This window comes from Acomys russatus, chromosome 17, assembly GCF_903995435.1.
Source record: "Acomys russatus chromosome 17, mAcoRus1.1, whole genome shotgun sequence".
NCBI lineage: Eukaryota > Metazoa > Chordata > Mammalia > Rodentia > Muridae > Acomys > Acomys russatus.
In genome coordinates this window covers 28290058-28578415 of record NC_067153.1, presented here as the reverse complement: position 1 = coordinate 28578415, position 288358 = coordinate 28290058, and the positions used below count along the sequence as shown (strand labels likewise).

The window sequence follows — 288358 nt, the reverse complement described above, 5'->3', positions numbered from 1 at the left end:
CATACCTACTTGTGGGCAAAACAGTCATACACATAGAACAAAAATAAAGTAAAATCATTTTTTAAAAAACATTGTTATGAGTGAGTGGAAGGAGGAAACAGTGGGAGGAGGGAAAAAGAGACAGGAGGGGCAAAGGAAAAGGAGGACAAAATGATGGTCAGCTGAAACCTGAAGAGGCCACATTAAAGCAAGTGTCTGAGTGGAGCCTGCACTCCAGGTACAGTGCTAGCAAAGAGGAAACAGTCCAGGAAGAGGCTGGGCTCCTGCTTATTTAAGGCCACATAGGTGGAGGATTCCTGCTAGTGACGTCAGCGTTAGTGACTACAGATCGCCGTGTTCATAGCGTACATAGTATGGATGCATAGTATGGATGCCTTCTGAACACTCTTATAGTTTGTTGGCTATGATTACTTTGGCTTACTAAATCTTTCTCCCAGATTATAACTGATGCAGAAATAGGCAGTGTGCTGTTCTAGAAATACAAGAAGTAAGTTATAATTGTTTGAAATATTTAATGAATTCTATTTTATCACTGTGTGTGTGTGTGTGTGTGTGTGTGTGTGTGTGTGTGTGTGTGTGAAGGAAAGAAAGAGTCAGGGGAGAGAGATGCAGTCTAAGTGACACAGCTGTGTGTGCAGAGGTCAAGAGGCCTCTTGGGAGTTGCTTCCCTTCTGCCTTTATGTGGATTCTAAGGATTGAATGGGGTCATCACTGCTCAGTAAGCGCTCTCACTGAGCCAACAATCACTGAGTTAAAAAAAGTGACCTTTCTATTTCATTAGCTGGGCAGCCTTAAGTTCCTTGAGGAAAAAATTATATTTGTCTCATTCATTAATTTCTCTCAGTACCTACACACAGAACGCAACTAATACATACTGGGTGGATTTGAATTACATACTTTACACCCAATTGTTCAGCAGCTGTAAAATGAAGTCACTCTCATGGAGTCCACGTGATACAAATGTAAAACAAGAAGATGTGCACATAAACATATAGCCAGGAGCCAGGCACACAATGGTTAATGACCAGATATGGTAAGGCTATCATGGTGACCCACATGGAGTCTCAGCACTTGGGAGGCAGACATAAAGGATCACTGCATTTGAGGCCAGTCTGGGTTACATAGTCTGAGGCTAGTCAAGACTACATAATGAGACCATGTCTCAAAAAGAAAAACAAAATAAGAAAAGAGTGGAAGGAGGTAAAAAAGGAAGGAAGGGAAGGAAGAAGGGAGAGAGAGTGGGAGACCTATTTTGGTTTTTGGAATGGAAATCTGTCAACTTAAGTTATAAAATGTGAGTAGTTGGTCTCATAAGCTGGAGGATAAAAATAAGAGGTCAATCACAGTCAACATTTGTGAGCCCAGTGCAGGAGCAGGAACATTTTAAACAGGTAGAGAGCTTGAAATGGTTGTAAAGACTGGCATGACATCCAATGGGGAGAGACCAGGAATACGCAATGTGCAGTGCACTGTTGGGTGGTCCTATACCAAATGCCTGACATGTGCCATGCTGCTTTCACTGAGAAGTACAGCAGTCTCGAAGGTGCTGTCTATAGTGCCTTGTCCTTTAATTGTCCATTAATATATAGCACCCACAAGTAAGGCTATTTGAAGATATGTACAAATGAAATTTTGCTTACCTCCATTTTTTGGTCACAAATATGCACAAAAATAAATATCAGGTTCCACCACATTATAAAATACATTCAATTAAAATACCCTATCAGGAGCTGGTGAGGCACTTCAGGAGTATTTGCAATGCACCAATCAACATAATGAAAGATAAGCACAATAAAATCTAAGCTGCAAGATGGCCACGCAGACCATGAACTGTGTTTGATCAGCAGGGCTAAGCCCAAGGACTGGGCTGGGAGCTACAGAACCACAAGAGCTGGAGTGTGGAGCATAGGTGGGTCTGGCCTGGGGACATACAACTGGTCTACTGAGGAGTCCCTGGTTCCCTGGGGGTGGTGTGTACCCAGTCTCCAGAGTCTGGAGGCATACCCACCTTCAAGCTGCATCTGGGCTCTATATCTCAGACTCTGTCTCAGACTTAACTGTGAGCTGGGAAGCACCCGCATCTGAATCTGCTGGCCCAGGGGAGAACCCAGGAGAACAGATGGATCTGGCCTTGGATCACCCCGCCAGTCCACGGAGGGCCCCAGGGCCCAGGTGGTCTCAGGCAGGTTCTCCAAAGCCCAGCCAAACACAGGTTAGCATGTCAAATCCATACAATGGAAAAAAAATCTTCCAAAAAAATGGTGCTGGTCTAACTAGATGCCTATATGTAGAAAAATGCAAGTATATTCATACTTATCACCATGCATAAAACTAAAATCCAAGTTGATTAAAGACCTCAACATAAAATCAGACACACTAAATCTGTTAGAATAAAAAGCGGGGAAGAGCTTTGAACTTGTTGCCACGGGAGACAACTTCCTGAACAAAACACCAAAAGCCCAGGCTCTAAGATCAACAACTATAAACGGGACCTCATGAAACTGAAAAGCTTCTGAAAAGCAACGGACACTGTCAACAGAACAAAACAACAGCCTATACACTGGTAAAAATCTTCACCAACCCTACATCCAACCAAGGACTAATATCCAAACTATATAAAGAACTCAAGCAATTAAACACCACCAAACCAAATAACCCAATTAAGAAACAGGGTTCAGAGCTAAACAGAGAATTCTCAGCAGAGGAATACTGAAAGGCTGAGAAACACTTAAAGAAATGCTCAACACCCTTAGTCATCATGGAAATGCAAATCAAAATGACTCTGAGATTCCAACTTACACCCGTCAAAATGGCTAAGATCAAAACTCAAGTGACAGCACACGTTGATGAGGATGTGGAGAAAGCGGAACACTCCTCTATTGCTAGTGGGAGTGCAAGCTTGTACAACAACTTTGGAATCAATCTGGAACTTTCTCAGAAAATTGGGAATAGTGCTACCTCAAGACCCAGCTATACCACTCCTGGGCATATATACCAGAAAGATGCTCCACCATAGAACAAGGACATTAGTTCAACTATGTTCATAGCAGCCTTACTTATAATAGCCAGAATCTGGAAACAACTTAGATGTCCCTCAACCGAAGAATAGATAAAGAATCTGTGGTCCATTTACGCAACAGAACACTACTTAGCTATTAAAAACAAGAAAATCTTGAAATTTGCAGGCAAAATGGATGGAACAAGAAAGGATCATCCTGAGTGAAATAACCTATACCTAGAAAGACATGCATGGTACATGCTCACTTATAAATGGGTATTAGCTCAACATGGATGTCCTCTGAGAGTCCTCGCTCAACAAGGGATCAGGACAGATGCTGGCAATCACTGCTGGACTCCAGGTGACAGTGGTGTGGAAGAATGGGAGTGTTAGAAGGACCCAGAGGGTCCTGGAGCCCCACAAGACCATAAAGTCTGGTAGATCTGGACCCAGGGTGTCTGCACAAACTGCTGTACCAACCAAGGACAATGCATGCAGTGAACCTATTCAGATCTAGCCAATGGGCAGTTCATTCTCCATAGTTGTGGGGAAAGCAGGGACTGCCTCTGATATGAATTCTGGTGCCTGCCATTTTGACCACTTCCCCTTAATGGAGAGGCCTGGTGGCCCTCAGAACAAGGAGAAGCAGGCTATCTGGATGAGACCTGATAGGTTGTGGTCATATGGTGGGGAAGGAAGTCCCCCTCTATCAAAGGTCTAGGGGAGGGGAATACGGTGAAAGAGGGAGGGGGAACAGGAAGATAGATGTGAGGGGATAACAATTGGGATATAATCTGAATACATTATTTTTGAAAGCCAATAAAATCAGGAATCATCTCAACAGATAGAAGTTTCACAAAACCAGAACCTTTACAAAATTTAAAAACAAACAACAAAAAAATCCACGAGGGGCTGGAGTGCTGGCACAGTGGTTACAAACACTTCCTGCTCTTCCAGAGGAACCAGATTCAGTTCCTAGAACCCACATTATATGGCTCACGACAGCCTGTAACTCCAGCTCAAAGGGATCTGGCACCCTCTTCTGGCCTCCAGAGGGCACATATGTGGCAAAGACCCAAAGACACACATACCTAAAACATAAAGGATAATTTTTTTTTTAACTCTAAGCAAGAACATCAAGTATAGAAAGACTACACTCTGTACTCTAATCGCTATAGAACAGAAGCCCACCGCTAATGGTGAGATACCTAAAAACATCCCTGTAAGGCCTAGAACTGGACAAGAACTCACAGTCCATGCTGGAGAAATTAAGAAAGGGAAAGAAGTGAGATGTCACTGTTCGCTGCTCACATAAGCCTAGATAGAGAAAGCTCTAATAAACACACATGCCTGCACACACACACACACATGTGCACACAGACGCATAATTAGGATATGCATAATTAATGAATGAGCATAGGAAAACTGAAGGCTACACATAAACAATATTGTTGTTTCTACACTAGCTAGAAATTATCCAAAAACCAAAAAAGTCTCATTTATAATAATTACAAAAGTAAAATGCTCAGTATTAAATTTATCCAAGGAGATAAAAGACCTACATATAGTAAACTATAAACCACTGAAGAAAGAAAACAAAGACACAAATAAATGGTTGTTTCATGTTTATAGATATGAATAATAGCTCAAATGTTCATGTTACTAAAATTAATGTACAAATTTAGTACAGTGCCCATCAAAATTGTAAATCACTTTTTTAAAAAGTACCCCCTTCTCCTGACTGGTGCAGTGGTGCATACCTGTAATCCCAGCACTCAGGGAGGCAGACGTAGGCAGATCTCTGTGAGTTCAAGGCCAGCCTGGTCTACAAAGTGAGTCCAGGACAGACAGAGCTGTTACACAGAGAAACCCTGTCACGAAAAGAACAAAAAAACAAAATAAAAAGCAACAACAAAAAGAAAACCCCAATCCTTATGAAATCCTTATGGAAATTTCATATGGAACCAACCTCAAAAGAAACCTACCAGTCACGGCTATCATGAGAAAACACACACACACACACACTCACTCACTCACTCACACAGGACTGAGGCATCACATTGCCCTTTACCTATACTGGAAAGTGTAAATAATTAGTACATAACATTGACAGATAAACCAATGGAACAGAACAGAAATAAACGCATGCGTGTGTGCTCAACAGATTGCCAATATAGATGCCAAGAACGCAGAATGGCAGTCTCTTCATCTACATGCAGAAGAATGAAAGAGGACCATTATCTCACACCATATATAAGATTCAACTCAAAGACTTACACAGAAGATCAGAAACTGAAAGTACTGTCAGGAAGCAGAGTAGACAAACACATATGGCCCTGGTGTGGGCAATGATCTAATGTTTAACTACAAGGGTACAAGAAACAGAAGAAAGAAAAAAAAAAAAAAGCAAAACAAATAAACTCAAACCTAAAGACAGATGGGACTATATAAAACTAAAATGTCTCTTCACAGAAAAGAAAATTCAAAGAAAACAGCCTATGGTCTAGGAGAAAATATTTTTAAACCAGGCATCCAGCTCAGGGGAAATATCTAAAATACATAAGGAGCTCAATCACTAATAGCAAGGGAAGAAACAAACAAACAAAAACAAAAACCCTACAACTTCAGAGCAGGCGATGGACCTAGGTAGACATTTGTCCATGTAATATATACAAATGGTCAACAGATATATGAAAAATTGGTGTCATTGGGCATTAAGGAAATGCCTAATCAAAATCAAAATCAAAATCACAGTAAGACATCTCACACTTTTAGATTAGATTGTTATTAAAAATACAAATATAGTGCTGGCAGGAATGTGGAGGAAAGAGGGGCCAGAGAAATGTCACAGTGGGATAAGTGCTCCCTGTCCATGCATGAGGGACCAAACCCAGGTGCCCAGGACTCGTGTGAAAAGGTAGAGGTAGCTAGAGGCACCTGCAACAGCACTGTTGATAGGTAGAGAGGCAGGTCTCAGGTCTCACTGAGCAGCCAGTCTAATGGCCATGTCCAGTGAGAGGTCCTGTTTTTAAAAAGTAAGGTGAACAGTCAATGTCAACGTCTGATCTCATGTGACCACACTGGCCAAAGTCCCTAAACACACAAACACATATATTCACTGCCCTCTCTGCTGAGGCATCTTACTGGCCCACAATAAAATGTTTGTAGGGAGGGCTGGAGAGATGGCTCAGAGGTTAAGAGCACTGGCTGCTCTTCCAAAGGTCCTGAGTTCAATTCCCAGGAACCACATGGTGGCTCACAACCATCTATAGTGAGATCCAGTGCCCTCTTCTGGTGTGCAAGTACACATGCAGCCAGAATATTGTATAAATAATAAATAAATAAATCTTTAAAAAAAAAGTTTTAGGGATCAAAATTCGTCCTGCTGACAAGATGTCCAGGGACAAAGACGGAACAAAGACCAAGAAAATGGTCAACCAAAGACTGGCCCTACTTGAAGCCTACCTCATGGAAGAGAACCAACCCCTGACACTGTTAATGTTACTCTGCTATGTTTATAGATGGGACCCTAGCTTAACTCTCTGAGCGGCTTCACCCAGCAGCTGATGGGAACAGAAGCAGAGACCCACAGCCAAACATTAGACAGAGCTCAGGGAGTCCTATGGAAGAGCTGGGGGAAGGATTGAGGGAGCTGGAGGGGTCAAGGACTTCACAAGAAGACCTACAGAGTCAACTAACCTGGGCCCATGGGGACTCACAGAGACTGAATCACCAACCAAAGAGCATGTGTGGACTGGTCCTAGGCCCCCTGCCCGTATGTAGCAGATGCACCACCGTTTGATATTCCTGTAGATCCCCCAGCAACTGGAGTGGGGGCCCTCTCTGATGCTGATGCCTGCCTTTGGATCCCGTTCAGTGGTAGAGGATGCTCATAGTCCTGAAGTGACTTAATGTGCCATGGCAGGTTGGTACCCATGGTAGGACTTTCCCCCTTCTCTGAGGAGGAGAGGGGACAATGAGGGGAGGAGAATGTGTGCGTGTGTTGGGGGGGGGGGTGGAGTGACTGGAAGAAGAGGAGAGCTGCAATCAGTATGTAAGTGAATAAATTAATAAAAAGTTTTAGAGTTCACTTACTCTTTGCTCTATTTAGGTTTCTGCTGCTGTGGTAAACATTCTGATCAAAGGCAACTTGGAGAGGAACGGTTTACTTCAGCTCACAGTCCACCTTCAAGGGAAGTCAAGGCAGGAACCTGGAGGCAGGAACTGAAGTACAGACCACACAGGAACATTGTATACCGCCTTGCTTTCCCATGGGCTGGTCAGCCTGCTTTTTTATATAACCCAGGGGTAGGACTGCCTACAATGGGCTAGGCTCTCCCATATCAGTCAATAAAATGTCCCCAGGCTTGCACACAGACCAATATGATGGAGAAATTTTCTCAATCAATATTCCCTCTTTCCAGGGAACTCAAGTTCGTGTCAAGTTGATAAAACCTAGCCACAGACTCTTCAACTATTTTTATTTCTTCTTTAAAAGTTCTTTTCATTTTTTCCCCTCAGTTTCTAAACTTTAAGTCAACATCATTGCTATCTTTGATTTCTCTTCAAATACTCTTCTGCTAAGTATTTTCCACAAGGTTCTGAGGTAAGGAATATAAATTGTTGTCTCCTCAAGGAGTAAATAATTGGACTGGCAAAATGGCTCTGTGGCTAAAGGTCCCTGCCACCAAGTCATTGATCCCCAGGACCCACATGGTAAGAGAGAAACTATAAACCAATCTCTAACCACCACAGGTACACACACACACACACACACACACACACACACCTTAACAAGAATTTCTATATAGCCTTTCTCTAGTTTGCTCTATTGTTAGCATCTTATATTTCAACAGTACACTTATCAAATCTAAGAAATAAAATTACTTAGCCCATGCAGACAGCTACAGCAAACATAATGAGCTGCGTAACTTATAAACAACAAAACTAAGCTACTGTCCATGTAAGAGACTGGAAGATTCAAGATCGAGGTGCCAGGCAGGTTTTGTGTCTGACAAGGGCTTACTTCCTGACTGATGGGTGGGGCCTTTTTTCTGTGTCCCCATAGTCAAAGAAGCAAGCTAGCTTCCCGGGGTCCCTTAGAAAGGGCTAACCCCATGGGGATTCAACTCATATGCCCTAGTCACATCTCAAAGTTCCTACTGTTTAAAGACATCATCATCTGGAGTGAGCAGGGCTAATCTGTTTGTTTGGGGGTTTTGTTTTGTTGTTTTTTCTTTCTTTCTTTCTTTTTAATGTATACATTGTGTCTGCATGTACACCTGAACGCCAGAAGAGGGCACCAGATCTCATGGTTGTGAGCCACCATTGTGGTTTCTGGGAATTGAACTCAGGACCTCTGGAAAAACAGCCACTGCTCTTAACCTCTGAGCCATCTCTCCAACCCAAGCGGGTTTTAATATACAAATTTTCAGGGGACACTAACACTGAGATCATAGCAGCAATACCAGTACATGGAAAAAATTCCTGAACATACTTGAATTTCATCTGTTTTCCCACCTTTTCCTCTTGCAGGACTCACACCAGAAACATACTGTATTGCTCTTACTCTCCTGTGATCTCAGTTCCCACCCTCACCCCCAATCCCCGCTTTCCCCCTTGTTCCCTACAACTGTAGCAGCTTTCCAGATTAACCTGCATCTGCTTAGGTTTCTGTGTTCCTCATAATTCAACAACATAGACCAAGAACACATATTCCCAGACAGAAGCGCCTTTCTCTAGATGTTTTGCCTGTGTGTATGCGAGCAGTGGCTGGGGAGCACAGAACTGGAGTTGCGGACAGGTGTGAGCTACCATGTGGGTGCTGGAAACCAAACCCAGGTCCTCTGAGCAGTTTCTCCAGCCACATGAAAGGCACTTGAACAACACAGCAGCGTATCACTGCTGTTTACCATGGTTGGGTGGTAGCCGCCAGCGTTCTGTATGGTAAAGTCACTGTTTTTCGTTTTCCATATTTTAGTGTTTGGAAGCAAGTCACTAAGGCTAGGCTAAACTAAAAGTAAATGGTGCCAGCAGTTGAGAACTGTGAAAAAAAAAATCGGTGTGAGTGTACATTTGATCTGAAGGAATTTCACTGGCCTGTAATACAAATTGAAGACAGAAGAGCAGAGCAGACGGTCATGGGTAGCTAATAGCTGCCTAGTTTTCCCAGCAAGGACTTCGGTGCATTTGGATTAGAGCTGTCCTTTTAAATAATCTGTGAGATTTTGATGACAGTAACTAGCCTTTCTGCTCTTTTTAAGAATCATCCAAATAAGAACAAGAAGCAAAACTGTAAATGCCAATTTCCCAGAAACAAAGAAAAATGTGAAACTCCAACCCACAACACACAAGGAAGGGCTGCCAACTAAGCAGAAGGTAAATGGCGCACACACAGTTGAGTGGATGCCCAGCCTAGCTGCTCTTGTTCAGCAAGAGAGTGAAATCACACAAAAGGAGGAAATAGAAAAGTGCATGTATAAAAAGCCATAAAGTTAGCATTATTAAATAGAATAATGCCTTTGAAAGTTACAAATGAGCAATCAGTACAGTAGCCAGGCACAAAATTAGCATAAAGAACAATCACACAATGGAACAGAGATGATTTGCATAATTAAATGAGTTTCATTAGGCTCTCTTCTGCTTTGTTGTCTAAACTGTCCTCAAACTCACTCTGCAGCCAAGACTGTCCTTGAGCTCTGATCTTCTGCCCCACTTCCAAGGTTACAGGCATGCACAACCACTGGAAGACTGTAAATTATAAACTAGCCTATCATGAATGCTAAAAGAAATAACTGCAGTACTAGTAAAAGCCACAGCCCTGAAAAGAATAACCACCTTAAGATATTAAAAACCACTGCTGAATGTCAGCCACAAAAACAATTGTGAGGAGAGGCTACAGGTGGGAGGCACAGGCAGGCAGATCTATGTGACTTATGGACCAGTCAAGGCATCAATTCTCAACCTGTGGGTTGCAATCTCTGTGTGGGATGGGAGGCAGGGGAAGGGGGTCGTCCGACCTTTCACATGGGTCACCTGAAACCACAGGAAAACACGGATATTTGCATTATGATTCGTAGCAGTAGCAAAATTAGCTATGAAGTAGCAATAAAAACAAATGTATGTGGGGGGAGGGGGAAAGTCACTACAACGTGAGGAACTGTATCAAATGGCTGCAGCATAGAAAGGTTGAGAGCCACTGCTTATAGGGAGACTCTGCCTAAAATTTTAAAAAATTAGAAAATTGATATGTAAGAGATAAAATTATAGGGACAGAAAATTAATCAGCAGAGGCTAAAGGGTAAAGGGACAGAAATTAGTGGCAATTTGGGGTGAAGGGTATTTTGAGCGTGGTGGGGCTGTGATCGTGGGATGTCATCTAAATATTTGTTAATGCTAAGGAGCATAAACTACAACAAAGTAACCTTACATATGTAAGTTACAAGCTAAAAAGAAAAAGAAATATCTTTTGCACTAACTCTAAAAAGGAGTAAAAGATCAGCTCTAGCATATGAAAACCTACCACAGCAGACAGATCCACAGTCTAAAACCAGACCAGAATCTACAAAGAAGTTTAGCATGAAACATTGGAAATCCAAGGAGATGTAGTTTGGAATACACGGTGTTGAGTAGCATCCTGGAAGCCAAGAGCACCTTTCATCAAAAGAAGTTTAAGGTGAGCCCTCTCTGGATGAAAGAGAAGTTGGAACATTTAAACAGTATTTTACACAACAAAGTATCTTCCGGGGCTGGAGAGATGGCTCAGAGGTTAGGAGCACTGTCTGCTCTTCCAGAGGGCCTGAGTTCAATGCCCAGCAACCACATGGTGGCTCACAACCATCTATAATGTGATACAATGCCCTCTTCTGGCCTGCAGATACACAAAAGTAATAAATAAATTTTTTTAAAAAAGAGAGAGAAGTCTTCTAGAATCACGGAGTAATAAACCTTCTTACTATGACATAAAGGTTTTGAAGCCATCAGTAAATATAAAAACAAACAACTCCTGCAAGTGTGTATCATCTGCTTTCATGCGTTTAAAACGCAACTGTGTGTATATATGTATGTAAATGTGTGTGACGAGCTCCAAGGAATAAAATGATGTTAACAAGGCCTCTGGGGAAGGACCGAGATGCACTAAGGTCTGTGTTGACTATGTATGATCGACAATTTTCAAATCCAGAGATAATGGGGTTTTGTTTTGTTTTGTTTTGTTTTGTTTTGTTTTGTTTTGTTTTGTTTTTCCAGAGCTGAGGCCCGAACCCACGGCCTTGTGCTTGCTAGGGAAATGCTCTACCACTGAGCTAAATCTCCAACCCTGAGATAATGTTGTTTTTTGTCTACTTTGAATCAGCAACGTAAGTAATTTGGAGCTCACCATAAACATGTTCCTTCCAAGAACTGTGTGATGCTCCTGAGTACCTACCTGGCTTAGAACTGCACAGATGGATCCAAGTCCAAGTGCTGTACCTGATGTACAGAAGGGCTTTTATATAGCAGCTAGCTAGTGTGACTCTCTTCAGCCATGACAGAAATAATTCCTTTGAAATGCCAAGGTTCTAATTTCTATATACAGTGTTACTATACACCAAAATTTTCATTTTTTAAAACTAATTGGAATTGGCCAACATTCAGTTAATTTAAATCTGTAAAAAGGCATCCTTTAGGCCATTTTACAGGTGATCACAGGCCTAAATGTGGTGATACCCACCTTTAATTCCAGCACTTGGCAGGCACAGATGACCTGTGAGTTCAAGCCTAGCCTGATCTACACAGTGAGTTCCAAGTCAGAAAGAACAGCACAGTGAGACCCCCCCACTCAAACAAACACCACCTGACTGCACTTCCTTTGTACTCTCAGTCCAGATCAAGTGCTCTGCTTTCTAATTCCTGCACACAACCTTGCTTTGAAGATACTGTTTCTTCTGCACAAACCGTAACCTCATCTCGGTCTACTGAAATTACTCTGATACTGGGGACAGTTCAAATCCCACTCATTTCAAAGCTCTGGAAATGTGAACTGGCATATTATCTACACACGCTCAGGAGGGTTACAAAGATAATAAAGTGATACGAAGGCAGAATGTTCAACTTAAAAAGTTATTTATTAAACAATTTAAATACAACTAAGAGTATATTTAAAAGTCCAGCATTATTAGATCCCATTTGAAATATTTATTTTGAGATCAAGAATTTAGTCAAACATTTGTGACAAGGGAAATGATAAAAACTGAATAGATATTTAACATAGAACCTGGTAAATTCAGAACAAGAAACAAAGCCAAAACAAAACAAACCACAGAACTGTTAAAATATGAAACCAAAACACCAGACTTGTGTCTTAAACTGCAGCTGGTAGACTCCAGCGTGGGCCAGACTCTCTGTGTCCAAGCTAGTAAACAACAAAGAAACATGCCTTTTCAAAACACCGTGGTTGCTCTATAGAGTAACTTTTGTTACTTGCTTTTGATATGGAGTCTCATGTATCTCAGGCTGGTCTTCAATGATCCTCCTGTCTCTACCTCCCAAGCGCTGGGATGGCTAGCATGCTCCACCAAGCCTGGCCTATGTCCAGGGTCATTTTAGAAAGAGCATGTGTTGGGTGTGTAAACTGTCCACATTCAGCAGAACATATTTGTTATATGAATACATTCGCTTGTACTCAGTGGAGACAAAACAAAACGTAATTTAGACATCTTGATTTGAGGATAATGGTGGCTCTGACGGTTCTGCTGCACCACAATAGCACAATCACCAAAGGTACTATCAAAAGACAGTTACTTTAAATTTTTTAAAATATAATTTTGTTCAAAATGTTTTTATACTTTAGGGTAAAAGGAAATATAAGATTCTTTGCCCGTAAACGATGGTGCTTAGTTTCTATGGCTAACACAAAAAGCAGCTGAGAGGGAGGGGTCCAACAGAAGAGCCTCTCTCCAGCAATTCCAAGTGGTGTCACCGAGCACTTCCTGGGAACACTGGGCACTACAGATCTGGCAGTTGCTTCTGCTGAAAATGTCCTTCTGCCCATGGCAGCCATTGAAGGCTCTCAAGCAGCTCACCTGACTTTGGCAGTCCACAGGAGGCCAGCAAGTGAATGGGTCTGCAGTGGAGATGAAGGCTTTTATAAAAAGAAGACACTCTGTGTTTTCAGGAAGAATCGAGGGAGGAAGCAGTTCATCCGGAACCAAAACATGCATTCCTATTTAGATCCCAATTGTAAACTAGCAGGAACCGAATGCAGAACTCCAGCGTCCCCTGGTCTCTCCATACTCCTCGCTGGTGTCTTTCTCTATAGTGGACCAGGCTTCAGGCCCTTGTCCTGGGCGGGGCTCAGTCCGAGAGTGACGGGGAGCGCACAGACCTCCCGCTGGCAGGGCTGGAGAAGGCAAAGGGCTCCTTGTCCTTGTCCTTGCCATCGTGTTTGTGCTTGTGCTTGTGTTTGTGCTTGTGCTTCTTCTTCTTCTTCTTGTGCTCGTGATGATGGTGGTGATGGTGCTCGCTGTGTCTGGAGGCCATAGACTCCTTAGCAAACACCGAGAGCGGAGTCGCTACCATGGGATGCACACTCATCTCCAAAGGCTGCTCTTTACCTTCAAGATGAAAACACCGAGTGAGGGTCTGCTGATAGTAAGTACAGCTATCCTCAGAGCAAGGTGATGACAGTCTCATAGGCCATCCAAATACAACAGCTAACTAGTTCAACAGAACTGCCAGCATCTTGGCTGGCAATTAACTATTGTAGGTCCATGTGGCCTACAAAAAAATTATAGCATATGCTAGTGTATTAGCAAACCATCCTTTGAATGTTAATTTTTAAAGGATTATGATCAAACAATGATTACCTGTGTGCTATATACTAAAACCTATAATGGCCAATGGAACTGTATAGTTCCTTTAAATACTGCTCTGCTCTGAACTAATATGGAGGAGGCTGGACTTTATTGGGTCACTTAGAGAATTATTAATATACAAATATACTATGCTAGTTACTTATAATGGTATCTTAGTGAAAATTAAATGCTCCTTTCACTCCCTTGATGACTTCTGGGAATATACAGGTAAAGGTAAACTCTTTTGGAAGACTCAGAACATACAATAAAGGCCCAGAAAAGTAGGGGAAGCTATGAAGGGAAATGTTCTCAAAGACAAAGAGTTGTGTCAGTAAAAGAGACAGGACTGAAACTCAGGAGACCATGTTCTAGATCACGCTGTCCAGTCAGCCTTTAGTAGGTACTGTATCTCGTCTACAAAGTGACTCAGTGTCCTCAAACGCTCCCTTCAGTTCTAATAACCTGTTGACAAGGACACTGTAATAGTCACAAAATGTGCTATTATGAGCTTAAATTCAACCTTAAATGAACTAAGTATGTTCCTTGTGCCAGAAGTGCAGAAAATCAGACTCATCTCTGACAAAACAGCCAGGTAACAAGGAAAAGGGACAATGATAAAGTCATATAAACAACTGTTCTCCCAGCTTGTCATCTGCCATCCTCCATCAACTCTACTTGGTCCTGTGCTGCACTTTCATCATCATTCAGAAACACTGGCCAAGGAGCTTGGGTTTCAGGAAAGCCAACAGCTATCCTGAAGCCATGCTTTCCAGCAGAGGCAAAAGCCAAATACAAGTTTGTGAGTTCGCTGTTTTCCAGGAACTATCTACAGCCACATTGAAAGTGAATCCATCTTCACCTGCAGGCCTTATAGCTCTCAATAGGATACCTTGACTAAAAATCTTGACTTTTGCTTGATTTTCTGAGAACACAGGAAGTTAACTAGCTTTAAGAATCTCAGTGACAGGATCTACGGCTCCTGTGATAAAACACCGGGTCCAGTTTGAGTCGGAATATATTTATAGGATGAGCCTGAAACATTAGATACAACAACAAAGAACAAAGAACTTGCCCAAGTGACTCAGGAGTCAGCCTTTAAAGATTTCCAAAGACAACAGCAACTTCAAAACTAATCCTGGATAATAAATGCTATAAACTGAAACTGAGCACCATTACAAATGCTGGTCAATGCATTCATTGTTTTGGAAATTATTAAGTGCACAGAGAATTAGGCATTTATCTAGGCTTTCTTACATGACTCATACCAGTGAGCAATAATAAAGAGGAATTTAGCTTTACAGAAATAATACATCTTATAAATAAAAATAGAAAAATTAATTATAATAACACTACTTTGTAATTCTGCATAAATTAATGCATCTAGACCCTGAACAACCACAATAATTAACCTCACAAAAAAACCAACCAGATATCAGGAGCTTCCTAATGGAGATACACACCACTTACAAGACTGAATCCAACTGTCAGTCTAGACAGGATTTTACTTTTACAGAAATTAAACTGAACTGTATTGTGTTAACTGTACCACATATAAACAGCAAAATATACACCTAAAAACCACATATAAAAATGATTTCTTTAACAGATTCATTGTAAGGTAGAGAGAGAAAAAGATATAGACCATAATACAAATGTAGAAAGGTGAATGAGAGAGGAATGCAGAGTGGACTTTCTGTGGGCAGATTTAAACAAATGCATTCTAAAAATAAAAACAGAGCCACAGAGATGGCGCAGCATGGCTCAGCAGCAGTCACTTTTAAGCCAGCAAAGCCCTGTCAGCGACTTGAGATATCTTTTTAATTTTAAGTAGCAGATATAGTAGAGAAAGGAGATACATATAATTCAAATACTGTAATTTGTTCATTTATGTTATACAAAAGATATTCTGAATTGTTCTGCCCAATATAAAATCTTTCCAAAGACCAAATTTAAACAAACAAACAAATACACAGGCAAAGAAGCTTAAGATATGTGAAACAAACAAACTTACTTAACAGAAGCCTAACTTGGAAGCTCCACAGGCCATCTGATAAGAATGCCTGAGCAACAGTGAACAATCTGCTAATTTTATTGACTTCAGTTACATTAGGTAGGTATATACTCATATTTAAGAGAAAGCCTGTAGTTTGTTAGAAAAGACATGAATTTTGTCCTTTGGTTCTTTAAATTAAATAAATAATTTTTTAAAAAGATATTAGAATACATTATTGTAATTTAAAGATTAAAAACAAAAACAAAAAAAATCCAGTCTGTTTTTCATCTTGAGTTCCAAAAGAAAGATCTCTGGGGAAAGCATCCAAGCTTTGTAAAACAAACTGTTTTAATTCAAAGTAAGATTTCAAGTACTAGACTTGTGCTTTCTGAATTATGCAAGAAGGCATTACATAACCCAGCAGCCCTGAGCAGCTGCAGGGCTCTAGCCTTCCCCTCCAAACCACTGGGGAACTCCATCTGTTTCACAGTCACTCCTCCTCTTTGTCCCTGACAGCACTACATAAACCTGCAGACAGTCCTGTTGCCTCCACCTTGTGGTAGAGAGGGAAAGGCTGTGCGAAGCTCAAGCCTGTCACTCATGGAACCACACAGCCCTTCCTGTCTATGGTTACCTCAGCAAAGGAACGCAACGGAACTGAAGGGAACCACTCTCACACCTCTCCTTTGTTATCCCTTGAGACCTACTGCCTTCACAAAATCACACTCTAAAATATCTTTACCCTCATACACAGGAAGACAGAAAGAGCATATGTGTGTGTGTGTGTGTGTGTGTGTGTGTGTGTGTGTGTAAGAGGTATTAAAAGTACATCCTCACTGTCCTCTACTAACAGAATATGCATCCCCCCTCACCTTGCCTAAAGCGGTGTGTCTTGCTTTGCTTGTGCCCCTCCTAGATGAGCTCTGTACCACATTTATGTCCTTGAACACCATCTGGCCCCCTGGCTCTAAGTCATTAAAACATATGAGACATCACTTCACCTTGTGAGAAGAGCAAGAAGGGACACACATTCAACAGCCCTGACCCTGAGGAAAAACATAAAAGAGTAAAGGAGCACTGCTAAAAGGAGTTTTATTTAAATATTTTAAGAAAAGCTGCAAGTCAACTAGATTTTTATGTGCAGTCTCTCCATTTTTAGTCAACTAGAGGAAAAAAAAAAAATTTAAGCCAGTTTTAGCTAGTATGAATGAGAGACCTCAGGTGGACATGACTCTACAAAACCTCCATGAGTTTTTTAATCTAGATCCACAGACAGAGGGAGGACACGGCTGTTCTTTCTCTCAGGGACCAAACTTGGGCACAGACAGATCTTGCTCCCACATATCCCCAGCTCTGGTGGGAGGCAAAAGAGAGGAACTCCCCTTTGCTACCAACTTATTTGATATTTCTTGGTTTAGACTAACACTGAATTTCTGACAAATCAAAAGATGGCCTGAGCGATGCTCCTACAGAAATACCGTTACACTAGGCAGGAGTGATACTTCTCTTTGGGACCAGCAGAATGGCTCAACAGTTGAAGATGCTTACCACCAAGCTGACGACCTGTTCGATCCCAGAACTCACTTGGTGAAAGGAGAGAACTGACTCCTGCAAACTGTCCTCTACATGTGCAATGTGACATAAGCGCATATACACAGACATAAATAAAGAAATATACAAATGAGAAAGGAAGTAGGTTGACACTTCTACTGCTTATTTGTAGTCTGTTGAGACCTTTTCTTGTGTTTAGACAAAATTACTTTTTTCAGTGTATCAATATGTTAGGAAAAAGCTATGTTTGAAATTAAACACACACACCCCTTTAGAATTCTATCCTTTGTAAAACAAAGGCCTTCTAAATTCTATGTCTAATTGTTGCTCAATAGTCATAAGGAACTAACAGCACCACCATAGTTAGTGGATGTTATAAAGGAACACGATATAAACATTAAAAATTACAACCTAAGGGTCAGAAGGCCAGCTCAGTGGGCAGGGTGCTTTATCATGCCTAGCAACTGGAGTTTCATGCCTGGACGGAAAGAGAGAACCAACTCCCTCAAGTTGTCTCTAACCCACCACACAGGCTACAGGACAGCGAGTCCACACAAACATACTTACAAATGCAACATAATTTTTAAAAAACATATTAAAGCTTACCATATTAGTCCATTTAGCTGTGTATTCTGTGCCCTACCATGGTTAACAGCTAAATCTCAACTTTCCAGGCTTCCCTTACTCCCACCTGTAGGTCTGTTTTTAGCTTTCCATGATCTTCCCAGACGATGACACTGGGTAATACCATGAAGAAGCAACTAAATAAAGCTGAAAACTTGTTTTTCAAAGTAATACTACAGCAATAATACAAAACCACACAGGAAGATATTAAAAATTTGTTTTTTACAGTTCATGTTCCACATCATTAAGACAATTTAAACAAATGTATTCAAACTCTTTTTGGAACAGCAATTGACTTGACTCTAGAAAATGCAGAACTGACTTTTACACAGGTAAGGAGAAGGTCAAAGAATCACTTCCAAAGTAATGTTAAGAAGTCTGAAACAGCATAAGCTGTAACTTCAGATGAGTAAAAACTCTCCATATGTAGTGAAAGTTTAATAGGTATAACAATTTTGTAAAATTAGGCCAAACAAAGTCAAGAGCATACACAAGTTAGGAGTATAGTTTAGAAGACATCTAGAGCTTGTCGAGGCTTTGGGTTCTATCTCCAGCAACACACAACACAGACACAGATGTGCACACAACTACACACATGGGAAGAAGTGAGGGAAAAGGACAAGAAGAAAGGTGAGAGAAGTGAGGAAGAGGGAAGTGGGAGGAGGAGCAAAAGAACCCATCTCCCAGACCCTCCATTCGTGGAGATAGAAGCCAAAGCCCCAGCTGGACTCGTGAACGCACTGAGCGTGTCTATTACAGGGAAATGTGTGCACTTCACAAAAGCTTTCGGCAGACAACTGTCTATGGTCTTAGCACTCATGTATTCTGAGCTGCTGCTTTTGGCTGAAGCCTGCTATAAATCACAGCTATTCCCTGAGCTCCTTCTTCAATCAATAAACACTACTCTTTCATTTATATCATACAAAGGCATACATTACTCAAGCAAAAACCCACCCGCTGAAACATAAGCAGAAGGCTGTAGGTGTTTAAGGTCTACTAACGACTTTTGGAAAACCCAGTCTTTAGAAGCACCTTGTTTGTGTGGCTTTCTTTCCTACTCCTTTTCCTTCAATATTTGAAACCTTAATCTTTTGTTTCCTGGTAGTTCATAGCATCTCACAGTCACTATTTATTTGGGTTCCAATCTTTGCTTTATTACAACAGAGGAGCATAAGAAGCAGAAGATCATGTACAATGGGTAACTAAGTACTAAGGACAACCCAGCTGAGCTTCCTTTCCTAAGCAAGCCTAGTTAGCATGGACTAATTTAAACGTGTGTGTGTGTGTGTGTGTGTGTGTGTGTAGCTCAGAGGACAACTTCAGTTCTCTCCTTCCATCATGGTTCTAGGCATCAAACTCAGGTTGTCAGGCTTGGCAGGGCCCACCTTTACCTCAGAGCCGTCTTGTCAGCCCTGTATAGGATACTTTAAATACAAGTTGTCTCTGTCTTTCATGAGTGAAACAGCAATCCTGAGCACTGGGTGAGATACAAGTGGTTCCTCTGTGATTGTATGAAAGCACAGGGACGTAGACTAAGGACATAAACCATAGAACTAAGGTTTGTATTGAGGTGAACATTTGTCAGCAAGGCAAGAGCAGATAGTTAAGTTATTACAATGGGTACACAACAGCATAATGAAGGAGGATTTCTTTCTCGTCATTTTTTGTTATTTATAAAGGTTCTATAACACAAACACAAATTTTGAAACAGATAAACACTAATCTGGAATAATCTTTAAATTTACATAATATAAACCCAATATATTGCAAGAAGACTAAGTTCTCTATCTTTCCAGTATGTTTTAATTAATACATTAACTCTGACTTTTAGGTTTTCTTGAGACAAAACAAACAAACAAACAAAAAACAACTAGCTGTACCTGCTCCCTTTCGAGATAGTTCCATAGTCCACTGGGGTTTGGTGGTTGGTGTGATGTCACAGACTAACGAATGCTGGGGCACTAAGGAAGATCTGGAGCTGGATGGCCGATACTTAGAAAGCCCTAAAAGATCAAAAAAGGAAAGTATATTTCTTTGTTTCCGAAAAGCAGAAAAAGCTCGACAGGTTTCACATGTTAGCTTTAGAACCAGAAGTAGTTCAACTCTAGCAAAACTCTAATCACAGAAAGAGTACAATATTAAGGCTACTAAAGATCACAGTAATTTAATCCTTTGTCCTATTGCCTCAATCTGAGAAAATTCACACTTGAGAGTCAATAAACTTGAACGACTTGCCAAACACATAAATTAGACCCTGTACTCTGCTTCTGGAGCAACTTCCTATATTTTATTATTTATTTGGCTTTTGCATATAGTTTGTAAAATTTCCTAAAAACATTTCAATTATACATCAAAACAACTATGGAATTACAAAAGCATTTAAAGCAAGAAGTAGTATTAATGGTGTAACATAAAATAGGATTATAATAGAACCCAGAGGGCAGATTCTAGTCCCAAACTTACACACAAACGTGCTAACAGTAACACAATAGTTCCCCATTTCCTCTCCAAGTCATTAGTGTGTGTCAGCAGGATTTAGCTTATCTACGTGCTCCTGTGTTCTTTACAGCTTGCTGTTACTGGCTCAGTAGCTTGCTTTCTGTTCTCAGTGGCAGTAGAGGCTGAACCCTCAAGACTGGGCTGATCAATAATAAAGCCAGAAGTGTCCAGACTAACAGAGGCATAAACTGCAACACAGAGACCCAAAAAATGTAGGAAGCAAGGCAACATGTCTCCTCCAAAAGAGCCTACCTGCTCACCTACTGAACACCAAAATACCTAAACTCCAGCTAATAAAAATGATGAGTGGCCTCAAAAATGTTATAAACGAGTAGATGGAGAAACTCAGCAACACAGATGAGAAAGTTGGAAAAGCAGACAGGAATTGAGTAATATGGATTAAAAAAAAATCAACAGTGTAGAAAAAAAATTTCAAGAAGGAAATTAAATTTTGAGAAAAAAAATTGTTGGAAATGAAAAAAAATGAACTAAATAAAAACTACAGTGAAGTTTTCACAGATTCAGCTAAGCAGAAAAATGAATATCAGGATGTAAGGCGAGGTTAATGGAGAAAATAGTCCTGGTGCCGAGCCTAAAAACCTGACTACAGTTCCTGAGACCCATATGGGAGAAGGGAAAGAAATGACTCCTACAAGTGTCCTACAACTTCTATATGTGTGCTGAGGCACACACACACACACACACAAGGAAAAGAAATACTGAATTTAAATACTAATAAATAAGGAGGGGGAAAAAAAAAGCAACACAGCATGACTGCAATGTCTATGAACTATAGCATATAATCAAGAGATAAAACCTGGGGCTGTAGCGGGCGCACGCCTTTAATCCCAGCACTGGAGTCCAAGGCAGATGGATCTCTCTGAGTTCCAGGCCAGCCTGGTCTACAGAGAAACCCTGGCTCAAAAACAAACAAACAAACAAAAAAACAACAAAACAAAAGACAGATAAACTGTTAGAAGAATATCTATCCACAGGCTAGAAGGAAGAACTGATACCAAAGACAGAGTCTCGATGCAATTATAACAAGAGAATCCCTCAAATCTAGAGAAATAAAACCTCCCAACACAAGAAGCATTTAGAAGCTCAACTAGACATGAGTGGAGAGGAACCTTTCCATTATATGTACCAGGGAAATTTTAAAACATACAGAGCAAACAAAGAACATTGAAAGCTGTGAAGAGACGGGACATGTAGTCAGTTGACAGTGTTTGCTTAGCATATATGAAGCCCTGGGCTCAGTCTCCAGGCTAGAACAAGACCATCATGGGTAATGAACATCTGTAACCCCAGGACTGAGGAAAGAAAGGCAGAAGGATAACAAGCTCACTTTTGGCTACACAGAAAGTTCAAGACCACCATGTGATACAAAAGACCCAGCATTAAAAAATAAATAATTTTTAAAAGCTACAAGGGAGATACAGCAACACATTTACAAAGATAAATGCATCAGAATGGCAACTGACCTCTCATCAGCAACCCCAAGAGCCAGAAAAACATGGCAAGATACACTCAAACCCCCAAAGAAAACAGCTGCTAACCAAGAATGCTGAAGTCAACAAATATTTTTTAATTAATAAGAGAAACAGACATTTCAAAACATATCAAACTAAGATGACTCATGGTGAGCAAACAAACATGGGAAAAGACATGTAAAGGAATATCACATACAGAAGAAAGCTTCCTGGACAGATAATGCTCTTCTAGAAGGTATGAGCTCAAGTAAGAACACCACTGCCAAGTGCAGCACAAGTTGTCTGCCACGGAGGCTGCAGACAGGCCAAGAGTAAAAGCTATAGGGATGGAAGATAGCTCAGCAATTAAAAGCATCTGTTGCACTTCCAAAGGATCTGAGTTCAGTTCCAAGTACCCATGTCAAGAGGCACAACTTTTATAACTCCAACTCAAAGGAATCTGACATGCTCTTCTGGCTTTTACTTGACCATCACCCCCAAGCCACTCACACTAAGAGCAATTATAAAAGTAAATCTTATTAAAAGAACGCAGGCTGTTGTCAGTGTTCTAGGTTGCACACTAGAATTAGATGTTAAGCCCTTTTACTGACTACACCATACACCTTGGTTACAGGACACAAAGAACTGAAGATAGAACTGACTGGATACTCCCTCTCGGCTTACTAGTGTTTACAGTGTGAAAGGTACAATGTAGGTTGCTGATAAGAATCCATGGTCTCACACAGCTGCAGAGTAGTAAGTGCTACAATACTGACCTGCCAGGTAATGTATATCTACTGGTGCAACAGTGGCACAACTATTTGTGGAATAAGCAAATGTTTCTGTGATTGGTTTTGATGCCTGTTTCACAAGAGAGAATACACACCTGATACTATAAATCTGGTCAAAGCCTATGGCTGAGAGGGTATGGGCCCAACTGGGACACATACTATCACTGTTGAAAATGTCAAACTGCATTTTAAATATTCATGTTTATTCTAAGACCATTGTGGCTCTCGGTCAGGGTGGGGAAACTTTTTTTTTTTTTTTGGAGAACGTGACAATTAATGTAGATTCATATCTGGCCAAAGTGCTGAGAATAAATAATAGAGGAAGGCTCAGCTTACAATAAGAGACCCAAGGCATGTCACTGCCACTGTTATCATGAACAGCAGCAGTTAGAGACATCTGTACACTTCCTCATGAATAGAGTTATCTGTAAGGCCCCACCTCTTCTTATGGTAAGGACTTTAATGATTGCTTACGGAGGGGGATCATTAGCTAATGGCACAGCCACTGGAGTACTAGGTAGGACACATAAAAGAGTCAAAGGGAAAGGAAAGGGGATGCCAAAGGCAATGGGATAAACATAATCACAATGTTTTGTACATATGTATAAACATGTCAAGATAAATAAAAATTAAAAAGAGAGGAAAACTAGATGATTGGACTAGAAAACTTGGAGCCACTAATTTCTCCAAGAAACACATCTCACTAGCAGATATTCACTCACTGAGAAGCATAGTACAGAAGTCCCTCTATCAAGCAAACAGGCTGATGTAGCTCTGTGACGCTTGATAACGTAAGGCTTCCAACCAAGATGCATTAAGCGACAAAAAGTGCCGGTAAAACAGAGTAATACAGGGACATAAAGACCGTTAAAAAAGTGTAGGCCAGAATTAGGATGTTCTTGTGTATGTGGGTTTATTTGGAGAAAGGGTTTCTCTGTAGCCCTGGCTGTCCTGGAACTGCTCTGTAGAAAAGACTGGCCTTGAACTCAGAGACTGCTTACATCTGCCTCCAGAGTGATGGGATTGAAGGCATTTGCTACTACCACCCATTTTAAGATTTTCATATAATCAGAAAAAAGAAAAGAAGTACTCAAGGGGGAAAATGGGGGGGGGGGGAATCAAACTCATAATAGGGGGGAAAACTCAGAACACATCCAAGCTGAGAAAATGGGTCAGTCTTTTGTTTCACAGGCACGAGGACCTCAGTTTGGACTTGGTACAATGGCACATGTTTTTATTCTAGCAATGGCTAGATAGGAGGTAGACAGGCAGACCCTGGAAGCTCACTGTCTCAACAAAGGTAGACGGTGACTGAAGAATGACACCCAGAGCTGTGATCTCCATCCATGTGTGTATCCACACATGAATCCATACATACATATTTGTATACATGCAGAATGGAAGAGATAGACCTAAGTTTATCATCTGTAGTTATTACCAAGATGGCACAACCAACAAAAGATATGGTAGTTGAGAAATAGATGAAAATCTGTAATATTAAATTATATGAAATGAGCAGATCAAAAAAGTAGTATAATGGAACACAATGCTGCCAGTTTAAAAAAAAGGGGGGGGGGGCTGGAGAGATGGCTCAAGGGCACTGGCTGCTCTTCCAAAGGTCCTGAGTTCAATTCCCAGCAACTACATGATGGCTCACAACCATCTATAATGAGATCTGGTGCCCTTTTCTGGTGTGCAAGTGTACATTCAAGCAAAACACTATATACTCAATAAATAAATAAATCTTTTAAAAAATTATTTTAAATGTAACTATAGTCAAGTAAATATCTTACAAAAATCTAAACTTTTTAGGGGGAGGAGGAGAAAAGACTTCACTATGTAGCTCTGGCTGGCCTGGCAGTCACTATGTAGAGAACTGACATAATACAACCAACTGTGAAAGAAGCACTTGTTAGTTTTGTGTATGCGGGTGTGTGTGTGTGTATGTGTGTGCGCGCATGCATGCACACAAACATATGTTATAATACACAGATGGATGAGATTGGTTCTCACCTTCCACCTTTACAGGAGGGTTCCAGGCACTGAACTCAGAGTGCCAGTCTTGTATAAGCAATGCCTGTACCCACCGTGCCATCTTGCCAGACCTCCAAGAAGTTATTTTCTACAATTTATTATTTTGTCAGTGTTTCTCAATTTTACACTTGCTCATTTAAAAGTAAACCAACAGACCTTATAACAGATACACGAGAATATTCCCCACGTCCCCCAAGACCACGGTGCATTATCCTTACCTGGGGTGGATGGCCTCTCAAGCATGTTCAGATGATGGGAGATGAAGGCCTGACTATCATGAACAGTGTCCATATCGACCTCCTCTTCGTCTTGAGAACTTGAAAACTAGAGTGCACACAAAAAGAACAAAGAGTCATGGCATCACTTTATGGCCAGATATTATCTTTCAGGACAAGTGGAAGAAAGGCCAAAGAATAGACCCATTATAATCTTAAAAAGAAAAATAATGTCTTGCCTTCAAAAGTTACTGAAAGAAAAATATTCCTGTGATCCAGGTGTGATGGGACACACCTGTAGTCCCAGCACACAGAGGCAGAGGCAGGTGGACCTCTGTGAGTTCAAGACCAGCCTGGTCTACAGAGTAAGTCCAGGACAGCCAGGGCTACACAAAGAAATCCCGTTTCAAAAAACAAAACAAACAAACAAAAAAACCGAACCAAAAATTACTGTGAATAGCAACTAAAGCCTGTAATGTGGCAAGAGCTAGTGAGCTATGGTGGAAATGTACACATATATAGCTCCTTGCTCTAATGTGAAGAAATATGCAGTAAGTTAAATAACTCAATGGAATGTTTTAGGAGACTTGAGTCCTTTAATGATTTGGTCTTTCCAATGTCTTCCTGCTAAGGGAAAACTACTGCAAGTACTGAGTAGGGTTCTCGGAAGGTCTACACAGCTAACCACCTCTGGCTCGGAGGGTGAGCTTGCCTTCAGCGCTAGCCTTATTCTTCTCCAGTACCCACCCAGGTTCTAGTGGTGACCCCAGGGGAGCCAGCCCTCCCCTTCCCCCCTACTCACAACACAGCATGCTTATTACACTGCGATCCTCTTCCTGTGGTAACCCTTAGAGGCAAAATTAGATTTCTGCAAACAAGCAGCTAATAGCCCAGCTAAAAACTGAACAGCTGAAACAACCACACAGATTAGAGCATGTGCAGTGACTGAAAATTATCAGGAATTGGTGTGAAAATGTTTAGGTTGTTCCAGTCTTTTGTGAGGCCAGACGTGTCTGTCAACTTTTAAAGATCTTTTTTTCCCAAAATGAACTTTATATTTTTCTGAAGATCTATTTTGATTTTCTGAAACAGAGTTTCTCTCTGTGGCCTTGGCTCTCCCAGAATTCACTCTGTAGACCAGGATGACCTCAAAGATCCACCTGCCTCTACCTCCCCAGTGCTGGGATTAAAGGCACATGCCACCACTACCCAGCCAGCTTTATTATTTTAATTAAAATTACACATGTATTTGTGTGTATAGGGGAATACTCACATGTGTGCAGTGATGAGACACCAGAAAAGGGAATTTGTCCCGTGGGGGCAGGAGTCAGAGGCTACTGTGAGTCCCCTGACATGAGCGCACATGAGCGCACGAGGCTGAGAGGGGCCCAGGGAGCGGGGTTGAGGGGTTGGGGCAAGCTCTTTATTAAGAGGACTTTTTCCTGCCACAAAAGGGTTGTTGTTACTTCTCCGCAACCCAAACCTTAGGACACACTTTACAATCAATGTGATTATATTCCAGATAACTTTAGGTAAATCATAAACGGAATCTGCGTTTCACGTGTCAAACATCAGTAGGGAATGGCTAATAGTAGTTTGGTCTGAATACTGCTGAAAACGGAAGGCTGGAATACGGCAGACACTGTGTCATCAGTATGAAAGTCATTTTGAAAAATCCCTTTATAGTGAAATGATTCACACATGCTCTTTTTACAGAGTCTGGAAATTTACAATGCAGAGCTTGAAAGAAAGAGTTTTCTAAAGGCAAACCCTCAAAAAAAAAAAAAAAAAAATATATATATATATATATATGTATGTATGTATAAAATGTAATGTACCATCTCCTCCCAAATCATCAGATTACTCATTATTTATTTTCATTCAAAACCATTTGCTATGTGCTTATCCTGTGCAGCAAGCAACTTAAAGACAGGGTCCTGCCAGTTGCCATTGGTACACACAGACAAGACAGGCTGATGTGTAACAGGCTCTGTGAACTGAATCTGTGTGCAGTCTTATTTTGTACTATGCAGAGGAGAAATCCTATGGTCCAAAAGAATCTTACATCATCACATAAGTAGACTGGAGCACGTTTGTTACATGTAGTCATGTGATGACAGTCTTATCTTATGAACTGTAAAATGCTAAGCAAACATGAGTTGGCAGTTAAAATGGCAGTGACCTGAGGTTAGAGAACTGACTGATTTGCAGAACACTTTGTCCCCTTCAGGTAGTGCTGGGTAGTGAGCCTCTGTCTTCGGTACTAACACAACACTCACAGGGTTCTGAAATCCAGCTAGCTGTGCATGACAGCCTGGGTTACTCGCAGAGTCCTGGTTGCCTGCTCCGGCTTCTGGAATTATGGTGGGATTCAAAACGGCCTTTTTCTCTTTTAGGTTGAGAACAAGCCCAAGCTCCGGCAAGGGTAAACAGGAAGGCCTGCTAAGGCCAAACAGAGTAAAGTACAAGTCCACAGCACCACACCGCAGCCTCCAGTCATGCGCAGTACCTACGAGACAGACAAAGAAACTCCATCACCACACTACGCATCTTCCAAATTCAATTCAGAGATTTAAAAAGTCTATTAACTGAGTGAGTATGTACGTGTGCATGTACGTGCTGTGGTGTATGGGTGGAAGCCAGAGGATGATTTTCAGTAATCAATTCTTTCCATCATGTGGATTCTAAAGGTCAAACCTCAATCCTCACGCGTGATGGCCTTTATCTGCCACATCACTGTACCAGGCTAACGTGAAAATCTGCTGTTTAAACAAGAGTGTTGTTCTGACTCTAAGTATTTCTCTCCATTCTTCCTCTGCAGTAACAATTCCACATGCATTCATTCTCTGCCTACTTGTTAGCATATTAGTATCCAATTACTAAAACATACATCTGATCTGTACATTTACTAACTTGATGTTTTAAATATGATAACAAAATGGGGCTGGCAAGATGGTTAAGCAGGTAAAGGTGCTTGCCTCCAAGCCTGACCACCTGGGACCACAGAGGAAGAGGAGAAACTGACCCCCACAAGTTGTCCTTTGACCTCCACCCATGCACAGCACACTTACATTCATATACAAAGTCACTAAATGAAGTAAAAAAAAAAAGTATAGTACGAAAACGTACAACTTCTTGATATAACATAATTCTAAATGTGGATTTATTGTATAGGAAGAAAATATTTTGTTAAATATCTTCACATTGTTGTATGAAATATTTATTAAAGTTTCTGAAATCAGTTAAGGCAATCTTGCTTCACTTATGTATTTTTTCCTTAATGACTATGATGTTCTCATCTACAGACATTAAATGGAACCAATATTTAAAAGTCTACACACTGAAACCATTGCCAGGGCTCACCTGAGCTCACTAAGGACTGAGAGGTTATCCTGATTCTGATACAGCGCCCTCTGATACAGTTCTAGGGCTAGAGAGGTACCAAGTTTATATGGTGCCAGGGATAAAGAGCAGGGCTGTGTCATGCTAAGCAAGCACTCTAACAACTGAGCCACAACCCCAGTACAGTTTATTTGTTTTTGATATAATTATGTATGGCTACCAGATAACCCAGAAGACCCAACAAGAAAAGGCCTATCGGATTCAGCAAGACTTAGTGACTTAGAAAATGACTTAACATCTTTGCTTATAATATGCCTCCATTCATAAAAGAACAATCATTAAGATGATGATACACGGCTGGAGAGATGGCCCAGAGGTTAAGAGCACTGGCTGCTCTTTCAGAGGTCCCGAGTTCAATTCCCAGCAACCACATGGTGGCTCATAGCCATCTATGATGAGACCTCTTCTGGCGTGCAGGTATACACACAGACAGACTATTGTATACATAATAAAAAAAAAAAATCCTTAAAAAAAAAAAAGGTGATGATGCATAGAGTTGGAAAATGCCAGGTGTTACTTTAAAATGTTTGTGCCTGGGATGTAGCTAGTGTGCAGCTCTCAAAGATCATCCGCCAGATCCTAGGCTTGATCCCCAGCATAGTAAAGCCTTACCACCATTACAACATAAATACAATACAGCACACATGAGCTCTGCCTGAATCCAGAGTTTTTGCATTTTTAAGAAATATTTTATGGGGCTGAAGAGATGGCTCAGTGGCTAAGAGCACTGCCTGCTCTCTCAAAGGACCCGGGTTCAATTCCCATAGCCCACAAGGCAGCTCATAACTGTAACTCCAAGATCTGACACCCTTACACCAATGCACATAAATTAAAATTAAATAATAAAAAAAAGAAATATTGTATGATGTACAGTCTGCTAGAATAGCAAGGATACTAAAAAAAGGAAACAAGATATTGCTGCATTGCTATATCCCAGCCATGTGCTGGGTTCTTTAGTTCACTGCTTCACAAACTCTGAGATGAAAGAATGATTTTATTTTCATTTCCAGCTGACCACAGACTAATGTTTGCACTGGACTCTACAGAGCAGAATGCCATTTCTAAGTGTGTCCCCCAATTGCTTGTTCCACTGCATCGCAAATCAGCCCAAGGACCATACTCTGAACACATGCTATCTTCTTTCTTCCAGAAGACCAGCCCCTGTTTATTTCAGCATGGAAGGAGGGAAGGGGGTGCTTTTTTTCTCCAAAGGCCAAATACATTCAAATCTGTATTATTATATACCATTGTATATTATTTTTCTAACATGATTATATAATTCTAATTATGAAAAATCTTTGAAAATTAAGCATAAAGTGACTTCTTGTATAAAGTTCATTCTATGCAGAGGTTCAGCCCAGCTTCATAGTCAATGTTCCTTGTTTCCCACAATCACCTTGTACATACAAACTCTCCAAGCTTTTCACGTTCCTTCCATTGCTCACACTGCTTCCCGCCGTTTAGATGTTTTAGAGCTGACCAGGCACTGCTATGGACTACGGCCCCACTGCCCAGTGTCAGTTACTGGCATGGAGATCTCTAACTAAAGCAGCAACTATACTTTCTACTGCATATTATCACAAACACAAGACATCAGCTGGACACTGCATTTGTCTGTCATCTTCTAATGGAGTCGAATGTTCTATGGAAACTGTCCCATTAATCCAAAAACTCTTCCCAAGAAGTAATAAGAGAATTCCTGATAAATTGTTATGTCTTCCTCAATTTTGTGAGTTATAATGGTCAGTTACATATTCGTATTAGTATCTGACATGGCAAATTCTGTGCAAAAGATTTACAAGTTTCTGAAGGGCAGGCTTACCCCTGGCTCTAAGTAAAGGAGACAGCAGTGTCTCCAAGGTAACAACACAGCAAAATACTGAGCACTGTGCTTGGCAGCAATCACTTGTGAACAGGGAAAGCTAATCCAAACTAACTAACAGGATCTCAGTTCAGACTTTTTTACATGGTATTTCCTGATATTTATTTCTCTGAAGACAAGGGCCATCTACTTTCATTTTTCTTTCATATTACTTCTACTTTAATATTTCTTCAAAATAGCAATACTGATATATTTCCCATGGCTACTGTACAATTATTAAAAATGAGAGGAGAGGGGTTATATAGTCCTTGAAATTTCAGTATTAGTAAACCAAGTAAAAAAATTAAAACATTAGGATTTAGAATTCGTAACTCAGTGAGTTAGCACTGGGGTTAGCATGGTAAACTATTTCCATATTCTAGAGAGGCAATAAAGTAGCATACTCAAAAATCTTAAGTATTAGAAAATAAAATTTAGTATTAGAATAAATATTAGAATAAATATCCACTGGTCTCCCTCTACTTGCAACAAGTGTTTAAGCAAAATAACTTCAGCCTAGCTTTCAACTAAACCTTTCAAGGAAAAGCACCATAACAATTTCAATCTTTTAAGAGATAAAACAAAAACTGTCTTTCAATATATTTGACATTTATAAATTCAGATTTAGTATCCCCATTGAATAAAAATGACTTACAGATAAGTTACTACCGAGGCTGCTGAAAGTATAGCCACCTAATCAAGATCCTGAACTTGATTCCCCAACACAGAAGGAGAAAACTAACTATACACAAAGCTCAGCTATATGGGAAACACAACACTGAATGTTTAATGTGCAGCAGACACCATGCTTTACAACACTAAGTTGTTTACTTCTCAGTTTGCAGGCACAAGTTTTACTGCCCACATTTTTTATATGGCAGAGTTAGGCTACTCATACAAAGAGTACAACTGAGCTGGGGTGTAAGCTCAGCAACCAGTTCAAGCACTAGTTCTTCATCCTGTGCCCTTCCACTCCCTGACCTCACTCAAAAGGATGGAGACTCACACCATGGTAAGATGGCATGCCCCCTGAGATGTAAAACAGTGTGTAGTCTGTAAAACTGCAGGTTATCTGATAGTCTACATTCGCTCATTGCCCTGCAAAAATAAAAAAGAAATTAGTTATCTCTGAAGAAGGCCACTGGGAGGCCAAGGAAAAGAGGCAGAAAGACTAGGTTCATGTTTACGGGCCTTTAACTACTTGAAAAACTTGTAAGAATGGTATTTTTCATTTCTAGATAAAGTGAACACATCCTTTAACAAATGTTATAACCTTACAATGAAAATGTGACAACCTATTTTAAAAGAGGTATGGGAGGATGAGCTAGAGTGGGTCACACAGTAGAGGGGATGCAACTTACACCTTAGGACCCGAGTTTGATCCCAGTACCATGTGAAAGCCAGGTGTGGTGACACACACCTCTGCTTCCTACACTAGGGAACTGGAAATAGACACCAGCAGGCTGCCTGCCAATCTACCCAATTAGCAAGCTCCAGGTTATTCCTCCCCCGCCCCTTCTCTCTCTCTCTCTCACCCCTCTCTTTGTCTCTCATCTCTATCTGTCTCTCTCTCCCTCCTCCCCCGCCCTCTTTCTCTCTCATCTTTGAAAATCTGATATACAATGAAAGTAAGTAATAATTTTTTAAAACTCACTGGTGTCCTGGAAACAGACCAATGACTCACTGCAATGACCATCTACAACTGAAGATGTGTGGACAGAGGGGTATGCTGTGGGGTACACTGTAACACACAACAGCTTCCAAACCAGATGTTCACTACGCTTTGCTTTCTTTATTTTGTTTGCTTTTTACTTTCTTTTGGGGGAGGTTGCAAGGGTGGAGGGTGGATAAGAGGGGACAGGGAGATGAGTGGGACTGGGGTATATGATGTGAAACTCACAAAGAATCAATACAAAGTTAGAAAGAAAAAAAAAGTCACTGCTCTCTTACCAGAATTCATAAGCTTCCAGAGCTGATCTACAAGGGCTTCATTGCATAAAGGAGACTCCATGTTCTTTGTAAATGGTGGATTCTTAGTCAGCATGTTTAGAATCTTATGCCTGCAAAAAGGAAAAAATAAATAAATGATTGTTTACTGACCACTTGCTGACTGGTACTAGGAATAAAACACATTATAGGAGATAACAAAACTATTAGTCTCCTTTCCCATTATGTCTAATTTTGTGTTTAGTTCCATTTCTAAGTTCTTTATGTTGAATCCTAAATATTTATCATGCATTTTCTCACCAAAAATGTCTTATGAATTGTTTTCAATTATCTAAACCTAAAACAAGGTCTTCTACAATCTGAGTATATAACCTTAACATCTCATTCTTTTGTTGGGGAAAGGGGGTATTTGAAACAGAGTTTTTCTGTGTGTAGCCCTGGCTGTCCTGAAACTTGAACCAGGCTGGCCTCGAACTCACAGAGATCTACCTCCCTGTGCCTCCCCAGTGCTGGGATTAGAGGTGTGCACCACTATGCTCATCTCATCTCATTCATTTTTTAAGAGTATTGAAAACAAAAGCAATCAAACCAACCAACTGCCTGGTGGTGAAGTATGAAAATCCTTTTTTTTTTTTTTTTTTTTTAAATCTTTAAAATAGGACAACAGAACAAAAAAATTCAAACATGGGCCAATAGTCCAAGTTAACACAAACTTTATCAAAGCATCCCTGAAAAGCATGGAAGTATGCAGTTACATTTTAATAATACACATACAAAAAAGGAGGGCAGGGAGTGTCTTCACAATGCGCTGCATTTGAGTAAACCATAGTGGCACATCAGTCCGAGCACTCTGGCTGAGGCAAAAGAATAGGTGAGTTCAAGGCCAGGCTGTGTTTTATAGCAAATCACTGTCATGAATAAACAAACATAAAACCTAAATAATGGAAAGAGGCAAGTAAGCAAAGTATTTTCACAAGTAACTGTTAAACTCCATGGCAGAAGGTTTTAGTCACAAGAGGCAGTTTTTACAGGCAATAAGGTATAATGAATAAGACAAAGTCCTAAGAAGAAAATATCTGATGCTATGAGCATAGAAAGAGAAATAGAAAAAGGAGGAGAGAGCTCTGGTGGGAGCCTAGTACTTAGTGAAAAGATATAGCCAGGACTAGAGTAAGCAAAAATTTAAGAATTAAGAGGAATTGGGTATAAACAAGGAGAAAAGAAATGGATGGAACTCACAGAAGACAGTCAATTTTAAGGAGAATTTGGGCAACATTACATTTCACTATCAGTGATGGAAATCCAACTGGATTTTCGGCTGGGGGCGGGGGAGATGAGAGGAAAGCTGATGAGCTGAGTGTAGTTTAAGACACTAAACTCCTGCCCTGCCTCTGCATGTCTGTGTAACTGGGAGATGTGCACTTGACTGGCTCCTTTTGGGGATGTAACATTAACTGCACAAAAACAAGACTACCGAAAGGCTGTTAAAAGGGGGGGGAGGGGAGGGCAGAGCAATATGTACTTTAAATACAACTGAAAATAAGTTATATGGGGGGGGGCAGGCTGGAGAGATGGCTCAGAGGTTAAGAGCACTAGATATTCTTCCAAAAGTCCTGAGTTCAATTCCCAGCAACAATATGGTGGCTCATAACCATCTATAATCAGATCTGGTGCCCTCTTCTGGCTTGTAGACACACATGCAGTCAGAATACGGCATACATAATAAATAAGTAAATCTTTTTTAAAGTTATATGAAGGGGCTGGAGAGATGGCTGAGAGGTTAAGAGCACTGACTGTTCTTCCAGAGGTCCTGAGTTCAATTCCCAGCAACCACATAGTGGCTCACAGCCATCTATAATGTGATCTGACGCCCTCTTCTGGCAGGCAGGTGTACATGCAGGCAGAGCACTGTATGCATAATAGTAAATAATTAAATCTTTAAAAAAATTTTTTAAGTTATATGAAAAGGAATACAAATGTTTACAAATAGTCCCTATACCAATTTTCATCATTATGGATAAACACAATCCCTGACCTTCACAGTCTCCTCCTCTACCTGTAGATCAGGACTATGGGTAAAGGATATCTTTAAAAATATGGAAGAGTTTCTTTGAGCTTTAAGAAGCTATGTTTCCCAAGCTAATCTTGAACTCCTAAACTTAAGTTATCCTCCTGCCTCAGCCTCCTGGATGTTCAGGAGTTTGCTGTTTAGAGTATATTAATGTTATGCTTTTAATTTGCAGTAAGTTGAAAATTAAGTTTCTATCCAGCTGTTTTCCAAAATATCCAAAATGAAACATAGAGACCAACTACTAAAACTTTTGGTGTTACTGAGAGCACTACAAACTCTTTCTAGCCTGTCTAATTTGTAAAGGGCACTCTGGGGACAGCTTTGAAATCACTGCTAAAAATAGTATGACTCATTAATACATGAATAACTTGTAGTAAACTTTAAACATTCTTTAAAATTTTTGTTTGCCTTTAAAGCTCACATGCTATGGACTGGAGAGGCAGCTCAGTGGCTTAGAGTGCTTGTTCTTGTAGAAAATGGGAGTTTGGTTCCCAGGAGCCCTGCAAGATGGCTCACAGCTGCCTGTAACTCCAGTTCCAGAGGATGTTGCCCTCTTCTGGCCTCCTCAGATGCCTGAATGCTCACAGTGCACATAACAGGTAACATGCACACAAACACACATTTATAAAACTCAGAGCCGGGCGTGGTGGCGCACGCCTTTAATCCTAGCACTCGAGAGGCAGAAGCAGGCGGATCACTGAGTTCGAGGCCAGCCTGGTCTACAATGCGAGTCCAGGACAGCCAAGGCTCCACAGAGAGACCCTGTCTCAAAAAACCAAAAAAAAAAAAAAAAAAAAAAAAAAAAAAAAAAAAAAACCCAAAAAACAAAAAAACAAACCTCAGAGGCTAAGGGCACTGAAATACACATGTACACACACACACACACATAATTAAAATAGTAATAATAAAATGTATTTGCTAGAAGTATTTTTTAAACAATGAATGACTAAATAAATAAAATGTTTAAAGAAATAAGAGCAGACAAGTGTCCCAGGCTTAATTTATCAGAAAATAAATATCCAAGTGTTACAAATGATAGGTCAGACAGCTAATGCAGACTTAAGCCAATCTCAAAGTCATAGGATCATAGAACCACAGCAGCAAAAGCATCATATATTTGTCTGAAAGTCTAAGAATTTTCTTCATAAGGCAGTCTCATCCCAATGCCTATCACTATATAATACAAAACAACAACAATAACCAAACAGTAATACACCAAAACCACCACCCAAAAAGCAATCCAAGCAACAAATAAAGCAAATAAAAGTTGAAAGTCTGTCAAGACAGAAAGCAGTGAACATTAATGAATCCCCTCAAAGGCCTGGTGCAGCCTGCTCATGATCATGCTTACTGCCAGAGCAGGAGACCCCCATGGCATCTTTATGCTAATCTTATGTGATCTAAGCCATGCTAACTACACACATACATAAAACAATTGTGAAGCAACAAACTAAAATGGCTAAGAACTATCCTGTCTGAGTATTGACTCTAACTAGAGTCAATATTTTTTCTTCAGTGTGATTTTGTAATTTTTCAAATTTTGTATGACTATTTTATTATAGCACAATAAGGTTGCATTATGTAGCCCAGGCTTCAGCCTTCCAAGACTGGAACTATAAATATGGACCAGCCTGGCATTTGTATGAGTAGTTTATGCTCCCCCTTCCATTTGTTTGTTTGTTTGTCTTAAACAGAGTTTAACTATGTAGCCTTGACTGACCTAGAACTCTCACTATGTAGACCAGATTGGCCTTGAACTCACAGAGATCCACTTGTCTCACTCAGTCTCCTGAGTGCTGGGATTAGAAGCATGTGCAACTACTCCTGGTAAAGTCATTCTTACTGAAAGTAAAGTTCAGTTTCCAGAATTTAGAATTTTAGTTTTAAAAGGCTTATATAAATTTAAAGATTTTTTTTTAGCATATGCATCTAATTATTTTTTACCTTAGCAGACAAATAAGATTGACAGCAAACTTTATTTATTTATTTAAATTTATTTATTATATATATATAGTGTTCTGCCTATACATATATGCCTGCACCCCAGGAGGGCAAGAGATATTAGTATGTCAAGAGAATACATAAACTTATCAAAATGTATTTGCTTATTGCTTAGTTTAAGTTTATGAAATATCCTAATGAAGAATTGCCTTCAGTCTGAAAAATGCTCTACTCAGAGAAAATTTAAGAAAAAGGATGCCTCTAATCAACTCATGAGACACTGAGCTCAGAAGACTCAAAGCTTCCCAAACATTTCAATTACATTGAGATATTTTCTCTACATACAGTTGTCACAGGAGAAGTAAAATCATTTTAACCTATGAATTAAGTTAAACCCATATATGTGTGTGAGTGTGTGTGTAACACACACACACACACACACACGGAAAAGGAAAAACTACACTTAGCCATTTGTCTCATATGCAATTAGCTAACTTTATCTAATGTGCCACAGATTAGGCAGTGGCAAAAGATCTGATCCGGGACTTTCTGGGGTGACACAGCAGTGGAAGTGACAAACATGACCAATAACCAAGTTCTGATGTTAATATCATGTATGTAAGTATTTATATGCTTAAGCACAACAGGACTGTGGGATTTTAGGGGAGAACAGGACTTGAGGGAACTGCCCTAGTCCAGGGCGGGATCTTTGTAGATGTCACACTTCCTGCTACAGTGGAAGAATAAGTGCAGTCATGTGAGCTCTCCTTGCTTCTGACTTCTGGGTGACCCTCACAATTTTACCAAAGCACATTCTGAAGGATCCCATTACAGAAACAGGAATTGAAAATCTATACCATTTTACCACAAAGCCCATAAAATAAATAAATAAAAACAAAATAAAATAAAGGGAAATGAATTAAAGCACAGCCAGGTGCACTTGGGAAACAGAGCCAGGCAGATCTCTGTGAATTCATGGCCAGACTGGCCTACATAGAGAGATTCAGGCCAGCCAAGATTACGTAGTCAGACCCTTTCTAGAACAAAATAAAACACCACTGAGAGAGCAATCACTGTGTTTTATCCTGTGACCACTCAGTGTCATGATGTGGAGATGTGGTCGTGGGGTGTGTGTGCCATGGCATGTGTGTAAAGGTCAGAAGACAACTTGCAGGAATCAGTTTTTGTCTTCTCTCATGTCATTAAGCATACTTACAAATGGATTTCAGTGCATTCTGTAAATAGGGTTCTTGACATTTAAATGAACAAAACAGCTTGAAACTACATTTCAAAAGCACTCAAGTAGAGATACAGTGTGTAATGCAATAATTTCAATAGTCATTATTTATCAAGTTATTATGTACCAATGTATAATATAGTAACAACAGCCATGACAATGTGTCCCAAGGTGTTCTCTGAAACAGATGTTAAGTATCTACTCTTTAAAATAAGCTGTAAGAAATACAAATGTTAATTTTTTTATTCATGTAAATGGAAAACAAATTATTAAGCTTTAAGCAACAAGTGATTCAAAACAAATGGTTAAGTTATTTGTACTGCATTTATAGTTTCTGTTCCCAGTTGCTACCAAAGACTTAACTGCATACATCATTTTAGACACAGGAATGAGGCTTCCTTGCTCTGTACTTTAAAATGGGAAGCTATCAGATTTATTTCTGCATTTCAACTTTCTATCAGTCACAAGGATAGACTACTCAAACCACAATATCGATCATAAATCAAGAACATTAAAATACTGACAAAATTTTATATAAAAATTTGTGATGTTACTTAAGACATTGAAATATAGTTATCTAATCAAGAAGTCACTGTTATAAAATGCCCAAGCTCTTTTTTCCCCCTAAGACAGGGTTTTTCTGTATAGCCCTGGCTGTCCTAGAACTCACCATGTAGACCAGGCTGACCTGTGCCACCTGAATGCTGGGATTAAAGGTGCACACCCCTGCCTGGTTATGCCTAAACTCTTGAGCAGACTGCTCACACTCAGAGGCATTTCAAAGATGAGCAGGCAGAGTTTATGTCATTTTAATAAGGCACTCTGCCATCCTTTTTTTTTTAAAGAGTATTATTTATTTATACACTATTCTGCCCGCATGTGAGCCAGCAGGCCAGAGGAAGACTCCAGATCTCATAATAGATGGTTATGAGCCACCATGTGGTTACTGGGAACTGAACTCGGAATCTTTAGGAAGAACAGCCAGTGCTCTTACCTCTGAGCCATCTCTCCAGCCCCTGAGTTTATGTCAAGCATATCTTCTGACAACTGACGTGGAAAGTTGAACAAGGCATTTAAGGTCTCTGGGTCTAAGTCCTTGCCGCTACATGAAATGTTCTTCAACTCTAACATTCTGTTCTATAAAGTCATAATATCAAATCAAATAAAAATCTGAGTGTCTACAATGTACAAAGAAAGGAAGACAGAAATTGTTTGTTTGTTTGTTTAGTTTTTTGAGACAGGGTCTCTCTGTGTAGCCTTGGCTATCCTGGACTACTCGCTTTGTAGATCGGACTGTCCTCGAACTCCCAGCGATTCGTCTGCTTCTACCTCCCGAGGGCTGAGATTAAAGGCATGTGCCACCACACTCAGCTAGAAATGGTTAGATTTAATTCTGTAAAAAAAATTGCCCCATTGTGTTTAAAAAAAAAAAAATGAATAAAAGCAGTTGCTACAAACACAAAGGTAGATTACACTTGAAGGGTGCAATTCTTCTAGCTTCTTAAGATTAAAAAACAATTAATTCTAATAAAATGTATGGGTTTGAATGAAATGAATGAACAAATGTGAGCCGGGATATGGCTCCATGGTAAGGACTTGTCCTCTGACCTCCAGGTGTGTGCTGTGGTCCATGTGCATGCACACACATAGACACAAGTCAGTCATTCCTATCCACTACAAACTGTTACAAGCCTTTAAGTTAAAAAAGAAGAGTTAAAATTAAAAGAAACTATTAATAATATATATTTTTAATCACATAAGAAAAAGACTTAAAAATGCATAACCTATTCCCACTTTTGTGGTGGCGGGAGGTGGGGAGGGGGGTTGTTTCAAGACAGGGTTTCTCTGTGTAGCCTTGGCTGCCCTGGACTTGCTTTGTAGACCAGTCTGGCCTCAAACTTACAGCGATCCTCCTGAGTGCTGGAATTAAAGGTGTGCACTACCATGCACCCAGTGCCCTATTCCCACATTAAAAAAAAATCTATCCCATATACAATCTTCATCCATGTTCTAACTCATTTCAGGTCTATAATCAAGATATTAAATATATAAACTAACCTTACATAGGGGACAGGGTCCGTCTGAATCATATTTAGTAGCCACTGAAGTTCTTCATAACTCCTGTCCACTGAAAATAAAGTAATAATAATAATAATACAGTTAATATATGTAAATAGTGTAGTATCAGTAAATAATATAGTATCAATTACAACAAATGAGATAACAAGTGATAGGTAGGGGCATTACATAAGTAAGATTCTTAGCTGGACTGTTATGCAGTTGAAGGGTCTAAATAACCAATCAGCATTCTTTTTTAAAACGTTGTATGCACAAGGCCAGCTGTAACTTTCACAAGCTCCATGCCATATGCAACCAAGACCAAAAACAGTACTCAGTATGCATTTAACCAAACATCAATACAAAGTAGTCCCAAAATATAGTGCCCAGATATAGTTCATACTAAAATTCAACTAAACACCAATACACCATAAGGCAAGTTCTAACTCATTAAAAGCCCTAAATGAGACACAATTGCTTGAACAAAATCTGCCCAACTTATTAAATGCTTAAATCCCAAAGAGGCTTGACATACAACAGTATCTTAAATATAAACATGTTTCTGCCCACATGGTTCTTCCCAAGGAAGAAAGGCAATGACAATACACCTTATGACTGGCACTGACAGAGATACTCACCACTGCCACTCACACACTGCCTTTCCGACATACTCACCACTGCCACTCACACACTGCCTTTCCAACATACTCACCACTGCCACTCACACACTGCCTTTCCAACATACTCACCACTGCCACTCACACACTGCCTTCCAACATACTCACCACTGCCACTCACACACTGCCTTGCCGACATACCCACCACTGCCACTCACACACTGCCTTCCGACATACCCACCACTGCCACTCACACACTGCCTTTCCAACATACTCACCACTGCTACTCACACACTGCCTTTCCAACATACTCACCACTGCCACTCACACACTGCCTTTCCAACATACCCACCACTGCCACTCACACACTGCCTTTCCGACATACCCACCACTGCCACTCACACACTGCCTTTCCAACATACTCACCACTGCCACTCACACACTGCCTTTCCGACATACCCACCACTGCCACTCACACACTGCCTTTCCGACATACCCACCACTGCCACTCACACACTGCCTTTCCGACATACCCACCACTGCCACTCACACACTGCCTTTCCGACATACTCACCACTGCCACTCACACACTGCCTTTCCGACATACTCACCACTGCCACTCACACACTGCCTTTCCGACATACTCACCACTGCCACTCACACACTGCCTTTCCGACATACTCACCACTGCCACTCACACACTGCCTTTCCGAACATACTCACCACTGCCACTCACACACTGCCTTTCCGACATACTCACCACTGCCACTCACACACTGCCTTTCCGACATACTCACCACTGCCACTCACACACTGCCTTTCCGGCATACTCGCCACTGCCACTCACACACTGCCTTTCCGGATACTCCCACTGCCCTCACCACTGCCTTTCCGACATACCCACCACTGCCACTCACACACTGCCTTTCCGACATACTCACCACTGCCACTCACACACTGCCTTTCCGACATACTCGCCACTGCCACTCACACACTGCCTTTCCGGCATACTCGCCACTGCCACTCACACACTGCCTTTCCAACATACTCACCACTGCCACTCACACACTGCCTTTCCAACATACTCACCACTGCCACTCACACACTGCCTTTCCAACATACCCACCACTGCCACTCACACACTGCCTTTTCCAACATACTCACCACTGCCACTCACACACTGCCTTTCCAACATACTCACCACTGCCACTCACACACTGCCTTTCCAACATACTCACCACTGCCACTCACACACTGCCTTTCCAACATACTCACCACTGCCACTCACACACTGCCTTTCCAACATACTCACCACTGCCACTCACACACTGCCTTTCCAACATACTCACCACTGCCACTCACACACTGCCTTTCCAACATACTCACCACTGCCACTCACACACTGCCTTTCCGGCATACTCACCACTGCCACTCACACACTGCCTTTCCGACATACTCGCCACTGCCACTCACACACTGCCTTTCCAACATACTCACCACTGCCACTCACACACTGCCTTTCCGACATACTCGCCACTGCCACTCACACACTGCCTTTCCAACATACTCACCACTGCCACTCACACACTGCCTTTCCAACATACTCACCACTGCCACTCACACACTGCCTTTCCGACATACTCGCCACTGCCACTCACACACTGCCTTTCCGACATACTCACCACTGCCACTCACACACTGCCTTTCCAACATACTTTTACGAACTGAGAAGCTATGATGACACAATTTTCTGCACAACAGATTTTCATTCTTTCATCTTCTAATATGAACACCAGCTATAGAAGTCATGGCTCAAACCTAAGCCTCAGTTTTTTAAACTATACTTTTTTTTTTTTTTCTATACACTATCTTTGAACTCTGTACAACATCCTGGTTCTGATATATCTAGGAAGTTAAAAAATAAAAAATTAAAATTGCAGTAGAAGCAGCTGATGCCACTTTAATTTACACTTTCCAGAGTATTCCACTATGTCCTGCATTATTTTCTCTGACCTCTATTTTATTCACTGTCATACTTTTTATTTCTTTGAACTTGAGGCCTAACCTAATTTTCCTGCTGAAGTTATTGGCTCTTGTGTTGTTTGCATAGCTACACATTTTATGCACTTGTAAACTATTTCCTTGAATCCCTAGGTATTTTTCCCAAATGTCTTATTTTTTAACATAACAAAAAATTAGATTTGTGGAATTTGCTGTCTTCTCCCATGAGTTAAAAACATCTGTAATTTCATTTTTTTTCCTATCATTACGAAACCAACTAAAAGTCAGTAAGCCAAGCCCCTAGAGTTAGTGGCCTGATATGGGTGCTGGGAACTGACCTATACTCCTCTATAAGAAGATAGATAATGTATGAAAACATCACGGTGAAATCTACCTCCTACTCTGTATGCTGAATAAAAAGCAATTAGAAACAAAACATCTGTAGTGCATGTACTACAAAGATAAAGGAAGAGTGGCTCTGAGATGTGCTTCTAAGGAGCAAGTCCCACCTGGACAGCATTACCTTTAGTGTAATCAACAACAGCCTCCAGAGCCGCTATCCTGATGTCCACGAAGTGGCCGTACTCGGCATAGGACTTGAACAGAGATGAGTCACTTGGCACATGTCCGTTCTTCTGAAGCACCCGTATGGCTCTCAAGCAACTAGTGAGAAGAGAAGCTAATTACTTCCTCATGAACAAAATTCGTTCCCTGGGTGTTAGAAAGCCATCTGTCAGTCAATTAAAATCCTCTTTCATGGGGCTGGAGACATGCCTCAGGAGTTAGGGACACCGGCTGCTCATCTGGAGGACCCAGATTTGATTTCCAGCACCCACATGGTGACTCACAACTGTCTCTAACTCTAGTCCTAGATCTGATGATGCCCATACACACAGACATAAATGCAAGCAAAACACTCAAACATATAAAATAAAATAAAAATAAAATTTAAAAACTTGTAATTTGAATACACAGTCAATTATGTAATGTTCAATTTTATGATAAAATTTCAACATTAATATCTAAATAATATGAAAACAAATCTCGAAACATATTTGTAAACTCATATTCACATACATATCAACAAAAACATGCCTCAGAAAAAAACTAAGCACTTAGTAAAAAATATAATTTCAATAGAGTAATTTCTCCAGAAATCTTGTATTCAGTCACTTTAAAAATGGAAGACTAGCTGGGCATCGTGGTGCAAGCGTTTAATCCAACACTTTGTTGAGGGTGGCCAGGTGTAGGAGACAAGAGGCAGGCGGATCTCTGAGTTTAAGGCCAGTCTGGTCTACAGAGTGAGTTCCAGGACAGCCTAAAAAGCATAGTGAAATCCTGTCTCGAAAATTAGAAGAAAAAAATTAAAAATTTAAAAAAAAGAAAGGCTAAAATTTTTTATAATCAGTAATCAACTTTTAGCAAACTCAAAAAAATAAGCAGAACTCTTTGGACCCCTACACAAAAGCAAAGAGAAAACTGGAAAGTCCTCTGAAGCAATGGCTTCAGCAGCTGGAGGTGAAGGCAGGAGGATCGGGAGTTACTTCACGGTGATCCTTGGCTACACAGACTGACGACCTATATGAGACCTTGTCTCAAAAAGCCCAAAATGGGTTGTTTACACAATAGTGACTAATATTTTTAAAAAATTTATCCTAACATCAAAATATTTTCTAGGGTTGGTGAGTTAGCTGGGCAGTGAAGACTATTGACATACACAAGTTTGGGAACCTGAGCTCCACGCCCAGCCCACATAAAGGTGGAAAGAGAATCAAGTCCGCGAAGCTGATTTCTGACCTGCACGCACACCACCATGTGCTTGTATGTGTGTGGGCATGCCCGCATGCACAAAAATACAAAATAATATTTTCTTAGAAAATTAGAACATATGAGGAAAACTAATTATAACATATATGTATGTATATATGTATATATATATATATATATATATATATATTTATAAATTTTAAAATTCCATTACAAAGAGGAAAATTATAAAAGATAGTTTCCAAATATTAACAATTTATCTTGTTAGGCGATGATAGTATCAGAAAATTTAAATTTCCTATTTTTAATTTTCCCCATTTAATTTAATAGAAATAATAATTTTAAAGAAGCAGCAAAAAACTGAGTGACACCTGACAGTGATAGTATGTCTGTAACTTGGGAGAAGTTTTTCCATATTCAAAAACCGAGTTATTTCTTCAAGAATTAGTCGCACATCAGGATTTAAGTTATCCAAAGTTCTGACTTCATTATTCACACTGACAGCAGGTGTAACAGAGTTAGCCAGGGCATCAATCATTTCTGCACGATAGTAGTTATCTGAAAACTAAGCCAAAGAACAATTAAGAGAAGATACAACTAAGCCTTTTCATGAGACGCTAACATAACACATATAACGTTAAATCATTTCAGCTCAGAAGTAGAGTACTTTAGTATGAGTTCATCACCAGCATCACACACACACACACACACACACACACACACACACACACACACACCCTCTCCCTCTCTCCTCTCCCCCTTCTCTCTAATGGCAAGTTTTCCAGTAATTTCAACCTGTCCTTTGTATAGAATTGCTTTAGAAAAAATGAAAATGCTGTATTCATCAGCGATCTATTAGTATATTAAACACTCACCATGTGTATGATCCTCCTACAGTGGCCTAACCAAATCACGTATTATCATAGTCCAAAAACAAAAACAAACAAACAAAAAAAGAAAGAAAAAGACAACAAAGAGATTACAGTCCACTAGGAGCTCGTGAGATGGTTCAGTGGATAAGTGCTTGTCATCAGGTATGAGGGCCAGAGTTTAGGCCCCAGCATTCACATACAACCTGGGCGGGGATGGGAGCCACATGTAAGCCCAGCACTCAGTAGGCAGAGACAGAATCTCTGAAGCAAGCTGGAGCTAGATTAGCCAAACTGGCAAGCTTTGGATTCAAGTGAAAAACAATACTCCAATACATAAAGTGGAGAACAATCAGGAAGGTCACCTGAGCTTGGTGATGGGGATTCAAGCAGGTGGATTTCAGTGAGTTTGAGGCCAGCCTGGTCTACAGGGTGACTTCTAGGACAGCCATGGCAACAAGTAAATCCCTGTATCAGAGGAGAAAGAAAGAAAGAAAGAAAGAAAGAAAGAAAGAAAGAAAGAAAGAAAGAAAGAAAGGGGAAGGAAGGAAAGGAGAGAGGAAAGAAAAGAAGAAAGGAATGAAGGAAGGGAATAAGGAAAAAGGAAGGAAGGAAAGAGAAAAAAGAAAGACTAACCCAGGTCTCTGTAGGTAGGAAGGGGAACACACATATATATGCAACCCCACATGCAGATGCTCTGAGACACATATGGACACACATATAAGTATACCACAGACACATACACATAGAAAAAAATTACAGTCTACAGATCCTGCTATCAATACAAAGCTTCCAATCAACTAACACTCTGAGTATAAACAAAACACATCTAAAGATGATGACTCAATAATTTAAGGCCACTTACTGCTCTTATAAAGGACTAGGGTTTGGTTCCTTTCACCCACATGGAGGCTCCCAACCACCTTTAAGTTCAGGACCCTCTTCTGGCCTCCTGCACAGGGTACATATGCAAACAAGACACACACACACACACACACACACACACACACACACACACACAGCAGCATGCATGCATGGTCACACAGGTGCATGGCCCTGCACATACACATGTATATAAAATAAGAGAAAAGAAGAAAGAGAGACAGAAAAAGGAACAAAGAGCCCCCTTAAAGAAAAGCAACTTAGACAAAACATGTATTTCAAAGAACAGAAAATACCAGTAGAGGATTAAAAAATAAAAATTCAAACCTATCAGTAACATCATCTTCCTTCCAACAACATAATACTATTTTTAAAAAGAAACATGCACAGAATAATGACAACTATGCATTCCTCCTCTTCCTCTTCCACTCTTCAGATTGCAGCTGCCTCAACATTCTAACTTCCTTCAGAAGCTTCCTGGTCTACACACGTGTGCACACACACATATAGAGGCATGCACGCAGTCTCATAGTCCCCTGCAGACTCACATGCACAAACATGCACAGACCACACACACACACAACAAAATCAAATTGTGCTGTTAGACTTCATAAAACCAAGTTCCAGCTGGCACCCCCAATTTGATACATTAGTCTCTCTACACTATAGGAGTTTCAAGAAACATTTAAGAACCAGTTAATCTTGCCCTCCATCCACTAACCATGGCAAGTGCCTCTTGCTCTAGAAAGTACTACGGGCTCACAAATGACTCCACAAACAAGTACTTCTTCCTTTCTTTTATTGCTGTCCTGGAGGCTGAGGCCCCATATATTCATTGAGAAAAGCACCTTACCTTATTTTTCCTGTTGTCATTGTACTTGATCAAGTCTAAAATAAATGTTAAAACTTCTTTGGGACAAAGATTATGTACATCTCTTAACAAAGCCATTGCAACTGGCATGGTCTACAAAAAAAGGGAAAGAGTTTTAAGCACATAACCCAACAACTTATTACTACGGTAATGTGTACTCCAGAAAGAATTACACTGGGGTTAACACAGATACCTAGATAGACTTCAATACCCCATGTCCCATGTGCTCCCACTACAGACATATCTTAAAGCCTTACTATTAAAATGAGCAAGAAATCAGGGAATATTTTCATTTGTGGACACATTCTACAAGCTATGTGCCTTAGCCCTCACTTGCTGGAATCAAGTATATATTATGTAAATTATAGCACTTCACTTCTAAGTGATATGGCAGAAAGAATATAAAATTTCAGCACTGGTTCATTTTTAACTCCCACCTTCACTACCTACTACTCTGGATAGCTTTGGCTAGTTGCTTACTGCCTTTCCTCAAAATCATTTTCCTCAAAATCATTTTCAGGGCTCAAGGATCCACTGGTGAGAGACACTAAACCAACAGCACAGCTCACCAACCAAAGGACAGTAATCTAATACTCAGCATACCTTTCTTCTTCCTAAACTTTCATAAGCAGTTTTCTGTTAATGTAAACACGAAGACACAGAACAGTAAAATCTGCCAGTGAAACCCCTACCCAGATCTAGCCAATGGACAGAACATTCTCCACAGTTGAGTGGAGAGTGGGATATGATTTTCTCATGTACTCTGGGGCCTCACATTTGACCATGTCCCCTGGAGAGGGAGACCTGGTGGCACTCAGAGGAAGGACAGCAGGTTACCAAGAAGAGACTTGATACCCTATGAGCATATACAGGGGGAGGTAATCCCCCTCAGGAACAGTCATGGGGGAGGGGAGAAATAATGGGAGAATGGGAGGGAGGGAAGAATGGGAGGATACAAGGGATGGGATAACCATTGAGATGTAACAAGAATAAATTAATAAAAAAATTTTTTTAAAAATCTGCCAGTGAAATAAAGCCAATTAAGCCCTAGAGAGAAGAGTAGATGCATAGAAATCTTAGTCCTACTTGGGACATGGAAGAGATCAAGACTTTCCCTTTTGAACTGGACAATCAAAAAAGAAATGGCTCGTTTTAAAATTTGATTAAAAGAGAAGCAGCTAGAATGGTGGTACACTCCTGTTAATTCCGGCACACTGGAGATAGATGCAGGATGATTAGGAATTCCAGGCCAGCATGAGCTACAGAGCCAGAGCCCTGTCTCAAGTGAAAAAGGGCAGTATTCAGAGGCAACAGTGATGTGACAGTTTGAGTGGATCTGGAATCACCTAGGAGATACACTTCTGGGCGTGTCTCCCAGGGCATCTCCAGAGGTCTAGCTGGAAGTCAGGAAGCGCCACCCTACAGGTGACAGTATCCCATGGACTGGGGTTCCACAACAAATAAAAAGGAGAAGGCGACCTGAGAGGCAGGGTTCATTTCTCTGCTTCCTGACTGAGCAGCCACCTCGTGCTCTGCACCATGCTTGTCTAGCCAGGATGGACTGGGTCCCCTGGAGCTGTAAGCCAGAAAAACCCTATTTCCTTCCGCGGCCTTTGTCACAGCAATGAGAACAGGAACTGATGCAGTCAGGGTTAATTTTGTAGGAAAAACTAGGGGAAAGTTCCTTTCCCCACAGAAGAGTCTGTTCTCCCTCCTATTTGCACTTTTGCAAGGCAAATTTAAATGACTGATTTAGTCACTAATTTTCTCTTATGCCAAACTGAAGTGCTATGTAAAAGTCAATAGGACTAAAAGCATCATCTTCCCAAGTTTTACTTCAACCCACAGAAAGAAATAAACTTCACACTGCAAACTAATACACACACAAACACATTCTGGAAGCAATACATACAGACAACAAAAGTAAAACCGAAAGAGTCTCATAATTAGCCAAGCAAGGTGACTCATGTCTGTAATCCCAGTATTTACGGGAGGCAGAGGCAGGGGGATCTCTGTGAGTTTGAGGCTAGTCTGATCCACACAGTAAGTCCAGAAGAGCATAGGCTACACAGAGAAATGAATGGCCTTTGATTGGCTGCATGGGGAACTGAGGTATAAAGTATGTGCAGGCCTTTTTCCTAGCCAGCCTTGTAGAAAGGGGATAGTACATTGTGAATCAGGAGCTGCCCACCTCAGAGTGCCAAGGCTTGACTGGCTTGCTTGGAGGCAGGTGTCATGCAGCCATTTGATTCTCTGCATGTCACAAGTAATGTGCATATGATTTGTAGAAAGTTGATAAAAATCAGTGATCACTTAAAATTTTAGATAAGCTTTAGAGCAGAGGCTGACTTGTAAGAAATACACATCTATAATACGCAGCTTACAAGTTAAACAGATAAACAAGAGTTTGTGGATTAAAAAATCATACGAGGCAAGCATCAATAAAGTTAGGTTAATATAAAAAGATCATAAGAACAAAGAGAAATAAGGCGTACCTTCTGTAGAAAATAACTCTGAAAACTCATGAAGTTGTTTGTTTTCACGATGTTTGGACAAGTTTTACAACAAAACATTCTCGTAAAGAGGGACTTCATGGCTGGTGGCCCCGTCCATGTGCTCACCATTGAGTTTGCAATCTGTAAACAACAAGAAGATGAAGGACTTCCCATCACCATTTAAATACACATGGAAGACAGAACAGCTTTCTGAAAGCCAACACTACAGTTGGAAACTGATACAATTTGATCTTTTATCACCCACTTCCAAGAAAACATACAAACCCACCCACCAAAAATAAATAAATAAATAAACACAATGGTGGCTTTTGGCCCCACTGTGTGCACTCACGGTTGTTTTACACAGTTAGTTTCTAAGTGGCAGCATCCCCTTGTATTTAAGAAACACATGCTTGCAAAGCTTCTCTGACTGGTTTGTCCACATCCACTTAGGCAGCTTTAACTCTCTGCTATTTTTTTAACCTTATCAGAATTAAAACATTACTGTTTGGAAAGCAAGCCAAATATGATGTATTGTTTATTTAAAGACTGCCAAGGCAGGGCTATGACATAGTGAATGTAAGTTCCTGGCCAGCTTAGGGTACGTAAAAGATTCTATCCCAACCCCAGGTCATGTACAAGGCTCCAGAGCCTCTAAGTGCTTCCATGTTGGTATGTGCCCACTACTCAAGAGCAAGCCAATGCTGAGTGAATGGTGTTCTTTCTTTCTTTCTTTCTTCTTCTTGTTTGTTTGTTTGTGCATCCTTGGCTGTCCTAGACTTGCTTTGTAGACCAGGCTGGCCTTGAACTCAAAGTGATCTGCCTGCCTCTGTCTCCCGAGGGTGTTCTTTCTTATTCAAGCCAGGTACCCTACTTTTGTAGGTAAATCACTGGTATGCTGTTGGAGACTGCTAGCTCAGAGCTGGTTCGTAGGTGGAGTCTCCAGTGTGTCTCACTGCACGGCTGAGGAGGCTACAGTTCCTGCAAGCGTGGCAGCTGCCCAGAAAGCCCCTAGGGTTCTAGCGGTTTACACTGATCTGGGTACATGAGAAGAAACTCATGCTTCACAGACAAAGAATATGTAAATACCTTAAATTTAGACACAATTTTAAAAGTTACAAAAGATAAAAATAAAGGAAAAGAAACATTGAACTTTATGTGTCAAGCAAATGCTATGTTTAAGTAGGCAAGGCTAGCCCTCGGTTACTTGATGCAAAACAACAAATTCACAAAAACGTTTAAATAGAAAAACAAACTAATGTATTAAAGACTTCGGGAAAAGGGCTGCTCATTTAAGTTCAGAACTTTAAAGCTTTCCTTCCCTTAACCACTTAATTCTGTACTGTGGAAAAGCTAGGATGGTGGTTCTGTTTACCTAACGGAACTGACAGCTAACAGACAGCTAACTAACAGAATTGACAGCTGATCAAGGACACATAATATAGGTTGTTAAATTTCTTGATTTAATAAAAATTGTTTAAATAGTGAAGACAAGGTGCTTTAGAAAAACTTCCCTTAATATTTTTAGGGCATATAAAAAAGTATCTGGGGCTGGAGAGATGGCTCAGAGGTTAAGAGTACTGCCTGCTCTTCCAAAGGTCCTGAGTTCAATTCCCAGCAACCACATTGTGGCTCACAACCATCTGTAGTAAGATCTGGTGCCCTCTTCTGGTGCACATACAGGCAAACCACTGTGTATATATGATAAATAAATAATTTTTAAAAATTAAAAATAAACGGGACCCCTGGGCCCAAATCTGCCTATCATAATGTTCTACTTGTAGGTTTCTAGGACCCTCTGGATCCTTCTACTTTGCTATTCTCCCATGCTTCTCTCATTTAGAGTCCCAATAGGATGTCCTCCCCTCTGTCCCAGTTTCCTGGTAAGTGAAGGCTTTCGTGGGACATGCCCCTTGGACTAGTATGCAGATATAAGTGAGTATATACCATTTGAGTCTTTCTGCTTCTGGGTTAACTCACTCATTATGATCATTTCTAGCTCAATCCATTTCTCCACAAATTTCGGGAATTCCTTGTTTTTAATAGCTGAGTAGTATTCCATAGTGTATATGTACCACAGTTTCTTTATCCATTCTTCTACTGATGGACACTTAGGCTGTTTCCATGTTCTGGCTATTATGAATAAGGCTGCTATGAACATAAGGACAATACAGGTGGTAAACTTTAAACCCCTACCCAGATCTAGCCAATGGTCAGAACATTCTCCACAGTTGAGTGGAGAGTGGGATATGACTTTCTCACGTACTCTGGTGCCTCACATTTGACCATGTCCCCTGGAGGGGGAGACCTGGTGGCACTCAGAGGAAGGACAGCAGGTTGCCACAAGAAGAGACTTGATACCCTATGAGCATATACAGGGGGAGGTAATCCCCCTCAGGAACAGTCATAGAAGAGGGGAATAATGGGAAAATGGGAGGGAGGGGAGAATGGGAGGATACAAGGGATGGGAAAAACATTGAGATGTAACAAGAATAAATTAATTTAAAAAAATAAAAAATAAAAAATTTTAAAAAAAGAAGTTGGAAGGAAAAAAATTAAAAATAAAAATAAAAAGTATCTGAAATAAAAGAAATTGTGAGTAAATACTGTATCTTGTAGGTTTATGGTTCTGCTATGACTTCAGAGTACCAATGAAATATATCCCTAGCAAATAATCTCAGTCTCTATCTAATATCTGAGAGTGCAGAAAGTCAACTGCATGCTGTTACTAAAGACAAAACAAATAGAAAGCATTAGAACCCACTGAAATGGGAATAAACCTATCATCCAAATGCTTTAAATAACAAAAAATAAAATATACACTTGTTAGACAGAATTTCTAGTCAACAATCTGTCTGCATTTTTCTGGTTCTAGATTCTTCTTCAATCTAAAGACTGTTTTTTGCTGGGTGGCAATGGCGCACACCTTTAACCTCAGCACTCGGAAGGCAGAGGCAGGTGGATCTCTGTGGGTTCGAGGCCAGCCTGGTCTAGAAGGTGAATTCTAGAACAGCCAGAGCTACACAGAGAAACCTTGACCTGAAAAACCAAAGGGGGGGGGGGCGCTGTTTTTTGATAAATTAACTTCTTCTAGAATGTTAAATTACAGAGCCAATTAATGTAGATTAGTCCTCACTAAGTTTAATTCTTACACCAAAATAATGTAACTACTATAATGGAACAATCAAAATTAGTTAATTTTATGTATTCTTACATAAAAACATAAAATCACTACAATCACAATTTCGTTTCACTATTTAAAGGTTTATTTAGGCATGTTATGCCCACATGCCACAAGAGGGCATTGGATGCCATTTATAGATGGTTGTGAGACACCATGTGGTTGCTAGAAATTGAATTCAGGACCTCTGGAAGAGTAGCCAGAAATCTTAACCACTGAGCCACCACTCCAGCTCCCAATAATATTTCTAGCCAAATACTTCTTATAGCCTTAAAATATGGTTGGCAATTTAAAAATGGAAAAATTCTCCTTAGTTTTCAGCTTGACAAATACAACTTTTTGTACATATCTAACTTTATGTCAAATATGTTTCTTTCAAATCAGTGTTATTAGAAGCATTTGGTACAAGCTTTCAAAGGAAGCATTACCAAGAAAAAACAGAGGGACTCAGGTGAGTTTAATTCAGTCTTGGAGGCCTTGTGTAAAATGCCCAGCAGTCTTCCACAGTCTTCCCTTCTCGTGTGTACCCTCACCTTGGCAAGACAGAAGCACGCTGCCATCCTCACTCGGTAGAAACACTGCTCCTGCTCTAGGATATCAGTGAGCGCGAGACGTGATGCCGGGGTGGGGAACTTCTCCAACGCCAAGATGGATTCCTGTTGGGCAACAACATCTCTCTCATAGCGGAGCTCATACTGCCACATAAAATCAGCCTGCTCAAATTCCACCTTCCTCAGGACAGACATGTCTGGGTCTATCCTTATCCACAACAAAGGGGAATCGGCGCTAAGAGAAAATAAATACAATTTTAAAACTTTAACAACTACTCAGACTCTCCTCTGGACTTGGCATTCTCATGCTGCTGCACTGTATTATAGTCATATACTAAAGCCCCAACAAGCTTTTCACTGTTATGCTAACTTTCTTACAATCTTACTAATAAGATCTCTAAGAATATGAAGAGTTGTCACATAAAATATCACATTCCAAATATTCTACTGAAAACATTATTCTGGGCATTTTTACCTGCAATTATGAAATGTCAAAACACAAATGATACAAACTTTCCTTGTTTAACTTTCTATAATCTAATAAGTGGCTAGAATAAACAGTATCCCTTATTAAAAACCAAAAAGAAATAAAAAAGAAAGCATTTATTTTACTGAACTAATTTTAGTTGATATTTAAGTACTGTGACTACTTTTGTCAAGAAAGCTCTGAAATCATAATTTGACCACCCACTGATTTATTCCCGTGTATGCGTCAAGTAACATACAAAGCAAAAATCAAGTCTATGTCAATATTTGATTAAAATAATACCACTTTATAATACTAATTCACTTCAATACTGTGTACTCATGAAGTACTTATTATAAAAATACTCAACAGAGATGCTCAGTGGTTAAGAACTCTTGTTCTTACAGAGGACCCAGGTTCAATTCCCAGCACCCACAGGGTAGCTCACAACAGTCTATAACTGCAGTTCTAAGGAAATGAGCGCGCACTTTTAACCTCCACAGGCACCAGGTGTGCATGTCATACACAGACATACACACAAACAAAACATGCAAAATATAAAGTTAAAATTAAAACAAAAACGCAAGTTTAAAACGAAAAAAGGACAGGCTAAGGAAAACTAACTGGGTTATAAGAGACCTCATCTCAAGAGACCAAAAATAAACATTAAGTTCAGAAGAGTGGTGCTCAGACAGTTTGAAACACAAGGCAGTCTCAACATGCTCTGGAACACTGTCCCAAACGCAATCATTAACACTTGAGATTCCTCTGAAACATCTTCAAGCCTACAAATAACGTAATGAATGTGAGCTGTGACACGGGTCCCAGGCCTACCAGTTTGAGAAGTACTAGTCAAGAAGCCCCCAGGAAATTACGGTTGCACCCACACCTATACTACTGCATTTCCTTGTAATGTCTCTGAACATTAACCTAGTCTCAACGTAATTTCTATCATTAATGAATCATGATTTTATTTAAATTTTTTCTAACAGTTTCTCTTGACTTCAAATGGTTTTAAAAACATGCATTTCAAAGATAATTACATACTTTTAAGTAACTTACTCCATTGCAGAAAGATCCATGTCAACCTCTTCCCCATTCATCAGTGGGATTTTTTTCTTCTTATTCCTATATTTAAAGAAAAGTAAAACTGAAAACTGGGATCTTCCAAATCAGAATGGAGGTATCGAGCAGGCAAAGTTCAAATAAAAGGTTTCATGAAATACTGAAACATATGCCAAAGAGAAGTATACAATGAAATGGAGCTTTAAAACAACAAAAGCAACCTTGAAGCTACAGAATATAGATATTGAATTTTTTTCTTATTAAAGGTTAATGGAAAGCAAGCCAGCCTGGGATACATAAGACTCTCTTCTCAAAAGAAAAAAAGTTATTTATAGACATGTAGACATGGTAGCACAAGCCTATAATCCCAGTACTTGGGAGGCAGAGGCACAAAAACACCCTTAACACAGCCTGAAGACTGTCCTAAAAATAACTCAAATAAATATAAAAAATACTTGATTCCAAAGACAAAGATGCTTCAACAACAGAAAGATCTGGGTGTGTGTGTCGGGGTGGGGGTCAGGTGGATACATGCCTGTGACTAATATTTGGGATGTGGAAGTAAGAAGATCAAGGCTAGCAGGCTACATGAGAACCTGTCTCAGAAACAACAACAAAATCAGACTGTAAACAAAATATGCCTGGAAATGCTACCTTGAAGTAGCATACAAGAAAAAGCTAGCAGGTAACATTTTGCTGGAGTTTTACTTAGGCATTTTTACATGTGGGATTTGCAGTTCATCTCTATTATATGGTAGTGGTGACTCAGTGCCTACCTTCTGCTCTTAGAGTGGCAGGGGATATCATGCTTAAGGCTGTTTTCTTCAATTTGCAAGGTATGGTTGAAGGATCCATCTAACTCTTGCACTGTTACTTTAAGTGGTCCCTTAAAAACAAAAAATACAGAAACAACTTATCATTTAAAGACTCATCGAAAATGGCCAATATATATCCTTACATTTAGACAGATAAATCAAGATATAAACTTAGCTGGGCATAGTGGCACATGCCTTTAATCCCAGCCCTGGGGAGGCAGAGGCAGATGGATCTTTGAGTTCAAGGCCAGCCTACAAAGCTAGTCCAGGACAGTCAAGATTCTGTTACACAGAGAAACCATGTCTCAAACACACACACACACACACACACACACACACACACACACACACACACACACACACACACCAGTCGTGCAATGGCAATGGATGGCAGCTGGTGTCAAGGACAGGAAAGTGCAAGGCTACATGCTCTGAAATCTGTCTGTAGATGCTTCCCCTCGAGTACTTACGACAGACTCATAGGTCACCACAGCTCAGAAGCCACCTCTACAGAAACTAGAGACAACAGTGCACCACACTCTTCTAGAAAAGCACTTACCACGTACTTCTGAGTTCCAGGAGATGTGTAATCTTGCTTTATTTCTAGTTCTAAAACGTTTCGTTTCCTATTAAACGCAAAACTTCCATAAAACTTTACCACTCCACTCTGGTCTCTGAAGAATTGTAAAGGAAATTTTACATACTGAAATAAAATGTGCCAAAAAATATATAAAAAGCAAAAAAAATCTGTTATATTAATAATTTTCAATGTATTCCCACTAAATCAAAGTCTCAAAGTGTATTTCATTATATCCCAGGTGGCAAAATATTCAAAATTCTTTTGAAAATGTTTCCCAGATTAAAATTTCTGAAATGCTGAGAAGCTTGTGTTTTGAAAGTAACACCACTGTACTAGATTATTAATAGTACCTTGAAGTGAAAAACTCAAAATTGCCAAGTTTCAAGATACCATTCAAGTTATGCCAAGACCTGAGCACATTTCAAAGTCACCAGACCATTTCATCTTCCAAGTAATGCTGTAAGTCTGTCTGCTTGAGTATTTATTTACCTTATCATGGAATCTACCTTTCTGCTCATATTAAAAAGTCCAAAACATGCCAAATTTTATAAATAGAAACATCAGTGTTTACACATGAATACTCAGTCTTTGGAAGGATCTTTAGAAGGTCTGAGTCACAGCTCAGTTATTTCTTAAGACATATCGATGGATCCCCTCCCTCTTTCCCTTCTTCCACACATCCTACTCCCTTCCACGCTGCTGAGCTGCTGCTGAAAAGGATACACCCACTGCTTTATTAAGGGCTGGATGTCTTTGCCAGAGACGTTGGAAATGGACTTCAAAAACCCATAGGTAGAAACCAGCATCTGGCTCCACATATGTGACTGGAACTTCTGAGATGAAGCAGTACTGGCCAGACTTAGTAGTTTATTGAAAACCTGCAAGGACAGAAGCACATATAACACTGTTCCCAACTGTACACTGCACCCAGTCTGCACTGCAACTTCATGTGATCATTTACAGACTATAGCAATTACATAACATACACATTTTTTCAGGTTAAATACTACAAGCAAGAGAAACACAAATATTTAAATAGGATGTAAGAGCACTGTTCATAGAAACATCACTGAATGCTAGTAATGAGCTAGACAGAATATCATTTATTAAGAATGAGAAATACTGGGCGCGGTGGTGTACGCTTTTAATCCCAGCACTTGCGAGGCTGAGGCAGGCGGATCACTGTGAGTCCAGGTCTACAAAGTGAGTCCAGGACAGCCAGAGCTATAAAGAGAAACCATGTCTCAAAAAAACAAAAGGAAAAAAAAAAGAATATGAAATATGAAATATAATACCTGCCAAATTTTACAGTGGACTTTAAAACTAGGAATACTCATTAGGAGCCTAGCACTCTCAGGTCAGACATGTCATAAATCTCATGTATGAGAAGCGTGGAGTGTGGCTCAGTGGGATGGCATTTACCTAGTACATGTGCAAGTATCACAGCTAGTCAGCACTACAAAAGTAAATTCATAAATGACAATACTAATTAAATCTGAACTACTCTAAGAAGTATAAATGCCCTCTCATGGCTCAGTTTTCTCATTTTCAACTTTTGTTCTTCAATCTTTAAAGAAAAGTTATACTTCCATTTTTATGATATCAGGGATTAAACCCATAGCCCCAGGCTGGGTATGGTGGTGCACACCTTTTATCCCAGTACTTGGGAGGCAGAGGCAGACGGATCTCTGTGAGTTCAAAGCTAGCCTGGTCTACAAAGTAAGTTCCAGGACAGCCAGGGCTACACAGAGAAACCCTGTCTTAAAAAACCAGAAAAAAACAACAACAACAAAACCCAAGGCCCCATTCACATTAAGCAAGCCTTCCAATGAACTACATCCTCAACAAAAATAAATTATTGTTAAGTTTTTATTTTAAGACGGTCTTTAAGAATGTTATCAGCTGGACGGAAGTGGTGCATGCCTTTAATGCCAGCACTTGCCATGCAGAAGCAGGTGGATCTCTGTGAATTTGAGGCCAGCCTGGTCTATAGCAAGTCCAGCACAGCCAATACTATACAGAGAAACCCTGTCTTGAAAAAAAAAAAAAAAGAAAGAAAAAGAAGAATGTTATCAATAGGGGGGAGGGGACAGTTAACGTTTTTTTTTAATACATCTATCAGTGGTACAGCAATTCTCTAGTAAGTACAAGATCATATATTTAATCTCAGCATCTCAAAAAAAGAAAGAAAAAAAGAAAGAAAAAGTCAGAATTGAATAGAATGAAGAAAAAGAAGGGAGGGGCCAAAAAGCATATATACTTATACAAGTAATCCATCTATTTTGATTCTACTATTTTATCTTATATATGTGTGTATATATATAATTACACACAAACAAACATATATTTATATAACTTACTTTATAATATAGCAAAATGTAATAACAACAAAGTATCAGGTTGCGGAATCTCCCTCTGGTGTTAAGTGGAGCACCTGAGGTCAGATGTGAGGCAGAGGAGCTCCTATATGGAAGCCTTCAGAAGTCATTTCGTGAAGCTGTTGACTATGAAAACCTGAGTTGTATCGGAGACCTCAAGATGCTGGAAGTGCCAGAGCCATGACATCACCAAGTGAGCCCAAGAGATAGAGGTGTGTTGAAGGCATCAAAGCTGAAGTACAGAGGCAGCTAAGCCCCTTAACAGGACATGGACCTAAGGCCCTGCTGGGTTTCAAGTTTGCTTTAGTCCAGTATTTCTTCACTATGCCTCTATTCCTCCTTTTTAGAATGGTAACAGATACCGTATGTCATTGCCTGTTACAAGTATGGAGTTTGCTTTTGGTTTTACACAGGGTTATAATTAAGAGGTTGTCTTGAATCTCAGGAGCGGTTTTGGACTTTGAAACAGCCACTTTGACTCTGACGGACAGCAGCAACTGTTGAAACTGGGCTGGAATGTTCTGCATGACATATGGCCACAGAACTCTGGGAGACAGAGGGTAATGTGGTGCTTTAAATGAAATGTCCTCCATGAGTCTCCGGCATTGGAATACTTGGTCACCAGTAGACAGCTGTTTGAGGATCAGGAAGTGTGTCCTTGCTGGAGGTGGTGGGCCACCAGGAACAGGCTCTGAGGTTTGAAAAGACTCCACTCCCTTTAATGTTGCTCAGTTGTTAACGTCAGCACTTACCTGCAGCATAAATTCCATGCTGATCCTGTTTTCAATCAGTCTCATGACAAGGTGAGCTTTACACTGAAACATAGTATAGTATTCCCAGGACAGTGTGTGTGGATGCTTTATTGAAAAGTGGAGGTGAGATGCAGGGCTGAAAAACAAGTACATTCACTTATCGGACAAAAAGAAATATAGAACATGGACTTTACATTTAATGTAAACAATTTAAGCTGCTCATAATTTTCCATTATTTCAAAACATCATGGCAAATTTTACACAAATTCTTTCGAGCAACAAATATCTAAAAGCAGTTCCTTATGATCCCACACAGACAGAAGAACTGCTGTTACCTTAACAGAACCCATTCTAAAACTAGTCGGCTCTAACTAATTACCTTTCCAAAGTGTACCAAACTGTACTCTCCCAATCAATGTCGTTGTGGTATTCCCTCCAAGTTCTATTTCACCCAAACACATAAAATAACTTAAAAAAAAAGAGGGGGGGATCCAAGCAGCTTGGTTGGTAATACATGCAAGAATCCCTGGGCTTGACACTGAGCACCAACAATGGATTTGAAAAGTATGTTGGTGTATGACTTTCTTTGTTCATTACCATAAACCTTCATAAAACTGCTGCCACACTGAATTGAAACATGGTATCTGGGAAAGCTGCATGTGTGTTCCTGGGCCATGAGCAAGCACACTGAAGTGGCTCTGGATCTTATATTCCCCCTTGAGGCCAGAGCTGTGTCTTTGTGCCAACACCCTCAAGATACAATGGTCAAGGAAACATTCTTATCCCTAAACAGAGGCACAGAATAGCAGAAGGATAGGACCAAAACAAACCAAAACACAGCAGAGTAACACTTAAGCACTACCATTCTATGTCCAGCATCTAGGACTTATTGTTAAGAGGCAGGTGTGGGTCCCAAACCTCTTACGCAGCCTGGCATGTGCTGCCTCCCTTTGATAGTGCACATGGTTTCTGCCTTGGACTAGTGAGGTTCCTTGCAGCTTTCCCTTGCAGGTTGCTCACATCTCCAGCCTCCTGGGATGCTGACTATGTCTGTGGCTTCATTCCCACACTTTATGCACTGCCATCTCAGAGGCCACCTAAGGGACCTTGATTTGCCACATACTGCTCAGCCTTCCAGGTCTTCCACTAAAATCTAAGTTCAGGTCTCTATGAGCGTATATCCTGCACACCACATGTCTGTAAAGCCATCATGCAGCTGCCATCAAGGTGTGCTACCTGCTCAATCAGGAAACAGCCCGGACTTCTTGCGTTCAGCTGTGGGTACCCATATGGCTAAACTCAGGAAGCACGTTTTGGGGAGCCAGGCTCATTCAGGGAGCTCCAGAGCTTTCTCCTCAAATCAAACCCTTTCTAGTGAATTGTAATCTTTTTCCTTACACCCAGGACAGCTGAGGTACAGACATTTCCTGCGAGAGGCTCAAGGGTCCTTTTCTATTGTCCCAGAGCAAAATACCTTGTTTCTTTTAATGCTTTTAATCTCTCGGCGGCCATCTCTCTTTGCCCTGATTTTGTTTCTTTTCTGGCCAAACAAGTTTTTTGCTCACAATTTTCACAGTATAACTGTTTAAAAGCAGCCAGTGAAATCCATACCAAACCTTACAAAATGGGCTACCTTGAAATCTCAGAATAGACAAACGTAGGCCTGTTCTTTAGTATAATTTGACATGCATGGCCTCTAGCCCAGCTCCCCGTAGAGTTTTTAGTCATATCATAAACTTCCTGAGTTGCCATTTACTTTCCATTTCTCTTGGCATTTGGTCTTCTGAGCTCCCAATGCATTTGTCCACTAACTTATAGCACTCTAAAGACACCAAAGCCCACATCTCCAAATGCTTCCAAATTACTTTCAAAACTCAATTCCAAAGGCTTAGGAACCTCGGTTTAGTTTCGAGACAGTAATGACTGAGAAGTGGAAGACTTTCTGCAGCTCAGTTTCAGTCCATCTTGATGGGAAGATCATAGCAGAGCCCAGCTACTGTCTCATGGAAGCCAGGGAGCGGGGAGGAAATGCTTGCAGGGTTCCTCCTCTGTCATTTCATCTAGCCCTCTACCTCTTAGAGCCACAGGATAGTGAACCACATTCAAGGCTCTTCTTGTCTGCTCAGTCATCCTGCACCCATCTTCAGAGACTTACAGATGTTCCTTCCTAACCTCTGGGCATCTCTCAGGTGAAGCAGGCTGACAACTGAGACTAGCCGCCACAATAAGCACATAGGCACGTCCAAAGATTTCAAGTTCTAACATGACTAGATGATGAATTAGATGAAGATGAACTAGAATCTTAGCATGTCAAACAGAAAAGCCTTACATTTCTACGTTTAAGTTAATTTACAGTACTCTCATGTGACCAAACAGAAAAGCAACAAGAGGCACGGACAACACTGGCAGTTTGTGCTGTCACACTATCATTATGGTTCTGGCCTTACTTGGCCTCAAGAAATACTTGATCCTTTAAGAGTAGCTCATAAAATGAGGATTATAATATCACCTCAGAATAATAACATACTTATCCTTTTCTTTTCCACCACCAAATATGGGATGCAGCAAAACTCCCCCAGTTTTCAGTTCATATGCCACTATTTTATCTAGCTCCTAAAAAAGATACAAAAGTAAGAGTCAATGAACATTTCTCATGCAGCAATCTTCAGTACTACTAGACCACAAATTTGCTTTCCTGGAATCAGATGTAAATGTCAGCTAAGCAAACAATATCTGGAGGTTTGTATTTTTATAAACAGAACAAGCTATGCAAGCTGGCTTAATGCTACAACCCAAAACTCCATTTGTGACTTCAGGGCTTGCCAGCAGCTCAGCAATGTCTCCTCCTTGCTCTTCTTAGCCTCTCTGATTTGTCCTTTAAATTGATTTATCCCTTCTCAGTAATTTGCCTCTGAAGACTAAGGCAATTAAAAAGAAGTGACATTGAACTAACCTATCAATTTAAAACTCCTCTGTTCTTCTGTAACATATAATATCTATTAAAATTAATAAAAATAACTATGTTGGGCATTCATGAACAGTTTAAATAACATAGACAGAAAATAAACAGCATCGAAAGATGGCTAATAGCTAACTGGATCCTAGCAAGACAGTTGATTAGTCATGTACTTTACTAAATAATTTAACCTCTATGTGCCTTCGTTTCTTCATATGTAAAGTGGGGATAGTAAGAGAACTAAGATAATCAACACTATTTTATTACACACTGCTATTTCCCTCTTCTAAAATGAACAATGGGCTCTACCAGTGCTACGTATATAACCTGTTTGGACATACCATTAATTTAATAATGATAGTAAGGTAGGGATTTATCTTCCTGAAAAGAATGAATTTAAGGATCTAATCAAATCTAATTGATACCATTAAAGTATCTATGTGATAATGAGAAATAGATATACAAAATACATTTTTTTCTTCATCTTTAAATAATAGGAAAATATGTCTCAATGACAGAGAACATTAAGGTAGCTACTGAAGGCTACCTGGCCTATAAGTAGCTACTCTGTGCAAAGCACCACTCACACTGCATGAGTAAGGTGCCACTATGCCCAGTGGAGCAGACACTGGCACTACAGCATCTTTACCAGTTAGAAGATATGGAACAAATTCACGAAGCACAGCTACAATCTTTTTTTTCCTGGTGATGTAATTTTCATTTTATTTAAAAAGAGTTAGCTATTTTCCAAATGATATTTTAAAAGTACTTTACAATCAGTAAAATAGAGGACAAGAGAGCTAGCAAGAGTGTTCAGTGGGTAAAAGAGTTTCCCCAAAAGCCTGAGCACCTGGGCTTGATTTCCAGGACTCACAGTAAAAGGAGAGAGAAAGCTCCAGTAAACTGTCTTCTGACCACACATGCACCCTAGCATGTGCACTGCCCCAACACACAAAATAAATGAACAAATATAATGAGATAAAGGACAGAAGACGTGGACTTCAGGGAAACACTAGCAATATATTACTGAGTTATAAGAGGAAACCTAGCTCTTGTTTACCTCCTTAATCCAATGGCGGTACTCATTAACACCAAAAGTCTTTTTCATCCAGAGTCCATAAATATAGCCTGAGATTCCCTTCAGCACCCACTCATCAGACCTAAGGAAAAGCAATAAAACTTTTAATCATAAAAGCTTGTCCAAGCAGGATCAAAGAGACTAGAGGACTCAGTGCAATGTGTGCCACCTGCTGCTGTTAAGGGACATGCAGGCTGTTGACATATTATCAGGCTCCTCAAATGCTTTAGGCTGAGCTGCCCATAGTGTAGCTCAGTGACAGTGATGCTTGCCGTCCTGGGCTTGATCTTTAGTACAGAAGAAAATCAAAAGCCCACAGTGTTCTACCGTCTCCTCTGAAGCTGAGTTTAGCAATGTCCTTACTCTGACAGCGGGGATTCTCTCCACACCACTGTTCAGACTGTCTGCCACTAAAGAAGTACTTGCCCAGAGTCAGTACTGCTGAACTCAAAAGTGCACATTTGCTGGGTGTGCTGGCACATCCTTCACACTTGGAGGCAGAGGCAGCATAGTCAATGACCAATGGTTACCCTTAGCTGGTTGTGTTCTACCACATCTCGGGCTAGGCAAGAAGCTATCTCAAAAGATCAAAACAAAATGCACTCTCTTGGTCTGGGAATAAGCCTCAGTGAGAGTGCTCGGCTAGCATATGCAAGGCCCTGCACTCCTGGAAACTCCAATCCCACATAATTATCATAACCCAGGTTTTACAGTATCCTTAAGTTGAACAGTTTAATGTTTATATTTTCTCCAGAGAAAAGGCAATTGACACCAACCACTCCTTTACTGGCATACAGCTGTCATATACACACAATAACATTAAATTTGTAAAAAACAAGAAGTGAAGCCCTACATTATTAAAATATAAAAGGAATTACAATCTCAAGGAAATTTCGTACACAGCTATAAATTAACCTCAAGTAGCCAAGTGTGTCGACTTCCATTTGTAATCCTAGCACTTATAGACAGGCAAATGTCTATGAGTTTGAGGCCAACTTGGTCTACATGGTTAAGTTCTAAGCCAGGCAGAACTTCATAAAAAACAGACAGCAATATAAATTTATCTTAAGTTAAAGAAAATAAAGATTATCTCTTTTTTCAGTGTTGGGGCCAGGCATCTACAAAAAAGCACTGTACCTCTGAGCTGCACCCAGCTCCAAATGCGCTTCCTCTTTTTTGCTTTCTAGAAAACTGGCAAAATTTTAAACTAAAAGGCAAATTCCTACAACATTATTACTGCTGTTGAAGATAATTACTCTACTTTAAAAATCATAAACAGCAGGGTGTGGTGGTGCACACCTGTAATCCCAGCACTCAGGGAGTCAGAGGCAAGCTGATCTCTGTGAGTTTGAGGCCAGCCTGATTTACAAAGCGAGTCCAGGGCAGCTAAGGCTACACAGAGAAACCCACTCTCAACAACAACAACAAAAAAATCATCTCAAACATTTTTCCATATTTGAACATTGACATTAGAATTCTAATTAGTTTTCTATATATTCAAATCTGTACTCTATACAGCTAAGACATTTTTCAGAATTCTTATTTTTTATGGTAAATTATATAAGTAACTCTACTAGTTTTTTTCGGAGGGGAGGGGTTGTTTGGTTGGTTGGTTTGGTTTGGTTTTTGAGCACAAGATTTTTCTGTGTAGCCATTGGCTGTCCTGGATTCAGTTTGTAAAACCAGGCTGGCCTAGAACTCACAAAGATTCACCTACCTCTGCCTCTCAAGTGCTGGGATTACATGCATGGGCCACCACGCCCAGCTTCTCATTTTATTTTTTTGAAACGGGGTCTCACCATGTAGTGGGGACTTCATCTCAACTTGCTACATATATCTGAATGGCCTTAAACTCACAGAGATCCACCGTTGAATGCTAAAGTTACAGGCATGTGCTACCATGCCCTGCTAATTATACTGATTTAATTGATTTTTTTCAGTCTCTCAAAATAATCTCAACATTTATGGACTATGGGCAATTGTCAGCATATAATGCAGGAAAAGAAAAGGACAGTAGCACACACCAGCAATCACCCTGGGAGGTGGAGGCAGGAGTGCCACAGACTCAGCTACTTAGGAAACTTGAGGATAGCATGAGCCACAGAGATTCTGTCAAAGAACAAGAGGCTGGGCCAGCTTTCCCGATCCTTAGGCTCAGTCTGGGATGCTGAAGCTACTCACCAGGACATTCTGGATATGAAGCAGCCGAAGAACTGCTGCGCTAAGGACTGTGCTAAGCACCGTCGGGTCAGTGGCGTCTCGTCTATGATCATGGAGCTGTGCAGAAGATTTGTGCTGAAAACCAAAGAATGGAAGCAACTCAGGACCAAGGGATGCACAGCCAGAGTACAGAGACTGAATTCCTCAAGCAATACAGCTTGAGGTTCCAGTTCAACACAGAAGAAACAAATGAATAGTCTCCCCAAAAGCTAATCTTTTCAAAATTTGTCTGAAATTCACAATCTGCTTAAAGCAAGGAGCACAGTGTTTTGTGTTAATTTTCATACAAAATATAAATCACTATTTTGAATAATGAGAAAGAAAGTCGTGTGTTAATAATAAATGAATCCTAATACAATGGGGTTAATTTGAAAAATCTTTTCCAGTAAACCAGCATTCAGTCTGGGGCACAGAAAGCCTGAAGCGCATAGTCTCCAAAAGCCAGAAAACTAATAACAAAAGTAAAACTCTTTTCCTGGTAGCTCTTAAATTTTGGCACTCTGTTATTTACCTCTAAATACACTGCTCCATTCAATTTTTCCTAATGTGCACTAAAGAATACATAGTATTAGTATCCCACATACCCTCTGAGGGACAGGAGAGTAAAACAACTGCCCTGACTCATATAACTTTCAAATTTAGAACTTTCCCCGAAAGGGTGGGGGTAGGGGTGGGGGCTAAAACAAAGAGGGAAAAATGGTAATCTGACAAACTGATGATACTGGCACGTTCTTATAGTGCTACCAAAAACATACTAGTTACCTGTACAAAATATAAGCTACACATTCACAACCATTAATAACTAAACCAGAAATGGAAATGTGAATGTTAATTGTGGAAGAAGGTACTATGATGCTTTACTTCCTTTTGTAAGAGGCTACATACATCATTTAAAAAATATCAGATCATCTATAAACTCAATCACATCTAAAGTACAAAGCCAGTCTTAAAAGTGACCAGCCGATAGCTTTTCTTTTTATCATTGCTTTAATTGAGGTATTCCCCATTTGAAGAGACACTAACCTAAAAATGCTCATAGAAGCATAAGCAGCCACTTCAACGTAAGCTTCATCGATGAAGACAGTCTTAAAGCAGGAGTACGGATAGCGACAAGTCAAAATTTCTTCGTAAAACTCAAAAACTTCGTGAAGGTAAGATGTGGTATGTTTAAGTAATGGAAGAAGTTGAGGTAAACAAAAATGAGTAACCTGAAAATAAAAGAATAATCAACTCAAAGGAAGACATATTTAGCTTTTTTTTTTTTTTTTTTTTTTTTTTTGGTTTTTTCGAGACAGGGTTTTCTCTGTGTAGCCTTGGCCACCCTGGACTCTCTTTGTAGACCAGGCTGGCCTCGAACTCACAGCGATCCGCCTGCCTCTGCCTCTCGAGTGCTGGGATTAAAGGCATGCGCCACCACGCTCGGCTATATTTAGCTTTTAATAAATTTCATAATGTTGAAAATAGCTATTATAAGCTGGGGCTTGGTGATGCATGCCTGTAATCCCAGCACTTGGGGAGGTAGAGGCAAGCAGATCTCTGTGAGTTCAAGGCCAACCTGGTCTACAAAGTGAGTCCAGGCCAGCCAAGCTACCCAGAGAAACCCTGTCTCAAAAAGAAAAGAAAATAGCTGTTGTAAAATTAGTGGGCTTTTCAGAGCAGAGTTACAAAATGTTCATTGTACTGAAAATTTAAATGTAAAATGGATTATATTAAAAACTTACACACAATGAAAATAAGACTGGCTCTAAATTTTTTCTCTTATGCATAAACAAAAAAGAATTAAATTTTAAGGCTTAGTGGAATCTCCTATGTGTCTAAACCTAGCAAATACTGAATATTTTGTGGTAATATTTTATTAATTTCTATGTATGGATAATGCTGAAGACTGAATCCAAAGGTTTTCACATGCTAGGCAAGCACCACTTAACTGAATCTAGAAATTAATAGTTTATGTTGACCAGCATGGTGGCTCATGACATTAATTCTAATTATTGGGAGGCTGAAGCCAGACTGGGCTATGCAGTGACATCAGCATAAACTAGTTAATGCTGATCAGAACTGCACAGCAAGGACAATCACTCTAGCCATCCTCTTCCAGTGTTTCCACTACAGGCTGAATACTGGTGAACCAAATACAGGTGAGACATACTAGAAGTAACAGAGTCAAAAAATTCACAATAGAAATAGTCATGTGTCGCAGGATATTTGATCCCATTGTGAACTGTAAAAATCTATTTCTTGTTTCATATGGTTCAACCCTAGCACACACCACACCTTTAATCCAAGAACACTGTTTATTGTAAACAGGTGATTATTGGTGTGGCTCAGCACTAGTACTCACCTTTAATTCAAGAGCTTTATGTCCACAAGATTTAATAAAGTTAACCCTAGGTCTAGAGGAGGCGCGAGAAACCAGCTGACAGGGATTAAGTAAAAAAGAGGAACTCTGAGAGAGAAATATAAGAGCATATAACTAACTTTAACTTTTCCAATTAAAATATAGAGTTTGCAGCCTGAGTCTGCTGCACAGGGTATGGATTAGAAGAGGGGTAATTTTATACAGAGAGTATATTCCAAACTATATTTTAACTGAAAAAAAAGTTGGGGGTGGTCTTATACACTAGAAAAATATGGTAAGATAGCATGGAGGAAAAAAAGGAGCACTTTGGCTTTTAGCTTTTGGCTTTTTTCTCTTGGGCTGTCAGGTGAGCTAGCAACCTTTTGGCCTTTTGGCTGTTTGGGCTTTCAGCTTTGAGTATTTGGGTTTTGACTTTTTCCTTCAGAACATGAGCTGAATAGGACGGTCAGCTGGGTGCTTTCTCTGCCTCTCTGAGCTAACAGGTTTTCATCCCAGCATCTGGCTCCTGGGTCTTCGTTGGTAACATCTAACTATTTGGGATCTACTTTCTTTGTAACAACAGTCAGGGTTTTCAAATTAAGCTAAATTCAAAGCAAGTATCATAGACTGTCTTATGAAACAATTCTATGCCAAATGAATGAAAAAGCCAGGGATGGTGGCACACATTGGTAACTCCAGCATTTCATGTGTGAGGAGAATTCTGAGTGCTTGTGAGAAAACTCCCAAGACACTAAGACAAAAGTCTTGTGACCCTGACCAGTTTCTTCAAGAACATAGAATCGTTCTTGGAATATGCCTTTCTGCCCGTCCCAGATGTAGTGGACAGGAGTGAGTTTACTTCGGATTATTCACAACTGGCTTTTGGTTATATACCACTATGGGAAAACATGCTTTTACCATGCCACGTGTAGCCATGAACAGCTTGTCTCTCACATGAGGCTTGTCCCTGTAATTGCACTTACTCCTGTGACTCTACTTAACCCTCAGCGTACTGATAATCTGAATAAAGTTGGCTATGGCATAAGACTTAAGTCCTCATTCACCGGCTCCATTTTCCCAGCTGACATAGCCTCTAGGGTGATAAGGAGAATCTCTCAAGTTTACAGCCAGCCAGAGCTACATAGTGAGATACTGACACAGGATTATTGTTATTCAAATGCTGATTTCTGTACCACCCCTTCCCCCCAATCTGGTTGTAAGCTTTGTTCTGCGAATGGCCTGTCTAAGTGTTGTGTACACTCTGCTCAATTGTCCCCTTGTCAATAATGCTGCTTACAGCCAACTGATGAGTAGGGGAGGGAATAGGGCTGGACTTCCTGCCAGCCAACAGAGGAGGTGTTAGAAGAGAAAGTTGGGGATTGAGCCAAAGGATTCAGCCACAGGCATAGGTGCAGGAGAGATGAAAAAGATTTAGCTGGAACAAGGAAAGAACTAAAAAGCAAGTAGCTTGGAGATTGTGGCTAAGGATAACATAAAATGTTAAGAGACACTGCTCAAGATTGTGTTGTGAAGCTTATTTTTAAACAAATATAAAAGAGTCTCAATTATTTGTATGATAGCCAGATTAAGAGAGAAACAATTTTATAAAAAATAACATCAACAGTGAGATTGTCTCAAAAACAAATAACAACCTAGTAATGTTTCATCCAGAAGATACCGTAGTCAATCATTTCATGTTAGACAAAAGTTTGAAGATAAAAGCCTGATGTGGTCAGTAGCACATGTCTCAGGGCTCAGGAAATTGAGGCAGGAAGGAAATCATGAGGTTGAAGAAAGCCTGGACTACAGCAAGACTGTCAAAGGGAGGAAAATCTCACAAACACAAAAACCAAGACAAAACAAAATAAACCTATAATGGTTTGAAAGATCAGGATTAAAAAAGTAGATACCACAAATGGAGTCAAGGCTAACAGGAAATATGTTATGATTAGAGAAATGTGCATAAATATAATTAAACTATTTTAAATATATGAACACTTTGATTTTTCTCTAAACAGTGCTTAGCATTTAAAAAAATCCAAGTACTCCCTGGCTAGAGTGTAAGCTGGTTTCTAAAATTAATGTTATTATTAATTTCATCTGAGCCTCATTTCTGGAAGCTGAAAAACTACAATTTGGAAATTACAGGGCAAGCACAGACTTCAAGGGCAGGCAGTTCTACAGCACAAAGAGACCTTATTTTTAAAGAAAAGAAGTAATAAATAGTAAGATTTATTCTCACTTCTGCATACTGAGGTTAGAATCCCAGTAAACAAGCCTGTTAAAATGTGTTTTCTTCCAAATGAATGTGACGTGAAACACTTTGTTTTTAGTGATATTCTTGACAGTTAAAAGTAAAACTATTTATCTGTGCCTTTTTTTCCTAAAGAGCAAAAGTACAGAGGAGAGAGAACAAGACAAGTAAAACGACTTACTTCGTGCATATATGGATCTACAAGTATTTCGAAAGGTCCAATGGCCAAGGAGATACTGGACGCTGCTGTAGGAATAGTAAGCATGTAATGGAAGGTCTTCTTTCTCATGTCATGAGTATACACCGTCTCCACCAAATCTCCATTGGACACAGCCACCATTGCAGCATCTACTGTAAATTCTAATTTCCAGGTACACAACTCAGAGTATGAATCAACACACGGGAACCAAAATCTACAAGCAGATTAACAGTACAGAATATACTTTACATTTAAAATCTCAGGTCAAGTCTTGCTATAATGACGAAATCAGTACACAGCACCAAAATATAAACAATTCTACAACACAATCTTTGGCTTAGACAAATTAATAATCTGAGGAAAGTACTCCCATCATAAAATACTTCAGTAACATCTAGTGAACTACAGAGCATGAGAATGAGTGGACTATACTTTCACATAAAGATGCAGGTCTTCATGTACACCTGCGCGTGTTGAACGACAACAAAAAGCTAGCTATAAAGAGCACAACACACGAATGAGTCCATTTACTTAAAGTTCAAAACTAAGCACAATCGAGTTACTTCAGGAACAGGGCAACCAGTCAGAACACCACGGGGGAATGCTGACCGGAGCCGAGGAGGGTGCTGATGCTACTGTGTTGATCTGAGTGTGAGCTCAATAGGTTTGTTCCCTCATGAAAAGTTACTACCTTTTTGTGTTTACATGTTGTGCAGTTTTCTGTATGCATGCTGAACTTCACTGTGAAGGTAAACAATCAAGGTGATAGATTATTTCAAAGCTTTTCCCTAAAAGATGACTGAGAAGGAACAAGCAATGATTCAGAAGCAGCTTGGGGCGGGGACAGGACGGGACCGGATAAGCATATGCCTGCCATCCTAAATGAATGCACTGCATATTCAATACATAAAAATGCAATTATAAAAATTAACTTAATTGAAATATATGATTTATAATCTACCTTGTAGAATTCTGATACCCACAAGAGAAGACATGAGCACCTCTCTCTGCCATACTCCCCTCTACACTGGGTACCACAAAATGAAGACCTCCTTTTGGCTGATCCAAAGAAAAATTAATATGTATCTTCAGGACCTTTAACTCTGCAATAAATAAATATATACATTTACTGACACATAAATAAGCAACAGTAACCTATATAATAAAGACGCTACAATGAGAACCCCAGCCTGAGCATTATACTAAGGAATCAAAGAGCTGCTTGGGATGTAGCTCCAGTGGTAGGGTCCTTGTCTAGATGCGAGCAGCCTGGGACCAAATCCCACTACATAGAAACAAAGACACGGGCCAGGCATGGTCGTGCACGCCTTTAATCCCAGCTCTTGAGAGGCAGAGACAGGTGGATCTCTGTGAGTTCGAGACCAGCCTGGTCTGCAAAGCAAGTCCAGGATAGGCAAGGCTACGTAGAGAAATCCTGTCTCAAAAAAGCCAAAGTAGGAAACAAAGACACTGTACCACTTCCACAGCATAGGCTTTTACATGTTTCCACTTACACTGGTTGATGGCTTGCCTCCCATCTATCAACTGCTGCTTGCAGTCTCTCTCATAAAACACAGCATCACTCACAGCATAGTCTCTTCTCAACATTTCTGACAGCATATAATGTTGTCAGAAAAAAAGTCAAATTCCCTAATATGATACTTTAAGACCTGTTAAATCCAACTGTAATTCTACTTTTCAAGTTTTTCTCCTTTTGTATTTCCTCCCAAACTGTCAATTGTATTTGACTTTGGAGAGTAAAGGAAGGCAAGCAGGGTGGAGGGGATTACTGACAAAACTGCATCATCTACTGTGTTTTTAAATTATAGTTTGTTTCTATATAGTAAAAACGTCTCAGCTGGTGTGGTGGTGCATGCTTTTAGTCCCAGCCCTCGGAAGGCAGAGGCAGGCGGACCTCTGTGGGTTTGAGGGCTGCCTGGTCTACAGAGCAGGTTCCAGGAGAGCCAGGGCTGTTACACAGAGAAACCCTGTCTCAAAACAAAACAAAACAAAACAAAACAAAACGCCCTGCTAGCATTAGGTTAAAAATAGTTATTTTAATTTTCCCTGATATTACAAGTGCCTGCACATGCAATGATAAGCTTCTACACACACCCTGAACTGAGCAATACAACTATTTTCTCACCTGCTCCCAAATACACTGAAAATAAAACCAAAACAAAGTGTTTTCTTTTTTCTTTCCTTGGCTTTTATAAGGCTAAATGAAGAGAAGGAGGTATTCAAACAGCAATTGTAAGGACTACATTTTTAAAGAAAGGATAATGAAAATTTATAAGGGCTAAAGTCAAAGTATTCGGAGCATGTGGCAGCCCTGCTCTACCACAAATCAGCTCAGTGAACTGACCTGTGGGACTTGAGAGCGAAGGAAGCAGGACTGCTAATGCTGCAAAAATGCTGCTATTCTACATGCTCTAGCTGAATGATTTTTAAAGTGCCTTTCATTAAAAAACAAAAAACAAACAAACAAAAAACCATAGCTGGGTGGAGTGGCACATGCCTTTGATCCCAGCACTCAGGACGCAGAGGTAGATGGATTTCTGAGTTTGAGGCCAGCATGGTCTACAAAGCAAGTTCCAGGACAGGCAGGTTCAAAACAAGTAACAAAAAGTGAAAGGAGCTGGTGGCACAGCCTGATGACAGAGAACATGCCTACCATCCACAAAGTGGTTTCCTAGTACTACGCAAACAGTGAAACCAGTTAATTTTGTAACAGCCTAAAAGAAAGAATTTTCCAACTTCTTTTGTACATTTCTACTGGTTGGTTTAGTTTACACATCATTGACTTTCCGGCCTCTAAGTCTAATAGGATGTATTTCACAGTAGTGTGATACATTCCTGGGGCTTTACCATCGACGTGCTTCCAGAGCTCTGACGGAACCTTAATGCAGAGCTCTCCGTTCCCCGCGTCAGGATCAACAGCACTAACCGCAGCTGCATACGCATTGGAAAAATAATTGAGATTTCTCCTAGGGAGATAAAAAGCCAACTTGTAATAAAAGTAAGCCACACATTTCACCAAGATCTTTCTAATATCAATGGGTATCAATTATTTCTAAGTATTATGTCTTCTTATACAATTTGTAAGAATACTTTTTTAGCCAAGTTAACTACTCCTTATGTTGTTCACCATGTTGAGAACTATTAACATGCCGGGCATGGTGGAGCCATCTTTGATCCCAGCACTCTGGAGACAGGATCTCTGTGAGTCCAAGGACACCCTGAGCTCAAAACAGGAAGAAAAGAAAGAGAGAGAGAAGAAAAGGAAAAGATTGAAAAAAGGAAAGAATGAATGAAAGAAACAAAAAAAGAAAGAAAAGAAAGCTAAAAAGAACAAAGAGAGAAAGGAAGGAAGGAAGGAAGGAAGGGCGGTGGTGACGCACGCCTTTAATCCCAGCACTTGGGAGGCAGAGGCAGGTAGATCGTTGTGAGCTCAAGGTGAGCCTGCCTCCCAAGTAAAGTACCATCTCGACTGAAGAGTTTATAACTGAGTTTGGCATCCCACTACAAACCACCAACAATCACAGAAATAATATGACCTAATGCTATCCAGGCTTTTTACATGCCCTCAAATATAGTTGACAGTGGATATAGTATTGCATGAGATACTTTAAAATAGTGAAAATAGTTAAAGTGTCTCTAGTCTGAAGATGATGGTGATCATCCAGTTCATTAAAACAATTTCTTGGTATTTATGAAGTAAACACTTATAAAAATATTAAAACAGAAACACCATTAAAATAATTTACCAAAAATAAATATTCTGAAAAATCCCAGATAATACTTCTTTAAAACTGTAGTATGAAGAAGGGAAATTTACTTCTTATCTTAGACAAAGGTTGGGAAATCTTGAGCGAAATTTGCAGAACAGTAAAACCAACAGAAACACAACAAATAGGCCTATTATAACAATAATGGAAAACGATTTTGAAAAACGTTAACCCAATCACTAAAAACAGTAACAGAATGACTTAAAAACATCAGCAGCTACTGCTACTGCTGCTTCTTCTTTTCTTTTTTTTTTTTTTTTGGTTTCAGACAGAGTTTCTCTGTGTAGCCTTGGCTATCCTGGACTCACTTTGTAGAGCAGGCTTGCCTTGAACTCAGAGACCCTCCTGCCTCTGCCTCCTGAGCGCTAGGATTTCAGGCATGCACCATGACACCCAGCTAAACATCAGCTTCTATACATGTATAACTTACTGTTTTGATTCACTGTGACAAACTTCTAAGGTTGGATCATTATAAATAAAAGCAGCCTCCAAGTCATTGATCCTGACGCGGTATATTCTACACTGTTTACTGTTCAACTTGATTCTATTCAAGTTTGCAACTGTAGGAAATATTGTCAGCTCCACAAATCCCTGTAAAGATAAAGAACAGTTGTTATAAACGCTTTACTATTTTAGAGCATATTTCTCTAATTACTACTTATATATGTTGCCTCAAAGATAAAATCCCAAATAGCTACATACATGTGTTTGCCAAGAACCTTAATTTCAGCCGGGCGTGGTGGCGCACGCCTTTAATCCCAGCACTCAGGAGGCAGAGGCAGGCGGATCGCTGTGAGTTCAAGGCCAGCCTGGTCTACAAAGTGAGTCCAGGATGGCCAAGGCTACACAGAGAAACCCTGTCCCGAAAAAACCAAAAAAAAAAAAAAAAAAAAAAAAATCTTAATTTCACATACTAATTGTACCAGTGACTGAACTGAATGCATACAATTTATCTTTACCAGCCTGGTGCTTCCTTCATCTGTGCTATTTGTGGTAAGGAAGCCATTGTTGACTAGAAAAGCAAAAACATTTCAGAGTGTCAAATACAAGACTTCCTAGATAGACTGCAACAAAGAAAAAGGCTGGAGGACCAAAAAATGATAGAAGAGAAAGTTACAACCAGGAGGTTAATGTAAAAAAAATCTGTTGGTACAAAGAACTTCAGCTTTAAAAACTACACTATTGGGGGATGGAGAGATGGGTTGGTGGTTAAGAGCACTGTCTGCTCTTCCAAGGGTCCTGAGTTCAATTCCCAGCAACCACATGGTTGCTCACAACCATCTATACCCTCAAATGCCCTCTTCTGGCATGCAGGTATACATGCAGATAAAGTACTCGTACACATAAAATAAATAAAATCTAAACAAAACAAAGCAACCAAGCCTTCACTACTGAAGCGAATGAGTGGGAGTCTCCTCGCACTCATTAAGTGAAGAAGTACATAGCAGCAAATGCTGCCAGAGAGAACGAAGGCAGGAGGCAGGAGGGGCAGCAGTACTTCCAAATGCTGACTGACGTCCTGCCAACGAGTCCCATGTCATATACACTTCTACCATGCTACCTGAGGGTCGTGCAGTCCATCTACAGAGACTACTATACAACTGACAGCTACATACTCCTACCAACTTTCTATATTGACTCAAATGGGACAGAGAAGTGTGTCAAGGGCCATCCTGTTAAATGAGCTCATTAGGCACGTGGGCTTTCCAGGTGATCCGGTATTTTGCAAGGTCTGTACCACGATGCACCCCCAGAACTGTTTCCTGCCTCTGACATATTGTCAAGAGCCATTGATTTGGGGAAGTTCAGTAGGCATAAGAGATCTCTGGAAGGGATCCAGTATTTTGCAAGGTCTGTACCATGATGCACACCAGAGTTGCTTCCAATCTCTGACAATCCTGTCAACTGTGCACTGCCGCATCTCTCTAAAATCTGTCATTAGAGCCGGGCATAGTAGCGCATGCCTTTAATGCCAGCACTCAGGAAGGCAGAGACAGGTGGATTACTGTGAGTCTAAGGCCAGCTTGGTGTACAAAGCAAGTCTAGGACAGCCAAGGTTACACAGAGAAACTCTACCTCGAAAAACCAAAAAGAAAAAATATCTGGCATTGGTGTGAACTGTCACTTCCTGGGTATTGCCCAGCTCTGAGGAAACTTCCTACAAGATCTTGTTGAAGGTGTACTGTTGTTCAGATGAATTAATCCCTGATTATGAAATTCCTGATTTGATTCAAATAGTTTAAAAAGTTAAATTGTTTTAGATCGTCTAAAACAATTTGAGAGCTTATGGCTGCAATAAACACCCTTGTGGACCTCCAGATGCCTCATTAGGGGATATCCTAGAAGCATATTTGTGGCCTCAGATAAGCCTTCACTCTAGATGGTACAACAAATCCTGGTATTCACCATAAATATAGGCAAGTTGGTTTAAACTTCCCATGAACCTAAGATATAATGGGGCTACCTAGAAATGTCTAAATTAAGCACAAGCCTTAATATCTAAATATACAAACTGTTCTGTTATAATTCCTCATACCTTGTTACTTTGTGGCATCGTATGCTGTCATTTTAAATTTACTGTTTCTTACAATGAAAGACTGATAAAATTATTGTCCTGAACTCATTATGAACTGAGAAATAGCTGGATAATGTATAGTTAGATCAGTCCTAACTGAAAAGTCATATATTCTTGTAACTTTTAGACCCTGTTAACCTTTAGGCCTTGTCAACCTTTGTCACTCTGAACTCACTGTGAACTTATGTAATGGATACATAGATAAGAAATGTTTAGCTTTAAAACATGTAACCTGTTGTATTTTTTAATTCATCTGTTTCTGTAATTGCCCTTTTTGACTATGAGGTAAGTCCCCTTTCTCAGAAGTATAAGTACAGTAACCAACAATAAACGGCGTTGAAATTGGGAAGCTTAGCTTCAGTTGACGTTAAGATGCCTAACTTCATCCACCTTTTCTCTTGAATGTATGTGTGTGTGTGTGTGTGTGTGTGTGTGTGTGTGTGTGAGTGGTTTATTTCCTATCTCTCTCTTATTTCTTATTTCCCTGTAGATTGGCAAATAAGCTAGCAGACTCAGGGCTTTACCATCAGCCTTCTAGGGCTAGCAGGCCTAAGTTCATATTAGCTTACTGGAGATCTCTGCAAAGAGGCCTATCTATGGATCAATGAGCCTCCTTTTACGACCCCGCCCCTTGCAGTTTCTAGTTAGAAGCCATTTTCACAGCCTCAGCTATAAGAAATTTGTGATCAGTTTAAGTTTTCCTCCTTGGACACAGTACAGCTAGTCTCTAGAGAAGAAACCTGGGCTCCCTTTCCTCTTTCTTCTTTCAATCCTGATGAGTTGCCTGAGCCATCAGTTCTGCTGACCCAAGAGATGAAGCGAACTGGAAGGGAACCTGCATCCTACCCCAGATACCCTACGCTAGACCTTCTCAGAGCCACAGCCAGGCATTAACACAGGTGAAATACGGAATGCATGTCCAGTGATTTCTATAGACTTGATTGAAAAACCATTATGCTTACGCATGAACTATGGGAGGGTACAAAATGTTTCAAATGCCATATAGTGAGTATGAGGATTTTAAAGGTTCTATCAGGAGTATCGACAAGCAATCAAACAGTCCACAGAGAGGACTGGATATGACGCAATTCCTACACATCAGGCAATTGCTACACTACCTTCTTAGGTACTCTCTAATCCTGATACCAACTCTGAGAAAAAAAAGTGTTACTTGAAATGTTTTACACAAAAGCCCTAGAGATATGTACTATTGCAAAGTATTTTAAGTGTTAACTTTTATACATAAATTAATGAGGTAAGAAATGCTAGCTAGGCTGGGTGTGGTGGCACAGGCCTTTAATCCCAGCACTCAGGAGGCAGAGGCAGGCGGATCACTGTGAGTTCGAGGCCAGCCTGGTCTACAAAGCGAGTCCAGGACAGCCAAGGCTACACAGAGAAACCATCTCAAAAAACAAAACAAAAAACAAAAACAAAAACAAAAAGGAAATACTAGCTAGATCTAAATCTATCTGTTTCTACTAGTCTATATTCCTCTGGGCACAAGGATTTTAAATAAAGTTCATGAATATTTTCTGTATAACCTTTAGACCAATTGCTCAAAAACATTCAATTTTACAGCCTCTCTGCTCCCAATTCCAAAAGAAGAGGCACATATTTTTAAATCAAACCATCAACTTAAATCAACAATTTAGATGTGAAAGTAAAGACCAGAATATTGTGGGAGGAAAAAAAACTTTGTATTTTAAAATACAAAGTAAGCTGGTTACGACACATGCTTGTGACATTTGGACTTGAGAAGTGAAGACAGGAAAATGGCCACAAGATTGTAGCCAGCATGGCCTACAAAACCCAAATGGTGTAAACCATGAGATTGTGTAGCGGAAAGGCCAAAATACATAGACCCGCCCTTCCTCCTTCAATGTAGTCTTAGCTGGGCTGGAACGCTCCATGGAGATCCAGTTGGCCTCAAATTCCAATGTCTGATTCTAGTGCTGGGATTAAAGTTGTGTGATACCATGCCTTGCCCAAAACTGTCCTAAATTACCCTGTCAATTACCCAATGACCACCCTAAATAAATGAACTCAGATTAAGTGAAAACCAGCAAGTAGAACCAAATGAATCTGGTGCTGAGAGTGGTGGTGCATGCCTTTAATCTTGGCAGCCAGAGGCAGAGGCAGGTGGATATTTGTGAGTTTGAAAGCCAGGCTGGTTTACAGAGTGAGTTTCAGAAAAGCCAGGACAGGCATAATGAGACTGTCTCAAAAAAAAAAAGGAGTCTTACAGATCTGTAACTTTTGATGACAGCCTGAGTAATATGGTGTCAAGATTCCAAAAAGAAAAGTGAATTAGAAAAGGTTATGGAAAGAGCTAATAACCAACAGTTACCTGTAGAGAGTATAACTGGTTTTCTACATTGATGCTGATAATATAGAGATGAAGAGAGTGTATTTTGGGGTAACAGTTCCCTAACGGCATAGGGCCCTAACCTGCACACACCAATCGGACCCACTGACCCTCACAAGCTTCTGTCTAGCATGCTTAGCTGCCGACACGACTGACACCCTCAGATCGTCCAACATCTCACAATTACTCTGCCCATTATTTTCCCCAGCATTTCATAACTAGCTACCCCATGTCTTCTAGTCTTTTTGAAAACTCTTCATTTACTGTATTTTAAATGAACTATCTCCTGAATGTCTGAGAGAAGCTGCCTATCCTCTCATTCATGATAAACTAGAGTAAAAGGAAACAGGCAGTCTTGCTGCTCTTTCTTGGCTATTTATCAGCTTGAATGTAGTAAATACTCCAAAACCAGGACACCGGTCGCTTGTAGGTAAATGCATTCTCTGTCAACAAGCCCTTGTATTTGAGTCCTAGATGCACCACCTGGTAACTATATGATCCTATCGGGCATGGAGCACATGCCTATAACGCCTGCAGTGGGTGGCAGAGTCCAAACACCCTACTGACAACGACTTCAAGCTCCTTGAGCTAAATCGACAGGAGCTCCTCCATTCCAGGATGACAGTCAATATCAGAATCCGGAAGGCCCCTCCACACTGCTGATACCGACATCATGAGTTTGGGCGTCCATAGTGCTTCTCCTTTTACCGCCCTTCTCTTCGAGTCTCTATTCAAGGGCACTAAATCCAAGCAACGGGATCATCCCTTGCAGACTACAGAAAAGCAATGGCACAAAAACTTGAGCAACGCCCACCAAGAGGTTCTTCTGCTAAACGACACGCAGGCAGTAGATTTACTCTTCTATTACTCCTTCATTTACCTACCTTCCGCTGAACCTCTCTGCTCCCTGCTCCCTTGTTTATGGAGTTGGGACTGAAACCTTAACTAGCCCAAGGGGTTACAGTGAGGGGCCGATGAGTTAACATACACACACCTCAAGGAACGTCTTAACAGACTCACCTAATATTCACCATAATTCAGTCAATTGTGCTAACTCCAATCGACTTTCGTAATGCTTCATTGAGACGTATCACTTAAATATACTCCCCAATTCTTCCACATTCTCTACAAGATCCACCTAACCATGTTCTATCCCCCAAAATTGAAAATAAACAGTAATCTGTGACGAATTCTACAGAAGATATTCCGGAAGTGAGCAGCCGATAGACTGACTCTTTTTAGGCTCTTTATAAATCTAAAACTCAGCCGGGCGTGATGGCACACACACCTTTAATCCCAGCACTCGGGAGGCAGAGGCAGGCGGATCGCTTTGAGTTCGAGGCCAGCCTGGTCTACAAAGTGAGTCCAAGATGGCCGAGGCTACACAGAGAAACCTTGTCTCGAAAAACCAAAAAAAAAAAAAAAAAAGACTTCCTATTTCAATTCCACAACGTACTTACTACATTACACATTTTAGTCAGGAGAGGAGGTAGGGAGAACTGAAGCAACGTGTATAGCAAAAGAATATGACAAACAGACTTGAACTTTAAGTTCTGGAACATTATAGAGTCCCCAAGAACTGTGAAAAGCACACTCAAAATGTTATGATGACCGGAAATGATCTTACCACAACAGATTTTCTCTGGAAGTTTATGTTGTTGATACAGACGACCTGATGGGTTGTATATTTTTAAAAAAAAAAGAAAAAAAAAAAAAAAAGAAAGAAAAGTACTATTATTAAATGAAAGCATAACTCTATCCAAGTACAAATAATGACTGTTTTAAGTGGCTTAAAACCAACACAAGAAGTTTGCATCTTCAAATTCTACAAAATGAGTAATCTGTTTATTTTAAATCTAGCATCAGCCATGAAAAGGTTTGTCTTGACAAAAATATAGCAGTACTTTAAGAAAGGTTTTATGCCGGGAGTGGTGGCGCACGCCTTTAATCCCAGCACTCGGGAGGTAGAGGCAGGAGGATCGCTGTGAGTTCGAGGCCAGCCTGGTCTACAAAGTGAGTCCAGGATGGCCAAGGCTACACAGAGAAACCCTGTCTTGAAACCCCCCCCCCAAAAAAAAAAAGAAAGAAAGAAAAGTTTTATGAGCCTGTATGGGAGGCGGGTGCGCTAAATCTGGTAAGTAATACTGTCAATTCAAAAAGTTTTCACCCTACAAACATCATCGGCAACTGGACTCTCATTTCCCACTAGTTTGCTAGGCTCAAGTCAGTCACAGAATCAATGAAAACAAAGTCAAAGAGGGGCGAGATAGGCGGGAAGAGTTGAAAAGGTACTTATAATTTGTACGGCCGTGGGCTTTCGAAGCCTTTGTCTCCTTTCTTCCTGTTCATCCTGGAGGACTCTATGCCGGTGGGCGGCATGAAGCGCTCCGGCGGGGTTCGCCTTCCCGGCTGCTCGGGGGACAGCGGCGCATTCCCGGTTAGCGGCCCGTGCACCCTGAGCACCCAGCCACACGGCCTCGGCCTCGCGCCCCCTCCCCGACCACTCTTGACGACCTCAGCCCGGTCCCTGTCACAAAGATGAGACGCTCTACAGCCTCCCAATGCCTCCGCCGCCACCACCCGACATCTTGCCCGTCCCCTCTGACCGGTGACGTCAGAGGAAGTGACGCCACGGCGGAGGCAGAACCCAGAAGCTAGATGAGTCCGCACGTCAGTGGGCGGGGCCTGCACGCTAAAGCGGGCTTTTCCCTTTGGCTCCTGGTTTCTAAGTGTTTTTCCAAAACATTTCTAAAAATTAGGAGAGCAGAGGAGAGATTTACTGGATGAGAAGATAGGGAAGGGAGGAAGGGATAAGTGTTATATGAATCGTGCTTTTGTTAAGTGTTCAGGACAGGAACCAAAACGTGTGTTTTGTCAATAACACACTCACCCATTTGGCCCCTGTGATTTAAACTACAAATGTGTAATTAGATCGCAGGGAACTCTCAAGCCCCGAAGTCACAAGGTATTTATCTTAATGAATCAACAGACATAAAATCACATCCATAAATGCAGAAAATTTTATTAAAAGACATTCTGAAGCCATTGTATTTGCATTTCCTGTTGAGAGTCAAAGAAGGAAACTAGTGTTTGTTAACTCTCTGCCAACTGCCATTTGCCCATCAACATTTTTCTACCTGCACATATTTAACTTTGCTTACCCCTTCTTTCCTGTTTTTCTTTTTTAAAGATTTATTTCATATACAGTGTTCTGTGTGCATGTATGCCTGCACACCAGAAAAGGGCACTAGATCTTATAGATGGTTATGAGCCACCACATGGTTGCTGAAAATTGAACTCAGGACCTCTGGAAGAGCAGACGGTGCACTTAATTGCTGAGCCATCTCTCCAGCCCTGCCACCACCACTTTTTTTTTTTTTTTTTTAGGCCTGGTTTGTATGCGTAGGCCTGGCTGTCCTGGACTTGCTCTGTAGACTAGGCTGCCTTCGATTTTACAGAGATCCGCCTGCCTCTGCTTCTGTCTCCCAGGTGCCGGGATTAGAGGTGTGCCCCACCACGGCCAGCTCTTGCTTACCCTTTCTAATGGTTCTGCTGATATTAGCTGATTTTAAATTAATTTGTACTTTGGTCTACACAAAACCAATTAGGAAAATATTGTCATAACTTTATCAAATGTCCCAAAACTAAAAAATTTTCCCAGTGAACATTTATTTATTAAACACATACAAGGTAAAGTGAGAGCTCATGAATGCCTCACGTGACAGTGCTCACGCAAACCATCTCCTTCTTTCTCATTTGCGGCAGCATCCTCAGATTTAGGTCATTTTCTACAAGGATAGCGGCAGGCAAGTTCAGTCTTCTCAGAGACTGGAGGAGAGGGCAATGATATTCACAGCTGGTGGAAACTTTGCTGTTTTAATGATACAATGAAGCCGGGCATGGTGGTGCACGCCGCTAATCCCAGCACTTGGGTGGCAGAGACAGGTGGATCACTGTGAGTCCAAGACAGCCAGGGCTACACAGAGAAACCCTGTCTCAAAACAAAACAAACCAAAAAACCAAAAACAAACAAAAAGCCACTGAGGTGAATTCACCTCTTTTCATGAAAGTGCCAGTCTGCTCAAAACTGTCTGGAAAGTATTGTAATCATCCGTGGTCTCACTGGATTCTTCCAGAAAGCTGTAGGTGATTGTTTCAAGATTACTACAGGACACAAAAGTCTGTGTTTTCCAGGTACACGTATATGTGATGACATGAGGTCTGTAGTCTGGTCAAGGTCAGTGTTTGAATTGCTGTTGGTGTCAACCTCTAGACAGTGGTTCTCAAACTGGGAATTGTGACCCCTTTGGTCGCCTAAGACCATCTGCATATCAGATATTTACTTCACATCTTCGTTTACTGCATATCTTTTAAATACCAAATGAGACGTGAGATATAAAATATGAAATGTGCCACACAACAGATATTATATATTGTATGAGCATGGGGAGAGAAGTAAAGCCCCGCCCCCACTCAGAGAGAGACAGAGGAAGAGAAGAGAAAGAAGAGACAAGAACAGAGGAGAAGGGCCAGAGAGTAGAGGAGGGAGAGCAAAAGGGAAAGAAAAAGGCAAGAGAGGAAGAGGTAGGTAGGTTTGGCCTCTTATATAGTCCTGGGCAGGGCCACGCCTAGTGGCTGGTAGACATGACATCACAGGTTGCTAGGCAGAGTGGGGAAGAATCCTAACAATATCAAACTTTAGGGAGCCAGGCGGTGGTGGCACACACCTTTCATTCCAGCACTCGGGAGGCAGAGGCAGGTTGATCTCTGCGAGTTCGAAGACAGCCTGGTCTAGAGAGAGAGAGACCAGGACAGCCAAGGTACAGAGAAACCCTGTCTTGGGGACATAAAAAAAAAAATTATACACTTCATAACAGTAGCAAAATTACACTTAGGAAGTAGCCACAAAAATAATCTTATAGTTAAGGGTCACAACATGAAGAACCATATTAAGGGGCCGCAACAATAGGAAGGTTGAGAACCATTACTCTAGAACAACCGTTAACATGACCGCAACTGATTCCTGTCGGTCACTGGTTGAGTTTAGTAGGTCAGTGGCTGAATCTAGTAGGTCTTCACTGGTTGGGTCTAGTGAGTTGTCAGTGATTGCTCCTATGTATAGAATGGAGAATGCCATAGCCAGGGCACACAAGACACAGAGAGCTAGGACTTCACAGAGCATGCTGCCTCAATGAGAGTCAGGGCAACTAATGAACATGAGGAAAGAATTATCAAAATAGAAATGATATAGTTCTTTGGTGAGTTTTACCTGTGCAAGGGATTGCACTACACACCAGTATTCTTCATGTAGGATGTAGGAAAGGCTCACTTCATCAATAGTGCTATCAAGTAAGGAGAGGCCAGTGTTAAGGCAATTTCAGCAACGTAAACTACTAAAATAAAAAGTTCCCGCTGGTGATGGCTGTTCTTGGTTGTCCACTTGATTCGTGTGGAATTAACTAAAATCTAAGCAGCTTGGAGCACCTATGAGATTTTGCTTAATTAAATATCTGAAATGGGAAGACCCACCTTTAATCTCAGCCACACCTTCTGGTGGCAGCCAATACAACGAACGCAGAAGAAGGAAGCTCCTGCTCTTTACCCACTTGCTTTCACTATAGCTGGGAAGTTCATTCCTTCACTGGCACTAGAGCCTACTTCTTTGGGATTCTGGAGGATACTGATGACCAGCTGAGACATCTGGCCTTGTGGACTGAACAACTGCTGGATTCCTAAGAATTTCCAATGGTAGACAGCCATTGTTGGACTAACTGGACCACAGCCTGTAAGCCATTCTAATAATAAATATGTTTGCATCTATATAAATACATGTAATACACACACACACACATATGAATCCAGACTAATATACCCCTTGATTTAGAAATGGCTTTTAGGGCTTGAGAGATGGCTCAGAGGTTAAGAGGACTGGCTGCTCTTCCAAAGGTGCTGTGGCCAAGGCCACACACAGAAACCCTGTCTCAAGAAAACAAAACACAAACAAAAAGAAAAAAAGAAAAAAAAAAAAAAAACCCAGAACTTTGTATACATAGAATTTTTATAGACTTCAAGATATAAGTACAGAATTTTTTTTCCAAAACAAGGTTTCTCTGTGTTGTCCTGGATGTCCTGGAACTCACTCTGTAGAACAGGCTGACGTCAAACTCAGAGAATTACCTGCCACTGCCTTCCAAGTGCTGGGATTAAAGGCATGCACCAGCACCACCCGGCTTTTATTTTTTTATATAGTGAGCATTGTATAAATGTAACCTGAAGGATATGAAAATACCCTATTGCATTTGAGAAATAATGCTAGTAGTTACAAAACGCTGAAGAGAAGAGAAGGGTATTCCAAGAGTTGGTTTTAAAAGCCAAGAATAGCCGGGTGTGGTGGTGCACGCCTTTAATCCCAGCACTCAGGAGGCAGAGGCAGGCGGATTGCAGTGAGTTCGAGGCCATCCTGGTCTACAAAGCGAGTCTAGGACAGCCAAGCCTGGCAATCTGAGTTTGATCCCTGAATCTGAAAGGAAGAAGCTGAAAATGAAGCCCTCTGCTCTCTACACACAAACAGTGGCATACATGCCCATGCGCACACATCATGTACATGCATAATAACCATAAGTAAAGTCTTACTTTTAAAAAAAGACAGGGATAACAATACGCAAAAGAATCTCTCTCTTTTTTTTTTTTTTTATTGTATCCAGCAACTTTATAAAGTCATTCAGTCCCTTCAAAGAGCGTGCCATCCTTTTAAGAAATGAGTCTTCTTGAATTATAAACTTTTATGCCATTTTGCATTGAAGACCGAGAATATTTAGTAAGCAATGCACCTACAGTTTGCTTCTCTCCGCACAAATCTCTGTGGAATAAAAATAAATAGATGCCATAAATATTTTAGAGAACATGATATGATACAATGCTGCTTACTTTATCAGTTACTGCCCCCCTAAAGCCATCTTCTTAATATGTGAGAACAGTGCCAACTGCGTCTCAGTCCTAATTGAACTAGGAAGGTACATCTGCCGTTCTCTTTAACCTTCACAAGAATAGGTATAATGAGATAGTTAACCCTGTATTTACATGAAGAAACAAACTCAGATAGTAAATGTCAGATTTTTGCCACATGTGTGTGACTTCAAAGTCCCCTGTTATTTCCACTACGTCATGTAATCCTTAAATTAGAAGTAAAAGCAATGTGACACGGAGGAATCTAGAGCCAACGAACCTGTGTCCTAAGCTTGCCAAGCATGAGCTTGTCTGCCTTTCTTGAACTTTCTATGTACCACAAAAGGACGACTACATTGGGGCTAGAGGGATAGTTTAGTGGTTAAGAGCATTAGCGGCTCTTCCAGAAGCCCTGAGTTCAATTCCCAGCAGTCACATGGTGGCTCACATCTGTAATGGAACCTGTATCCCTCTTCTGGTGTGCATGAAGACACAGCACTCATATACATAAAACTGAAGCATAATTTAGGTAGGGAAGAGATGATACGGAGGGCCATAAAGTACACAGACGGGGCTTGTGATTTAATTGTGAATATTACACAAACCTAGCAGTATTTTATGTGTATGAGTGCTCTATCTGCATGTACACCTACATGCCAGAGAGGGTGTCAGATCTCAATATAGATGGTTTTGAGCAACCATGTGGTTGCTGGGAATTGAACTCAGGACATCTGGAAGAGCAGACAGTGCTCTTAACCACCTAGCTCTCTCTCCAGCCCCTAGAATTAGTATTTTAAACAACAGAAAAAGCATAATATGACTTGAGTTTTAAATAATGGAGACAAGTTGACTATGAAAGCTGGGCAGTGAGAACAAGGAAGACTCATTATATTGTTACTTTTTTTTAAAGATTTATCTATTTATTATGTACACCTGCATGTACACCTGTACACCAGAAGCGGGAACCAGATCTCATTATAGATGGTTGTGAGCCACCATGTGGTTGCTGGGAATTGAACTCAGGACCTTTGAAAGAGCAGCCATTGCTCTTAACCTCTGAGCCATCTCTCCCGCCCATATTGTTACTTTTCAATCTTAACAATCGGTAAGTCATGGAAAACTTCAACTGCGAAGATAGAGTAAGGAAGTCACTTCGTTTATTCAGGCCGGGATAAAAGGCACCCAGAGAAACATGAACAAAAGAGAGGATATAGCTGGGCCAAGTGGCACAGGTTTGTAATTCTGTAATCTTAGCTTGTTGGGAGTCTGAGGCAGAAGGAATTGAGGTTCCATGTAAAATATGCATGAGTTCCAGGCCTACCAAAGCAAGCTATTAAAAATCTGTCTCAAAAGTGAGAGGTATGGAGGGAGAGAGGAGGAGGAAAGGAAGGAAGGAAGAAAGGAAGGATGGAAGGAAGGAAAGAAAGAGAGAAAGAAAGTTTTAAAAGGATGAGGGCAAGCGAGATGGCTCAGCAGATAAAGGCATATGCTACCAAGCCTGATGGCCTGAGTTCAATCCCTGGGATTAAATATCATAGAAATAAAGAAAACCTCATAAAAATTGTCACCTGATTTCTACACATGAGCCACAGCACATACTTCTCCCTCTTCCCCAGATTTAAAAAAAAAAAAAAAAAAAAAAAAAAAGTAATGCTGAAAATATAGCTCAGCGGTGGAGCACTTGCCTAATTCAATCAGGAAACTTCTTACAATAGAGAGAAAAGAACACGGGGTTGCTTTACAGTCTGGGTGACACTATAGAATATGGGTGATGAGGATGAACCAATAGGGGAGAAAAGGCCCGAAGAGATGGATCTAGGGCAGAGGGGGGACTGGGCTCATAGGAGGGACAATGGAACCCAGCAGATGACTCAGTGGCTCCTAGCACTTGCTCCACAATCATGAGTGTTGCAGGATACTTATTCCTATTGTGAATCCCGAGATTGGGAACCGCAAAAACCTGTTTCTAATTGTGGTGTGGCTCAGCCTTTGTCCCTAGAGCTTCTTGTTTACAGTAAACAAGTGCTTGTAATGTGGCTCAGGCCTAGCACTCATCTTTAATCCAAGAGCTTTCTGTAAAAATGATTAAATAAAAGTTAACCCTAGTTCAAAGGGCAGAACAGGCAACCAGATTGACAGGAAGTAAACATGGAAAAAACATAGAAATGGGAGGAAGTCCAGAGGACAGACAAGAGAGACATACAGGAAGTTGAAAGGAGGGACATTGAGTTGAAAAGTATTTAAGACAGCTTTTTCCTTCTGGGACACAAGTGGAGTAGGAACAGGATTTTTCCTTCTGGGCTGTTAGCTGAATAGGAAGGTCAGCTGGCTGTTTTCTCTGCCTCACGGAGCTAGCAAGCTTTCACCCCTGCATCTGGCTCCTCGGTCTTCATGGTAAAATTGAACATTTGGGGTTTTCTTTCTTTATAACAACACATGAGGCACGGAATGTAGATCACAACACTCATGATATCAACCCAACGGTTCCCCAAACATCCCAGCTCCAAGAGGGACAGATATAGGAAAAGGGGCAGAGCTTGTGTTACGACTGAAGAAGCTCCAATTCACGCTACGCACCCATCTTTGTATGTACCAGCTGCTTGTCTCTGACTCCAGTCCCTGGACGATAAGGTCCCCAAAACTCTGACTCAGTGACACCCACCAAAAATCTACAACCATGATTATCTACTTGTCGTATGTCTAACTGCATTTTTTTCTTTTGTAATGTGCTAAGGCAGATACCCACAGATTGTTTTGAGATGCCTTAATCACTTAACTTTGCAGAACAGAATGGTTTTGCTGGCATAGATACCGAAGGTCTCCGAGTGGTTTTCCCCTTTAAAAGTCCTTCTCCGTACCCCACCTTCATGGCCACCCAAATTTGGCTCAGAGATTGTTCATCCTGCTAGCAGCCAATCAATAAATCTTTCAGTTATAATTGGATTGAGTCTATGGGCTTTTCCCAGGGATCGCAAACTCCATACCACTTGCTAGCTTCAAGCCTAGCCAAGATAAATGCTAGGTTCCTGAAGAGGCTCTGTCTCAGAGGAACAAGCAGAGAGTGGGGGGAGGAAGACATCTGATTCTTCTGGCCTCTGTGTGCACATGCACCCTCACCCTCACACAGATAAATACAAATGCACCCTAAGACAAAAAGGGGAAACAACTTATACACCATACAGGAGTATATAAGACGTGAGGGGGTTGAAGGCTTGGTAACGGAAAAAGAGACAGTTCCTATTTAATTGCTTCCATTTCTTTTTCAAGAATTGAGATTGTAAGCCTAGCCAAGCAGGGAGTGAAGATAAAATAGGGTATTAGTGGTATAGAAAGATAAGATAAAGGTGTGAAAGTGTGAGGGTAGCAAGGTTTCATGAGAGACAGTGACGGGCCAGGACCTGGGCTAAAGTCTGTATAAGTGTGATGATCTCCTTGGAGACTTTTCTCCAGGAACCTCAGCTACTGATGTAGGTCATAGAGTCAGCAAAAAGTAGGGTTTAATTAAGAGGGAGAGAGAATCGAGAAGGAAGAGGTACACAGGAGATACAGAGATCACAGAATAAGCCAGGAGTGGTGGCGCATACCTTCAATCCTAGTGCCCAGGAGGCAGAGGCAGGCAGATCTCTGTGAGTTTGAGGCCAGTCTGGTCTACAAAGTGAGTCCAGAACAGCCAGGGATACACTGAGAAACCCTGTCTCAAAAAACAAAAAACAAAAAAAACAAAAAAAAACACACACACACACAAAAAAACAAAACAACAACAACAAAACCTGTGTAGAGAAAAAAGAGATGGCCTGCGAGATCTGAGCCAACAGCGACTGTGCTTTCGGTGGATTTTGGGGGGATTGGCCAACTTGAGACATCAAGGCTAACTTGCTCTTCCGGAATCTAGACTCTACCATGGCATTAAAGAATAATTCAAGAGCTAGGTGTGTTGGTGCACTCCCACAGTCCCAGCATTTGAGAGACTGAGGCGGAAGGATCATGAATTTCAGACCTGTCTAACCTACATAATGAGTTTGAGGCCAACCTTGGCTATCAGATGAGACCCTGTCTCAAGACTAAAATGAAATAATAAAATTATACTAAGCTGAGGCAGCAGATGGGTATGGCAGCTCATAGCTGTAATGGATCAGGGGTTCAAGGTCATACTCAGCTACAAAGCAAACTGAAGGCCAGCCTGAGCTAGTTGGGACCGAGCTTCAAAATGCCAAAGCAAGGCTAGAGAGGAGATGGCTCAGTAGGTAAGGCACTTGCTGTGCAAATGGGAAAACCTGAGCTCCAATCTCCAGAAGCTACAGGAAGTTGGATGCCATAGCATTGGATCTGTATCCCAGCACTTCCAGACGGAGACAGGAGAATCTCCAAAATCACTTCGGCCAGTTAGCCTAGCATAGGCAGCAAACAAACAATGAAACGGAAAAGAAAACAAACAAAAATCAACAGAAAACCCTGTCTCAAATAAAGTAGAAAGTGAAGACCAGCTGTCCTCTGACCTCCACACATGCTTGTAGCATACATGCATTGGCATTCACACACACACACACACGCACGAATATACCCCACATACAAAATATTAAATAAATAATTAAATATAACCAATAAAGAAGAAAAGAACAAGCTGGGTGTGGTGGCGCACACCTTTAATCTCAGCACTCGGGGAGGCAGAGGCAGGCAGATCTCTGTGCGTTGAGGCCAGCCTGATCTACAAAGTGAGTCCAGAACAGCCAAGGCTACACAGAGAAACCTTGTCTTGGGAAAAAAAAAAAAAGAAAGAAAGAAATGAAAAAGAAATGACTTAGGCAGCAGGAAAGATAGGAATTGACAATCAACAAGAGGTGTTTCCCTTTGAGACAAGGGTTTATTTTTTTTTACCCTCCAAAAATGACAGTTTTCTAGGAAGGAGAGCAGAGAAATGATTAAGAGGAATGTTAAAGGAAAAAGATAACATTTACTCCACCTTCAGGATGAGATATCAGACAGTGATGGAGGAAACCACCTGAGAAAGTTTCCAGGGACAGCACAGTGTCCTCAGGGAAGACACAGCAGTGCCATGTACTGGTCACACATCTGAAACCCCACACCACATTTTAAAGAATCACCATCATCACTCACTCTGCATGCCTTACTCACTGGATATATGGAGCGATGTCTTCTTCCGTCCACTTTTCTCTTAGAGAGAACAGACTATTAAAGCGCTCCTGTGTTCCCTCAGGCAAATCATCTACTTTGAGTAAAAATATGATTTCTGGTCTTGAATTTCTATCCACCAGTGCTAAACCCTACAAGAGACAAGTTTGGGGGGAAAAAAGCAGCTAAAGTAATGATCTCAAACTTAAATATTTCTTTTGCCATTAGGCTTAGCCCAGGGAATTTAAAATACCACCTCCATGAAACTTTACAGAAAGTCGAACCAGAGACCCACAGGCAACTCTCTTCATAAAAAGAGTTCCTTTAGGCGGGCATGGTGGCGCATACCTTTAATCCCAGCACTCAGGAGGCAGAAGCATGTGGGTAGGTGTGAGTTCGAGGCCAGCCTGGTCTACAAAGCGAGCCTAGGACGGCCAAGGCTACACAGAGAAACCCTGTCTTGAAAAACAAGCATACAAAAGAGTTCCTTTAAGCTGTGATTTCTTAGCTGTCAGCTGCCACTGCCCCCAGTTAACCAAGATAGCTTGAGTTCCAAATGTCACCAATGGCCGGTCATAGCCAAATGCAGAAAGCCCTTTCCTTGGCTTCTTGGCATGGCCTTACCAGCCCTATTTTCTTGCTAATGTCCATCACTATTTCCTCTTTTTATCAGCCTCCACCTCTGACATAACTGTCTTCTTTTGTCTTACCCAGATCTCCACCCAATCCTGTCACCTTTTTCTTCTCCCGTCCTGGGTAACCTCACCCTACAGCCTGCGGTGTCCTTGCTCATGACTGTAACATTTGCATCTTTTACTCAGATGCCTCTTCTGAGCCCCAGACTCATATTACAGAGGATACCTGCTGCACTCCCACTGCCTTGGGGAAGCAGGAAACCTAGGTAACCTAGATTCTGGTACTCAAACCTATATCTAAGTAGTCAGGAATCTCTATAAAGCCTTGAGATTTCCCTACCCTTCACCCAATATCTACTTCTTTTTTGGTTTTGTTTTACATTTTCTTCTTGTCTGTTTCTGACTGTCTGTCTGTCTGTCTGTCTGTCTGTCTCTCTCTCTCTCTTTGTGTGTGTGTGTGTGTGTGTGTGTGTGTGTGTGTGTGTGTGTGTGTGTAAGGCAGAGGGAACATGTGCATGTGACAGCACACAGGTAGAAATCAGACAACAAATTAAGAGAGTTGTTTCTCTTTTTCCAATCACATGAGTCCTAAATATTAAGCTCTGATTGTTTGCTTTGGCGGCAAGCACATTTACCTCTTGTGTCATTTCACACATCTTCCCCCACTTCATCCATCTCTTTGGCCAGTATTCTTTGCGGCTTGTTTGTTTGTTTTCTAGATAGGGTCTTCTCTAGCCCAGGCTGACATAAACTCACCATAGAGCAAAGGATGATCTTGGAATTCTAATCCTCTGGCCTCTACACTAAATGCTGGGTTCCAGACATGCACCACCATGCTTGATGTTTTTATGAGGTGCTGCTGGGCATTGAACTCAGGGCTTCACGGATAGTAAGCAAGTACTCTACCGACCTTGCTCTCGGCAGCCCAGCAACTGTCCTTTGCTTCAGCCACACGCTCCCATTTCTCCCTTCCCCGCCCTTTCCCTTACCACCTGTGATTAAATCTATGCGAACACATTTTCTTCATAACTCCAACTTTTGGTAGAGTGCTTAGGTAGCATTCACGAAGCCCGGCATCCAATCCCCAGTACTGCTTAAAACCAGGAGTGGCTGGCTTCACATGCCTATGTGTGGGAGGTAGGGCTAGGAAGATCAGAAGTTTAAGGCTATCTCTGGCTACATAGAGAGTTCAAGGCTAGCCTGGGATACATAAAGCTCTGCCTAATAAATAAGTAAATAAAAAAATAAAGTGAATGTGTCTGTACAATAAACTCCCAACTTTGCTTCAGAACAACTAAAATGATACTATGCCCAGTAAAAGTATTTCTCTATTAAGTACTGGGGGAGTTAGAGGACTCTGTGATGGAGCAAATGGAGACTGTATCCCTAAGGGGTGACTAGGAAAATAAAGCAGCTCCCCAGTCAGCTCCAGGAGAAGAATCACCCCACTAGTCAGACATCCACCCACCCACCCACCAACCCCCCACTCCCCTGGAGCCCCAGGCACCACCTCCAACGACCTTACCTTGAGCTGGTCAGGCCGGGTTGTCATTCCCTCGGGAACACTCTGCTGCCACACTTCCTGAAACTCGGCGAGATTAAACTTCACAGCGTTCTGCAGCAGCATCTCCGCTGTCGCTCTACAGATTCTGTCAGCATCCAATTCAAAGTAGACTTCACCTAGGGAAATGGTGTCAGGCAGGTTCAGACAGCATCTTCTTCTTTTCTTAACATTTTTATTTATTTATTTTTATGTATACGAGTGTTCTGTCTGCATGTACACCTACAGGCCAGAAGAGGGCACCAGATCTCATTATAGATGGTTGTGAACCACCATGTGGTCACTGGGAGTTGAACTCAAGACCTCTGGAAGAGCAGCCAGCGCTCTTAACCTCTAAGCCATCTCTCCAACCTCCTCCTCCTTCTTCAATGGCATATTTATTTATTTGTGTGTACATGCATATATATGTGTGGGCTTGCATGTGCCACTGCATGAATGTGGAGGTCAGATGACAACTTTCACCTTGTCCCAGGGATAACACTCGGGTCATCAGGCTTGGTTAAGCCATCTCACTGACACTTTATCACCTTATTTTCCAGTAAATTATCAGCACTTCCTTGACAACAACAGAGTGCCTTGGAAGGAATCACGTGTCTTTGCTCCCCTCACAGAGTCCCATGGCTCTTATTAACACCAACATAGTGTTTATCACACAGTTTAGCATACACATCAGAATACTTTCCTGTTCTTACCGTTGTCCACATATTTCTTTCCATAGCATTTAAGACAGTGTTCAATCATTTCCCTGAAAATGCAAAACATACAAGAAAACATTTTATAGATACTTTAAACCCAGCTGCCAACTATAAACTTAGATATAAATTAAGAATTTGAAATATCAAATTAATTTGATGGCAAATAATACTTAAGAACTAATTTAAAGCTGGGCATGATGGCACACTCCTATAACCCCAACACTAGCGAAGGCAGAAGGCAGGCAGATCTCTGTGTGTTCTAGGCCAATCTGGTCTATAAAGGGAGTTCACGACATCCAAGGCTATACAGAGAAACCCTGTCTCAAAATAAATAAATAAATAACAAATAATAAAAAAAGAACTAATTTGAATATTCTGGAAACTGCTATATGGCAAGGCTTGTTCTATACTTTTTGCATGGATTTTTATAGTCATAATTCATATTCATATTGTTGTTATCAATAGCTCAAATACAACCATTAATTTTTTTGTGACCAAGATAAAAAGTAGAAAAGATAATGCAGAGGTATTCACCCCAGTGATCAAAAGTCCCCAATCTTTTCTAGTTTTAATCTCCTCGCCCCAATCCCCCTGCCTGGGGCTACAGAACAACTCAGAGGTTAAGAGCACTTAATGTTTTTACAGAGGAGCCAGATTCAGCTCCCAGCACCCACTTTGTGGCTCAGAACCATCAGTTAACTCCAGAGGATCTGATACCCTCTTGTGACCTGTGCAGGCAACATATATGTACACAGTGCACACACATACATGCAGACAAAAACTCATACACATAAAACAAAAATAATGACTTAAAAAAAAAATTTCTGAGCCAGGCGTGCTGGCCCACGCCTTTAATCCCAGCACTCAGGAGGCAGAGGCAGGTGGATCGCTGTGTGTTTAAGGCCAGCCTGGTCTACAAAGTAAGTCCAGGACAGCCAAGGCTACACAGAGAAACCCTGTCTCGAAACCCCCCGCCCCCAAAATTTCTATATCAGACTTCTGTGTAAGTACTATGCTCTCAGTTTACTTCTAGTCTGGGGGGGGGAAATGCCCATTGTCTGAAAGAAGTCTACAGATACAAATGACGAAAATACTCACTCCGGCTCCAAAGGTCCAAGTTCCTGCAGGCATACAGTCAAGGGAACTTTATTAAAAGCCCAAGACTCAGAATCCACAAGCTGAGTGACATGATTCAAAAGTTTGATCTCATAATCAAATTCAAGAATCCTCCAGTAACCTACAAATTCCAAATGTCAAACTTTACCAAAGGACACTGAAGTGACATGGTTAAACAGTCAATAAATAAAGCAGTAACACCCGGTTACCCATAAGACATTGTGGTGACTACTGTAAATTGTCAACTAGACACAATCTAGAGTGCCCTGGGAAGAGACTCTCTGTGAAGGATGGCCTGATGTCATCGGTGGTGGTGTGATACTGTTGACCATAACTCTCCTCCGATCGCAGCTATCTGAAAACAACGTGCTCGCACGGCAAATTTTTTTTTTCCGTCAAAATGAAGTTTTAGGATTTCCTTGTTTGCACTTTCTACCTCCCCTCCCCCCACACACACATTAAAAAAATAAAGAATAAAAAATAAAAAAAAGGAAGAAGAGGAAGGAGAAGAAGGAAGAGGAGGCCAGCTCACTGGAGAGATGACAATTCTGACCTCATGACTGTCACTAACTCCACACACACACACCCCACAGCCTTGCTAGGCCTTAATTTTCTTACCTATTTTAAAAATTGATCAGACTACTTGATATTTAAGAACCTTTAAAGGGAATGTAGTGAGGAGTTAAGATGTCACTGCTGACACACGGACAGACTGACCTCATGTAAGGATCATCTTATAGCCTATCTGATATCCGAAAGGCAAATATCATTGTGAGGTGAGGGTGTGTGTGTGTGTGTGTGTGTGTGTGTGTGTGTGTACGTGTGTGTGTGTGTGTGTGTGTGTGTTCACGCGTGTGGAGTGATTATGTGGTGAGATTCAAACATGAAGCCTCATGCTTACTCAGCAAGTACTCTTCTGCTTCTAATATTATTACCTTTGAAGCTGAAAGGAAATCAAACAAGCATGCCGCACGGTGAATGGTCCCCCAAGCTTCTCCCTTGCATACAACACAGTTCCATCACTATGAATGGTAATAGTTACATTACCTCCAATCTCACAGGCATTTAGGGCTTGTAACTGGGCCATTATTTCTTCCTCGCTCGCCTGAATTTGATCAAGTAAATCTTCAGTTGTATACTGAAACAAACAAAATAGATACATACTATTAAAATAATGTATTTAATTTTATTCTATTTGCATTGGTATGAAGGTGTCAGAATCCCCGGGACTGGAGTTACAGACAGTCGTGAGCTGCCACGTGGATGCTGAAAACTGAACCTGGGTCCTTTGGAAGAGCAGACAGTGCTCTTAACCACTGAGCCACCTCTCCAGCCCCTAGGTACATATTTTTCATAATTGGAACCTATAACTTTCTTAGTTTTCTTTTTGAGTTTTGGAGAATAAATAAATAGAGCTGGCTAAAGCACTAATAGTTTTTTTTATAAATGCATAATTATCATAATGCAAAATCAAAATATTTCTTAAAACAGGAGCAAATCTTGATGCCACTGCACTTGGAAATGGGTTCTTGAATAGGACACTAAAAACACAATAAAAGAAAAGATATAGTCAGGTGTGGTGGGAGACACCTGTAATCCTAGCACTTGCGAAGCTAAAGGAAGAAAATTTTGAGTTAGCCTGGGCTATACGGTGGGATCCTAACTAAAAAACAAAGAAAGAACAAGAAAAATAGAAGGAAGAAAATGATGATGATGAGAACAGCAAGAGTAGAGTCACAAACAAGACTTTATAAAAAACATTAAGTTTTGTAGTTCACAGTACTCAGGAGGCAGAGGCAGGCGGATCTCTGTGAATTCAAGGCCAGCTTGGTCTACAAAGTGAGTCCAGGACAGCCAGGGCTGTTACACAGAGAAACGCTGTCTCAAAAAATAAATAAATAAACGTTTTGTAGTTGATAATACTGTTGCTGGTTATGGTGTTGCACACCTGTGATTGAAGTCCTCTGAAGGAGAACCAGGAGTTCTAGGCTAGGCTAGGCAGTGGTGGTACAGGACTTTGATCCTAGCACTCAGGAGATAGAGGCAGGCAGATCTCTGTGAGTTCGAGGACAGCCTGGTCTACAAAGGGAGTCTAGGACAGCCAAGGGTACATGGAAAAATCCTGTCTTGAAAACACAAACAAACAAACAAACAAAACCCAAGAGAGAGAGAGAGACTATATATCCTTTTATTTTATTTTATTTTATTTCTTTTCTCTTTCTTCTTTTTGGTTTCCCTGGACTCTCTTTCTAGTCCAGGCTGTCCTCAAACTCACAGAGGTCACCTGCCTCTGCCTCCCTGAGTGTGCATCACTGTGCCTAGCTTATACCCTTCCTTTTTATGTGAAAGATAAGTAAGGAACACAACTAAAAATGAGGAAAAAGGATTGAATGAACACTTCTCCAAAGATACATAAATTGTCAATAAAGCTGAGTGCACACACCTAAAATCCTAGCCTTCACGAACAGTATTTAAGGTAGAAAGACCAGCTTGGGGTTTACAAAGAAAGACCCAGTCTCAAAAACAAAATAAAACAAACAAAAAGAAAAACACAGGGATGGGTTGGAGAGATGGTTCAGGGATTAAGAGCATTGGCTGCTCTTCCAGAGAACCCAGAACTCAATTCCCAGCCCCCACATACATGATGGGTCACAAAGCTGTCTATAACTCCAATTTCTCAGGATCCATGGTGCCCTCTTCTGGCTTCCATGGGTACTGCAAACACAGTGCCCTGACACACATGCAGGCAAAGCACCCCAACTCATAAAATAAAAATAAATAAAATCTCCAAAACACAAAAACAAAACAGGCAAAAAATAGATAATCAGGGATTAGGGGTACAACTCAGGTAGAGTGCTAACATAGCATGCATGAAGCTCTGCCTTCCGTCTCCAGTACCCAATAAACTGCACACCGTGATGCACGCCTGTAACCCCAGCACTCAGGGAGGCAGAGGCAGGAGGATCTCTGTGAGTTCCAAGCCAGCCTGATATACAAAGCAAGTCCAGGACAGCCAAGGCTACACAGAGAAACTCGGGGGGGGGGGGCGTGTGCCCCACACAGGATCAGAATTCCAAGGCCATCTTCAGCTATATAGCATAGCGAGCCTGTGCTCAATCAGATCTCGTCTCAAAAAAAAGAAGTCAGAACAAGAAAGATGTGAGCATCACTACTTAGGAGGAAGCGGACGCTGAAACCACAATGAGGTATCACTTGATATACTTGCGTAAAGCCCTAGTCCCACGTGGTCTCCCATCCACGCACTAACCTGACCAATCCTGCTCTGCTTTTTTTGACCTGATAAACTCTAATCCACTCAAGGCAATATGGTGAGACTGGGATCACAAGGGCCAGTATGTACGACCAGGCCAGGCCTCCTCTTCAGAGGTCACATGAAATGGAGAACATTTAAATGGCAGAGCCCTGGACCGCATGTCACTTTATATCTAGCCAGATTGCTTTATGTTTGAATCTTTTATAGCACAAACTTAGTGTTACTAAAACAAACAAACAAACAAACAAACCTAAAACTGTTACCAATAACAACAAGGTATGGTGGTATACACCTATAAGCCTAGCACGTGAAGAAGCAGAGGCAGGAGGATGGCTGTGACTTCCAGGCCAGTCAAGTCTACACAGCAAGATTCTTAACCCCTCCCCCAACAGCAAGTTTTTACAAAAATTAATTACATTTTAAAATTTCAAATAACACCAGGAAATACTTTTCTTACTTTTGAGCGGCTTGGATCCTCTTCTTTATGACTGTCAGGACCTTCGTAGGTATTTTCCATTAGAAGTTTCTTTAGTTTTTTTAATTTAGGTCTGCATCTTCTTAATTCCCAATAATTATTAGAGAAACCAAAGATCTAGAAATTACAATGCAGCACAAGCCTTTAGTGACCTTTGCAAAAGATAAAACATCCCTACAGAGCCATCTTTGCTCAAGAACACACAAAAGGAAGCTGTAAGACATTTCCAGCCATCTCAACTACTTTGAAAAAGCCCGGTGGTGCAGGTGGTGGCGTACGCCTTTAATTCCAGCACTCAGGGAGGCAGAGGCAGGCGGATCACTGTGAGATCACAGCCAGCTTGGTCTACAAAGTGAGCTCAGGACAGCCATGGCTACACAGAGAAACCCTGTCTCGAAACAAACAAACAAAAAACAAAACAAAGAAAGAAAAAGAAAAAGCCCATTAAGAAAAGCCCTGCCAACAAAATGATGATCAATACCTGAACATCAGGTCTCAAGAATACTCTAGAAACAGTAAAACTACCAGAAAAAAAAAATTACTGGGATGGTGACAATTCCACCAACTAGATGGAAACAACCAAAAACAAAATAAATAAGAGAAATGCCAAGCCTGGTGGTACACATGGTGGTGCATAGAATACATGAAGGGCAAGCATCTATACACATAAAATAAAAATAAATAAAACCTCCAAAACCAAGCAAACAAAAAACAAAAAAAAAAAACAAAAAAAAAAACCAGGGTTGGCCTGGCAGCACATGTTTTTAATCCCAGCACTCAGGAGATAAAAGGCAGTGGTTCTCTACGAATTCCAGGCCAGCTTGGTCTATACATGGAGTTCCAGGACAGCCAGGGATCTATAGTGGATTTTGTCTCTAAAAAAAAAAAAAAAAGTGAGTAAGAGTAGCCAACTCCAGCCAGGGATATATCTCCGGCAGTAAAGTGCTTGCCTAGTCCCAGCACTTGGAGGAGGAAGAGATATGATCAAGAGTTCAAGATCAGCGTGGACTACACAGAAAGTCTGTCTCAGAAAAAAAAAAAAAAAAAAAATCAACTCTAGGGCTGGAGAGATGGCTCAGAGGTTAAGAGCACTGCCTGCTTTTCCTAAGGTCCTGAATTCAATTCCCAGTAACCAAATGGTGGCTCACAACCACCTAGAATGAGATCTGGTGTCCTCTTCTGGCAGGCAGGTATACACTCAGGCAAAACATTGTATACTTAATAAATAATTAAATCTTAAAAAACAAAAACTCTAAAACACTATACGGGAAGGTAGCTCATGCAAGAAAGCCCTGGATTTGACCCTGAGCCACTACTAGCTTGGTGGCATATATGTCTATAATCACAGCACTTGGGAGTTGGAAGGAGGAGAGACAGAAGTTCAGGGTCATCCTCAGCTATAAGAGGTTCAAGACTAGCCTGGGCTACATGATACTCCATTTTACACATACACACACACACACACACACACACACACACACACACACACACCACAAATATACATGAAATTTACTGAGAGCTCCTCTCTTCTAGCACCACATAAACCATTAAAATTTCCCAGCATATTCTGTTCTTTCTTCTCCAATTCTATTTTTTAGGAAATAGCTAACCTGAAAGAATTAAGGGCTTTGCTTCACTTGTGGTGTGTGTGACACCCAAGACAGGTTGGAAACTTTTATTTGGTAAACACCTTCAGCATTCTCCAAAATAATGAACGTTATCCTTGCCTCTGTACCGACAAACTAACCTAACTTCAAAGGAAAGAAACGCATCCCCGACTGTGTGGTGGTGCAGGCCTTTAGTCCCAGCCCTCGGGAGGCAGAGGCAAGCAGCTCTCTATGAGTTCGAGGGCAGCTTGGTTCAGGACAGTCAAGATTACACAGAGAAACTCTGTGTTGAAAAACCAAATTAGAAAAAAAGAAAGAAATGCATTTCCTTCCAACCTCAAATTTCTTCATTTCTCTACCTCATAAATACTACCAAATGTAATGGTTTGAGGGATTCATTTTTCAAAACGTATCTGCAGTATAATTTACTAAAAATTAAGTGAAACTTTAAGAAGGGGTCACTTAGGGTTGGGAAGATGACTCAGTAGTTAAAGAACTGGTTGTTCTTCCAGAGGATCCAGGTTTGATTGCCAAAAAACGTGGCAGCTCACAACCATCTGAAGTCCAGTTGCAGTGAGATCTGACATCCTCTCCTGGTCTCCAAAGGGTACTGCATGCACATGGTTCACAGACATACATGCAGGCAAGGCACGCCCACATATAAAATTTTTACAAAATAAATAAATAAAATAATTTTGTTTTTAAAAAGAATGAGTTAGCCGGCATGGTGGTGCCCACCTTTAATACCAGCACTCTGGAAGAAGAGGCAGGCAGATTTCTGTAAGTACAAGGCCAGTCTGGTCTACTGAGCAAGTCCAGGACAGCCAAGACTACACAGAGAAACCCTGTCTTCTGGCATGCAGGAGTACATGCAGGTAGAGCACCCATATACATAAAATTAAGTAAATAAATCTTATTTTAAAAAGAAGAAGGAGGAGGAAAGAGGAAGAGGAGGAGGAGAAGAAGAAGCAGCCGCCGCCACCTGGTGTAATGGCATACGCCTTTAATCCCAGCACTCAGGAGGAAGAAGTGGATCTCTGTGAGTTCGAGGCCAATCTGGTCTACAAAGTGAGCCCAGGACAGCCCAGAATACACAAGAAACCCTGTCTTGAAAAACCTAAAAATAAAAAAATAAAAAATAAAAAAAAAGAAAAGAAAAGAAAAGAAAGGAAAGGAAAACAAAACAACAAAAACAAAAAGAATACTTCATAGCAAACTTAACCACATTAAGAGAAAAGTCGGATGTGTCTGAGAGGCAGGGAAAGGCAAAGTGGAAAAATAAAGAGAACCCACAAATTCGAACAAAACTAAAACAATACCGAGAAACTTCGAACTTCAGTAAAGAGAGTTTTAGATTTCCCCCATGCTAGCACATAATCGTAACACCGGAAGTTTTTAACCAAAGGCAAGCTTGGAACCGCAACTGCCACTCTCAGACTCGGGCACAGTACCTCAGTGTGAACAATGGGCCTCTCTGGTCCCTCCCGCTTCAGCTGGTCTGCAGTTCTGCAGCCAGGGATGAGAAGCAGCATATTGGACGTGTCTGCTATCTTCAAGTCGTAGGTCTTGTCTTTACTGCACAACACAGCTTGTTCATCTTTATCTCCTCGAATGACAAAACTACAGGTAAAGGGGGACGGGGCGGGGGGAGATGTGGCTTATTGAGACTCTAGTGAATGTGATATCTCAAATTAAATAATTCCCAAATCTTCTGGCTTCTAGATTTAAAACTAAGCCTTGGGGCTGCTCCTACAGTGCTTTAAAAGAGAAATATCTCCCCCACCACCACCAACTCCCAACACAGCTCAGGCATCGGATCACTTGGTCCCCAGTTGGGGATGATAACTGAAAAGGCTTAGGGAGTATAGCTTTGCTGGAAGAAGTATGTCTCTGTGGGTGAGCTCTGACAGTGCAGAGCCTTGCCTGCTTCCAGTTCATTCTCCCACCTTTGGGCTTGCCATAAGAGACGTGATCTCAACTCCCCCCTCCCACCGCACACCTGCGGCTTGCTGCCATACTTTCCACGACGATGGACTCTTACCTCTTTGGAACCATAAACCCAAATACACTTTTCCTTTTATAAGCTGAAGAAAAAGAAACCGATACAGGCCTGTACAGTACAATGATGGACTCCCGTAGAATAATGGGGGCATGTGAGAGCTGTCTGTCTATCTGGTACCTAACCACGGACAAATAACTAAATACAGGCAAGAAAAGACTCAAGGAGACCAGAAGGCCAAATATCACCACAAACATGCTGAGAAAATCAGAAGATGATTTATCCAGCTGCTTTAGGCATGATGCTAGGGCATTCGGCCGTCAGAAGGGCCCACGGTGACACTCACTAGCAATCCTAGCATTAGGAGGGGGAGGCAGGATCAGAAGTTTCAAGGCCATCCTCAGCCACATAGTTTAATGGTACCTGGTGGGGTTGAGGTCAGCCCAATGGACTTAAGATCCTTTCTAAAAATAAAATGACGAAACAAAATACCAAACAAGCAAACAAAGCAAAAGGAAAGAAAATTATACCAAACAAAGAAAATATCCTTCACACTTGAAGTCCTTCTTTTCTTTTCTTTTTCTTTTCTTTTTTTTTTTTTTTTTTTCCAAGACAGGGTTTCTGTAGCCTTGGCTGTCTTAGACTCGCTTTGTAGACCAGGCTGGCCTCGAACTCACAGATATCTGCCTGCCTCTGCCTCCCAAGTGCTGGGATTAAAGGCACCCGCCTCTCCAATTCTGCTGCGATGGAAAACACACAAGTGCAGTTTTCGGGCAGTTCCCTAAAAGACTACTTTGTGACCAATGTGTGGAAGTGAACCTGAGCACTCTGTGATAGTTCAAGTATTCAAACTCAAAGAGATCCTAAATGGCCCAACTAAAATGAATGGAGGGGAGCAAGCAATGCCTAAGTAAAAACAAAATGGAATCAACTTGCAGGAGTCAGGTCTGCACAAAAGAAAGGGATCCAAAACTAGCTGAGGAGGAAGGCTCGTTTGATAAAGATGCTTGCCTCCGGAAGAGCTCCAAGTACTCTTTTTGTTTTGTTTTGTTGTAGGCTCAATTTTCTTAGCAAATATATTTTATTATAAACATATTAACAGAGAGTACCTCACTTATAAACTGACTAACCTAAATAATAGGAACAGAAGATTAAAGAATACAATAATGGGATAACAATTTAGTTGTAATCTGAATAAGTTAATAAAAAAAAAAAAGAATACAATAATGAAACCGTTAGGACATCAGTTCCGAGGAACAATTCTCCTGGCGTAACCAGCTTGGTTTCTTCTGCTGGAACCTGGAGCAATCAGAACCGGGAACCGCCTGAAGCCTTCCCTCAAGCGGTTCTCTCTAGGAGCATCTCCAAGTGGAGCGATGAACAGCCAAAACTATCCCAAATCTCCAAAAGCCCCGCCTCCTGTTTTTGGCTCACATTTATATCTCCTCTTAGAATTTGTTCAAGGATGTTTTTCAGGTGGTTAACAACCAATCTCCACCCTGCCCCCCCTCCCCTCCGTGGTTCGACTTCTTAGGGGATAAACATCACCTGCTCTCTCACAAGTCTTTTTCTCATGCCCCACTTGTGAGCTAAACAAAAAGCATGCCTATCTCTCTTTCATCTTTCCCTTTCTACTAAGTAAAATAAGCTATACACAACATTTGTTTTTTGAGACAGGGTTTCTCTGTGTAGCCCTGGCTGTTCTGAAACTCACTCTGTAGACCAGGTTGCCTGAACTCAAGAGATCCGCCTGCCTCTGTTTGCATCTGCTAGGATCAAAGGTGTGCGCCTCCACCTATCGGCTTCCACAAGTACTCTTAACTATGATTCATCTCTTCAGGCAGCCCATGGTTTTCATCTTCTCCCAGCACCCCACAGGACTGCGGATCCAGCCTACAGCTTGACGCCTACAACATAAACACTCTACCACTAAACCCAGACCAGTTGCCAGCCAGAGCCCCTAGGTTTTAAAATCCAAGGTTTTGGCAGAAATTTGTAGCTGAACCACGATTATAAACAGTTCAAAATCTTTAGCAAGTGGCCTCAACCAAGTCTTCATTGGGCTTTAACCTTTTGTCGCATATGTCCTACCTACCCAGGTGACAGGCAGGAATTCTCTATATAGATACTGCGCTGTATTGTGAGATAAACTAAGTGTTCTGTAGAGTCCCTAGCATCACTACTATGGCCTTCAAAACGCCCTGGAGCTCCTTTCTTGACTTTCTCCCGCTGGCACCCCTCTCCAAGTTCGGCTAAATCCTACTAACAAGTCAGTCTAGCAGAGGCATGGATTCCTCCTGGCGGGTGACGACGGCAAGCTGAGGCTCCGCCCACCAGCCTGTAGGGCCCAATCAAAGCACCTCTCTGGACCAGTTCCACTTTTTGAGTTCCCCCGGCTACAAAACGCCCCAGGTAAGGTGGCGTGCGGGAGGCTCGGGGTCCACGCGTCCCGAGCTCCGGATCCCCGCTCACCTATGCCCGGCCTCCAGCTGCTGGCACAGTGCGGGTTCCAGCTCCAGCAGGCAGAAGTCGCCGGCCGCCGCGCCGCTGGTCCCGGGGCTGAAGCTCAGACAGTGCACTGTGGGCAGTAGCTCCGCGGCGTTCAGCTTGGCGACCTGCAGCGTCGCGTCCACCTCCTCCCGGGTCCTCCGTGAAGCGGGCGGCGGGGACATCCCGCAGCACCGAGAGGGGCGTGTCCTCGCCCGAAGAGACCCGAACTCCCGGACTTTAAAAGCGCGCCAAATCTGCTGGAGCCGGTTTCCGGGGCGGAGCGAGGCCTGTCCCGGGAAAGTCGGAAAGCGTCCGGATGCGCTGTCCGAGTGCCTGGACAGTGGACTCACTACAGCAAGTCCCGGATTGCTGAGGGGTAACACGGTTTCCCGCTTAGGACTCCTGGAAGGTCGTGTTAGATATCCTGCGTCCCCTCGGGCCCAAGCTTGGAACTTGTACCCACCCCTTCCGCTGCCCTGTGCCCGCCCCCCTTCTTTCCCGCCAAAGCTCTCTTCTTGCCTGCTGTGGTGGATCATGTGATGAGCTATTTGCGTGCAGAATTTCTTTAACCCGTTACCGCAACTCAGTAAGGCAGGATCCTGGTGATCCCCTCATGCAAAAGGAAACAGGATGCTTGCCAGTGGTGGCACAGCTTGGAGGTGGCAAGGTCTGAATCCGGCTTAGTCTGTATTGGCTCCAAAATCGCTCTGCCCAGTTTAGTGCAGATCGTATTAGGATGTATCGTGTGTGTGAATTCATCGGGGCTGTACTATCTCCCCTCTTCTCTTTCTGTCTCTGTGTCTGTATGCAAAGACCAGATATTAATATTGTTTTCTCAAATACTTTCCACTTTATTTTTTGGCAGAGTCTCTCACTGAACTTCTGTGCCGGGAATCAAACTTGGGTCCTCACGCTTGCATAGCAAACACTTTTAACAGAGAATCCATCTTCCAGCCTGCTAGAAGGAGAGCCTTGTAGCCTACAATTGAACAAGTGAGATCAGAGAATTTCTTTCTTTCTTTCGTTTTTCGAGACAAGGTTTCTCTGTGTAGCCTTGGCTGTCCTGGACTAACTTTGTAGACCAGGCTGGCCTCGAATTTACAGCGATCTGCCTGCCTCTGCCTCCCGAGTGCTGGGATTAAAGGCGTGTGACACCACCGCCCGGCTCTTTCTTTCTTTCTTTTTTGCTTCTTTGAGACAGGGTTTTTCACTGTATCCCTGGCTATCCTGGACTCTGTAAACCAGGCTGGCCTCAAACTTACAGAGTGATCCACCTGCCTCCGCCTCCCGAGTGCTGGGATTAAAGGCATGTGCCACTATGCCCAGCTCTTTCTTTAAAAAAAAAATTGTATTTTATGTGCATTGGTGGTTTTGCCTGCGTGTATGTCTGTGTACCAGATACCCTGGAACTAGAGTTACAGACAGTTGTGAGTTACCATGTGGGTTCTACGAATTGAACCCAGGTCCTCAGGAAGAGCACCTAGTGCTCTTAAAGCTGAACCATCTTTCCAGCCTCAGAGAATTACTTCATGTTTAGCTGTCCCACAGAAAGATAGGGCAGAATTAGAGCCAAGTTCCCAGGTTTTATGGCTGGATTTGGGGGTGGGGGTCTTAGTTTTCATGACCCACTTTGGAGAAGAGGAATTCTGGTTTTCAAGTTCACTTTTGATAGAAAATGAGGAGTAATCAAGAGGAGAAGAAACTTGCTTCCGAGCCCATCACTTTGGCTTATTCTCTTCCGTGTTTGTTTTTCCCTTTGTTTTTGTTTGTTTTTGAGTGAACACTGACCCCAAAAAACGTCACACAAGCTAGGCAGCTATTCTTCCACTGGTCTTATATTCCCCAGCCCTCATGAGGCTACTTCAATGAAATTATTTAATTTAATCAATTAATTATAAAACACATGAGGTAGGATTTCAGAAGGGCTTGTTAAAATCGTGGGACTTTGCTATTAAGGAGAAAGTGTGGCATTTCCAGACAGCCTCTGAGCTCAGTATAAGACGACAGAGTCCCTTTCTCAGCTGGGTCCCCTCTCTACCTGATGTGGGGGACTCAGATCTTCTAAGGAGTGTCACATAGGCCTCAGGAAGATTACAAGCTCAACCCTCAGTTCTGTGTGCACCTGGGGATTCCTGGAAACACCCACCTTATGCTAATGAGACCTTAGCTTTCAGCAAATGACCTTTAACTGTTCCTGGAGTTCTGCCTCCACCCATAGGATAATTCAGTACTGCTTTGCCCCTCTTATGATAGCTATGTGGGACATAAAGTATCCCCATGCCCCTAAGCCCAGTGAATCACACACATGCACACTCAAAACCTGTCCCACTGCTCAAGGTTTATAAATCACTGTTTCACACAAAAATAAAGGGGCCAGCACCATCTGTTTCATCAAAGATCACCTGATACTCGTTTATTCTGAGGAAGGAAGGGCTCCCCCTTCTCCCTGAAGAAGAATTCATCACTGGACTCCCAGGGCAACCACAAGTTTCTGCCATTCACCAGTGTGTCAGCAATCACTGCCACCATCTTTCTAGGGCATCGCCACCCACCACAGTGCCTCTCTGTAGGAGCAAGTGGATGGCTGTTCTGAAAGCAGACATTTTTGTCTGCCTGGACAAAATGAGGTTGGTGGGGGGGGGTGGGCTCCTGCCTCTGCCTCTCTCTGAGCAAGCCTCTTCCATTACTGGCTGCTCAGGCCAAGGGCCCTCTTTGCCACCTGGCTCCAGTTTCTGGAACCCTGACCCTGGCTTCACTTTTTCTGCCCTGGAGCGTGCACTTCTGGGCTCTAGGGGTCAAGCTTCCCGGGAGAATACCCGCCAGCGCCCAGACTCCTGCTGAATGTGGAAAGACAAGAATAAAGGCAGCATTACTTGCAGCTGTTACATTCATGACACTGGCTTTATATTTGCTTTGCTTTAAATATTAGGACAGGGTCTCACGTAGCCCTGGCTAGCCTCACACTTTTTATGTAGCCAAGGATGACTATGGATTACTGGTCCTCCTGCCTCCGCCTCCCAAGTGCTAGGAATACAGGCATGATGAGTACCATGATGCAATTCTAGGGATCAAATCTAGGGCTTCATGCATCCTCAGCAAACACTGACAGCTGAGTTTCTTTGCCACGCCTTAAATATGATGACTTTTCTACTGTCAACAAGCTGGAAGGCTCTACGCTTCCCTTTGCTCAGAGTATCTATTGAAAGAACTCTTCTGCGTATCACAGAACCTTACAGTGCGCGAGTGCTTGCTTATATCAAAATGCAACAATTTCCCAGGCCATCTCTTGTCAGCAAAGAAGGGAGAGAGATCTAATAACTTCTTAGTTGATTGTTTTTTTTTCCCCCCCACTTGGAAAGCAAAATGTAATATGCCTTCAACTTGAAGTGCATTTCCTGGGCCTTGAACTTGGGAGAAGAAACTGCAGGGAAGGATGAGGACCGTAGGCTCACTTATAACATAGATGGACTGAGTGGGAACAGAGGGGAAAAGCTGATACACACTGTGCTGGAGACCCTAACTAGCTGGGCAGAGTGGCTCACACCTGAAATCCCAGCATGGTGTGGTGGCATGCGCCTTTAATCCCAGCACTCAGGATGGATTTCTGTGTGTTCAAGGCCAGCCAGGTCTACAGAATGAGTCCAGGACAGCCAGGACTATCACCAAGAGAAACCCTGTCTCGAAAAAACAACCCAAGGCCAGGCAGTGGTGGCGCACACCTTTAATCCCAGCACTCAGGAGGCAGAGGCCAACTGACTGATCACTATGAGTTCGAGGACAGCCTGGCCTACGAAGTGAGTCCAGGATAGTCAAGGCTACACAGAGAAACCCTGTCTCGAAAAACCAAAACAAACCCCCCCAAAAACCTCAGAGGTTAAGAGCATTGTCTGCTCTTTCAAAGGTCCTGAGTTCAATTCCCAGCAACCACATGGTGGCTCACAACCATCTACAATGAGATCTGGTGTCCTCTTCTGTCATGCAGGTGTATATGCAGACAGAACACTCTATCCATAATAAATAAATCTTATTTAAAAAAAAAAAAAAAAAAACCACAAACCCATCTGAAATCCCAGCATTCAGGGGTTGAGGCCAGAGGACTGACACACGTTTGAACAGCCTGATCTACAGAGTGACCTAGAGGCCAGTCAGGAAGGACACAGTAACGTCCCTGTCCCAAAATAAAACAGGATCATAACGGATGGTGACAATAGGCAAAGAATGAGTGCAGGGAGATCTTGGAAGACCAGTGCAGCTTCTGGTGGTGTGGTGTGGTGGGGGGGATAATCGGGGGGGGGGGGGGGTACTGGGGGAATGGAGGGGGAGGGTTGGTACTGGGGATTGAGCCAAAGGTGTTTCATACTCTCACAGAGGGCTTTATCGTGGAGCTGGCTTAAACCCACTGAGTCCAGGCAGCCCTGGAGCTTGTGATATCCCTGCCTTAGAGGGTGCCCCTCTTTATCCTGTGTTCAGAAAGCAAAGGCTGCAAGTCTCAGCCGGTACCAGGAAGTCATTTGTGGTGCCTACGCAGCTCCATTAGGAGGTGTGGCAGTCAGATCGTCCACCTGAAGTGGCCAGCCCTCAGCAGCTCCAGGCTGGAAACAATAGCATCTGCAGCAAAGGGATTAAATAAAGAAGCCAGGAACGCACGCACATCAAGCATGAGAACTGGCCGATGGAAGCCCCTGGACAAGAGACTTTCCCTCTGCGGACAGGGTAAGCAGCTACCAGAGTGGTCTCTGAAATCAGAGCCCTTTGCTGTGCATCATCCCCTGCAAGCCTCGGCTTTCACTGGAAAAATGTGAGGAAAAACAGTGGCTGACTCACGGGGATGAGAAATAACTGTTTACATATGCAATATGCATGCTTTTTCATGAGAGTAGACACAACGGTGGTTGAATCTTCTATTCCACTTAAATTTTTTTTCCAACTCTCCCCAACATAATGTCTTGCTTCCAATACATGCAGCATGGTGGTCCATGTCTGTAACCACAGCAATGAGGAGGCAGAGGAGTGGGCTATCACGTGATATACTGTTGCGCTAATTAATTGGCTAACTGAGTGGCAGATCTTAACCAGGTTAAGTGGTGCAGGCCTGGATTCCAGCATTCAGAAGGCTGAGACAGGCAAAGTGAAACAGGCATATGCAAGGCCCTAGGTTTGATCTCTGTCCATGTGAATAATTGGATAAATGAATGAAATTTCAAGCCATGCATAAAGGTTCAGGCCTATAATCCCAACACTTGGGAGGCTTAAGGCTGGAGCATTACTATGATTTTGAGATGTGTTTAGGCTATATAGTGAGACTGTCTTTTTAAAAAAAAAAATCAATAAAGGGCTGGAGAGATGATGGTTCAGTACCTAAAGGCTGTTGCCACTCAACCTGATGTCGTAAAATCCATCCCTTGAACCCACATCTTGGTACAAGAGATCTCTCCCAAACTGGGTGTGGTGGTGCATGCCTTTAATCCCAGCACTTGGGAGGCAGAGGCAGGCAGATCTCTGTGAGTTCGAGGCCAGCCTCTACCTGCCTCTGCCTTATGAGTGCTGGGATTAAAGGCATGTGCCACCACCACCTGGCTTTGTTTTAGGCTTTTCAAGACAAGGTTTTTCTGTGTAACAGTCCTGGCTATCCTAGACTCACTTAATAGAGCAAGCTGGGCTTGAACTCACAGAGATCCACCTGCCTGTACCTCTGGAGTGTTGGGATTAAAGTTGTATGCCACCATGCCTGGCAATTAATAGTCTTCATTTTGTTTTGTTTTGTTTTGTTTTTTGAGCAGGGTTTCTCTTGTAGCCTTGGTTGTCCTGGACTTGCTTTAGACCAGGCTGGCCTCGAACTCACAGATGTGTATATTTGTGTGAATGTGTGCATGTGAGTGTAGGTGCTTGCAGAAGCCCAGAGACAGCATCAGATCCCCTGGAGCTGGGTGGTTGGAAGCTACCCGAAGTGAGTACTGGGAATCAGAGTTTGGTGCTCTGCAAGAGCAATATGTGCTCTTAACCACTGGACCATTTCTCTAGACACACACACACACACACACACACACACACACACACACACACACACACACTTTAGCATAGATACAATCTTGCTGCATGCTACAGCTACCATATGCAAACTGAAGTATTGTTTGTCCTGTGTATATCATACAAATGGCAAAGAGAGTCATTTAGCCCAAACGCAAACCTTTGCTGATTAAGACTGGAACAGCGCAAGGAACAATTCTTTATCAACACACACAAGAGGGCTGGAGAGACAGTTCAGTGGTTAAGAGCACTGGCTGCTTTTCCAAAGGTCCTGAGTTCAATTCCCAGCAACCACATGTGGCTCACACCATCTATAATGAGAGCTGGTAACGTCTTCTGGCATACAAGCGTACATGCAGGCAAAACACTGTATACATAATAAATAAAGAAAAAATCATTAAAAAAAAAAAAGAATACACACAATAGACACATTCCTGACCATTCTGTTTTTGTTAAAAACTACCCTCCTAAGAAAGACAGTGGGATAACCTAATTCTTTATGACTTATGGTCCTAGGGGAGTGTGATATGCAGCATCTAGTACTTTGGGCCAGTATCATCCCAATAAATGTAATACACTGTAAATGTCCCAACAGAAACTCTGGGAGGCAGCCATTTCTCCATAAGCAATTCACAACCATTTAGTCATTGCATAAGTAACCAGCAGATGGCAGCACATACCAATATGTTAAACAATCTGAGCTGTAGGGAGGGCTGAACTGGTGAAACAGCTTCCTTTCCATTATTGTTTGAGAACACTCTAACTCGTTTATAAGAAGATGTATATTCAGGAGGTGGGGAGATGACTTAGCAGGTAACGACACTGGATGCCAAGCCTAAGAACTGACTCTAGAAGTTGTCACCCTCACCTCCACGTGTGTGCATGTGCCCATTCCCACTAAAATATGATGAAACTTTTTTACGGGGAAGGGGTTTCAAGACAGGGTTTCTGTGTAGTGTTGGCTGTCCTAGACTTGCTTTGTAGACCATGCTGGCCTCGAACTCACAGAGATCTTCCTGCCTCTGCCTCCTGAGTGCTGAGATTAAAGGCGTTAGCCACCACGTCTGGCCAATGAAACATTTTTATTACTTTACTTTATTTTTGGTTTTTAAAGACAAGGTTTCTCTCTGCAGCCTTGGCTGTCTTGAAACTTGCTCTGTAGGCCAAGATGTCCTTGAATTCACAGAGATCCACTTGTTTCTGCCTCCCGAGTAGGCGGTGAAAGGAGTGTGTCACACTGCCTGGCATGAAAGTTTTCTGAGTTTTATTTATTTATTTTTTTAAAGAAAATATGCATTCAGAGCAAAGTATAACTTATTGTGAAGTAGAGCCCCGGAAGATGACAAACAAAAGGAATCTCATTAAGATCAAGCAGGAATAAGACAAACAGGCCATTAGAATAAACAGCAAGGGCCGGGCGTGGTGTTGCACGCCTTTAACCCCAGCACTCAGGAGTTAGAGGCAGGTGGATCTCTGTGAGTTCGAGGCCAGCCTGGTCTACAAAGGGAGTCTAGGACAGCCAAGGCTACACAGAGAAACCCTGTCTCAAAAAAACAAAGGGGGGAAAAAAATAAATCAACAGCAATAGTTTTTTTGTCAGTTTGTTTTTCAGACAGGATAGCATATATTCCAGGCTAACCTTGAACTTGTTAAGTAGCTAAGGTTGACTTTGAACTACTGACCTCTTTTCTAGGATTTGGGTGTGTAGCCCCAAGCCCAGTTAACACCTACCCTATCATTAGACTTTATGGCTGTCACTAAACTTTCACTTTTTCAGTAATGCAAGCTCCTCTCTTGACTTTGTGACTCACCTGGAGGAAGAGCTCATTACACCAGCACTGTTCAAAATACAGTTGACCACTGAGTGGCCATTAGCCTAAATGAAAAATGAGACACATGTTTGCTACTGAGAGAAATTAGTAAGAAACATTCACAGCAATTTTACAGAGTGTGCTTTGTCTACTGGCGTCCATATGGTTTGGGTGGAGTTGAGCATACCTTCCCCCCACCCCCACTAAAATATTACACTTTGATGGCCTGGAAACATATACACACATCCAGCTGGACCTTCCTCATCCAAACTTTGCTACTGCCATAAAACATCCAGGAAGCATAACAGGGGTGAGTGAGGAGAGCTGGAAAAGATGCTTCGTAGTTTCTAGTTTCCACCTGCAATGATTTACTAAATCACTGATGAGGCTGATGGTGTATCACCTTCCCCTCCGAGAACAGAACACTCTGAGAAGGTAATCAGCCCTCAAGTACAAGCCTCTTGGGATTCTCAGCTCTCCTGAATTCTTGGTGGCCGGTTAGTTGTCACAGCAGTGCCACAGGCACAGTCTCTTCAGAACCAGTTGCTCCAGGATTCATCACAGCCATCAGCGCTTAAATGCCCTCAGCACTCAGTTCCCCCAAATGTCCCAGTTAAGGGAGTGTCTTCCACAGTTGAGTATGATGTGTTCCATGTATCATCCGAAAGTTTAAAGCCCGGCGTGGTGGCGCACGCCTTTAATTCCAGCACTCAGGAAGCAGAGGCAGGAGGATTGCTGTGAGTTCGAGGCTGGCCTGGTCTACAAAGTGAGTCCAGGACAGCCAAGGCTACACAGAGAGACCCTGTCTCGGAAAACAAAAAACAAAAAACAAAAAACAAACAAAAAAAAAAGTTTAAAGCTTGACATGTAACAGCAAACCAGCTCTCATCTACAAATATCCTCTCTCTCTCTCTCTCTCTCTCTCTCTCTCTCTCTCTCTCTCTCACACACACACACACACACACACACACACACACCACTACCACCACCACCAGCAACAACAACAACAATGCACACACAACATACATACAACAACAACAATGTACACACACACACCACCATCACCACCACCAATGCATACTCACAAACACACACATACACCACCACCACCAATGCACACACCCCAAACACACACACACACACAGACACACACACACACACCACCACTACCGCCAATGCACACACACACAAACACGGAAGGGTATTTCAAGAAAATTATCCAGACACACAGGAGAAGCTTTCAAGAAAAATATCCAGGCTCTTCAGCACTTGCAAAGTGGAGGCAAGAGAATCAGGAATTCAAGGACAGCTTTGCCTATATGAGATTCTGTCTCAAAAAGCTGAAATTAAAGATAAAATTAGAAGTTACTTGCCTTTTCAGGTTAAGCACTTTTCCTAACCTGAAATTTTAAAAAAAAAAAATATATAGATAGATAGATAGATAGATATAGATAGATATAGATATAGATATATATTATGTATACTGTTCTTCCTGCACACCAGAAGAGGGCACCAGATCTCGTTATAGATGGTTGTGAGCCACCATGTAGTTCCTGGGAATTGAACTCAGGACCTCTGGAAGAGCAGTCAGTGGTGCTCTTAACCTTTGAGCCATCTCTCCATCCCTAACCTGAAAATATTTAGCCTTAAAGTGTGGGGATTTTTTAAAATCATAAATGTACACATTTTTGTTATTAAAATGGATCTTCAAAACTTTATTTAATTGAACTGTTACTTCATGAGTGTCACAGACCATCCCTGAAAGAATGACTCTTCCTGTTTTACCAAAAGAGAATTGAGAACCAAAGCGATTTAGTGACTGGCATGAAAGTGTAAACTTGACACTGATAGATGAGGATCAAGACTGCAGGACTGAGTGAAACACCTGTGCAAAAAAAAAAAAAAAAAAATCTCTAATTTCTATGTACCAAGTATAAGAAGCAACAGCTGGGTACAGTGGTGCATGACTGCAATCCCAGAACTTTGGGGACAGAGGTGGGCGGACAGACCTCTGAGTTCGAGGTCAGCCTAGTCTACAGAGTGAGTTCCAGAACAGCCAGGGCTACACAGAGGAATCCTGTCTCGGAAAACAAAACAACAAAAAACCAGACAGCTGTAACTCTCATTAAATCTAGGCCATCTACCTGTTACTCGATGTTTATACTAACAGAACAGGGCTCTTAGAATCACATGAAACTAAAACCTGTGTATCTTGGGCCACCTTTTAAAATATTGTTTATATTTTATAAAAGTTAATAAGCTGGGCGTGGTGGCACATACCTTTTATCCTAGCACTCTAGAGGCAGAGGCAGGTGAATCCCTGTGAGTTCGAAGACAGCCTGGTCTACAAAAGTGAGTTCAGGATAGCCAGGACTGTTACACAGAGACATCCTGTCTCGAAAACCCTTTAAAAAAAAGTTAATAAGCTTAAATAATCTCTTTTGGCAAAAGAATTGCCTGAGATATTTTGTTAGGGGGTGTTATTTCCTTCCTGGACTATGGCAGAGCCTGTCTTGAGAATTTGTAGAATAAGCATTGAAGGACTGCATAACTCTGTAATTGTGAAGCTTAGACAGATTTTTTGTTTGTTTGGTTTTTGGTTTTTAGTTTTTGGAGACAGGGTCCCTCTGTGTTAGCCTTGGCTGTCCTGGACTCCCATTGTAGACCAGGCTGCCCTTGAACTCACAGCGATCCACCTGCCTCTGCCTCCTGAGTGCTGGGATTAAAGGTATGCGCCACCACGCCCGGCAAATTTAGACAGATTATCTCACCTTTCACATTTGTGTTAGAAGGCACCAATACCTAAGAGGCTTCTGTGAGGATAAATTAAATGATATAAAAAAAAGGTTCATGGTGTTGTGTGAAGCACAGACATAAATAAGCACTCACCCAATTGTGATACTCTAGTGAACCTTAGAGGACGTTAGGAAAGACTAATGTTAGGGGGGGGGAGTAGAACAGTGTTCAGTGCTCGTAATTCCAGCACTTGGGAGGCTAAAGAAAGGGCCCATGGGTCTGAAGCCAGCCTGGGCTGCACAGCAAGATTCTCTCTCAAACCATCTGTTTTAATCTGTCTCTTAAGATGAGGAGCTACAGAGGTTTTGTTTGCCAGTGGGTGGGGTTTGCAAAGTGCTGAAGTGCTGAGTGGTCTATCTTTGTGCGCCGGACCCCGGTCGGAGCCTAGTCTTCAGGAAGGTCAAGTAACATTCAGAGCAGTGTGTGCTGTGGTGCGTTTTGACACTTCCTGCAGCAGCTTGTGGCAGTTATCATAGACACAAGTCCCCGTACCGTACAGAAGCGAAGTTTGAAGATACTTCAAAAAAAAAAAAAAAAAAAAAAAAATCTATTCAACTTGTCCATTGCAGCTATGTGCCAAGGGATGGTGACAATCAACTTTTTATGAACATTTTAGACCTGCTCTGCCACTCTAATGTGTTTAACCCACTCTGCTAAAGGTTTATTGTATTGCTCTCTTTTGTCAGGTAAGCTGTTTTTGTTTCAGTTTGTTTTGGGACACCATGTATCTTTTTTCCCCCTAGTCTGGTTCAAATTCACTATCCTGCCTCCTGCTTATCTGGAGTTCTGGGAGCACAGGTCTATCACGATGGCTGGCAAGGTGCAGTTGTTTTAAAACATAACCTAAAATTGAGGATGACCCTGCCTGCTTGCCTGAGGCGAGTTACTTCACTGCTTCCTTAGGGGATGTAAAAGGAAGGGGAACGCTAAGGTTATGGTCTGGAAAAATTAAGACGGTAACAACTTATCTGAAACATCTTAACTGTATCCAGTGTTGACAGGTGCTAGCTACAGTTATTGTAAAACGGGATTAAGAACATTTAGGCAGGCAATCAAAGGAAGGGAGCCAGGTCTTTTTGAACCCCAGGACAGGATATTTTATTGACCTCAAAGTAAGGTTGTAGGCTGCCTACAGGGAAAGGGGTCAGGAAGCATGCAAAGCTCTTCAGCGATATCCTCGATTTTCTCATTATTTGAGTATATTGGTCTCATTTTTATTATCTACAACTCTATTATGAAAGTACAGTTTTAAAAAATGCAAAATTCGGCCGGGCGTGGTGGCGCATGCCTGCAATCTCAGCACTCAGGAGGCAGGGGCAGGAGGATGGCTGTGAGTTGGAGGTCGGCCTGGTCTCCAAAGCGAGTCCAGGACAGCCAAGGCTACAAAGAGAAACCCTGTCTCAAAAAAGAATAATAAGAATAATAAGAATAAAAAAAGCAAAATTCCTCAGTATGAATTTGGGAGTAAAAAAAGGGAAATATAAAACAAGAGAGACACACAATGGGCATGGTGTTACATGCCTTTAATTCCCGCCGTTGGGAGGTAGAGGCAGGAGGATCTCTCTGAGTTCGAGGCCAGCCTAGTCTACAGGGTGAGTTCCAGGACAACCAAGGGTACACAAAGAAACCCTGTCTTGCAAGACCAAAAAGGGAGGGAGAGAAAGAGACTCTTAGCGTCCAGCAGAAACACACCAAGGTTCAGGGCCCCGCCCAGGTGTTTATATTTTTCTCCTTGGCCCCGCCCCTGGCCATGAGAGCTCCCAGGCCCCGCCCCCAGGCCGAAGTTTCAAGGCCGGACTCGCTGTTCACTTCAGTTTACCCACAGGGGTTCCCTCACCAGCCAATCGCGTCACCGCCACGGGAGCGCCCGGAACAAAGATGGCCGGGGCAGCTTCGGTGAGGGCAGACTGATCCGAACGCCAGGCACCCGGCAGGACGGCAAAGGCAGAGTGGCAGGCGCGCGGTCGGGAGCATGGAGGAGGGCAGCGGCGGCGGCAGTGGTGGCAGCGACAGCAACACCGGCGGGAGTGGCAGGGCGCAGCAGAGAGAACTGGAACGCATGGCTGAAGTCCTAGTTACCGGGGAGCAGCTCCGGTAAGCAGAGGCGCTCAGCTGGTGGGCTCCTGTTTGTACTGTGCCGGCCGCGGTCAGGAGCGCACGCAGGCTCTGGCTCGTGGCAGGCGCACCGCACGGGGCACAGGGACAGTTTCAGGCGCGTGGGATGGTTGGTTCGCGCCGCACGGGAGCCTCGCTGCTGCAGCCGGGGGGACTGGCGGCAGGGCGCCTGGGACCGATGCCGGGAACGCGCGGTGCAGGCTGAGCCCTAAACCGGAATGCTGCAGCCCTGCGTCCCGCAGGCTCACCACCACTCCTTGCGCTGGGTCCCCTTGCCAGGTTTCCCTGATGACTGCCTAGCCTGCTCTGTCCATAAAAAGAAGAGAGTTCAGGTTGGACTCCAGCCCCTGCACTTCCACATAAAAAACGCTAGCTCCGTGATTACCTTCAGTTCAGCTTTCCCTTCTGCTAGCAAGGCATGCTTCTTTTCTTTGAGCCTCAATTTATTTTTATGTAAAACTGAGCGGGATCTCTGCGACTCCCTTGAGGGTAGCTCTGAAGCTTTACCTATCCCTTAATTGGCACGCCGTCAGTTGTCACTTGGGTCCGCAAGAGGGCGTAAAAGTACCTTGTTCAGTGCAGACGTTTGGGACCCTGGAGTTGGCTTCTTGCCGGGCACTTTTCCTAGAATGATAATTCTTGCCCATCTCACAAAATCCAAGAACAAGCACCGACCCGCAGGGTTCCCGTGCCATCCCCACCGCTTCCTGTTCCTTTTTTCTTGGGCATATGCATAAGGCTTGTGCTTCCGCAGCTGTCGATGTTGTGGTCATAAATCAGATTACCAGTTAAAATGAATGCGGATCTGGCGAGTTTCTGCCAGAACTTGAACCATATGCCCCTGGTCCCATCAGAAAGAGGTGTGCTAGTTTCCTCTAGGTCTCGGCTTGGTTTTTCCGGTTTATTTCGGTTTCTAAGTGGCTATTTCAAGACTTCAGGGAGAATATTGCAAGGGTCCCTGGAGGTCTGGTAAACCACTCTGCAGGGCTCTGTTTGAGGAAGTAGCTCCTGGAAGTCAGGATGGAGTCCAGTGTGACAGAAGGAAAATCACGCACATTTCGGTTCCTTGTTGGATTTCAAGTGTGTGGCCAAAATGAAAGGGAATTTAAAACCTGCTTTTCTTCATCAAGAATATTTTGTAATTAAGATGATGTAAAACTTTGGGGATCTGATCTGGGTTTCTTAATAGTTTAATGCTTTGCTCATTACTGTATTGCTATTTGGAAAGGCTTGGCTTGCTTGGATTCCTTACTTTTTATTTTTTTATTTTTATTTTTTATTTTTGGTTTTTCGAGACAGGGTCTCACTGTGTTAGCCTTGGCTATCCTGGACTCACTTTGTATACCAGGCTAGCCTTGAACTCACAGCGATCAGCCTGCCTCTCCTTCCAAGTGCTGGGATTACAGGCATGCGCCACCACCCACGCCCCCGGTGCTTTTTCTTTTACAAACAATTATGTCTCCAAATCACTTTCTCCTTAAAGATGCTACTCCTTTAATGCGTCTTCTTCAGGCCCTCAAAGCACTTACAGGCTTTCCCACCACGGTTCTGGTGGGAAAGGGTCAATAGGTTCTTACTCCGGGACTGTGACCAAGGCTTGAATTTCTGTTCCTCCACCATGTAGCCAAGTGTTACCAAAGACTGTTTTGAGGAAGGCTTTGAGCCAGAGAGAATCCTGGCCGTGCCAGTTACTTAGCTAGTGTAGGGCCTTGGACAAGTTCTTTAGGTAAGAAAGTTGAGTAACAACGGAACTTACCTTGCAGTGTTGTTACGAGAACTATGTGGAGTTTTCGCTGACACCCATGTTGATGCACGCATGATACCACATGATCATTAGCCAGTGTAGCCATGTTTGGACAAATTCATTTACTTGTCTGAGCTATTTCCCCATCTGTAAAGTGGCCATGGGTGATGAAAATATTTCATAGAGTGTTTCCTGTGCCAGTGAGCATGTCTAGTCTGCAAGGGCTTGCTGGAATTAGTTGGTATTGCTGGTCTCTCTGCACCACCACTTTTGACTTCCCGCCTGGTGAGATGTGAAGGGCACAGGATGTTAAGGCCAGGTTGCCTGGGGTTTTCTTTCTTCTGCTTCTACCGTGAGCTACTTATATGATTGTGGGACAGTTGGCTTCCTGCTCGTGCCAATGTAGAGATCAAAGGACACATTTCAGGAACTGGATCTCTCCTCCCATGTTTACATAAGTTCCAGGATCAAATTCAGGTTGCCAGCAGTTCACAGCAAACACCTTTACCTACCGAGCCCTCTCTCGAGCCCACCATAGTGGCTCATGTCCCTAACTGCAGCATCGCCAGAGTCACAGGCAGAAAGCTTAGGAGTTCAGAGTCATCTTGGATACACAGTGAGGTTGAGGCCAGCCTGGGTGGACTTGTGGGGCCCAGTCTCAAAATAAAGTTACTTAGAATATAGGGATCAAAGTGGCCATGTGCCTGGTGCCCTAAATGGAGGGGCAGGCACCTGGCGGTCCACACTGTTAGTGCCAGAATGGGTTCTTTGTTCCAGCTGTCCTCGGTGTGCCTGATTCCTGACAGGTAGTGATAGCTCAGGCTTTCTGCCTCCGACAACATCACACCCACCACTGGTTACCTTTGCTCTGTCTTACACTTATTTCCATTGCCTCTGGACCATCACTGTGGAGGACGGGAAAATTCAAGAGTAAGGTGTGAAAGAAGTTTCACTTCCAGCTTTATTCATTTATTTATTTTTAAAGATTTATTTATTACATATACAGTGTACTGCCTGCATATAAGCCTGCAGGCCAGATGAGGCCATTAGATCACATTATAGATGGTTGTGAGCCACCATGTGGTTGCTGGGAATTGAACTCAGGACCTCTGGAAGAGCAGCCTGTGCTCTTACCCACTGAGCCATCTCTCTAGCGCCCCCAGCTTGATTTTTATGTTCCACCCCTTTTCCACTGGGTGGAGACTGGGTCATACACCACATGTATTCCGCTCTGGCCTAGACTTGACGGCAGTCTTTAAGCCTCAGCCTCCCAATTACTGGGATTATAGGCGGGGGAGCTACCCCGTCAAGCCCTCCTTCTTTTCTCTTTGTAGTGGGTTCTCTTGGGGCAAGCCAGTGAATCCCTGCAGAATGGGGACAATGTCCTCCAACGTCAGATTGCGGCGTTGGACAAAGTGTGGTCCAACGTGGACAGAGTTCCGAACAATAAGGCAATGGATTTAGCTTGTGGTCATTGTTGGTTCCAGCTGTGGGTCTGGGGGCACGCTGCATGCACGGGGTTGACCTTTTTCAGTTGGTTGCATAAAGGACAGCAGAAGTCATCGCATACCTCGGCCTCCCAAGTGCTGGGATTAAAGGCTTCCACCACTACAGCCCGGCTTTTTTCTTCCCAATTTCTTTTGTTTGTTTGTGTGTTTTTTTATTATGTCTACAGTGCACAACAGATCACATTATAGATGGTTGTGAGCCACCATGTGGTTGCTGGGAATTGAACTCAGGACCTCTGGAAGAGCAGCTGGTACTCTTAACCACTGAGCCATCTCTCCAGCCCTTTCTTCCCAATTTCAAGTATTCTTTTTTTTTAAATATTTATTTATTATGTATACAGATTTTGTTATAGATGGTTGTGAGCCAACATGTGGTTGCTGGGAATTGAACTCATGACCTTTGGAAGAGCAGTCAGTGCTCTTAACCTCTGAGCCATCTCTCTAGCCCTCAAGTATTCTTTTTTAAAACATAGTCCAGCCAATATTGCCAGCATTTGCATGAGCATAGGGCAGCGTAAGGGGGGACGGGTCATCTCCCAAGGGTAGCATCACAGGAGAAAACTGACTCTCCTTTCCCAAGCAGCCATACACTGCCAATTGCTCCTCTGCTAGGGATAGGGATTTCTAGATCCTCTCCCCGTGCCCTTTGCTGGAGTGTTAGGTAGCTAGAGCTCCTGTAAGCCTTGGACAGCATAGCTGCTGTGAGCTCATGAGTATAGTAGGCTTGTCACATCTTGCAAAGGCTCTTTTGCAGCAGTCATCCTCTTCCTTTGGCTCTTACAGTCTTCTGCCCCCTCTTCCGCCTCAATACCAGAACCATGGGAGTAGGTGGTGTGACCTAGGCATCCTGTTTAGGGATGAGCACTCCACCATCATCTCTTAGTCTCTGTATATTGATCTTGTGTGACCCTGTGTATCGATCACCATCTACTGTATAAAGCATCGATGAGGGCTGAGAGCTGCATTCCTATAGGGCTACTAAGATGAGGGTTTAGAAGGTCTTTTAATGCTATGTCCTTTTAGCAGGATGATAACAGTAGGTTCTTCCCTAGCGTTTATAACCTAGCCACCCTGTTCTTTGCCGAAGCATGAGACTTGATTGAGTTCTGCTGGTGGGACCATGTGCCCAATTACTTTCCATGTCTTTGCATCTTTAAAATAAAATGCATTTGGAGCCAGGTGAGGGGGTGTGTCTATAATCCCGGCTTCTGGGAAGTAGAGACAGGAGAAGATAATGTAGCAAACAAGTGCATGTTAGGAAAGAGGGCGGGGCGCTTCAGAGAGAGAGGAAAGAAGCTCACAGTATCAGAAAAAACATGCTTAGACAGAGGTAGAGAAAAGGCAATATTATGCTTTTCTGAGCAATTAGAAAAGTAGACAGTTATAAAGCTGTATAGCTATACTTTGTAAGAGAGTAACATTTAAAAAACATGTTTTATATTTAAGTATATGTGTATATCTGTGTTTGTGTATGTATGTGTACACACACACACACACACACACACACACACACACACACACATGTGCACAGGTGCATGAGGAGGCCAGAGGTGTTGAATCCTGCTGGAACTGGACTTCGAGGTGGTTCTGATTTACTTGCTGTGGGTGCTGGGAGGCAAACTCCAATCTTCTGCAAGAGCATCAAGCACCCTTAACCCCTGAACCATCTCCCAGCCCCTGATTAAAACCAAAGAGTGCAATAATATTCATCACTAATTCAGAAATGTGACAACTATTGACATGCTTGATCAAAGGTTCTCAACCCGTGGGTGACATTGGACCTTTTGGGGGGTGGGTCACATGATTTTGACATGGGTCACACATCACATATCCTGCATATCAGATGTTTGCATTACAATTCCTAACAGTGGCAAAATGACATTCTGCGGTAGCAACAGAAACACTTTTATGGTTGGGCTCACCGCATCATGGGGGAACTGTATTAAAGTGTTGCAGCATTAGTAAGGTTGAGAACCACTGTGCTAGATGGTGCTGACAGTTCACACACATTCCAGTATCTTGTTGCTATCAGAACAGAGAAAAAAAAAAAAGTGCCCAACAAAAAGCTCAGAGGTTTTTTTAATTTGAAGATGATCAACCACATGCAAGTCATTCAGATCTGTGGTGTTTATTCTGTGATTTTTTTTTTTTTTCAGATCATCAGGGCTTGTTGTTGTTGTTTTTAATGTGAATCTATGATAGCAGCTCTGACACCAATTACGACCTCTAAATTGCCCCTCGTGTTTCTTTAATGGACTGGTCCCAGAAGTACTAACACAGAAAGAGATTTGCAATAGAGTGTGGCCAAAGCTGTCCACCAGAAGTACCAGCTCTTGGCAGTACTGGTAGGAGTGGCAATAAAAACTAGGCAAGCGTATAATTCCAGCACTAGAAGCTGAAGGCAGGAGGAGGGGTTCGAGACCTGTCTGGGCTACATATCAAGTTCAAGGCCAGCCTGGGCTACATGCGACCTATCTTAAAGAACCACAAGTTAATAACTAGATTGATAAATAGAATGATGACACTTATACGGAACTTTTTAACCTGCCAACGACTCTCTCAAGTGCTTTAAGTATTAATGCCTTCAGTTGTTTTTGTTGTCATTGTTTGAGACATGTAGCCCAAACTGGTCTTGAAGTTGGCCTTGAACAATCTTACAGTAATCTTCCTGTCCCAGCATCCCAAGTTGTTGGGATTGAAAGTGTGAGTCTCCAGGCCTGACACATTAGTGTCCTACCCTCACTTTACAAATGAGAACACTGAACACTTAAAGGAACCGGCTGCAGGGTAGTCAGTCAGGAAGTGGTGGAGTGGAGAATCAGGATCTCATGCAGGGTGCTGACTCGCCGCTAGATTGCTGTTCCTAACGAGAGATGGGGAGGCTGAGGAGCTCCCTGAGTGGGTCAGGGCGTCTGCTGTGCCAGCATCAGGACCTGAATTCAGATCTCTAGTGTGCACGTCAAAAGCTGGATGTGGCTGCCGGCAAACCTGTGTAACCTTGGTCCTATTGGGATAGAAACAGGAGGAGCATTGAGGCTTACTGGCTGCCACCTTAGCTTTGCCGTTAGTAAGAGACACTGCCTCAAAGAAACAAAGTGAGAGCAGGACACCTGATGTACTCCTCTGGCCTCTGCATGTGCCTGCACCACACACACATACATTTCCACATAAAGATTATATATGTATTGTGTTAAAACATTTTTAAAGAGCTACGTATCTGAGACTGTCACATTCTAGTATGACGAATTTTACAAACAAAACGCAGGCAATTGTTTCTGTCTGTGGAAATCCAATTTATTCCTGGAGGCAGTCATGTTTTGATAAGATTCATTTCTTCCTTTTCTCCCATTGATATTAAACCGTGTGTTCCATGCCACATGGTTTTGGAACCCTGATTTGGACTGCCTGGATGCTACACCTGTAGTCCTTTTAACACAAAGATAACCTGCGTGGGTTCCACTGCGCATGATCTTGGCATGGGAAGAGAGGGGGGATTAAGACTGTACTGAGGAGCCGGGCGTGGTGGCGCACGCCTTTAATCCCAGCACTTGGGAGGCAGAGGCAGGCGGATCGCTGTGAGTTCGAGGCCAGCCTGGTCTACAAAGTGAGTCCAGGATGGCCAAGGCTACACAGAGAAACCCTGTCTGGAAGAAAAAACAAACAAACAAACAAACAAAAAAAAAAAGACTGTGCTGAGGAACAGCTGAGAAAGTGAGGAAGATGTTAGAAGCTTTTCTAGTATTCTCCTCTATTTGGAGCAAGCGTGCACCTGCACAAATGACTGCTTCCACAGAGTGCTTCACCGCATAGTCAGTTCTAGCCATATTGTGGGCAATTGGCATTCTTTTAAACTTGTCATCTTTCTGTAATAGATGGCTTTCCCAAATTCTTACTTTCTTGCTGTTGCCTTCACACACACACACACACACACACACACACACACACACACACACACACACTCCATGAAATCAATGAATGGTTCTCCTAAGTTTGCTTTCCTTCATCTGTTCCTTTGTTTGAAACAGGCTCTCACCATGTGCTCCAGACTGACCTTAAACTCTATAATCTTCTCCCCTTAATCTCCAGAGACCTGGGACACCTCATCTGCTGTGTGCAAAAGGATAAAGCCAAGGAGAATGCTCAGACAGCTCAAATAAGGGAGATAGGAATTAGAGCACACAGACTGGGAAAAAGACAAAGAATTGTGACCTAGGGTTATCATATCAACCAGGATTGTTTTCATTGTGCACCAGGAAACAGCCTGTGATCTCACTTAGGCACCCTAGTAGCGCTTTCAGATGCAACTTCAGAATCCACCAAAGACACTTATATGGGTATTGCAAAGACACCCAAGATGGCTTCCTGAGAATACCACAGGCATATTCTGAGGGCCTTCCAAATCTGTTGGATTTGGAACCCGAGGGACTTGCAGCTTCCTTAGAGCCTTCAGAAGGTCCCAGAGGAACCCTTACAAGTGGCCATAATAAGTCTTAACCCTTAGCTCTACTGGACACAGTAACAGAAAGTAAGCTAGTAGGGTGTAGTCAAGATAAAACTAGGCATTTGGCACACACCTTCAATCTTAGCACTTGGGAGGCAGAGGTGTTTAGATCTCTGTGAGTTCCAGACTAGCCTGGTCTACTTAGTGAAACTTTGTTTCAAAAAATTAAAGAAATAGGGGAAAAAGACACCCAAGAGCCTGCCCCAACCAAGTCAGCCCAGGGAGGCCGGAAGAAAGATACCAAAGCACCTGCTTTAGGCACCACTATGATCGAAGAATGTGTGGTGGAGGAGAAAGGTGGAACTGGAGACTTGACATTGGTAAGGAACAGGAAGATATGAGGAGGCCATGGTGAGGTCCTACATGTCTGGGTCCATGGTCCTGTTGTCTTTAGTCCTAGTTAACACAAAAGCCCAAGCTAAAGTCTGTGGTCTGGGCTGCTACCAGAGACCATGTGGCTATTTGAGGGTCGTGCTGCCACAGAGGATATTCTAATCTGAGTGGCATGCACTGCCACGTAAGGCCATGGAGACATCTGGGCCTAGGTTGCTGTCAAGGGCCAGCCATGTCTGGTCTGGGTCTGTGGTCCTATAGCATCAAGAATTTGTGTTGATGTCCCAAGGCTGTGTTGCCACCAAAGGTCATGCAGGTGTCCCTGGTCTGGACTGCCATCTAAGGCACTGTGCTGAGCTGGCCCCACCCTTCACTAGCCAACATACTTGGGAGAGCTGACCCTGCCCTTCACCTGGGCAGCACAGAAGAGCTGATTCTGATGGTAGGGGTGCAGGTGAGCTGGTCCTGAGGTCATGAGAGTGGAAGAGCTGGTCCTGCTCCTCACTAGCTGTGTAGCACTCAGAAGAGTGGGGTCCATACTTACTTTGCGCAGCACAAGCTGACCCTGGTGACAAAGGTGAGGGTGAGTTGGGCCAGGAGGATATGAGAGCTGGAGAGCTGACCCTGCCTCATGCCAGCTGCAGCACTGGGTAAGCTAGCCAGGGAAGTACTGGAGAGCTCACGCTGGTGGTACAGATGCAAAAAAGCCAGCGGGCTGACCAACTCAGCTACCTCCCAGACCCAGATCCAGGGCTTTGAGTTTGGTTCACCCCAACATCTCCCCCATCTATGATCTTCTGGAGTGTGTGAAAGGACCAGTCTTACCAATCCAAAGCTGCAGGATCTCCATGACACAGGACAACAACAGAATATATGAGAAGAGCCGTGGTGAGGATCCAGTATTGATAGTGTACCAGAAGCCAGAGGCCTTGAACCAGATCAATGCATGAATACCTACAAGGAAAGCTGTATGGACAAAAAGATATGCTGTGTGACACACTACAGCTTCCAGGATGAGATTTTTTAAAACTTTTTTTTTTAATTCTATCTTATTTTCTTTCGCGGGGGAGGTTGTAAGGGCAAAGGGTGAATGAAGAGATGAGTGGAATTGAGGTGCATGATGTGAAAAATCACAGAGTCAATAAAAAAGTTTTACAAATTAACCAATAAATAATACATTAATAGCAACGATGTCCTATATTCAGGTCGTCACTACGTCAGTGGCAGTGAGGCAGGAGCTGGAGACACGTGGTCACTTTCTTGCCTTCAGCAGCAGCCTAATGAGCTCTTTCAGAGACTTCTACCAAATGAAGTTGGGGTTCTTCACTTTGTCAGAAACGAACTTCTGGACAAGTTGGTGTGAAGCGGACTTGGAGTTTATCCGTAAGAGATTTTAACATTGGTTTAAGCACGGAAGATGATAGAAGGAGAGGCCCTTGGGAGGCATAGTACACACCCAAGAGCACAGCTGCGGCAGTCTCAGGAGCTAGCTTGAGTGTCTTTGCAATCAATAACTGGTTATAGGACTTCACTGGGTTCTGAAGTTACATCTGAAAGTGTTGCTGAGGAGAGTAAGTGAGCTCAGGAGCTGTTTCCGGATGTGCATGGGATAGGATCACAACCAATGAGGTAAGCCCAAGGTCACAAGGGTTGCAGAGGAAATTCAGATATTTGTACTGTAAACAAAAGTCTTCTTTATAGTCTGTTTATAACTTCTGAGGATCCCAGAAAATTGTAGGTTTACATCTGGGGAAGGAGTCAGACCATAGTCAAGGTTATAAACTAGCTCAGGCCTTAAGTATGGTTCCTTGCCATTTCAGCATCCTTGTTTGAAATATCTCTACCAAAAAAAAAAAAAAAGGAATACAGTCTTGAAGTAAGCAATCTTTGTCGAGTAGAAGTGCCAGAAATCTTGACTCAGCTGATGAGAGATTTAGGGAGATTCTTGGATGAGGGGCTACTTCCTTTTTCTGTGTCTCATCTCCTCTTAAGTTATCCATGAGAACCAAGGGTATAATCCTAGTGCAGTAAGAGGCCCTCGGCAGAGATTCCTTTCCTATGTAGAGGGAGAGCACATTGTACTTTGTGACACCACGACCAGCCCAGTTCTTATAAAGGAAAACATTTACCTGGGGCTGACTTATAGTTCCAGGGGTTTAATCCATCCTCATCATGGTAAGAAACATGGCACCATGCAGGCAGACATGGGGCTGGAGGAGACAAGAGTTCTACAGCTTGATCCTCAGGCAGCAGAAGGCAACTGTGCCCGCCTCCACAGAGACATACTTGTTCCAACAAGGCCACGCCTCCCAAGAGCGCGACACTCTGTAGCCAAGCATTCAAAGACATGAAGCTATAGGGGCCATACCTATTCAAACACCACACCCAACACGGACTTCTGGACTGTACGTAGACATGCATATACATGTGCAGGTTCACCTACAGACACACCATGCACGCAGTACGTGCACACACACACACACACACACACACACACACACACACAGTGAGTCAAATGGGGTAAATATGTAGTTTTGTGGAGGAGTACTTTCCTAGTATATGTAAGACTCAGGGTTCAATCATTAGTACTAGCTTTAAAAGGGGGCTTGAACGTTTAATGGTCCATAAATGATATATTCCTGGTTACTTTTCTTATAAGCCAGTTCTGATATCTAATGGGCTGCTATGAGCTTTAGAAGCAATAAACATGAAAATAAGTTGAACTCCAAAAGATAAAAGAAGACAGGTCCTCATTATTTCTAGTGTTCATTTGGATCAGAGGGTTCTTTCTTCCAACTCGGTCATAGATGGTGAGTTCCCAGTGAGTTTAGTGACTCAGAAAGTAGAAGTAGCAAAGAAATGTCCCTGCCCAGCAGGCGTATTTTTCTCGTTTCCCTGTGTCCTCTCAGATCTGAGATCCTTAGTCACACTTGGAAGTCTGTGTCAGTAACTATTTCTGTTGGCTATCCAATACTTGGGGGGGGGGGCGGGAGACAGTGGACACAGAGTCGGGGAGAGGGCTCCCTGGGACAGGCCACATGCTGACAAGCATCTGCTCCCCTTTGTGGTGCCTGGGGAGCAATTTGAGCTGTTCCCATTGGGGTTATCACATCCTTTATAGTGTTTCATAGAGCCCTAATCTACTCAGGGCATGGAGCCAGTGTGTGTGTGTGTGTGTGTGTGTGTGTGTGTGTGTGTGTGTCTTTAAAAAAAACATTTTTAGGATTGGAGAAGGAAGGGTGAAAAGACAACCTTCTGTGTTTCCAGGTTTGGGATAGCAGCCTGGCTTTCAGCCTAGGAAGGCCGCAGCAGCTGCAGAGTAGATGGCAGCTAGCAGTAGGAAAAGGTCCAATCTGTCCCCACCACCCTGGACCCTCAGACTGGTACTCTTGGTTCTGGAGTTTGTTGTGGTCCTGTCTCCCTATAGTCCTTGTTCCTATAGCCTTCTGATTCTGATGTTTCCCTAGAAACTCTTTATTAAGACATGTTACATTCACAGGGGGACGTGTTCTTCAGAGGGTTGAGGTTTCTGAGACTGGGGAATGGCAAATATCACATTATCTGACCCTCATGCCTCATACATTGCTTGGGTAAATTTATTTTAACATATATACCGTGACTGCACTGTAAATACTCTCCAAGCTCATATATTGATCACTCCGTGTGCATAGTGGTGCATACCTATAGTCCCAACATCTGGGTCATAGAGGCAGGAGGATGAGGACTTCAAAACCACCTGCACTACAGGAGACTTATCTTCAGAAATAGTGATAGGATGTTGTTGTTGCTATTGATGCTGATGCTGGTGCTGGTGCTGCTGATGCTGTAGAGATAGCTCAGTAGTTAGGAGCATATGCTACATTTGCAGCAGGCCTGAGTTCGGTTCCCAGCACCCATATTGGGCCGCTCACAACCACCTAAAACTCCAGTTCCAAATGATTTGATGCTTTTGCTTCTGAGGTCACCTACCCTCATGTGCACGTACCTATACACAGACACACATGTGTTCACATAGTTTTTTTGTCTTAATTTATTAAAACAAATCTTTTTTAAAAGATTTATTTATTTATTTATTTATTATGCAGCATTCAGCCTATATGTACGCCTGCATACTAGAAGAGACATCAGATCTCATTATATAGATGGTTGTGAGCCACCATGTGGTTGCTGGGAACTGAACTCAGGACCCTTGGAAAAACAGACAGTGCTCTTAACCACTGAGCCGTCTCTCCAGCCCTGAAATAACTCTTAAAATATAATAATTCATCATAATTTAGTAAGTAGGAAAGCTGAGAAATACTGAAACTAAGTTATTCAAAATCTAAGCTCTGGAAGTACAGACGAGGCCAACAGGCATTTTTCTTTTCTTTTTTTAAATTACTTTACAGCTTGACCCCAGCCTCCTCCCTCCTCTCCTCCCATTCCTACCCCCACATCCCTTTCCTCCCATTCCCCACATCTCCTTAGAGAAGGGGAGCCCCCCCCCAAGGAGCCCCACCAACAGCATTTTTGTTCTTCAGGTTTTTTGGAATTGTTTTGTTTTGTTTTCTGAGGCCGGGTTTCCCGTATCCTGTTGGCCTAGAACTTCTTATTTTCTTGGCTCCACCATCTGGGACTATAGGCGTGTATCATCGTGCCCCATGGGCCTTAGTGGGAAGGAAGGAGATAAAGAAGGCATCCTTCTAGCATAGAGAGGATACCTGCTAAGGAAACTCTCGCAGGGCAGAGGGGTCAGGAGGAGTTTCAGCCCACAGCTCAGAAACCTAGGATCTACACTGTGGGAAAGCAGGCCAGCGGGAACCTCCATGTTCCGGGCTCTTCTGACATTGAAGTCATGACCTTACAAGTTTGTGGCAGGACTTGGCACAGTGTAAATATCTTCCTGGAACTCTGAGAGGAATTTGGGACAAAAATGTCATAGTAATCAATGTAGAGGAGAGGAGTAGATGTGTACTTTTTCTTTTTAGAAAAAATTTTATGGTGTTCTGTTTGTGCTTTTTCTTCTCTGCCCCTTCCCTCCTCCCTCTCTCCCTTCCTCCCTCCCTCCCTCTCGCCCCCCCCCTTTCCTTTTTCTCTCTGTGAGTGTGTGTGTGTATATATATTTACATGTGTGTGGATGTGGAGGGGGGCAAACTTGACACCAGTGTCTTTCTCAGCCAGTCTCCACTTTACAGAGACAGTGTCTTACTGAACCCAGGGTCTTGTCATTTCAGCTCGTCTAACTAGCCAGCTCACTTCAGGCGTTCCTTGTCTTCTTTCTTACAAGAGGGTCCTATGCTGCCTGGCTCTTTGTGTAGGTTCCGGGGATCTTCACTTCGCTTCTTAGGCTTGCCTTGGAAGCACTTTATCCTCTGAGCTATGTGACTGCAGAAACCTGCTCCCTCCCCCAACACAGGTGTATGCTTTTTCAAATGGTTTGTGAACGGGTGGCTATCTGAACACATCTGAACATTGCAGCCATTTACGGAGTGAGAATGACAGTAGAGTGTCAGCTTCTAGTCTTTGCAGTGTGTGTGTGTGTGTGTGTGTGTGTTGTTGTGTTATGTCTTTGATTCCTTGTAATAGTTGAGTCAGTTATCTCTATTCTAAAACGAGAAGACCCAAGGCATGAACGGGTTTCCCCACATCCATGTAGATTATATAAATGAGAATTTGGTTTCTCAGATGCCAGGCTCTCCCAGATTCCATTCTCTGGCATATAACAACGCCTGTCACAGTGGTAAACCGAATTTTGCCAAAACTGCCACGTGGGTTTTGAGCATTCTACATGCCAACTGATTGAGTGGAGCCTTGTGATATTCCAGAGTTAGAATGACCCAGAACTAAAATTATGGTGGGCTGCCTTTCACCTCTTTACTAGTCATTTATCCCTAACCCCTTTCTTTACCTGCCCTGACATCCTTTTGTTGGGTAAAACCTTTGGGATGTTTAACACAACAGAAAAGCTAAGGCTGTCATGAGATTGCATCTGAGACCTGTAGCACAGACTTCCCCACTCTTCTGTAACCCACCTACCTGATGTTCCCACCAACACATTTGCCAGAGCATTGGTTCGTGACTTCTGCTCAGTGACTGCTAAAGCTCATCTGACCTCTTTCATATGAAACACGACGTTCAGGATAACCTGGAGCCACATTCCCAGGCTGCAGTCACTCACATTTGTCTCATGATAAGTGACTTCTTCCCCACCGGTGAGCAAGATAGATAGTTTACAGCCATATACATGGAGGGTGTGTGTGTGTGTGATTTATATTTAGGTAATTTTAATTCAAAGGGACTATGTGCAGACTGGTTTTCTGGGATTAAAGGACACTCAGTTTCCTGTGAGGCTTGGTCAGAATTACCCTCCTGTCGCTTTTTCATGCTTTTGACTCTCTTCTTTGGGCATTAGCTTTGTCATTTGCAGTCTTCCGGCTGTCACCAAGTGGCCATTGGCATTGATAACAGGCTGAAGATGAGGCTGACTGCTGTCATTCACCTATACAAGCTTTGAGCATTGCTCTTTTGGCCCATCTTAACTCGCGGACGTCGGTGTGACTGTCTGGCCACCTTCCATATCATGACGTGGAGGGTGTTGCTCTGTGTGCCTTAGCTCACTCGGGATCTCTTGTGGGGTCAGAGATGGGGCCATACCCACCCACACAGAGTAGCTGCTGTACTGTAGAGCCAGAACATGTTATGGGGGTTAATTATGCCCCCCACAAGAGGTCATTTTGGCTTTAATGATGACAAACTGGATGTTCCTTCCCCCCGCCACCCCCTACCCCCCCGCCGCCTGCTCCTAGTGGGGGCATCTATGCAGAGAAGAAAGTGGCTGTAGAAGAGATACAGGATGGGAGGTATTGGCGTGAACTTTTGAACTGCCTGCTTTTAGCATCGTGCTCCCTGCACAGCTCCCCACAGTGACAGCCTGTCCTGAGACACCCTCGCTCTCCACCATCCCAACCCAACCCCCACCAGCCCCTGATTTGGAAGATCTGCCATTCAAATCTGCTCAATAAGAGAAGTAAAATAAGCCAGAGGTTAGCAGTGCACGCCTGTAATCCTAAGACTCTGAGGGCCATAAATTCAAGGCTAGCCTGGGCTACGTATTAAGTGGCGGAGCTGCATAGTAGGACTTTTGTCACTATTCCTCCCCACAGCCCACCACAAGAAAAGCAAAGCTGTCGGCCAAGGACAGGAGCTGCGAATGGCTTCAGTTAAAGGTGCAAGGATGGATGTATACCCCCTTGAGTTCTGATGGCTTTCTAAGAAATACTTCCATCCAGAGCCCCACCATCCCCCAAGCTGCCAGCTATCTCTTTGTATATAAGCAAAGCTGCTTAAGGAGTAATTAAGGCCGGTGCCTTTGGACTCTCTGAAAAAGTTGACAGGGTACTTTTACTTACATAATCTGCAGAAAGGTCCTGCAGGTCACCCATTTCAATTTATTTTGTCAAGTTCTTCCTTCCCATCGCTATAATTTGGAAATAGGAGATAACCTTTGATACCAAGGGCACATTTTTTTTTCTCTCTCTCTGGTTAATAAGATTTAAGCTTATGCCTAACTGCACAGTGCAGTGACATTGGAGCAGGAACCTTGGCACAGACTTTTGTACTGCCTCATCCTAAATGTAACTAAGAAAGGAATCCAAGTAAAAGTGGTCTTATTCTCTGATAACTGTGAGCTTAACCTTTTGGGTTGTTTTCGTTTTTGTTGTTTTTTTAAATATGAGGCACGTATCTGAACACCTCATCCCGTGCCTCGCTACTTCAGTGCTGAAAACACTGACCGTCATATAACAAGCATGATTTGTCTTTTGCTGTGTTTACTACAAAAAGGAAATGAAGAAATATCCATGAAATCTAAGCAGCAGGGCTGGGAGCCAGCACATTTGTTGAATGTTTCACCGTTTGCTGACTCTGCACCAACAGCGGCATCAAGCCAAGAAGCAGCCCAGCGTCTGCTTACTGAGGACTTGTTGTAACTTATCATGGTATCTTTCCAATGTATTCTTATCCAGTTAGGGCTAAGAATCTGGTAGGATCGGTGGATAAAGGGGCTTGCTTCCGGGTCTGACAGCCAGAGTTTTCAGGACCCACATAGTGGAAGGAGAGAACCAACTCCTTCCTGTAAGGTGTCCTCTGACCTTCACCTGTGCAACGTGTTGCCTCCTCCTTCCCCCACCCCCACCCCAAGAAGCTAATTAAGGAAAAAGAAACCACTGTTCTAGTACACTAGGATTTATTGAGTCACTGTTTATCCTGGAACAAAACAGTTGACTAATTCACATGCTTAATGAACTGAAGGGACTCTTCCCCCATTGTCTTCCTGCTAGCACCCTTAGCGGTGGTTATTTGGCTGCTCAATAACTGCTTTTCCTTAAGGAGTGGAAAACAGCTGAGCGGAAGTCCGTTTGGCGGCTACTTATCGGAGTTTCAGAAAGAATGTCCATCCAACGAAGACTTAGAAATGCGTGTGGATTTGGAGGTCATCTGGATGTTTTCAGTTCTTTCACCCTGACCTGAAGCTTCTGCATTTTCAGATTTCCTGGTGGAAGCCAGACTTCAGTAGAACGCTTAGGAGACGAGGTGTGATATTTCTAACGCCCTCACCTACTGGTGCTTCTGGAACCTCCAGCCTCTGCTGGAGGAAACTTCTAATAGCCAGAACTCTGTTGTCTCCTTTTTCCTCCTCCTCCCTCTCTTCCTTTTTCCCCTCAATGTCCTCTTCCTCCTCTTTCTTTGACAGAATCTTAGGTAGCTCAGGCTACTTATAGTCTTTTTGCTCCAACCTCCCAAGTGCTAGAATTGCAGGCCTATGCCACCATAGGCAATTTCCCGGTTCCTTCTTCATGCGCTTCTACCTGTATAGACTATATAAGGAGGGTCCCCATCACTGTAATAGTCACATGTAAGGGATCGGGTTATCATTTAGGGAAATGGCAGCTTAGCATTATGGGTAAAAGGAATAGTACCACTGAATTTATACTGATAGCACTTTGCTTGCTTTTAAGGTAGGATCTCACTAGGTTGCCTAGATTGGCCTGGAGCTTACTGATGAGCAATGTGCTCCTGAAATCCCAGCCATCCTTCGGCCTCGGCCTACCTAGTGTTGTAACTGCATGGACCCACCGCTCCTCCAGACCAGTTTCTATTTCTGGCTTGTTTGTTTGCTTTTGAGACAACCGTTTCACTATGTAGCCCTAGCTGGCTTGCAACTAAATATGTATACGAAGCTGGCCTCAAACTCCTAGAGATCTACCTATCTGCCTCCCAAGTACTGGGATTAAAGAAATGTGCCACTGTGTCTGGGCAGTTTCTGTTTCTTACAAATTAAAAGAAATTATAAGTACCATAGAACTAAGTGCCAGACACAGAGTAAATAAATCCTATGTGTCTTCTTCATTTTTTTTTTTTCTTTGCTAGCAGTATAGACTCCTAATGTTCCCAGCTACAATATAAACAAAAGCTAAGGGCTGGAGAGATGGCTCAGCAGTTAAGAGCCCTGATTGCTCTTCCAGAGGACCCTGGTGCAATTCCCAACACCCACAGCACAGCTCACAACTGTCTATAACTCCAAGATCTGACACCCTCACACAGACATACATGCAGGCAAAACACCAATTCACATAAAAACAAAAGCTATTTCTGCTTGGTATAGGGTCCCTTACACATGTGTAAGGTCAAAAGGGTGAAAATATTTTACTTTTAACCCACTAGTTAATATAGCTGACTGTCCATCGTTCCATTTTTGTAACTCCAGTGACATCCTCCCGGTTCTTGGAATTGAGTAAAAATACGAACAGATGCTTGTTGTGGAAAGTAAAATTGCTTCTAGATTTCAAGTAGTGAGACTACACCCTCCTGCTTCCTCATTTAAAACTAGGGGCAACTACGGTTTCTGGCATTGAACTTCTGTGCTTTGCAGTTCATGTTGAGAGTAGGAACCGAGTGACTTTATTTCACCTGAGTTTCCTTCTTTGTGTTTTTTGTTGTTGTTTTGAAACAGGATTTCTCTGTGTAGCCTTGGCTGTCCTGGATTTGCTTTGTAGACCAGGCTGGCCTCAAACTCAGAGATTGGCCTGCCTCTGCCTCCCTGAGTGCTGGGATTACAGGGTGCATCACCATGGGCGGGTGTTTAGTTTTTGTATCTGTGCAAGACTGCCTGCCCTTGTCTGCTTCCCAGTCAGGGTATCCAGGCTCTGGCTACCCTGAGCTGGCCTGCAGGGAGGGAAGCTTAGCTGGCCGTGAGTACAATGCAGGACCTCAGTAAGTATGAGTGCTGAATAAAAGATACAAATTGATTGACGGGATGGTCGGTACGAGCTAATTGGCACGGAAGCTATAATATATAAATGAAGCTTTATTGGAAGCAGCTCGGGAGGGGGAGGAGAAGGGGAAGCATGGGCTGCGGGTGGGGGAAGGGAAGGAGGGAGGGCAGGGAGGAGGGGAAAGGGCAAGGGATGGAAAAGGACAAAAGGGGCTGAGGAATGAAAATGTCTGGTTTCTATAGTGAGTCTCTGGTAGAGGGCAGGGCATGCCAGCCATGCCCTGCAGCAGGACCTAACACAGATGAGCTAAGTGGCAAAAATGGGTATAGCAGAAAGGGAGAGAGGAGGGGACGGGGAGGGGATAAAGACGGAGTTAGAGAGAGAGAGAGAGAGAGAGAGAGAGAGAGAGAGAGAGAGAGCACAGTAGACACAAAATTAGAGTAGCAGAGTTCCTATTTAGGATTTTTAAAATCCACATCCCTCATTCAGCTTTGCAATGACAACGTTCTAATTGGCTGACTGAAGTAATTTTTAGTGATACTAAGCCACAGTGATGAAATACAATTGAAGCTGGTCCTGTACACAGGTCTGTAATAGTATCTACGTGGGTAGCTGAGGCACAATTGCAAGTTCAAGGCCAGCCTGGGCAATTTAGTTCGACTCTGTATCAAGATAAAAAGTAGAAAATTGGCTGGGGATATGTCTTAGTGGTAGAGGACTAACCTATTATATGGGAGGTTTAGTTTCTAGTATCAAAAATGAAAAAATACAAGCAGAGTAGTGGTGGTGCACGCATTTAGTTTCATCACTTGGGAGGAAGAGGCAGGTGGATCTCTGTGAGTTCAAGGCCAGGCTGATCTACAAAGTGAGTTCAGGACAGCCAAGGTTACATAAAGAAACCTTGTCAGGAAACACCAAAAAGCAAAACAAAACAAAACAAAAAACAAAAAACAAAAAACGGAGGGGGGCGTACCAGAAGAGATAGTTCTGTGGTTAAAAGCATTGCTGCTTTTCTAGAGGATCCAGGTTCAATTCCAAGCACCCAGGGGTAGCTCACAATTGTCTGTAACACCTGTTCCAGGGATTCTGACACCCTCACACAGACAAACATGCAGACAAAACACCAATGCAGATAAAAATAAGTATATTTGGGGCTGGAGAGATGGCTCAGACATTAAGAGCACTAGCTGCTCATCCAAAGGTCCTGAGTTTAAATCCCAGCAACCACATGGTATTTCATAATCATCTATAAAATCTTTCTTAAAAAAAAAATGCTCCACCAAGCCTGATGTGACTTGCTAGGAAAAAAATTGAAAGTTAATTTTTTTTAAATGCATGAGTCTGCTGTGTCGATTGTAGTTTATAATCTCAGTACTCAGGAGTCTGAAGCAGGAGGATTGCCACAAGGTCTTTAGGCACTTGTACTTCAGGAAGAGACAAGAGCAAGAATAAAGGCTTGCCTCTATGATGTGTCATGCTCAGGAGACGTCCCAAGAGTCTCCTGGGGTGGTTTTCCAGTGCTTCTGTTTACCCATTCCTAACTGTACAAATATGCTGAGAAGACAGACTCATTCAAAATAGACAGGTTAAGTTAATAGCTGTAGACATGTAGTGCTCTAATGTATTACGGATTCGAAACCCTTCATAAAAAAGAAATATTTAACTCTTCAGGATAATGTAAGTCAATAATTAATTAAATATAGACATTTTTATATTTTCTTGCTGTTTTCAAAGGTTGGTCCTAGATTTTTTTTAATAGTTTACACTTTTTGGGGGGTTTTCTTCCTTCCTTTCTTTATTCCTTTCTTTCTTTCTTTGTTAATTTGTTTTGCTTTGTTGCTTTTTGAGACAGGGTCTTACAATGTAGCCCTGCCTGCCCTGGAACTTACTGTGTAGACCAGGCTGGCCTTGAACTCAGAGATCTGTCTGCTCTGCCTCCTAAGTGCCACCACACCTGGCTAGAGCTTACAGTATATTTTTCATTTCTATTTATTTCATATGTATATTGCACTCATGCGTGTGTGGGTGTGCCTGCTGTAGCACAACTGTGGAAGTCAGGAACAACTGGCATGAATTGGTTCTCCTTCCACTACATAGATTCTGAGGATTGAATTCATACTGTCTGCCTTGGCAGCAAGCACCTTTAACTGCCGAGGCACCTCTGCAATCTTACAGGTCACAGTTTAGACCGTACGTAAATCTGATGACAGTGTGCTTTAGTCTCACTATAGTGCCCTCTGCCTTGTTGTCTTTAGTATTACTGGCCATCCTGGAATGCTTGGGTTGGGTTGGTCTGCAGTGTTGCTGTACCAACCCTACAGTGATGAGGTGTTTTCCAGGATATCCCCCTCGCCTGCCAGGGCTCCGTGCTTGTCTTCTTGTTAAGTGGTCACGTCCCTCATACAGTTCTCCAGGTCTGTCGAGCCTATGTTGATATTTATCTGGGACAGTAATGTTTCTATCACTTGTTGCTTGCGACAAGCAGCTGATGAAAGGGGTATTGTGATGCACTTGGCACAGAGTAAAGGGTACTCGAGATGGTAACTAGCCCTTGCATAAGCTGGAAGACAGAATGAGGCTATTCTTCCTCCCGCTGTTGCTCTTACTGGGACTGATACCAACATCAAAAGCATATTTTTTTCCCTGTTGACCTTTAAATCTCAGGGTGCGTGATGTAATGACAGAACTGTCTTTTTCACATGGCATCCAGCAAGACACAGGGTTGGTGACAGCTTTGCACTGGCCAGTGGATCTGAATAAGCTGGAGAGCAGTGAGTGACCATGTTTTCTTCTTGTAATATGTAACTCCATTGCATTGCATTAGGAGTTTATTTGAGGCTCAGATTTCCTCACTAAATTTCAGGGGAACCTGGAAGTATATCTTTTTCTTATTTTGCTGGGAAAAAAATATTTTCTTTTTCTTTCTTTCTTTCTTTCTTTCTTTTTAAGATTTATTTATTTATTTTTATGTCCTCATGTACACCAGAAGAGGGATTCAGATTCCATGACAGATGGTTGTGAATCACTATGTGGTTGCTAGGAATTGAACTCAGGACCTCTGGAAGATCAGCCACTGCTCCTAACCACTGGTCCATCTATCCAGTCCCTTGAAAAAGATTTTCTGATAAATATTTATCTTTAATCAGCCTATAACTACCAAGACCCATGAGGCCTACTTTTGATCACAGTGAATAAAATACCAGGATGCAAGGAATCTTAATTCTTGCTCTTGGGAAATGGCTACTTCTCCCCCTCCCTTGTGTTGGCTTTGAAGATGAGTCTTTAGGTAAATAGAAATGACAAAAGCCCACATGTTGGTGGTATTATGCCTAAATTCTGAGAGACCCCTGGATGGACCACCCAAGTGCTGAGTCCAAATGCAATTGCAAGAAAGTCTTTATTGCAGGCTCGAGCCCAGGCCACACCGTCTATGTACCGACACAGCAGTTGTAGGAAAGTGGCCCCGAGTTTCAATTGAGAGTTTTTTTTTTAATTAGGTTTTAAACAAAGAAATGGGTTTTACAGTATATGATTGGATGGCATTTGGGCAGAAAAGCTGCAAGCAGGGAGTTACAAACCTTGGCATTTCATGGTTGGGTAATAGGTATAGGGTCAAGTTGACCTATAGAAAAAAATTGCTTGAAACAGTCATGGGGGCTTTGGGAACTTTGGCCTGGCTTCTCCTATTGGCTGTTGCTATGTGCCAGACCACCTGCTGGTCAGCTTGACCAACAGAAAGTATATTTGGACTTTCCCAAGGTAAGCTGATTGTGTTGCTAGGGAAATTTTCTGTTTACAGTAGTTTGTGGTTTTCCTGGAATCTGAGTTCAGCCTTTGGCCAGGTTTAACACAAAATGGAATTTCTTTTTCAAAGTGGAGTTTGTCTGGTCCTTACAGTAGAAGATAATTGAATAAAATATTCATTTGATAAAATGTGAAATTTAGAGCTAGAGAGATGACTCCATAATTAAGATTACCAGCTTCGAGCCAGGCGTAGTGGTGCACGCCTTTAATCCCAGCACTCGGGAGGCAGAGGCAGGCGGATCGCTGTGAGTTCGAGGCCAGCCTGGTCTACAAAGTGAGTCCAGGATGGCCAAGGCTACACAGAGAAACCCTGTCTCGAAAAACAAAAAACAAAACAAAACAAACAAACAAAAAAAGATTACCAGCTGCTCCTCTATAAGACCCAGGTTCAATTCCCAGCACCCATATGGCAGCTCATAGCCTTCTGTAACTCCAGTTCCAGGGAATCTGATGTCATTTTCTCGCCTCTGTGGGCATCAGGCATGTATGCGGTACACGTGCATATCAGTCAAACACTACACATAGAATGTAAAAACAATTTGTTGTTTCTGTTTGTTTGTTTTTTTGTTTTGTCTGAGACAGGGTTTCCCTGTGTAGCCTTGTCTGCCCTGGACTTGCTTTGTAGACCAGGCTGGCCTCAATCTCACAATGATCTACCAACTTCTGCCTTCCAGTGCTAGGATGAAAGGCATGTGCCACCACCGTCCAGCAAATAAATTTTAAGGGTAAAAAATAGAATAAAATAAAATAAACTTTAAATGTGAAATTCATTTGGGTTTATCCAGTGTTTCTCACAGACGCACTCCGAATCCTCATTTTTTCTGCACAGGTTTCCCCACTCCCCCCACCCCCGCACAGGTTTTTGCATCTGAGTGAGACTCCTTGGGATCAGTAGGCACCTTCAGGATGGAGCTCATCACTCAGAAGACCCAGGGGTTAGAAAACTAGAGGGACAAAGGAAGCTTTGAGCCCCGCCTGTCAGCCTGTTTGGAGGGCTTGAGCAGAAACTCTTAGGACTGGAGTGATGTTTACTGTAGCCCTAACTGTGGTGCACATAACTATAAGAAGCTTGGAATGACCTGGCCTTAGAAAAGAAAAGCTTAAGAAGAACAGGAAGAAAACACACATGCCTTCGAGTACAATCAGCAGTGGATTAATTTTCACTACAGACCTTCCTTTCTTGCGCTTTTGGTCTGAGGGTCTAGAACACTGTTGCTCCTGCCTCATCCTCCCCTGACCCCAGTGCTGGGATTGTGGGTGTATACACATCTGCTTCAAGCTAAAACGATTCCTATTCTGTTTATAATAACAGTCACATCCAAGCCCCTTAGGTCATGTGTTCAAAAACTGCAGAACAAATATTGACTTAAAGGTTCGGCACTTCTACAATGTAGTATTCACACAAAGGGACGTACTGCACAAACAGTATATTCTCAGATCACGATGGATGGATACACTATGCAGACATAAAAGAATGAATTGCAGCCGGGCAAGATGTACACATGTGCAACCCATCGCTTGGGAGGTGGATATAGGGAGATGAGGGACTGAAAACAATAATACATATTGTTGACTATATGGCAAGTCTGGGCTACATGAGAACCCGTCTCACCAAAACAAAACAAAAAACACAGCGCAGCAAACCAACTAATTACGTATCCAACAAGATGCGTAGAACCTCCACACTGGCTTATGATTCACCATGGAAAGTTTAGTGGGCCGAGTTTGGTCTGGGCTAGAGTTTTTCTGTCAGTCGCGGATAACACAAAGCGGCAGAAGAAAGTTCAGGAAACTAGATACAGAGGTGTTGGCGACAAGTGAAAGAAAAATGTGATGGCAGAAAACAGAAGGAAGAGAGATTATTCTTATATTCTGCAGAATCTTAGAAATAACTACAGCAATGAGGGAAGGACCGTAGTATTTCCTTTCTGAACATGGACACTGTTCAGTTTTACTAAATTATGTCCAGGAACACATTATGTCACACACTAACTATTGGGTTGTACATGTCCCGTCCCGCCCCGTCCTCCCTCCCGCCCCCCCCCCCCCCCAACTAAAGCAAATGCGTGCTGTTTGGCTTGCCATTGTTTGTTTGGAGATTGAGCCCAGCATCTTGCCCATGTGAAGCAAACTCCAGAGTACCCCAACCCCCTTTGTTTGCTTTCCTTTGTTACAGTTCTTGTTCCAGTCTGAACAAACTCTTGCTCTGGACCAGTTCCACTTAACTGGCCACAGCTCGTCCCTCAGAATAAGGAAATTGCTTTTGAGCTTAGTCCCTTGTCCCCGATTGTTGTTTCATCGTCCATGGAAAGCTACTGGTTTCATATATGTGGGCAATCTGGGTTTCTGGAAGCAACAAATGAGAGTTGTAGCCGGAATCCTTCACGGCATCTGTAACTGTGATGCCAACAAGTATCACCAAGGTGAAATAGGTTCCTGAGCAGCACTGAGGAACCAGGACAGCCTCCTGGATCTCAGAACACAAGTATCATTTCTTTGTGGTGTGCAGCTCAAGGGCTTGTCAAGTTAGCCTTGCACCCACCCCAGCATCTTGCATCCAGTAGACAAACAGCTGAGAAAAGCCTCTCAAAGGCCTGTGAGAATCTTAATGGTTTCCCAGAGCCCCTGTCCAGCTTGTCTCCTTTGCTTCTGCTAGCCTAATTAGCACAGTGTGACTTTCTAGATCTCGCCAAATGCCACTCCAGTCCAAATGACAGCTGTCAGGAGAAATGCGGCTGACAGATGATGAGATCTTTGCCTAGCTATCTTTAGAAGACAGCGACTTTGGCTTAATGAGTGCTGTTTTTGAAAAGTAGCCACAGGTGTTTGGAGCCGTGCTGGGCATTACTGATGCTCTAAATAGGACTTGGTAAGTTTTCAGATTCTTTATATAATCACCAACAGGAATGAAATCGTGCTCATCTGCCATCACTTAGTAGGAAGTTATAGAAAAAATGGAGTGTGTGTGATACTTACAAAATAATAGAGAGCTCATGAAAGACATAAATGTATAGAAACCACACAGAGAGAGACAGAAACAACCATTAATATAATAAAAGCAAGCATATAGAAATATTCTTTTTGTGTGTTGTGTTTTGTTTTGAGACAGGGTCTTATGTGGCCTAGGTTGGCTTTGATGTAGCAGGGGATAAGCTTGAACTCTGGATATTCCTGCATCTGCCTCCTAAGTAATGGGAGTACAGGCATGGCCCACCACACCTGACTTCAGAAATAATCTTACAAGAGCCACTATAGCCAGTCCCCAAGGTCCAAGCCTGAATTCTCAGCTACTTGGGAGGCTGAGGCTGGAGAATGACTAGGCAATGCTTGGCAGTCACTATGGCCTGCCTAGGCGAATGCCTTCTAAGCAAGCCTGGATGATTCAGTGAGACCCTGTTTCAAAATAAAAGGCCCTATCTCAGTCTCCAGCACTGAGATAAAGAAAAGGTTGAATGCGCAATTTCAAAAGCGAGTTGAGGATGGTCTTGGTGTTGCACTTAGGTGTTACAGCATGGTCTGGTGCTGCATCTTCCTTGTTTGCCCCTCCCACGCCGCCCACCCCCAAAATTCCTACTGTTCTATGAGTAACTCCCTCATGTATACCAGCGTGATACTGTGTAACCTTGCCTCCAAAATTATGCCTGATTGGCTAAATAAAGTTGCCTACCCAACTGGGCAGGGCAACCCTTAGGGCTTGGCTAAGGTTCGGGGGCTTGGAGAGAAGAGGATCATGGGAGGAAGGAGAGGAGAGACAGCTAGAGGAAGAACAAGGAAGCAGAACCGCCATGGGTTGGCGTGGAGAGAAACAGATGGCGGGGAGGAGTTAACTCCGCTGTTCGGTGTGGAGAGGAGTGGCCTGGATGAGAAACACGTGCAAGTATTTTGGGATTATGTTTGGGAAGTATCCCAGATGACAATGATCAGAGCAAATGGCCTGGTATATGGGGCTGGGAGGTAACGGGGTAGTTTAGGGGGTAAATATCTGCCCAGCCCCAGGTGAAAATAAGACTTAATTAAATTCTACCGGGTGTCTGTGTCTTTGATTATTTGGTAGCAGGTTAAATAAAACCACTGTAATAATTATAAACTTTGATAATAAACTTTATTAGCTATTTTTACTTACTTAGAAAGTGGAGGTAGAAGAATCAGGAGTTCAAGGTCTTCCTCAACTACATAGTGAGTTTGAGACCAGCCTGGGCTACACGAGGAACACCAAGAAAGATTGGGGTTCTTAGTGATCTGTGCACTTGTGGAGTGTTAATGACAAAACCAACCTCTTGGCAGGCCTTCCTTCCTCTCCGTACACAGGGGTTTATTGTGTCTTTCAGCCAAGCTTACCCACGTGTCTTCTACCCAGGGATTTTCAACCTTCTTGAAGCTATGACCCTTTAATACAGTCACTCCCCAACCATAAAATTATTTTTGTTTCTACTTCATAATTGTAATCTTGCTACTATTATGTATCATAATGTAAATACCTGATACAGGATATCTGATATGTGACCCCTGTGAAAGGTAGTACAACCCTCCCCAAAGGGGTCTTGACCCACAGGTTGAGAACCACTGTTCTAGACGTTTCTCAACAGCTCTTCTCGTTGCTTTTCAATGTTTTGATCGTTATTGATCTCTTCTTGTGTGTTTGTGTTCCCATCACTTTAGCTGATATTCATATTCTTGTTTCTGTGTGTCCTATGCCATCTGTAATGGTTTGAATAGTTAGTAATGACTCCATAGACTCATGTATCTGAATGCTTGGTCCATGGGGAGTGGCACTGTTACAAAGTGTGACCTTGCTGAACGAAGTGTGTCACTGTAGGGGTGGGCTTTGAGGTTTCCTGTGCTCAAGCTCTGACCAGGGTGGGACACAGTCTCTTTCTGGGGCCTGCAGGTCAAGAAGCAGACCTCTTGTCTCCCTCCTCCAGCACCATGTCTGCCTGCACACTGCCATATATCCTGCCATGACAATAATAGACTAAACCTCTGTAACTGTAAGCTAGCCCCAGTTAAATGTTTTCCTTTGTAAGTGTTGCTGTGGTCCGTAGAGAAATTTTGATTCAGAATATGGCTGCTCTGGCAAGAGATTACACCGAAAAGTCTTCTAGGTTGTGTGATCCGGTTGGAATACAAACAAGCCATTATAACAGGAGACAGAGACATACAGATCTGAGATCAAGGCCAGCCTGGTATAGAGCAAGTTTCAGGTAAAGAAAAGCTTAGGTCCAGGTGTAGTGTGGTACATGCTTTTAATCTCAAACAATGAGGGTAAAGTTAGATTGTAAAAGGAAGCACCCATGATTGAAAGTGATGTCTAATTGAGTGACAGAGCAAGATTTGACAGAATAGGATATGCCCAACTCTCAGGAGAAGAGAGAGAGGAAAGGAGCAAGGGAGAGAGAGAGAGAGAGAGAGAGAGAGAGAGAGAGAGAGAGAGAGAGAGAGAGAGATAAAAGAAGGAGGAGGAGGAAGAGGAGGAGGAGGCAGTTTTAGTGGGACAGTAATTGGTTGCAGAGAGAAAACTCAGGTGACGATCGAATGAGCCAGAGACTGAGAGGAGCCCAGGAGATTAGAGCAGAATGCTGGAGTTAGATTGAGGCCAAACAACAATTCAGAGACTGAGAGAAAAGCCAGATTGAATAAGTCAGCTAGGAGAGGAGTTAGAGCCAGAACAGCTGAGTTGAACCAGCCAGCCCAGAGCTCAGTAAGAACAACATGGGCTGAGCTTATTAAGTAATAAGTCTCAGAGGCTAAAACCATTCTAGGCCTAGGTTAGATTGTACAGAGGCTAGAAGCTTCCAGCACTAGGCCTAGGTTAGCAGAAGGAGGCAGTAATCCTCCCAGACAACAATTTAAACTGACAAATAAAAGATTCTTTTACAATGGACATGGTGTCTCTTCACAACAATAAGATCCTCAGATACCACTTAAAAACAAAACAAAAACCAAAAAACAACCAAACACTTAGAGATTGTGAGAGTATGCTGATAGAGTAGTTTGTCCCTAAGGGTGCCTACCTTGCCTAACAAGCAAGAGCTCTGTGGCCTTCTGCCACCTTTTCTCAGTCTCCTGGTCTGACTCCTTCCCTGGGCTGTGCGTTGCCTGCAGGAGCCCTTGTCTGCCAGCAGGGTGCCTGCTGTCTAGACCAGACTGCATCTTGACAGCAGGTAGAACCCAAGTAAGGCTGAGACCCCTGCTACAGACACATCCTCTGAGGGACAAGGGAACAGCATTGGAGGAAGGATTATTTGACACTCCTTTAAGGGAACCAGGCTGACATACAGGTGTTTATCACAATCAAAAAGAGTGGCAGCTGCAACCCTGGACGGGCTGCTGCCTGTTTTCACCTGGATGTGCGTACAGCCACCAAAAGGCCACACCTGGAGCCTCCGCCCTTGCACTCTGTAGCACTGTATGGTTGGTGTCTCTCCAGGTTCAAAGGGATATGGCAACCTGGACCTACTTACCTTTAACCCTGCCCTAGACACTGAGAAAAGGGGAAAGAACAATAGGATAGTGATCTCCCATTGCCTCCCCCTCTGTTTCTTTTCCTCCTACTCCCCTTCTTCCCCTTCTTTCTCCTCTTCCTTCTCCTCCTCTTCTCTATTCCTATGTTCTTTTAGAGAGGATCTTATATAATAACTCCGGCAAATCTTAAACTTGCTTCGTGGGCTGTGGATCTGGGTTGACCTTGAGCTAATTCTGATCCTCCTGTTTCCGCCTTCCGCTGCTGGCTAGAGAGATGGTTCTTTACTCACAGATTTTGTAGCAAGTTGGACAGAAAGAGAGAGTTCACGCAAAGAAAAGTAAATAACCAGTGATAAATGGTCAAATATAAGATTTGAGAAAAGAGGTCCTGGAGGAGTCAGGGAACCTGAGTCATCCGTTTGGCAAAGCTACCAGGGAAACAGGTAGAGGTAAACCTGAATGTGGCAAATTAACGAGGGTATAGGGAAAAACATTGTTCTCCAAAGGATGGAGAAAGGCAGAAATGAAGGCAGCACATTTAGCTAAAATAGGCAATAGAAAGGGAAAATAGGGCTGGAGAGATGGCTCAGTAGTTAAGAGCACTGTCTGCTCTTCCAGAGGTCATGAGTTCAATTCCCAGAAACCACATGGTGGCTCACCACCATCTATAAATGTGATCTGATGTCCTCCTCTGCCTGCAGATGTACATGCAAGCAGAGCACTGTATACATAATAATAATAAATAAACAGATCTTTAAAAAAAAAGAAAAAGAAAGGGAAAATAATATTGGGTAGATTCAGTTTTAAACTAATATAGAAACATTTACTTGCATGTACATCCTGACACAACTTCTTCAACACAGGGTTTCTCTGTGTAATAGCCCCGGCTGCCCTGGAATTCTCTTTCTAGACTAGGCTTCCCCCAACTCACAGAGATCTGCCTGCCTCTGCCTCCCGGGTGCTGGACATGTATATCCTGTACAAAGAGATCACAACATTTCAGTTGAGAGAAACACCCGTTTCCGTTACAGTGACTGTCTTAGTGTTTCTTTTACAGTGAAGAGACACCATGACCATGGAAGCTCCTAGAAAGAAAAAAACATTTAATTGGGGCTAGCTTACAGTTCAGAGGTTTAGTCTATTATTGTCATAGTGGAAAGCATGGCGCATGCAGGCAGACGCAGTGCAGGAGAGGGAGCCAAGAGTTCTACATCTGCATCAGCAGGTAGCAGGAAGAGTGACATTGGGTTTGGGCATCTGAAATCTCAAAGGCCAACCTCCAGCGACATACTACTTCCTCCAACAAGGCCACACCCATTCCAACAAGGCCACACATCCTAATGTGACACTTCCTGTGGGCCCATGGAGGCCATTTTCATTCAAACCACCACAGTGACTGTGGAAACTAGCCCACCCTGAGCATCTGTCTGTCTCTATGCCTGGTATGAGTGTCATATGCACGTATCCTGGTGAATCTCCCCCCCCCCCCCTTTTAGCCAAAAGCCACTTTCACCATAGCTGCAGATATTCCTGATAAAACCTTTGAAGGTTTAGGAAATGCTATTTTTAAGCCCAGAAAAGCCTTGTGTGTTTGATGGTATAGTTGTGCAACAAACAAGCCTGCAGCACTGTGGCAGCTTCGGTGTCTGCACTACGAAAGGAAAACTTAGCTAGTTGTAACCCTAGACAGGGTTTTACAGCATGCCTATTAGCACAAGCTTTCCTTTAAAATATGTTCTTCCGCGTTTGGAAGCCCAAAGGAAATGTTTGCTGCTCCGCGCTTCCACGCCTTGTGGTTTGTGGTCAATCTTCTCAGTACAAAATGTGCTGCAGACAGTCTGTTTTCTTTTGATCGTGTGAGGGAAGATTTTCCCCAGGAGACGCATCGGGGAGTCCACAAAAACAGAGATTCAAGAGGAGAAAGATTTGTGAAAGAAATCCAATTAACTTCCTTATTTTCTAGATCGGGGAAACTCGGTCCTGACTCGGGAAGAGGCCTCCCCGGTCCCAGTATCTAGACAGGAAGTGCACACTACAGTTAGGTGTCCCAGCCCCTCCTAGAAATGACTATGCCTGGCTTCGGGTGTTCCGGCCACACCTCTCCGTAGCTTTTCATGTAGGCTTTACCCAGTGTTCACCCTTTCCCTCTTGCAGCGCATGCTCCCCGCTTCTTCCTTTTAATTAACTAATTATCAAGTCTTTTGGTTTGTTTGTTTGAGGACAAGCGTCATTACATATCTTAGGTTGACCTCAGACTTGCTTTCCTCAACATCCTAAGCTGGGGTTACAGGCGTGAGTGCTCACTACTGCTTGTTAATCATTAGCAAGTAGGAGATGCCTTTGAAGGCAGGAACCCAACCTTAAACCTCACACTAAGCCCAACCCTGGAAGTCAAGTTCAAGTGTCAGCTTTGTGTGTGTGTGTGTGTGTGTGTGTGTGTGTGTGTGTATGTGTGTATGTGTGTGTGTGTGTGTGTTTACCAAGGTGTTTTCCTTAGATCCAGTGTCCCCAGCTGCTCGTGGAAGAAGCCAAGAACCTGGGAATATGAAGGCAGGGTGGGGTGGGCGTGTCTTTCACCACACCTTACCCGGCAGAGATTGCACCCAGCAGAGATCTGCCTGCTCAGCCTCCCTTGTGGCCCATTCCCTATCTCCTCTCATCTTTTCTGTTTGATTTCCATCCAGGTCTTTGCAAACCTTAACTAAATCAGCATCAGCAAACATCAGGAGGTACCTGTTAGAAATGGAAACACTGGGGCTCACCCTGACCTATTGGGTTAGCAGAGTAAGCCAGAGGCTGCCTTCCTTGTCTAAGCAAGCCTTGTTGATGGGTCCCAGGGACACCATCTTTGAGGATGGATGTTCTCCACTGAGCGTAATAATCTCAGCTGCAGATCACCTGGCATACATTAATTACATTAGACAATGTTTTACCTGTCTAATGACATTTTATAGTGGGTCTTTATATTCTCTGGTCGAAAATTGTCAGAGTCTGTTTAGTCCTGGGGAAGAGCTTCCCAGAACTAAGTAAGCCTCTGGTTGGTGGTTGGCTAGGTAGTTGATGAATGCAGCCTAGTTATCAGAAAGGACTTACGAGGCTCTCTGCAGTCCAAGCCAGCTTGGTCACCAGTGGGCCCGAGCACTAGCACAACAGCTCCTATTCCTGTCATGTTGCTGGGCAGCACGCTCGCTGGACCATCCTGTGAACAGACAGAAGGTCGAGGTTTCTATCTAAGCCAGGATAACATGGCAAATAACTCAAATTCACCAACTCTCCTCTTTCCCATCTATAGAAACTGAAGTGAGCGTCCAGGTGGTGGTGCACGCCTTTAATCCCAGCACTCAGGAGGCAGAGGCTGTGGATCTCTGTGAGTTCGAAGCCAGCCTGATCTGCACTGATGAGAAACCCTGTCTCAAAAAACCAAAGCAAAACAAAACAAAAATCTGACATGATTGAAAGCTTGACTAGTAGTTCTTTCCAGTTAATGGAACTGGACTTTAGTTATATGTCTGGGTGACGCTGTAAAAGTGGAGAGAGTGGTCACAGCACACCTCACGGGAAACCAGGTCTCAGCTTGTTGGGGAGTCACTGTGGGCTTCCTTATAGGAACCTCTGGATTTTAACCTGACATCCTGTCATTCATTCTAATATTTTAACAAAAGAGCAGCGAGGTCTCTTTAGGTTGTTAGCCCACCACAGTCATTCCTTGATTCAGGACTACATTTACTTTAAGAAGTCACAGAAATGTATATTTTAATGGGAGATTGATGATGCTTCTGGCAAAATCTGATGGTGGAACACATTATATAATAGCCAATAAGAGCCAATATTGGGCACTCCACACTGAATCCTTACAAACAACCCTATGTTGAATTAAAAAAAAAAAAAAATACAGATTTAAAAATTCAAGGTTTCGAGAAATCACATGCTTTGTTTAAAATCTCACAGTGAACAGTGGATACATCCTTGAGCGCTGGCTCTCTGTGGCTCCTTGGCCACTCCTATGATGAGTCAGTGGTGCAGCGAGCAGGAAGCTCATCTCCCATTTTTTGGCACAACTGAGACTCTCACTCAGTCCTACCTGGAAGCTGTGCTTTCTTTTCTTTTCCTCATTTGTTGTCAATCTGAATAGCACAATTCATTAAGCCACAGCAGGATCTTGGGGCCAGAGGTGAAGGAAAGAACAGCTTGTTCAGTAGTTTGAGAAGCACTATTGTAAAGTGTGAACCTGTGTCTGTGGGAGGAGGAGTTGGAGAGCATTCACCCCCTCCTGAGAAGGAAGGGGACGACAGGGACAGCAGACCCAGAATAGAGAGTATGGCTCTGGTCTTTACCAAGGAAAAGCAAGAGGCAGTTGGCATGGCAACCAGCATGGCCCCGTGAGTCATCCTGTATCTTTTGCAAGTTCCCCAAACCTTCCGGACTCATTTCTTCACCTGTAAGGCAATTAGAGGCCTCAGACTCCTGGCTGTGGTGTGGCAGATAGATAATGACCTGCTTTAAAAAAAAAAACAAAAAACAAAAAACCAGAGCTTCTTGGAAAGGTACTTTGCAAGCAGGAAGGGTGGTTTTCTGACTCATCAGAGGACTAGCTGGAGATTTGCTGTGATCTCTTTTTGCCTCTTTGTTTAGGAGACCTGTTGAGAAGAAACTCACGTGGAAGCTAAGTGAAAGATCACAGGTCTAATGTCCTGAGGAAGGGCTGATCCTTCGGCCCTTCTGTCTTGATCTTCCATTGTTCCTTATCTCTAGGACAACATGAGAGACTTAAAAGGCTCAGAGCCTTTATGCACATGCTGAAGCTCTGGATTTATGCCCTGCATTAACTGATACCGACACTCTCGAATGCTAGAACCCTCCAACCCATTTCCTGTCCTTACGTGTGTTGTTATCTTAATTAAAGAGCACTGGTTCAGTACCAGCCTAAGAATATACATGTTTTTTTGTAGGCTCCCCTGTGGGTCTCCTCTGTATTTATATTGGTATATATCTGTGTGGCTTATGAATGTTTTCATCTTCTGAGTGTGTTTGGCCACAAAATAGGCAGAATATTGGCAGGTCAACCCTGCACTTGATGGCTTGGAAAGCTCTCTTGCACAAAAATCAAACTAGCTAGACAGTAGTGGTACACACCTTCAACCTCAGGGCTCAGCAGAGGTAGGTGGATCTCTTGAGTTTGAAGCCATCCTGGTCTATAGAATGAGATCTAGGACAGCCAGGGCTACATGGGGGAGAGGGGGGGGGAAAAGCAGATCTAGATTCAAGTCTTTATTCTGTCCCTTATTTAAAACACAACTTATTTAAGTCTCCCCGCCCCCCTTCGCTCGCTCTCTCTCTCTCTCTCTCTCTCTCTCTCTCTCTCTCTCTCTCTCTCTCTCTCTCTCTCTCTCTCTCTCGTTTTCTTCCGTGTCTGCTGTCAATACAAAACACTGTTCTTATTATGAAGGAAATAAGAGACAATTTACCCTGAGGCAAATATGACCAACCACAGCCCAGGAACACACAAATTCAGGTTGCCCCAAACAACATGCTCCACTATGGAATCACTCAGATGAACTCTTGGCTGACAGAACAGAAGACAAACTCAATCAATCAATCAATCAATCAATCAAGGCATCTCTTGAAGACACTGGTGGGATGGGAGGTGGGGGAGTTGGAACAAGCCGGAGGACGCTGTGCGGCTCCAGGTGCTGCTGATGTTCTGAGCTTTCAGGCTGGTGGAAGCTAGTGGTTTCCTGATAATTTAGTTAATTAGTAGATTCCAGAGGCTTTACCTGGCAGTCAAAAGTTGTTAGATCAGATACAGGGGTGGGTAATAAAGGCCAATTAAAGAGACTAAGCTAGCCTAAGACAATTTTGGCCCTGGATCTGCAGCATTCCATCTCTTCACCATCACAAGTTCTAATCCACGAGACTGCAGCAGCATCGGCAAGGGTGGGCGAGAACTTCAATTCACAAGATCAAACGAGTGTGATGTTGTCTTCCTGATGTACAGGGACAGACATTTATTTTGTTGTTGTGTTCTGTGAGACAGGGCTGATCTGGAACTCACTATGTAACATAGGTGGCCTTGAGTTTTCAGCAATTCTGTCTTTGTCTCCTAAATGCCAGGATTACAGGTGTGAGCCACCATACATATCTAGTCAGAGGGATATTGTTGGGGTCATTTTTTTTTTTTTAAGATTTATTTATTTATTATTTATAGTCTTCTGCCTGCTTGTATACCTGCAGGCCAGAAGAGGGCACCAAATCACATTATAGATGGTTGTGAGCCACCATGTGGTTGCTGGGAATTGAACTCAGGACCTCTGGAAGAGCAGACAGTGCTCTTAACTGCTGAGCCATCTCTCCAGTTCCTGTTGGGGTCATTTTTGATGGTTCAAGGCCCCATGCAGATGCTAGATGTTACTGCTTTTATTTATGCAAATACTGTTTCATCATATAGCATATGGTATGCCAGGATCTGAGTGAAATGTTCTTTTTGTCCTGCATATACTTACAGTCTTAGAGCTTTGCTGTGGCATGTCATAGAGATGGCTGGACATCTGACACAGGCCTGTGGATGTTGTAGCTGGAGATTAAGAGTTCAAAAACATCCTTGGCCACAAAGCAACTTGAAGGCCAGTCTGGGCTACATGAGCCACTATCACAAAACAAAACAACAAAAAAATGGAGGGGGGGCGGAGGATTTGTTATGTATTGATATGACATGAGCCTTTCCCATAGACAAGCTTCAGGAAGAGAGAAGACAAAGTCTTGGTGGTTCCAAGGTAGGGAGAATTGGGGTGGCAGGGAACAAACCGTCAGTTAAAGGAACCAACTGTTGGTGAACAATTAGTTAAAGGAACTAATTATTGAGGAGAGACTGAGGAACTGAGGAGAAAAGAAATATTGAGGCCTCGGCATAAATTGTGGTCCAAAATGGAAAGGTCTTCTAGCCCAGGAGAACTTTCTTTTCCTTCTAATCTTCTATTCCTTCTTCTGTTCCTCCTGGGCCAAACCCAGTACTTTATTTAAAGTGAAGTTCAATTTTTTTTATTACAGATTACATCATGAATTTTTCATCTTTTACAATCAATAGAGCATTTAAAAATCAACAGAGCAAGAAAACAATCTAACAAAGAAATACAAACACTTCTGTATAACCTACAATGAAGCATACAACAAAAATCAATCAATATCCAAGCAATGGTCAGCATGACCTGATTATTATTTCTTAAACAATATTTGGGAAAGTTTAATCATAAATTTCCCCAGGCTAGGGCCATTGTGTTTACATGATTGTCATAGCAACATAGCTTGAAACTAAATGTCCTTAACACAGGAAAAACTTAAACTTATTTCCAATCTCAAACCAACAGGTATGCTATCCATCCTTATCCAAGCCTAGGCTAACTGCTAAAAGGCCCTCTGTTGTAAAATATCTGTAAATCACGACCTTCCAAGACCACCTTCTATTGCTCTCAAGTCAGATTCTAAAGAAATTTTGACTTATCATAAGAGCAAGTTTTACTTTTCTACAGCTAACAATATCTAGCCAGGTACTGTTATGTCAAAGTTCTAACTTTCTTTTCAAGCAGTTTCTGCCTGGCTGCTCACAATGGTCAGAGCCAAGATTCTCTAATTGTCTCAAGCCATTGGACAGATACCGTCTTTCAACATCCACTCTGGGAAAAAGTTTTCCAGTGTGAATTTCATTAGGGCTCATAGTAAAAGTGAGAAATAGAGAGAAAGACAAGTTTAGGAGAAAAAGCAGATTTCAAAGGAATTTTTAGGCTAAATTAGACCTGGACCATATATAATATTTAAGGGCAGTGATGATCAGCTGGAGATCTTTGGAACTTTGTCAAGTAAAGCCTCTATGACTTGTCCTCATGTCTCTGACAAGCGTTGGAAGGGTTCTTTTGAGAACTTTGATTCCACATTGTTCTTCATTCACAAAACTATTGTTTGCCACCTCTTGAGAAGGATTTTTCTGGTAGAACATTTGGTAAGACCATCTTTAAGGTGGTTCCTGAAGCTTTAGACACTATGTGGTCTGAGATCAGCTGTTTCTGCAGTCATATGCTTTCTGTTTACAGATCTATACATTTTTAATAATTTATTTTAATTATTTGTAAGCTAATATACATATATATGTGTGTGTGTGTATGTGTACACACACACACATATATATGTGGGTTATTACCACATGAGTGCAGATAAACGAAGACGTCAGAAGAGGGCAGTCAGATCCCCTGGAGCTATATAGATGGTTTGTAAGCCACCCTACATGGGTTCTGGGAACCAAAGTCTTGCTTGTCCTCTGTAAGAGCAGCATAGGAGTATTGTTCTTAACTGCTAAGGCATCTCGTTAGCCATCTTCTTCCTATTTTTATTCCTGTCTACATGCTCTGTTAATTTAATCAGTCTTGAAAAATCCAAACATTTTCTTTTTTCTCTTTCTTTCTTTCTTCTTTCTTTTCTTTCTTTCTTTCTTTCTTTCTTTCTTTCTCTCTTTCTCTCTTTTGTTTTTATTGAGACAGGGCTTCTCTGTGTAGCCTTGGCTATCCTGGGATCACTTTGTAGACCAGGATGGCCTCAAAATCACACTCCCACGCCCCCGACCCCCTGTCTCTCCCTCTCTGAGTGCTGCGATTACAGGCATGGGCCACCATGCCTGGCCAAACATTTTCTTGAAGTAAAGTTGTGTGAAATGTAAAGCCTTTAATGACAACACAGAGGCAGGTAATTCTCTGTCAGTTCAAGACCACGCTAAGTTCCAGAACAGCCTGGGCTACATAATAGAAAGACTCCATCTCAAAAAACAAACAAACTAATAAGAGGGGAGGAGGCCATGAGGGCAGGACTGGGAGGAGAGGAGGGAAGGGACTGGGATCAGGCTGTAAAGTGATTAAATTAATAAATAAGAGGAAACCATTTTTTAAAAACTTAATAATAAACAAAATTATGTAAAATGTGTACCATGACCTGTTTCACATAGAAATATGTTTATGAAGCTACATGTGTGTATACATATAGCAAAAATACATGAGCAACTAGAGAGATCAAGGTCTTTGGGAAAGTAGCACTCTAGGAAAATTCCAAACATTGCAGAGTAACTTCCCAAAATCTCATTCACCTGTCAGCCAGTTTCAACAATTCACTGATAGTTACCCATCTTCAATAATTATCCACTCATACCAACCTAGAAAGAGACTTTTCATTTTCATCTTATGCATTAAAATATTATATATACACATGTATGTATGTGTGTATATATGTACATATGTACACACACACACACACACACATATATATGAATGACCAGCCTGGTCTACATAGCAAGATCCAAGCCAGACATGACTATATGGTGAGACTTTGTCTCCCAACAAAGAAACAAACACCCCCAAAGCTTTATTTATAAAACAAATTCCAACATGGAAAGGAAATGCTGCGTGCTAAATGAAGTTTATATCTGGTTTTAGTCTCGTCCTTTTGGATTCAGACCCCCTCCGAGGATAGGTGATAAGGAATGACTTTCTCTAGATTCTCAGATCCCCTGGAACAGATTTTGGTCACACTGCACAGCATCTGGACCAGTCAGCAGATTTGCCTTAAACCACCCATTCCTGTGTTACCAGGCTCACTCTGGCTCCCTGTTTGTCTTTCCAAGGTGCTTGCTTAAACTGTTTACCTCAGTTGAGATTCATGACTCAGTTTTTACATAACAATCAGTGACTTCAACCCACCCCGTTCGTTCTCTGGGTTCCACAGGCTTCTGCAATCTCACAACGCTGTTTTTCTGAAAAACCTTTCCAACGTTTCTTATGAAATGGGCAGTGATTTTTGAAGGTATTATTAACACCCTGCCTTCGGTAATGTTTGTTCTCTCAGGACTTCGAGAGGGAGCTGTCTGATGCAATTTGGGCAGCTGGTTAGCCAGACAGAAATAGAAAAGTACAGAATCACCTTGAATTGAAAGCCTGTGAACCAGCTGTCTGAGATGAATGATGGGAAGGTGGTTTTATTTTATCTTTTTAAAATACCATGGTCAGTGGGATTGAACATTCATATAAAACAGAGGTATTTGCTCTCGGCGGCATATTGAAGCCAAGGGCTGTTGGACCTGGGCATCCCACAGGGCTGAGTGCACAGTTCGTCCTAATGGATTTTGTTATCATTGAGACTCATTGCTATCACTGGAACTGCAGTAGTCCACAAGCGGCATTCCCTTAGCGTCCACAATTGGATCAGAGGTCACGCACTGTGCTGCATGCTTTTCCAGGGGCACGAAAACCTTGTAAAAGAGCAGGAGCAAGGCTGCTCTCAGTGGGAACATATTCATCCGACAGGCGCCCTTGCAAGACTGCTCTTGGAAGAGCAAGGTTTTTGAGTTATTAAAGGAGGAGAGAGAGAGAGAATGGCTTGAGCATTGGAGGGGGGGGGGAGCCTCTGGTGAGTCACAGCATGATGGCTGTGTTATAATCCTAGGGGCTAAAGTAGAGTTCCGAATATTCCCAGCACAAAGCAGGCAGGCTTGTGGTTGGGAGGTGAGAGAGGAGCCTGGGTTAGGGACTGAAGCCTGCCTAGAGCCTAGCTTTGCAAGGTCTCAGATTCATGGGATCCAGGCTCACTCACACCCCTGCGGCTACCTACAGGGGATATCTTAGGTGATGTTCTCCCTGCACACCTCAAAAATCTATCAGCAAAGAGCTGAGCAAGCAGCGTAGGGTCCTGGGATTCCTACCCCTCCCCCCAGATCTTATTATTGAAAAAGTACACATGGCTTGGAAAGAAAACTGGGACGCTCTGAAGGATAGACCCACTCCAGACATACCTGTTTCTTCCCAGCTCTCATGCCCAGCCTCAGGCACACCATCTCTGTTTCTCTGTGCTGGTCAGCCTTTCTTTCTTTTTCTTTTTTTTTTTTTTTTTTTTTTTTGGTTTTTCGAGACAGGGTCTCTCTGTGTTGCCTTGGCTATCCTAAACTCACTTTGTAGACGAGGCTGGCCTTGAACTCACATTGGTCCACCAGCCTCTTCCTCCCAAGTGCTGGGATTAAAGGCGTGTGCCACCACGCCCGGCCAGCCTTTCTTTTCTTCTGAACCTGCCAGTCTCATTGCCTCGATGTCCTCTGGTTTTGCTAGCTCTGTTTTTGTTTGTTTGTTTCTGTTTTTTATTTTTGTTGTTGTTGTTTGATTGGTTGGTTGGTTTTTCGAGACAGGGTTTCTCTGTGTAGCCTTGGCTGTCCTGGACTCCCTTTGTAGACCAGGCTGGCCTTGAACTCACAGCGGTCCACCTGCCTCTGCCTCCGGAGTGCTGAGATTAAAGGCGTGCACCACCACCGCCCGGCCTCTGGTTTTGCTTTTTATTTTTTATTTTTTATTTTTTTATTTTTTTTGGTTTTTCAAGACAGGGTTTCTCTGTGTAGCCTTGGCCATCCTGGACTCACTTTGTAGACCAGGCTGGCCTCGAACTCACAGCAATCCGCCTGCCTCTGCCTCCCGAGTGCTGGGATTAAAGGCATGCGCCACTACGCCCGGCTGGTTTTGCTTTTTAGAGACAGCATATACAGCCTTAAACCCAGTACAAAGCTGAGGCTGGCCTGGAACACCTCATCTCCCTTCCCCCCTCCTCCCAAGTGCTGAATCACAGAGGTGCTCTACAGCAGCCAGTGTGGGCCTGGTAGTTTTAAGCCTTCGTTTCACGACTTCTAGGAACACCAAGGATGTATGAGGTATATGTGGGAAAACCGGGAACTATTCTGGACTTGCCTGTCCCAACCCCTTTTAACCAGAATACTTGGTGTTGCTCTCTGTTGATGTATTTCATGGCACAAAGACAGTCTAAGAACTGCAGGTGTGGTTTTATTTAGGGAAAAGGGCCATTTGGCTAGGTTCAGTTAATTCCGGCCAGGTGAGTGGGAAGGACCAAGTATTCGTGGCTTTTCTCTTGGCCTGCCCATGGAAGTATCTGAGGACTGTCATAGGTCAGGGGCTCTTTTTGCTCAGACCCTGTTCCAGGAAAGAGACATAGAGAAGAGACATGGCTTTTGAACCTTCCCGGATTTTAGGAAGGTTAGGAAGGCAGTATTAAATAGAAAATGGTGTTGGGCATGTACGCAAGCTGCAAGCTATATTCAGAGGTGTGGCTTTAAGCTGGGTGTGGTAGGCCACACCTTTGATCCCATCACTCATGAGGCACGGGCAGGCTGTTCTCTGTGTTTGAGGCCAGCCTAGTCTACATTAGAGGGTTCCAGGCCACCAGCGAGAGTTTCATAGTGAGACTCTTAAAAAAAAAAAAGGAAGAAAGAAAATATGAGTCTGAGCCAGCCAGGCATGGTGGTGCACACCTGTAATCCCAGCACTCAGGAAGGCAGAGGCAAGCTGATCTCTATGAGTTCGAGGCCAACCTGGTCTATAAAAACAAGTCCTAGATAGCCAAGGCTACACAGAGAAACCCTGTCTCTCAAACCACCACCACCACTACCACCCCCAACAAAAAGAGAAAGAAACAAGAGAAAACGTGGGCCTGGAGGATATAGCTGGTCGGCAGAGAACTTACTCGCCTAGCTTGCAAGGCGTGCTGGACTGAGACCCAGCACTGCATAAACAATGCCTGGTGACAAGGGCTGTAATACATGGCTGAAGAGCAAACTCAGGTTCAGCCTGGGATACATGAGACCCTGCCTCAACAGAATTGTAACAATATGAAGAAATGAGTATAGTTCAAGCCCAAGAGATGAAGGACTTTGAGGCTAGCCTGAGCTATAGACAAGACTTAGGATCAAAATATCAAGGGCTGTTCAATCCATTAGGTGCCAAATTGTGTTTTTCTTTCTTTCTTTCTTTTTCTTTTTCTTTCTTTTTTTTTGTTTGTTTGTTTGTTTGTTTTGTTTTTGTTTTGTTCTGTTTTGTTTTTCGAGACACGGTTTCTCTGTGTAGCCTTGGTTGGTCTGGACTCTCTTTGTAGACCAGGCTGGCCTTGAACTCAGAGATCCACCTCCTGAGTGCTGGGATTAAAGGAGTGCACTACTGCCCAGCTGGAAATTGTGTTTTTCATTACTTAGTCTTAGACATAGTAATCCTGTGTTGTATGTGAATGTCACGTCAAATACAGAGGGTGTGAACATTTAGATTCGGATCATGATGGCTAATAGCGTTGATATGATCCAGGTATTTCTATCTGTTTAAAAAGTAGTATGTGCCTCCCGCATGCACTAAATGTGTTGCTTGGCCAACAGGGGGCACTGTGAACAAAAGCTCTTGAAATGAAACCGTCTGCAGGTCCAGAGATTAATTCCCTTATTATCTTGGGCTAGTTCTAGGCCTCAGTAGAGCCATCTCTTGTCTGCCTCTGTGTTGGGTCTAGCATCTAGTGAATAATAGATAAAAAAAACAAGCAAACAAGCAAAACCTTTCAGAATCTATTAACTTCACTTCTACCAACCTAAAAGTTAAGAATGACATCAGATGACGTATTGGCCTATAGAAAAGATTCCCCATCTTTCTGTATCTGCCCTTCTGATGTCCCTTACAAAGTGTCTTTCTTCTTTAAAACTGTAGAAGCGTCATAAAACTGCTTTCGTATTGGAACATGAAATTTGGGGTAACTTAAATTTGTATTTCTGAGCCATAGTTATTAAAAATGGCTCCCAGATAAAGTATTTCTTGTTTCTCTGGGGTTGGAGGGAAAGAAGAGAAGGAGAAGGAAAAAGAAAAGGAAGAAGAAGGAAGGAAGAAAGGATCAAGGGCTAGGCAAACTACTTGCCTGGCAAAAAGAATAAAAAAATGAATTGATTTTATTTATTAAGACAAAGGAAGAAACGCTAGTTTCTCTCTCTCTCTCTCTCTCTCTCTCTCTCTCCTACTCTCACTCACTCATTCTTTTTTTTTTTTTCTTTTCTTGGTTTTTCGAGACCCGGTTTCTCTGTGTAGCCTTGGCTGTCTGAGACTCCCTTTGTAGACCAGGTTGGCCTCAAACTCACAGAGATCCTTCTGCCTCTGCCTCCTGAGTGCTGGGATTACAGGTGTGTAGCACCAAGCCTGGCTGGCTAGTTACTCTTAAAGTGGCCATAGAGCCATGCCTGGTGGCACAGGTTCCACCCTGAATCAGCCATAGTGACATGGATTTATGATCCCCACACTGCCAAAACCGAGGCCAGGAAATCTCTAGCTCAGTGCATACCTCCTAACAATGCTCTATGATACGACCCTACCTCAAAAGACAAAGATGTGGAAACAAGTTGTGGTGAGTGTGTGGGGGCGCGGGGTTGGGTTTTTATTTGTTTCTTTTTAAAACTCTAAGTCTATCATGTGTAGTGGCACATACCTGTAATCCTAGCATTTGAAGGGTTCGGTCTGAACCTGAGTCCCCTAGGTTCAGCATTAGCCTGGGCCACACAGTGAGACCCTATTTCAAAACAAAACCAGAAAGATTTAGATAAGCTGCGCATCCGTGTGTGGTGACTACATTTTGTGGCAGGAACACTTGCTCAGGTGAGCAGCCTCTCCTTTCTTGACATCATGCCTCTTTGTGGCGTTGCCTATTCCATTGGTCCACCACGCCCTCTCAGAATCCACTGTGCCAGGCACAATAACATGGTATGGTTGTAGAGTGAAGAGTTGTATCTCTTTATTGGAGTGTTTATTTTTTTTCTGGAATATTCCATTTTCGCTGCTCATTTTTTAGAATTCTGTTTCTGGTTATAAAAGAGAAGAGATGGTGGCAAAGATATTGAGAATTTGTTTGGGTTTGGGTTTTGTTTTTCACGACAGGGTTTCTCTGTGTGCCCTTGACTGTCCTGGACTTGCTTCGTAAGACCAGGCTGGCCTTGAACTCACAGAGATCCTCTTGCCTCTGTCTCCCTGAGTGCAGGAATTACAGGCACGCACCACCATGCCCAGCGGCATTGAGAAATTGTAACCCCTGGTAACATATCTAAAAATATCAACATTTATTTACCAAACCACGGGGCATACTTTCCCCCTCCTTCCACCCTTTCCCCACCATCTGCTTCCATTTTTAAATGTTTATTGGTATTAGTATGTGTGCAGAAGAGAGAACAAGCATCGAGAGCGTGTGTGTGTGTGTGTGTGTGTGTGTGTGCGCGTGTGTGTATATCTATGTATGCATATGCCACAGTACATGTGTAGATGACAATTTGGTAGAGTCACTTCTATCTCTCCACCCTTACCCGGTTCCCAAGATCAAACCCAGGTTGCCAGGCCCCTTTACCTTCTAAGCTATCTCAACAAACCTACCCTGTTCCCTCTGTTTTGTTTTGTGTTTGAGACAGTATTACTAGATACCCAAGGCTAGCATCGAATTCACAGTGTAGCCCAGGTCAGCTGTGAACCTGTAGCAATCCTCACTGCCAGCTTCCTGCATGAGCCACCTGTTCAAGCTACACCTGTGGTGTGTTGTTTCTTCTTTTTGCAGTGCTGGGAATTGAACCTAGGGCCTCAAGCATGGTAATCAAATGCTTACCACTGTATGACCGACTAGTCAACAGGCCCAGTCCGAACAGTTCTCCCTGCCCCCCTCCCCCACAAGCACTGGTGAGTGAGCCCAGGGCCTTACATTTGCTTAGGTAAGCTCTTAAGCTCTTTACTGAATTGCATACAGCCCCAGTTGCTGTTTTCTTAAACTAGACGCATGCCAGCCTCTGGAGGGACACCAGGCCAGAGGGGCTGGTGTGTCACACTGCTCCCCACTGTGCAGAATGAGTCAGTAGCAAAGAAGAAGTTGGCATTAGCACCGAGCTCAGGGGTCACAGAAGGATAGTAAATGAAGCTTTCTTCTTCTATAGTATTTCAAGATAAACACTACCTAATATATATATATATATATATATATTTATTTATTTATTTTCTGTTTTTAATTTGGAAAGTATACAAGAGTTGAAACTCCTCTCTTGGCTCCTTACATATTCCTCCTCTGCCGAATTATGTGGCATTTTGTTCCACATTTAAATTTCTAAATAAATTGGCCTTCATTATTCTTGGATTCCTGACAGACAGCATGTCTAAGAATTAGTGTTTTGCATGCTGCCACTCTCAGCGTGTTCAACAAATGACTCAGTGCTATTGTCACCGAATTAATTAGCAGGATCCCTGTGAAGATGTCAGCGTTCTTGGGTGAACTAACTTGATATGATTAGGGCTCAGTATTTTTCTTGAAAACTGTAACTGCACGCAGGTACCATTTGCAGTTTTGGGATTATTTAGGGAGTCGTGAGGACCAATGCCTACAAAGCAGTTATAACGGGTGCCTAGCACGTAGGAGACTCTCCAGCAGCAGTAATTTTACAATCTTATGATTTATGGATTGTTTTGCAGGGAGTGTGCCATGGAGTCTGGAGAGTCCATACTTTAGAGTTAGTTCTCTCTCTGCCATGGGTTCCAGGGATGGACCTCAGGTTGTTGTGGTTACACACTAAGGCTTTTACCTGCTAAGCCATCTTGCTGGCCCTTTTGTATTTTTATTTTTTTGTTTGTTTGCTTGGCTAGTTTTTCAAGACAGGGTTTCTCTGTATAGCCTTGGCTGTCCTGGACTCCCTTTGTAGACCAGGCTGGCCTCGAACTTATAGTGATCTACCTGCCTCTGCTTCCCAGGTGCTGGGATTAAAGGCATGTGCCACCATGCCCAGTTGGCCCTTTTGTTTTTGATTGTTGTTAACAGTTCACTATATGTTAGGAAAATTCTAGTTTTTGAATTCTGTTTTCTTTCAGGTTGGCTTTTTCTGCCTTTCTCCTTCCTTCTTTTCTATCTTTAGTATGAGTGTGTTATTGTTGTTATTATTTTGTTTTGGAATTTCCCATAACCTTCCCCTTTATGTTTACATGTAACATGGGTGTCTCTATCAATACCTCAAGCTTATTTTTAGAGGGATGGGCCATGGTCATCTTGGCAGGAAGCTGACTAATATGGTACTGGAGCAGTAGCTGAGAACTTTACATCCTCCTTGGCAGGTGACAGGTAGAGAGAGAGAGCTTGGGCCTAGTGTGGGCTTTTGAAACCCCAAAGCCAACCCCTAGTAAGATAGATACCTCCTCCACCAAGGCAATGCCTCCTAATCCTTCCCAAACTGTTCTACTCCCGGGGTGGGGGGCTGGGAGGGCTGGGAGGGCTGGGGGGTCTGGGGGTGGGAGGTGGGGGGCGATGACTAAGAATTCCCATGCATAAGCCTATAGTGGGCGATCCTCATTCAAACCACCACAGCAAGGTATCTCCTGGGCTAAAATTGGTAGCTGATTATTTCCTTCACTTTTTGCTAGTATAAGGGCCAAGGTAACTGGAAGGAGTCTTGCCTCTGTGCCTTTGCCCATCTTCTCTTCCTAGGATTGTTTTTCTAGGCAGAGATGGTCCCACACGGCAACAAAGCTTCTGGGCTTCCATGTGCTGAGAGCCTGCTCTTGTGACCTCATCACTGCAGAATCTCTGCGTATTTCCTTGGCTGGTACTGACAGCAGTAGACTTCAGGGTTCAGTGGGCACCTCTCAAGGGTTCTGGGTTCTTGTGTCCCAGATCAAAAACTTAAACAGAGACATGTGGAAGGCAGAAGAAGAGGGGATATGGTATATGTTTAAAATAATAGATGTTTGAAGAAGGAAGTGAATACGAATGGGAGGAAAGCAGAAACTCAAATGCTCTGGGCACGAAGAATTGGAGACTTCATGTTACATAGGGAGGTTTGTGGGGGTCACTGGCATAGTGTAGGTTTTCTCCTGCATGCATGACTACATGGAGCTCAACCAATAGCTTTGTTCCCTGGTTGTTTGTCTCATCAGCATCTTTTTTTTTTTTTTTTTTTTTTTTTTTTTTTTTTTTTTATGTGCATTTGTGTTTTGCCTGCATGTATCTTGTGCAGAGGGGTTGGATCTTGAAGTCACAGACAGTTGTGAGCTGCCATGTGGTTGCTGGGAATTGAACTCAGGCACTCTGGAAGAGCAGTCAGTGCTCTTAACCACTAAGCCATCTCTCCAGCCCTCTCATCAGCATCTTAAATACCCACCCAGGGGTATAGGTTGTAGTACTGGGAGTCATGTGTCACTTTGGACACTGGAGTGTCTCTGTACTGGCTGCAATGGCTCCCACCAGTTCTAGCAATCTGGGCCACTGGGGTGCCATCTTTCCTCATGGTCATCAGTTTTTTCTCATAGCCTACTTCTGAAGCCTCACTGTAAGGCGCTCTGGACCTCAGTCTCATCCCTATTCTCCAGCCCTGCAACTTAAGAAACATTTAAGCATGCTTGCCTGTAATTTCAACATTCCAGAAGAATGAGAACAGAGAAGCTTATGTTTGAGTCTAGCCTGGGCTACATACTGAGATCCTATGTCAAAGAGCAGCATACACATATGCACACACATGTACGCACACACTCACATATGCATGCACACACTCACACATGTAGTTAGTTTTTAACCTTTTTTCTTGTTTGGCCACTTTGAGCCAAATTTGTTATCTGTTTTACATCTGTCTCTTTAAGAAAAATTGTAATTACATGTGTGTTTGGTGTGTGTGTTCATGTGTGTGTCTGCACATTCTTCGGTGCACATGTGGAAATCAGAGGGCAACCTTGTGAAGCTAGTTCTTTCCTTCCACTCTTACATGGGTTTGAGGGACCAAACTCAGGTCTTCAGGCTTTCACGATAAGTGCCTTTCCTTGCTGAGCATCTCAAGAGTCCCATTTTCATCATTTGGCTCAATATTGAGACCTGGGGATTTTGTACTCCGGTTTCATAATCTTTACAGTTTGTATTTCTCACCTGGTCCTTGGTCAGCAAGCCTAGGGTTTGACTTCAACCATGTGGGCCAACATTCTCCCTGGAAAAAGCAAATAAACACAGTGAGTCAGGTGTTTTCAACCAAATTACGGAAGTAGTTTTCCCTGGAGGGGTAAGAACTCAGATTGCCCACTCATATCAATGTAGATCCCCTTCTTCTCCCCATAAAATATTAATCCTAATATACTTTCATGTTGAATAAAACATATCCCCAATTGGATTGCCAGATAGAGGTAGAGTACTCAGTAAAATGTGAATTGCGGAAATAAGGAGTAATTGTTCTTTGGTATAAGTAAGTTTTACGCAGTATTTGGGCTATGCTTATAATAAAAGAATTATCTGTTGTGTCTCTGAAGCTCAAATTTAGTTGGGTTTCCTAACTTTTTCCTTCTCTAGTCTGTGTGTGTGTGTGTGTGTGTGTGTGTGTGTGTGTGTGTTGTGTTGTTGTTGTTGCTGCTGCTGCAGCTGAAACAGGGTCTTAAATCTGCCTAGCCTTCAACTTACAATTTGACCCCAATGAACTACTACTGCCTCTACTCTTCATACCCACATTCCTCTTCTTCAATCAGACAATCCTGCTTGTCACTGTCATCTTATGGGCATCTTCTAGTCCTATTAGATGATGCCTCTTAAGAATATTTTCCTCCTGTCACTGGCATCTTCATCTCTCTTACTAGTAGATTCCTCACTTTGTCCTTTCATTGGTGAGCCCTGTAGCACATTTTTACTCTTAGGCTTTAGGCAGTTATAAATGGCTGAATGTCCTGATTAAGTATCAACATTTAACGTCAGTTATTTATTTGCACGCAAAACAGTCTTTGAGTGATGAACATAGATGTCAAGAATTCCATACCACAGACTATTACATAGAGAAACCCTGTCTCAAAAAACAGACGGGCTGGAGAGATGGCTCAGAGATTAAGAACACTGTCTGGTCGTCCAGAGGTCCTGAGTTCAATTCCCAGCAACCACATGGTGGCTCACAACCATCTATAATGTCATCTGATGCTGTCTTCTGTCATGGAGTCATACATGCAAATAGAGTGCTTATATACACAAATAAATAAATAAAGTTCAATGCCTCAAACACTCATTTTCCTTATTCATAGAGGTTCATGTTGGGCTTCTGCCAAGACTTCTTTTCATAGATTTCCTTTTTTCAATGATTTATTTTATTTATAATTGTGTGTATATGTGAGGGAGGTAGCAATGTGACATGTGAGCACAGGTTCCAATGGAGTCCAGATGAGATTGGCAGATCCCTACAGAAGGCGGTACAATGGTTGTGAACCACCCAACACAGGCCCTCTGCAAAAGCAATGCTCACTCTTCATCGCTGAGGCATCTTTCCATCCCCTGAATTCTTCATTAGCATTTTTATACTAGCTGGATTGGCAGGTCATAGCAGAATAGAAACAGCCGGTTTAGGGAACAATTTGAGTTTTGGAACAAAGGCAATGAGTGAATAGATGTGTCGACAAAATAGCCAGGCTACGTGTTAAGACTCCATCTCAAAAATCCAGTGAAGTCCCAACCGTGATAACAATGTTGGCAACAGAGTAGACTGAGGAGAAAGGGAACTGGGAAGCAAACTCTTGGTCTTGGAGCTCTGGGCCCACTCACCGTGCTCGGGACACACAGCTCTGGCTGCTGATGGGTTCTCTGGAGGCACAAAAGTGGTAACATTCAGTGTCCTAGAGCCACTGCATCATCCAGTGGGAGGGAGATATTATAGGACCATTTTGGTAATAGAAATAGACACCTAATAAACCTCATCAAAAGACAGGGGACATAGTAGTGGCTCATTTTACTAACTACATGTTCTCAGGATTCATGAAGTGTTGATTTTAGGTACTCAAGCCATATTATTGGAAAGATTTCTCCTTGATATTGTTTCTTTGTGTTTTAGAGATAAGTTCTTTCTGTAACCTAGGCTGACCTCATGTTTGCAATTCTCCTGCCTCCAGTACCCAGAGTGTTGAAGTGACAAGCATATTCTATCATGTCTGGCAGAACTTTTCCCTTGATCTTTTTTTTTTTTTTTTAATATTATGGCTGCTTTGTTCTGTGTTTAAAGTTCTTCTCAGGCATGCATGTCTTTATCGTGGATGGCCAGTAGCTGTAAGTGCAAATATCTGTTTTCCTTGTTTGAGACAGGATCTTGTGATGCACCCTGTGCTTCCAGCAGTTGATGGGTGCTGCAGATTTCAGGCATGCATCACCACACATATTTGAGATATCTAATGTAAAGCCTAGTCACAACCAGGACTTACAGAAAAAGCTTCGGGTTTGCCTTGTCTAAATTACATGCTCATTCACGAACCAAGCGTAGAGCCCGAGAAATAAATAGCATGCTATCATTGGTGAAGCCTGGATTGCATGCTGCGGCTGAGCCCAATCACATATGAGCTGCTAGAATTGGTAGTGGATGATGGGTGGTTTTCCCAAGGGAAGTCAAAGGGGCGGGGGGTGGGGGGGTACCGGTTAGAAGAAGATAGATCAAGCAGGAATTTCAACATCCACCATAAAGAAACCACATGGTCACTCAGTTGTTCAAAGCCCTTCATTTACATGTGAGAAAACTGAGGTTCCAGATACATGGATGGCTTTTAGATCAGGTCATTTAACACGTGTGAAAAATGTTAGGCATAACAGTAGGCCTGGACTAGAAACTCACTTGGACTCATTGTCTTTCTTCTGTATGGTTCCCACCTCTTGGGACTGTCCTTACTCCCTATATTGCCTAGGCTCCTGCAGAGCCTGGGTCCTTGGGTCCATCTTTCTCTGGGCCACTCCAGGGTCTTGAAGTCTTCAGTCTCCAGTGGCTGTGTTAGTTCCCTCAGCCTGCATGTATATAGCAAAGCACACTGTGTGGTTTAGAATTTTATCTCAGTCCTAGAAATCCAAGCTCAAGGTGCATTGTCATCCCCCCAAGGGAGGCATCCTTGGTGTGCAGACAGTGACTCCCTGTATCTTCATAGGCCTATGGACTAACTTCCTGGTATAGTGAATTAGGGCCCACTCTCCAGCCCCTTGCATTTGCTAGGTACGTTTGCTGCCTCTGACTTCCGCTCCCAATTCTTAATTCCATCTTTAGAAACCCATTCCCCAAATAGAGTCACAGAATACTTGCAATTAAAAAGTCAACCAAGGAGGAGAACACAGTTTGGTCTGTGCTAGTGGGATAGCAAAGATTTCATTTGAGTATGCTCCCCACTTGGGATGACTTTTGAGATATCAAAACCCATTCAAGGTGGGTATGGCAATGCATGCTGTAATCTTAGCTCTTGTAGGGTAGAGGCACAGACTTCCCACTGAATACCACACCCCCAGCCCTTCAGTCTCTTTCTTTAGAACTGTCCCTATTGTGGGGGGGGGGCCAGGTGTTCTGCTCTGCCTGATTTCTGCTTGGTACACCCACCCCTAAAACTCAGCCTGGCCAACGACAGAAATTCTGTCAAACTCCACACTCTGGAGATGTGGGATGGGGGTTGGGAAGCCCTGTCAATTGCCAGAGTCATATAATCCTTTATGAGTCATTCCCGCGTCCCAAGACTGTTTAGCACTATTCAGAATGTGCACTGGGAAGCATAGAAATCAGGTGAGTGGATTGTATTAGGTGACCTTGTGGGTCACCAATTCAGATCCTTCATTTGAGAAATAAAAAGGAAATGCAAGCATGATTTAAAAAAATAAAAAATAAAAAATAAATGACAGAAACCTTAAAGAAAACGTGGGTACATAATTCTTTTGTGAGGTCATTGAAGCAGAGCGGCAGGCTCCCAGGAAGCCTTTTCCTCTATACTAATTTACCAGCCTGGAAGTAAGCCGTATTCCCCCCCCACCCCCCCGCCCCAACACGTTTAATTGATTTCTTCTTGACTTTTCATTTTTCCACCTCTAGCTGGAGGCAGCGGGATGAACTCAGGGGCAGCAGGCCTAGGAGCTCAATTTCAGGACTTGTTAGCCGTGTGGGTTTAGACAAGTCATTAACTTGTAGGACCTCAGTCTCTGCTGTAAAAGGAACGAGGGCACTGCTAATTTCTGCTGGGCTGTTGTGAGCATCGCCTGAGTTAATCACTGTCAAAGGGCTCAGATCAACGTTTGGAAGCTAGTAAGCCTCACACACCAAGATCAGCCATTGTAAATTAGGTGCCCGTGTTGTGAGAGGAGGTGTGAAGGTGAGGAATCAAGGTCATCCTTGGCTGCACATCAAGTTTGAGACCAGTCTGGGCTGCATGAGACCCTGTCTCAAAAACCGACCAACAAACAAGAACGTAGCTATGGTCCATACTGGAGGGGAAAGAAAAAATGCCCCCAGTGGCAAGGGTGTTTGTATTTTTTTGATGCGTGCTTCTCATGCCTAAAAGTCCCTCGCAGGTGGGACAAGGACGTGCGTGAGTCCTTGTCATAGGAATGAGTGAAAGAATGCACACATGTCATATGAATATGTGACTGCACATGTGGAGGATGGCTAGTGAGCTGTGATGAAGAGAGAGGGTTCTGACTGGGTGGGAAACCCCCATCTGGTTCGTTTCCTTCTGCATGAGAATGCTTGATTTGGGTAACCCCTGGCACTATCAACCCTTCCTCAAGTTCTCTTTCATCTTTTCAGGCTGAGGCTCCATGAAGAAAAGGTTATTAAAGATAGACGGCACCATCTCAAAACCTACCCAAACTGCTTTGTGGCAAAAGAGCTGATTGACTGGCTCATTGAACACAAGGAGGCCTCTGACCGGGAGACAGCAATAAAGCTCATGCAGAAATTAGCTGACCGGGGCATCATTCATCATGGTGAGTTAGGCGGCCTCATCAAGATGTCTGGAGAGGAAGTGAAGACCATACCTTCTAGAAGAATGTACCCGTTAAGAGGCAAGAGGCAGGAGTGATGACTCATGCTGGCACATGCAGAGTTGCGAGGGTCATCCCTGGCTAAATAATGAGTTTGGGGCCAGTCTGGCCCATGGGAGACCCCCATCTCTACAAAATCAAATGCTCAGTAGTAAACTAACAAACCTTTTACTTCAAATTATCTAAATGGTACCTCTTCCCAAATTGCATCCTTCCTCCAAGAGCTACTTGGGTTATTTTCATATGCTTTTCTAGACAGAGTGTCATTCTTTTTTTTTTTTTTTTTTTTTTTTTAGATTTATCTATTGATTTATTTATTTATTTATTTATTTATTTATTTATTACATGTACACCTGAACACCAGATCTCGTTATAGATGGTTGTGAGCCACCATATGGTTGCTGGGAATTGAACTCAGGACCTCTGGAAGAGCAGACAGTGCTCTTAACCACTGAGCCATCTCTCCAGCCCCAGAGTGTCATTCTTAAGCCTTCATATGGATGTACAGTTACTCTTTGCAACTTGACCAGCATGCTGTGCGTTAAATTCAGCAATGTTGAAAGTCTATTTCTCTAAAATTAATTTTCTTTTATCTTTTGTGTAACAGAGCCTTGGCTGTCCTAGACTGACTTTGTAGACCAGGCTGGCCTCAAACTCACAGATATTTATGTTAGCAGGCAAAGCGCTTTCCACATGATATCTCACAAATGTGTGTCATTGTGTTTTGTTATCATGCATGCCCCCCCCCCCAACACTGTTCATACCTGCTTCCACTCCATCCTTAGCTGACTCTCATCCCTTTCGGAGTTGGTTGCTCTATCTACCTAGCACATGTATTCATGATCCTCTCTATTTGCTGCATCCCTTAAGATCTTTCCCCTGATCTCAAAATCCATACTCCTGGCTGTTCATTTTGCTGTGGTATATGCATAGGATGCTGTCTATGCATGCTGTTATGTGTGGTACAGTGCGCCATGTGTAGGCCACTGTAGCCTTCTCTATTCAGTTAAGGGACATTTAGGTTGTTTACAAGGCCTGGCTACTACTCTCTGTCTTTGTTACTATTCCCTTGCTGTGAAGAGACCCCATGACCGAGGCAACTTTTATAAAGGGAATGTTTAAATGGGGCTTGCTTACAATCGTGGAGGGCTTGTCTGTGACCATAATGGCCAGAAGTGGAGAGACCTGCTGCTAGAGCAGTAGCTAAGAGCTTTCTGTCATGATCAGCAGGCAGAAGACAGACAGAAAGACGCCGCCCCCCCCCCCCCACAAAAAAAAAGGGTTTCTCTGTGTAGCCTTGGCTGTCCTGGGCTCTTCTTGTACACCTGGCGGGCCTCGAACTCACAGAGATCCACCTACCTCTGCCTCCCCCAGGTACTGGAATGGACAGGCGCGTGCCATCTTGCCCAGCTGGGACAGACTTCTGAAAGGTGGGCTTCTGAAACCTAAATGCCCAGCCCCAGTGCCACACCTCCCAACCTTTCCTCCAGTTCAGCAACTGGGGACTAAGCATGCACATATAAGAGCCTATGGGCCCCCTTATCATTCGAACCATTACACTCAGTGGTTCAGTGGCCACTGTGAACCTGTGGGGGCGGGGCTAGTTTTATTTTGGCTTCACACAAGCCAGAGTCCCCTAACAAGAGGAAAACCTCAAGAGAGTGCTTCCAGATTGCCCTGTTGGCAAGCCTGTGGTTCCCCTTTTCAAAATTTGATAGTTGATATGGGCAGGCCCAGCTCGCCATGGGCAGTCGTGCCACCCCTGGCCGATGGTCTGGAATAGTATCAGAAGGTAGGTGAGCCACCCATGAGGGGCAACCCTGTAAGCACTTCCTCTGTGATTTCTGCGTCAGTTCTGCTTTGCTTGAGTGCCTGCCCTGACTCCCCTTGATGAGGAACTGCTACCTGGAAGTGTAAGATATAATAAACCCTTCCCCCCACCCCCAACGTTGCTTTTGGTTATTGTGTTTTATCACAGCTATAGAAACCCTAACTTTTGAGTGTGTCCTCGAAGTCTCAGCCTGGCCTAGACTCTCGCACACTAGTGTTCTTTTAAGCAAAGATACAGTTCCTCTTATTTTCATTTCAACTTCTACTCACTGTTTCTACTTATGAGTAATTCTTCTGGGAAGCTTCCATTTTCCAAGGCTGGGTTCCTTTCCAAAGATGGGGTCCACCATCAGACTCCCCCTACACTTTTTCCTAACCTCTACAGATCCCTAGCATCGTTTTAGTTATATGCTGACGTTTCTCTTTCTGTCACTTTTGGTTTTTTTGACAAAAGGGTCATACCGATAAGCATGGTCCCCTACAGTAGATATGTGTGTGGTTAAGAGCTCAGCAGTGCTGGGCATGGTGGTGGCGCACACCTTTAATCCTCGCACTCGGGAGGCAGAGGTAGGCAGATCTCTGTGAGTTCGAGGCCAGCCTGGTCTACAGAGCCAGTTCTAGGACAGCCAAGGCTACATAGCAAGTAAGACTCTTATCTCAAAAAGAGAAAAGAAAAGAGAGGAAAAAAAAGAAAAAGAGTTCACTAGTGAGATGGATTTTAATCTTCTGTCTCTTGTGAGATCTTCATTTTCCTCTCTGTGTGTTGTGTTTCAGTGTGTGACGAACACAAGGAATTCAAGGATGTCAAACTCTTCTACCGCTTTAGAAAGGATGATGGAACCTTCCCACTGGACAACGAGGTGAAGGCCTTCCTGAGAGGACAGAGGCTATATGAAAAGTAGGTCCAATGCCATCTTGGGATAAGGAAGCGGGCTCGCTCCATCTCTCATTACTCTGCTTGCTTATTTTGAGAAAGCATCCTGTGCTGTATCCCAGGGCTGTGTAGTCATCATGGGAGGACCTTAAATTTCTGACCCTCCTGCTTCCAGCTGCTGGGATCACAGCCGCGCGTCACTATTCCTTGTTTTACATGGCGCCGAGGGTGGAACCCAGGGCTTTATACCAGCATCTGCTCTATCAGCTGAGCTCAGCAGCCTGTCAGCCTAGCTCTCACCATGTCAATGCCACTGTGGCTCTTCCATGTGGGCAGGTTACATAACTGTTCCTCCTAATGGGAGAAAATTCTGTCACGTGGTTGCTTTTCTCTTTGCCAGAAATTAAAGTTGGTTTCGTACAATCCTTTTTTTTTTTTTTTTAAGATGTATGTGTGTGTGTGTATGAGCACTCTATCTGCATGTACACCTGCATGCCAGAGGAGAGCATCAGAGCACATCATAGATGGTTGTGAGCTGGGAATTGAATTCAGGATCTCTGGAAGAACAGCCAGTGCTCTTAACCCCTGAGCCATCTCTCCAGCTCCTGTAAAACACTTAATTCTTTATCAAAATCATATCTCCTATACTTAAGACAATTGGACAACACTCCTAAAGTGAAAACAGAAGGGTGCTGTTTGCCACCAAGTGATGCCCGGGGCCCTTTCCTTATTTGCAGAATATAAAGAGTCAGACTTGTCTGTGCAGCGCACTGGGCCAAGGTTAGGGTCAAGTCAGGCGATGAGTGCTGAGAACACTTCATGCAGCAGGATCTGCGAGGACCATCTTCCAGCTTTCCAGAAGCTGCCCCACACCGTGGATAGCCCAGGAGTTCTCAGTAATCAAGTCTAGAGTCTTCCCAGAGGTATATCTCAGGGCCAGCCTGCTTTTCTCTGGCCTCTAGCTTTTCCAACCATCTGCATTTTTATCCAGGGCAACATCTTGAGAAAGGAGCTCAGAAGCAATGCCATCCCTTAATTCTGAAAATTCCTACTTGTCACATAATAGATACACAAGTGTCACCTGCTCCACAGCAGTTGGATGCAGGGGTTACAGAGTGAGGAAGTCAGACAAAGGGTCAGGAGGATTAAGAGCTAAGGCACAGTTTTAGCTGTGGGGCCTGCGCGTGCTTTAAGTGTCCTCTATCATTGACCTCCACCCCCGCCTTCTTTGTATGCCTTCCACCCTAGCCCAGCTGTGCCTTGCCAATTATATGGTGAATATTTGCTGAGAATTAGGAATAGGGACCAGGGATGCATCTCAGATGTGCACACTTGCCTAGCATGTTTAAGACCCATGAGGAAAGGCAGGGAGGCGGAGGAGAGAAGAGAGACTGTGGCTTTCGGTTTTTTTGTTTGCTTTTGGGTTTTGTGAGTTGCTCAATATCCCAGGGTTCTCTGTGCCTGCCATTTACTTTCTAGTCATTAATACTCAGAGTCTCAAATTCCAAGTAAATTTATTTCTCCAAATTGCTTGTGAAATTAGCACTAGGAAAAAGAAATTTAATATGGACTTGACCTCAAGTGACCCAGCTGCGGTCTCACAAACCTTGGCCTCTGCTTTTGGTTGCTGGATGTTTCAAACATTTTTTTGGGACATTCGAAATGGATCTTCCATTGTATGCACTTTCTTTGTTTTATGGATGATCTTTCTATGAATTTCAGCACTTTTGTTATTTTATAAGTTTAAGATAGTTTTATAGTATTAAAAAAGAATAGTTGGGCAGGGCAGTGGTGGCACATGCCTTTAATTCCAGGACTTGGGAGGCAGATGCAGGCAGATCACTATGAGTTCGAGGCCAGCCTGGTCTACAAAGCGAACCCAGGACAGCCAAGGCTAACACAGAGAGACCCTGTCTCAAACAAACAAACAAACAAACAAACAAACAAAAAAGAATAGTTGGTTATCTATTCTGTACTTTATATTTTCAGCATTAAAGAGGTTTTTGTTTTTTGTTTTCCTACAGTATTTTCTTCAGAACACTTCTTTGGAGTATTTTTAACATTTACACATGAAGTTCTTGCAAGATATGTATTCTTTTCATTGGTCTCCATTTAAGATAATAATAGTAGATGTTTATTGATTACAAAACATCAGAGAATCTGACTAATAGAAGTTATTGAATTACTACAGTGTGACTGATTGAGATGTTGTTATTGTCCCTGTTTTGTGGCAGGCAGGGAAAGTCTGTTGTCTGAGGTCACCTATTAAATCACAGCTGCTATTTGAATCAATAAACCCAAACCCTGGAATGGTTGTCACTCAACTAGCAATAAGTCCCAACCCATTTTCACTTCTCTTTATAGAGATTAAGTAAATCAAATAAACATTTACTACAGAATACAGCTTACTGTAAAATGCGGCAGATGATTTTTGTAAGTTGTTGAGGTAGAGAATTTTCTGTAAAATTTTACTGAAAGTAGACCTACTGTCAGTATGAGCAGACATAAGCGTGAGATTCTACTTCAGAGCCTGTATCCCCAATATTCTGTAAGTAAGACCTGATACGGATCTGGCCTGAATGCCTCCTTCCTGTGGACTAGCTTTCATGGTACCAAAAGGCACCATGCAGGCTTCCAAAGGAGAGAGGCAGCCAACAGTCCTACCCAACTATGATGCTTATGAGCCACATCAACAACCAGCGCGGCACCTTAACCTAAGGGTGTAGTAGTGGCATGCATACCTTAGCAGTAACCAACAACTCTCTAATTGTACTCACAAGAGGGAAACCATTCCTGGTGATAGAAACGTAGATAACTACTCAGTGCTAGTGACATCATGGTGATGGGTGAGCAATGTGCAACCACGAATTTACTAAGCCAGCATAATCCCTAACAACAATCTATAAACACCTGTCCTTATACCTACAGATAAGTGCAGTCCTTATTCCTCATTGAGGAAATTTTGTTGTTGTTGTTGTTGTTGTTTTTTTCAACAGATGGGTACCACTACAGAAAACCACAACCAAATAAATCATCAAAACCAATCACAGCAGAGCTGTGAAATGCAGTCCCTGTGGGATACATCTCCAAAATACTCTGCACCAGTGGCTCAGAGGACATTGTGGAAGAGGGGGGCAAAAAGATTTTAAGAACCAGAGGATCAGGGAGTTTGCTGTGGGACTGGGTCTCCTAGTAATGTCAGAGGCTACACCCAAAAGTCTCACCAATGTGGCTGCTCAAATGCGAACTGAACAAGAATGATACCAATGACCATGCCCAAGGGGACTGGGAAAAGCTTATGAGGCCTCCATCCTACACAATGATGTGTAATCCACTGGGGGAACCTGGGAGTGGGACAGGGGGTGCTCCCTAGGGGAAAAGCACACCAATTGGTTGTTTGATCAGCCCTGAAAACATCCACACAGAGCACGTTATGTGAACTGAGCAGGTTATAGTTAGAAATATATATGTATATAAGATACACATATGCAAACAGTAACAGTTAATGAAAGACGAGGCCACGGATTCTAAGGAGAGCAGGAAGCAGTGTATGGGAGGATTTGGAGAGAGGAAAGGACAGGAAAGGGAGAAATTTAACATTTTCATCTTGCTTAACCCAGTTGTTGAAGAGTACGCTTTGTATTAACCTTGATTTCATCTTCAAACTTAGGGGTGGTATTTTTTTTTTTCCCTCAATACTAATTTCCCCGGTTTAATACAGAGTTGAACCTGCTCTGTCTGGTGCATAGTCTATTTAGTCTATTTGTCTAGTTGGGTTCTTTTGTTGTTGTTTTATCCAAAGGACCTTGATTTTCTCAGTGGTAAGAATTTATCTGTTTTAGCCACCAGCCTATTTATCTCGCTTCGGGGCTTAGACCCGATTGAAGAAGTAATGAAGGATGAATGCCCTTAGATCTGCGGGGTCCCACTGCTTTTTTGTCCTTCGTTTTCTCTTCTGTCTGACTGAAGGGAATCAAGAAGAAAAACCCATCTCCAGTGTAACAGGGTTCTTCTGTGTGCTTCGTCTTCTCCGCCATGTGCCCCATGGTGGTTCTTTTGTTCTTTCCCAGTGCCTGGCACAGTAAATATCATCAACTGAACAAAGGACTTCCCGTGGGTGCTGTGTTGCTGTGAGCGCCTGAGCTTCTGGCACGGGAGAGCTACTTAATGACAAGCAACAATAGGCAGCCTGTTCACCTTGTCTGGACTGGGGTGCTCACAAAGCATCTTATACTTCGTTTGTTTGGCTTTCCTTACAGTTTTTAGTGATGTACCCAGCAGGCATGATTAATCTCACTACAAAACTAGGGGCATGAGATCTAGAGAGGCTTAACCGGTTGATACAGACTCTCAGATAGGGAGCTAGAGATATTTCTTAAGCACTTTTGGGCTGGAGAAATGGCTCAGCAGTTAGAAGCACTTGCTGCTCTTGCAGAGGACCCAAGTTTGGTCCTCAGCACCCCCATCAGGTGGCTCAAAGCTGCCTGAACCTTCAGTTCCAGGGGAGAAGATGCCACCTTTGGGTCTCCCCTGGCACCTGTATGCTCACATCACTCACTACACACACACACACACACACACACACACACACACACACACACACACACACACCTAAAAATAAAATAAACATCTTGGCAGGAGGGGGGTACCTTTAAGCTTTTGCATGGGGCTAGAGGGATGAGCTTGTGTGTATATAATTGCATATAGAGGCCAAATGTCCACCTCAGGCATCGCTGTCATTGTCTACTTCTCTTGGGGACTGTCTCTTACTGAGTCTGGAGCTCATAGGTTGGCTAGACTTCTTACCCAACAAGCCCCCAGGATCCTCCTGTCTCTACCTTCCCAGTACTAGGGTTTTCCACATGGTGCTTCCCTGGAAAACAGTTTCCTGATTGCGTCATCTACCCAGCTCACCTTTAAGCTCATCTTCTGTTTTCACTTGGTAAACATTTTCAAATTGAGGTTAGTTGGTTGGTCACTTGGTTGGTTACTTAGTTAGGCTGTTTGTTTTGAGACGGGTCTGTGTAACCCTAACTGTCCTGGAACTTACTATGTAGACCTGAATGGCCTCAAACTTGCAGCCATACTCCTGCCTCTGTCTCCCAAGTGTTGGGATTTCAGGCAGGAACCCAAACTGGTATCTCCAGTTCTGCAACTTGATTCAAATTTTAGCTTGCAGTATTTTCAACTACTTGGCAAACAGTAGCTGAACAGCTCCATTATGTTATGGAAATTTCCAGTTTAATTTTGCTGCCTGATTACTGGTTTTACAGAGTCTGTTTGGTTTTCATGTTTTGAGACAGGGTTTTGTCGTATAGCCCAGGTTGGCTTTAAACTCACATCCCCTTAGCATTAGGGTAATAGGTATATGCCGTGGCATATGTGCAGTGCAGACACTTAAAATTTTTTTTAATTTATAAAAAATCTTAAAATATTTATTTTTCTGAGACAGGGTCTCTCTATGTCTGTCCGGGAATTCACTATTTAAACCAGATGGCCTCCAGTTCACAGATCCATCTTCCTCTGCCTCCCCAGTGCTGGGATTAAAGGCATACAACACCATGCCCGGCTTCTATGAAGAATCTTACAATAAATATTTCTTGCCTTCATGTATTTGAGGTATGCATGGATTGCAGAATTACTGGGTTAACAGTTATCTTTTACCCGTGTTGATGTGACCAGGCTAATGTTGATGCACAGTTACTCATGTTAAGAACTGTTAGTACCTGACTGAGATGTCACCAGACTTGCCTGCCAGCAAGTTTGTCACAACCATCCCTAGGTGCACGCAGAAGATAAGAAACCCCAGGCCAGGACATGACAGTTTCCTTATGAGTCTAAGCAGTGACCGTGGGCAAAGCACCATCATGTGTGTGATACAGTTCCTGCACAGTGCCTGGTGACAGTTGCATGTGCTCACCGTGGATTGTGTCCAGAAGAAAACTGAGACTGGGGGACCTGAAGCTTTCCTGATGGCCTTCAGGCTACCGTGCTGTCCATCCCAGAGTGACTTACTCTGTTTTTTTTTTTCAAACTAGCAGAAAACAAATGTGCCTTTCTGTTGGAGAAAAGGGCAGTGTCTTCCAGGTCTGTTCGCTCTGTAAACATCCTTTTGAAGCCAGTCTGACCAGAAGCTGTTTCAGCTCACAGGCCTTGAGGAAATGTGAGAGGTTGGTGGAGGGTTATCTCCTAATGACTACAATGCAGAAACTAACTGAATATTGTGCTGACTGTTAAGGAGCAGTAATTATCGCTCAAACGTTGGGTGTTTGCTTGTTTATCTTGAGATGGGTCTGAGCCCAGGCTGCCTTGCTACTTGGTATGCTGCATAACTGGCCTCAAACTGACACTCCTCAACAGAGGCTTCCCGAATGGTGGGAAGCCGTTATGTCCACCCCCCAACACTCTTATTTTTCTGTATTTGTGTGTATGTGTGTTCATCACAAATACCTCAGGTTTGTGATGCAATTTCATTGCTCAATTTTTGTATAATATAAATGTTATAAATGTGAAATCTGTAATGGGTTATATATAACTTGAGGAAAGAATTTGGGGTGTGTGTGTGTGTGTGTTGCTTTGTTTCTTGTTGTGTTTGGAAGATGGGGGGCCCTGTAGCCTAGGCTGTCCTGGCACTCATTACATAACCAAGGCTAACCTTCCCCTCTGTTCCTGCTTCTACCTTCTAAATGCTGGCATCCTTGGCATTTATCACCATTCCAAGGAAAACATTTTAAAACTGCAGAGTTTTAAAAGGGCTGTGCTCAGGCCATGGAGGTGTCTGTGGTTTGTGCTACCACCTGATTCCATGTTGATGGCCATGGCCATGCCGTTGCCAGAAACCATGTGGAAATCGATGATCTGTGCTGCTGCTGCTGCTGCTGCTGCTCCTGTTGCTGCTGCCACCACCTAGAAAGGGATAGGATGCTTCTCTTTCAGTGTTGTCAATGACTTCAGACTCACAGAAGAGAATGAAAAACATTAAGGCTTCTGTGTCAACCTCTCTTCCCAATCGCCACCCCTAAAAAAAAAAAAAAAAAAAAAATAGTCTACCCAGGAAGCCATTGACAAGAACTCTTAAACATTGTGAGAAGGATGCTGAGGTATAGCTCTTCACAGCTGATGGCTTCTGGCAGGGTGCAAATGGGGAAGGACTCAGTTTCCCCTAAGGGGCTGCCCACCAGAACTTTGACCGTGCTTGAGAGTATATGAGCAACACAAATAGGACTTGGTATTTGTTTTTTCCTTTTTCTTTTCTTTGCAGGGAGGTCACAGGGGTGGGGAAGTGAATGTGATCAGGGTGCATTATGTGAGATTTCCAGATGATCAATAAAAATATGTTTTTTAAAAACACTGAAAAAAAGAGACTATCCTCTCGTTTCACCGGGTGTTTAAAAACATTGGAACAAAAATTTAAGGGATCTTGTTCATGATCCCCTGCCTGTAAATCCTGGATCTGGGTTCAAATGCTTTGCCGCATTAAGAGAAAGTTGTGTATTTAAAATAGAAAAATGAATTTGTTCACTGTTCTGGTCAAAACTGGGGAGAAGTTCTCAGCCTGTGCCTGTCGTCCCCACTGCAGTGCAGAGTCAAGAGTCTCTGCCTTTGTTTCTTATTTTTAGTTTTGAGACAGAATCCCAGGTGATCTAGGCTGGCTTTGAACTTTGTGTGTGACTGGGAATGACCGCTGACTTCAGCTTCTCCTGCCACTGAGTGCTAGGACTACAGGTATGTCCCACCATACCTGGTTCCATGTGGTGCTATACACCCAACATAGAGCTTTGTGCCTGCTAGCTGTGCTTTCTACCAGTCAAGCCACATCCCTATAGACTTGTGTGCACATGCCCATGCATGTGCGTGCGCGCAGGGGTGAGCATATGTCCTGTTGCTCTTGTCGAGGAAGGACAGTGGCCTCTGATGTCAGTCCTGGCTTTCCACCTTGGTTGAGATAAGGTCTCTTGTTGGCAACTGCATATGTCACACTAGCTGGCTAGCTTAAGGGCTCCGGGTCTGCCTCCTGTCTTGCCTTAGAAGCTTAAGGCATCGCATATGCATGCTGCTGGCTCTGGCTCTACCTGAGTTCTGAGTATCCAAACCCAAGTCCCCAGGCTTGCACAGCAAGCCCTTTTTACCCAATGAATCACCTCCCCCAGGCCCTTTAATAGACTTTTAAATGAGCCTGAGAAAAGTGTCACTTGGTATGTGCCAAACGGTTTTGGAAATCATACTTCCCTTCTTCAGGAGCGATGCCACCTTCCCCCTGGTGTGTTATTCGATTAAATTAGAGCTTTGTTAATATGCAAATCAGGCAACAGCCATCTGTGCTTGTCAGAACTCATCAGGCCTAGGCTGTTGTCTACAGCGATCTAGCTCTGGTTGGTTACATAGAAACGACTTGACTGAAAGGTAAACAAGTTGCCATTTGACCAAGAAACCAGGTCCAGTGAGTAGTTAGGCACTGCTGACTTCTGCTGAATGCTCCTCCTCCTAGTCACTTCTGTGCTTATTTTCAATTTTGTAGAGTCTAGGGATAACTCAACATTTCGGAAATCAAAGCAGGATGTGCCCGAGTTCCTTTCCTGTCACTCTCTGGCAGGACTCCTTTTGAGTCTGTTTTCTGTACGTGTTATGAGAAGAAGGCACCTGCCCCTCACTCAGCTTTGTTGTGAGGACCAGTCCAATGGAGTCTCATCTACTGTACGATGCTGTATTTTACCACAGAAGGTGTTTTTCCAGGTATATTAAGTGTAGCCCAGTATCATTACCTAAGCTGGGACTCTCACCCACCCTGTTTCCAAGGTCCCAGAACATCACCCATGTGAATTGCTTCCAACAGGCTTCGTGGTCTGCTTTTTAGTCTGGCTGCATCGCTGAGAAGCACTGTCATGAATTCCTGGGCTTCCCTTACCACTGTTGAAGGCGACAGTTGTGGCCGCTTTCTCTTCACGTCTGTCCTTTGGCACTAGATAAACCCTCTCCTTTAACCATCAGGGCTGGTGGTGTTAATGATCATGACCAAGAAAAGAGTTCTTAATTCCTCCCAGTTCAGAAGAGCTGAACTATTTCCCATAAATAATAAAGTTGATGGTCTTTTCTTAAAAGATTTTATTTATTTATTATGTATGTAGTGCTCTGCCTGTACATACACCTGCTGGCCAGCAGAGGGCATCAGATCACATTATATATGGTTGTGAGCCACCATGTGGTTGCTGGGAATTGAACTCAGGACCTATGGAGGAACAGTCAGTGCCCTTAACCTCTGAGCTGTCCCTCTAGCCCTGTTGGTGGTCTTTTTGCCTCTAATGCCATTTGTGGTTTTTATTGATTGTATATGTTGAATAGTAAAGATGGTTGAAACTGGCAATGGGACAGTGACTAGTCAATTGGCACATGGTACCAGCCTTTCTTGCTCAGGTATGGATTTAATGGGCTACACTGAAGTTCTTGGCTCCCTTCATCTCTCCTATATCACCCTCGGTCCCATGCTGCAGCTGGCTCTCCAAGGCAACTGTAATATGTCTTGTGTTCCAGTCTCTCCAGCATGACTAGAAACTCCAAGATCTCTGGTCTTGAAGGCTCACTGTCCAGTGCGAATACCCTCCCCAAGTGGTCTGTTGAAAATGAATAAACAAATGAACATGCGGTCATTTTTATTTAGGAAACAGGGCAGTCCCCTTCTCTCTTTCCTAAGCTGGGTGCTGTTCACATGGAATAGAAACACTTTTGCTCCTTAGAGGCCGCTCTGTTCAGACTTATTAGTTGTTGGTTCTGCTTATCAATATTCAAAAGCTGTGGCCTCTCGCCCCAGTGAACCCCTCTTCGGCCCTGTTGATACTTTTGGTGCGTTCCTAATTATTTCTCACATGCTTCATGTGAATCTTCTAACAACTCTAGGAGGAAGGTATGTTCGCCATCAACTCACAGGTAGGGAAAGTGAATTGGAGATGGGCAGACTGAAATATTCGAAGTCTTTCATATTCGAAGTCTTTCTGTTGAAGACTGACGCTGGGGCCCAGCTATGTGACTAAGAAAGTGAAGCTACTTGCTCTGTGGGCCTCAGGACCAGAGCTTGCTTCCTAGGACTCACAGAAAGGTGGAAGAAGAGAACGCACGCCACCAAGTTGCCTTTTGGCCTCCATGTGACTACCTTTGCATGTGTACCTCCCACACCACTGATACTGAAGAAAATTAACAACAGAAAGGCTAGCTTGCCCAAAAGTTGCTTATAGTGTAAGTTTATTCCTTTTTCATCACTGGAATTAGGAAAGAATTTTGAGCATGAGAAGCTTGTACCCACTTCTTAGGTATATACTCCTGTTTTCTTAATAAACCTCAGCTTTTGGGCTGGAGAAATGGTTTAGAGGTTAAGAGCACTGTCTGCTCTTCCAAAGGTCCTGAGTTCAATTCCCAGCAACCACATGGTGGCTCACGACCATCTATAAGGGGAATCTGGTGCCCTCTTCTGGCATGCAGACATACATGCAGTCAAAAACTCTGTGTATATAATAATAAGTAAATCAATCTTTAAAAGATTTTCAAACCTCGGCTTTGCACCATACTAAACTAATAATAATAATAATAACGATAACGATAATGTCAATGGTAGTTTTTAAAAATTAGATTTGCTTGCCGTTAACCTGTGGAGGATCAAGACCATTTCCAGGGTGCTTTGAAACCCCTCCCCCTTTTTTTTTAAATCTAGCTCTCACTGAGTATCATGGATTGCATCTAGAAAGTGTTTACAAAGTTCTTTCTAGACAAAACCCACTCTTGTTGGAGTAGAGAGGTGGGGCAGGGGGAGTCTAATCAGCATTTGCTGTCAGAGGGGGACAGATCCCTCACAGACTAGGAGGGACTGCAGGGCACAAGTTGAAGCTGGGTAGAAGTGGACGTGTGAGGAATGGTACCAGTGACTCACATGGCTGAGACTCTTCCATCCTTGGCCTGTCGTGTGGTGCCTCCCTTGGCTGATGGCTTTGTGTGAAACATGGGGACAATTGCAAGAGAATGTAGTTGCATTGTTTCTTGGGCTTTGTTTGCTCAATGAAAACATCCGTGCTTAATTACAGTCCCTTCACACAGATCTTGGGAGCGGAAATAAAGGCATTTCTACCAACTGGAAAAGGGAGCACACTGATAGAAAGCAGTTCAATTCTTTCGTACTTGTAAGGGAAAAAAGGTCTACTATAGCCGGGCGTGGTAGAGCACTCCTTTAATTCCAGCATTTGGGACACAGAGGCAGGTGGATTGCTGTGAGTTCGAGGCCAGCTTGGTCTACAAAGTGAGTCTAGGACAGCCAAGTTTACACAGAGAAACCCTGTCTTGAAAAACAAAAAACAAACAAACAGAAAAAGTCCCAACTATTATTTTTAAATTTACTGAAGTTAAATTTGTGAACTTGGCTGGTAATATTTATAAAGTACATATATCCTTTAGTGTGAAACTGAGCACATTATTGCCCAGCGGAGTCACTGACCGAACATTTTATTTTATTTTCCTTATTTTTTATTATAATTTATTCAGATTTTATCCCAGTTGTTATCCCCTCACTTGTATCTTCCTGTTCCCCACCTCTTTCACCCTATTCACCTCCCCTAAACCTCTGACAGAAGGGGACCTCTTCCCCCATCCTATGACCACAGCCTATCAGGTGTCATCCAGATAGCCTGCTTCCCTTTCCTCTGTGTGCCACTGGGCCTCCCCGCCAAGGGGAAGTGATCAAACTGGGGGCACCAGACAGAGTTCATGTCAGAGGTAGTCCCTGCTCGTTACTCCAACCAAAGACAATACACACAGTAAACCTAGACCCCCTGTTCAGATCTAGCCAGTGGACACCTCACTGACGGAACATTTAAAAAACGAACAAAACAGCCCAAACAAATTAGCTTTGGCATTTTCTAGAATATGAAGCTTTAAAAAAAAAAAAAAAAAAGTAATTTAGCCTTTGGGCCATGGCAGCTATTTTCCAGTAACTCGCCCAAATGACAATGACAGTCTCTAGGCCATCGGTTCTCAACCTGAGGGTCATAACCCCTTTGGTGGTCTAAGGACCCATTCACAGGGGCCACCTAAGACGATCGGAAAGCACAGATATTTACGTTACAATTCATAACAGTATCAAAATACAGCTATAAAGTAGCAATGAAAATAATTTTATAGGTGGGAGTTATTGCACTAGAAGCAAACGAAAGGGCTGCACATCGGGAAGGCTGAGAAGCACTGAACGAGGCCTTTTAGGAAACACGGAGTTATTCCTCTGGCCATATACTTGCGAATCTACAATAATTATGATGCTGTAAACATTAAGGGAATGTGCACTTTCAAAAAAGGAATGCCCCTTAAGTGTTACCTTGGCAGAACAGGGATAGTACAATGTCACTCATCACGCCCTGGGTATCATTGTAACAACCAAATTAAGGGCAAGATTCTGGCCAAGAGAAGAAATATACAGACTGAGCCTGTTAAGCACTCTAAGAGCAGAGCCAACTTCCTGAGAAGGAGAACAAAACAAAACAAAACGATCAGAACAAAGAAAACCATCAAAGAGGAAGGTGCCTGGGTGTAAAAGGAACTTTTATTCACCTGTTTCGACTGTTACCTCTGTCTGCTAAACTAGCCTAGCCCTGGAAGTGTTGAGCCTGCGTACAATCTAGCCTCAGCCTAGAACGTTTTCAGCTTCTGAAACTTACCACTTAATAAGCTCACCCTTTCTTGTTCTTTCTGGGCTAAGAGCTGGCAGGTTCGACTCAGCTGTTCTGGCTCAAAAATCCTCTCCCAGCTGACTTTTCAGTCTGGCTTCTCTCTCAGCCTCTGAATTGATCTGCTTGGCCTCAAATTAACTCCAGAAAATTTTTTCTAATCTTGTGGCTCTTTCTCATCCTCTAGCTCATTCTATTTTCACCTGTGTCCAGCTTGTATTTTCATTCAATCTCTCTCTGTAAAGCTCTTCCTGTAAAACTGCCTCCTGCTCTTCTCTGTGTTACTTACTCTCTTAAGCAGTTCCTTTCCCCCTCGCTTGTGAGAGTCAGGCTTATCCTAGTCTCCCAAATCTCTGATTTGTCACTTTCAAACATGGGTGCTTCCTTCTACAAAGTAACTTTACTTCCACTTTTTTTGGGATTAAAGGCATGTACCACTCACTATGCCTGGACCTAAGCTTTTCTTTACCTGATATTGGCTCTATACCACACTGGTCTTGAACTCAGTCAGATCTGCTTGCCTCTGTCTCCTGGATTAAAGGCATGTCTGTATTTCAGCCAGATCACATAGACCTAGAAGGGCTTTGAATGTGATCTCTTGCCAGAGCAGCTATCTTCCGAATTAACATTGCTCTACACCTGGGTTCAACCGCCTGCTCCACCCAGAGAAACATACTCTGTAATGATTTAACAGGACAGAGCCTGAGCTACAGGAGGCCATTCACTGTGAATTCACAGCTTAATGTACAAAACAAAACAAAACAAAACAAACAAAAATAAATAAATAAACAAAACAAAACAACAAAAAAAAAAACCCTAGACTGTATTGTTTTTAAAGAACTTTAAGTACTTTGGTTTTTCTGGCTCAACCATCACTGTCCCCAGCCTTCCCACCATAGCACATTCTTGGCTTTAGTTTTTCTGGACAGTTTGGACAATTGTCCAGCCTCTGCAGGGGTCAGCTGGTGGGTGGGAGGTGGCAGTGTTTGTGTGTAACGTTTGTCCTTTGCTGCTGTGAGCCAAGCACTATGGTAAGTGTTTTAAATAGATGGATTCTAATTCACAAGGACTTTGTTGAGCTGTCATTGTCTTCATTACACTGAAACTCAAGGTCAGAGGTAATTACAGGTAGAGCTTGCCTGTAATCACCACGCTAGAGAGGTGGAGGCAGGAGGATCGGGAAGTTAGGGCCATCTTAGGGCTACGGAGTGAGTTCAAGGCAAGCCTGGACCCCCTAAGACTGTCTCCAGAAGCCAAAAAAGGACTAGAGATATGGTTCAGTCAGTAGAGTGTTTGCCTCACATACATGAAGTCCTGGGTTCGATTCCTTGCCACACAAAAATGCAGCAAAGTGTCATCCACCTGCAGTCCTATCGCTCACAAGGCAGAAGCAGGTGAATCTTCTGACTCAAGGCCAACCTGTGGTACCTGACACACTACAAACATAAAACAAATGAAGCTCCCACCCTAGACAGACACAGATTGGCCATCAGATCAAACCCAAGACCACTTCCCAGAACCACTGCCTCACTAGAGCCCTGTGTGATAATAATAGCCCAGAAAGGAATGTAACTAGATCACCTTCCCTTAGTGTGAACCCAAGGGATGCTGCCTTTATTCACCCTGCTTCCTTCCTGACCCATACAACCGGAAGTAACCATGAGACATCACCCTCCACTTTCACAGCTCACTCTGTGGCAGCGACACAGTTTCCATGCTCCGGTTCGCTGCATGGCCCAGTTTCTGAGGTCCTTTTGTCCCTTGTCACTAGCCTACCAATAGCAATTGGTCTTTGGGTGCAGATAACCTCCTGATAACCTCCAGATAACCACTGGCTTCTAGCTGGTGGACCAACTCAAGTCCTGTTTGAGAGTGGATTCTAGCTATTACTCGAAGTTCATTTATTTTCTTTCCTCCTCGTGGTCCAAACTAGGGTCCTGGCCTTATTCTCTGTGTTGCCGAGGAGTAGCATCTGCCAGAGTGTGGGGAAGTGTCCGTGCATTTGCTGAGTGGATGGGAGACCACTATAGTGGAAAGTGAAAACGTGACTGATCACATTGCGCAAAAGCAGCTCTGTGTTGCCATCTCTCGCAACCAGGTTCACAGTTTTTCTGTGGCTCTCCCTCACCTATAGAATGCTTTAGTGTCTTTATTTAGGATTTTATTGCTCTGAGGAGATGCATGGCCATGGCAACTCTTACAAAGGAAAACATGTTCCTGGAGCTGGCTTACAGTTTATTTCATTATTGCCATAGTGGGGAATCATGGCAGCATCCAGGCAGACATGGTGCTGGAGAAGGAGCTGAGAGTTCTGCATCTTGATCCATGAGCAGCAGGAAGAAGTGTGGCTTGAGCATCTGAGCCATCAAAGCCTACCGCCTAATGACACACTTCCTCAGGCCAAGCCACGCCTATTTTAACAAGGCTGTGTCTCCTAATAGTGCCAGCTCCTATGGACTTTTGGGGGGGCCATTTTAATTCAGACCACCAGCCACATTCAGTCTCTCTAATTGCTACAGATTGCCTTGCCTGTCCTTAGCTCCCATCCCTGCACACCCTGCCCTTCCCTGACCTGGCCTGTTTGTTCTTGGTCCTTCTTCCTTTGAGATGTCCCTGTAGCTCCCAGGGAAACTCTTTTTGTTCTTTTTTCAAAAATTAAGACACGATTTTGTGTAGCCCTGGCTGTCCTCAGACTTCTTATATAGCCAACACTGGCCTTGAACTCTTGATCCTCAAACCTGTATGTCTCAGGAGTCTGAAACAGGACTGTTACCTTGAGTTTAAAGCTACCCTTGGCTACATAGTGAGTTCTAGTCTAGCCCGAGCTAAAGAACGAAACCCTACCTCAAAAACTAACCCAGAAACAGAAAAGCTATTTTAAAGGAGCACTAATAATTTCGAATTGTACATTATGGAACCTGGTTTTTTCTGTGGTTCTGTAGATTGAACTGAGGACCTCACACACAATAGACAAGGATGTTATCATTAGCTACAACCTCAGGAAGACCTGCTGTTAAAAGACCAGGGACCAGCCAGGCGTACTGGTACATGCCTGTAATGCTAGCACTCGGGAGGCAGAGGCAGGGGGATCGTTGTGAGTTCAAAGCCAGTCTGGTCTACAAAGCGAGTCCAGGGCAGCCAAGGCTACAGAGTTATACGAAGTAGAATTTAGCTAAAAGGATGAGGTCTCTAGTATGACTGGAAGGTAAGAAGTCTACTAACCAGATACGTTGGAAACTGTGAGGAAGAGAATTCTGTACCATAGTTGGAGTTGAGGGCTGTGCTGAGAAAGTTTCTGCTGACGTCAGCTCACCAAGATTGACCTCACATTGGACTCCATTCCTGTAGCACAGGGAGACAAGCCAGACTTGGAACCAGCCATTGGGCCTGCTCCTGTATCAGTAAGCATACCCCTAAGGGGCAGTTCCAGGGTGCAGCCCAGGGTCACGCCATCATTCTATCCTGGTCTGGCCTATTAAGCCGTCTGTGCTCTTATTAGGAAAATCATAATTCTGGCAAGGTGACCCTGCAAAACAACTATTCGAAAACAACACCGGTGTGCTGAAGAAATAACTCTGGTCCTTTTTCTACTGTATAGGTTGCCTATCTGCCCACGTGCCCAGACTTGGAATCTGGTGTCTCTTTTTAGATTGTTCAAAATGTACCCTGGGGCTGGAACTTAAAGGGAATTTAAGGATGACAGCTTATGCGGACTGCCTAAGCCTAAGGTATAACCAAATTAGTAAAAATCTTCTACTTGAGGCAGCCGTACCTTAGGTGTTGCCCTCATCTGGACAAGTGCTGTGAAGAGAAAGAAATAATTTCCTTTATTAATCTCCATGTGAGAGACAGTTTCTCAGTGAGAAGGCATATTATTTCTATACTGCTTCTACTAGTTCTCCTGTCTGAAGATTATGAAAGTATGCACAACACACAATAACTTTGTTTTTCCAATGAACCCATTATAAAGCCAGTTGGTGGGAAAGCCTTTGAGGCTTGCTTAGGCTTGAGCTGAGGGCATGCTGACAGCGGCCATGACTGGTCTCCGTCCCTCTAGTGCAGTGTTTGGTTAAGCTATTGTAGCTGAATGAAGTCTTTTAGGATGGCCGTGGCTTCGAATCCATACTTGGCTTCTCTCTCAAAGTCGTATAAGTTCTGAAAATGACTCTTCAGAGAACATGGAAAACCCCCGGGAATGTGAAAATTACCACTTGGCTTTCAGAATATCAGTGTCTTGTTTGCTTCCACCTAATTCAAAGTAGCAAGCAAAGAGGAAAGGGCATTCAGAGAGAAGTAACACCCCTTGACTGTTGCTGGCGGTGTTTGCTTAGCTTTCCCTTGGCGAGAGAATATTAGACATCTAACATTTACCTCCTCTAAATTTAGTTTTCTGAGAAACAAAAACATTTTAGACACTGTGTAATTCCGTCTTAAGGAGTTTCTAGTTTGTTGGTTGGAAGCATAAAAATATTGTATTATACCTGGCCTGAAAGTGCTGGTCTTTGGTCCAAGTTCTGCATGCAATTTTAAAGCCAACCTGACTATGTAGTGAGATCCTATGTAAAATAAAAGACTGAGACGGTGGTGTAGAGAAAACGCAATCAGTGCAAGTCCCCAGAACTCTGCTTCTGAGAAAGGGGAGGAGGGTTGAGACCATAGCTCAGAGAGCATTCGCCTAACAAGTGAGAGAGCCTAGGTTCAATACTTGCTTACTACACAAAAATTAGCAGAAACAAGTTGTTTCAAGCCTGGTGCTTTAATTCCAGCACTTGGGGAGGCAGAGGCAGCCAGATCTCTGAGTTTGAGGACAGCCAGGGCTACACAGAGAAACCCTGTGCCCCACCTCCCCAAAAAAACCCCCAAAAAACCTGATCTCTGTGTAATGGTTCACACTGTACCCTACATTCTTGGGAGTCTAAGACAGGAGCATGGCTGTGCTTTCGAGAATAGCCCAGGATACATGGTAAAGTCCAAGACAACCTAGGTAACAAAGTGGGACCCTACATATATCTATGTGTGTAGAGGAGGAGGTAGAGGCCCACCCAATAAATGTAGGAGAAGAACCATTATTTGAAGGTCAATTTTTTTCAAGGTATTTGGTGTTCTAATGTTGTGTTTAGAGAGACAGAGTGAAAGCCATGTAGGCTATTTCTTAGTTTGGATACTTTGATAGAGACTTGAGGACTTAGCTGGTGGTAGAGAACAAGATTCCACAATCCACTCACTCAGTCCCTTCATCTGAGCCCGCCTCCCTCCACTCCTCTGCCCTTTCCTTCTGGTCAGTGCACCCTCCCTCTCCACAAAGCACTGGGCATGAGCCCCTGGGCCTAGATCTCAGCCCCCCTTACCCCCAAGTGCAGTTTCCTTTGTACAGTAAATATCCTGCATCATGGGGCCAGCCATCCTTCTGGCTTCTTTTTGTTTTGTTTTGTTTTCTTGAGACCGAGCTTCACTAAGTAGTCCTGGTTGTCCAGCCTGGAACTCACCATATACCCTCAGCTGGTCTCAAACGCATGAAAGTAGTTCCACTTCATTCTTGAACGTCAAGATTACAAATGTGAGTTGCCATGCTTGGCTTTAGGAGCCTTACTTGTAAGGAATAGTTGTGATTTTTTTTTTTTTTTTTGAGAAAAGGATGGAGGGAAGAAAGCTGGAAAGAACAGGGGGAGTGAGATAGGAAGGTGAGAGTAAATATGCTTTGTCTTGTGTGGTGCACGGAGCTGAGATGTTTTGTCAGTGTCCAGTGCTATCTGCCCCCATTCCTTCCCCTTTCCCAGTAGGCAGTGCTTAGGCTCATAAGTATTAATGAAATAGTGTTCTGTCGCCAGTTCACAACCTAACCATGAGCAGTATATCTCTATACAGAGATATTGATAATAGCAGAGTACTGAAAACTTTCAATGCCTACCTAAGCACTTATCCCCAGTTATATTCCTAATCACACAAGTTAGTAAGAATCATGCATTCCAAACTGTGGAAAACGCACACATATAAGTTATGCCTAGGAAACTAGCTTATACAGGATAGTAATATAAGCATTTTTTTTTTTTCTGGTAGTCAAGCATCTGGTGAACCACAAACCTAATTGTAGTTTGAATTATTCGTTGCCTTGGTTAAAAGTGTTGGATAATGCTGGGCATGGTAGCGCACGCTTTTAATCCCAGCACTCGGGAGGCAGAGGCAGGTGGATCGCTGTGAGTTCAAGGCCAGCCTGGTCTATAAAGCGAGTCCAGGAGAGCCAAGGCTACACAGAGAAACCCTGTCTCGAAAAACAAAAACAGAAGTGTCGGATAAGTGCTTTGGGGGAGAACCAGAGTTATAGAGAATCATGTCAGGATAAAAAGAACTCATTCCTAGCCTGTCCTCAGAGATGACTCTATTAACATTATAGTTAGTAGATTTTTAATTTTCAGTCACCGCTGTGATGTATGTTAACCATGTTAACCAATGACTTTATTTTATTAAATACTTTCCCATCTTGAGGCCAGGTCTTACTTTATAGCCCAAGCTGTTTTGGAATTTGCTATCTAGCCCTGGCTAGCCTCACCCATGATGTTCCTGTCCCAGCATTGGATAGGTCATGCTATGTATCCCAGGCTGGCCCTGTATATTTCTTTTAAAGCTTCCTTCCTAAGTTCCTCATACCTTTTGGGCCCATAGCCTCATGGTAATTTTGACTTTACTATTTGCTTGTTTCTTTGTTGAGACAGAATCTAATGTAATTAGGCTAGCATCAAACTCTTTCTTTTTCTTTCTTTCTTTCTTTCTTTCTTTCGATTTCCTAGACAGGGTCTTATTAGGTGGCTCTGACTGTCCTGGAACATAGTGACATGTAGATCAGGCTGGCCTCAAACTCCTAAAGATCTACCTGCTTCTGCCTCCCAAGCACTGGGATTAAAGGTGAGCACCCCTACCCCTGGCTTGGCCTCAGACTCCTTATGTAGCAGGAAACAGGCTTGAATTCCTGATTCACCTGTCTCTGCTTCTGCTGGAACTAAAGACATGCACCACTGTGTCTTGCTTGCCCCAACTTTTGGCCCTGCACACAATTCCCATATACTTCCACATTACACAAGGCTTGACTGACCCCTTTGAATTTTTTTTTTTTTTTCAGTGTGCGACAAGATTGCTATCAGCCTATTTCTGTTCCTGTTTGGGCACCTGAATGGGGCAGTTCCTTCTATTGTACAGCTTTTCCTCTGGGTTAACGTGAATCTGGGAAATCTGACTCAAATATACACCAGGAAAGGTGGAAATGAGCTCAGAAACATGAGCTGACTGACCCTGCTGAGTGTCGGCAGTAGGCAAGGCTCAGCCATGCATCATCGTGTCATGGACTGTGGCTTTGTGCCATGATTATGGGCCAACATATAAACAGCTTTACTAAAAATCTATTTGCGTTATAAAAGGGACGGTGTTCCAGACCAACAGTCATACTTCAGATTACCAACCAAAATGGAATTAATGTCCTTGTTAGTAGAACTATATAAAGGATCTTAATTTTGATGCAATATGGAGTTTGAATTTTCCCCCTCTATAGTAGCTGCATAGCACTTTTATTGTAGTCATCATCATCCACAGGGTTAAATTTTTCAGGGTTCTCATGTACTAGGCACAATGATGGGAGGGAGGGCAGGATAGTTCTTGAAATAGAATCTTATGCTGTAGCCCTCACCAGCCTGGAACGTATTTGTAGCTCAGACTAGCTTCAAACTCATAGTGATCCTCCTGTGTCAGTCTCCTTTCGAATACTGGGATCACAGGCATCCGCCACTGTCTGGCCAGCCACTGACTGATGTTTGTCTGTATTATCACATTTAAACTGCATAAAACTGCCTGCAACTAAGCACAGTTTTTTTTTTCTTAATTATTATATTTTAGTGTGAGTGTATGCTGCACTGTATGCAAACATGTGCTATGGGGTACCTGTAGATAGATGAGAGGATAGTTTGTGGGAGTCAATTTTCACTTCTACAATGTGGGTACCAAGGATCAAGCTCAGACTCTCAGGCTTGTGTAGTAGGTACCATCACCCGCTGAGCCATCTCTCTGACTCTGGACATCATTACTAGCCCCATTTTATACATGGGGAATTAGTCAAATAACCACGTGAGCATCTTCAGTACTTGCCTGATTTTAGGTCACATACTTTCAGAAAGTGCCATGTAGATAAGTAATATATGAATAACACAAAACTGTGGGTGAGCTATGGATGTTGAAAGTACCATTTGGTGACTAAAATACAGCAACTGCACTTATTCCCTTAAGATGGTCCCAAGTGTTTCCACCCTTCTGTCTGAGCATGTTTCTGGTTCTCTAAAGAGGTGGCTGGTATGTCACCTCCCCCTGGTATTTTCCGACTTTCAAACCTAGGCAGTTAAGGCTGCCATGGTTGATTGGTATTTGACCTCTGTGCCAAGATATACAATAGGGGAAAAATAATCTTCTGGTGCTGAGACAGCTGGATAGCCATGCAAGAATGAAAATGGCTCCTTACCTCACACCTTATGTAATTAAGTCAAACTGTGTCATTGAACTAAATATAAGAAAAGGGAACATGAGGGTGAAAAAATCTCTCATGTTCTTGGCCAAGGCAAAGGCAAAAGCAGCCAAGTAGAAAAAGATACATGGAATCACATTGAAATTAAATCCTGTGCCATGAGCAAAACTCCAAATATGGGAATTCATGGAGCACTATAGGTAAAAATATTTAAAGACGGTATGTCTAATAAGATGCTCGCCTTTAAACCACACGGAGAATTCATAAAACTCAATAATAAAGAGTCGTGACCAGCCAGGTATAGTGGTACAGGCCTGGAACCTCAGCATTTGGGTGGTGGAGGCAGGCAGATGGGGACTTCAAGGTTGTCCTTGGCTATAAGAGACTGTATGTCAGAAAAACAACACAACACACAAAGGACCTATACGCCATTTCTCCCCAAAGAGATATTGAAAATGGACAATAAGTGTATGAAAAATTATCAAAGTCATTAACCATCAGGGTCATACAAATCAAAGTCTCAATGTGATACAATTTTACACCCACAGGATGATTATAATGAAAGAGAACAGATGTGTTTTTTTTCTTTTTTCTTTCTTTCTTTCTTCTTCTTCTTCTTCTTCTTTTTTTTTTTTTTTTCCTAAAATATGGAGGCTTTGGAAAGCAGTCTGGCAGTTTCTCAAGAGCCTGAACAGTTTCCATATGGCTGAACAATTACATTTATAGGACAAAATGAAATACACACACACACACACACACACTCCTGGTACCGACATGGATCGCTTAATGACACTGTTGGAGCAATCTGTGACTAGGTGTGTGTGTTGTTGTGTGAACATTATACAGTCCACTTTACAAATCTAGATAGCATATGCTATATTGCATGTATGTGTAGCTTATTGCTTTAAAGCTGAGACTAACGAAAGCTCATATTAAAATATAGAGGCGGAGACCTATATTTACAGCATTTGGGAGGCAGAGGCAGGAAGAAGCCTTTGCTAGGCCACTCTGGGCTATATAGTCAGTTAAAAGCTGTGAAGTTGTTTGCTGTTGTGGTTTTGTTTTTGTTTTTAGTTTTTTGAGACAGGGTCTCTCTGTGTAGCCTTGGCTGTCCTGGACTCACTTTGTAGACCAGGCTGGCCTCGAGCTCACATCGATCCACCTGCCTCTGCCTCCCGAGTGCTAGGATTAAAGTTGTGCGCCACTACCGCCCAGCGTGGTTTTTGTTTTTGTTTTGTTTTTTGGCATCTGAGGTGGGGGTTGCGGGGGTCAAGACAGGGTCTCTCATTGTGGAGCCTTGGCTGTCCTGGAACTCGCTTTGTAGGCCAGGCTGGCCTTGAACTCACAGAGGTTTGCCTGCCTCTGCCTCCCAGAGTGCTGTGATTACAGGTGCTCACCACCGTGCCCAGCTGTTGTTTGTTGTTATTGTTTTAATTGGGGGAATGAATGTGCTTTAACCTGTATTGTGGGGATTGCCACATAGTAAAAATCATTGAATTGCACCAATTAAGTGAGTTATTGAATGGTATATGAATTTCAGCTGAATAAAGCCACAGGAAGGGAGGAGAAGGAAGAGGCGAAATCAGCATCCTGTTAGTAGCCTACTTCCTCTTCCTGGAGCCCTGTTTCTTTATGTGTGTAGCTCAGGTGCCTTCCTGGACAGAGGCTGTATCAAGATGTAGTGCAGGGTTGAATATTAGCTCTGACCACCTCTTCACACCCTTGTGTGAGTGGCCTCCCAAGCAAGAGCCACAGAGGGGACTACCAAATTAAATCCCAGGCAACCCATGGAATACTTCAGGGACAATTACATGGTTGTTCGTTTCAAGCCACTAAGTTTGAGAGTATTTTTTTACTTAAAAAAAAAAAAAAATATATATATATATATATATATATATATATACATATATATATATATATATGTATATATATATATATATAATTTTTATTGTGTTTGAGTGCTCTGCCTGCATATATGTCTATGTACCATGTGGAGTGCCTGGTACCCATGGAGGCCAGAAAAGGGTATCACATCCCCTGAGGCTGGAGTTACAGGTGGTTATAAAATGCCATGTAGGTCCTAGGAATTGAACCTGGGTCCTTTGGAAAAGCAGCCGGTGCTCTTAACCACTGAGCCATCTCCCCAGCTGCTGGAAGTAAATTTTTATAAGCAGAAGGCAATATCAGAAGTCCAGTACTCACTTTAATGTAGAGACTTCAAATAAATACTCAAAGTCAACCCCAGGAAAGACTTGGTCTTGAAAAGAGGAACCAGGATGAGGATGCTCCTGGACTGTAAGGGGAGATGAGCAGGGATGAGCTGAGGGCAGACCAGCCTGCCATCTGGCCCCTTTCCTGAAGCCTTGGCAGGAACAGGTAGCCAGGCACTTGTCCACCACAAGGTACTTAGCAGGAGTCCTAAAGGACTGAGTAGGTCATGTTTCTGGTTGTGAGCAGCTGCATGCTATGATCCTGTGTGCCTGTCCTCTCGGGACCCCAGAAGGCAAGCGGCCGAGCTGGAAGAAGCTGAAGTGGAGCTAAAGGCTAAGAGCCTGCACCAGAAATAGAGAGAATATTTAAAAGTCATTCTAATCACGTTATTTATTTATTTTGTGTGTGTGTGTGTGTGTGTCTGTGTGGTTGTGCATGTGCGTGCCACTACACAAAATGATGTTCAGAGAACAATTTTCAGCAGTAGGTCCTGTCCTTCCACTATATGGGCCCTAGGGATAGAACTCGATCGTGGCATCAGGCTTGGAGAGGAAGTGCGTCATCTCACTAGTCTATGGAGAGATTGTGTTCGTTTGTTTATTGAGAAAATTTTGAGGTAGAGTGTCACTGTGTCGCCCAGGCTGGTTATGAAGGAGAGAGCCTTCCATCTCAGCCTCTTGAGCATCAGGGATAAACGACATGTGTCACCACACCCAGCTTTGTGAGGACATCCTTTTTTTTTTTTTTTTTGGTTTTTCGAGACAGGGTTTCTCTGTGTAGCCTTGGCTCTCCTGGACTCACTTTGTAGACCAAGCTGGCCTCGAACTCACAGAGATCCACCTGCCTTTGCCTCTTGAGTGCTGGGATTAAAGGCGTGTGCCACCACGCCCGGCAACCTCCTTTTTAATACACATTTGCACACTTGGATGTGGTGTAGCAAGAAATAACACGAAAATGAGCTTAATTTATTCATTCAGTAATTTTTGTTGTAAACCTTGAGATAGGGTTTCTCTGTGTATCCCTGGCTGTCCTTGACTTGCTCTCTAGCTTTGACTGTCCTGGACTCACTGTGTAGACCAGGCTGGCCTCAAACTCACAGCGATTCACCTGCCTCCGCCTTCTGAGTGCTGGGATTAAAGCTGTGCGCCACCACGCCCGGTTTACCTGTTGTATTTTAGAATAAGCCTTATTTAACCTGGGGCTGGGCAGATATTAACCCCCTAAACCATCTTCCATTATCTCCCATCCATAATCCCCCAGTGCTTGCTTATGCTGTTCATCTGGACCACTTCTTTCCCTGTGGAACTTCGGAGTTCCTCCTCCTGACCCATGTCCTATGCCATGGCGGTTCCGCTCCCTGTTTCTCCTCAGGTACCTCTCTCCTAGCCAAGATCCTTCTGTCCTCAAAGCCTGTAAGCCTTTGCCCGGCCCCTTCCTTCTGCCCTGCGCAGGGGTAGGCCTTTATTTGTCAAACAGCGCAAGGCAAAGTTGTACAGCAGTACTTGGGGTATGTGATAGTCTGCTCGTAAACAGTAAGAATCTCAGGGGCGAGCAGCTAACAAATACAAAGCTCCAGGCCACGCCTTAGCCGGCGTGAATGTGTGGCTCATTTCATTCCCATCGGAAGGTAGATGCTTGAGGTTGCGTAGAGGGCAGGAATGGATGCGGGATATAATTCAACTAAGAAAATACTGTGGTTGGCCAGGTTTAAAATGTGGGTGTTTTAACCTAAAGTGGCAGCATTGCCACAGGTAGGAGGCCCTAAGCATAAATGAGAGAGATTCAGGAAAGGAAATGTGTAGTTCATCTAACAGTTAGCTGGGTGGCTAAGACAGGCATCTCAGCCAGGATTTTTTTTTCCTCTTTCTTTTTTTGCCAGATAGTGGAACCTGCACTAATACAGAGCCATATTTGGATAGAAAACAATGTGTTCACTTGTTTTGTTCTTGTTGATTTTGATGTTGCAGTTTTGGCTAATCTGGAACTCACTATCTAGCCCTAGGTGGCCTCAAACTTATGGAGATCCTTCTGTCCCAGCTTCCCAAATATTAGGATTAGAGGTGCCACTCGAGAAATACGTTGGGTACAAAGGTGTGGGTAGGAGGCATTGCTTTCCATAGCCTCCATAGTCTATGTCCTTTATGAATGTAGGTGCCCTCTACGTGAGGGCAGTAGTCAGTAGCCACTCACTAATGATACTGATGTCAACATAAATGAAAACTGGCATGTGTCCCCTGGTACCATATATAGATTCGTAGGAAGATGCTTTCTACTCCAGCCAGGTATGTTTTAAAATAAACTAGATAAAATAAAGGCTCTGAAGGTAGAGTGTGGAGGGACTAAGAAATTTAGGGGAGGTGTAATGACAGATGCCTGTAATCCCAGAATCTACCTGCAAGTTAGGGGCTACCCTGGCAATAGCAAAACCAAGGACAGAACTTCATAGACGGCCTTGTGTCAAAGAAATCAGAGAAACGGAGAGGGGGGGGGTAGTGAGAGAGAGAGAGAGGAAGTGAGGAAGGGAGTAGGAGGGAAGAAAGGAAAGAAGGAATGGAGGGAGGGAGGGAGAGAGAGAGGGAAGTGAAGGTCTGCTGGGGAAGGGAAGTGTAGGAGCAGGCTGTGAGGCAATGTGAAGATTGTAGAGGGATCACTTATGCAGTTGTGATAGTCAGTTCTAGCTGCTGTAACAAAAATGGCACTAGCTAGGCGGCTAAAACAAGAAACAACAGTTTGTGAAGTCATGATCAGGGTGTCAGTTGACTCGGTGGGTGCTTGCTTCTTGTTTGCACGTAGATGGCTCAAATTCTTGCTCTATCCTCACTTGGAGACAGCAGAGAGGGAAGATCTTCGTGTGTGTCTTCCTTTCGAATCTTGAAAATACTTATTTGTTGGTGTGCGTGGAAGGCGTGTGTATGTGAGTGTGGGCATATGCACATCACAGTGAACGTGTGTGGAGGTCAGAGGACAAGCATGTGGTTCTCTCCTTCTACCCTTACCGAAGTCCTGGGAGTCAAAGCCATTGGGCTTACGTGGCCAGGGCCTTTACCTTCTGAGACATCCACTGGCTGTCTTTGCTGTCTCTTCTAATCTCACCATAAGGCTTTCAGTCTGGAAAGCTAATTGTGCCCACAGTCCCCATCTCCAGCTACCGTCACATTTAGAGAGTGAATGTGTGAATTGCAGCAGGAACACACGTAGTCATTCCGCAGTTATTTTAACACAGTAGTCTAGGAAATGGAATTGAAAAAAATATTATGAGCCAACTAAGAAGGAAGGGCCAATGCGTTGTAAAAATCCTGAATAACTTCTGTGTAGTGGCTGTGAGGAACCAGGCTCAGGGCAAGTGCCATGCCACCAAGTCAAACCCCCAGCACTGCCACTGCTTTTCAACTTGAAGGCTCGATAGACTTGTAGTTTGTGTTTCCACTTCTGGTCTAATTACCAGGACAACTGGCATCTTCTTGGGGGCTGGAGAGATGCTCGGTGATTAAGAGTGTTTCCTGCTCCTCCAGAGGTCCTGAGCTCAATTCCCAGCAACCACATGGTGGCTCACAACCATCTATAATGAGATCTGATGCCCTCTTCTGGCCTGCAGGTGTACGCGCAGACAGAACACTGTATACATAATAAATAAATCTCTATAAAAAATGCTACCCTTCAGTTTATTTTAAACTTGCCTTGATTTATGTATTTCATTTTTCTGTAAAGCTATAAAACTTCAAGAAAATGCTTCCACATCAGAAAAAAAAAGACGGCTTCTTCACTTCTAAACAGATCTTGTGTTGGAACTGACATTTGTAGCAGCATATGACAGCTACGACTGTCTGTCTGACAGCCCTTCTGTGACACTTCCCGGAAGCCGGTGGTGTTGGACTTCAAATGAGCTTTTCCTTCTGTTTATATTTGCTCTACTTTTCCTGTTTGTTTGTTTGTTTGTTTGTTTATTTATTTTTCTTCTTCCCAGACTGATGAGCCCTGAAACCACACTCCTCCAGCCTAGGGAAGAGGAAGGGGTGAAGTACGAACGAACCTTCATGGCATCAGAATTCCTGGACTGGTTGGTTCAGGAAGGTGAAGCCACAACAAGGAAAGAAGGAGAGCAGCTTTGCCACCGGCTTATGGACCATGGCATCATACAACATGGTGAGTGTGTCAGTCAGTGTTTGCTTCAATGACAAAACAATCTCATAGCCTGTGGTTAATAGCAACATACATTTATCCCTCATCCCTGGGTTCATAAGTAGGTGTACCTCTGGACAGTGCGACTTGCCTCTACGGAGAGAATCAAGGTCAATTCTTTGTGGGTTTTGTTTTTTTGTTTGTTTGTTTGTTTTTTGTGGGTTTTTTTTTTTTGTTTTGTTTTGTTTTTGTTTTTTGGGTTTTTTTGCCTTGACCATTTCATTTGAGATCAGTTTAAAGAGATACATTGTTATGCAGATGTTGCAGCAGACCCTAAAGAGGAAAGGCAAAGTCTTCTTTATTTTTAATTTTATGTCTATGGGTGTTTCACCTACATGTGTGTGCGCACCATGTGAGTGCCTGGTGCCCACAGAGGTCAGATGAGGGTGTCAGATCACCAGGACTGGAATTACAGATGGGGCTGTGAATTGCCATATGGATGCAGGGAGTTGAACCTGGGTCATCTTAAAGGGCAGACATGCTCTTAACTGGTAAGCCATCTCTTCAGTCAAGGAAGGCAGATGCTTACAGAGCTATCAAAAGCTCTGCTTGAGTATGGTATCCCATCACAATTTCATATAAACCTGGCCTTCACAAGTCATACAGTCACTCTGAGTGCGAAGGCAGGAAGATTGGAAGTTCAAGGTAATTCTTGACTATGTAGCAAGATCAAAGCCAGCATGAGCAATGTGAAGCCCTCTCTCTCAAAGACAAACATTAAAGTAATTCATAGCTGGCTGTGGTAGCTGTAATTGCAATACTCAAGGAGGCAGAAGCAGGTCGATCTCTGTGAGTTCAAGGCCAGCCTGGTCGACAAAGTGAGTCCAGGACAGCCTGTCCAAAGCTACGCAGAGAAACTATGTTGTTTAAAAAAAAGAAAAGAATAACAATTTTGCTTGTCAGATCTACTGTCCATGACCTTAGGTAAGTAATGCTTGAGACACAATGAGCCATGAGACCAGCTGCCATGGTGAAGAAGTAATACCAACGGGCTTTATAAATGTTTTATTCCTGATAGGATAAATTATAATAATGCAATGTAACCTTTACTTAAAAACTTTATTGCATAATAAATAATTTTAAAGCTTAGTTGATGAAATACCACGTTTGGCCCTGTTGGTGTAGAAGAAGGCTAAGTATGAATGGGATGTCAGGAGTCAGGATCCACTAGAGACACCTTGCAAGCTGGCTGTCGCAAGAACACAGCCTCTGGGATCCTGGCTCCACCAGGCTCCGCCAGTTACTTACTTTTATCTGGGAAGTAAGGATGACCTCATTGGGTGAATGTACAAATAAAAAACAGTAAACATAGAGCTCTCGTTTAGTGGTCCTGCTCTTAGTTAGAACCCACTCAATTAATTTCCCTGGAAGGTGTAGGCTTGGGAAACAGGAGAAGGTTGGAAGCCTGTGGCCATCTCAGCCCAAGTCCATCTACAAGGTAATATTAGAGTCTGTGGGCTCCTTCCCCTAACCCCTACATTCCAAGATGAGAATTTCTGTCACAAGAATACGACCATGGGATTAGAAAGATGAAAAGAACTTTAGACATTTAGACCAATGTCTCCCTAACTCTAGAATGCAACCCTCTAGTGGGTCGTGAAATAATTATGATTGCATTTAGTGTCTGTGCGCGCCCACCATGCACCATGATGCATATAGACAGCAAAATCCAGCTTGCCAGAGTCTGTTCTTTTCTTCTACCATGTGGTTCCCAGGAATCAAACTCAGGTTGTCAAGCGTGGCAACAAGCACCTTTACTCGCTGAACTATCTCACTGACCCCGTGACATAAATTCAGAAAGCCATTTCCAGTGTTAGAAATAATCAATTGTGCCCTCTGTGGACCTTCACTGTGACCTGGGAGCATGGTGGAAAGGCAGAAATGCCTATCCTAACCATGGTCTGCTGACTTGCATTTGCATTGTGCCAAGATCTCCCATGACATCAGGATGCACATACGGTGCTGAGCATGATGGCCTAAGCCTGTCATCTCAACACTGGGAGGTAGAGGTGAAGATAAGGAGTTTAAGATCATCCATGGCTACATGTCAAGTTCACTATGTATGTGAATGAGTGTGTATGTGTGTGTGTATGTATCTGTGTTGAGTGGGTGTGTCTGTGTGCATGAATGTGTGTGTGTCTGTGTTTTAGACCTTTGAAAGGTCCTACTCTTGGCCAAGTTGTCCCAAATTCACCCTAGGCTGGCCTCAAACTCATAGCAGTCCTCTTGCCTCAGCCTCCTTTTTGGTTTTGTGTTTTGTTTTTTGTTTTTTTCTATTTTGACACATGGTCTTACCAGGTTGCCTTGGCTGACCTTGAACTCTTTTTTTTTTTTTTAAAGATTTATTTATTATTATATATACATGCATATCTGCAGGCCAAAGGAAGGCATCAGATCACATTATAGATGATTGTGAGCCACCATGTGGTTGCTGGGAATTGAACTCATGAACTCTGGAAGAACAGTTAGTGCTCTTAACCACTGAGCCATCTCTCCAGCCCCAGACCTTGAACTCTTAATAGCTCAGGTAGACCTTGAATTTACAATCCTCCTGAATCAGCCTCCAAAGCAGCTGTGATTACAGACTTTCCGGCACCAACAGGCCCACTTCTTTCTCACTTCCTAACATATTTATATTTACTATATACTAAGTACAGGGCTCAATGTTTTGTAGATTTTAATGTATTAGGTAGCTAATACATTATATTACATATATTAATATATATGATTCTGTGTGTGTGTGTGTGTGTGTGTGTGTGTGTATCTATATTTCACTCAAATTGTAAGTGGTTTTCCGGTGCAAGGAAATCTTGGCAGTTGGAAACCAAAGGATGCCTCAAAGTCACACCACAAAACAAACTTCACACAAGAGATGTATTGGGGAGAAGAAGAGGATGGTGGCTGTCTCTGAAGGAGAAGAGAAACAGCAGAGGTCGGGACAGAGGGGAAGGCTTTCATAGGGTCTTTGGAGCCTGCACATGGAGCTTAGTGGGGAAATATAGGATGATAAAAAACATTCTTTGGCCATTAAGTCTGAGTTAATGGGGTAAGACCTTCCAAGTGTAGGAGCTCTGGGTCAAGCCATGCATGGGCAGGGTGTTCATTCCTTGGCTTTTTTTTTTTTTTCAAGACAGGGTTTTTCTGTGGAGCCTTGGCTGTCCTAGACTCACTTTGTAGACCAGGCTGGCCTTGAACTCATAGGGATCCACCTGCCTCAGTCTCCCAGGTGCTGGGATTAAAGGCATACACCCCCACATCCAGCCTTCCTTGGGTTAGCATGTGTCTGAAATAGCAGTTCTGGGTGGGGAGGAGATGGTGACTGAAGCAGGAAGGGTGGAGGACAAGTGGGCCTACACAGTAGGTTTCAGATGAGCCTGGCCTACAGAGTGAGACTTGGTCTCAAAGATATACTGTATGCCTAAAATAAAAGTTTATTTGAGCTTTGAGTACAGCTCAGTTGGTAGAATACGTGCCTAGTATGATCAAAACCCTAAGAGTGATGGTCCACATCACAAAAACTAGGCACGGTAGCACATCTATAATTTAAACACTTAGGAGGTAGAAGCCGGAGGGTCAAAAGTTCAAGCTCACCCTTGGCTACAGTAGCGATGTTGAGGCCAGCCTGAGCTGGATATAACCCTTACTCAAGAGGAAGAAAAGGTGCTGGAGCGCTGACTCAGTGGTGAGCACTTGAGGCTCACGCAAAGGACCTGGGTTCAGTTCCCAGCACCCACACGGTGGTTCACAGCCATCCATCACTCCAGTTCCAGGGACTATGTGTGCAGTCAGTTTACCTCTGGCATAACAGCATGAGCTCCATGGTGGGGGATATATACAGCCTGGCTTTTGAACCTAGCTCTGTCTCCTCAGCAACCATCTTTAACGTCCCCCTCTACAGATTTATTGCACTGTAAAGTTAGCATCTAATTTTATCTTCCTGAGTCCTCCTGACCAGAGAGCCACTGAGCGTCTATGTGGGCAGCGTTGGACTAGAAAGAAGAATCGTATATTTGTGCTAATGGCTAAGATAGCTTACAGTGCGGGAATACACCCTGCAAGATCAGCAAGTGATTGTGTGATCTGGAGAAATGGCTTCCTGTATGCTCTCAGGGCACTGGCGTCTGCCTGCCATAAAGGGCAGTAACACATATCCCAAGCCTCTGCCCAGAGAAGTCCTTCCAAGACTCAGAGCCCAAGTGTTTTCCGATGGACCATTCCTATCCGCATACCACCAGCTCCGCCAGCCATGACAGGTAGCATTCCAAATTCATGGAAAGAAAGCAAGTGCTCTCCTGAAATCACACCACCCTAGGGTATAGTGCACCTTAGTGCTGCAAGTGGGCACAGTGGCCTGATCATGGGACAGTGACTCAGGAAGCCTTCCAAAAACCAGGTTTCCAGAATCTAGCCATGGCACAGCCACAGAAGCAGGCGCTGCTGTTATCTCTACTAGACTACTTGTTCCCGAATCACCTGACAAGCAGAATTGACCCACAGCACTTGGGGAAAGCTCTCCACACAATATGCAGCTCTGGCGGCCTCAAAGATCGGCTTCTGTGTGGGATCCGCTCACGTATACATCATAGTGACCATGTATAGAGCTCTTACTGCCTTTGAGCTTCTGTGGTAGCAACTAGTCCTTTTTCATTCTCGTCTTGCTCAATGACTGTTAAGTTGGGCAATATATGCTGTGGTGGTTAGGAGAAATGTCCTCCACAGGCTCCCGTATTTGAACACCTGGTTCGCAGATGGTGATGCCGGTTGAGCTTTATGTAGTGCATGTAACCTTGCTGGGAGAAATATGTCAGTGGGGTAGAATTTAAGATTTTAAGCTTCACCCTACTTCCAGGTTGCTCTCTCTCTGCTTCAGCCTGCATTTGAAGACGTGAGCTCTCAGCTTCCTGCCCTTGACTGCTGGTGGCTGTCATGCCTCCATTCTGCCACCATGTACTTTTATTCCCTTGCAGCTATAAGACCAAAACAAACAAACAAACAAACAAACAAACAAACAAAAAACCAAAAAGCAAACCATTCTGTAAGTTGCCTTGGTCACGATGTTTTTCACAGCAAGAGAAAAGTAACTAATACATGCATATTCTCATTATTTGTCTGTTCATATGATATGGTGGGAACAGAAAGAGAGAGAGAGAGAGAGAGAGAGAGAGAGAGAGGAGAGAGAGAGAGAGAGAGTGTGTGTGTGCGCACGTGCGTTCGTGGGTGCATTCTGGGCATTGAACACAAGTCATCAGGCTTCCATGGAGGTGCCTTTGTCCATGCTGCCATCTCCCAGGCCCACGCTGTCTCATTTTAAGATGGTTAAGTAACCTGCTAAAGATGAGACCTAATCAGTTGTAGAGCCTAGGCTCAAATGAGGGCAGGGAGGTTTGAGAAACCACCTTTTACCCACTGAGGAGGACCAGATGCTAATTGTTAGCCCCACTAGGCTAAGAGAAAAAATTGTTCGCTCATAAAATCTGAACTGTGTTGACTATATCGTAACAGCTCCTGTGGCCTGGCAGATGCTATAACTTATTTTTTTACAAAAGAAAGAAAGAATTGTTAGCCCATAAAAATATACCTGTTTTTTTTTTTTTCTTTTCTTTTCAAGACAAGGTTTCTCTGTGTAGCCCTGGCTATTACTCACTTTGTAGACCAGGCTGGCCTTGAACTCACAGCGATCTGCCTGCCTTTTTTTTCCCCAAGTGCTGGGATTAAAGGTGTGTGCCACCACACTCAGCTAATATACCGTTTTGTTTTTTAAAACACTAACAACCTTGGGGGTTTTGTGTAACTTTTGCAAGTAGAGTGGACACACTTTCCTGATACTAAATATTTCTCCAGCTGCCTTAGCTGTCAGCTGGGTACCTTAGCTCTAAGTGGGGAGAGAAGGAAGCCAGATAATCTCAAGGGCAAATCACTCACAGCGCCACAGCTGACCCTGGGTAATCAGGGTCCTGCTGCTGCGTCCACACATATCACTTCCACCCTTTCCACTTTGGCCAGGGCACTTTAGCAATAGCAAAACTTTATAAAGCCTTCTGGCCTTTCCTTTTAAGGCTATAATCATAATAGACCCTGACATACACAGAAGAGCAGCTTTATGTGTCTTATCTTTCCAATCCTCCCAGCTCCCCTAGGGTAGCTATGATTATACCATTTTAGGGGAACATGGTCACTGGAACATTTGCTTGAGAGCCGAGAAGGATGCCAGGTGCAGATAGAGATGGGTGACACGATTCCAGTAACAAGGGACATTGATGGAGGCCAGCCTAAGGTTGCAAACAATTGGACAAAAATAAATAAATAGTTAAAAAAATATAAAGAAGGAATGGGAGAGAGACGGGTTAAAAAAATAAAAAGATAATCTTCTTTCTACCCTTCTTGAGTTTGTAACAGAAATCCCCTCTGACTACAGGTAAGATAGAAAGTCTGTGAATGTGGTTCAGTTAACAGAACACTTGGCCCGCATGCACACAGCCTGAGTTCACACACCTGCACTGTATAAGCCAAGCTGTTTACACAGTGGATATGAGGGGGTGGGGTGGGGGGTAGGGGGAGGGTAGCGGGTGGGGGGAAGGGGGCAGTAAAAATCAGAAGTTTGAGGTCATCCTCGACTGTACAGTTTGAGGCCAGGCTGAACTGCATAAAACTCCATCTCGGGAAGAAAAAAAAAAAAAGTCAACCAAGGTTAATAAGACATATGCCTCTTGTATACAAGAAGATAGCTCAGAGAAATAAGCAACCCTGAAAAACCTGCGTACGGTTACAGAAGCCCATGGTGAAAAAGAAGAGCAGACTCCATCAGGTTGTCCCCTGATGTCCATATGATTGTGTGGTAGCAAGTGAGCACACACACACACACACACACACACAAACACACACACACACACACACACACACACACATACACATGCACACATACTAAATATAAAGGAATAAGTGTAAAACAAAACCCTAGCGCTGTGATTGATTTTAGTGGCTTTTGAAGTTGCATTGCTTCAAAGCTTTAAGGATTAAATGTGCTCTTCCTGTTTTTATCTAATACGTCTCTCTTTTATAAATAAGATTTTTTTGAGGTTTATTGTATATGCTTATAGGCTGAAAAGATAAATACAAATTTTTTTTAAATGGGCAAGGAATTCTTATTATACATGGGTCTCAAGAAAGCCAAAACATATTTTGACTGTAAACATGGTCCATAATTCTGCTCATGAAATTTTCTTAGTTCTCAGCCATCAGGGGGCTTTGTGTGCTTGTGTGCAGACACACATGCACATATGTGTCTGTGCTCCTTGCCCATCCCATGGCACTGATTTTATTTTGCCTCATGATTGAACTGTTCTTGTTTTCTCACTGAGGGCAGGCCAAAGACATTGAAAGTGTGTGTGTGTGTCTGTCTGTCTGTCTGTCTCTATGTCAATTGCTCTGTGTGCATCAGTGAGTACTCAATGAGAGAGTACTTGTCTAGCATTCATGATGCCCTGGCTTTGATTCCTAACACACACACACATAAATATGAGGGCTGAAGAGCTTGATCAGACGTTAAGGCGAGTCAGATATCAAGGGCAGGAGGACTGTTCTGAAACGATGTAGCAGATTTCTTTGCTAAAACTAGGCTTACAGGATGGGCCACTGGGTCATAGCAGCCTGGCTGAAGTACAGTCAGAGAGCTCTTGGAGAAGCTAGGCTGTCCTTGCTTGGCCCTCCTTCCCTGTCATAGTGAGTGCTTTACCAAACGCTATCACCAAAAGCAACTGGGGAAGGAAAGGGTTTATTCGGCTGCTTCTTCCACCTCACAGTTCCTCATCTAAGGAAGGCAGCACAGGAACTCAAGGCTGGAGCTGATGCAGAGACCATGGAGCAGTGCTTACTGGCTTGTTTCCCACAGCTTGCTCAGCCTGCTTTCTTGCTGCACCAAAGATCACCAGCCGAGGCTTGGTACTACCCACAATGGGCTTGGCCCTCCGGTATCAATCACTAAGTACGACAGGCTTGCCTCAGCCTGATCTTATGGAAGCATTTTCTCAATTGAGGCTCCTTCTGAGATGACTCTAGCTGTGTCCAGTCGATGTAAAACTAGCCAGCAGCACATTTCCTTTTCTTTAGGGTGCTTACTTCCTTTTACCTGCTAAGCCATTTCCCAACCCACTCCATTCTCCTTTATGCTTAAGTAATAACGATATCATTTAGATATACTTTCTTCATTCTCTGTAAATGACACTTACACTAGTTCCATATTTAGCTATTTCAAATAGTCCTTATTTTATATGCTGACTTCATTTTACCCAAGACAGCTAAGTCATGATAGATCTGATTTTAGGTTTTTGAGAAATACCAGTGGTTCTTAACCTTCCTCGTGTTGTGGTGCGCCCCAAACATAAAATTATTTGTGTTGCTACTTCATAACTGTAATTTTGCTACTGTTATGAATCATAAGGTAAATCTCCATGTTTTCCAATGGTCTTATGTGACCCCTGGGAAAGGGTTGTTCAACCCCCAAAGGGACTCACTGCTCTATGCTATATTACCCAGTAGCTGTGTTAGTTTGTATTCCACCAATAGTTATAAGTAGTCTTTTTACTTCAATTCCCTGCCAGTGTCTGCTATTTGTTTATTATTATAACTGGGCTAAAATAATATCTTGTAGTGGCTAATGATATGGAGTGACTTTTTATATATATTTGAGCCCTTTTTCTTTTTTCTTTTATTTATATTCCTGAGGATTTATTGTTTTTAAATTACCAGTATTACCAGTATGATTAGTAGGTCCGGCTAGCAATCAATTAAGACACAGACACTTGTTATATTTTAAAATTGCCTTAGTTAACCTAGGGCAGGGCAGATACTAATCTTTTAAACTACTTTGCATAGTGGGGCATAGATAGGATCCCTGTCTCAATCCCATGTCATCTGTTTTTATTAATTTTTATCAAGCTAACTCTCATCCATAATCTCAAATACTTGTTAATGTTTTTTTTTGGGGGGGGGCTGAATTTTCCATCCAAGCCAGTATATGTTTTTCCTCCATCTAACCCCATGGCGGCCTTCCTCTCCTCCTCCAGTCTTTCTCCTTCTTTTTTTGTGGCGGTTTCTCTTCTTCCCAGGATTTCTCTCTCTCTTTCTAAGTCCCATCTATCTCTTTTTCCCTGCCCAGGTGGGATGGCTTTTTATTTATCAAAAGGTGGGTCACAGAGACAGCAAGCAGTAATTAGCGTCAAAATGCATTAGACCATTCCCCCAACAAGGATTGAACCTAGGGCTTTGTGCATGCTGGGCAAATGCGACATCACTGCTGGCTTTGAACTCAATTTGTAGCCTAACTAACCTTAAACTTGCTGTGCAATAGGAGCCTTAGTCTTCCCAGTAGTTAGGATTGACAGGCTGGTACCGGAAGAGACAGCTTTAGGTTTTTGTTTGTTTGTTTGGTTGGTTGGTTGGTTGGTTGGTTGGTTTTGGTTTTGAGAAGATGTTTATTTCAGATCATCTGCTCATTTTAAAATTTAGTTTCTTCAGCCAGCCATGGTGGTGCACGCCTGTAATCCCAGCACTCTGGGAGGCAGAGGCAGGAGGATCGCTGTGAGTTTGAGGCCAGTCTGTTCTACAAAGCAAGTCCAGGATGGCCAAGGCTACACAGAGAAACCTTGTCTCAGAAAAGGGAAAAGAAAAAAAGGTTTCTTCTTGATCATCTTCCTCCTCCTCCTCTTCCTCCTCATCCTTCTATTTGTTCTTTACCATCCAATATAATCTTCTCCGAAGCCATAATCTAATATAATGTTTGTTTTCTCCACTTAGAATACTCAGGAATTTGGGCTGGGGTACAGCTCAATTGATGAGTGTTTATCTGACTTGTACAAAGCCTAGGTTTCAACCCTAACGCCACAGGAACCAGATGTAGTGGTACATGTCCAATCCCAGCCTTCTAGAAGTAGAGGGAGGAGGATGAAGTCTAGGTCATTTTTATCTACATAGTGTGGTTTAAGGCCAATCAAAAAATGCCTTTCAAAACAAACAAACAAAAATCCCCAAGGTGTATAGGTGCAGAAATCTTCTAGTGCTATATGCTTTGGCTCTGTTTCCTACTTTATTATAATTGAATCTAGACGAAGAAAAAATTAGACACAGTCAGAAGCCCACTGCAATGTCAAAACTGGGGGGACAACGTTGCTTGGTAGTGTCATATGCAAAGATGTTGGCACACATCCTGGTGTTGGTTTTGGTCAAACTAGGCCTATAGCTGCACCAAGGCTTAGCATGATCCAAAGCACAAAGGGAAGAGGAGACACTAATTTGGTGCCGTCTTCCAAATGACAACTTGGTTATGAATGGAAGATCTTCTTTCTTGAAATGTTATCACTATATTTTCCCTATCTTTCTGGGCACTAGTATGGTGTCTTCCAGGTGAGTGTTGCTTGTTCCTCTTGATCCAGACTGCGTTTAGGTAGTAAGTGAACTACCCACAGTCAGCCCACACTGAGCCTCGTGCCCTCCTGACAGTATGTCACCTTTCATCTCCTGCTTAAGTCCTCAGTTTATCCACACATAACTTCTTCACACTGTAGCCTAGGCTAGCCTGGAATTCACTACACTACCAAGACTGACCTTGGATTCACAGCAGTCCTCTTCTGTCTGCCTTTTAAGCATTGGCTCACAGGCATAAGCCACCCTGTTGGCGCTGTATACTTTCTGCGTACTTTTTACTAGAGCATGAGAACACATCCAAAAATATAAGCACCCAGTCTTTGTGCAGCTGATGTATATTGGCCCCAATATGTGCAGGTTCTGCATTTGGAGACTTGACTCACGATAGATGGAAATATTTAGGAAATAAGATTGCATCAGTTAAAAAAAAAAAAAAAATTGCATCGGTACTGAGCCTGAACTGGATTTCTTGTCATTGTCTCCAAGACAATACAGTAGCAACAGTCTCACATTTACATTGTATTCTATATTGAGACTGAACTAGCGGAGAGTTGAAATTTACAGAAGAACATGTAGAGGTTATGTACAAACGTGGGGCTATTTTATATAACCGACTTGAATACCCATGGTTGTTGGTATCTGGGGGTCTTGGACTCTATCCTGTGGATACCAAGAAAGGATTTATGGTAGAAGTTTATAATCTTCTGCTGATTACGCAGCTTGAGTTTTCTCTGGTAATGTATTGGCTGGCTTAAGTGATGGTATTTAGTGGGACACCCATGCTGGGCCCTCAGTCTCATTAACATAGCGCACCAGGATCACCACAGTGTGATGGAAAGCTCAAAGTATGGATTATGGGATGCCGCACCCCTCTCCTCCCTTCAGTGTAAACATCCCATGACTGACAGGCATGGGCTTGGCTGAACCATTCAAGCTGCGGGGAGGGTGGAAAAGAAGCTTGCTTGCAAAGAGTGCATTAGAGCCAGGCATGATAGTGCACCAGGAGAGTCAGAGGCAGGAGGCTTGGGAGTACAAGGCCAGCCTGAGCTGTGTAGAAAGGTCCAGAACAGACTGGGTTACCCAAGATCTAATCTAAAGCAAAACAAATGTAAGAGTATCCATCTGAGGTGGCCCTTTCCCTGGTTGAATCAGTAGGTTCCTTGTGTCAGGCCCTCCCAGCTTTGAGGCTGGGAAGTTCGGGTAGGGCTTCTTTCTATCTGTGACGTAGGCCCACCTGTGTTGTGGTAATTCCATCCATAGCATGTCATCCTTACTATTACGCTATGTCTCACATGCATCCTCTACAAAGTCTCCCAGGAACCTCTCTGGCTCTTGATTCTAAATCTGTATTAGTCAGGGTTTTCTAGAGAAACGGAACTGATGGAAAGTATCTATTTATATGTAAACAGGATTTATTAGAGTGGTTGTGGTCCAACTGTTCCTACCATGACTGTTTTCTGACAGTTAAAGAATCCAATCGTTGTTTGGTTCATGAAACTGCATGTCTCAGCTGGTCTTCAGTGTATGCCAGAATCCCTAAGGTAGGCTGGAAGGCCAGTGAAGGAATGAATTTGCCAGCAAGAGTGAAGGCAATCAGGCAGAGACCAATAACTTATTTCTGTTTTTTTTATATAGGCTGATACCAAATGTGTGGCCCAGATTTAAGGTGGATCTTCAGTCAACAAAAATATTTCATGGTTGTACCCAGGAGCTTAGGTTTTAATTATTAACACAGCAGTCAGGTTGACAACCAAGGACAGCCATCATAAAGCCCCTCATTTCAACTCAGTTTTCTTGGTTGACATTTCAGTGTTAGTACATCTGAACTATTCAAGCTCTTCCCCTTCCCTCCCCTCCCCTCCCCTCCCTTCCCCTCAAGTTGCTTTTGTCCAGGTTTTTAAATCACAGCAATAAACACCCCATGTTCAGGCTGTTTTTTAATCTGACTTTTCTTGTAGAAAGAATTAGAAGTAGCAGAAAGCTTTACAATGTAGTGTTACATTTTGATTTCTCTCCTATTATCCTGGCTCACTCCTAGCTTTTCTTCCCTTATGTCAACTAAACAATTATAAGTGCATCCGAACTTGGAGCCTTCAAGTGTTGTTTTGTTCTAGTAATGTCAGCTAATAAGATTCTGTGCCCTAAAATCAATTTCCTGCTTTCACATCCTCTTTGAAATGTCAGGGCTGAGGAAGTTAATTATTTTAGCCTGTGACTCACTGTTGTTACTGCCTCTTGGAAAGCTTTCCCTCCCGAGTACCTAGCACCATCATTCAGAGGAGTCGGAACTCAAACACAATGGCTGATCTTCTTGCATCAACGACTTCTGCTGTTTTAGGAAGTGGAGTCCTTCAACTGCCTCCTTGAGAGGACATGAAGTGGGTGGTTATGGCCTCAAGTATATATAGCTCAAAATATCTTTAAAAAAAAAAAAAAAAGCTAAATCAGGCTGGAGATGTACAGGTGTCCTTGCCTAGCAAGAACGTTGTGTGTTCAGGATCCCAGTGTAGCACTGAGCCTTTCTCAGGATGAGCTTCGAAGCACAAAAACCATGGCCTGGCTTGACATACTTCAGTTAACAAGAACAGTTAACCAGAAGCAGAACCGCAGAAACTTAAAAAGCAAAGGTTAGTATATTTTGAGACTTTCCCAGAACTATATGGACTCTGATGGATTAGGCGTTTGTTTTAGTTTTGGCAGGCGGTGCTGTCTCTGTGCTGAGTTTTACAGTCTAAATGGTACTTCCTGAATGGAGCACGGAGTCAGTTGTGCTAAGGTCTGGGCCCTGTTACAATATGCTGCACTAGTCATGTGCTTGTTTTGAAACAAAACATTGCAAATCCCTCCCTGGATGTTTTACATTTGTCCTTAGATCACATGTGTGGGTAACATAGAAACCAGTATCCCTGGCTGTCCCGAAACTTGATTGGGAGACCAGGCTAGCTTTGAACTCACAGAGATCCACTTGCCTCTGTCTCCCAAATGCTGGGATTAAAGACATGCGACACCACTCCCCACCTCATTTTTACTAGTTTCTAAGGGGGAAAATGTAGGCTCATTATTCACTCTGAAAAGAATACATCTGCCCTGTCAGCATTACATCAGTAGGTCAAATGGAACATCCCACCTACTTCCGAAAAGTAATGGTACTCGGTAAGCAGGTCCTTAGCCAGTAGATTAGTGTTTCTGCAAGCATCCTAGCTTCCATCTTCATATGGCTCCACCTCTCTGGTCACATCTTCTTTTCCTCTTTAATATCTCATTTGATGCCAGAGCGGACTGAGGGTGTGGCTCGGTACATGCCTGTCATGCCCAAGACCCTAGGTTTAAGCCCTAGAACTACCAAACAACAGCAAAGGTTTAGGTGAGTGAATGCTCAGATATAAAGAAAAGCATCCAATGTCCAGCCAAGCCATGCACCTGGGGAATCCCACCAACGTGAGAAGACATAGAGTCCCAGAAATTAGAAATAGGGACAGTGCAAATTGTGTTTTGGGGCTAGAAGTGTAGCTCAGTTGTATAGCGTTTGCCTACCCTGCTGGAAGCCACTAGGTTCAACTCCCATGACTTCAAAGGGAAAAGGAAAAAAAAAAATCTTCTGTCAAGGACAACTATTAATAAGATCAAAATTAGAAAATGTATGTGGCTAGTGAGGTGGCTCATGCCTTTAATCCCAGCACTCGAGAGGCAGAGGCAGAGGCAGGCGGATCTCTGCATTTGAGTCCAGCCTGGTCTACAAAGTGAGTTCCAGAACAGCCAGGGCTGTCACTCAAAGAAACCCTGTCTCAGGCCTAGGGGGTGGGGTGGGGGGGGGGGAGAAAGAAAGATAGGAAGGTGGGGGAGGGAGGGGTCATCAGAAAGGCTCCCTCCTGCAGCAGACAGGAACAAAATGCAGAGACACACTACCAGACCTTACACAGACACACCTTGGCGCACACAACTCTAAGAGCCCTCAGAGCTCATCTGACCCTGTAGAAGAAGAGGCCAAAGGGCATGGAGGACATCAGGAGAACAAATCCCTCCAAATCAACCAAACAAAGCTCATGTGAACTCACAGAGACTGAAGGAGCGAGCAAAAAAGTGGCCTGCACGGGTCTGCACCCGGTCCTCTGCTTATGTACTGTAGTGTTCAGCTTAGTGTTTTATGGGCCTCCTGAGTGTGGGAACGAGTGGGTCTCTGATTCGTGTGCCTTTTCCTTCTTCGGGGGGCTCTTTCTCCCGCTGTTGGTGTCACTTGCCCAACTTCAATGTGATGGGTTTTATCTTATTGTGTTTTATTTTGTTATGTTTCGTTGTTATCTTTTGAAAGTCTTTGTTTCTTTCTTTGCTTTGTTTTCCTAATGAGAGACAGAGAGTGGATTCAGAAGAGAGAGGAGTTGGGGAAGAACTGGGAGGGGTAGAGGAAGGGAAAACTAATGAGGAATCATTGCATAGGAATTTGTTGTTGTTATTGTTTTGGCTTAGGTTGGTTTTTTTGGGGGAGGGTGGCGTGGGAACAGAGTTTCTCTATGTGGCCCTCGCTGTCCTAGAACTTGCTCTGTAGACCAGGCTGGCCTCAAACTCCCAGAGATCCACCTGCCTCTGCCTTTCGAGGGCTGGGATTAAACGCATACACCACCACAACTAGCCTGAAGGGAATAATACATAGAAAGAAAAAGAAAGAATAAAGACCAGTCAAGGGGACATGAAATAAAAAAGTAATAATAAAGAATCAGCTGGCAACAATATTGCTTTGGCTTTAGAATGTAGCCTGGTCCTCTTGGGACTTAACTGTTGCTCCTTCCCATTTATTCCACAGTGAGCCCCACCTGCCCTTCAGGCTAGCTCAATAAATATGGTTAGACTGGAAAAAAACAAAGAAAAAGAAAAAGTATATGTGAGCTTTGAGCCCGATCTCTTCTCATACCCTCCCCCACCCCTTTAGAGGAACTGCCTGATACAGGCCTGCATGTTCAGAAGTAGATAGGTGGAGGTAAGAGGGTTAGGAGTTCAAGGCCAGCCTGGGAAGGATACTTACATACATACATACATACATACATACATACATACATACATACAACACACACACATGCACACGCACACATACACGAGAAATGAGTAGGCCTAAGGAACAAATGCCTCAAGCTCTGAAATTGAGAGTTACAGTGACTCTTTCTCCTCCTCGATCCTTTTTCTACCCTGTCTTTTCTCAGACTGTAGCGTATGCTCTTCTGTGTTTTATAAACATCAAGAGAAGTTGTGCCAGGCCGTTGTTAGATGCCTTCAATCCAGCTGTTTGGGCGGCTGAGGTCGAGGGATTGCATGTTTGTGACAGGCCTGGGAAAATGTTTTTAAACCGCATTCCAAAGTACGATGATAAAAACAGCTGAGGATGTGGGTCAGTGATAAATGCTTACCTTGCCTGGCATGCGTAAAGCCCAGGGACAAGTTCCTCAGCAACACAGAGGACATGACAAATGAGCAAATACTTAGGGAGGGTCTTATATGACCTTGAGCTCTGGACCCCCAGCTTCAGTTTCCCTGTTGCTGGAATTACAGGCGTGTGTGACCATCCCCAGCTCTGGCAAATGATTCTTGGATCTGAAATGGAAAAATGCCACGTGCAAGTGTGGAAACAATTTGCTTTTCTTTCTTTAGAATGGAAGCTTTCACATTTAGCTGTTATTTCTGCAGATGTTACTTTATGGATAGCTATAAAAGAGACTTTTGAGCTGGGTGTGGTGTTGCACACCTTTAATTCCAGCACTTGGGAGGCAGAGGCAGGTGGATCATTGTGAATTTAAGGACAGCCTGCTCTACAAAGTGAGTCCAGGACAACCAAGGCTAACATAGAGAGACTCTGTCTCAAAAAACAAAAAACAGAGAGAGACAGAGAGAGAGAGAGAGACAGACAGAGAGAGAGACACTTTTGGCTTCCTTAATATAATTATATCTTAAAATGTACTGTGTCTTAACACACTCCTTTATTTCATGTTGGTCTTTGACTTAGATTTAAGTGTCTTCAGTGAGGCTATCAGTAAGCTTGATCCAGGTTTCTGGCTCAAGTTCATGTTTCTTAGTGGGTGAAAGGTAACAGTACTGCCCAGAAGGCACAAGTCAAGGCTGGTATCAGTCTTTGAAAGTTTATGACCACGAACTCCTCAAGGGTCAGGCCCATGCCAGATCTCTGACATGAATTACCCATTTGTTCTCACATCGAAACTACACAACAACCAACCAAGACAGGAGATGGGTTTTAATGACTCGTTCAGATCACCCGATCAGGCTGTGGCAGATTATTTAGCTCAAAAACTGGTGCCCTTACTGGGATGTGGGAGAAGGAAAATCATTCAAGGTCATCCTCAGCTACATAGCAAGTTCCAGGGCAGCCTGGACATGAGACTGTCTCAAACACACCACATCTACCAGCAAAACAAAAGGAAGTCAGGGTGGATCCAGAATGCCCTTGTCCCACCCACGTGCCTGTTATCCAGAGTTCAATCCACAGAACCCATGTAAAGGTAGAAGAGAACCAACTCCATAAAGTTGTCCTGTGACCTGCACACATACCATGCCAAAAAAACAGGTACCAACGCGCTCACAGTCCTAGCACTGGGGAAGTGGGAATGCAAGAGTTGCTGGGGCTTGCAGGCCAGCTGGTGTAGCTGAATTGGCAAGGTCCAAGTTCGGGGGCGAGATCTGCCTCAAGAAAAGGGAAAAAGAGAGCGATTAAGAAAGACACTCAACCACGAAAGCCTTCACTTACCAGGAAACTGGGACAGAGGAGAAGGCATCCTATTGGGACTCTAAATGAGAGACGCATGGGAGAATAGCAAAATAAAAGGATCCAGATGGTCCTAGAAACCTACAAGTAGAACAATATGATAGGCAGATTTGGGCCCAGGGGTCCCGCTCAAACTAAGGCACCAGCCAAGGACAATACAGGAGGTAAACTTTAAACCCCTTCCCAGATCTAGCCAATGGTCAGAATATTCTCCACAGTTGAGTGGAGAGTGTGATATGACTTTCTCACGTACTATGGTGCCTCACATTTGACCATGTCCCCTGGAGGGGGAGACCTGGTGGCACTCAGAGGAAGGACAGCAGGTAGCCAAGAAGAGACCTGATACCCTATGAGAATATATAGGGGAAGGTGATCCCCCTCAGGAACAGTCATAGGGGAGGGGAATAATGGGAAAATGGGGGGGGAGGAATGGGAGGATACAAGGGATGGGATAAACATTGAGATGTAACAAGAATAAATTAATTTAAAAAATTAAAAAAAAAAAAAAAGAAAGACACTCAAAACTTAACCCCTATCTTCCCCATGCAGACACGAAATGTGCACCTGTAGCCACACATGCACATATGAACATACACAAAAGCCTTGTGAATGATTCGAAGCTTGTGTTCCTCCTTGCAGGCTGGATCTTATTTTCTAAGAGTCACTTAACACCAAAGCATTTCCGTAAAGCCCCAGATTGTTTGTTTTTATAAGCCATGATGTCTCTTTTAGCAGACTGTGGAACTGGTAAACTTTCCAATGAGCAGATGGTGCCATCTGCCCATGCCAGTGCTAAGATAGATAATCTGGGGCCAGGCTTGACACTTAACAGGTGCACTATTGCAGAATAAATGTGTGTTACTAATGCCATCACATGACCGGCTAGCTGTGCTCATTTATTTATTTATTTATTTATTTTGGCTTTCTCTTTTGGCTGCTAGAGACAAGGTCTTGCTGTGTAGCTCAGGCTGGCCCTGAGTTAAACTCGTTCAGCTTTTAAAGCTGTAGCCACGTGCATTATATTTAGAACCACACTCCCCAAAACAAACTTATAAAATTCAGTGTTTATGTCATTAAACATTTAATAAGAAAGAAAGAAAATACCTTTCAAGGCCAAGTAGTATCTTAGCAACAATATAGGTGGTAAAAAAAAAAAAAAAAAAAAAAGTACCTCTTAGGTTTATTTAAAAGCAGGCTGTCTCTATATCCCATACCCCTCTAAGTTTTCTATTTAGACCAGATTGGCCTCAAACTTGCTAAAATTCTGCTACCTCTGCCTTCAAGTACCGGAACTTGATGACATTCGCCATCATATCTGGCTACAAGTTGACTTTAGGTATTTTCATTAGTTTGAAACTTTCTTAGAAACAGAGATCAAACAAGGACCCTACACATGTGAGGCCAACACCCTACTACTGAGCTAGGGCCCCCAGGGCCTTGTCAATGCTAGGCAAGTGTTCTACCTCTGAGCCGTACTGAAAAATACTTCTGATGGACTGTTGCGTGACCTCCCTGGGGAGACAGAAAAGAAATAACCATTTATCTCAAATAGAGAGGAAGCACAGAAACCTAAGGAAGAATTTGTCGGGCCTACCTTGGTGAGATAAGTGGACTTGTTGGGGTTACAGGAGCCTGAGTGACCCACAAACTACTACCCCACCTAAAAGGTCCCATGCCCATTGAATTTCTACCCCCTACATTCTGTAATGTTTTTAGGGTTCCACATGTGTGAACGGGAAGGAATAGCACCTGACATCTCAGGAGAGAACCAGAGGCATTATGAAGATCTCATGGCTCTTTCCCTAGAGCAAGTGAACTGGACTCCCATCGGCTAGCTAGCTGTCTGCTGTGTAGTCATCAGAGATGCTGTGCCCATGATGGCAAGGGTCATGTCAAGCGCAGAACAAAGAATCCCCATAGGGTACTGTTACAACCTGTTACAGAATCTGTTGTACTAACACTGCTCCCCGGCTGTATTCAGACCACAGCCAATGCTTCATATAACTCATAGTGCGAAGGGATGGCAGTAGGTATTAGTAAACGCATACAGAGTTGTATATAAACATATGTGCAGGTCGTAATTCAAAATGCTGTTTTGGGAACTGTCCTGGGGACTTTTTAAGTCCTCATACTGAGGACAAGATGACACAAAATGACTGATCTACAGATTTATGCAAAAACGTGGCTATGCATGGAGAAGCCAGGAATTTGGATATTCCTATAGCTTATTTGGTTTGTTTCTCAGTCTGCATTGCATTAGGCTAGCATCGGATGAGTCAGAGACCATGCGGAGCTACCAGCCAATCAGTGTGCTTGTATGTGTGTGTGTGTGTGTGTGTGTTTCATTTGGGGCTTTGGCAGCGTCTGTTAATTTAATTCAGCCTTGTGTGTGCTAGGCACACCCTTTGCCATAGATGTGGATTAGTTGGCACAGTGTGTACCTAGCAAGCTTAAACTGTGTGCAGTGTCACAGACCTATAATCCCAGCACTCAGGAGATAGGCAGAATGATCAAGATTTCAAGGTCATCCCTGACTACGCATAATGAGTTCGAGGCAAAGCCTGGGCTACAGCAGACTCTGTCTCAAAAAGAAAAGAAATGAATTGAAGTGTTGGTATGCAGCATACACATACATTGTGCTGGGTCCTGGGTACACATGTTTAAATGAGGCTGTGGCCACCTCTCCGAGAGCCTAGTGTTTATTTAGGCAGGAAAACCAGGAAAGTGAACAATGAGGGTCTGTGGTATAGTAAATGATCTGCAGACAGGACACTGGAGGCAGCAGGATGCTGTAAAGAGAAGTCGGGTTGGGACTGAAGTCAAGAACTGTCTCACAGAAGAGCTGGCTACCAAACTTTTTAAGGGCATGTCACGTGAAAAGAATTTGGGCCTGTGCGCGGGCACTCCACGTGGCATTTGTGGAGCCTCGTTTCTTGGGACTTTTGCCCCTGTTGGCCAGAGTCTTCCGCCTGCGTCGCTCTCTGGCCTGCATGCCACACATTCTTCATGAGTTGTTCTTCTCCTCAGTGTCCAACAAGCACCCATTTGTGGACAGCAACCTCCTGTACCAGTTCAGAATGAACTTCCGCCGGAGGCGACGGCTGATGGAGCTGCTGAATGAGAAGTCCCCGTCCTCTCAGGAGGCACACGACAGTCCCTTCTGCCTGAGGAAGCAGGGCCACGACAATCGGAAATCTACCAGCTTTATGTCAGGTATGCCGGTTTCGTTGTGTGCACGGGTACATCTTGTCTTTTGAGAACTGATAAAGAGGGGAAGGGGGCTGAGAGTGTGACCCCTTTGTTATGTATGCTGCTTGATAGCGTGCAGGGAGCCTGGGGTTTAATCCCTAGCAACCCGCCAGGTGTGGTGGTCCATTCCTGTGAATTCCAGAGCTCAGGAGGAGGCAGGGGGATTAAAAAATCAAGCTCATCATCCACTGCTGTATTTGAGGTCTGCTTGGATTACATGAGACCTTGTGTTAAAAATACACACACACACACACACACACACACACACACACACACACACACACGCACGCACGCACACACACACACACACACACACACACACACGCACACACACACACACACACACACACACCCCACCCCACCCCAAATACAGATGATTTTAAAATGTGAGATGCTTAAATGAGCCTTCCAACTCCTTCTAAGATTGGCAACAACTCCGGTGACTTAAAGTTCAGAAGCGCTGGGTGGGCGTGGGCCACCAGCCTGTAATCCCAGCAATTGGAAGGTAGAGGCAGGAAGGCAGGGACAGGATTGGATAGATAACTTCTTGAGATCCTGCCTCAAAATAAAGAAGGGAAGAGAGGGAATGGGAGAGGAAAGGAAGAAAGTAAAGAAGGAAGTATGAGAGAGAGAGAAAAGGAAGGAAGGAAAGAGAAAGTAAGCATTGGGCTTGCCTCAGCAATAAATGTATTTGTCATGTCTAGTTTATGAACAGGGCGTGACAAGGACACTAACCCCTGTAGGTGGAGACATTTCTGTGCGTTGGCCTTGGCTGCATGATTTTCTCACTTGATTCTTCCTATAACCCTAAGGACATGACTGTGCCTTCCCTCATTTTACAGCTGAACACTCTAGCATTGGAGTGGCTTACAGTTCCAAGTGGCAGACATAGCTTCGCACCAGCAGTTCTGCTCTATCCTGCCCCCTTCCAAGTCCCATATTTTCCTAAGTCCTCGTACACAGCCAGCCTCAACATAATGAAGCAAGAGCTGCTAAGTAGAAAGTAAAAACCAGCTGAAGGTCAGCAGGCCAAGCTTGTGCTCCAAGGTCATCTTAGGAAACACTCTGCAGTCTTCTGCAGATACCCAGAAGCCATCCATTCTTTCTTTGGGACAGGGGCTTGCCTGCTTCTTGAGTGGGTTCCGTAGACATGAGGAGAGGAGAGTACAGTAGGGCAGCCCTGTAGCCCAGCATCAGGTGTTTGCTTGTTTGTTTTCTTTCCACACTCCAGTCAGTGGCCAGACCAGTCTCTCTCTGTATTTCCCTCACCTTCAGCTTTCAGAACCACCCTATTTTTGTGGCAGGAAGAACCAACCTGAAAACTGAAGACTCTTTCTCTCCTAGCAGTCTGAAAGCCTCCACATGTGCTGTCTTAAGCTTTGTCTTCCGTGCTTCCAAATGACTGCTGGCTGCCATTAAATCAGGGCATTTACTGCCACTGTGTAGCAAGTATTGCATTGGTGGCCAGCACTGGACTGGTACCCAGGAAGGGAAGCCCTGGCTGAGGTATTCATGTCCTGCAGAAGTTGTGGAGATAGTCCAGTTGGTACAGTGCTCAATGCTCAAGCATGATGACCTGCGTTCGGATCTGCAGCACTCAGATAAAAGATGTTAAGATTTTAAAAAGGGATAAAAAAAAAGATATGCCATCATGTGTCTACAGTCCCCCGGCGCTAGGGAGACAGGGACAAGATAACTGGGCCTCGCTGGTCAGTCTGGCCGAGGCATCGAGGTCCAGGTTCAGTGAGAGAAATCATGTCTCAAAATATAAGACAGAGAGCAACTGGGGAAGCCTCTGGATATTGACCTCTGACCTCTACATGCAAGAATACACATGATAATGTGCAAATACACATACAACATACACATAAATTGGTAAGTGCGTGCACACACACACACACACACACGAACACCCCCAAAAAAGATACCTTGTAAACTTGGCACAGTGTTGTGCCCTATAATTCCGGGACTCTGGCAATTGAACCTAGCCCATAATGAGCCCAATTTTGAAAAGAAAGGAGAGGTAGAGAGAAAGATGGTTATATATATCGATGATCCTCTCCTCACACCTATGAGGGAGTAACGGCTTGAATCACGCTTTCTATGGCTACGCGGCAGAACCGGGCCTCAGATTTTTTTCCTTTGCAGCTGATAGCCCACCCAGGAGTTCTAGGTCCTGAGGCCACCTGCTCAGCAACTGTGTTTGCTTCCCTCTCTGCAGTCAGCCCCAGCAAGGAGATCAAGATTGTGTCTGCTGTGCGGAGGAGCAGCATGAGCAGCTGTGGCAGCAGTGGCTACTTCAGCAGCAGCCCGACCCTCAGCAGTAGCCCCCCTGTGCTCTGCAACCCCAAATCTGGTGAGTGGAAAGAGGAGGCGCCGTGCTCCCATCTGGAGGCGTGGGGCCCCGTATGCAGGCTGAGTTCCCTGGGAAATAGAAGTCAGAGGATCAGGAACCTTATAAAACCAAATTCTTGAGTTAGCGCCTGTTGCACGGCTGGAGAAGACTAGCGCATGCGCTGTGCGCAGGCTCCTGGAAGGTTAATGCTCACCCATAACATAGTCCAGTGCTACGATGCCCTGCAAAACTCCATAAGCCGAGCACCTTCTTCTTTTTGGTTTTTCGAGTCGGGGTTTCTCTGTGTAATAGCCCTGGCGTTCCTGGACTCGCTTTGTAGACCAGGCTGGCCTTGAACTCACAGTGATTCACCTGCCTCTGCCTCCCAAGTGCTGGGAAGCACTCCGAGGTGCCCCGCTCTGAGCACCTTCTTGTTGACCAGTCATTCAACATTGATGCCCCTGAAAGGAAGGCCTGACTGCTCAGGACAGCTCCCCTCAGAGAGATGGCTCTCAGAGTCAGCTGAGGACTATCCGACACCAGCACTCCTAGCAGCTGGGACCGGGAGCTGAGAGGAGTTCCCTGGCTCTCAGCAACTTGTAAATGCAGCACAAAACAAAAACAAGACCCTCCAAAAAATGCTTTCCCAGACTATGGCGAGCAAAGATCTATGTGGACCTTGTGTCCTCCAATCCCACCCCATCTGTTTGGTGAGACAGGATGTTATGTAGTCCTGCCAAGCATGCTTTGTATTTATTATGATGCCCAGGATAGCCCTGAACTTGCTACAGTCTTCCAGCCGGATGCTGGCGTTACTGGCATGAGCCACTACGCTCAGTTTTGGTGCCTAGCACTCGTAAGGAAGAAGTGTGGGTATATGGAAGCCCACCTATTGGAATTTACTGGTGTCTTAGGGTTTCAAAACATATTCATCGGCCTCCATGGAGACTTTTAACCATCATAAGGCTGGTTTTTAGAACATAAAAGTGCTTGCCATGCAAACCTGGCCACCTGAGTTCAGTCCCCAGAATTTACATAAAGATCAAAGGAAAGAGCTGGGCGTGGTGGCGCACACCTGTAATCCCAGCGCTTGAGAGGCGGAGGTTGGACGATCTCTGTGAGTTCGAGGCCAGCCTGGTCTACAAAGCGAGTCCAGGAAATCCAAGGCTATACAGAGAAACCTTATCTCAAAAAATCAAAAACAGAACAAAACAAAAAAGATGGAAGGAAAGAACCCATGGCCCAAAATTCTCTGTGTGTCTGCCTCTGTCTCCATGTCACTCTCACAGACACAAACTCCTTCTCTAATAAATAAAAATGTAAATATTAACCGTCTCTATGTATCAGGATAATATATATTTTGTAGTAGCTATAAATATCTGGCCTCGCCACTCTCCTCAAGTGAGAACAAAGCCAGAGTTGCTGCCATAATCCATGTCATGGTGGTGAATAAGAAGGGAATCTGCAGGGGACTTCCCTAGGTTTCAAAGTTCCTGTTTCTCAACACAATAAAAAGAAAAGGTACATTAAAATAAACAGCCAGCCTGCTGCTGAAAACGTCATCAATTTTTCATAACCCCTGAGGAGTCACAGGCATATCGAGGAGCTTGTCTGCTAAGCCATAAGGTCTGAGCCCCCACACAGTCTCTGGCTTTCCTAACTCCTCTGTGTGGCCTGAGAGGTGTGTCTCTTATCTTCATATTTGACCTCCTCCTCCTCCTCCTAGCAAACTCAGCTTCCCTTTCAAAGCTTTCTGAGAAGCAAAAGTTATAATCCCAGCCACCTGTCCCTTTCCCTAGAAGCCGTTCGGTTCGTGGCTCTCCGCTAAGAGAGTGCTTCTTAAGCCTGGGCCTCACCCACTCAGCAGGTGGGCCCAGCTGTCTGGGGCTTGTGCAGTCCAGTCCCCAGTGCTGTTGTCCACTTGTCCAGACCAGTGTCTGACCTCTGAGTGAATGCCACTGCCAAAGGGAATTGGAGGTGGGCATTTTTCCAGATGGGACCATGGCCTTGGCTCCTTTCATTTCTTTGTGGCAATTAAATCTCTGCTGTGTGTGTATCTGTGTTAGGATGGTCCCAGTGCCCTAGCCTCATCAGCTGCCCTGGGACTCTAGGACAACCCCCTCTCCAGTTCTGAGTTATCAGGGACAGATGGGAAATTCATTACCCGAGGCTGGATGAACTCCATTACTACAGGGGTTTCATGCAGCTGTCTTCTGTTGTCGTCTTAGGCAGCAGCAGTGAGCTGAGACTAGACAGACAAGGCTCCACGTTGTTACTGTCCACAGTTCCTGAGACAGCATAGCACAGCAAGACAGGGTGACACATCAGTTCCTAAGAATGTGGGCCCCAGCACCCATGCCTGAATGTGATCTTAATTTTACTACCCACATTTTAGCTACAGGATCCTGGACACACACAAAATCACTTTTTGGAACCAGTTTTCTCACATGTAAAATTAATGGCAAAAGGAAAAAAAAAGGAAAAGAAAAGATATAATACTTGGTATTGTATCTTTAAGTTGTAAGACTATCAGACACTTCTGTGGTTTTACTATTTTCTGTTATGAGTTACTTATATCTAATTTCACTTTCAAATGGAACAAGCATGCTGGCACATAACTGCAATCCCAGCACTGGAGGCTGAGGTAGGATTACAGTGAGTTTAAAACTAGCCTAGGCTGGTCTTTTAAAAAAAGGTCATCATCATCATCACCATCATCATCATCACCACCACCACCACCACCATCATCATCATCATAACAACAACAACAACAGTACAATGATGAGCCAGACTCTTTGGTTCACTAGTTCCTAACCTTCCTCACGCGCAACCCTTTGATACAGTTCCTCCTGTTGTGGTGACCCACAACCATAAAATTGTTTCCATTGATACTTTGGTTTTGTTTTTGTTTGTTTGTTTGTTTGTTTGTTTGTTTTTCGAGATAGGGTTTTTCTGTGTAGCCTTGGCTGTCCTAGACTCACTTTGTAGACCAGGCTGGCCTTGAACTCACAGCGATCCACCTGCCTCTGCCTCCCGAGTGCTGGGATTAAAGGTGCGCGTCACCACCGCCCGGCTCCATTGCTACTTTTACTGTAATGTTGCTATTGCTATGAATCTAATGTAAATATGTGATATACAGACTATCTTAGGGAACCCCTGTGACACCCACAGGTTGACAATGGCTGCTTTAGCTCAGATTAAAGGAGTAATGGATGTGAGGAGATGCAGGGTCGTGGCCCAGCCTGTGGAAAGTCCTCCGGAGAGTTTCCCAGTCTGGCTTCTCAGTGTTTGAGGTAGCATTCTCATGTTCTAGGTTAGAGAAAAGAGCAACGTTTAGGAAACGGGAAGTGTGCAGTATGCTGGGGACATGGAGTTGGATGGAGCTGGCACCTGCAGCATGGCCATCGGCCTGCCGGAGTTTTGACGCATTTAGATGCGTATGAACACTAAGAAGAAAGACTGAAAGAACTGGAAACACGTCGGGCATGGTGGCGCACGCCTTTAATCCCAGCACTCGGAAGGCTGAGGCAGGCGGATCTGTGTAAGTTTGAGGCCAGCCTGGTCCACAAAGTGAGTCCAGGACATCCAAGACTACACAGAGAAACCCTGTCTTGAAAAACAAAAACAAAAAACAAAACAACAACAACAAAAAAAAGAGCTGGAAACACAGCCTTTGCCTTTTTAGGAAGATTCTATTCCCTTAAAGGATCTTAGCTCCTTTACTCTCACTCTCCCTACTCTCCCTGCATCCTGGCTGGTGTTACCTGTTTGCTCAGCTAAAGGATGGGTGTGATGTGTGGAAGTCTTTGCCACTTTTCCTGGTTGCCAATCAGGAGGAGGTAGTCAAGATGACTGAATGGGAGAAGGGCTTAGACGTGTGTAGTCTCTGACACTGTATCTGTCTCTTAGTGCTGAAGAGACCTGTCACTTCTGAGGAACTCTTGACTCCTGGGGCTCCGTATGCCAGGAAGACATTCACGGTAAGCCCAGCTCCTGCACACACCAAGTCTGTCAGGTTGTGGCTCAGGGACCAAATCTCTCTCTCTCTCTCTCTCTCTCTCTCTCTCTCTCTCTCTCTCTCTCTCTCTCTCTCTCTCTCTGTCTTTTTGAGACAGGGACTCACTATGTAGCCCTGGATGGGCTGGACCTCACTATGGAGACCTCCTGCCTCTGACCTCTAAGTGCTGGGATAAAGATGTGTGTTGCCACACCCATCTGCACATTTTATTTTTCATGTGGTTGTAATAGTAGACTTTCTGAAGTCTAATGCAGTGAAATGCATTAGAACTTTCCTTGATTTGTCAGACATGTAATGTTTTAAATTTTTTTTTGAAATTTCTCCTTGTTGGTATCCGCTATGTACTTATTCCGATGTAATTATGTACTTTTAAGATATATGATAGTATAAAACAAGCAAACAAAAACCAACAACCGTGAATGTCTTCTTCATCATAGTTAGTTCTAAAAATCATTAGCATGTTAGAAAATCTTACAGAAGAGAAAAGAAATAAAATGGAAGGGCAAATGGCTGCATGTGTTGAGTGCATAGCCTGGCTTGGGAGCCCTGTGTAGCCCTGTATAGCTGAGGACTCACCCTTTCTTAGTGTCCTACATGGGAGCCCTGTGTAGCCCCAGGTAGCTGAGAGGACTCATCCATTCTTAGTGTCCTACAAACTTCTTCCTGCCCTCCTCAGGCCCTGATAATTTTGTTCAAATGGAAACTAAGTTATTTTTCTGAATGATCTCACATAGCCCCAAACTATTTGTAGCCAAGGATGACTTTGAATTTCTGATCCTCCTGCCTCAGGATGACTTTGAATTTCTGATCCTCCTGCCTCCACCTCTGAAGTACTAGGAATGCAGACCACATTGGGTTCATGCAGCTTTGGGAGATCAAACCCAGAGCCTTGTGAAGGTTAGGCAAGCACTCTGCCAAGGAAGAGACATCCCCAGGCCCATCCACGTGGTCTTATTGGTACCCTCTCCCCTATTCCATTTGCTTTCTTCGCTTGGCCTGCAACATGTATATCAATAAACCATAGAAGGACATCTCTCTTCCTCTGTTTCCCAACAGATTTTATTACCCTAAAGAAGAGAAGTTTTCCCACTCATTCATTCACACCCCAGACTCTTGCTGAGGACCCTTCCTGTGCTGAGCACTGGGGAGTTAACATGAAACAGGCTATTGGGATATGTCTGTGTCAAGTAGAAAGACACATCGCACATTAGAGAGTGAAATTAGAGATAATAAACGCATGGTAACAAGTCTCCAAGCCGCAGAAGGTCCTGATAGTCTTAGGAATTTCCGCCAGAGTTCCCACTCTCCCTCTTGCCTTTCTTCCCCTAGTCTCCAGCTTTTGAGAGATGGCTGTTTTGAGAGTGTTCATTTCACTTTGTGTTTAAGTGCCAGCATCACTAATATGTGCCTGTGAGGGCGTTTCATGTGCACTCCGGTTGGCATATGTGCTAAGGATGCCTCTGAAGCCATCCAGAGAACCTTCCTGCCAGTTCTGATTCTTAGGGGGGAAAAAAAGCAGGCTTTGGTGCCAAACAACGTTTGGACCAGGCTCTGTTTGTAAATTGTAAGCTTTATCTGCATTTCCAGTTGGTTTTCTCGGTGTGGAAAACTGTCTTTCAAAAGAGGCCAAGACCCCTCCCATCCCCTACCACGTGTAGTTTAAACTGTTCTTCTGGGCTTTCATATAGCTAGGTCAAAGTCTATCATTTGGATATGAAGGAAAGATTATATTAAGATTGAGAGTGAGGGCTGGAGAGATGGCTCAGAGGTTAAGAGTACTGGCTGCTCTTCCAAAGGTCCTGAGTTCAATTCCCAGCAACCACATGGTGGCTCACAACCATCTATAATGAGATCTTCTTGTGGTGGGGATGGGTGCACATTCGGACAGAATACTGTATAATAATAAATAAGTCTTTTTTAAAAAAAAAGATTGAGATTGAATCTAGAGAGAAAGTGCAGCGATCTTTTTAAGATCTTCTCAGACAGCCAAGCATGATGGTGATGGCATGGTGGTGCACGCCTTTAATCCCAGCATTCAGAGAGACAGAGGCAGGTGGATCTCTGTGAGTTCAAGGCCAGCCTGGTCTACAAAGCGAGTTCAAATCAGCATAGATTACAGAGCAAGTCTAGGGTAGCCAAGAGAAACCTACTAAAAAAAAAAAAGAAAGAAAAGAAAAGAAAAAGAAAAGGAAAAAAGAATCCCTACCCCAAAAAATGAAAACAAAGATCTTCTTAGACTAATGCCCCAGTGTGATATGAAATTGGCTGGCAGCCCAAGGAGGAGGTATGTTGCCAAAGAGGTTACTAGGGAGTGACACGTCCCCCCAATACAGCTCCCTTCTGCCAACAGGTTATGTGTCTCCACTACATTTTCAGTCCCCTGACACATAAAGATGAAGTGAAGAAAAAAATACAGGTCAAGATCTATACGCCGGGCGCCTTTAATCCCAGCACTCGGTGAGGCAGAGGCAGATGGATCACTGTGAGTTCGAGGCCAGCCTGGTCTACAAAGCAGTCTAGGACAGCCAAGGATATACCAAGAAACTCTGTCTCGAAAAAAACAAAAACAAAAAAAGATCTATAGTTAATCCTGGGTCAGACTTCACTCCCTTGGAAAGACAGGCAAATTGCCCGAGACAGTCTGCTGTTTGCTAAATGTGATTTTCCTTTCTAGATTGTTGGTGATGCAGTTGGCTGGGGCTTTGTGGTGCGAGGAAGTAAGCCATGCCACATCCAGGCTGTGGACCCCAGTGGACCTGCAGCTGCTGCAGGGATGAAGGTACAATTGGTTGACTCCTTGATCACTCTTCTATTTGCTCTGGCTTCTTCAGGGAACATTCATTGATTGTGACTTTTTCCTCCTTAAATTTCACATTTCTCAGCTTTCCTCCTGTGTATTCCCTCCACTCAGAAAGAGTCTTATCTGTAAGGCATAGTGTCACACAACTGTAGTCCCAGCACTTGGGACACAAAGGCAGGAAGATCCTCATAAGTTGGCAAACCAGCCAATCAGAAATTAGTTGTTAAAACAAAAAACAAGACAAAAATAAAACCAGGTGTGGTGGGTTATGCCTTTAATCCCAGCACTCGAGAGGCAGAGGCAGGTGGATCGCTGTGAGTTCAAGGCCAGCCTGGGCTACAAAGGGAGTCCAGGAAGCCAAGCCTAACACGGAGAGACCCTGTCTTGAAAAACAAAAAAGAAAACATCAGAAATTAGTTGTTACCCCCCACAACACTCATGCCATTATTGCACAAGTAGACACACTAGACTTCAGAGTCTAGTACTATAGCATATGACATATAGATTCCCCCACTGGACAAGTCTAGTGATAACTTTTCTTCTCTGTTCCAGCTTGATTTCTCTGTGTCCTGCTTCAGCAATCATACACATGATACTGTCTAGCAATAGTGGACTTGCAGGGAACCTGTGTTCAAATTCCTTTTTTTAAAAAAAGTATGCTCTTAATTAGCGTACAGAGCAGTTGGTTTCCATAAGGGCCTCTTATAAAATCTTGATTTTGGTTAATGCACCTTTCATCCCCTCTTCCTGTGATCTCCCTCACTTTTTCTCTGCTAAACCCTTAACCCACAATATTACCCACAAATGTGACTATCTGAATTAGTTTTGTTTGTTTGTTTGTTTGTTTGTTTGAGGGGCTTTTCAAGACAGGGTATCTCTGTGTAGCCTTGGCTGTCCACTCTGTAGACCAGGCTGGCCTTGAACTCACACAGATCTGCCTGCCTCTCCCTGTGATTTTTTTTTTTTAAGCGTCTTTATCTAGCACAATTGTGTTCCGTCTTCTGAGAAACCTCTCAAAGAGAATGTTGATCTTGGATGATCTGGAATGATGGGAGGACTCGGAAGATTGGAACGGTCCATCATGCCTCCCGTATAGTCACTCAACACTCTCATCCTCTCCATCATATCCTTGCCTAGTTCTGTAAACCCGGGCAGCCGTGGCAGCATGTAGATCTCCACCACTGTGTGGCTCTGGCTTGGTTCTCACACTTTTAAAAGTGGCACGACTAAGCACGGCTCAAAGAAGCAGAGAGCAGCTTACCCCTGGGCTAGTATTAAGGTCTGACTCTACCCCCTCCCCCATTTGAAGAACACATCTCACAAGGTCCTGTGCCCCAAACGATGCCAGCCTCCTTGGGTAAGGTAGCCAGTGTTAGAGACCCTTCCTACAATGGGCACAGGACCCAGGAGCTCGGTGGGAGAGCTGGCTAAGGTCTAAAGAGCAAGAACTTGTTTCTCAGCTGAGGCTGAATTTTTCCTTTTCTTCCTTTTAAAAAAAAGATTTATTTATTTATTTATTTATTTATTTATTTATTTATTTATTATATACATAGTACTTTGTCTGCATGTACACCAGATCTTCTTATAAATTGTTATGAGCCACCGTGTGGTTGCTAGGAATTGAACTCAGGACCTTTGGAAGAGTAAGCAGTGCTCTTAACCTCTGAGCCACCTCTCCAGCCTGAATTTCTCCTTTTCTAATGGAACTCTTGGCTAAAAGAAGGATTTTATATTTTGCTTTCACAATGAATGCCCAGTATAAATTATTTTTGGCACATTCCTCCTGAGCATGCACTCCCTCGTGTGAGGAAGGGTTTGGCTTCAAACACACTTCCTATGAGGAAGAACGCCATGGATTCTCTTGGCAGCTGAAGACCTTGCTTGGCAGCTGAAGACCTAGCCAAGCAGACCGGAAACTTAATTGGGTTTAGTTTATCTCTAGTGACTAACAGTAGCATAACCTTCTTCAGCGTTAACAACTGGCTAGTTAGCTAACTCTTTATATACCTGGGCAGTTGCTTTCCTAACTCTTCCTGTTTTTATAAACTAATAGTTTATTTGGCTCATATTCCCATCTTCTCTGGAGCTATATGACAGTTTTCATGTACCACAGAACATGACAGAATTTATCAGAGTGGCTTTTCTGCAACAGCACTGTACAGCATCCTAGCTCAGCAACAGGTCCTGCCCTGAGCATTCCTGCTTAAACACCTTCTATCCTCTTCTTGGAAACCAAACACATTAAACACATTAGCATATACATGGCTCCTCCAAATCTGGTGGGGGAGGAGGATTAAATTATATAACCTATGACTTTATCATATAAGAGAGATGCCAGGACATACCTGTAATCCTGGGACACAGGCAGTAAGAGCAGGAAGATTGTGACTTCAAGGCCAGCCTGTGCAACATGACAAGACACTGATGAGAGAGAAGGTGGGAAGGAACACAACACCCACATAAGAAGAGCATGTGTGTGTGTGTGTATGTATGTATTATACATTATTTGTATGTATATTTATGACTATATATGTATGTGTGTGTGTGAGTGTATGAAGGTATGTATGGATGTATATATTGTTTTTAAAATGATTGTCTCATGTACCCAAAGCTGGCCTCAAACTCATGATCCTCTGGCCTCTACCTTCCAAGTGCTGGAAGACGTGTACCCTACTCCCAGCTAATCTATAAGAAGGTATGACATTCATCATCATTTTCACTGCAACCAGCATCATGATTCAAACACATATGATGTACACCTTTAATCCCAGCATTTCAGAGGCAGAGCCAAACAGATCTCAGGGTTCGAGGCCAGCCTGGTCTATAAACAGCCAAGGCTGTTAGAGAAAACCTGTCTCGGGAAGGGGCGGGAGTTAAAGTGAGTTGTATAATCTAATATTTATAGGTTGTTTTTACTAACCTGTCATATTAATGTTGGCATCATATAGGAGGACTCAGGGTTTTAGCTGTATAATATTGGGTTTGAAACCTCAACAGGGTATCCTTGCAGAAGAATTTATAGACCTGGATATTTATTGACCTTGGTTGTTGGGGGTGGATATTTTCTAATGTGACTTAGGTTAGGTCATTTGCCAAGCATGTGTGGTGCTCTAGGTTTAAGACCCATACCGGGGGTTGGGAGAGGGACAGTGGAAGTGGAAGAAAAAAATGAACAAATAAGAAGTTACCTTATGTTTTGGCTATAAAAAATGCCTCTTTTAATTTTTAAAAATTTATTTTGTGCGTGTGTATGTGTGTGTGTGTGTGTGTGTGTGTGTAAGTGATAATTGCTCATTTGACCCACTCTAGAATGACCTGGAAACCTACTATCAGTGTGAAATTTAGGTAAGATTGGCCTTTGGGCACGTGTATGGGGGATTTATTTGAGTTGGTAACAGCTGCCTACTGTGGGCGGTAGGTACCATTTCCTAGGCAGGGGATTCTAGACCATGGAAGAGCAGAGAAAACAAGCTGAGCAAAAGTATATATGTAGGTGTTTATTGCTTCTGTTCCTGGTTATGGATATGATATGGCGAGCTCCCGGCAGCCGCTTCTTCTCTGGTCTGGAACCTGGAACTGTAAGCCAAAGTAAGCCCTTTCTCCCCTCAGCTGGCTTTTGTCAAAGTGTTTTATGAAAACAACTGGGAAAGAAACTGAGATAGTGTATATGTGTTCTGGTAGGGTAGTTGTGTGTGATGTCTAGCATACTCATGTGTGTATGGGTGTACATAGCTATGTGCATGAAAAAGAGGCAGAGGGGCGCATTGGGTGTCTCCTATCACTCTCTGCAAAAGTCCTTTAAGGCAGGATTTCTCCCTGAACCTGGTGCTCCCATTTTACATCGAGGATAGCAGGCTGCAGGCCCAAGGGATCCTCCTGTCTCTGCTTTCCCAGTGCTAGAGTTATAGCTGTGTGTGTGTATCACATCTATCTTTTTGTGGTTTGTTTTTTTGTTTTGAGACAGGATTTCTTTGTGTAGCCTTGGCTGTCCTGGACTCACTTTGTAGACAAGGCTGGCCTTGAACTCACAGAGATCCGCCTGCCTCTGCCTCCCAAGTGCTGGGATTAAAGGCGTGCGCTACCACCGCCCGGCTATATCTAGCTTTTATACGGCAGCTGCCATATGAACTCTGGGCCTTCTTCTTGCTGAGCCATCTGTCTAGCCCACTACCTTTTTGGATTGTTTGTGACAGGGTCTCTTGTGCCCCATAATAGCCTTGAACCCTCTGTGTAGCCAAGGGTGACCTTGAACTCTTGATCTTCCTAAGTGCTGGAATTACAGGTGAGAGCCATCTTGCTCAGTTACTGTGTACCTGGTGCCGGGGATCAAACCCAGGGCCTCCTACAAGAGAGGCAAACAGTGGAGAACTGAGGTCCCAGCATATCACCGGCCCCAGATGTGTCTTTCAGCATCTCTGATCAACAAAAGCTGCCCTAGCATGGATAAAAGTGACCGTCTTAACCTCACTGACCTTTCTACATACAGTAAATGCCACGATCACCTTCTGTTCTTGTTTGGACCTGAAATGTTTTGAATGCTCACTTCCTGGCTTGTAGTTGGGGTTTTTAAAGTTAAACCTTCCCCTGGCTCCAGCTGTAGCCTCTACTTTCTGGTTCTTTGCATTGTGAACAGCTCCACTGCCTTAAATCCTGCCATGCCTCGCCTTCCCATGAGGAATGGACTAAGGTCCTTGAAATTTTGAGCCCATTTCAAGACATCCTCCAGTGAGTGCTTGCTTTTGGGGATTTAACAGTAACTAGTCACCATTGTGTCAGCTCGCTGTCTTTCTCTTTCTGTTTAGGGTGATAAAGCCTTACATCCAGCTGTCGTGACTTTGCTAGGCAAGGAAGTTTATGTTCTATCTCTGGAGCCACATAGTGCCTAGAGCAGAGGTCATCGACTTCTCTCTCCATCCCTTCACCTTGTTACGGATACCAGAATGCTTTAGGGTATAGGCCACCAATATGAGGATAGGACAGGCCCAGGACTTTGGTTAATACTTCAAGATCCTTCCAGCCAGCAACTTTTAATTTGAGCTTCTCCAAGTTTATAGTTTCCCCCTCCCCCGTACCTCTGCTGCTTTCTTTCTTTCTTTTTTCTTGAAGCCGGATCTGATGTAGTTTAGCCTGGCTTTGAACTTGCTATGTAGCCAAGGAAGACCTTGGTTCTGCTACTTCCGTTACCACCCCCAACCAGTGCTGAGATCACAGGGGTTCTGGTCACCATTCTCTGTTTAGAAAGCGCTTTGTGAGTGCTGGGCAAGCACGCTACCAACGGAGCCACATCCCCAGCCCCGCTTCTTTCACCTTTTGTTTTGCCACTTTCCTGAGGAAGGCAGTTCCTTCTCTCTTGCCATCTCAGAGACCACAGTCTAATGAGTTATACTGTGGACCCGCCTTTCATGTCACATGCCACTGTTTTTGTTTGTTTGGTTGGTTTTGGTTTTTTGTTTTTTGTTTCTTTGAGACAGGGTTCCTCTGTGTCACCCTGGCTATCCTGGACTCACCCTGTAGACCAGGCTGGCCTCGAACTCACAGCAATCTACCTGCCTCTGCCTCCCGAGTGCTGGGATTAAAGATGTGTGCCACCACGCCCGGCCACATGCCACTCCTTTGCTATCACGCCAGTGCTAACCTTGATTCTAAACCGCACTGAATTTATGATCCTTTGGTAGACATCCTTGGCTCCAAGTTGGGTCCAAGTATTTACATTTCACAAATGCCTCATGAGGGCTTCCTGTCAGGCTCCTAAGTAAATCCAACTAAGTAGGTCTGGCACTTAATACACACTGTTGGCTTCCTGGTGCCAAGAGATTAAATGCAGATGTAGCTAGCTGTTCCTTTGTTGTGGGCCCTACCCATCAGAACCTTATACCCTGCGCTGTGTTGCTCACAGTCCCACTGCTTTCTATGTGCCTTCCAAACACAGGCCTGCTCCTGCCCTGGCTGAGTAGGCTGGAACCACTGTTGTCCTTCAAGTCTCAGATACTATGTTAGTGGCTCAGGGAAGCCTTCCTTCACTGCACTGTCATTCTCCACTTGCTCTGTAGTGTATAACCCTGCTGTTTTAGTCATCTCAGGCGATTAAAAAAAAAAACAAAACCCAAAACCATAGACTAGGTAGTTTAAACATCAAACATTTGTTTGGAAGTTCAAGATCAAAGTTCTGGTCAATGCGGTATGTGGTCAGGGTCAGCTTTTTGGTTTACAGGTCACTGTCTTGTTTCTGGGTTTTGTGGGGTTTTTTTTGTTGTTGTTGTTTTTCTGTTTGTTTGTTTGTTTTGGTTTTTTGGTGTTGTTTTGTTTTTGGTTGGTTGGTTGGTTAGTTGGTTCATTAGTTTTGTTTTTTGATTTTGTCTTGTTTTTTACTTGTTGGAGCAAGAGCAAGCTTTCCTGTCACTCATTATAAAAAACACGAATCCTGCCAGGCAATGGTGGCTCATGCCTTTAATCCTAGCACTTGGGAGGCAGAGGCAGGCAGATCTCTATGAGTTCCAGGCTAGCCTGGTCTACAAAGTGAGTCTAGGACAGCCAACAATACACAGAGAAACCTTGTCTCAAAAAACAAAAACAAAAGTACGAATCCTATTCAAGAGGGTGCCTTCATGAACTAAGCACTCCCCACTGGCCCTGGCTTCGCATACCATCACACCCTACGTACAGGAATCCTGCATAGAAAATTTGGGAGTAGTGCACAAATATTCAACCCATAATACTTGTCTTATTTTCTATATAACCAGAAATTGAAAATATATATTTATATTTTTTTCTAGTACCTGCCCCAAGTGTCATTATTTATCTAAAGAACTATAGTCCAAGTATCTAGGACAACTTCTGGCATTTAGTAACTGCTTACTTGAAGCAAAATTATTGACAGATATATTTTACAGACAGATGCAGTGGTATTTCCGTAGAAGGGGTGGGGGAACTCATGCACTTAGTAGTACCTGCATCATGCCTACACATATTTTACAGCCATGATCTCTTTTGTTTTTCTAACCACTTATGAAGATGCATGGAAACAGTCTCCCTACTTTACAAGTAAGGAGATAAAAACCCATTTAGTCCCTTTTCCAATGTCACCTGGCAAGTAAATGTCAGGGCTAGACTCAAATTATTATGCTGGTGATTGTCACTGTTGTTGCTGCTGCTACTGCTATTGTTTCAAGACAGAGTCTTACTGTCTACCCAAGGCTACCCAGGATCCCATTAGGTAGCTCAGGCTACCCAGGATCCCATTAGGTAGCTCTTGCTGCCTAGAACTCATTACTCTGCCTCTGTCTTCCCAGGGTTGGGACCACGGTATTACTTCAAGGTATATAAATCTTTGAGGCAGAGCACAGTAGATGATAAATCCCATTAAGTCATTAAGTCCTTAGTAAAGTACTCAAGGATGCACAGCCTTTCATGTCTCCTACAGAAGGGAATTTTTATTCTATTCAAAACACATAGTTATGTAATGGTCACATGGTTCAGCCCTGTGTAGTGGTGCATACCTTTAATCCCAGCACTGGAGAGGCAGAGGCAGATGACTCTCTATAAATTCAAGGCCAGCCTGCTCTAGAAAGTAAGTTCCAGATGAGCCAGTGCTGTATAGAGAAAACCTGCCTTGGAAAAAACAAAGAGAGAGACAGAGAGAAAGACAGAGAGCCAAGGGGGAGAGAGAGAGAGTGGCGGGGGGGGGGGGGGGCTGGGGGGGGTTGGTCACATGTTCACCTGGCGTGACTTGAAGAAGATCAAATAAATAACTTGTTCTTGGCTCCAGCCCCTCACTTGGACCAGGACTAGGTCTTGCAGGGTCACCCAAGGGAACACTCCAGAACACTCCCTTTTGTTAGCTTACTTAAGCCCTTGTATCAAGCCCTTGTTGGAGCAGACTATTGAGCCTCCAGGCTCAAGTGGAGCTTGGGCCATACTTACAAACACAGAGCAAGGGAAGTCCAAGTTCTTCTCTGGAAAATTTCGTGAGTGTGTGTGTGTGTGTGTGTGTGTGTGTGTGTGTGTGTGTGTGTGTAATTAGATCTTGTGAAAAACAGTGCTCAAGTGTCCATGCTGCCCAATGCCAAGTCTCAACAGGCATTTCTAGATTCCTGGCTTGTTTTCTTGTTTCCTGCTGTGGTGAATTGATGGATGTTGGCTTACTGCACCTCATTCCCCTGTCTGCTTGTTTCTTTGTGTGTTTATACAGAAACAACTACCTGAGTCACAATAAGGAATTAATGGCATCACCTCCTCCCACACTTCACAAGCCTTCCTTTCGCCTAGAGAAAACATTTTCAAAACCCTATTCATTGGCCTTCCCTTCCCATGACAACGTTTTATGTTGCATGGGGTTTTCCTCTCAAACCAAGAGAAACCAGGTTCCTACCCAATCAGTCAAGCCAATTAGTAACAGTTGAGAATGACCACCAACCCATATGGAACAAACTACACTGGGCTCTGAACAGCTCTTAAATAAATAGTAATCAATAGCTACTGATTGATGCCATGTGCTACTGGGCTATCATGGGATTCACAGCTGAGCAAAGAAGACATTAAGCAAGTTGTCCAGGACTGAATATATAATTACATGCACATAATGAATTACATATATATTATATATATACATATATATCTGAGATGTTAGCTATGAAGGAGAGAAGAGTGCTTATAATTTTTACAGGGTGGTGGGGGAGGGATGAATAGGAGTGCTTTCCTAGGCAAAGAAGAATTGAGCCAAGGTCTGGAGAATGAAGATTAATCAGATAAATGTGTGTCTATGCACTGTATTGTATACCTGTAAGTCAAAGACTGTGCCTTTAGAGCAGAGCATGTACTTCCCTTTTCTTTGCCTACAAAGATAAACAACGTACCTCTGTAAGTTGTGTACCTCTGTCCTGTAGTCCCAATGCAGTTATGTTGTGTCTAAGCTGACGGGTCCAAGTAACCATGAGTTCATGAGCCAAAAATGAATCTTCCCTCTTGTAAGGTGTTTCTATTGAGTACTTTTTAAATAACAAAACAAAAGCTAGCAGTACAGTTTCATAAATATTGAGAGAATACAAACGAAAACATATCTAAAATATGCATAAAGATTTCTCATAGCTCATCTGGGTATGATGAAACATGCCTGTAATCCCCACACTTGAGAAACAGAGGCAGGAAGATCAGGAGCGGAAAGTCATACTTGACTACATTCTGAGTTCAAGGTCACCCTGAACTAAATGAGACCCCGGGTCAAGAACAAATTTTTTTAAAAGTCATAGCTAATGTGGAATTATTTTTCAGGGTGTCTCCTATGCCCTTTTCTCCTTCTTAATATGAATTAGGGGTTTTTTTTTTGACCATTTATTTTGCAAGTAAATGACATCGTATTTTATTAGCAAGCTGCTGGCACAATGCTGGACAGGTTCTGAGCTATTCCCACCCATCTAGGCTGTTAATACCCAAGTAAATGCCCCATAACTTGCCAAATTGTCCCACCTGGGATGTTCTGTTAATGCTGTCTGACCTCAGGGTGAAATTTTCTTGGTCATGTGCTCATGGTTTATCCTGCCCTTGGTGGCCTCCTTTTCTTCCTCCTCACCTTTTCTCTTTACCTCATGGTCCCTACCTGACACACATCACTGGATCAGAAGTCTAGCCTTCCTATCTCCTCTGCTCAGCCCTTTATTAACTAATCAGAGATAATTGCAGAACATTCTTTCCAGCACATTGGTCATTGCAGTGTCCTTGTTAGAACTGATGTTGGGGCACAGAAATCAACATATGAATATACAGCACATAAGACCAATCCCAACACAGCACATAACTAAAAAAGACAACAAACAAACAAACCAAATACTCTAAAAATAAAATCTATAAAAATCCTGGAGAGATGGCTCAGAGGTTAAGAGCACTGGCTACTCTTCCAAAGGTCCTGAGTTTAATTCCCAGAAACCACATGGTGGCTCACAACCATCTATAGTGAGATCTGATATCCCCTTCGGGCTCTGGCATGGAGGCAGAGCACTATACTCATAATAAATAAGTAAATATTTTTTTAAAAAATCAAGAATGAACAGCCGATAAGTACATGAAAGATGTGTAACACCATTAATCTCATGGAAATGCAAATAGAATGGAATGGTGGTGAAAAAAAAAGGTGATGTATCTACATGTGTGTGTTGGAATGGGGGTGTAAATTCCCTAAAAATAGTAAGACCCCAGAAGGGAACATGGCACCTTGGAAGACAAGAATCAAAGTTATGAGCAGCTGCAGTGTTTGGAGAACTGGGAAGGAGTGAGAAGCTAGTGGCCCTTAGACTAGGGCCATGTTTCTGTACCTACATTTTATTATCATCCCCTAAGCCATTTTCTAGTCTGTGAAATGTGGGTGCAAGGATTCACACTTGCTTTATTCGTTGGCTCTACAGTGTGTGTAACACATGCTCTGTTCTTTAAAAACCAAGGTGAATTTTACATGCCCGAAGAGACATTTTCTCGTCTTTAAAGGGTTCAGATCCCCTCATACCACAACGGAGTACATGAATTAGAGAAAGGAAGTTTGTATGAAAATGTTTACTTGTGTCATAAACTTCGTACAGTAAAATGCACAGCTTTCATTGTATAGTTTGGTTGCTTTGCTCTTTCACACAGATGAAAGGACATGTCTGTCACTCCAAGTTCCTCCTTCTGTCACCCCCTCCACCAATAGCAACTACTGATGGGATTTTTGTTGTTAACTAGGTTCCTTCTTTCTTTCTTTCTTTCTTTCTTTTTTTTTTTTGGTTTTTCAAAACTGGGTTTCTCTGTGTAGCCTTGGCTATCCTGGACTCACTTTGTAGACCAGGCTGGCCTTGAACTCACAGTGATCAGGTCTATTGATGAGCAAGAGATTAATAATTTTCAAATACTTAACTATATGTTGATGTCACTACATGCAACTACTTATTGTGTACACATACTTAGTGGCAAACTGTGATGCATAAATTCATCAGGAAGCTCGCTGACTGCAAGCCTTGAGTTCTAAGACCCAGTAAGTTTGCACTTCTCACTCAACTTCAGAATTAAATGATGAAGACTATATCGTTGAGTGTTTCATTTTGCCTTGTGCTCAGTCTCTTGGTTCTACCCTCGTGTGTGTGTGTGTGTGTGTGTGTGTGTGTGTGTGTGTGTGTGTATGTGCCAGATGAAATCAAATCTTGTGCATCTCACAGTTACAGTTTATGGTCTCCTGAGGACAGTCTGGGGAAGAAAGTGATGAAAGCATTGGTCTGGCAGAGGGTCAGCTGCTCGGGTGGGAAGCATGGGTACTGAGTTGATTGAATGCTTTGTTTTGCAGATTCCTGATCCTCCTCCAGGTCCTTGAGTCTGAGTAAATATCATCTCCTCCCACCCAGTTTCTCAGGCCAGGTATCTATCTGAAGGTCACGCTTGCTTTTCTCTTTTCCCTTCAGATTAAGGAGCTCTCAAAATGCGTCTTAAGTGAATGAACCCCATTTTCATTTTCTAAATAACTGAAGCCTAACACAAGGTACTCGGGTAATGTTTCAGCCAGAGATGGTTGCCGATGGCATTGAACCCGAGACGTTGCTAAAATTGTAGTCTTTAAATGTAATGTTTGGAGCTGGGTGTGGTGGCACATGCCTTTAATCCCAGAGGCAGGTGAATCAAGGCCAGCCTGGTCTGCAAAGGGAATCTAGGACAGCCAAGGCTACACAGAGAAATCCTATCTTGAAAAAATAAAAAAACAAAACAAAACCAAAAAAGTAATGTTTGGAATATAATGTCACCTTTCCAATAAGTTTAAAATGACAGTCGGTGCAGGTTCTAAGAACCATCAAATCCATTTGTATTTTCTTTACCATCGTTTTTTAGTAATATTCCAGGATATGCTTCTCTTTTTTACAAGTGGACTGTAGGGATTCATAATTTCTGAGGTCTAGAGCCTATGCTTTTGTGATTGTTATACATCTATGAAAATTATTTTCTCACAAGGGGATTTCTTTTTTTTTTTTTTTTAAGATTTATTTATTATTTATACAGTATTCTGCCTGCATGTGTACCTGCAGGTCAGAAGAGGGCACCAGATCTCATTGTAGATGGTTGTGAGCCACCATGTGGGTGCTGGGAATTGAACTCAGGACCTTTGGAAGAACAAATAGTGCTCTTAACCTCTGAGCCATCTCTCTAGCCCTCAAAAGGGGATTTCTATAGGCCAAAGGATATAAGGGTTTTGTAGCCAGAAGTGGCATATACATTTGGAACCATTCATTGGCTCTAACTATGCAGCTGTACTCTTTAAGAACATAACACTGGGGAAGTGATACATTCATATTAATTAAAAGTTTAAAATTAAAAGCACTGAGCACTGGGAATGAAAAGGAATACAATATCCCAAGGGTTTGAGCTGCCTAAGCGGGTTGGTATATATGATACTTCAAATATAGCTGGTCTGCTGGGTGAGTAGTTTTTGTTGGTCTGATACCCAAAAGCATGACCTATAGGAGTGCCACAGGGGGTAAGTGTAGATCTGCCCATTTGATTAAAGATGCTGTCTTAGGGTTTTATTGCAGTGAAGAGAGGCCATGACCACAACTCTTATAAAGGAAAACATTTCATTGGGGCTCGCTTACATTTTCAGAGGTTTAGTCCATTATCATCATGACAGGAAACATGGCAGCATCCAGGCAGACATGGTGCTCGAGAAGGAGCTGAGAGTTCTACATCTTGATCTGCAGGTAGCGGAAGGAGACTGTGAGCCACACTGGGCAGAGCTTAAGCATAGCAAATCTCAAAGCCTGCCTCCATGGTGACATACTTCTTCCAACAAGGCCACACCTCTTAATACTCCCTATGGGCCAAGCATTCAACCACATGAGTCTGTGGGGACAAACCTATTCAAACCACCACAGATACCTACATAAGCTCTACTTGTTTCACCCAGGGCTTTGGCATCTGTTTTGTGGTTCTTTTGCTTTGTTTTGTTGTTTGTTTTGTTTTTAATCTTTAAGGGTTCTTTTGCATTTATTTAGTGTCTTTAATAGTGTGTGTGTGTGTTGTGTGTGTGTGTGTGTGTGTGTGTGTGTGTGTGTGTGTGTGTGTGCACTCACACATCCCACAACACACGTATGAAGGTCAGAAAGCAACCTACAGGGTTCTCTGCTTCCACTATGTAGGTTCTATCAATCAGACTCAGCTTCTCAGACTTGGTGGAAAGTGACTGACAAGCCATCTCTCTGGCCCCGGCATCTGTTGCTTTCATCCCGCTGTGTTTTTCCTGATAATGGTCCCAGCTGTGTTCTGGCAGAGTCCCATAGCAATACTTGTCTTCCTTTGCTCTAAAATCTTACTTCCTTCGCTGTCTGTTCTCTGGCCCCATCCATCAGTGCATTCCTTCTATCAGGAAGGAATTTGAGATCAGAATGGACCAAAGGCTTCCAGGCTGCCTGGGATCGAAGTGTACGTAGCCTCCCATCAAGCAGCTTTTCAGGTCTCCTAAGATCACCTTCAAACCAAGTAGGCTTCCTAGACGTGAAGGCAGCTTAGTAGGATTCAGCTCAGCTGAGTTCTTAGCTGTTACCTAGGTTTCTGCCTTGTATAGTTTTCTAAATGTAAGTATGTTGGAGTAAAGATAACTTTGTTAAAAAAAAAAGTAGTTTGAATTCTACTCGTAAATACACCCAAGTTTCCAGACTGTGATCTTTACTCCCAGTAGGCAGAAGCTTAGAACTGGAAAGGTCTCTCTGATTCTCAGCATTGTCTTGTGATCATATCCTTGTTTGAGCATCTACTGAAAGGTACAGAGCATGTTCCCAGAAAAAGAGTTCACACACATGGACATCACACCTCCACAGCTTTATATTGTTCATGAGTATACAAGAAAGCATAGATCATTAAGAGGAGACCCTTCTAGGTTAACCTACTTATTTATACCTTTTTGAAAAGATGCTCCTCACCTCCTTTGGCCAGGTGTACTGGTGTCTTTAATCCCAGGACCTAGGGGGCAGAGGTAAAGTTCTCTATGTCAACCCATGTAGTGATTCCATGCCAGCCAGCTACATCAAGAGAAACTGTCTCTAAGCAAACTAACAAGGTGGATTTTTATTTGTGTGTCTGTGTCTGTGTGTGTGTGTGCATGTGCATGTTTGCATGTGTGTTAATATGCACACAGAGTGTTGGTATTCCTAGAGGCCAGAAGATGGTGTCAGATCCCCTAGTGTTGAAGTCACAAGTCTTTGTAAGCTGCTCAATGTAGACAATTAGAACCAAACTCCAGTCCTCTGAGAAAGTAGCAAGTGCCTTTAAGTGCTGAACCATCTCTCCAGTCCCTTTACATATTTTGAATTAAGTGAGTTCTTTGATGGCTCTATTTTTGTACAGATCCAGTGCCGTTATCCTCAGCTGCTCTGGGTTCACGGTGACAGTGCCTGTGTCTTTCCCAGGAGATGGCATTCTGCCGTCCTTCTCCCTGTTTTCTGACTCTTAACATTCGTTGTAGGGGAGCCACAGCGTTCCTACACTTTGGAAGGGACAGTATAAAATATCTTGTTTTGGGGTGATCCCTCATCTGTCACTTATTCTCAACAGCCATGAGTCTCCACCTTCCTTGCAGTTCACTGGAAAGAAGTTTACTTTGATTAAGACTGAGAATAATGACTCTCCGTGGATATAAACATGTATGTTTAGAAAGTGGTTCAACACTATGTCCATTTCCCTACACAGCAGAAATAATTTACCCCTTAGAGCCTGTGATCATTTAATTGGGACTGGCTTACACTTTCAGAGGTTTAGTCCATTATCATCATGGCAGGAAGCATGTCATTGTCCAGGCAGACATAATGTCAGAGGAGCCAAGATTCCTGCCTCACAATCCAGATCTGGGGTACCCTCCATTTCTGGACTGTAGTTCATTCCAGATATAGTCAAGTTGACAATAGAGAACAGCCATCACAGCTGGTATGGATTTCCTCTTGTGGAGTAGGCTTCAAGTCCAACCATCAAGCAATTGTTACCCCCATAACAGTTTGCCACTATTGCATAAGTGGGTATAAGCAGGCAGGTTGGTATTGTGGTGCCTAGAGTGCATGTCTGTGTGAGATCATTGACTTTTTTTCTCTCCTAAGCAGCCTGCATAGCACCTTCCAGCACTATGGTTGTTTGTTGTTGTTTTGTTTTGTTTGGGGTTTTGTTTGTCTGTTTGTTTGAGAAGAAGCTGCATTCCACAGTGGAGACTGGTCTGAAACTATCTAGCTCAGACTGGTCTCAAATTCAATGGCTATCATCCTGGGTCAGTGTCCCAAATGCTGGGCGTATAGACGTGAGCCACCACACCTAGTTTTAATATAGTCATTTTATGGTTAATTAAAGTGAGGTCCACTGGAGTAGAACTACTTAGCCAGAGCCAAGTGAGATGTCCAGGAGTTGTTGAGTCTGACCAGTCCTGACCAGGATGCTGAGTTAAAAGTGTGAAATAGTACTGGCCTATTAAAAACTCAACTTATTTTCTTATTTTCATCCTTCGACCTCACTCACCTCCACTATCAGAGTTAACCCAGCAACTGATTACCTGGGTTGTTTTAACTTTCTATTAACTTCACTTGGGGTCTTAGTAATAACAATGTCTTGTTGTTTCTTATAAAACATGTCAAAGAATGTTCTACATCTTACCATATGCTCACAACTTCTCCCAAATAGAGCTAAATGTGCTCTGTTTTACACATAAGAAAATTAAAACTCAGGCAAGATGTGGTGGCTCATGTCTGTGACCTCAAGACATTGGTAAGGCAGGCATGAAAGTTTTGAGTTCACCGGGTGTGGTGGCGTACGCTTTTAATCCCAGCACTCAGGAGGCCGAGGCCGATAGGTCGCTGTGAGTTTGAAGCCAGCCTGGTATACAAAGCGAGTCCAGGACAGCCAAAGCTACACAGAGAAACCCTGCCTTGAAAATGAAAGAAAGAAAGAAAGAAAGAAAGAAAGAAAGTTAGTTTTGAGTTCAAAGCTAGTGGGGTCTACACAGGGAAAAAATCTCTTTACAAACAAACAAACAAACAAACAAAATTTTCTGAGGACTCCAGTGAGTCATTCAAGGCCAAGATGCTCCTGAGGTTTAGCTCCTCTCATACCATGAATTCCATTCAAGGTAACAGCCTTGAACATAATCCTCTTGTTTAAAGCAAGAATAAACAACATAGACAACCTTGAAGGAATGCCCAGGCTAGGGTTTCTCAACTTCCACCAAGCATCTGCATCACCCAGAGAACTCATAAGAAATACACAAAGATGTAGACTTATTCAGTCTGGTGGTGGACCCAGGCACCAGGGGATTTGTGTGTGCTGCCAAGAGAGAGAACAGCATCCCAGAGCCCCTAAAAGATGGATATGACACTTCATAGATATTGTGTTATTGGACGAAGGGCCATGTTCTTTTTGTGCCTCCAGTTTTCTACTGAAGGCCATGTTCTTTGGTTTGTTTTTTAACTACATGGTGAAAGTACTTAGATGGTATGCTTTTGGCACTGGACTTCCAGCTTGTAGCATGTTGTTTACACATGCATTTGGAATTTTATAAGCTCCACTTGAATGTCAAAATTCACATGGAGCAATCCAAGCAAAGGGGCTGCCCCCATCTCCTAATAACAGTTTTCCAAAGCCAAATATTGCTCCTGCCCTCAGCTTGCTTGCTTTGAATCATAACAGCTGGGCTCTGTGGCACTTGAGGAACCTGGCCCGCCCTAACTACCAGTGTAAAACATAGCTCTTGTTGTAGGTACCGAACCAAGGAGGCTACCAGTGACCAGCTGGGCTTGTGCATCCTGGGAAGGCTCCATGGGGCCCTAGTTTTCTTCAGCAGCACAAGCATTTTAGAGACAAGGCAAATATTCTCCACACATCCCTAGGAATGTGTGAGGCTAATTAAAGGGGGCTGGTACCTTGCTAACTTAAATATGCTTTAGATCTTTGGTTTTAAACTGTGGGTGTTTCTCTACTGCAGAGGAAATATTGACTTTCCCTACCCCTCTCTGTACCTAGGTTTGTGTTCACTCAGTCTGGGCAGGTGTTTGTGCTGACTGATGAAAAGTCCACAGGGCACTGTTGTAAATAGAGCTCCCTCCTGAGCCAAAGGGAGTGCAGAGTGCCCTCTGGGAAAGGAGAGGGCACAGACCCCTCTGCACCTCGGAGGATAAATCTTTCTCCATAATGGCCACACCTGGCCAGCTGTGTAACCCCTGTGGAGTCCACAAAGGCTATCCACACCTTCCTAGTCTAGGGCTTGTGGGATCAAGTTCGGAGTCAGGTCTAGGCACAGGCATTATCAGTGCCATCTCAGGGATGTGTGTGTGACTGTCCTCTGCTTCAGCTGGCCCAGGGGAGGCTTCTGGTGCTGTGTGTGAAAGCTGGTGTCCTGGGCTACAGTTCATCTGCGAAGCACAGACTTCTGTGTCTCAAACGCTGGACAATCACAAGTCCATTGCCTTTAGGAGGTCCTGGGCTTGTAGAAACAGGTGAGAAAAAAATATATATCTGGAAAAAAAATAGCTTTGGGAAAGAAGTCCAGGTTTATGTGTGTGTGTGTGTGTGTGTGTTGCACATGCCTGAGTTCATGTGTATATGAATATGTATGTACATATGGATGACTTCACTTCTGCATCTTAATTTTGGAGGTGGGGGTCTCTTACCTAACCTGGAGCTCATCACTTCCTCTACACTGGATTGCCCATAGGCTCAGCACTGGGGTCACAGGCACCCTTGGCATTTATATGGGCTCTGGGGATGCAAAGGCAGGCCACCTGTTTGGACAGCAAGCACAGCTGACTGAGCCGTCTCCTCAGTCCTCAGGTTTGGATTTTAAGGTAATGACACTGCTCTGTCTCATAGTGTAACGGTGGGTGATGCCATCATGTGTTTGTCCCTGATTATAGCGTGTACCACAGTGATAGCGAAGCCCAGTTCGACTGTGAGCTCTGGACAGCTGTGCAGGTTCATTGACCCTAACAAATACACCACTCGAGCAAGGGACATTGGAAACGGGAGAGGCTCTGGGGCCAATATGAGAAAAGAACTTTTGGCTCTGGCCTTTTCTCCTATTAACAAAAGGGAAAGTGTTTGGATGTCGCCCGGTGTCTTGTTTTGCTATAATGATTCCAGGCTGACATTCCTTATCAGCTATTAATGACTCAAAGTTGACTGCCCACCCCAAGCTCTCTTGGCAGCCAGCCCATCCCGCCAGCTCGTTTTCAGCATGGTGGCAGTATAGCTCAGCACAGTCATGTTTCCTCCTGTCTGCAAGTCCCTACTCATCTCTGCCGTTGACCCCATCTACATTTCTGCCATAGCATCATTATTATTCTTGCCAGCCAGGCTTGGTAGCTGGAGCTCTCTCCTCTCTGCTTCCTCCACAGGCCTGCCAGTACTGTCCATAAGTGAGGCTACACTTTTTAAAATGTTTATTATTATCATCATCATCACATCATCATCATCATCTGTGTGTATGTTTGAACGTATTATATGTGGAAGTCAGGTGACAACTTTCTGGATCTGGCGATCAAACTCAGGTCATCAGGTTTACAAGGCAAGAACTTTAACCCAGTGAGCCATCTCACTGGCTCTGAGCTTTCATTTATTTATTTATTTATTTATTTGGCTTTTTGAGACAAGGTTTCTCTGTGTAGCCTCGGCTGTCCTGGACTACCTTTGTAGACCAGGCTGTCCTCAAACTCACAGTGATCCACCCGCCTCTGCCTCTCAATTACAGGCATGTGCCACCACGCCCAGCTGAGCTTCCATTTTTATACTTCCCATCAGATACCAAATGCTACAACATTGGTTCCGACTCTCTGCCTCTCTCCAGTCTAGCTCCCAAGGGTTTGTTTGCATTTCTTTCAGAGGGTCTGGCGGTGGGCCTGAGGTACCCCCTGTTAACAGGCTGGCAGGGATGGTCAAGTGCTGGACAGAGTAGGGGAACAAAGGAGCAAGCTGGAGCCAGGCAGTGGTGGCACAGGCCTTTACTCCCAGCACTCAGAGACAGAGGCAGGCGGATTTCTGAGTCCAAGGCTAGCCTGGTCTGCAGAGCGCGTTCTAGGACAGCCAGGGCTATACAGAGAAACCTTGTCTGGGGGGTGGGGTGGGAGGGGTTGCGGGGCAAGCTGGGAAAATCCAGTGCTGCTACACTTAGCTCACAAGTCCTGAACCTACAGGCATCTCTGCACCTGTGTCTGTCGCTTGCTTTTTTTTTTTTTTTTTTTTTTTTAATGTCTTCTATACTTCCAGATCTCCCAGCAAGATTTAGGTTTCTTTTTTTTTTTTTTTAAGATTTATTTATTTATTATTATGTATACAGTGCTCTGCTTGCATGTACTCCTGCAAGCCAGAAGGGGGCACCATATCACATTACAGATGGTTATGAGCCACCATGTGGTTGCTGGGAATTGAACTCAGGACCTTTGGAAGAGCAGGCAGCGCTCTTAACCATCTGAGCCATCTCTCCAGCCCCAAGGTTTAGGTTTCTTACAGATCCCGAACCTCTATCCTCCAAGTCTGTCCTTCATTCATGGTTATTTGGGAGTGTCCATAAAGGAAGTTTATGGCAAAATCTCTCCAAGGCGTCATTGGCTGGGGACTGAATGTGGGAAAGCAGTGAGTAAGGCTAGGCTGGACCCTTACCACAGTGCCCTTTCGTCTCTTTCTCACCTCAGTAGCTATGAGCAGGGGTAGCTGCTCCACTTCCGTTCTCCAGCTAGCATGCACAGCTCTCCTGTGGCCAACTTGAACCTGGAACTCAGCCTTTGAAAGAAAACTATGAAATAGAGCATTTGCCCACTCATGTTAACCCTGCACTGCTTACTTTCTTTTCTACTCTCTTGTTCATGGTGTTCCTAAGGGCCAGTTCAGAAAGGATGCTCAGTACACATAGGGGGAAGGGTGAGCAAATGTGAGACTCTTCTATGAAGCCAGAGGGGAGGACAACCTGATCAAGGGACGGGTAGCTGTCCTAGAGCATTGGGTTGTGCGCGTGCTCCTGAACATGGAAGGAGTGTGCAAGTGAGCTTTCCCACTGTCTCTGTGAGCCCAACCTTTCTCCATCTCATTCTCTGTGGCTTCTTGTACAGAAATAAATAGCTTAAAATATGACTCCTGAGCCAGGGAAGGTGCTACACCCCTAGAATTCTGCTACTTGAAAGGTAAAGGGAGAAGATAGCCTGGGCTACATGACATCCTGTCTCAAAAAGAAAGAGTGCTAGCTCGGGTGGTAGAGTGCTTGCTTGGTTTGCATGAAAGTCTGGGTTTGATCCAAGCACTGCAGAACACTGGCCCGATGGCATGTGCCTGCAATCCCCATAGTTGGCTGCATAGGGAGTCTGAGGCCAGCCTGGGGTACATGAGCATCTGTCTCAATAAATAATAATAATAATAATAATAATAATAATAATAATAATAATAATAATAATAATAATAATAATAATAGAAAAAGAAAAGCTACTTCTGTTTAGTATTTTCCTCTCTGAGCTTATAAAAAAAAATAAAAAATAAATTAAAAAAAAATGGTTTGAGAGACCCATGGCCACGCATCCAACATGACTCATTTCAGTCACTTTGTGAAAGACAGAAGTAATAAGGCCAAATTGAAATGGGCTGTCTGGAAGATTTTCCTGGAAGCCTTTTTGAGTATCCAAACGAAGCCTGTTTTCCAGAGTTAGTCTACAAATTAATCACTTTCTTGCATAAAGACAGCATGGTTCTGGCTAACAGCCCTGTGGTTTAGGTCTGGAAGTAAACGCCGAGAGGACGGGAGCTGTCCTGGAGAAAGTGCACAGGATGGAGCTCTGTATATCCTGTAGGAGCAGAGGGATGCATGGGAGGGAGACAGTCTTTGCTGGCACCGTGCTGGGCACCATGAGAGTTGCCTGGTATGTACAATGTCTTCTCATTTTTGTCACAACTGAGGAGCTGGGTGTGAGCTGCATTTTATTGTTGAGGCTGAATCCCTAAGCTAGACTAGTCTGGCTCTATCTGGCTTGAGAGTTGTGATCATATATCATGTCCTGGGGCCCTTTAAACATGTTGAAATGATTCTACTCTTCTGGTCTTCATTGTCTCCATCTGGGAAAAAAAAAATAGGTTAGCCACTCCTCCAGAGGTCAGAAGACTCCCTCGCAGTCACTACTAGTCCCATACAGTTCCATGACTTGTAGCTAAAGTATACTAAAGACAGTGTGACCCAGGTGACACACTGGCCCATGTCCACTTCCTAAGGGCTAGACAGTGATTTATGCCCAGTCTGAAGCAAACTCAGTATTGGGCTCTCTTATTTTTTTTTTTGTTTGTTTTGTTTTATTTTTACTTTTTTGGTTTTTCGAGACAGGGTTTCTCTGTGTAGCCTTGGCTATCCTGCACTAACTTTGTAGACCAGGCTGGCCTCGAACTCAGAGATCCACCTGCCTCTGCCTCCCAAGTACTGGGATTAAAAGCATGCGCCACCACGCCGGGCTTTTGTTTTATTTTTAAAGAGAGGGTCTTACATGGCCCAGGCTGGCCTCCAGATCACCGAGACCTCAAATTTCTGATCCTCCTCACAAGTGCAAGCATTACAGGTGTGCACCACAGTATCCACTTTGGGTGGTGCCGAGCATTTTGCATACTAAAAGCATCACTCACATAAAGGCACTACACCCTGGAGTGCTCTCTGATCCATCAGCCCAAGTTCTTGAACAGAAACAGTCCCAGGTAGCCTCACTGACAGCCTCATTCTCTGCCTCACAACTTACTCATCTGGAATGTGACAACATACTTGCAAAAGAAAGGAAGGGATCCTGCAGCAGTAGTCAGCTGCCAGGTTCTCTTCCCTGGAAATGACCAGCAAAGGGTACAGAGAATGCTTTCCTCGTTTCTTTTTCTGTTGTGCTAAAATACCCTACCAACAGCAATTTAAGGAAGAAGGGCGTTATTATAGCTCACAGTTCCAGATTACAGTCCAGCATTTCCAGGAAGTCAAGGCAGTATGAACCTAAGTGAGCTAGTCACATTATATCCATAGTCAAGAGAAAGATAGCAGTGAATTAATTCATATATGCTCAAAGTTCAGAGCACCCTTCCTAGGGAATGTTGCCACCCTCAGTGGGCAGGCCTTCCTACTTTAATAAACCCAGTCGCTGGGCAGTGGTGGGAAGCAGAGGCAGGCAGATCTCTGAGTTCGGTGTCAGCCTGGTCTACAGAGGGAGTTCCAGGACATCCATGGCTACAAAGAGAAACCCTGTCTCAAAAAGCAAAGTAGGAGGAGGGAGAAGCAGGAGGAGGAGGAGAAGAAGAAGAAAGAAGAAGAAGGGAATTAATAAACCCAATCAAGATAATCTCGCACAAACATTTTCAGGGGCTAACTTTAATCTATATAGTCCCTCCAAGGTGTGCTCAGCGGTCTGCCTCCTAGGATTTAGGTTGTTAACACTAGCCGCTCCAGATCCTCACCACACAAGAAACCAGACCGTCACGGGGACAGCACCATTTGTAATCTTTTTACTTTCTTACCATGTCACTTCCAGTTAGAGGCTGATGGTGTACTCCAAGTACCCGAGAGTAGGGGGAGGATTAGGAGTTAGCAAGTTCTAACCTAGCCTGGGTTTCAGTAGACTCCGTCTCAAGAAGCCAGGAACAGGTTCAGCATGATGGCTCGGTGCATAAGGGTTCTTGTGACCTGAGTTCAATCATCTCCAGGACCTACGTGGTAGACGGGGCAACCTCTGACCTCTGCATATGTGCAGTGGCACACACGTGCCCACATACACCCAAACAAACAAACAAAAAGGCCACAGAGATTCCTCACACCAGGCACCAAAAATGCACCCAGGTCATATTAGCGAATGAAACCACAGGTTTCCTCTCGGGTTAGTTAGACCAAGAGTGAGTTCAAGTTTGAATTCTCCACTTTTCTCTGCAACATCCGTCTTATCATTTCTGACTGGTTCTTAATCTTTTTTTTTTTTTATGTGTTACACCTGCTGATGTCTGTCTTGTTGAGAACAAGGGCTTGTTCTCTATGGAGCAGCACAGTAAGCCTCACATGAGGAAAGAATGAAGGATGCTCTATAGCCGTCTTTAACAGGGTTTTATAGAGCATAAACCTTTACTGACTTCACATGACCCAGAAGCACTCAAAAAAGCAAACGTAACTGTAAAAACACCATCATCATCAAGTAATATATAAACATGCTGTCTCCAGCATTTATGGCAGGTATTTGTTTTATAAGGTCATTTTTTGGCCTGTTTGCTGTTTTCAGCAAGTCATTCTCATAGCCTCGCTTGTGCATTGCTCTTTCTGGGTCAGGGGCCTGTTAAAGTACATAATTTAAAATAATAAAGCACATAAAGCTATGCAGTAGCTTAGGCTGTAAAAGGTCATTGCATGGGAAACCCAAGGCAAGTAAGGTTGGTTGTTACATTGCTCTCTTGAAGATAAGTCAAACAAACAGGATGAGTATTCTTGGTCCATATGGACATACTATTGTGTTGGATAAGGAACAAGCAATAAAGAAAATAGGATTCATCCATGAAGATCAGCTAATGTCACCAACACCTTGTAGCTTACCCATTATAAATATATGGAAATACTTTGTATTTGTGAAGATAAAGGTATTGTATAATTAGTTGCCTGATGAGTCACCTTAATATTCTGCATCTTGTTTAATAATTGATCTTTTAAACTTCCTCTTATGTAAATTTTGCATTCTTACCATAATGAGAGAAACATTTAAGTACCGGGTCTTAAGCAGTTAGTAAATGAATGTTTTTAAACCAAACTGATAATTGTATAAAACATTCTTATGATAAAAAAAAAAAAATTAGGGAGGAAGACTGACCTTGTGGAGCCTTGTGAAGGCCGGTGAGTGTGTTGAGGATGTATTTCCTCCTCTGCCACATACGCTCATAAAAATGTAGTAAGATTTATTTATTTCCCATCAGCTCGTTTGCCCATTTAGCGTGTGTGAGTGTGGTCATACCCAGCCTTGCATACTAGGGCACATATGTCAATGTCAGAGGTCAACTTTTGGGAGTTACTTCTTTCTTTCACATGGGTACCCAGGACCAAACCTCTGGTCATTAGACTGGGCAAGAACCGTTACCCACTGAACAATAACACAGGCCCAATCATGGGATGTTCTGAGCAACTTCCTGCATCCATGGAGTGAGCCAGCTTGTCTGGGACCTGGGGGCCAGTTCTCACTCCTGCACTCCCAGGAGTCCCCATCAATAGAAGGCTATAGGATCCTGTGGTTATAACGTTCATAACCCTCGTGCATTCTCTTTCAGCCACTGAGCTTTTTTGATTTGGTTTGGTTTGGTTTGGTTTGGTTTGTCAAGACAGGGTTTCTTTCTGTAGCCTTGGCTGTCCTGGACTCGCTTTGTAGACCAGGCTGGCCTCGAACTCACAGCGATCCACCTGCCTCTGCCTCCCGAGTGCTGGCTGGGATTAAAGCCATATGCCACCACCACCCAGCATGTGAGTGAGCATTTTTTTTTTTAAAGATTTATTTTTTATGTTCACAGTATGATCAGATGACATTATAGATGGTTGTGAGCCACCATGTGGTTGCTGGGTATTAAACTCAGGACCTCTGGAAGAGCAGTCGGTGCTCTTAACCACTGAGCCATCTCTCCAGCCCCCACACTGAGCATTTTTTATGCCCTTGGGTTAAACATAACTCAGACTCAGAGTCCTTTCTCTTCCCTAGTGTAAGGGGACCATGGAGATGCTGCTAGCACAGTCATGAGACGCCTACTGGACAGCGACAGGAAACCTCAGTGTGCCCAAGTCCTCCACCTGCTGCCTCACACCTCTAGAAAGAATATTCAACAGGCTCTTGTTTTAACTTTGAGAATCCCAATTTGTGTGGGCTGGGCTCCGCTGGACCCCTTGTCTCCTTTGAGTGTTCCTCAGTCTTCCTGTGCCTGACATCCCGAGGACAGTGGACCAGGAGCGAACTGACACATAAAGCACAGTGACGGCTCGGGCAGGAGGGGCAGATTCTGTATAGATTCAGTGGGCTCTTCGAACTTCTGTCTGAAGCAAGAGAAGGGTTTTCTGTACAGCACCCTGCTTTCGTTCTTGTGTTATTGTGAAAGAGAGTCATCCTTAAGTCTTGTCAACCTTCCTTCAGTGGTGTGGTCTAGTCTCCCAGGAACACCCTGGGGCATGAAGTGTGTTCAAAGGCACAAAGCATAAGGAGACTGGTTCTCTAGAGTGGGAAGTCTGTGTTTGTGCAAGAACTGGCCATCAGCCTCCTCCCACACCAGTCACTCTCTGGCCAGTTGCGTACTTGGTAGAAAGATTGATGTGGCTGAACACGCAGCTGCAAATTTTCTTATCTTGTGTATTTTGGGGCGCGTCCTTGCCAAAGCAAACACAGCTTGTCCACGACAGCAGTGTCCATGAATGTGGTGTTTGTGTAAACAGATGGCAGTCCAGTAGTGTGATGGATTATGACTCACTGGCAAGTCTACACTCTGCTTATGTTTCTAATATTTTGTGGGAATGAACCATTTTTGAGTAAAATTTTAAATTCTCCATTCTGAAGCAACTTTGTTCGTGTAAACACCTAGTGGACAGAAACATGATTCCTTCATGAATTGTTTAGCTTAGTTTTAAATAAAAATTAGGCACACATGCGCCTTTACCAACTGAGCCATGTCAAAGGCCTGCTCTGTTTATTTTAAAAGTTCACTAACAGAAGCCAAGCACAGTGGCTCACTTCTGCAGTCCCAGCACTTAGAAGATGGAGGTCGAGCTAAGAGGATAAGAAGTTCAAGGTCATCCTCAGACTATCTTCTCTCTCTCTCTCTCTCTCTCTCTCTCTCTCTCTCTCTCTCTCTCTCTGTCTCTCTCTCTCTCTCTCTCTCTCACACACACACACACACACACACACCATGGAGAGCTGCGAGAGGAGAAAGAAAATGAAGTTTCAACTTCTACAAAGTTTTACAACTAGTAAAGTGCAAAGTGGGAGTTAAAACAATTTATGATCCATAGAGAGAGATATAAATTGTTAGTGTTTATCTGCAGCCATTACAGTTGAGGGATTGGCTTTTGAACCATCTGTGAATTGGTTTTTGTAATTATGGTGTTAGGTGCATAGCTGTGTAAACTGCTGATAGCTGCATATGGGCCGTGTGTGTGTGTGTGTGTGTGTGTGTGTGTGTGTGTGTGTGTGTAGGTAGACTGCTCTTTTGTTTCTCTGTCCTTTCTTGAAAGCCAGTCTCAACTAGCATTATCTTTTTTTTTTTTTTTTTTTTTTTTTTTTTTTGGTCAGATGCATAGGTTATGTGTTGTTATATCTTCCTGATGGATTGACTCTTTCCTTTCTTTCCTATTTTACCACCTTCATCATGGCAGATGCCTGTGTATAGATTACTTGCTGGTCTTTGAGTTCTTGTACACTTGTCTTTATAAAAACTACACTGCCTTGGGGGATCCTAGCTTTAGAATATGCCCTTTTGTTTTGTTTTGGGTTGGTTTGGGTTTGGTTGGTTGGTTTTTGTTTTGTTTTGTTTTGTTTTTTCAAGACAGGGTCTCTCTGTGTGGCCTTGACTGTCCTGGACTCACTTTGTAGACCAGGCTGGCCTGGAACTCACAGTGATCCGCCTGCCTCTGCCTCCCAAGTGCTGGGAATTTGGGTTTGTTTTTTGTTTTTTTGAGACAAGGTTTCTCTGTGTTAGCCTTGCCTATCCTGGACTTGCTTTGTAGACTAGGCTGGCCTGGAACTCAGAGCAATCTGCCTGCCTTTGCCTCCCCAGTGCTGGGATTAAAGGCGTGTGCCCTCTGCTCAGCAGAATATGGCCTTTTGGCTCTACTCTTTAAAACATATCTAAGTCTACAACACATTAACGCATGGAAGAGCCTCTGATGATCTGCCATTTCCATTGTTCTAAACTTCAGTTTACATTCCTAGGAAGAGTAATGCTGTAGTAAATAAAAGCAGCTAATAATGTTTATTATTAAAACCTATAATTATTATGGCTGCATTATCTAACCTGCTATCATAATCAGTAAAGACACAGACGCCTATTGTAGTTTAGAATAGGCCTTATTTTACCTGGGGCTGGGCAGATATTAACCCCCTGAACTATTTTCCATTATCTCCCAGGCCCCATCCCATGCCATCGGCTTTAATCATTTCTATCTGGGCTATTTCCCATCCATAATCCCAAAATACTTGTTTATCTGTCCATCTGGGCTGCTTCTTTCCATGTGGAACTTCAGAGTTCCTCCTCCTGGCCCAGATGGTTCTTTCGTGTTACAGGGCGATTCTGTTCTTTCTCCTTCTCTGGTACCTCTCTCCTACCGATGATCCTTCTGTCCCCAAAGCCCACAACCTTCACTTTGCCCCTTCTGCCCTGCCCCAGTGTAGGCCTTTTATTGGTCCAGCAGGGAGGCTGCTCCCTTGGGCTGACGCATCTAGGTCTTGAGGGTTAGTAATTAGCATCAGAATACATAGCACCAGACCAACCCCCAACAGAATAACATTTCTTTCACAAACAATAAAAGCAAACACCTGGCCTGTGTCTGGCCCTGTGAGTAATCCACCAGCCTAGAACATTCTTCCTGGTGAATGTGTAGCTCATCACTAAGTACAAGCCTGATTCCTTTTTCCACCGAAGATTTAAAGGCAGAGGCTGGCCATGGCAGGGTCAGCTCCATACCCAGCACTCAGAGGCTCTTGAGTGCTGCATGTTTGAAGCCAGCCTGGGCTATGTAGCAAGTTCTTGCCCAGCCAGCTCTACAGAGCAAGACAGTGTCTCAGTGAAAACTAAATGGGCTGGAGAGATGGCTCAGTGGTTAAGAGCACTGTCTGCTCCTCCAGAGGTCCTGAGTTCAAGTCCCAACAACCACATGGTGACTCACAACCATCTATAATATAATCTGATGCCCTCTTCTGGCCTGCGAGTGTATATACAGGCAGAGCACTGTGTACATAATAATAAATAAATATTTTTTTAAAAAGAAAATTAAACAATAGGATTTAGAGCAGAAAAATGTTCTAAAGTTCTTAAAGATTCAGGGTTTTTGTTGGTGGTGATGTTTGGTTGGTTTGGTTTGTTCCCCATCCCCGCCCTACCCCAGCCCCCGAGCCCCACTCGGTGTATCCAATATGGGAACCTGTGCTTAGAGAAGTGAAATAACATTTGGCTTCAGGGGTACAGGACTGAGACTAGGTTTGAACTCTCTGGTCCCCGCACATGGTTTTGCCCTTGGGGATGCCCCAGTTGGAGGGGGGAGGAAGGACCCCATGTAAAAAGGCCAAGCATGGTAGTATGCCTGTAATCCTAGTCCTAGAGAAGTAGAGATGGAGGCTCTCTGACGTGCTACCCAGCCAATCTAGCTGAACACTGAGTGAACTGCAGGTTCCATGAGAATTCCTGTCTCAAAAGCAATAAGGTGGAGAGTGATTGGGGGAGGCATTTGACATCAACCTCTGGCTTCTACACCCACACACACACACACACACAGAGGGGGAGGCACACACTACTGAGAAACTGCAATATGATCTTTACAAACAGGTGCATGAGTTAAAGATGCATAAAAGCTTGAGCACTTCAGTAGAATTCCCATCACTTCCAGTAGATGGACATCTACCCCTCCAGCCCAGGGGGAGAAATGATGCTCCTAAGGTGGCCTGTCCAGAGGCAGTCATATACTGTGTATTTGTATGGATGTGCTTTTTAGCATGGAGGAGAAGTAATTTTCCCTAGGCTTTGTGCTTCCTGCTGTTACCTGTAATTCCTGTACCAAAGCATTGTGTACCAAAGATACTAACTGAAAGGTGTATCGCCATGGCTTACCTCATGGGTACATAGTGGGGCCTGTGGAGCTACATCATCGGGAACATTTTAGCAACAGGACATAGGAACTGCTCGAACCACAGCAGTTACTGAGGCCACTTAGGGAGAGATGACGTCTTTCCAACAGCTAGACTCTAAAATTACCACAGTAGCTATAAGCACGAATAAGGTTTTGAAGGCTCTTTTTTTTTTTTTTTTTTTTTTTAATTCTGGGGAAAAGTTTGAAATAACATCTCAGTTTATGTTATTGGTGAGAAATGATTCCTCTGCTACGAAGGGGGAAAATGGGAGAATTGTGACCTTGTCTGTTATGTATGGTTATGTATGTGTGTGTGTGCACGTAGGACTGACACACACATGTGAGAAGAAAGCACTAGGTGCCCTGCTCCATCATTTTCTACTCTACCCCTTGAGACAGGGGCTCCCAGTGAACCTGGAGCTCACTAGATATTCTCTCTCCCTCTCTCCTTCCCCTCTGCCCCCCCTCCCCCCCCACACACACACACTCACAAGCTGGTATAGTCAGTAAGACTCAACCATTCTCCTGTGAAGTTACAGGCATGTGTGGCCCTGTTCACCTTTGACATGGGTGCTGGGTCTCCAAACTCAGTCATCCATTCTTTGGCAGTAAGCCCTCTTAACCGCTGAGCCATTTACTCCACCCATAATCTGGTTGTTGAAAGCGTGTAATTGTGATAATTATAAGTAAAGGAAAGTGAAGCAAAAAAGCAAAACACCCCCCCCCTTTTGTTGTTAGTGCTGTTTGTTTGGGTCTTATGTTTGAGATAGGGTCTATCTGTGTAATCAAGATTGGCCTAGATTTGCTCTGTAGACCCAGTAGGTCCTGAAGTCAAATGTTAGAGAAGGTACAGTAATTGTTTCTTATGTGTAGATGGTATGGTTAGCTTTTCCTTTCTTTTTCTTTCTTTTCTTTCTTTCTTTCTTTCTTTCTTTTTTTTTTTTTTTTTTTTTTTTAGATAGGATTTCCCTACGTATCCCAGGCTGGCCACAAATTTACCACCTTCCTGTCTCAACCTTCCAAGTGCCAGATTACAAGTATGTATAATTATGTGTACTGGCTAGTCCTGTATCAACTTGACACACAAACTAGATCTATCTGAAAGGAGGGAACCTTACTGGAAAGATACCTCCATAAGATCCAGCTATAAGACAGTTTCTTAATGAGCGATTGATGGGGGAGGGCCCAGCCCCTGGTGGGTGGTACCATCCCTGGGCTGGTGGTTCTGGGTTCTATAAAAAAAGCAGGCTGAGCCTTTAATCCCAGCACTCGGGAGGCAGAGGCAGGCGGATCGCTGTGAGTTCAAGGCCAGCCTGGTCTACAAAGTGAGTCCAGGACAGCTAAGGCTACACAGAGAAACCCTGTTTCGAAAAACCAAAAAAAAAAAAAAAAAAAAAAGGCAGGCTGAGCAAACCTCGAGGCACAAGACAGTACACAGCACCCCACGATGGCCTCTGCACCCGCTCCTGCCTCCAGGTTCCTGCCGTGCTTGAGTTCCTGTCCTGACTTCCTCCAATGATGGAATAAATCCTTTCCTCCCCAGCTTGTTTTTGGTCACGATGTTCTGCTACAGTATTAGAAACTCCAACTAAGATACCATGCTTATTTTATAATCCAGGCTTACTTGAGTAACAATATTGGTATGTATAATTGAAAGAGCCTCAACGTTATACACTTTAGAATTTTTGTGTTGTTTTGTAAGTTTTGTGAGATAGTCTCATGTGGTCCAGGTTGGCTGTACACTCATTATGTAGTGAAACCTTTGAGCCTCCTAGCTCTGCCTTCTTGGTGCTGGGATTCTTTTTTTGTTTGTTTGTTTGTTTTCCTAGACAGGGTCTCTCTGGGTTAGCCTTAGCTGTCCTGGACTCGCTTTGTAAATGAGGCTGGCCTGGAACTCACAGCGATCCGCCTGCCTCTGCCTCCTGAGTGCTGGGATTAAAGGCATGCGCCACCACGCCTAGCTTGGTGCTGGGATTCTAAGTGTATACTGTTAAGATATATAATGATGATGTGGGGGTAGAGGGCACCATGGCAGGCCCATGCCAAGGTGTGCCCCCCTGAGGAATTATGCCACACGTCAGATCTGGTATAAGGAGGTTTATTGTGGGAGGGGAGAGGAGTGAGGGCCTTGAAGTTGTAGGGCGTGAGTGAGCCATGAAGGCGGGATGGGTGGGGGAGGGAGAGGACAGAGAGAAGCTGTAACAGAATGGGTGGGGGGGGGAGAGAGAGAGAGAGAGAGAGAGAGAGAGAGAGAGAGAGAGAGAGAGAGAGAGAGAGAGAGAGAGAGAGAGAGAGAGAGAGAGAGAGAGCGAGCGCGAGCCATCCAGCCACAGCAGGTGATTACGTAAGCAATTGCCAGGACCCCAAAGGCAGGCCAGCTGAATCGCCTGTACACCAACATATACCACATCGATTGCTTTTTGGATTTTTTGAGCCTGGCTGTTACTATATAGTCCTGTCATGACTTGAGCTCTCAATCCTTCCTCCTCCAGCCTCCTACGTAGCTGCAATTATGGGAGAGTACCACTACACACAGGAAACGGGTGTTTGAGCAGACCCTGAGACTGTCTTAAAGAATGAGATTTCTGCGTGGTGGCGCACGCCTTTAATCCCAACGCTTGGGAAGCAGAAGCAGGCTGATCGCTGTGAGTTCAAGGCCAACCTGGTCTACAAAGCAAGTCCAGGACAGCCAAGGCTACAACAGAGAAAGCCTGTCTTGGAAAAAAAAAAAACAAAAAAAAAAAAACAAAAAACAAAAAACAAAACAAAACAAAAAAAGAAAAGAAAAGGAAAAAAAAAGAATGAGATTTCCACATTGTCTCAGAGAAACCTGAGTGAATCTCTCTAGATTTCCATGTGAAGTTCCTAACTTCCAAATGTGGGCCAGTTAAGACAAATGGTATGGGGCAGTGGCAGCATAATTGTGGTGAGTGACTAATATGACCGCTGTTTGTTTCAGAGACACAAATACTCTCTGAGAGCCTGTGGCCGGTTAGCGGGTTAGCAGGCAATCCCAGCCCTCCAGTGTAGCAACACTAAGGCAGCCCTCTGGAGGAAAGAGCCCAGATCTGAAGTCCAGCGTCCTGGGTGGGAGGGAGTGGCATTCCTCCCATTCTTTGGCAGAAGAAAAGCAAAGAGGACAGCCCAGTTAAGTCAGTGCTAAAATGCGCTCATGGCTCCCCGTTCTGGGTGGGTTGTGATCAGACAGTGTAAGCTCAGGCATCACCACGGCCATGGTTGAAAACTGCTGATTGCATACTAGACATGCCCCGGATTCTTGATGACTTTGAGGATGGGAAAGGAGACAGTGGTGGTTGTGCACCCAGTAACAAAGGTTGAGGAGTGGAAAAGCTGGGGTTCCTGGCAGCAAGAGGAAAGAGTACCTCTGCTTACTCCATGCCACTTCCTACTCAGTTTTTCATGTAGTCATGAAAGAAATAATTTTTTGTTTGTTTCTTTGTTGAGACAGGGTTTCTCTGTATAGCTTTGGCTGTTCTGGAACTCACTCTGTAGAACAGGCTGGCTTCACACTCAGAGATTTACCTGTCTCTGCCTCCTGAGTGCTGAGATTAAGGGTGTATACCACCAAGCACTGGCTATGAAATGACCATTTTTAAAGGGAGAGGAATTTTAAAAAGCCAGTGTCTGTGTGATGTCTTCAAAAACCTTTTAAATTTATTGCGTAATTTGAACTCACATGGATATACATTTTTACCTGTCCATTTTACAAATGAGGAATATTTATTTATTTTTATTTCTTTTTTGAAACAGAGTCTCATATAGCTCAGGCTAGCCTCCAACTCACTATGCAGTCAAGGTTATCCTTTACTTCGGACCCTCCAGCCTTCACCTCCCAGGTGCTAGTATTACATGTGCGCATTGCCGCACGGCGAGCTATAGGTTCTGGGATCAAACCCAGGACAATGCTGAGCAAGTACTCTACTAAACGAGCTACATACATAGCTCCAAATGACAATATTTGTATTCTGAAGCACATGATATAGAAGGGGAGATGTGACCTGCTTAAGGTCATCATCAAAGGGACATAGGATATAAATTCGAGACAAGGTTTCTCTGTGTATCCTTGGCTGTCCTGGACATGCTTTATAGACCAGGCTGGGCTCCAACTCACAAAGATCAGCCTGCCTCTGCCTCCTGTCCTAGGATTAAAGGAGTGTGCCACCATGCTCAGCTATGGGCCATTCTTACTCAAACAACCACACAGGGTCCAAACTCTGGTCCTGATGCTTATGACTGGCAAGCACTTTAAAACCTGAGCATCTCTCTTCTTCCTTCCTTCCTTTCTTTCTTTCTTTCTTTCTTTCTTTCTTTCTCTCTTTCTCTGCCCCCCCCCCCCCGTGTGTGTGTGTGTGTGTGTGTGTGTGTGTGTGTGTGTGTGTCTGTGGTATGTGTGTCTGTGGTGTGTATACGTGTATGTGTCTGTGGTGTGTGTACGTGTGTGTCTGTGTGGTGTGTGTCTATGTGTATGTGTGTGTGTCTGTGGTATGTGTGTCTGTGGTGTGTATACGTGTATGTGTCTGTGGTGTGTATACGTGTGTGTGTGTGTGGTGTGTGTGTGTGTGTGTGTGTACACTCTAGCTAGTGCGTGTGCATCGGAAAGCTAGAGCGTGACATCAAGTACCGTCCTCCATCACTCATCACTCTCTGCATTATTTTTGAGACAGGGTTCCTCGCTGAATCTGGTGCTTACCGCTTTGGGCTGGACTGGCTGACCAGCTCATGGGGGAGTGGTGCTCACAAATGAATGAGATGCTAGTTTTCATGGAAAACAGGAAGTATGTAGAGCTCATCACTAGCCAGACACTCAGGTGGGGGAAGGAGTCACGACTAACAATCATGTGGGTGTAGAGGAGGGAGGATGAATGCCGAGTCCGTAGGAAAGCAGCTACCGCAGCGTGAATCCCCAGAGGCCGGCCCACGAGAGCAGAGGCTGCGTGTACTCTGACTCTCTTAGTTCTTTTTGTTTGTTTTGTTTTGCTTTTTGAGACAGGGTCTCTCTGTATGTAGCCTTGGCTGTCCTGGACTCGCTTTGTAGACCAGGCTGGCCTGGAACTCACAGAGATCTGCCTGCCTCTGCCTCCCAAGTGCTGGGATTAAAGGTGTGTGCCACCACGCCCAGCTTTTTTGACTCTCTCACTTCTTACAACCATATGAGGTGGGTACCACACAATAGATGGAAATAAAACTTGAGAAATGTAAATACCTAATTTAAGCCAATAAAATTCAGAGTTCGGATTTAAGCCCAGTTTTTGTGAAATATTAAAATAAATGCTTTTTCTGTCCTCCTGCCTGTAGGAAAAAAAAATGTGTGTATTTAGAAATTATTGAATCAGAGTTACTAGCTGGTTGGGGTGTTCCACCTTAAAAATGACTTTACTTATTTGGGCCACACACTGTTTAAAATCTATGGAAAATATGAGCAAGTATAAGTGTGTGTGTGTATCTGTCTGTCTATGTGTCATTTTGTGTGTCTATATCTGGGGCAAGATCTCATTTACCCAGGTTGCCCTTAAACTTTTTATGTAGCCTACAATTACCACTTCTGAACCTGCTGTCTTCAATCCTCAAGTGCCGGGCTTATGGGCATGCTGGGCACCGGGCTTATGGGCATGCTGAGCAGGCACTTTATCAACTGAGCTACATACCCAACCCAAACTAACGGTCCCTCTTCCTGTCATTCCATCAGGTCTGTCAGTTCGTTGTCTCTGTCAATGGCCTCAACGTGCTGAATGTGGACTACCGCACTGTGAGCAACCTGATTCTGACAGGCCCAAGGACGATTGTCATGGAAGTCATGGAGGAGTTAGACTGCTGAGCATGGAGACGTCCGTGTTGATCCCCTGTCCCAGAACACCACAGCGATGGCGTGACAAGGCAGCCAGGCAAATGGACAATTGGGACATACAGATCTTTCCTCTGGCCATACACACCTTGACTTTCATACACTGTTTGAATGTGGAAGTACCGAGCAACACATCTTTAAAAAACAAAACACAGCAGAGGTGTGGTTGCTCGAGTCTATAATCCCAGCATTCAGGAGGCCAAGGCAGGAGGAGTGCTGCAAGTTCAAGACCAGCCTCAGCTACCAGTATGAGTGCCAGTCTCAAAAAAACCACATGAGCTCACACACACACACATTTGGTGCTTGCACCAAAACAGATGACAATGGGGAAACAGTCCCCCAATGGGGTGGAATTGCCTTTTAGAGCTCAGTTTGTCATTCTCAATCATTGGTTTTCATATTTGCAAAAAGTTGATGAAAAACCAAAATAGCAACATGGTTAAAATCCCCTATTTAGTAGTTTGTAGACTAGACACTACACAGTTTACACCTTGTCTGTCGTGCTTTCATGGCAGGAATAGCCAAATAGCACCTGCAGTTCAAGCTGCTTAGGAGCTCTTGAGCTCTGGTGGTTGGGCCAGCCTGGGCAACATAGTGAGATCCCTGCATTAACTAAAAAGGTTTTTCACCAAAATTAGCCTGAAACTATTACATAGGTCTGGAATTACCCAGCTTCAAATTAAAGCTACGTCTCATCCCTAGGAATGTGACCAGCTAACAGGAATTTCTGGGAAAATTCTGAAGTGTTCAACACCTTACAAGCCATCATCACAAAGTAACATTCTTCCTCTTTGTTTAGATTGCTTTGGGTGGTGGGGCTGGACAAAGGACGCTGCCTACAACTGCCTGCTCTTCTTTTCTCTCACTTGGCCTGAATGGTTTCCCTCATAAGCCTGCTCCAGCAGCTTTCTGGGGTTCATTTGAAATACACTGGGTGTGAAAGCAAAGAGGTCTGTCTATACCTGTGTAAGACTCAAAGTCAAACCTCTGGCAAGGGTGCACTTTGCAAACGTCCACTTTCAAGAGACTTGGCTTCAGTGCGACCAAACTTGAAACCCCAAATGCCTTCTTAGCTGGGTTTTTTTTTTTTTTTTTTTTTTTTTCTTTTTTTCATGAACCGACGTCACGGGATATGCTGCTCACTTAGGGATCTGCTTGCCACTGCAGTCTCCATCTTGGCTTAGACTTCTTTGGGCTTTTGTTGTTGTTGTTTGAGACAGGGTTTCTCTGTGTAGCCTTGGCTGTCCTGGACTCGCTTTGTAGACCAGGCTAGCCTCGAACTCACAGTGATCCGCCTGCCTCTGCCACCCGAGTGCTGGGATTAAAGGTGTGTGCCACCAACACCCGGCAGGTTAGAATTCTTCATCTCACTTACCCATGCTTCTTTGATCTAAGAAAGATTTCCTTTGAACCAGGTGTAGTACAGTCCTATAATCCCAGCACCCTGGAGAGTGGAGACAGAAAGACCAGATGTTCAGAGAGAGCCTGAGCTGTAGGAGACCCTGTCTCCAAAGGGGGCGGGGGCAGGGATGTACATTTGGGGTATGGGCATATAGAGGACATTCCTCTAAGTACCAAATCAGAGTTATTTTACATAATGAATTTTGAACAGAGAAGCTCCTTTCTTATTATGCATTAACAAAATAATAGTGTTATACCTCAGTGACTTCTTAGCAGGAGGTGATCACCATGTAGTTGGTACTGGTGGAATGGATTTTATTAGCATATATATGTATATGTCTGTATACATATATATGCTAATCCGACTTTTCTACCTTTAGTAAGAAAATAGCATTTTGAAGTGCTATGCAGTGGCTGACATTAATTTTGGCAATCTATGTTTGAGAAAGTCTCTCCATGCAAGTGTGTTTGTGCTGCAAGCGAGGAGGCTCCGTGCTATGGCATTTAATGGCCGTGTTCTCCTTCGCTCCTTATCACAGCCTTTTCAGGTAGATATTATTGCCCTCGTTGTTCAGGTGAGGAGACTAGGTCTGAACAGACTCAGTAATATCTAAGTTCAAGCACCTGCCATGACTACTGTGGAGTGCAGTTTCTTCAGTGCTGAAGCCCCTTTGCCTGTCTGCCTAGAATTCCTATTTACAGGGCTTACATCCAGCGTTCCTGCCATGCTGCCACTAAGACTTTATGGGTGTTCTTGTTGTTGTTCTTGTTGTTGTTTTATTGGCCCGAGAGGTCAATACCGTCCTCACCCATTTTATAAATGAAAAAATCCATTCATGCCGGGCGTGTTGGCACACGCCTGTAATCCCAGCACTCAGGAGGCAGAGGCAGGCGGATCTCTGTGTGTTTGAGGCCAACCTGGTCTACAAAGTGAGTCTAGGACAGCCAAGGCTACACAGAGAAACCCTGTCTCAAAGAACAAGACAAAACAAAACAAAACAAAAAAAAAAAAAAAAAAAAAAACCATTTATAAACAGATTGGGTCATCATATACTCAAAACAGCCCAGCTACTAAGTGGGAGACTTTACCACATGGCTTTCATTTTTCTTTGGGTGTGTGTGTGTGTGTGTGTGTGTGTGTGTGTGTGTGTGTGTGTGTGTGTGTGTGTTTTGAGGCAGTGGCAAGCTCCTGAGCCTTCACCTCCTAAGTGGCTTGGCAGGCACACAGCACCACGCTCAGCTATGATAACCCCTTAAAAGACAAGATGCCTTCTGTCTGTAGGTGTTTCTTGACTGACAAAGGAGCGTGGGAAGCCTGGAGGGCACTGCATTCTTCTTGCTGCTCACCTCTCAAGGCCCTTCGCCTTGAACCCTAGATCCTGCCATCTCCCTTTAGCCAAGCTAGACACCACAGAAGATGCTCTCTGTTCTCCACACGGCAGCATCCTTCTGTCCGCCAGAGAGGGAGTGAAGAACAGTTCTATTGTTTTCTTATGTTTCTTCTCTCTCTTCTCTCTCTCTCTCTCTTTCTCTCTCTCTCTCTCTCTCTCTCTCTCTCTCCTCCCCCCCCCCCCCCGTCTCTCTCTTACACACACACACACACACACACACACACACACACACACAAATACACACAGCCTCATATAATAATTAGTGGCTATTCCGCTGGCCCCTAGGGCCCTTTCTCACTCATTCAGGGTTTGCAACATGGTATCTTATTCCTAGATGCCCCTCTTTGCCAAGGAAATGAATCATTAGCTTCTTTGGTTGTCATCTCCTTAGAGAAATCTTTGCCAGGTCACCCAAGATGCTCCTTTTCTAAATTCTCTAAATCCCATGCAAACCTCTGTTAGAACACAGCAACACCTACAGTGTCATTGCTTGGTCACATGACTGTCTCCCTACATAGGCCCTAGGCATCTGCAGAATGGGGACTGTGCCTTGGTACCTAAAATACTTATTGCCTTTATCTGTTCCTGACTCAGAGTAGCACACTCACTACTCATGACTGTCTGATGAGCAACCCCCAAATTATAGCCCATAACAGCATCATTGATTTGCTCACAACTCTATGGGGCTGTCAGCATTTGGTTGATGTGACCAACCACTACTCCAGAGATGCCCGTAGGTCAGTACACACACATCTCTGTTCTGTGAGCAAGTCGCCAGAGGCCTTTTGCTCATGAAAGTTGCCATTGTTTCTATCTTGAGTGTCCCCACTGAGGCCTGTGTGTTAAGAAGTTTTGTTCACTAGGGTGGCGACATTGGGAGGCAAGAGAACCAGCCACACATCTCAGCACTTAGAAGGTGGAAGCCGGAGGATCAGGAGTTCCATGACAGCCTTGGTAACAGCAAGTCTGAGGCCAAGCTGGGCCACAGGAGATACTGTCCCAGAGATAGAAACGAAAGAGTGGTAGGGCCTACTGAGAGAACCACAGGGGACAGACAGATGGGACTGTGGGACCCCAGCCCTTCCTCTTTGTTTACATCTTGGCCATGAGATGAGCAGTTTGATCCACCATCTGCTCCCACACAATGTCCTAACTTACCATATGCCTCAATGGTAAGTTAGTACAAAATGGGGCCAATCGGTCATGGACTAAAACCTCAAGAACTGTGAGCCAAAGTAGCCCTCCTCTCTATATCAGTTGATGGTCATAGGTACCTTCTTCTAGAGACGGAGAACTGCCTGACACATACGGCCTCATGCATATGTCTCCAAGCCACCTTTGAGTTGCATTGACTCAGTTCCAGGTCATGCAGCCCCAGAGAATCTAGAAAGAATACGCAACCTTCTCCCCTTTGACTTTAAAGCTGAACATTTTGACTTTCCCATCATTTTGTGAACCAAAGCAGCTCAAGGCTGGAGAGAGAGCACAGTGCTTAAGAGCCCAGGTTGTTCTCCCAGCAGACCTGAGTTCAATTTGTATCACTACACAATGGCTCGAAACTGGCTGTCACTCTAGTTCCAGGGGATCTGACACCTTCTTCTGACCTTGGGCACCAGCTAGACACGTGGTGCACAGACATGCAAGCATACAAAACACCCATATACATATAATTAAAATAAATACGTCTTTAAAGATAAGTTTTAAAAACTAGTTCAGACATCACCTTTTCTGAGACCTGCATAGAATCTGTGGCCACTTTTAATTCTCTAAAGACAAATGTGAAGAAGGAGCCATTATTAGTTGAATGTAGTTATTAAAAGCTTTAGGCTCAGATTCTTATCCAGTCAGAAGCCCAGTTTCCAGTGAAGCCTTTAGAGTCCATAGAGCCTACAATGCCAGTTTAATCACTTCATTTGACTAACGAATGGGGCATAAGATGATCTTGTGCTATACCCAGACTCGTGAAGCTTGTCGGTCGGGTAGGAGTGTGAGCCCATTGCCTTCTTTTTTGTTTGTTTGTTTGTTTGTTTTTTGTTTTTTGTTTTTCGAGACAGGGTTTCTCTGTGTAGACTTGGCTGTCCTGGACTTGCTTCGTAGACCAGGCTGGCCTCAAATTCACAGCGATCCGCCTGCCTCTGCCTCCCGAGTGCTGGGATGAAAGGCGTGCGCCACCACCACCCAGCACCCATTGCCTTCTGAGCTTCCTGCCTTCCACCCCTGTTGCAGTAGACCTTTCCGCGGTACAGGGTCATGCAGTTGAACCCAGCCTATGGAATGATGTACTCAAAACACAAAAGTGGCATCAGGTATGTGTGAAGGGAAGGAAGCATCATCTTCTAGCACTGTTTGTTTGTTTCAAACACAAGAGTCTTATTCTAGAATCTTATCCCAATGGTCTTATCCCTAGGATCCCGTGTTGGCCAGGAACTGACTGTGTAGCACAGGCTAGCCTCAAACTCACAGCACTCTTCCTGCTTCTGTCTCTGGAGGACTAGAATTCCAGGACTGAGCTATCATGCCTGTTCGTTCTTCATGTATATTTGTGTGTCTGTGATCTTCAAAGAGGAAGCAATATTTACTGCCCGAGATCATATCTACCTGTACACTTTGGACACGTTCCTTCTTGTTCCCTTAAAAAATATTTTCAAAGCTAGGCATGGTGGCTCACACCTATATTCCTAGCATTAAGGCCAGCCTGGGCTACAGAGACATTGTCTCGAAAACAAAACTAGACAAAAATTCTAGATTTTTTTTTTTGTTTTGATGTTTGTGTGCTGTGTTTATGTTTTGACGATGGAAAGGAAGGTGGGTTTTGATTTTCTTCGTTAACTCGGTATGTGTAAATTAGAAGGCAATCTTTTATTGAAATGACAACTGCCACTGTCTTTTGGGCTGTTTCTGCCTTCTAAAATTTAATTACAACTGAATGTGGTGCCCCATAGCAAGGAGAAGAGTCATGCTAGAAAATGGAGTTTAAGGACATCCTGGGCTACACACAGAGACCCTGTCTAAAAAAACAATGTGTTAGGCCTAGTATCTCACACCTCGATCCCAGCACTGCAGAGGCTGAAGGATCACCACATCAAAGGGTAGCCTGGGCTACACACAGAGACCCTGTCTAAAAAAACAATGTGTTAGGCCTAGTATCTCACACCTCTGATCCCAGCACTGCAGAGGCTGAAGGATCACCACATCAAAGGGTAGCCTGGGCTACGTGTGATACCCAAAAGGCATGATAATTAAGGAGACGAGTTGAGACATGGTAGGTAACACAAGGAAGGAAAGCCATCTTTGTCTAGATGAGGTATGGCTGACTTCACCCCAACATGTGATAGCTGGCTGCTTTGGAAGGCCTGACAGACACCGAACTTGAGGGTATCACTGCTTTTCCATTCAAGTGGGAGTCTTGAGTTTCGAGATCTTCTTTTCTTTCGAATGTATTGTGGAGATGATCAACGTTCAAGTCCTATTTAAAGCCATTGGTACTGACTCTTCTCTGCAGGCTGCTAGGAATTCTGTTTACTTTAATTATAAATGATCAGAATAACTAACTCCACACACTTGGGTGTTGCTGACTGGCTGAAGTTGATCATTGACATTAATCGTGATTTCCTGTCACCTGAACGCCAGGTATGGTGTAGATTTCTTCACTGCAGTACCAAAAGGACCAATGAGCTGGGTGCCAAAATGAAGCTCTCCATTGAAGATCACACATAGGATTGTCAAATGAGTTAAAAAATACTTAATATATAGCTTTATTTTAAAATTTGTGAGAGTGATTCTCTATCTTTATTAAAACTGTACCGTAATACTTAAGATGATTGTATGAAAACACAAGGGTATAGCATGAAATAAATGTTACATTAAAAAAAAATGAGTTTAGAGTTTTGGCTTTTTCCTGTCTTTTAAAACAAATTGACTGCTTTTTGTCCAAAGAAAGGGCTGTACTTCAGGCTGATCAACAGAGGAGACACATGGGGTCCTATCTTACTTGTGAAAAGAACTGAAAGTCCCTTTGTTTGTATGTTCAGATAGGTATCTTCTGATGGTCTTTTGCCTGGAAAACTTCATTAAAAAGTTTTCTCCTTATTTTATGCCACATCACTGTGTCACTTTCCAAGTGACACAACAAAGCACAGCTATTGTGTTTTCCAAGAGGAATAAGATAAAATTTATTCTGATCTGAATCATTGAGTGACATTATCCAGGACATGGATACAAGCTAACCCAAATGACATGTTTCATGGTGGCAAGAGGCTCCATGAACTTTTTATTGTCACACAACAAAAGAGAGGGGGCTGGAGATATGGTTCAATGGCCAGTAGCACTTGCTGCACTTGCTGAGAAACCTAATTCAGTTCCCAGCATCCACACTGGGCAGCTCACACCCATCTGTATGTGATGGTGGTTCCTGGGACCCCAAGTCTTCTGGCCTCTGCAGGTACCTACACATGTGTGGCACACACACACACAGAGTATGTTGTGAGTGTGTATATGTACGTATCAGGTTCATGAAGGTCACTGTAGGCAGGTGCCATCCGGTACTTCTAATTTTTTTTTCAATTGGTAAATACGTAATTCTGTGTTGGGGAATTAAGTACCAGTGCAGGAGAGAGCATCTTTTAAGATGCATTAAGAGGTGTTAGCCAAAAGACATTAGATTTCTCTGCCGTTCATCTACTTCATTTATTCATTCATTCATTTTTTTTTTTTTTCCAAGAAACTTTACTGGAGCCAGGTGTGCATGCCTATAATCCCAGCTCCTGGGGAGGCAGAGGCAGAGGCACGCCGACCTCTGTGAGTTCGAGGCCAGCCTGGTCTACAAAGTAAGTCCAGGGCATCCAAGGTTACATAGTGAAACCTTGTCTCAAACAACACAACAACAACAACAACAACAACAACAACAAAACCTTACTGAGGACGTGGCTATTAGGCACCCAATATGGATGTGCTCTAGGACATGGGAGGCACGTTCCTGCATCCACACTGTCCCATGCTTCGGGGATCACTTGTAGGCCTGGCTCCTCCTAGGAGTCTTTTCTCCACTGAGGGGGTAATACGGGATCATGGGGCCAGACATGTTGCCTCATGCCTGTATTCCAGGAAGCTGAGGTTGATCAGGAGCACGAATTAACACTGAGCCTATCAAAGAGAAAAAGGAAAAAAAGTGGCTCAATGCCATAACGCACTGTTCTACTCAAGAATACTGACACTAGGCCTACATTTCAGGCATCCCTAGCTGCAGTGGGGCTTGGCTAGCATACCCCACTCCCTACCCTGAACTCTCCAGCCCTCCTCCTTCAGTGTATAACCCAGACAATTTGCCCCCCTTTCTAATCTCTCTCTCTCTCTCTCTCTCTCTCTCTCTCTCTCTCTCTCTCTCTCTCTCTCTCTCTCTCTCTCTCTCTATCTCTCTCTCTCTCTCCCTCCTTCCCCCTCCGCCCTGCATGGCAGCCGAGAGAGCTGCTTCCAATAAATCTGAGTTTATATACTATAACTTCTTCTTCCAATTAGCTCATTCCACCGTTTCAATCACTTTATGCTAAGGTTATTGGATTTGGTATAATATTCTGAGGTTTACTAGATTTTTATCTGGCATTGCATTATTTTCTTGCAGATTTTTGTATTTGCTTTCCCGCCCCCCCCCCCACAAATTTATAGATTTCCAAGTCACAAATTTATCCATTCTCCTGTCAACAGGCTTTTGCAGATGTGATGGCAAACAGAGCTGTAGTCATAGGCTGCTCTGCCTAGGAGTTGTCCCTTTCTTTGTGTTGTATCTTTCAGAGATCTCAACTTAGATTGAAGCTGGAATTTTTAGAATACAGGAAACCCACATGGTAGAAGGAAAGAATCAGACTGCCACAAGTGTCCTCTGACATCCATACACCCGGATTGTGACACATGTGCACCCACACATATACACATCATATACACCCACTAAATAAGTCAGTACTTTAAATTTTCATGTGAAAATAATCTCACAAGACTTCCTAGCAACATCTATTTCCTGATCTATCAGACTCCAAGGAGTTTCACAGACTGAGAAAAGCAGTAAGTAAGTAGCGTGTGTATAGTTAGTTGCAGTAGGGTATATCCCACAGCTACACTTTCTGAATATACCAGAGATTTAGTCTTGATTTCAGAGAAGTTTCTTGTCCTGAACACACCTTAGTTGAGACATCATTCTTCTGGGGGTGGCCTCTAAGTCTAGAGGTGTTGGGGATTCATGCTGGGATGACGTAAGCCACACCACCTCTCAGCACTTCTGTTCACACCCGCTTTCCGTGGTCAGAAAGGAGAAGTGCTTGCTGGGAGAGCACCCAGAAAAATAAGGACGCGCTCGCCCAAGAACTTCCAAGTCTCCTCTCCTTCCTTCCAGAGCTTGGCAATTTTATTTCATACCCATTGGTCTTTGCTCTCTTGGGAGGCTAAATATTAAACCCATTTCTGGAAGTCAGCCATGCTTGGGCCACAAAGATAGTTCCTAACAAGGGGTTTAATGAAGGTGGAAAGTGGCACCTTGCGGTCTGGTCTGACTGGGCAGGGCATCGGAGGGCCTGGCTTCTGTCTGGTTTGCTGTTACTTTAACTTTGCTGGTATCTGCGTGGGAGTGGCTGGAACAGAGTAAGGCCAGATTACATAAGAGCTGTGTGTTTCTGCGGCTGTGCAAGCCTTAAACCCAACCAGGCAAGTCCATGAACGGTGCGGCATGGGAACATCAAGGCTAGTTAAATATTAAGCAGGGGGACTCCCAGATCCAATATGTAACAGCAAAGAGTGTAGAAAAACAAGCAAGCACAGCTAGCTCGAAGGCACACACGGGAGGCTGAGAATGCCTGTCAGTGAGTTGAGGAACACAAAGAACCCTTGTTTTTGCAGACTTTTTCACGGCCAGTATGAGCTGCGTCCACTGTAAAAACTCTAGTGCTTTTGATGCTTGACATGGCAGAAGATTCTAGAAAGCAGGGCCCTGTCCTACTTCATTAAGGTTTGGTTTCTTATCGCAAGTACAGACAGAATAGTCCATTCCCTTTTTTCTATTCACTCAGCGGCTTCTTGCCTGTTTCTTGTCAGGCCCACTCCCCTGGATGGAGCCACAAGGGGAAAGCACCAAACATAAAAGACCATTTTGTTTTAATTTCTGAGATACCTTGTACATTTGCTGGTTCAGGTAGCCATTTTGAAGGTAGAGAAACATTCTTAGAAATAGCCAATAGAGGGCAGGGCGTGGTGGCGCACGCCTTTAATCCCAGCAATCCAGAGGCGGAGGCAGGCAGATCACTGTGAGTTTGAGGCCAGCCTGGTCTACAAAGGGAGTCCAGGACAGCCAAGGCTACACAGAGAGATGCTGTCTTGAAAAAACAAACAAACAAACAAACAAAAAACAAAACAAAACAAAAAAAAGAAATAGCCAATAGAAACCAAGCATACAGATATACTCCCTTTGTAGACCAGGCTGGCCTCGAACTCACAGTGATCTGCCTGCCTTTGACTCCTGAGTGCTGGAATTGCAGGCACGTGCCAACACCCTGGGGTTGAAGATTAGGAATTTGAGAGCCTGGGATGTGTAGCCCGACTTTGTTAATAAAAAAGAAGAGACTAGAAATGAGCAGTAATATTAGGGCAGTGGATAGAGTTTAATGGTGGAAAACTTGTTCAGCTTATACAAGGCCTCAAGATTAACCCCCAGCACTGCACTTGCACATAAAATAATAGTTAATGTTTATTGCATTCTAAATATATGCTAGCTGCTTTGCTAAATGTTTTCTGTGGGAGATTTATAACAGTTCCATGATAGGTACTCATAAAATTTCCAATTTATAGGCAAGGACTGCGAGCACAAGGTCATGGCATGCGCTTAAATAGGGAAGAAAAATCTAGAACAAAATGTGTTCTTTGAGAACACACCACTTTTTACATTTTTTAACTTGTATTTTAGAAAAGCATCTTACTTTGTGCCACTCACTGGTGATGAACTCTAACACCTCCTGCCTCAGCCTCCGGAGTGCTGGGGTTACAGGGTGTCACTTGTTGGGTTTTCTGGTTTCATGTTGCTGTTTCTGCTCCTCCCGCACCCCCCATTTCCCCCTCCTGCTGATTGAACATGAGGGTTCACGCATGCTAGGCAAATGCTCTACTGCTTAGTGACATCCCCCACAGTCCCAGGTTCTGTCCATTTGCAGCTGGGGACCACACCATTCACCCCTAGAAGAACGAGTTCTTCTAGCCCGGTGCATGGTCTTCTGGTGATGCTGTATTCCTCGCAAAGCCAACAGTCCACCTGCTTCCCTCTTTTTTTCTCTGCATCTTGCTTATTTTGTTAATGGCTAGGGTGTTCTTGGCCTCAAAACTAGAAATATAGGAACTTTGATCTGTTTGCGTTGTAGTTACTGTTCTGGGAGCACATGGGCATTTTCATCTCATCCTAAATAAAAACTGGTACTCTTGCTGAGCATGATGGCGCACGCCTTTAATCCCAGCACTCGGGAGGCAGAGGCAGGTAGATCGCTGGGAGTTCAAGGCTAACCTGGTCTACAGAGCGAGTCCAGAACAGCCAAAGCTACACAGAGAAACCCTGCTCTTCCAGAGGTCCTGAGTTCAATTCCCAGAAACCACATGGTGGCTCACAGTAATCTATAATGTAATCTGATGCCCTCTTCTGGCCTGCCAATGTACCTGCAGGCAGAGTACTGTATATATAATAAATAAATAAATAAATAAATAAATAAACATAAAAAACCAAAACAAAAGACAAAAACTGGTACTCTTGCTACCTGGATACCATGGTTATGTTGACTATTAAGTGCTTATCACTATGGGTAGGAAACCAAAAGAGCAACCTCGTGAGTCCCGGGGCTGTTTTCAAACTTGGAGCCATAGCCTGTCGCCTGTCAGCCACCATCCTCAATAAGTCATTTGAAGGAATTAAGTTCATAGAAGGAAGCAGAAAAGAAAGATGTTTATTCCATGTGGCAATGTGGGAAAGACAAAGAGGTATAGTGAAACTCCCAAGTCCTCAGGGCCCTGCAGGAACTGAGATTGGAATTTAGACAGAGGGCCAAGGCCATGCCACAGTCAAGGCATGGTCCTGCCCCCCACATCATTGTCTGGGCTCCAGTGTCATCCTGTAAGGTGCTCTGACAAGTTGTTAGAATTGTGTGAAATCTTTCTGGGAGACAAGCTTTCCTGTCTGGCTGTGGCCTTTTCCTTCTCCCAGCATGAGATTGCTGGGTGAATTTCCATTTCTTTGGGGTCTATTGTTTCAGTAGTCTAATAGACACAGTGAGAGACCTAAGTTTCTCTTTTTGAATATATTTATTTTGCTACCCTCCTTACAGAGCTTCAGTTTAGGAACCAAATCAATGAAACCCTTACATCCTAGCTTACAGTGGCCAAGTGACAGATGTTTGCTAAGTAAAAGGATGTGTTTAATATATTTTTTTTTCCCACCAAATTTGTAGCAGTTTCTAGCCTTTCCTGAAATGGAAGTCTTACTGATGTTGTTTCTAGTTTCCTTCTGTGATACTCCACTCTGCTTTTGTTTGTTCCTGGAGGCAGGCTTGTATGCCTTTAATTTCCCTAGGGCCTCCTGAAGGCTCCAGCAAGGTCAGGCTGACATCTGCTGGAGCAACAGGGACCTTGGTGGTCAGAGAGAATCAAGTGAGCTCAGAACAAAAAAATGCAAGGTAAAGGGCAAAGTGATTTGTTGAAATGGACACTTAATCCTGGAACCAGAATAGAAACAGAGGCAAATCCTTAGGCGGCTGGAGCCTTTTCATGGAAAGCAGCAGTAGGAACACCACCAGCAGCAGCAGCAGCAGCAGCAGCACTCACTGAGGGCTTTATGCATATCAGTGTTGTTTGTATTTGCCTTGTGTGTGGTCCAAAGTACCTTCTGATCGCTCTCTCGGTGGCCCTTCCACTCAATGTCACTTCAGTCTTCATCTTCTACCTGCTTTGTGGCCCCCAACAGGTACAGCTGTTCTGATAAAAGCAATGTCTATATTAAAACCTGACAGAGAGGTTGACTAAAACAGCTGCCACTGGGCAGGAGACAGCCAAGCTGACTGGCTAAGAGAAAGAAGAGGGCTGATGAAAGTGAGACTGTAATTCAGTTGTTTAGACACTGAACAGCAGACCCTGCTCCAGTTACAGACGGTGGGGCTGAGGGTCAGACTTCCTTACAGAGTTTTTTTTTGGGGGGGGGGGCTAAAATAATCTGGATACTCCAACACCCACCTCATACATATTCATAAAATTATTTAAAATCTATCATGCAAAGCCCCACCTACGGACAGCCCACTCAAACCCGTCTTTGGAGTGTTTTGCTTATTGTTTTTGTTTTGTTTTGTTTTGAGGCAGGATCTCTCTACATAACCTTGGCTCTCCTGAACTCACTATGTCAACCGGTCTGGCCTTGAATTCCCAGAGATCCAGCCACCTCTCCCTTCAGGGTGCTTGGGATTCCGGGCGTCCAGCACCACGCCCTGCCTTGCTCTGCTTTTCTTTACTAATTAAACTGCTGCTTTGTTAAATGAACTTCTGGTTAAATGGTCTGTCTCTCGACTAAATACATCCCTTCAAGACAAAAACTGAGGGACGCCCACAACATCTGGTGAGAAAACAAGGAATTCTTCATTTAGGCTGTGAGAGTTGTTACCGTCTTTTAGTTCCAGACAAGTTCTTGGTTCTTAAATTGGCCTTGCTTTTTCTACATGAAATCGAAGTCACAAATAAGAATGCCTTTGGTTTTCATTTAGGCAAAGTGTGTCGATGGAGTCTTAAAAGTTTATTTTATTATTCTTGCTGCTATTGTCTGTTGTGTCAAGAAAATGGCAGGTGGGGTGGAGCAGTCCTAGTACTGGGGAGGTAGAGGCAGATGTATCACTGTAAATTCAAGGCCAGCCTGGTCTACACAGCAAGCTCTAGGACAGCCAGGGCTACTACATAGAGAGCCACTGTCTCAAAAAGGGGGTGGGGGGAGAAGAAAGAAAGGAAGGAAGGAAGAAAAAAGGAAGAAAGAGAAAGTGACTATAAAAGAAGTCTTTGATTATTAGGCATCTTTGGTGTCCCTTCACACTTATGTGCTCAACACAATGCATGCCATTGCTAGAAGATTCCCTGACTCGGTGGCAAGGTCATAGAATGTACTCCTTGTCCGTCAGTTTCAACCATGTGCTTGAGTGTTCTTCACTCTTTGGAAATATCTCTGTGCACATCAACTCCACCCTGGGTCACTTGGGATGATGTAAACGTCTTAGAATGAAAGCAAGTAAGTCCAGAGACAAAGCACACATTGGTTTGTCCAGCAAGCCTTCTGGGGTCAGACAATGGGAGGGTTCTGTAAGGACTGAGGCCACAGCTTGCATGAACAGAGACTGCCCCTCACGTGCCTGTTGGAATCAGCTCTCACTCCTAACCCTGATGCCCTGAAGGAATGCCACTGCAGGATGGCAACAGTCTCCCCATAGCTTTTCCTTCAACAAGCGCCTTTTTGGGTGGGACATTTCTTTTCCTTTGTTTCTCTGAAAAGCTTCTGTGTATTACTGAACTAGCTTCCTTGTACAGACCAGATGAAAAGCAGAACCCTTTTCTTTCCTTCCCTTTCAAAATTAATGTATATAATGTATATTATATACATGTATATAATGTATATTAATTATTCAAAATAACAGATGCCCCCACCTCTGTGTGTGTGTGTGTGTGTGTGTGTGTACATGTGGAGGCCAAAGGTTGACACTGAGGACCTGCCTGCTTCTGTCTTTCTATTACTGGAGTTATGATGAAAGTCACTGTGCCAAGACCTTCTTTTTTAGTTTTACATGAGTGCTGGCGATCCAAACTTGCATGGCAAGCACTTTTACTGACTAAGCCATCTCCCCCTCTTTAAAATAATGAATTCTATAATAACATTTTCATATACGTGTGCAATGTACTTTGCTCATATTCACCCTCATTAGCTTCTCTTGCCCCCTGCCCCGCCCACTAGTCCTCTACCACTTCCTAAACAATCTCTGTCTACTTTCCTGTCACTTTCTAATCTAGACACCTTATTTAAGGGACTTTTCTTGATGTGAATTTCATGGCTCTACCTTCTCTGGGCTTCTGATTATATGATTTATTTATTTTCTTTCTTTCTTTCTTTCTTTCTTTCTTTTTTTTTTGTTCTTTTTTTGTTTTTTTGAGACATGGTTTTTCTCTTTATTTGATTTATTTTCATAGTTTCATGAAGTTCACCATTGCTCCTTCAGTGCTTCTAGGGCACCACATCATCTTTCACCCCAAAGTCCTCAATTAATATATAATTCAGCCTGCTTTGTCCCCTGTGACTTTGCGCCGTAGCAGCAACCCTTGCAGAAGGCTCCTTTGCTGTTTCTCTCAAGGCTGATGGAAGATACAGTTCCTGCCCTAGGACCCACCTGAGTCAGGTCTCAGCTCTGCCATGGTCACTGTGGAAACCTGGGTTCACCTCTCAGGATGCTCTGCGGCTCTGCAGATTGGTTATTAGGCTGGGCTTGCTTATGTGAACTGGGTCTTCTCATCATGTGTTAGGAAGCAAGAGTGCGCACAATATAAAGGCTTGCCCTGGGGCTAAAGCTCATTAAAGCATAACCCTGGAACCCTGGATGTGATCGCCAGCACTGCAAAACAACAAATTAAAAAGTTACCTTTTAACACTTAGAAAAAGACTGTGGCCCAGGAGACAGGAGGTGACTTAGTACTTGAAGCACTTGCTGTGCCAGCACAAGGACTGAAAGTCCATCCACAGCCCTCACTTAAAAAGCTAGGTGTGAGCCAGGCATGGTGGTGCAGACCTTTTAATCCCAGCACGCGGGAGGCAAAGGCAGGTGGATCTCTAGGAGTTCGAGGTCCTGGTCTACAGAGCAAATTTCAGGACAGCCAGAGCCATTACACAGAGAAACCCTGTCCGGGGAGTGGGGGGAAGGTGGGTGTGATTACGACTTGAACTTGTACCCTATAACCAATGCTGGGAGAACCAGGGACAAGCTGATCCTTCCAGTTTGCTATTCTAGCTGACTCAGAGAACTCCAGGTGCGGTGGGAGACCCTGTCTGGGAAAACAAGGTGCAGAACACCTGAGTGAGACCCTTAATGTTGACCTCTGACCGCCATACTCACACTTACATTAAAAAAAAAAAAAGTATTTATTTATTTATTATGTAGACAATGTTTTGCCTGAATGTACACCTGCACACCAGAAGAGGGCACCAGATTTCATTATGGATGGTTGTGAGCCAACATGTGGTTCCTGGGAATTGCGCTCAGGACCTTTGGAAGAGCAGGCAGTACTCTTAATCTCTAAGCCATCTTTCCAGCCCCGAGACTTACATGTTTTTATCCACACTCACCTGTGCGCATTCCACAAACTCATATGTACATACACATACACCTCTGCATGAGTATATGTGCATGCCTGGTAACTGCAGAGGTCAGTAGAGGGTGCCAGGTGCCCTGGAACTGAGGATATAGATGGTTGTGAGTTATCATGTGGGTGCTGGGACTTGAACCCAGGTTTTCTGAAAGAACAGTCCTCTTAACTGCTGAGATATCTCTCCAGCTCCCACGGATAAACTTTAAATATATTTTCCCTCCTTCTCTCCCCCCTCCCTTCTATGTGTCTTGAGGTGGCTTTCTTTAGATAAGGTATGCACAACACACCTGGCAGAAGGCTCAGATTCTGTCAGTTTACCTATCAAAGAAGGAAGTTACTGTTCCATTAGCTTTGGTGTGAAATGCCTTATTTATGAGTTTCTCCACGTGAGCCTTAGTGGAGCCATCTCTGTGACAAAAGGATGGATTCCTACCACTGGCTCATCTCAGATCATGTACATGTTCTTCCTGTGTTTAAGGCATGTGTATACTATGAATCAAGAGTGCTGGTCGGGCATGCTGGTGCATGCCTTTAATCCCAGCACTTGGGAGACCGAGGCAGGTGAATCTCTGAGTACAACGCCAGCCTGGTCTACAAAAAGAGTTCCAGGCAGGCAGATCACTGTGAGTATGAGGCTAGCCTGATCTACAAAGTGAGTACAGGACAGTCAAGGCTACACAGAGAAATTCTGCCTTAAAAAAAAAAAAAAAGAAAAGAAAAGAAAAGAAAAGATTGGCAGGAGTTTGAAGCATTGACGAAAGAGAAAGATGGCTCTGGGAAGCCAAACCATCCATGACTGTCCACTGAAATGGTTTTTTAAAATTTTTTAGTTTTGGAGATACGGTCTCTTTGTATAGCCTTGGCTGTCCTGGACTCCTTTGTAGACCAGGTACGCTTCAAACTCACAGCAATCTGCCTGCCTCTGCCTCCCGAGTGCTGGCATTAAAAGCGTGCCTGGGCCCTGAGATTCTTTTTTTTTTTTTTTTTTTTCATAGAGTGCTTGCATCAAGTCCACAGGCAGTGTGGGAACAAGAAACTGTTAAACAGAACACACCTGTAATCCCAGCACTCAGGGGAGGTAGAGTTAGGCGGATCTCTGTGACTCAAAAGAAAAAAACAAAACCAAAAAAACCAAACACTGCGAAACTCTCTGGGAAAGGGTAAGGCCTCGGCTGCTGTGGGTCTGGGAGCCTTTTGCACCCTTCCTTTCTTTAGAAGGGCTATACTAGAGATTGAACCCAAGACCTCACACACAATGTCGTGACCCCAGTCCCACACTCTGATTTAGCAAAGATTCCCTAGGCGTCTGTGTCATTTCATCTCCTAGACAGAATGCTCTTCTGGAAACATTCAGGTCCCAAGACTGTCCCTGTAAGCCGCAAGCTCCTCACAGACGAATGACGGTGACAGTGGCCTGGGAGGACAGATCTGGTTCTATGTTTCTTGTCTCACTTACCTTAGGCCTTGTCATATACTCCTAGAGCTGTGAAGACACGGGGGCACCTTCAGGTTTAGATGGGGATTAGGAAACAGGAAAGAAAGAGAGGAATCCACTGAAAAAAATATTTGAGAGAGGGGGTTGCCAGAAGCAAGCTTCACTTCCGCAGAGACTGGCCAAGCTCGGGTTCTGCCTTCACTGACTCCCGCTCCAACCTCGCTGTTGGAACGCACGAGCATTTGTGATGGGGCCTGGAACGGAAAGAGATGCTGTTTCTCACCTTGACACAATCTTCTTCCTTCGGAGCAATTTTCCTCCCTTTGCAGCTCTCCCTTTGGAGAAAAAAGGAAGGGGTAAAGATAAATGTGTGAGGGAGCTTAGTGAGCATGAAAGCCCTGTCTTCACAAGGGGCAGTTCAATCCTGGGGCAGAGTGGAGAGGGAGATCTGAGGCCTGTGATTTTGCAATAGGCCCCTTGCCTCTCCTGGAGTGCCCTGCTTGCTACGGAGAGCCCTGCAGCCTCCGCGACAGCAATGCAGGGGGAAAAAAAACAAAAACAAAAACAAACCAACAACAACAACCAAACAAACCCGGCAACCTTAAGTCTTTACAAACAACCGTCTCAGGCCAAGTCCGGTTGGAGCAGATAAGCCTTATCCCCCCCCCCCCCCAACACACACACAGCACCGAACAAAAGAACGGCAGGTGGCAGGCGCGGCTCTTTGGAAAGATCAAAGCTGGAATGGGCTCCCTAATAGGCTGAGCCAGCCTCGGAAATGTTGCTAGGAACTAAGAATAAACACGTAACTGTTTGCATTTAGTTGGTGATAAGGTGCTGATACAATGTACCTGTGTGCCAGTGTACTTCGGCCTAGGCATAGGAAAGCAAGACAAGCTCCTTGCAGTTGTAAGACCTGGGGGACTAGGACCTACTTCCCGGAGCCCAATGAGACACAAGAGCCCAGTCCGATGCAAACAACAAGGGATGCTTTATTGATCCATCGCGATGGGGTCTACCAAGCTCTATTGAGCTGGAGACCCCGAATAAGCAAAGCTTGGGTCTTTCACACCCTTACAGAAGCAGAACTTAGTACAAACATGATTGGTTCGTTGACCTTTAAAATGATTGGCTACTAGTTATTTTATCCTTGAGAGGGCAAGAGCTCAGCTTGGGATAATATGTGCTGTCAGGTGCTAGGGACAGGTACGAGGGTGTGGTTTTAGAACCACCCTGAGGCCATTTTCGGAAGGTACGTAGTGGCCAGGATTGAAAAACAACTTTTCTATCTTTTCACAGTCCATAGGCTCATTACATGGCACTGTGTGCCCACGGCACGTCCTATCTTGTTCCTTTGTTCTCTCTAGTGGTTCTTTTCCTCCTTCACGATTCAAGTCAGAATCTTTGTTCTCGTCCTTCCTGTTAAAGCATAGAGCAGTGGCTATGGTCCCTCTCCTGTGGGACTGTGGCCCCAAACTGGGTCCCTTTCTAGTACGTGTCCCATGCTGGGGAAAAACACACCACACCCAAGGTCAGGTTTTTCTTGCCCACAGCAGCCCACACTTAAAAGAAAGGACTGATTGATTTGACAGAAGTTGCAAAGCATCAAAGAGACTTTATTGCTTAAAAGAGAATGCGTAAACCTCAATTTAGGATGACCATATAAAGCCACCCCACCTGAAGAACTCCTAGAAAAATGGTCTGAGGCCTTTGTCATGCAGTTCACCTGGCCTCTTTGTCCATTCAAGACTTCCTCCTCTCAAGAGAGTGAGTGCTCTGAGGAGCACCTGCCCCAACAAACATGTGCATAGATGGCTATGTCAGTCTACTCTTAGGCAACCTGACCCCTGAAGGTCAGGGGTCACAACACAAACACTGAACAATGCATTGTTGATGACTGCACAACTTGATGAGGTCTTACAAAACGAATCCGCTTATATAAGGACCAGCACCCACATCAAAAAACACTATCTCCTCATCACCATGGAGAACCAATGGTCTTACTTCTAACATTCTTGCTTAACATGTTGTTTGTGAGGTTTGCAGTGCCGTCCACAGAGGTTCGGTACACCTCACTCCCACTGACGGAGGAGAGTTTGCCCGTCAAAGAATCTAAGTCATTTTGTTTTACTTGAGACAGGATCTCCATGTAGCCCTTGGCTGTCCTGGAATTCTCTGTGTGAACCAGGCTGGTCTTAAACTTTTTATTTATCTTTTAAATCCCAGAGCTCTGCTGGCCTCTGCCTCCCAAGTGCTGGGATTAAAGGAATGCACCACCAGACCCAGCTCAGTTTGTTGTTTTTATAGGGGTTTTTTTTGTTTTGTTTTGTTTTGTTTTTGGTTGTTGTTGTTGACAAATGTTTGAGTAGGCCCTGTTTGAAGCAAGGATGGATGACACCACAATGAATATCCTAGGATGTATCCTTGGATGGGCATGAGAACCCCCTTGCCATAGAATATGCATATATTCTAGTTCTGTTAGGTACAGCGCTACCAGTTTTAGCAATGCAGTGTGCTCATGTACTGCCACTTGGACTGTATGAGCAGTGAGGCTGACCCTTGGTTTTTTATCCATCTTTTAAATCTCAGCCTCTATGGCAAGTGTGTAGTGGTTCTATATTGTACTTTCAATTTGCATTTTCCTCGAGTCTCGACACCAAGCAAAATTTATGTTTTCTTGTCATTTGATCTTTGTCTTTTCTTCTTTGTTTTTACCTAGGGTCTCTCTGCACCATCTTGGAACTCACCCATATAAACCAGGCTGGCTTTAAACCTGCAATGACCCTCTAGCCTCTGCTTCCTGAGCGCTGGAGTGATAGGCATGTGCGGCCATTCCTGGTCTCTTAGTCATTTTGTCAAGGTCTTTCCTTTAGTATTGGCTGCTGGGAACTCTTAGAAAGACTACCTTCCTTTAAGAAAGGGGGGTGGGGGGGGGAGATCTTGCTGTTCTAGGACAAAGAAAGAGACTGGCTAATGGTAAAGAGAGCATGCAGGGGAGTACGGAGATGATGAACATTTGTGTCAAAGTTGTTGGGAAAAGGGGCTTAAAAATGAGATTTGTCCATAGCAGCAAAGCCATGGACTCGTGTGGAAGAAGCTGAGTTGGAGAAGGGAAGAGGGATGCAAGGATATAGATGAGGTCAGCTATTGCACTCAGGAAAGTCCAGTGGTAGGTTTGGTTGGGTGCCAGCAAGAACCCCAAGAGTCCACTCAACTGATGACACTCCACATACATAGGATGTTTCCCGGATTGCCAGCGTCCTTAGAAAAGGCTATGTGTCTTGGCTAGCATCCAAAAACAAAACAAAAAACCAACCAAACAAAAAAGAAATGGATGAAAAGGAAACCAAATGGTGGTTGCTAGTTATGTATGCAGGCCGGCTGCTGGCCGAGAAAGTGGATAACACAGGGGTCCAGACCTTTTTCAGGCGTATTGAACCAACAGCACGTATGAGAAATAACAAGGGCAGCATGATCTAAAACACAAAAAACATCATTATCCAGGCAGCTGTGTTCCGGAAGAGCAGTGGACATCCCTGAACAACAGGGAGGGCCTGGAGCCACAGTGGCTCTGCTGTTTCTTTCCATCTGTCCGTGCTCTGGCCCCAACACACCCCAGCACCAGTGTTGGACCTGCCCTTAGCTGTCACAGTGGAGGTTGGAGCTACTTTGGATTCTGCTTTTCCACCAGTTTGATGTTGAAGGGGATCTTAATGTTGCCTCTCAGATGCCTGTGGCTGACCTGACCTGAGAAATTTCGACCCTGTGTTATCCTGTCAGCGCCCAACCTGAGGAGTTGCACAAGAAAGACTCCTTCCTACTTTGTAGCAATAGGCTGCCGAGAGAATTTTTTTGCTTTGTTTTTAATTTTAGAGATGCGGGAAGGGAGGATTATATATACCACAAACTAAATCTATCTATTTAACCCCTAAGGTGCCGAGCACTTGACAGAGACTCTAAGAAGAAAAGTGATGGCTCATCTCCACTGTTAGCCTAGGAGACTTGCCTAGGAGACAGACTTGTTGATGTATCTGTAATGGTGTTTTTAAAAATGGGTTAATGAGGAACGAAGACTCGCTCTGGATGTGGCGGCACACTATTTTGTGGGTTGGTGTTCAGGACTGAATAAAAAGAAAGGTACGAGGTACGAGTAGAGTACAAGAATTCGTCTCCGTCTGCTTTCTGGCTGCAGACATGATGTGAATAGTCGCTTCAGATCTGTGTGACCCATCTGAAGGTCATACCTAGGAGGCTGAGGCAAGAAGCTGCTACTCTGAGCTACACAGTGAGACCTTGTTTTCCATGTTTTTTTTGTTTTGTTTTGTTTGTTTGTTTCTTCTTTTTTTTTTGAGACAGGGTTTCTCTGTGTAGTCTTGACTGTCCTGGACTCACTTTGTAGACCAGGCTGACCTCGAACTCACAGTGATCCACCTGCCTCTGCCTCCCAAGTCCTGGGAGAGACCTTGTTTCAAACAACAACAACAACAACAAACCCTAAACAAACACTGATGGCCCCTCAGAAATGTAAGCACAAACAGTCTTAAAATCTAGAAGTTTTCGCTAAGCATGGTGGCACACACCTTTAATCTCAGCGCTTGGGAGGCAGAGGCAGGTAATGTGAGTTCGAGGCAGGTCTGGTCTACAGAGTGAGTCCAGGACAGCCAGAGCTTCTCCACAAAGAAACCCTGTCTGGAAAAACCAAAACCAAACTCCAACCTCTCTCCTTAAAAACAAGAATTTAAAATTTCCTCTTTAAGGAAGCTAACATCACTAAGCCAGTGATAGGGGTTAGCATTTACTGCTCTTTCTTTGTCAGATACCACACGAGTGGATTGTCCTGTTTCATTTAACCCTTGCTGCAGCCCTTAGAAGCTGTCTCCCCTGGAAAGGCGAGACTCTTCAGACATCGCAAGGTTCAGCAAATCTCCCAAAGAGGCTCAGTGAGTGGCAGAAAATGAACCAAGGCAAAGTGGCCAACTTACCATCTGTAAATCTAACTAGCTAACACTATTTCTTATTTCCGTGATGAACTACTTGACCAAACGCAACTCATGGGAGGGAGGGTTTACTTTGGCTCACAGTAGCACCATGTGCCATCTATCTCGATGGGAAAGCGTGGCAGAGGGCTCAGACCATGTTAGTGGGAGCACATGGGCAGCTTCTGGCCACGTTGTACTGACCGAAAAGCAGAGAACTCCAGCTGCAAACAGGGCAAGGCCACCACTCTCAAGTCCCGCTCCCACTACCCAGCTGCCCATTTTAGTTGGCTGGACTACACAGCTTAAAGGTACCAAAGCCTCTCCCAACAGTGCCATAAGCTCAGGACCACATGTTCAAACACATGAGCCTCTGGGAGATAATTTACACTCAAAACACATCACTAGCATCAAATTTCTTATTCATCCCCATAAAACTGCACTCCTGAGGTCTCTCCCAGGCCAGTAGAGGGAGTGGTCCAGAGCCTGAGCCCTTTAGATAGTATCAATCCCACAGCCTGGCAGGAAGAAGGTCAGAAGTAGAGTTGTCTGATATCTCATGACCTCTTTTTGTTTAGTTTAATTTAGTTTAGTTTTGTGTTTGTTTGTTTTCTTTTTCACGTTCCCCGCCCCCCCCCCCCCCGCAGGAGGCAGGTGGGGGGGGGGGCAATGGATGTTAAGGCACAGTCTCATCAGCTAGCCCAGGATGACCTCAACCTTAGTCTGCCTGACTCTGCCTCTCAAGTATTGAGATTGCACACATCATTGTTGAACTCTGTTTCCGGAGGAAGCATGATTGTTTTCCCCGTTCTTCAGAACGATGGCGTGAGAGGTTCAGAGTCAAGGTCTAACTTCAAGCTGTAGCCTCTTAATCTCGCTGGACATGGGAAAGGATGCTGACGTAGTGCATGGGAAGAGGATGTGAGTTCTGTTGCCATGCAAGTGTGAGGCGCACAGGGCAGATGAGTGAGGACGTCTGGCTGTGCTTTAGGACTGAGTCCCCAGGTAGTGTGTGGACGAATAGCTTCATTTTGACTGTCCCGGCAGCATGGCAGACGTATAATGTGTGTTGAAGTGTGCAAATATTTGTGGGTGCCAACATTTTGGTTACCATCTGGTACTTAACAAAGAAAAGATTTTTAGTTCGGGGCTACTCAAACGATTTTGTTTCTTTTGCTAAGGGGACTGGATATCAAGTCTCTAGGGAAACAGAGATAGAGAGTATTAGTTAGTTCAATAGGAAAAAAAAAAAAGATAGACTAATAGGCACCCTTGGGACGGGGAGGTAGCAACGCTGTCCAGCTTGTAGTTTAATAAAAGAGTTTGGTCTAAGTGGGAGGACACTTCCACTTCTTCGGCTTTAAATAGGCTGAAGCGATTATTATTTGTAATCTGCATTCTCTCTGCTTGCTCAGGGCCTGGGTGCCTCCTTGGCTGTCAGATTCTCATGCTGGCTATTTCTAGCCACAAAGATCACCTGATTTCCGCCCCTCCCCCCCCCCCCCGCCCCATCCTCCACCTCACCCACTGGCTCAGTCCTCCACACACAGGGTCCAGCTTGAAACAGCCCCCTGCTTTACTGCAGTGGGGTATGGACATTCTGAAGGGGTTCCCTATCCGCTTTGCTGGCCCCTCCATCTCCTGGAGCCTCAGGAGTGACTGGGTCCCTAAGAGAAACTTGTCTGAGAACCTGAATGTCAGTCACTCTCTCTGTTCACCGGAGTA

General features: G+C 43.4%; 3 protein-coding genes across 3 annotated transcripts; 1 reads left to right on the top strand and 2 right to left on the bottom strand.

The window, feature by feature from the left end:
• Positions 1-12970: 12970 nt before the first annotated feature.
• Positions 12971-81137, bottom strand: Taf2 (TATA-box binding protein associated factor 2). The gene is made up of 26 exons (XM_051159674.1): positions 80886-81137; positions 80217-80271; positions 74080-74240; positions 72730-72848; positions 70823-70964; positions 69844-70075; positions 66094-66278; positions 65032-65145; positions 62833-62932; positions 61344-61429; positions 58817-58952; positions 56410-56564; positions 55666-55780; positions 55068-55177; positions 54289-54354; positions 52743-52995; positions 49029-49169; positions 46516-46626; positions 44283-44476; positions 42668-42807; positions 39527-39596; positions 32223-32332; positions 27289-27518; positions 25013-25118; positions 19879-20001; positions 12971-13590 (listed from the first exon to the last, which is right to left on the bottom strand). Exons 1-26 carry the CDS (start codon positions 80966-80968, stop codon positions 13331-13333), a joined length of 3597 nt encoding a protein of 1198 aa, XP_051015631.1. The 5' UTR covers positions 80969-81137; the 3' UTR covers positions 12971-13330.
• A 4140-nt stretch (positions 81138-85277) lies between these two features.
• Positions 85278-104698, bottom strand: Dscc1 (DNA replication and sister chromatid cohesion 1). Its single transcript, XM_051160547.1, has 9 exons — positions 104499-104698; positions 101479-101647; positions 98403-98537; positions 95719-95809; positions 94654-94792; positions 93553-93605; positions 92825-92979; positions 90668-90816; positions 85278-85448 (listed from the first exon to the last, which is right to left on the bottom strand). The coding sequence occupies exons 1-9, from the start codon at positions 104696-104698 to the stop codon at positions 85340-85342; spliced, it is 1200 nt and encodes a 399-aa protein (XP_051016504.1). The 3' UTR covers positions 85278-85339.
• A 12260-nt stretch (positions 104699-116958) lies between these two features.
• Positions 116959-264308, top strand: Deptor (DEP domain containing MTOR interacting protein). Its single transcript, XM_051159673.1, has 9 exons — positions 116959-117244; positions 169257-169435; positions 172097-172220; positions 199567-199745; positions 219991-220176; positions 222434-222568; positions 226457-226527; positions 229240-229344; positions 263880-264308. Exons 1-9 carry the CDS (start codon positions 117123-117125, stop codon positions 264006-264008), a joined length of 1230 nt encoding a protein of 409 aa, XP_051015630.1. The 5' UTR covers positions 116959-117122; the 3' UTR covers positions 264009-264308.
• The last annotated feature ends 24050 nt before the right edge of the window (positions 264309-288358 follow it).

What these genes read in the sequence shown, in the direction of transcription:
- Taf2 (XM_051159674.1), bottom strand. Translation starts at nt 80,968, where the DNA reads ATGCCGCCCACCGGCATAGAGTCCTCCAGGATGAACAGGAAGAAAGGA. An exon ending in AGAGTTATTTTCTACAGAAG is followed by an intron (nt 46,627 to 49,028) that starts GTACGCCTTATT and finishes CTTTTTTTGTAG; the next exon opens with ACCATGCCAGTTGCAATGGC. An exon ending in TGAGAGGCCATCCACCCCAG is followed by an intron (nt 20,002 to 25,012) that starts GTAAGGATAATG and finishes TTGATCTTTTAG; the next exon opens with GGCTTTCTAAGTATCGGCCA.
- Dscc1 (XM_051160547.1), bottom strand. Translation starts at nt 104,698, where the DNA reads ATGTCCCCGCCGCCCGCTTCACGGAGGACCCGGGAGGAGGTGGACGCG. An exon ending in AGGATCCAAGCCGCTCAAAA is followed by an intron (nt 95,810 to 98,402) that starts GTAAGAAAAGTA and finishes TGTTTGTTTCAG; the next exon opens with TATACAACTGAAGATTTACT. An exon ending in CCCGGCCTGACCAGCTCAAG is followed by an intron (nt 90,817 to 92,824) that starts GTAAGGTCGTTG and finishes TGTCTCTTGTAG; the next exon opens with GGTTTAGCACTGGTGGATAG.
- Deptor (XM_051159673.1), top strand. Translation starts at nt 117,123, where the DNA reads ATGGAGGAGGGCAGCGGCGGCGGCAGTGGTGGCAGCGACAGCAACACC. An exon ending in GGACAGAGGCTATATGAAAA is followed by an intron (nt 172,221 to 199,566) that starts GTAGGTCCAATG and finishes TCTTCTTCCCAG; the next exon opens with ACTGATGAGCCCTGAAACCA. An exon ending in ATGCCAGGAAGACATTCACG is followed by an intron (nt 226,528 to 229,239) that starts GTAAGCCCAGCT and finishes TTTCCTTTCTAG; the next exon opens with ATTGTTGGTGATGCAGTTGG.